This window comes from Paramormyrops kingsleyae, chromosome 12 (genome assembly GCF_048594095.1).
Source record: "Paramormyrops kingsleyae isolate MSU_618 chromosome 12, PKINGS_0.4, whole genome shotgun sequence".
NCBI classification, from domain to species: Eukaryota; Metazoa; Chordata; class Actinopteri; order Osteoglossiformes; family Mormyridae; genus Paramormyrops; species Paramormyrops kingsleyae.
In genome coordinates, this window is record NC_132808.1 from 26,603,635 (window position 1) to 26,845,910 (window position 242,276).

General features: G+C 50.1%; 6 protein-coding genes and 1 long non-coding RNA gene across 21 annotated transcripts; 5 read left to right on the forward strand and 2 right to left on the reverse strand.

Moving 5' to 3' along the window:
• Positions 1–28,388: 28,388 nt before the first annotated feature.
• LOC111852098 (zinc finger protein basonuclin-2) lies at positions 28,389–100,816 on the forward strand. 3 transcript variants are annotated; one of them, XM_072697813.1, is made up of 7 exons: positions 28,389–28,606; positions 31,654–31,716; positions 63,180–63,282; positions 65,972–66,207; positions 92,833–95,027; positions 98,847–98,915; positions 100,348–100,481. In XM_072697813.1, exons 1-6 carry the CDS (start codon positions 28,505–28,507, stop codon positions 98,875–98,877), a joined length of 2,730 nt encoding a protein of 909 aa, XP_072553914.1. In that variant the 5' UTR covers positions 28,389–28,504; the 3' UTR covers positions 98,878–98,915; positions 100,348–100,481. The 3 variants fall into 3 exon arrangements, with proteins under 3 accessions (XP_072553914.1, XP_072553912.1, XP_072553913.1); XM_072697811.1 differs by lacking the exon at positions 98,847–98,915 and having other exon boundaries at positions 100,348–100,816; XM_072697812.1 differs by lacking the exons at positions 31,654–31,716; positions 98,847–98,915 and having other exon boundaries at positions 100,348–100,816.
• A 4,864-nt stretch (positions 100,817–105,680) lies between these two features.
• Positions 105,681–119,654, reverse strand: LOC111852137 (uncharacterized). Of its 2 annotated transcripts, XR_011981835.1 has the most exons (4): positions 119,382–119,654; positions 114,016–114,158; positions 108,945–109,058; positions 105,682–106,496 (listed from the first exon to the last, which is right to left on the reverse strand). It is a non-coding gene; the product is annotated as an uncharacterized lncRNA (long non-coding RNA). The 2 variants fall into 2 exon arrangements; XR_011981836.1 differs by lacking the exon at positions 114,016–114,158 and having other exon boundaries at positions 105,681–106,496; positions 119,382–119,651.
• Positions 119,655–128,886: 9,232 nt separating this feature from the next.
• On the reverse strand, positions 128,887–183,517 carry LOC111852099 (coiled-coil domain-containing protein 171). 10 transcript variants are annotated; one of them, XM_072697818.1, is made up of 24 exons: positions 183,445–183,517; positions 182,691–182,845; positions 182,405–182,552; positions 181,692–181,866; positions 181,301–181,491; positions 180,077–180,223; positions 178,517–178,677; positions 178,166–178,418; positions 173,292–173,394; positions 170,542–170,645; positions 169,053–169,142; positions 166,966–167,166; positions 163,019–163,186; positions 161,921–162,094; positions 160,227–160,713; positions 160,029–160,145; positions 153,469–153,647; positions 152,876–153,004; positions 152,396–152,581; positions 146,270–146,415; positions 145,782–145,836; positions 139,434–139,529; positions 137,679–137,828; positions 128,887–132,682 (listed from the first exon to the last, which is right to left on the reverse strand). In XM_072697818.1, the coding sequence occupies exons 2-24, from the start codon at positions 182,825–182,827 to the stop codon at positions 132,443–132,445; spliced, it is 3,837 nt and encodes a 1,278-aa protein (XP_072553919.1). In that variant the 5' UTR covers positions 182,828–182,845; positions 183,445–183,517; the 3' UTR covers positions 128,887–132,442. The 10 variants fall into 10 exon arrangements, 8 of the variants coding, with proteins under 8 accessions (XP_072553919.1, XP_072553915.1, XP_072553918.1 ...); XM_072697814.1 differs by having other exon boundaries at positions 161,921–162,109; XM_072697817.1 differs by having other exon boundaries at positions 161,921–162,109; positions 182,691–182,835; positions 183,445–183,496.
• Positions 183,518–190,361: 6,844 nt separating this feature from the next.
• On the forward strand, positions 190,362–208,685 carry ttc39b (tetratricopeptide repeat domain 39B). Of its 2 annotated transcripts, XM_072697822.1 has the most exons (19): positions 190,362–190,787; positions 194,511–194,545; positions 198,971–199,075; positions 199,660–199,791; positions 199,924–199,997; positions 200,157–200,224; positions 200,325–200,389; positions 201,516–201,621; positions 201,752–201,817; positions 202,986–203,094; positions 203,212–203,279; positions 203,415–203,474; positions 203,626–203,787; positions 204,227–204,318; positions 204,548–204,668; positions 204,897–205,008; positions 205,577–205,694; positions 205,813–205,929; positions 206,225–208,685. In XM_072697822.1, exons 1-19 carry the CDS (start codon positions 190,746–190,748, stop codon positions 206,319–206,321), a joined length of 1,749 nt encoding a protein of 582 aa, XP_072553923.1. In that variant the 5' UTR covers positions 190,362–190,745; the 3' UTR covers positions 206,322–208,685. The 2 variants fall into 2 exon arrangements, with proteins under 2 accessions (XP_072553923.1, XP_072553924.1); XM_072697823.1 differs by lacking the exons at positions 190,362–190,787; positions 194,511–194,545; positions 198,971–199,075; ... (2 more) ...; positions 200,157–200,224; positions 200,325–200,389 and adding an exon at positions 201,167–201,185.
• Positions 208,686–209,248: 563 nt separating this feature from the next.
• Positions 209,249–214,946, forward strand: LOC111852124 (dnaJ homolog subfamily B member 14-like). Its single transcript, XM_023827680.2, has 8 exons — positions 209,249–209,478; positions 211,188–211,362; positions 212,411–212,556; positions 212,659–212,844; positions 213,133–213,221; positions 213,434–213,543; positions 213,632–213,804; positions 214,321–214,946. Exons 1-8 carry the CDS (start codon positions 209,346–209,348, stop codon positions 214,443–214,445), a joined length of 1,137 nt encoding a protein of 378 aa, XP_023683448.1. The 5' UTR covers positions 209,249–209,345; the 3' UTR covers positions 214,446–214,946.
• A 4,000-nt stretch (positions 214,947–218,946) lies between these two features.
• Positions 218,947–226,010, forward strand: cfi (complement factor I). The gene is made up of 13 exons (XM_023827671.2): positions 218,947–219,326; positions 221,157–221,556; positions 221,643–221,793; positions 221,952–222,139; positions 222,215–222,325; positions 222,684–222,788; positions 223,044–223,094; positions 223,171–223,206; positions 223,299–223,402; positions 224,449–224,552; positions 224,664–224,947; positions 225,410–225,511; positions 225,590–226,010. The coding sequence occupies exons 1-13, from the start codon at positions 219,270–219,272 to the stop codon at positions 225,805–225,807; spliced, it is 1,911 nt and encodes a 636-aa protein (XP_023683439.2). The 5' UTR covers positions 218,947–219,269; the 3' UTR covers positions 225,808–226,010.
• A 7,389-nt stretch (positions 226,011–233,399) lies between these two features.
• On the forward strand, positions 233,400–239,784 carry LOC111852138 (caspase-6). 2 transcript variants are annotated; one of them, XM_023827701.2, is made up of 8 exons: positions 233,402–233,642; positions 235,250–235,279; positions 236,071–236,113; positions 236,321–236,473; positions 236,568–236,644; positions 237,561–237,736; positions 237,856–237,997; positions 238,111–239,784. In XM_023827701.2, the coding sequence occupies exons 1-8, from the start codon at positions 233,612–233,614 to the stop codon at positions 238,347–238,349; spliced, it is 891 nt and encodes a 296-aa protein (XP_023683469.2). In that variant the 5' UTR covers positions 233,402–233,611; the 3' UTR covers positions 238,350–239,784. The 2 variants fall into 2 exon arrangements, with proteins under 2 accessions (XP_023683470.2, XP_023683469.2); XM_023827702.2 differs by lacking the exon at positions 236,071–236,113 and having other exon boundaries at positions 233,400–233,642.
• Positions 239,785–242,276: the final 2,492 nt, after the last annotated feature.

Genomic DNA, 242,276 nt, shown 5'->3' on the forward strand with positions numbered 1-242,276 from the left:
GGCTTGGAGGGAACTGCTGCCCAGCTCACACATGCTAAGTTTGGGGTGGGGGGGTGTTTTCTTTTGGGGGGGGGGGCAGAGCTCTCAATGAGACATTAATGCCTCCCACCCCCTCGAGTATGTAAGATCCCCCCCCCCCCTTCATCCTCACTGTGGTTCGTATTTCAGTTTGAGATCCATACCAGCAGGAAGGTGGGGGGTCCTGCAGGGGGCGCTCTAAGGCCCTCCAAGGCCCCTATAAGACCACACACAGGAGGGACACGCCGCCCCAGACCCCCTGCCCCATGTTCCAGGCAACAAGGACCTCTGGCTGACTGTTCTGTCTGCTGTAACCAAATAACCCCCCACCAGAAAAATATACATGCTGATACAAAACACACACACACACAAACAACCCCCCCATGCACACACACACAGACGACTCTCCCTTTACACAGACACACACACAAACTCAGGCTAGCACGTACAAAGCCCACCCCCCCACCGAAACTTGCAAACAGATACAGAAGAGCCCCTGTTTCCTCCTCAGCCCAGCCGTGAGCGCGGGCTGGTCACACACCGTATATCAGGCATGTTTACATTTGCGTGGCGTTGCACACACACATCTGGAGCACACACACGGCCCTCTGTTGTGCCGCTGGACACATTCCGCCGTTGTTATGGCGATCTCTCCCCACAAACCCCCCAGGTGATTTTCAGTTTGCATGACAGACAAAGGTGGTTCTGCCGGAAGTTTGTGGGGGGTGCAGAAGATCAGGGAGAGAATATGAGTGGGGTGTTGGGAGCAAGGCAGAAGGGGGGGCACTTTCGGTCCGGTTGCGCTCATCAGAGTATCTTAGCAATTAATTGTTTTTTAATTGACAGTTATAGTCTCAAATAATTACATTCACAGTCTGTTCATCAAGCATCTGTTTTATGTTGAACACTTCAATATTGATTCCGTAGATGTGAACAATTATAAATACTGCTGATTGTTTACCCTCATAATGAGCATAATTATATGATTTATTACGATTCGTCCTTTGATTAATGTTTCCCAGCCATCGAGTGTCTCTGGATCGATTGCCGGACTATCAGCAAGATCCGCTGGAAGACACCAGTGTGTGAGGGTTCCGTTCTGGGAGCTGTGGGTATTAAACGAGGCCTGCATCTTACAGGGGCGTGTCACATTCACACATTATACACGTCTGTAAGGCCAGAGATCTGCGGGACCCTGAGTGAACCTGTCCTTCCTGATGTGGGGCATGCGTGAGCTTGGAGAGGAGAGGCCTACATCACCATGTACCAGAATGTCATTTCATCCAGATAGATGTTTGCGGAAGGCATCTGATTGGGAGTCACAATCGATTACGATTCAACTGCAGTCAGGTAAGTGGAGTACCGTAATGGCTGAGTGTCGGCTATGATGCTGTGTCTGTGAGCCGGAAGGTTGTTGGTTTAAATCCCATGACTGGCAGAGTGATGTCACCGTTTGGCCCCTGAGCAAGTCCCTTAACCCCTGGTTTCAGCAGGCAATGACTGACCCTGCTCTATCAGCTCTATCCTCCTCCTCTGCTCTATCAGTTCTATCCTCCTCCTCTGCTCTATCAGTTCTATCCTCCTCCTCCTCTGCTCTGTCAGTTGTACTTTGCTTTGGACAAAAGCGATAAATAAAAATGTTACAGATGATTAGTGGGATTGGCCTGCATGAGTGCTGTGATCAGGGGTGAGGAAGTGGACGATGGCTTTCGGTGGGGGGGGGGGGACTTTCTGTCACCCTATACTGCGTGGGGCCGCCTGTCAGGCAGTGCTGACGTGAGCGCCGGTCTTTTCAGCCCAGAGCTTCTGGCAGCTTGTGTGTGTCTCCGGACGGCCTCTTGTCGTGTACGAAGGCCTTTTTATTTACGTGTTATGCCGCAGAAGCAGATGTTGTCAGTTCCTGGCCAAGCCGCACAGCCTGACATCGACGGCCTGCTCCGGTGACAGAGAGATGTTCCCTGTCCAGGGAACAGATGACAAGTGATGTCCTTCCACACAAGGCTGCACCCTGAGCAGTGTCCCCGAGCTCATCTCAGAGTCAGCCGGTGGTGTGCGAGGGGCTCGCGGGCCCCCAGAGGCCGTTTCACTCCCGCAGTTGTCACACTCATAAGTTTACTTTTGATGCGCAGCTTCTCATCAGCAAAACTGCTGTTTTACCATCATTTCAGGTTAGATACTTTAAGAGAATCCTGTATATTACTAACCTGATCATTTCTCCAAATAAAGTAACAGCAAAGCAAAAGTAAAACATTTTGCTTTCATAATTCTGCATTTTACAAACCATATATTAACTTTTCGAATTAGTTGCACCCTAAGAAGATGGGTGTACCCCTTATGAAATAGCCTTTTCATTGCGTGAAATGGCATTCCTTGCTGAAGACCTCTCATTTAATTGTCCGAGGGTTCCTCAGGATGCAGAACAAGCGCATTCTTCTCCTCTGTATTTCTCACCCTTTGGTCAGCTGCCACCTGAACAGTCCATCAAACCCGACGTCTCTCCAGCGACACCACCTTTGCAGACGTCTCTCATTATGGGGCAGAACCTCCCCAAGTGCCGCTTAAGTGCTCAGCAGATGTAGAGGGTCTCTCGTGGCCAAACACTGTGCAGGCGCCCTTCTGAGGTGTTCCAGAAGCTTCCTGACCTCCTTCTCAGGTGACCCTGGGCGATTGCCAGGCGTCTGCTTGCCACGATTCGGTTTCACTCAGATGTGTGTCCAGCTGGGGCTGCTCTCTTTAAGAAAAACCCTAAACGTCTAAGTTACACATAGAGGGCGTGTCTTTGTCCATCTCAACGCTTTCAGGAAGCCTCCTCGCGTGACGTCTGGTGCATCCACGGCGCCCTGTGTCCCCATTTAATCTTAAACGTCTCCAATCTGCGGAGATGCGTTGAGGACCTTCTGAAGTCTGGCCAGGCCTGCATGAAGTGAACGTCTCCCCACATTGATGGTTTGATGTGCTTTAGGCAGACGTGCTGAGCTTCATGATCTTTTACCAGGTGTTTCCTGGGTATATAAATTTATATAGATGTGTGTGAGTGACAGTTATAGTGCTGTTAAAATTACCTCTGGCTCCTTTGCTGTGCCATGGGCATGGGCCTGCTTGGTAATTATACTCAGGGACATTTGAATAATTTAATTTCACCCAGAATATCAAAGGAAGGCCTCTTTTTTATTTCCTTTTATCTCCACACTGTTGAAGCTGAGTTTCCCCCCCCCCCTCCACATGCATATTTGCATGTACAAATATTTCTGTTTGTAAAAACGCAGAAACATTACAGCCACTTAGCAGGAAATCATGAGGCAGGGTGTGTTTTACGCTGAATTTCGTTGTTCTCAGATTGCGTTTTTCATTCCGAGGGCGCAGATGGGTCGTGAGCTGCTGTTCAGCTGGTGGCTGCCACTCTGTCCTTAGCTACTTCCATCTTGTCCTCATTTTTTTCCCATTAAACCACCTGCATTCACACCTGATTCTCAGCGGCTAATTACGGAGTGCCTGATTACCTGGCTCGTTTATGCGGGAGCTGGGATGCAATGGCAACCTCTACAGTATTAGATATGGGGCAGACACTCCCCTCCTTCACACGCGCGCACACAGAGGCTGAATCAGATTGTGACAGAACGCCCCCTAGTGGTGGGGGGGGCTGCTGTTTGTGAATACTGAAGGCCACTCTCCCTGCTAACTGGCAGTCACCCTTAGATCTTACAGCAGGCTTTTTGGTGGACGTGTAAAAGTAAATCTAAAGTGTGTTGTGTTGACGTGGGAGGCTCTGGTTCAGTTTACTTCTGTTTTGGTTTGGTTATATAATAATGATGTGTCCTAAGCCAGGGCTGACTGAGGCTGACTGTGCTTGGATTTCAGCTCATCCTGCTATTGTTCCCGCCTTACGAATACGTTCCTTTTTTAAACTGTATATGTCCACTTTAGTGAGACTGCAGAACTGCAAATTTCCACTTCATATTTACGAAAGGTCATGGCTCTGTGGAAATGTGGGGCGAAATTTCGATGGTTCTGGTCGATGTAGCGGAAATTGCCTCTTTTCGCGAGGAGAAAGAAAGGATAAGCGTGTGTTTATTTCATGTTTTCCAGTTTCCAAATGTCAGCAAACCGTGCGGTATATTATGAATACGTGCATCTTGACTTCATTCCGTAATGCAGCCGAGCTTAGCTGCAGGCTTAATGTGTGGCTTTCCCACACAAATTCATGTTTCTTATTTTTCCAGCCGGCCGTTCCTCTCCTGCGCACAGTTGAGGGTGTTCCTGTGCTCGGTGCCCCGTCTGCCTTTCGTAAAGCCTTACAAAGGTGTCTCTGTCTTTAGGGCGAATAAAGCCAAAACTACCATTCCAGAAAATCATGATGATGACTTTTGCCAAGCGGAAATCCTCTGTGCACGGGAACGGGAGACCTCCACGCGCAGTGGCCGCTCCGCTGCCACCTTTACGGTTTCATTAAGTGCATTAAAAAGCTTTTTCTCCACAAAGAAACAATAAAGCTCAGCTCGGCTGGTTTATCCTTCGGTCTCCTGCTAATGGCAATTGTTCACGCTCGGGTCAAATGGTCTCGAGTGGGGAATTTACCAATGCAGCTACGTTACATTGTAGGGCTGGATTTGAAGGAGCACAGACCCAAACCTACCAGTAGCACGCTTGGAGGATGAGGATAATGTGATTATGCTGGAGAAACGTGCCATGTAGCACGTCTAATTAATGCCTAGCAGAGTCACGCTACTTTGACCAGGACCCGGTTTACGTACTATTAACGCTGCTTTACATGAAGGTTTGTCTGGAAAGATACGTGGCCCCTTAACGTCAGCCACGAGGTTTAGGCCGTTTCCCATTCAAGTGGTCTGACCTTCCAGAGGGACCCCCGTTCAGGATATCCAGCATTCTGGCCCAACCCCAGCAGTAACGGTGAAGCGAAGGCTGGCCAATTATCCGCAATCAGACAGTAACTGCGGGAGGAAGCTTCCCTAAGTGCCTGGCATTCAGCACAGGACACACCCTGTTATTAACTCGCTAAGCAGACACCGATACCACCCGCGACTTCAAATGAGAAGCACATGGTGCACTCTGCTATGCTAATACGCTATGCTATGCTAATGCAGTATGCTATGCTAATACGCTGCACTATGCCATGCCAATGTTGAGTAATTGGGTTCATTGGCCACCCATGACATCACTGGGGGCGAGCGGCTTGGGGAGGCCGTCACGGTCCTGCACATGCTCTGTCGCCTGGCTCCTCTGGGACTGATTGCTCCAATCAGACCCCGTTTTTCTAGCAGATACCCCATGATTACATCCCCTTCCCCTTCTTGTATTTAGCTTATATGTTTATTTCCTAAAAGTTTTGGAAGGAAGGCTGAAGTACCACAGTCAGAGGTGAGGGGAGCTCCCCAAGGTCTGATGATGATGATGATGAACAATGACAATCATGATGATGATGACGATGGTGATGACGATGACTGTGATGATGAAGTTGATGAGGATGACCATGACAATGATGATGGTAATGAAGATTATGACGTTGATGATGATGACAACATACAGTAGCTATTAATTGCACATTTCATTTGATGTTCTCTAAACACACTAAGTAAACTTTTACAGCGTCTTCAGTGCTAAGCCAGAAAAAAATGACATTTTTTTTCTGGCATCCCCTGCGGAGTCATTTAAAAAGTCCCCGCTGACCAGTGGGGGGAACCTGAAGGTTGATGAAGGTGTCCTGTTCACAGGAAGAGCAGATAAACAGGTTATGCGACCCACACATGGAGAAAATTAGACCAATAATCGTCAGTAATTTTATCTCCAGTCATTAAACGTCAATGAGCTGGCTCAATTACACACAGCAAGAAGAATGACAATATTTCTGTACTGGCTTCTAGAGCATTCTGAGGGTGAGGAAGTGGGAGGAAAAACTAACATTTAAGTCCGTTTGAAAAATCGAACATGGAAAGGTGACGATTCATAATGATGAATACTTCATGAGGAACTGTTGTGTTTCGTTGCTTAGCTGAAGTGTTTCTCCAAAACACTTTCTCTCCCACCCCTCATAGTACGTAAAATTCAGGATAAGCAGCCTTCTTGAGTGTACCACTCAGAAATCCCTAGGGAAAAAATGGTATATCCTTCACAGTAACATACAGTAAGACAGACGATGCTCCATGGAAGAGCCCCTAAATCCACGAGAAACCCAGTTTAGTTGTCTTTTTCACATTTGTATATCACACTGAGTCTTGGATAATGGGAGACTAAGTGAACAATCATGTCAAGTGATGTAGCACTCCCTGTCTGTCAACACTAACCTCTAATATGAAGTCTTAAGTTTAAACCTAAACCTAACCCCTAATATTAAGTCTTAAATCTAAACCTAAGCCTAATCCCTAAAGTTAGGCCTAACCCTAACCCTCTCATGAGGGCCATGCCTCAAAGGATCTCTGCTTTAATTCACTGCTGTTTACCAGACTGTTCTTAGCCAAAGAGCCAGGTAAATTGTGCTCTCATTCTCCAGCCGTGGTAGACCTCATGAACGTTTCATTTCTGATGGTGTTTCCAAAAGTACCTTGTCATTAACACACCACCTGAAAGCTGTTTCTTGCTGCTGAGGTTCTGGGGTCCACCTGGCATATCTCAGCGCTCAGCAGAACAGCAGGTCCCCTGCAGTGTGATCCCCGTGGCTGCATTCTAAGCTGTGGCTTCTGATGACGTCTCATGTATCTGATGATTGCTGGTGTTTTTTATGATGGTGGACTTGCAGCTCCTGATCTCAGCCAGGCTGTGTGCGGATTGCTGGGTCTTCAGAATGACTTCCTGGATGCTCCAAGCCCTGCTGATGGATAGATTGACAGTGCTGCTTCACCACACTTTCTAAATTTGGAATGAGGCCACAGTTGAGTTTGTTGGAGCCCCGCAGCCTTTGAAATCGCTTTGTGATCCATTTATTTCTTATTGAATGTATTAGTAATGTCATAGTGGCTGTACCTGCTATTATGTCAAACCATAATTTGTAAAAGAAAAGTGATTCATGAGCTCAGAGGCATCAAAGCTGACTTGCTGGAGGCCTCTCCGCTGGCTGTAGTTTTCATTAAACAAAAACTACAGGTCAACAGAAGCATCCTCAGGAAATATACGCATGGGCATGTGGAACGGTCAGCATGATCACAGCAAAGGAGGCACCGCCTGACCGCTCTCGGCGTAACCAGGAGTGGAGCTAGTCTCCGGCTCGCAAGGTCACAGGGGTGCGGCCGAGGGGAGATTACGAAGCTTGGAGGAGGGGGTGTGTTTCACTGGGGCATGGGGGCCATATGATCACATCAGGTTACATGCAAACAGAGGTTTGTTCATATCAGCTATGGTTTACAGATAAGATTTAAAAGACGGGGGGGAAAGTGGAACAATCTCGGGACGCATTCAGGGTGACGAATTTGCTAACTGTGGTACCTGAGGTGATGGAGGAAGGCTGCTAGGCTTGGTGGGTGTTCAACATCCCCCCTGCAATGCTGGTCTTTATTAACCCTGTAATATTTAGTAGACTTCCGGCTAGCAAGCCTGAAAAATAGGTCAGCATGAGGTGGGTTCTGCCTCTGCGTGGAGTTTGCAGACTCGGCAATACGTTACTTGAAGCAGTCTACATAAGGGTGACATGTAACCGTCATAAGAATGACATGACACATGTCATGCACATTAATGAACCATAATTGATGTTTATGACTGTTGTCATAATGTGTCATTCAGTTCCAAAAACCGAATGACACATTATGACAACAGTGATGTTTATGTGTCATGTCATTCTTATGACGGTTACTTGTCACCCTTATGTAGACTGCTTCAAGTAACGTGTTACCGTGGACTCATACTGGAATGGCTACTGAGGCAGCCAGCAGGCGTGGTGACACGGCTGCCATCGTGCCGCATGCGCTCGTGGGTCTCAGCCACGAGTCTCTGATCATTCACAGCTACATAATGTATCTTCGTGTAGCGCCTCTCTTTCCTGGGACACTCGGGAGATCACCCCAGTGTCACGTGTTCCTCGAAGAACATAGCCAGGCCTTCGTCAGTGCTGAGTCCCAGAAACGGACCTGCCTACTTCGGCTTCCTGCAGCTGCTTCTGGGCACCAAGTCCCAGATCCCAATCACATCTGGGGTTACAGCTACCTGTCAAAAGCATATAACATGTCAGGCCTGTTCAGGCTGCAAGACCAGTACCATCCATCCATCTATCCATCTTCTAGTTGCCTAACCTGGACCGGAGACGTGGGAGCCCATCGGCAGTGGTGCCCCTGGGATGGCATGAAGATCTTGCGGTCTGGTCACGTCCGCCACGTGTGGAGGATGCAGGTGATGCACATGCGCTAATAGCTAAAGACTGTTATTGTCCTCTTAGCGGCGAGGTTGTAAAATGAGTTTTCTGGAACTCCATTAAAATGTGCGGCAGCCTCCCCCGGCGGCCGGGAGATGTGCACAGGGTAGCGAGTCACTCAGCCAAACGAAGACGGCGCCTCCTTGGAGCGGAGCGGAGCTCGGCGCACAGATGACATTTGCGGAGAGCGGCCCTGCCCGCTCGGGTGCCAGAGCACTCTGGCGAAGAACCGCCGTTTTCCAGGTTCATCAGCAACGTGGGGAGTATTGCAAATGACACCAGCAAATCAACTGTAAATAGACGATAATTTGATTGACATCTGGAAAGCTGTCACAGGCCGAGGAGCCCATAACGGGAACATTTGGGGGTGCAGAGGCAGCTTTCAAGCAAATCACTTTCTGTCCGGTGGGGCCCAGCCAGATTATAATTGCTTGTCCTCCCTTCCACTGCAAATTCTCCATTACTGCAAGCGGCAGAGTCTCATTTAAAGGGACGTCGCCGTCTAAATATGCGCAGCATACCAAAGTTTAACCCTTAATTTGCCCTTGGAGCAGCACAGAAGGTGACCATTTGAAATATCAATAAAAAAATTCACTGGATGATTGTTAATTCCTTGCCCCATGTATGTGATGTGACCTCCACTGGTTTGCACCAGTTTGAACCGGTTTGCACCAGTCCCGGTGTTCTGGACCTCCTGTCCCCCGCAGGTCCTCACTATGGAATTATGGGTGCTTGAAGCATGTTGAAAAACTCCTTTTGCTCCAGAAGTGTCTTGTGACCCCAATCCGTTTATCAACCCATGGCCACTCAGGTCTGCTGCCCCGCCTCCTACAGCCTCCAAGCCCCCTTCCCCCGACAGACAGGGGTTCGGACAGAGCAGGAGGCCTGCAGTCGGATTATTTGCATAGAGCAGGGGAGGCCAATCTTACCCAGAAAGGGCCGGTGTGTGTGCGGGTCTCTGGGTGACCTTTAGGTCAGCAGTTCAAACCCAGGTGTGAGGACTCTTCAGCCAATCAGTCCTCTAATTAGCAATGTAATTAGGGAGTTTCAGCGAAAACCCGCACACACAGCGATCCTTTCTGGGTAAGATTGAGGGTGGGGGGCAGCGGTGCAGGGGGAAGTCGCCTCAGGTCAGACCTGTTACACAGCACAGGGGTAAACAGCCAGGCTCTGGGACAACATGTATATGTATGTACAGGCATAAATCAAAAGCCATGTACACGCACACGCATGTACAGGCATAAATCAGAAGCCATGTACACACACACATATGTCCAGTCACTAATCAGAAGCCATGTACACGTATGTGTGTGTACAACCATGTCACGGCCTCTGGTCCTCATAAGTACGAGGCCCATGACAGCCCTCCCTGGAGGCCGGCTTGGCCTGCTAATTGTCCCGGGCCGGGCTGGGCTGGACCGGACGGCGGCGCTGAAAGGGTCGACGGGGGCTAAATGGAGCAGGCAGGGAGGTGGCAGCGGCTGATAGTCCATTAGCCACTCGGGCGGTCGCACAGCCCCGCTCTCCTCTAATGGCTTCTCAGCGATAATTACCGGCTCTCTGTCCTCGTTCCATTCAGCGTGACGCGGGCCTGCAGGCTCTGCCGATCTGCACTCTAACAGCCTTAAACACGCTGCTGCCGCCCGCGCCTCGCCTCGCCTCGCGCCTCGTGCCTCACTTACGGCGGCCTTTCAGCGGCCCCTCTGCTTTACTCCTTTTCTCTGCACTGACACATTCAATTTAATCCAACTCTGTTGTGACAGAGATTTTTGTCCTTGTTTAAACCTCAGCTAGTAATGAGCGAGTTCCCTGGCTCCATTATCGTGCCCGGAGGCTGTGTTAGCACACATGCGTGTGCAGGTTTAATGGCAGCGCCAAAGAAGCTTTCAGGCGTCCCGCTAATTAAAGCTGGCCCAGGCCAGACAGTGCCAGGGCCCGTTTAGCCACAGCTGCAGACCCACCCTGCTGAGTCTTCACCCCCCCCCACAATGGCTCCCGTGAATATATTTAATATTAAGGAATTAATTTCCTTAAATAATCCACCCCTTTACAATATTTTACACTCAGAGGTTTAATGTCATTTTCATTCTTAGAAACAATGTAAACGTCAAATTGAAGACCACAGCCACTTCATGTGTGGGATAGATACACAGAAAACACCAAGTGATCTGTCTGATATTTTGTGATATGTGATAATTTTTTTCTCACTTACTTTACTTTTTAAAGAATTCCCGTGAGCAATACAAGTTGTAATAATTTTTGTAAAATACAGATTCTAAACAAAAGATGACCTCAACCAGATGCTGGATTCAGTAATACTGGAGGGAAAATGCAGAGTTTAACCTAGTAGCTGCTGGCCAAACTCATCAGCATCATAATCACACCATCATCACGTCATCATCATCACCATCATAATTAGAGGTTGACCAATATATCGGCCAGCCGATATATCGGGCCGATATTTGGCATTATTTAATGTATCGCATCGGCCGATATCCGAGTGTAGTACGCCGATTTACAGACAGGCACGTCTGCGGGCAGCCCAGTGTTATTGTTGCTGTGGAACACGTGACCCATGCTGCCTTGTGCAGGACCCCAGCCAGAAGTTTTGGAAGAGTCCTGGGAGAAAATGGTAAGGCTTAAATTCTGATCTTTCAAAGACTTATTTATTTAATTGGTTTGCTATGAAATGTTGCTTTAAAAGAAAACACGAGCGCTTTTCAAAGAGAACGTGAGTTACACTGTCGGGAACTGACGTAATGATAATGAGCCTTCAACCAACTGTTGCTTACAGGTAACGTTAAAGATCATTGATTCTGGCAGTTTGGAATACTGATGCTTTTTTTTAATAAGTTTAACTTATTATTTATAAGTTGTATTGTGTTTTTGTTATTTAAGTTTATATATAAATTTACACAAGTCAGTATTCAATAAATGCTAAGTTGAGATATTTTATGTATCATTTGTTATTATTAGTGTGATATTTTACGATGCAAATAAGAAGGGAAAACATCCAATTATCGGAAGCATATATCGGCCATCGGCTGACCTTGACTCCTAAATATCGGCGTCGGCATCGGCTTTTGAAAAACCCATAGCAGTCGACCTCTAATCATAATCACATCATTATCACATCATCATAATCACATTATTATTACATCATCATTATCACCATCACAATCACATCATCATCATCACTTAATCATCATAATTACCATCATCATCACCATCATCATAACATCATCATCACAATCATCATCACATCATCATAATTACCATCATCATCACCATCATAATCACATCATCATCACCATCATAATTACCATCAACATCATAAACACATCATCATCACATCATCACCATCATCATAATCACCACCATGATAATCACATCATCACCATCATAATCACATCATCATCACATCATCATAATTACCATCATCATCACCATCATAATCACATCATCACCATCATAATTACCATCAACATCATAAACACATCATCATCACATCATCACCATCATCATAATCACCACCATGATAATCACATCATCATCACCATCATAATCACATCATCATCACATCATCATCATCACCATCATCATCACATCATCATAATTACCATCATAATCACATCATCATCATGATCATAATTACCATCAACATCATAAACACATCATCATCACATCACATCATCACCATCATCATAACATCATCATCACCATCATCATCATCACATCATCATAATTACCATAATCATCACCATCATAATCACATCATCATCACCATCATAATTACCATCAACATCATAAACACATCATCATCACCATCATCATAATCACCACCATGATAATCACATCATCATCACCATCATAATTACCATCATCACCATCATAATCACATCATCATTACATCATCATCACATCATCATCATCATCACCATCATCATCACATCATCATAATTATCATCATAATCACATCATCATCACGATCATAATTACCATCAACATCATAAACACATCATCACATCACATCATCACCATCATCATAATCACCACCATGATAATCGCATCATCATCACCATCATAATTACCATCATCATCACCATCATAAACACATCATCATCACCATCATCTTAATCATCACCATCATAATCACATCACATCATCACCATCATCATAATCACCACCATCATCACCATCATTACCATCATAATCACATCACATCATCATCACATCAACATTGTCACCATCATCATCACATCACATTATCACATCATCACCATCATAATCACATCATCACCATCATCATCATCATAATCACCACCATTGTCACCATTATAATCATCATCAGATTCGCCATCAACATCACCACAGTGGGGTTGTTGTCCCCCAGTTTGCCCACTATGGGTCTTACCTAGATTTGGAGTGGTGTTCCACACCGCCCCACCCTTGCCATGTGTTACGGCTTGTTTGGTCTGGGGGGGCACCCCCCCTCAGCAGCTGTTCGCAGCATGCCTGCTCCCCTGTGCCAGGCTGCAGATGTTAGACACCCCTGGGAGAGTTCCCGTGCTGCCTCGCACCCCATAAAGCACGCTGCCCGGGTGGGCCCGCGGGGCGGGGGGGAGGCCACTGGCATGACGTCGGCTGCGTGGCCAGCTCCAGGCGAGTGATGTAACACGGAAGCTGTGGAAACACACCTGTGTACCCCCTCTCTGAATGGGGCAGGAGGTGTTTGGTTGAGAGTTTATATGGGGAAATGGATTTAATATACCAAACTCCCACCCTTTCCCCCCTCCCACACACACATACCAAGAGTGCAGAGCTGCTCTCAATAAACTGTTATTTTCATTTCCCTCTGAAGCATGTTGACATTGCAGAGATCAATACTCTCTTAAAGCATTAAAGAAATATTCATCCATCTTCCTTCCCATCATAGTCAGGATTATGGGGCTGGAGCCTATCCCGGGCATCACAAGGCACCTACACTGGACAGAATGTCAGTCCATCACAGGGCATGGGGCCGGGGTACACCCTGGATGGGATGCCAAGTCCATCACGGGGCATGGGGCCGGGGTACACCCTGGACGGGATGCCAGTCCATCACAGGGCACGGGGCCGGGATACACCCTGGATGGGATGCCAGTCCATCATGGGGCCGGGGTAGACGCCGGAAAGGATGCCAGTCCATCACAGGGCATGGGGCTGTGGTACACCCTGGACGGGATGCCGGTCCATCACAGGGCACGGGGCCGGGGTACACCCTGGACGGGATGCCAGTCCATCACAGGGCACGGGGCTGGGGTACACCCTGGACGGGATGCCAGTCCATCACAGGGCACGGGGCCGGGGTACACCCTGGAGGGGATGCCAGTCCATCACAGGGCACGGGGATGGGGTACACCCTGGATGGGATGCCAGTCCATCACAGGGCACGGGGCCGGGGTACACCCTGGACGGGATGCTCAGTATTGAAAGGCCGCTAAATCTCCAGGATAATTATTTTAGCATGTCGCAGTAAAGTTTATTCTGAACAGCTAACTGCCTCCAGGACAATTTGCTTTGTCCTTCTCGTCTGAGGCTTGGAAATGTTTACAAATGCTTCGCTGTTTGTTGCGGCGAGATAAACGCTTCGCGCATTGTAAGGCTGGTGTCAAGGTTCAGGATGGAAATGATGATACAGAACAGACAGGCAGGATTGCTAAGCTAAGTGTCACTAAGAGATTTCTTGCTCAGTCTGTGATGCAGGACAACATGGTGCCTTGTAGCTGGGGCTCATGTCGGCTAAGCTGGTGCCGGCCAGGGAGAGCTGCCCAAAGAAATACTAAAGTTATATTAAAGTTTTTTGGGGGCCCCGTGTGCTGGTGTTTCATAAATGACACTCTTAAGGATGATAAAAAGTTAATTAGTTAAAACACCGCTGAAGCAGCAACAATATGAGAAACTGAGAGGGGAATTTGGGCGGTCAGAACTGGCCCTGTGGTCTGAGAGGCTGTGGAATGCCCTGCGTTGACTGGGGGGGGGGGGTGATGGGGTAGCTGGAAAATGCCTGACAGGCGTGGTGCAGTGGCATGTGCCTTATCACCCCCAGGCTGCCTCTGGATCCCACCGTACTCTCAGATGGTTTAGTCTCACCCTTTCGCACGAGACGGCGAACACGTCGGATGTACGTCTCCCACCGCTAAAGGTCGGCTGCACATGATTCTTTTACAACCTCACCCTCACTTCCCCTGTTAACTCATCTATTCTCTGAGTTTAATGTCATGAAGATGGCATGAGGCGTTGATTTTGTTTTAATATTGTGTTTATGTGTACATACATACTGTATGTGAAAGGAATTTCCTGGTGACCCGAGTCTCCTGTCCTTGTGAGTGATGGTCTGTCCCAGTGAGGTGAGCAGGTCATGGTGAATCAGCTGCCGCTCCCCATCTCATGCTCCAGCACACCAACACCGCCACGCTTTAAAACGTGGAAATGATGTAGATGTTTGAAGTAATTATTTCCAGCTTCTTTACAGCTTTAACCAAGTTTGTCTTTGTCAAAATATTGAAGCAGTAAAACATCACTCAGCACTTTTCCATTGCAAAAGCTCCTCTTGTGTGTCACGTTCGGTGTGTTCTAATGTTTTCTTGGTTTACAAGTTACTTGCAGACAGGGGCGTTGCTAGAGATTTTGGGCCCCATGACAACATATCATATTGGGCCCCCCAGTCCAGACCAATCCTGCTATTTTCCAAATTTTTTAGGCCACTCAGGAGCCCTCGGAACTAACCCCCCATCTTATAGCACCCCTGCTTGCAGAGAAAGATGATAATTCTGTAGTTTAGGGAAGGATCCAGGTCTGATTGGGTAGCAGACTAAGCATCACAGATCATACATGTCTGCTGTATAAGGACACTGTTCAAGGTGCCTCAGAGTTTAACAGCACAGTCTGAGGTGTCTAACATTTTAAGGAGACCATCCAGGCTTTCTTAGACACTGTCTGAGGTTCCCCACACGGATCCTCCCACATGTCCAGGCGGGTTCTTCCAGTGAGGGGCAGCCCTGTGCCTTGCTAAGGTCTTACAGTCTGTTCCGAGTTTGGCTTAAGATCAGTGGAGTTTGGATGTGTGTGCCCGTGTGAGCAGAGGATGCAGTGGGTGCCCCCTACCCCCAGGCTGCACTGTGGTGGGCTGCTCTGCCTGTTCACACCACCATCACGACCACAGCAGGTCATGGTGGGCTGCCAGCTGCCCCTCCCCCAAACCGTGGTTAGGGTTTCTGTCGCATCTGTTTTACTTTATGCTCCTTGTGTTGTTCACTGCCCGTGCTCCTTGGTGTTTGGGCCCCCCATGTTTGGGCATTAGGCATTTGTACCCTCGGGGTTTGGGTTCTTTGGGATTTGAACCCTCCCACCCATGTATGGGCCCTCAGCATTTGGGCTTTCAGAGTTTGAGCCCTATGTATCCATATTTAGGCCTCCAGTGTTCGGTCCCCTGGTATTTGGGCCTGCAGCATTTGGGTCTTGGCGTTTGGGCCCTCAGCCTTTTAGGCCCTTGATGTTTGGGCCCCCAGCCTTTTAGGCCCTTGGTGTTAGGGCCCCCAGCATTTGGGTCTTGGCATTTGGGCCCCCAGCCTTTTAGGCCCTTGGCGTCTGGGCCCCCAGCCTTTTAGGCCCTTGGCGTTTGGGCCCCCAGCTTTTTAGGCCCTTGGTGTTTGGGCCCCCAACCTTTTAGACCCTTGGCATTTGGGCCCCCAGCCATTTAGGCCATTGGTGGTTGGACCCTTGGGGACACGCCCCCATCCTTTTTTTGGAGTCAGGGCTCCTTTCCTTGTTGTGATGGAGCCATGCTTTTAAGAATCTCTCAGTTCTATGTGATGCTCCTCCATGTTGGTTCCGTCCTGTGCTTCTCCGTGGCCCTCACCCCTGGCTTCTAAGTCCCAGGCTTTGGCCTGAGCTTCCAAGCGCTGACATCAGGACCCGGGACCCTTTGATGTCGGATCAGGAGGGGCCATGCGGGGGGGGGGGGGGGGCGATGGGGCCTGGAGGGGGGAGGGGTGGGGCCAGTTTAGCTGCCTCAGCACCTGGATGCTTGCAGCCACTGCGGCCTGAGGAGACACACAGACGGAGAGCAGGGAGGGGACGGGATTCCTCTCCCTGGGATCACCCTGGATCTATAAAGGAGCGGATGAGAGGCGTCCGCTGCCGCTTTGATGTGATGCTTTAAGGTTTGAGCAAAGGCACCTTTCCGGAGTAGTCCCACTGGCTCCGCACCATTAAACATGCAGGGCCTTCGGTCTGTGTGCAGCGGCAGCGTGCAGCTGCTCCTGGAGTATGGTGTCACGCTTATGAGCGTTGCTTCAGGTGCTCGGCCAATCAGAGAGGATGTCGCGTGCAGCCTGCGGGGGGTGCTCTGCGGAGTACTACAGCTCCATTCATTTCTAAGGCCAAAACTCTAATCCCAACATAACGACCTTAACACCTACCCAGCCCTAACCTTAACCGTAAGGAACCAAACAAAATACGAGACTTTCTTCATTTTTAGCTTTTTGACTGCAGTCACAGAATTTTATAAAATTGAGTTTTCCTTTGTGGGGACTGAAAAAATGGTCCCCACAATGTCAAAATAACAGGTATTTTATCACATTCTGGAGATATTTGGTCCACACACACACACACACACACACACACACGCAACTTCAAAGACACCCACACTGACACACAGATAGTGACACACACTCACAGACAAATAGACATGCACACCAATGTCAGGACACATTCCTGGAATGTATCTCTCCTCTGTCTGTGTTTATCCTGGGATGAATCCCACCGTTTGTAGGAGTGAGGGGCGGATCACGGTAGGAGTGACGAGGCGATCCGCCCCTCTCCCGGCCCTGCTCACACGATCCTCACTCCTACCGCGATCCGCCCCTCTCCCGGCCCTGCTCACACGATCCTCACTCCTACCGCGATCCGCCCCTCTCCCGGCCCTGCTCACACGATCCTCACTCCTACCGCGATCCGCCCCTCTCCCGGCCCTGCTCACACGATCCTCACTCCTACCGCGATCCGCCCCTCTCCCGGCCCTGCTCACACGATCCTCACTCCTACCGCGATCCGCCCCTCTCCCGGCCCTGCTCACACGATCCTCGCTCCTACCGCGATCCGCCCCTCTCCCGGCCCTGCTCACACGATCCTCGCTCCTACCGCGATCCGCCCCTCTCCCGGCCCTGCTCACACGATCCTCGCTCCTACCGCGATCCGCCCCTCTCCCGGCCCTGCTCACACGATCCTCGCTCCTACCGCGATCCGCCCCTCTCCCGGCCCTGCTCACACGATCCTCGCTCCTACCGCGATCCGCCCCTCTCCCGGCCCTGCTCACACGATCCTCCCTCCTACCGCGATCCGCCCCTCTCCCGGCCCTGCTCACACGATCCTCCCTCCTACCGCGATCCGCCCCTCTCCCGGCCCTGCTCACACGATCCTCACTCCTACCGCGATCCGCCCCTCTCCCGGCCCTGCTCACACGATCCTCACTCCTACCGCGATCCGCCCCTCTCCCGGCTCTGCTCACACGATCCTCACTCCTAACGCGATCCGCCCCTCTCCCGGCCCTGCTCACATGGGCGGGGCAGGACAGCCAGGTGGGGCGGGGCTGGGCGCGGTGTTGTGGCCAGGCAAGGCGGGGCTGGGCATTCAGGCAGTATTGCTGTGTAGCAAGACATCGCTAAACTACATCTCCTGGAGACTGCGGTCCTGTATGGGAACAATTACAGGCTCAACGAGGCTGCAGACATACAGGAGGCCGAAGGCCAAAAATGTACGCTTTTTTACAGTTAAATTACTTTCGTATGAGCAGAACCAGGGCAAGGTTAACTTTTTTTTATTCGGAACAAATCCTGAGCCATATTTAAATTCAGATCACACATCTCGCATTTAAGAAAACAAGCCACAAAAATACCACCACTAATGAGGCTAAAGCTACTCCCTTTGTGTGTTCTGGAGAGGTGGGGGGGGGGGTACAGCAGCCCCTTTAGCCAGAATGTGCTGTGCACGCGGGCGGCCCTGAGGAGCGTGGAGCGTGATTGATGCTTCGCTGGGCCCCCGGACATCTGCCCGTCTCCTCCCCTGCTCCCCGAGTTGACTGTGCCAGCTGATGGGGGCCTGTAAGGTGCTGAGTAAGACGCCATCTCTCATCACCAGCTGCAGCTGGCTTGGGGGGGGGGTGTTTTGGGCACTTCCCCCTCCGGCTGCCTCACCCTGTCCTTCCACACTCTTCAGTGTTACTGACTTAAATAATCACAGTGTAAATCCAGTGCCATAAGAGGTGCAGTCCATCTTTCTGTGCTGTGGGTTGCTGTTTGGGAGCCCCCGCCTCTCAGCCTGCGCAGGTCACTGTACTTACCCCCACACCCTAACCCTCTCCCCGACACACTGCCCCTGGACACTGCGCTTACCCCCTCCCCCATCTCCTCCCTGTGCTGTGATCACACACTGCCCCTGGACACTGCGCTTACCCCCGCCCCCATCTCCTCCCTGTGCTGTGATCACACACTGCCCCTGGACACTGCGCTTACCCCCGCCCTCATCTCCTCCCTGTGCTGTGATCACACACTGCCCCTGAACATTGTGCTTACCCCCTCCCCCATCTCCTCCCTGTGCTGTGATCACACACTGCCCCTGGACACTGCACTTACCCCCGCCCCCATCTCCTCCCTGTGCTGTGATCACACACTGCCCCTGGACACTGCGCTTACCCCCGCCCCCCATCTCCTCCCTGTGCTGTGATCACACACTGCCCCTGGACACTGCGCTTACCCCCGCCCCCATCTCCTCCCTGTGCTGTGATCACACACTGCCCCTGGACACTGCGCTTACCCCCGCCCTCATCTCCTCCCTGTGCTGTGATCACACACTGCCCCTGGACACTGCGCTTACCCCCGCCCTCATCTCCTCCCTGTGCTGTGATCACACACTGCCCCTGGACACTGCGCTTACCCCCTCCCCCATCTCCTCCCTGTGCTGTGATCACACACTGCCCCTGAACACTGTGCTTACCCCAGCACTTCTTTGATGCCTTTACAGTAGCAGGTGCTTCAAACAATATGCCTTGCAGCACTTGCCCCCAGCAGTCCTCCCTGGTTGTCCTGATCAGGGGACACGCCTAGACTGCCTATTCCCCCCTTCTGGCCTCGAGTCTTTTTTGAAGCTGTGGGCCCCACCCAGCTGGCTGACCCCCCTGTAAATATACTATGACCTTGGAAATGCACCTTAATGTAATGGGGAGGCACCTTCCCAGAATGCACTGTGGCAGCATCCAGACATACCAGTACCATCTCTGTGGACAGTAACACCAAAATGCCTTTAAAAAAATGGATTACATTTGAAAGGAAGCTTTCTTCAGACCTGGTGACAGTGTTAATGCCCCGCGTTGCGCATATCTGCGGGAATCTGGCGTGCCTGTTGGTTACGCTCTATCACACAAGCCAGTTTGCTGATGGTATTTTTCACTCACCACTTCAAGGAGCTCACTGACCCACACGATTCCACTCGCTAATTAGGCAGATAACATTAATTACCTCCCTATCGAGGCGGTCGTCGGCGGGCGGAGCCGCTGCCCCCTACTGGCCGCCTCCATGGGCGTACCAGGAAGGAGGCGCTCTCATACAGTCCCCAAGCACTGGCGATTTGCTCCATGCGTTTCTCTATTGAAGAGTAAATAAAAAAATATAACTTAGACTTTCAGGAGATCGAGTCAGCAGAGGAACAGGGAGACAGAGAGAGGCTGTTCATCTCCTGCGAGGGTCCTGAGGTGGATGCTTGGTCAGGATCACGGCCCTGTGGCACACAGGGTGTTGTGTTTTTGCCCATCTGCCCCAGCTGCTCCCAGGCTCTCCGCTTTCCCCCAATGGGGGGGGGGGGGGGGGGGTCACTCATGGTAATTATAAGCTTTTCTGGAGGTGTTCACAAGTTGCTTCATTTTTTGTCTTCTGGCCTTCACTGGGCCGAACACTGCGATCGATTTAAAACGTCCCACCTGTGTGTCTGCTGTGTCGCTATGGTGATGATGCCACCCTATGCCCCCTATGGTAAATCTGTAATAGTCATTTACACCGACCATGCATGTCTGTGGAGATTAGTGCAAGCTGGAAGGTGTTATGTCAAAGTCTGAGGTCTTTGCAGTGCTGACACTGTTTTCACCATTTGGTCTGTTAGTTATTATGAGCAAATGCTGACTATTGCTGTGTGCCACTGTGCAGTCATGAATCTACGTCAGCCTGCGCAGTCAGCCTGCACAGTTGGCCTAATGCAGTCTCCTGTGCAGTTAACGCAGCCACTTAGCTGCTCTTCTCCTGCCGAGTCATTTACAGACATGAAGAAGCAGGTGGGGCATGAATGTAAACACAGGAAGGTGCGGCCGAGGGAAGGGGGGTTTTCTCCTTGAACTGCCAGCCTGGAATAATAACCCAGGAAAAAGCCCCCCTCCACCAGAAAAACAGCAAACCCAAGGGGCCATAATGACCCTTTCAGCCAGCTTGGTGAATTGAAAGTAAATAAATAAACAGGTCTGCCCCCATTGTCAGGGAGTGGGGCTGGGGCTGGGGAGGGAGAGGCAGGAGCAGCCTGGGCCTTCATTCTCTGCCAGGGTGCCCCTCCCCCCCCCAGTTTATAGAAGCGCCAGGGTGGTCCGGACATGGCACGGGTGCCAGCTCGCACCCCTCTCTGCGTTTACGGGTCTGTTTGTTTGTTTATTTACGACAATGACACAGGCGCCAACAAGAAACGCCGCCTTGTAAAACTGGCCCGTAAACTTTTAAAAGCCGACCGGCAATCGGATTGTTCTGGGTAACAGCAGACTGGCCAGAACGCGAGCCCACAGCACCCGGGGCCACTCAATGGGCCTCTGCGTATGTGTTCCTTAATAATTCAGGCCCCCCGCCTGCCACCAGGCTGATCTGCCCTGAGCGGCAGCGTGCTGTCCTGGGGGTCCACCTCCGACCCCCACTCCCTCTGGTGGTGGCTTTACTGTACTAACTCCTGGGGGGTTACGTGGGGGGCTAATCCAGAATAAGGGAGAGGGACTCAGACACTCACAGAAACACACACACATACTCAGATACAGACAGGCAGCCACACAGACACATGCAGCATGTGAGATCAGCGCATTCATGCATAAATTAGGAAATGAAGTGCCAATTATACAGCGATTCTTAAGGCTCCTGAATGAGACCAGTGCAGAGGTCATGTGATCAGCACGCCGTGGGGGGGTGTCGGGGCTGGGGATGTGAACCGGTGACTGAGAGAGATTTCTGGTCCCTGTGCTCGTAAGTGCAGAGTAGGGGTGGGGGTACTTCTGGGCATCGGGTTGTGGGGAGCCATGTTAGCAGAGGCATGTTAAAATGCCCCCCAGGGAAGCCCGGTGTAAACACGTCTCTCCCCGTCCTGCTGGCAGAGAGAGACCCAAACACTGGGACCCCCACTGGGACCCAAACAGTGTGCATGCACACATCGCCCCACACGCACACATCGCCCGACACGCACACATCGCCCCACACGCACACATCGCCCGACACGCACACATCGCCCCACACGCACACATCGCCCCACACGCACACATCGCCCCACAAGCACACATCGCCCCACACGCACACATCGCCCCACACGCACACATCGCCCCACATGCACACATCGCCCGGTGTTTCACCGCAGGGAACATACTCAGTGCACAAGCATCATGCTAAGCAGGGCCCCGACACAGCTGGGTCACGTTAACACAACCCCCTGGACCCGCGAGGGCATGTGGGAGGCGCTCTGGGGACGCCCTCTTATCAGGAGAGCGTGTGGCTTTCCAGGAGCCTGGTGATGTCATGCAGCCCCCCCCAACATTGATGGGTCTGAGTGAGTGGGGGGGAATACTTAGCAAGCAGCAGCTCGCAGCCTGAGCATTAGGGTAATCGATGTCCCTCTGTGTCACATCAGGTGGCACCTGTGACTCTGGGTCAGCGCCATGGGAAGTTTGACTTCAGCATGGACCCCATGGAGCCCCTCGCAGGCACAGAACCAGGCCTCTCCTGAGATGCCTGACTCTGCCGGACCCCCCCTTTGCTTTGCCTGTTGCACGTCCAGCCCCTCCTGCCCTCCCCCCTGCACCTCTTCCCACACTACCCCTGTAACCTCCTCCCATGCTCCTTCCTGCGCTCCCCCTGCACCTCCTCCCATGTTCCCTCCCACACTCCCCCTGCACCTCCTCCCATGTTCCCTCCCACACTCCCCCTGCACCTCCTCCCGTGCTCCTTCCTGCGCTCCCCCTGCACCTCCTCCCATGTTCCCTCCCACACTCCCCCTGTGCACCCTCCTATTCCCATCGCTCTCGCTGAGAGCAAATTTATCAGATTATCTCTACAGTGTGTTTTTTGTTCCTTATGTCCCATTCAGGCGGGGAAGGAGACTAACAATAATATGACAACAGTAAACACCGCCATTATTGTTCCTTTTGAGCCTTGATGGTAATTTTCCGTTTTGTTTACTCTAACGGGTCTCCTTCACTCTCAGAAAAAGCCAAGCGCATTCAGAGTGAGATTAAAAGCTGCCAAAATGGACTCATAATTGACACCTTTTATTTTAAGAGCTGGTCAGCGTCAAAAAATTCTTTATTGCGGGACACAGATGTGTGTTTTGGAGCATTAAACACAGGCGAAGCAAACTGCCATGTACTTAGCGGTGCAGCGCTTGGCCTGGTCTTTGTGCTGCTCTTGCTGGGGAGGGGGGGCGTATTTTAGGGGCCAGTGTCCCGCTGCAGGACTCTCTAGGCTGTAGCGCCTTCCGTATCTCCGCAACCCAGCCTGTGCAAATAGGCCAGTTGCCCTTCAAGACTTGGAAAGATGTTTTCTTACTTTGACAATAGTAACTCAGGAGGGGAGATCAGGCCTCATGGCCCAGGACCAGCTATGCGGAGCAGAGCAGGCCTCTTGGCCGAAGACCAGCTATGCGGAGCAGAGCAGGCCTCCTGGCCCAGGACCAGCCATGCGGAGCAGAACAGGCCTCTTGGCCCAGGACCAGCCATGCGGAGCAGAACAAGCCTCTTGGCCCAGGACCAGCCATGCGGAGCAGAGCAGGTCTCTTGGCTGAAGACCAGCTATGCGGAGCAGAGCAGGCCTCCTGGCCCAGGACCAGCCATGCGGAGCAGAGCAGGCCTCTTGGCCGAAGACTAGCTATGCGGAGCAGAGCAGGCCTCCTGGCCCAGGACCAGCCATGCGGAGCAGAGCAGGCCGCCTGGCCCAGGACCAGCCATGCGGAGCAAAGCAGGCCTTTTGGCCGAAGACCAGCTATGCGGAGCAGAGCAGGCCTCCTGGCCCAGGACCAGCCATGCGGAGCAGAGCAGGCCTCTTGGCTGAAGACCAGCTATGCGGAGCAGAGCAGGCCTCCTGGCCCAGGACCAGCTATGCGGAGCAGAGCAGGCCTCCTGGCCCAGGGCCAGCTATGTGGAGGATGTCCTGCATGAGTAAGAGCGTAGCTGGATGTGTCTCCTGCCCGCAGGGTGTCTCCAGGGCTGGTGTACAACCCTGCACCCCCACAGCAGATAACTTTAGGTTTGGTAATTCTCTCTGAGTCTCCTGTCCCTGGAGGTCATTCCAGCTTCCCAGTTAGGTGATTGGGCCTCTTTTAAATGCCCATAGCATGTGTTTCCTGCAAAGGACTGGCATCCTGTGTTACCCTGTGCATTCTTGGATAGGCTCCAGGCCACACTGGATAAACAGTTCCATAAGATGGATGGATGGATGGATGGATGTCTTGTGGCAAGGGCCCTCCTCATGTTATGTATTGCTTTCCTAATATGGAAAATGCACTCATGACATCTTATGACATACAGTGCTGATAACATGACTATGGTGCTGAGAATAGCCAGGGAGACTTTCTCTCTCTAAGAGGCTGTTGTGTAAGATGATAGTGGCTCCTGAAAAGGACTGGTTCTCTTGTATGACAGAGTAACAAACTAACAAAGCAAAGTAAAGTAAATAAAGGTCCCTGAACACTGTTTAATCACTGGGACTCAAACAGTGTACATACACACCATGTGACACACTTCTGAGGTTAATCACTGGGACGCAAACAGTGTACATACACACCATGTGACACACTGCTGAGGTTAATCACTGGGACGCAAACAGTGTACATACACACCATGTGACACACTGCTGAGGTTAATCACTGGGACCCAAACAGTGTACTTACACACCATATGACACACTGCTGAGGTTAATCACTGGGACGCAAACAGTGTACATACACACCATGTGACACACTGCTGAGGTTAATCACTGGGACCCAAACAGTGTACTTACACACCATATGACACACTGCTGAGGTTAATCACTGGGACGCAAACAGTGTACATACACACCATGTGACACACTGCTGAGGTTAATCACTGGGACGCAAACAGTGTACATACACACCATGTGACACACTGCTGAGGTTAATCATTGGGACGCAAACAGTGTACATACACACCATGTGACACACTGCTGAGGTTAATCACTGGGACCCAAACAGTGTACATACACACCATGTGACACACTGCTGAGGTTAATCACTGGGACCCAAACAGTGTACATGCACACCATGTGACACACTGCTGAGGTTAATCACTGGGACCCAAACAGTGTACATACACACCATGTGACACACTGCTGAGGTTAATCACTGGGACCCAAACAGTGTACATGCAGCCAATGTGACACACTGCTGAGGTTAATCACTGGGACCCAAACAGTGTACATACACACCATGTGACACACTGCTGAGGTTAATCACTGGGACCCAAACAGGGTACATACACACCATGTGACACACTGCTGAGGTTAATCACTGGGACCCAAACAGTGTACATACACACCATGTGACACACTGCTGAGGTTAATCACTGGGACCCAAACAGTGTACATACACACCATGTGACACACTGCTGAGGTTAATCACTGGGACTCAAACAGTGTACATACACACCATATGACACACTGCTGAGGTTAATCACTGGGACCCAAACAGTGTACATGCACACCATGTGACACACTGCTGAGGTTAATCACTGGGACCCAAACAGTGTACATACACACCATATGACACACTGCTGTTTTCTCATATAGCTTGCAGTCCTATCTGGTGTTTGCTTAGCATTTTGTCAGGCTGATGATGTTTGTGTGTATGAGTTGTGGTCACAGTGGATTGATATTTTGAATCAGGATTGTGTAAAAGAGACAGTGTTATACTAGTACATAAACAGAGTCCTAAGAAAACAAATGTGCTTTGTGTCACCCAGCCCGGTATCCAGTGCCACCTGAAGCAGACTCCAGCTCCACTGCATCTCTGAACAGGAGAAAAAGTTTGAAGAAATCATGCAGGCTAGCGGGAAAGGCAGACAGCAGGCAGCGGCGTTACGCAGCTTCGTGCTGCACACGTCTCACACTGAGGCTGGAACTGCACGGCTGCAGTCAAACCAAAGCAGTGATCGCGTGTAATCTTCAGGGACCACTAGCGGGCGGTGTGCAGTGAGATTAACACTCGTGTTAGGGCAGCTAAGAGGCATCCCTGGTTCAGCTAATTCCAAGGCTCTAATTAATGATATATGGAATAAATAGATTCCCAGAATATTGGCTGAAAATGGAATTAAAGTAACAATGTTTTTGCTTGCTGTCAAAAATATAAAAGTGTATGTTAAATTTATGAAGCAATCATATGAAATATTTAGACATTGTCGCCATGCATAAAACATTAGCTAAAGAAATGGAATTAAATGATTAAAAGAATGAGTAATTAGTTACTAAACTGAATTAGTTATTAGTTAGTATGCATGGTAACCTCCAGGTTGCAGATCTGTAACCGGCGTGGGGAACCGACCAGCAGCTCAGGGCCTGATGTCCTCAAAGCTACGTGCCCATTCTCCCAGAAGGCTTCTGGGCCGCTGGCCTCGGTCCATACGTCCATCATGAGAAAAGCACACATGTGTGAGGATCAGTGTCCAGAGGAGTGGGGGGGGATGTTCGTGCAGGGCTGGAGTTCTGAGTTGGGGGCGGGGGGTGTCTGTGTAGGATCGGAGCGCAGCTGAAGACGCTCGCTGTCTGCCTGTGGATTCCTGCGGGGGGGCACATCCCTACCCCCCCACCCCTTCCCAGCGCTGACAGGAGCAGAGTGACAGGTGTGTTCGGTTCCCAGATCTCAGGGGGCGTTTCTGAAATAGCCAGGCGTTGCACTGTGACACTGCCCTGACGTCCAGGCGTGGGGGTGTGACGTTACCACGACGTCCAGGTGTGGTGGTGTGACGGTCCTGCCCTCACAGGGTCTGCTGGGGGGGGCAGGGCCTCAGTGATGTATCAGCTCACAGGGTCTGCTGGGGGGGGGGGGAGGACCACCATCCCCCATATAACAGCCCCGCCCCCTAACCCCCCCTCAGAGAAAGCCTGCCAGCTTTAGCGTCCTTGTTATGTCTTTTTGTCACTTTGTCACTCCAAGAGGAGAGTGGGACCTCCCCGATGGAGACAGTGGGAGAATGAAAGGGGGGGGGGGCATCCTCAAGCCTTCTAATAAGAGCCATTAGGAGGAAGGTCAGGAGCAGAGCCGCCACCTCGAGCTGAAACAGCAGAGCCTCTCGGAAAATCAAGAGAGAGCAGCTCTTCACAGCCCAACGAAGTGAGCGGGGGGGTGAGGGGGGCTGGCCGGAGTCACGGGTGAGCATATGGACTCTGCTTGCCTGGATTTACACAGTATTCTAATTAGCAGCAAATTGATTTAACATGTATTGATTTTGCATATTCATAATCTTATGTCTTCATGATGTTTTCCTTCATGACTCTTTAAAAAATATCACAAGGTTTTTCTTCTAAATGTTCCACTGATAATTTGTTGGCAGGTTGTGGGGTCCGTCTGTGGCGCGGCGATCGGGAACTGGGAACCCCGTGCAAAGCGCTCTGACACACGCAGGACGGGTCGTTCGCCGGCAAACGTTTTACGCTGCTGTTCACCCACACGGCACTGCAAAGAGAAGCATACGAAAGAAAAATGCCCCCACCTCAACTCTGCCCCCTTACAATGTGCCACCTCCCTGGGGGGAACCTCCGAGGCCGGAGGCCTGCTGTACCTCAGAGGCCTGTCAAGCGGGCGAGGCAGCGGCAGCGTACGTGATCACGCCGCGCTCTCACATCCCTGCGTCCGGTCGGCACGAGTGGCTGCCATGCCATCTGGCTGCAGTCAGAACAAAGGGCTCCCGCAGCCAATTAAAGTGCGGCGGCGATTGGGGTGGGCGTGGCCTGCAGGTGCAGGGTGGCGCGGCCGCCAGTGCGTTCACCACGTCGGTGTGCAGACCCACGCTGGGTCAGACAGCCCCTGTTTATTGTTTGTCGTGTGAGACGCTGGGATCGGTGCCGGGGGGGGGGCATGGGGCTTCCGGCAGAGCTGTCTGTGCTCTTAATAAGGCTGGGACAGCCTCTCTGCCCGTCTCGGCTCATCTCGCTCAGTGAGGTGGGGGGGATGTCATTCCAAGCAGGGGAGCAGAGAGCTACAGCCAGACACTCACAGCGGGGGGGGGGCACTAGCTCATGGGGGTCCCACGCAGGTACACCTGAACCTCTAGCACATGGGACGGGGCAGGGATGGGACAGGCTTTCTGCGTGCGCTGGGTGATTTCTGGCTCCTGAGTTTGTGTATCTCTAGTGTTACTCCTTGAGAGAAAAGACAGAGATGGCAGAGAGAGAAAGTGCTCACCCGTCCCTCCTCATTCCCTCCCTCATATCTGCCCTCCCCCCCCCCCCCCCCCCACACACACCAGCTTACCTTCAATGCTGCACTCATCCTGCCCTCTCACACCAAACACCCCCGAGGACACAGAGTGCCGAGCTCCTGCATTAATACAGCGGCTCCTCCACCACTCCCAGGCAGCGCTGCCTCCCTCCCTCCCTCCCTCCCTCGCTCGCTCTGCTCCTCGCTCCCTCTCTCCATTAAAAGAGGAAAAAAACATCCCACCAAAGCCCACCTTCACTTTCCAGTGTGAGGAGGCGGCGGCCGTGATTGTGAGGAGCAGCAGCTCACCACTGAGGAGCCAGAAAGCCAGCGAGCGAGCGAGTGCAGTGGGCGGCCGGGCGAGAGCCACGGCACCGGGGCTCCATGCAGCTGGGCGGCGGGCCGGCACCTGGCACCGACGCGGGACTCATGGGGACATGGCAGCACGGCGTTGACACCAACCTGCTCTTCAGAATGTCCCAACAGGTACGTGACCCCCCCGCCCCACCTGCACCGCCAGCTCCTCCTCATACCCGCGCACCTGGTGGCTTTTTCTCGACTTATGTGAGTTTGGGATGACGCACGTGCGCCGGAATGTTTACACCGGGATTTCGCGCGCCTTCCCGAGTTGTCGCGGGACCCGGGCGCGCGCCGTAGGGGTGAAGCGCTCGTGAGCTCGGCCGCTCCAACTTGATCTCTGACACGCTGCCGCTGTCACGGATCCGAACCACGTCTCAGCAGCGAACAGCCCAGCACCCCCGGCGGAGAAGCGTTTGCTGCCCCCCCGGCGCCTGTAATTGACTTCATGTGTAAAAACAGGAAGTGATGAATGGATACGGATAAAATAGAGAAACAGTGAACGAACCTAGAATGTGACAAGAAGGGGACTTCCACAATAATTTATTTTGTATAGATTTAAAACTATTGTAGATGTCTATACAATTTGTTAACATACATATTATACACCAAGTACAGTTGTGTATAATGTACACATATATTTATTTAACCAAAGAGCTCATGTCTGGGAAGGAGCGTTATTTCGGGGCGTCCGACGGCGCGCTGCTTTACGCGGCTAGCGGATGAAGTCGATGCTGGAGCACTTACCACGGGATAGTAATAGCTGATAATTAAATCCCGGAGCTTGTCCGTCCCGTATAGGCGCAGGCCGCTGGAGTTTCTCTTATTGCTGCTTTTGAGCTTGAAAATAATCTTTCTCCTTTGTCAACTTTAAAACATATACTCTACAAAAGCGTTGGAAACAGGAATTAGATGGTACTTCATGTTAAAGTGCGCATACGGGGATGTTACAAGGAGTAATATAAGTGTGCGATAAGGAGAAAACTCAGTGTGACTTTGTGTGTTTCTTCGAAATGCTAAGGCTTTGCTGTAACCTTTACTTCTCTCGAAATTATTTTTTGTTTTTATTTCTGTGGGAATTTAGGCATGTGATAATTGTAATTGTGAGAGTATAGTAGCACATTCTTCGATTTGCATATATTTTGTAACCATATTGAAACCACAATGTGCGTGCGAGCGATTGCGTGTGTGTGTGTTTCCCGTTCCGAATTGCCACTTGTCTTTATTACACATTCATTTTTACACTCTGCCTCTTTTGATTTCCGACACTTTAATCGTTGTGGAGATAAGGCTGCAAACGGCCGGCGCGTCCTGGGTGCGGGAGCCGGACCGGCGCGGCGCCCTGTTACGCTCCGTCCAGCGGAGCCCCATCCGGCCCTGGCAAACACACACACGCAGCCCGGAGTTTGAAGACGTCCCCAGACGGGGCCATCTGTTAAAGGCTAAGCGATGATGACTTGTTTGTGAAGCAGCTTCTACTCTGGGTATTGAAATAGATGAGCGGTGTGTTTTGTGTGTTGATTTATTGTGACACGGTCATTTTACACACTGAAAACATCGGGCTTATTGATTTTTTTCGATACAACTTGATGTTCTGATTTTATTGCAATACATCATTGTGGATTGGAGAACGGACGGAATTCGTGATGCTAAATATCGGTATAATGTGGTTTTTCTCCAAATTGAGGCATATATTTTGTTTTCGGTAGTTTCTGTTTTTTTTCCTCTGACTTTTACATCGTATTATTCGAGATAAAAAGCAATAAACAAAATGCACCGTAGAATTAATATTCTTAATTTTAGTTAATGTCGCAGAACAGTTACTTTAACATAAAGTTAATTTGCTCACGATTGCTGTAATGATAAATAGCCACTGAACCGCATGGTGTAAGATTACATTCTGTTACAAAACAACCCGCAACTATATTTAGACGTGAAACTGACATGTTAAGGCCTTGGAATTCGCCGTATTTAATGTATGTAGTTTGACTAACTGTCAGATCTTAAGCTTCCAGCGCTGCCGTTTTTCATAGCTCACTTAAGCATCAGTATGTCAAAAATGACGAGTGTTAATTATGCATATTATATGTCAATCTTTTGCATCGAAAAGGTAGGCCTGTTACGGAAACAGATGTCCTGAGTTTATTTTTACATTGTTTTATTATGACGTTTTACATTTTATGTAGTTACTAATTTAATTGTTGATTTAATTGCGAGTTACGACAAAGTATCAAATTGTTCTCCGACGACATATTGTTGTTTCGTAAATAGTTGATGAATAGAGATATATATTTAGTGATTTCTTGCCTAATGTGCAAAACTGTTATATCTACCATGTAAAAATATTTTTTTAAATTACAATTAATAACCTGTCTACACTTACAAAGTAAGATTGCGGAGGAATTGGGTAAATGGCAAATCTATGCTTATGACCGAATATAACTTGATTGTTTAAATATAACCAGAAAATTGAAAATTTTACAATTTACAATTGAGCAAAATATGCGTTAATATATATCAGTCATATCTTAGTGTCTTTAATAACTTGTAAAACCAAACTGTGAAAAGAAGGTGCACCTGTTATTTTGTAAATGTTTTAACATCAGACAAAAGGGAAAAAAGATATTATTCATAAATGTATTACCTAGATGCATTCTCGGTTACACTTTTATTTATTTTATGCTAATCCACATATTTTAAATATAATTGAGAGTACAGTTTCCTAGAGGCTGGAAACCGGAATAACCGCATAAATTGCCTAGATTTATTTTATTATCGCCGAACCTTTTCCATTGATGGCTATATTTAATAAATTGTGTTTTTATTTCAGCGTAGTAAAATTCGGTATTAAACTGTGGGAGTCATGTGACGGGTCCTCTGTTGAAGAGGCAGGGATATAAATGATCGATTCCCCCAAATGAAACTGCCAGCGGATGAGATAATACCGTCTTGATCTGGCACAAGTAAAAATCATTAATCTAAGATTTGCTAGGTGTACCGTTTCAGTAAACAACATCGAGCTGTTCTTTATTTCAGCCTGGCTTGAGAGTCGGGGCCGTAAACCGTTTGGGGTCGAGTATGACAGTAAAAGTCTCCAAACAGGCCGAGATTGCCATGGAGTGAAAGCTCCCCATCAGCCTCCGGTGTGGCTTTTAATTTTTCTTTTCTTTTGAAAGGGTCCTGTCGCTCTCCTTCCTTTGAAGTGTGACATGTCTACATTGACCCGAGACCTGGACGAGGTATTTATTATTATTATTATTATTATTATTATTTTATTATTATTATTTCGTTTTGGTTTTTAATTGCTTTTTAGTGAGATATAACCTAGTCTGTAATGCCCATCTTCAAAATGTAAGTAATTCATGATGTTACGCAGTGGGAAACGCCGGAATTTACCGATTTCCGCCGAGCTTGGGTAGGACTGATAAAGACGGCAAACTCTCCACAGTGTGCTCCTACTTACCACTGGATCCGAGTCATAATGTTCAAATCTGAAGAGCTAAGGCTGACAATTGGACCACCACCACAAGAACAACAACAACGATAATAATAATAATAATTAAGAAAGAAAGAAAGAAACAAACAAAAATGATAATAATAATAATGAGGTAAACGAAAGTTAATTGATATAACAATATGGGGTTATATATATAGAAATGCCCCTTCTCAGCCTAAATAATATTTGGAAAACAGCCATGGCAGATTTGATTATTGGTTATTTCGATTTTTTTGTTAAAGCTGGATACTTTTTAATGAATCGTTTTTATTTTCTGAACATTTCATGCATCTCACACACTATGAAATCGGACGCGATCGGAGTAATAAATGATTGTTACCTGCGCCGCTGTTTCCCTGCCGCGTGCAGAACCGGTAGGCTAAATGTCGCTTTACACACTGAATGTGTGATTACGCGGTGTGGCCTGTTACAGGTGCACCGTAAAACGCTGCTTTCTTCATACGCGCTCTTCATACAGTTTTATTTGTTTTAAAACTTTTTATTTGTAGAATCGGTAAAAAACATCAATTGATGACGGACAGCTTTTGCATAAAAGGTGATTTTTCTAGTAGCTAAATTAAAGGCGGAATTAACAGTTCAGTGATCATTATTCTTCATAAGCCGTTATTATTATTATTATTATTATTATTATTATTATTATTATTATTATTATTGGATTAGTCCAACACGCACACAGAGTGTCGGTATGCTGCCGATATCAACCTCTTATAGTCAGACAAGCGCCTGAGAATCATTCTGGTAACAGGCCTCTGTAGTGGCGAAAATGCTTGATGATTGTTCACTGTTTGCGTAAATGTCCTTATTTCCGATTTTAATTTACATTAATTAAAATGTAAAAGATAAAGTTGGATCAGCAGAATTTCTGACGCATTTGCCAGAATACCGATAGTCCGCGCATCTCGCGCTTTTTTTATTATATAACTCCTGGACAGATCAGCCTGCATTTCTGTAAAATATACTTTTTGTTGATGTGTCGGGATATAAATTCTGCACTTTTTATATTCTGCACTTGCTGCCACACCGGAAGAGGCTTTTTACGCGCGAATATGTGCAGTATATAAGCTGGGGGCCAGCAAGGAGTATTTTAGTGCGGCAGTTTTACATGCGATACAGCAGATTCGCTCTGATTCGGAGCTTGTGTAGAGATTTTCCCATTTCTTCACGAGAAATGGCCTCTGTGGAGCAGAGGGAGACACGGCCCAGTGTCGATGACGCCCTTGGTAGGGAGAGCTGCTCTATGACAGCAGGTCCCTCAGCACTGGGTGAGGGGTATGTCAGCAGCGAGGCCATGGGACCCCCCCCCCCCCCCCCCACCCCCGTGTCACCAGTAGGGGGATGAGGGACAGCATGTGCGTGCGTACGCCCCAGCACACCTTACATACAGGTGTACCCTCAAACAGCCACCTTTGTGTGGAGTTTCCGCTTCCGGGTAAATATTTGTACGTATCTCTTGTTTCCAGTGGTGAGCCCCTAGGCAGCCTCTAGGGGGCATGACCTAGTCAGTCACAGGTGCTAATCATCACCACCCTAAATGATCAGAGAGTAGCGCCCCCCACTGGCAACGCATTGCTTACGTAGCTGCTTCCTCCCCCGACTGTGGTGATTCTCCTTACTGTTAGCATACAGAGGGGGTTCTGTTGGTGGGCTCTGGGCCATCCTGCTATTTCCTGGTGGCAGTGCATGACCTGGACTGGTAGCCAGCTCGGCGGACCAGTGCGTGCAGCACTGCGGCAGGGACACCTTGCAAGGCCACCACACGGCGCAGAGGTGTGCGGCCTGGACAAGGCGCCATTCATCCGGCGCCACACGGGCCGCGCTGGAACAAGGCCGGGTCTGTGGGCCGGGCCGGACGGTCCACCCTGCTTTCAAAACAGCCCCGGCCCCGTTTAAAGGCTCCTTTAAGTAGGATACTGCGCCACCAAAAAGATTCGAACCCTGTTACCATGGCGGCATTTAAGCGCCATCTATTAGTGCAGTTTGTAGCCGTTTCCTAAGTTGAATTTAATTTGCATGATTTATTTCCCAAATTGTATTTTTCAGCTTGAGAGACTGTTTGAATAGCAAATGAACTGGTGATCTGGGAGTTTCATCCGACGCGTTCGGAGGCACGGGCTCACCCTGACTTAGAAGAGGAATTTAGTGTATTATTTAAAGGGAATTTTGTGTATTATTTAAAGGGAATTTAGTGTATTATTTAAAAGTACATTTGAGAACAAATTTTGCCATTATGTGCATTTTTAAAATGCCGGTTTCAGATTCGCCTGCTTGTTTGCAGGGACGCTTGTTTCTCTGCCGTATGCCGTCAGCTTTATGAAAACACTGTCGTTTCACTGCCTTTATACTTCCCTGTTTTTTTTTAAATATCTGCTGTGTTGACTCTGGCCTTGGGGGGGGGGGGGGGGGGAGGATCTCCATTTTAGGGTGGGGTGGCGTGGCCCCCACAGAGTCAGGGACCCTCCAGCAGCCTCTCAGCCTCCGCAGCTGCCCCTGCCCGGCCGCTGCCTCCATCAGAAGGGTGTGGGAATCTCCTCCCTACCTGCCCCTCCCACTAGAATTCATGCCTTGTCCACACATACACGGATATATTTTAAAACGGTGTTTTTCCTCCTCCGTTTAAAAAAGAAAATCCCCGTCCACACGAACATTGTCTTCTAAAAAATTTCCGTCCACATGAAACCACTAAAATGCGCTGTCAAGAGCATGCCAAAACAACAGGCGGCATTATAACTCTAACCGTACTGCCCTGTTAGCCAATCAGAAGCCTAATTGCCAGTCCTGTTAAGTTGAAAACCATGGCGCACATTCCGACGCCTGTGTTGATCAATATAATGCGAGAGTGACTCAACATTTATCTGTACACATGTAAGAAGTCCTGTCAGCAAAGATAGCACAAGCACTATTTCAGCTAAGTCCGCCATTGCTCAAACTCGCCTAATGTATACAGCAAACAGCGCGCACTCTGACGTTAAAGTGGACAACGGCGCACAATCTGACATTTCGAGGCAAAAACTCTGTTTTCCCTGTCTACACGTTGACGCTGAAAACGGAGTTTCTTAAAATCTTCACCCTGGATGGAGTTTTGCAAAAGCTCCGTTTTCAGTGACCTGAGACGCCGTTTACGTGTGGACAAAAGCCCAAGACGTATAGAAAAAGGTACGTTTTAAAATATACCCGTGTACGTGTGGACAAGGCATCAGATATAGTCACACGGCAGGTATTTAATTTACTTGGTAATAATTTTGTTAAATTATATATTCTGACCTTCACCCCCCGAGTTCCCGTCCAGTTTCTGTCCTCAACTGGGGTCTGGCTCTGTGAAGTGCAAAGGAAAGGGACCATAAGAAAGATGTCGTGGCTGCTTTAATGTCTTTAAATGATACATTTGTTTATCACAACATGCATTCAACTGACAGTTTTATGAATCAAATATTAAATTTGACTTAATATATAAAAACTTGAACACTGACTTTTTCCATTTGAATTGTATAAAATGCAGAATCAAAATCATTAGCCAAGTATGTTTCCATACAAGGAATTTGCCTTTGTGATGCAGGTATGTTATTGCCTAGATCATGTTTTTTTCTGAATCTAATCAAACAGGAGTGTTTTGAAGGTGTTTTGCGTCACCTTCCCCAGGGTTAGACCCGCACTTCATCGCCCGTCATATGGTCACCGTACTTGCGCAGCCACGCACCCGCATAGTGGCGAGCACGCCAGCGCTCGTGGCCGTGACTCTGGCTCCGCGCGGCAGTGCGGGGTACGGAGTATCAGGCGGCTTTGGGCCCCGGACTCGAGACTTTAAGCAGCCGTAACGCGCTAAACGCCGTGCGGCGTAAATACGGAAATGAGCTCAGCATTCATAGGTAACGTCGCTTTCGCGGGCTGTTGCGATTTGTTTATTAATGATATTGTGAAATTTGTTTAAATGTTTTATCTTGTATTAATTAAGCTACTGCAGAAACATGTTTGCAGAATATATTTTCTAATCGGAGAAAGTGTAACGAGCCGTTTTTTGTCTGTTTGCGGTTAAAATATCATAAATGCAGTAGTGATTAGCAAGGTGAAGGGATGGTGTGCTAATGCTGCATGACTCCGACCACCGCCGGCTGAGTGCTGTGCACTGTGCGCTGTGAACGCGCGCCTATATGACCGTCGCCATTTCCAGTGCTGGTTATAATAGGGTGACCAGATAATCCATGTCAGGGAGGACACTCTGAGCTAGGGCAGGAATTGTAAATTACCATTTCAATTAAACGGACCTGGATTTCACTTGAGCACCGAGTTCTTGCTGTTTGTTGATTGGTCAGTCTCCTATAAGCAAGCATGTGTCACTAATGCTAATGTAAAATAGCTGGATGAGTCTTTCAGTCAAGGAAACAAACCAGTCAAAGTACAAGAAGAGCTGAACTCTTTAGCCGAGCACAGGAGCCTTTTAATTTGGAAGTAGTTTGTAAAACCCGAAGTAGCTCAAAGTGTCCTCCCTGACATGGATTATCTGGTCACCCTACCCCTGACCCCAGCTCCTTGTCCCAAACCTCTGGTTATAGGTTATAAATGTCGTGAGGGCTGGCTCTCTGCTGCTTTCACTGTAGGGTGAGCTGTGTGGGGTTTGTGTGTGTCTTTGTGGGGTTTGTGTGTCTTTTTCAGGCCCCCTTGTATTTCAGCACAACTGGGACCTTGTAACCCTAACTCTGCACTCCAGTAACTATCCCCTGTCCCTCAGTAACTGTCCCCTGTTTCTCAGTGACTATCCCCTGTCCCTCAGTGACTATTCCCTACCCCTCCATCTCCTTTCTCTCAGTGACAGTCCCCTGTCTCTCAGTGACTATTCCTTACCCCTCTATGACTATCCCCTGTCTCTCAGTGACTGTCCCCTGTTTCTCAGTGACTATCCCCTGTCCCTCAGTGACTATTCCCTACCCCTCCATCTCCTTTCTCTCAGTGACAGTCCCCTGTCTCTCAGTGACTATTCCTTACCCCTCTATGACTATCCCCTGTCTCTCAGTGACTGTCCGCTGTCCCTCAGTAATTATCCCCTGTCTCTCAGTGACTGTCCCCTGTCTCACAGTGACTATCCCTTATCCCTCTATGACTATCCCCTGTCTCTCAGTGACTGTTCCCTGTCCCTCAGTAACTATCTCCTGTCTCTCAGTGACTGTCCCCTGTCCCTCAGTGACTATCCCCTGTCTCACAGTCACTATCCCTTATCCCTCTATGACTATCCCCTGTCTCTCAGTGACTGTCCCCTGTCTCACAGTGACTATCCCTTATCCCTCTATGACTATCCCCTGTCCCTTAGTGACTGTTCCCTGTCCCTCAGTAACTATCTCCTGTCTCTCAGTGACTGTCCCCTGTCTCTCAGTGACTGTCCCCTGTCCCTCAGTGACTATCCCTAGTCTCACAGTGACTATCCCTTACCCCTCTATGACTATCCCCTGTCTCTCAGTGACTGTCCCCTGTCTCTTAGTGACTGTTCCCTGTCCCTCAGTAACTATCCCCTTTCTCTCAGTGACTGTCCCCTGTCCTTCAGTGACTATCCCGTCTCACAGTGACTATCCCTTACCCCTCTATGACTATCCCCTGTCTCTCAGTGACTGTCCCCTGTCTCTTAGTGACTGTTCCCTGTCCCTCAGTAACTATCCCCTTTCTCTCAGTGACTGTCCCCTGTCCTTCAGTGACTATCCCGTCTCACAGTGACTATCCCTTATCCCTCTATGACTATCCCCTGTCCCTCAGTAACTGTCCCCTGTCCCTTAGTGACTATATGTATGCTATAAATGCCTATTATTGTAATAGCAGAGCTGTGCAACGATGCCTTTAGAGTACAGACTGTGGTAACCTTAGCAGCACGGTACTGATCCTATGTGTCCGCATTTCCCGCTCCTTCTCTGTCGTGTCAGTATGGGGAATTTTCGTCTATACCGTTCGTCTCATTATCATCGTGGAGGTCAAACAGAAAAGCCGTCACCACATCCTCTTTCAGACAGGAAGTGACACGTGTGCAGGCAAGCAGATTGAACAGAACAGAGCGGACCTGGTCCGGCCCTGGTCCGGCCCTGGTCCGGCCCAAACAGACGAGGGCAGGGGGGTGTGGGGGTCACTCTAGCCATGTCACGTCACATTAATTCCCGGGCCCTCATCAGAGCCAAACGGGCCCCGTTGCTCGCTCACATGACCCGTGAGGCGGGACTTTGGGGAATAGGAAATCGCTTTCTCAGGAAGCCGCAGCCAATTAAAGACTTGGACCGCGTTGAATGTCAAGTGTTAATTTAGGTTTTTCTTGCCGGTCTCTGGGGTGACACCGGCTCCTGTGATGAGCAAATACACGTTGACTGCAGGCTGATTGCCTCGAGACCCTGAGGTATTACATGTCACCGGCGAGGGGCGAATGTACCCCTCCATCCCCCCCCCCGCCAACCCTCCCGGTGCAGGAAGGGGTGGGGATTAACTGTGCCACCATGATAAGAATAGACTCCATCTGGGAAAACGACAGCGTAATCGGGGGGGGGGGGCTCCGTGGAGCTGGGGCTGGCAGGAGAGAGTCTCTGTGTGGGGCCTGGGCTCTCTGTCACATTATCGCTGGGTTTTATTTTTAATTAAGTGGGGGCTCTTAATTACCATGCGGTATTTACTGTGCCATGAGGAACAATTATGATCAGCAGAAAGTGGCAAGTCCTTCACTACGAGGGAATGTATTTCCTGAGAGTGTTCGGCCACTCTCCAAGGCCATGCTGTAAGCATCACGAAATGTCAGAACACTCTAATTTTACAGGTCTCTCACCGGTCAGTCCCACAAACAGTTAGCAAGCGTGAACTCAGCCTCTGCAGAGTAACACGGCTCGGGTCATGCAGACAGACAGCGAGTGTGAACACAGCCCTTGGAGAGTCACACGCCTCGGGTCACGCAGACAGACAGCGAGTGTGAACTCAGCCCCTGGAGAGTCACACGCCGCAGGTCACGCAGACAGACAGCGAGTGTGAACTCAGCCCCTGGAGAGTCACACAGCGCCATGCAGACAGTCAGCGGGCGTGAACACAGCCCCTGGAGAGTCATATAGGTCCCACAGACAGTGACCGAGTGTAAACACAGCCCCTGGACAGTCACACAGCGCCACGCAGACAGTCAGCGAGTGTGAACAGTCCCTGGAGAGTCACATAGCACCGTGCAGACAGCGAACGTGAACACAGCCCCTGGAGAGTCACAAAGCGCCGAGCAGACAGTCAGCGAGTGTGAACACAGCCCCTGGTGAGTCACACAACACGGGTCCCGCAGACAGTTATCGAGCGTGAACACAGCCCGTGGAGAGTCACACAGGTCTTGCAGACAGTCAGCGAGCATGAATACAGTCCCTGGAGATTCACATGGCACCACACAGATAGTCAGAGTGCTTGAACACAGCCCACACAGCACAGGTCCCGCAAACAGTCCGCAAACGTAAACACAGCCCCTGGAGAGCCAGGGAGGATGACACGTCCTGAGCGTAACCCATAGGGGTGTGATGGCCGGGGGGTGTCACTCCCCCATAAGCAAAGGCGTCATTCTGACACCCAGAGGAAGTCGCTTTTGTACGGTGAATCTCAGCCAGAGTGAGGGGGCTGTACGTCAGCTGGGGATGCTGGGACAGGGGTGTCACTGCCTCGCCTCCAAGTCCTCCCCCCCAACTGAGCTTCTGTGGCCCTGGCTGTCACATGGCGTGACAGGCATGGCCGCGCTGTCCTTCACCCGCCACCGGGGGTGCTGTCCTCGCCCGGGTCAGGGCCCTTGTGACAGACGAGTTTGGGCCCCTCTGCTCCGCTGTCACTTTCTGGGGGGGCACGCGTGACGGATGAGGCTTAACGCTGAAGCAGCCTGTATAAATGAACATGTTATACCACCATCACCCCCCCCCCCCACACCCCGCGTTGCGTCCATGAAGCCGCCCACAGTGCCGCCATCACCACTCTGCCCATGGCATTGATTCACTAAAATGCTGAATTAGCAGCGCTGGGCCAGCAGCTCGGCTGCCGTGGGCTGTTTCTCTCCGGAACAATCTGCTGCCCCTCCACTCCACCTCTCCCGCTCTGTGTCCATGCAGCTGGGCCACACACGCCGTTGCAGAAAATCCCCCACCGGCGCACTGAGCGCGCTCACATGCCGACGTCCTGCCATGTTTACAGTGCGTCTGTCTAGCTGTTGTAACTTTGCTCGCTCTCCCCCTCCCCCTCCCCCTCCTCCTCCTCCTCCTCCTCTGCAAATCAAAAAGGCTGGGGGGGGGCAGGGCCAGAGTGTCCGCCACGGTCCTAGACTAGCTGTTGTGTCCCAAGCATCGCACGTTTTTCCGGAGGGGCTATTGGGCTCAGAGCGGCCCACCTGGTACCCCATGGTACCAGGTGGGCCGTTGGGTCCAGAGCATTCCCCATAGTTCCCAATGGGCTGTTGGGTCCAGATCATCCCCCAAGGTCCCAGGTAACCCTAACCCTAACCCCATTGCTCTGAGGGGGGGCCTGGATGCAACGTCCCAGTCTGATAGAGCGCCCCCCAGGCTTGGAGTCGGGGCTACATTTGCATGGTGAGGGCTTCCAATGCATCGAGGGCGTCACTTGCCCAGAGGCATCTTCTGTGTGTGTGTGTGTGTGTGTGTGTGAGAGAGAGAGAGAGAGAGAGAAATCTACTGTATCTTGTGTCTGTGTCACACTTGGTGACCAGTGATTTATCAACGTGAGGTTGGATCACTTTGAAAGAATGTCCTGGAATATCATCAACTATGTATAAAAAAAACTGTAAATAAGGCCTGGAATTTGATCAACAGTATTTCAGCAAAAAATGTGGAATTAAGTACATTTCCACATTTGGTTTGTAGGAAACTGATCAATGGTAAAGATCAACAGCTGTGCAGTCAGAGGGAATTAAATGCGATTACAGATTCTGGTGATAACCACAACACGATCAGCACAGGTTCCAGAAAATTCTTTTTCTTTGACGGAATCTTCTCTGATGATTCTGTTCCGCTGTCTGCGTATGAGATGTGTTTCGGTATGAGAAGCAGAGACACATTAGCTTGGTATTTACTGTCTGTCTGCTGGCTTTGTACTCTGATTTGGTATAAATGATCATATTAGGGCTGCTTTAGCTCCTCCCACTAGCATATGATTGCATTCTGGGCCCGTTAATGATCCAGCATGATCTGCTGTGTTCTAGTCATGGTCGGGTCACCAGACCCCAACAGTGCACCCCTTTGTGTGTGTTCGGGGGGCAGTCAAGGATATATTACATTGTAGCGACATTTGGTCCCCACGATGTGACAAAATCTTCTTGTTCTGACATTGTGGGGACCATTTTTCCCCTGATAAGGGGAAACTCATTTTTATTAAAATTCTGTGGATGTAATTAATCAACTGAAAATGCCAAAAGTCTTGTATTTTGTTTAATTTACGGTTAAGGTTAGGGTAGGGTACGGGTTAATGTTATCGTTGTTGGGATTAGGCTTATACTCATAGAAATGAATGGAGAGTCCCCATAAAGATATGAATATGTGTGTGTGTGTGAGTACTTGTGCATCTGTGTGTCTCACTTTCTTTTTCGGTCTCTCTGTCTGTCTGTCTCTTTTTGCCTGTGTGTTTACCCTAACCCTCATCCAGTAGTCTCCTCAGTGTATCGGCACGATCAGTCACAGGAGCAGGTCAGGGTTCGTGACCCTCCCCCCGTGAGTCCTTATCTGGATGGTGAGGGGAGGTGACCCTGACAGGCTGAGTGTCTGTCTAGCCCGGCCTTTACGGCAGCATGACACAGTCTATAGTGACTCACATCCATTTCAGCTTAAAGCAGGGAAGCTGCATTGTGCTCCGTTTCCAAGTCGCATGAATGTTTTATGTGCAGGAGTGCGTTGGACTGTCCTGGCGGGGGTTGCTCAGTGGGGGCCGGTGGGGAGGTCTCTCACACGCTCGAGAGAGAGAGAGCCCAATCATGTGCGGGGGGACTGGGGGGGGGGGCTGTTATGCTGAGGGTGACAGTCACTTAGTCACTCTGAGAGATCTCAGTCTCTCACACACGGCTATACGGTGGTCAGCCAGACGCGATACGGCAGGGGGGAGGAGGACAGAGGCAGCAGAGAGAGAGAGGCAGCGCCGGGGGCCACGCAGAGTCACGGGGGCCCTGGCTGGCTCGCCTCATGGTTCTGTATGACACCGTGGCTCTGGATGTGTGTGTGGGGGCCTCAGCACGCCATGTGGTCGCAGAGATTTCACTTTCATTTCCTGTTTCTGTTATGTTTTTCCAGCATTTCCGTGCCGTTAAGCCAGAGCATGAACGCGAATGTTGTACACGGAGTGTCTGAGAGATTATGAACGTGTGTGCACAGGACTTTCTGGAACATTCATTACTGAAGCTCCCTGGCTTTTGTTTGGGCCCTGAGCCTGGCAGTGGGGGGACGGGCGGGGGGGGGGGCTCAGTCGGCTAGCAGATTCAGAGGATCCTGGTGCTTCATTAGAGTGGCTCTGAGGAGAGCACACCTCAGAGAGTCTAAGTGCAGCGGGGCATGGAGAGCAAGCCTGAGTACCAGGGAGTGACAGCACAGCTAGTGAGCAAGAATGTGAGTAAGAGGGGTGAGAGAAACTGGAGTGTACGAGAGTGTAAAACTGAGTGAAACAGTGAGTAGGTGAGAGGAAGTGAGAGAAGGGGTGAGTGAGAATGAGTGAGAGAGAATTAGTGTAAGTGAGTGAGTGAGACTAAGGCAGTGAAAGAGTGAGGAAGTGAGAGAAGGGGCAAGTGAGAGTGTGAGAATGAGTATGAGTGAGTGAGAGAATTATTAGTGTAAGAGAGTGAGAATGAGGGAGATTGGGTGAGTGAAATAGTGAGCTAGTGCTAGGAAGTGAGAGAAGGTGTGAGTGAGAGTGCAAGAATGAGTGAAAGTGTGAGTGAGTGAGTGAATATCAGGTAATTTCCAAACAAGCTGATTGTCTCTCCTGGTGAGACAGGTCATCATTTGAATTGAATGGTTTCTTTAATGATGGGTGGCGAAGGGAGAGTTTGGTGCTGTACTGGGCTGCTGTAGGGCCTCTGCCTCTCGGGGTGCATCACAGGGTGCCTAGACAGCAGCGTCTAACGCGCCTGCTTGAGAAGCCTTGGGAAAAACCAGTCCCCCAATTAAAGGGGGATTGAGGGGCTTGTGAAAGTGATCAGGGTTAGTGTTAGTTTAGGGATGGGTCTGCTGTTAGGCTATTCCCGCGTTTCCTCTCCGGGGCTGAAAGCTGCGTTTCAACAGGAACAAGTGCTCAGTGCCGGTGTGTTCAGACAGACAGGGAGACGAGCGTCCAGACAGACAGAGAGACTTGTATTCCCAAGCAGACTGGAGATCTCCGCTCTTCATCTGAAGGTCGTCCTGCAGCACCTTGGGTGTTGGCAGACGGGACGCAGGCCGCTCTCCTGTTGTATTTTGACCCCCCTCCCTCGCTGAGCCACACGCTTTGCCTCTGAAATACACCATTCCTCTCGTCATTGAATCACACTGGCAGCAGGTCGCTCGCTCTCGCTTATGTTTGTGCATGCTGGTAAGTGGCAGATTATCCCTGCACGCGACCCCCTCAATGCCGGCAGTGGGACATGGGGGGTAATTCTGGTAAGTCCTACATTGGACAGAGATGAAATCGCATTGCTAATTATACTGGCTTGGCTGATGGGCCCAGGCCCTCTAATCTGAGGATGTAAGAGTGAGGATGTATTAATATGCGTTAAATGACATGTGGTCTGAGTCAGTGTCAGTGAGGCATGGCCCTGATGTGGTCTGTATCAGTGTCAGTGAGGCATGGCCCTGATGTGGTCTGTATCAGTGTCAGTGAGGCATGGCCCTGATGTGGTCTGTATCAGTGTCAGTGAGGCATGGCCCTGATGTGGTCTGTATCAGTGTCAGTGAGGCATGGCCCTGATGTGGTCTGTATCAGTATCAGTGAGGCATGGCCCTGATGTGGTCTGTATCAGTGTCAGTGAGGCATGGCCCTGATGTGGTCTGTATCAGTGTCAGTGAGGCATGGCCCTGATGTGGTCTGTATCAGTGTCAGTGAGGCATGGCCCTGATGTGGTCTGTATCAGTGTCAGTGAGGCATGGCCCTGATCTGTGGGACGCGCTGTGCAGTGGAGGATGTCGGAGCTCAGCTGGATGCACTGTGCAGTGGAGGATGTCGGAGCTCAGCTGGATGCACTGTGCAGTGGGGGATGTTGGAGCTCAGCGGAGCTGGGTGGTGAGGGGACCAGCCCGTCCTCTGCGCTGTCTCTGACCCGACATCTCCTTGCGTAGTATCAGACGCACTGGACCCCTGGCTGTGAATTTCCATAAAACACAAGCAGGGTGCTTCCTGTAATTAACGCACCAATCGCATCTGTTCAGTGATTTAGGAACAGCATGCTTACCACCCTGCCTTTATCCCTCCCCCCCCCCCCCCGTTACTGTACCTCGTCTGCTTATCGATCTGTCCTCCCCACCATAATGCCGTCCATCTGCCCCCCTTGCTAACAGCACATGTCACTAATGGCTACATCGCTCGCCATAAGCAGCCCCGTAATGTGGCCCTGCTCGCGGTTACGGTGTTAAATGAGCCCGCTGATTTCCTGTCCTGCTGGGGTGGGGTGGGGGGCACTGATTACGCTAATGAAGTGGGCGGCACCCTGAGCAATTTCTTCGTGAAGGGTCCCTTACCCCAAGGAGCGGCTGAAGCAGAACCCCCGGGGAGAATTCTCAGAGGCTTCGCATGTTCGGGCTCCGGGGGGTGTGTTGGGGGTCTTATTGCCAGCCTCCAAGGTGCTTTCCTGTCTTTCATGTCAGGAGGAACATTTACTGTCATTAATAAACAAATACCAGGTGTCTTAGTAGCCAAATGATGTCAGGCTTCACTTGTTGTCATGCCCTCTTTATCACATTCATACATGGCTTCAGAAACTTGACCCTCGTGTGTAAGGTACACCACTTTGGGAATCCTGATTGACTGAAAGGTTTGTGTAGCAATAACATCACATGTCAATAACTCACTGTGTGATCATTTAAATCCCATAATTCATACATCTGCATGGTGAGGGTATACCTTGGACTGGATGCCAGTCCATCACGGGGCCGGGGTACACCCTGGACAGGATGCCAGTCCATCACAGGGCACGGGACTGGGGTACACCCTGGACGGGATGCCAGTCCATCACAGGGCACGGGGCCGGGGTACACCCTGGACAGGATGCCAGTCCATCACAGGGCACAGGGCTGGGGTACACCCTGGACAGGATGCCAGTCCATCACAGGGCACAGGGCTGGGGTACACCCTGGACAGGATGCCAGTCCATCACAGGGCACGGGGCCGGGGTACACCCTGGACGGGATGCCAGTCCATCACAGGGCACGGGGCTGGGGTACACCCTGGACGGGATGCCAGTCCATCACAGGGCACAGACACACTTAACCACACACCCCAGGCAGTTTAGAAATGCCGATTATCCAAATAGCAATTTGAATGGGTGTTTAATCTGAACTAATACGAATAATGTCTTTTTAGAGAAGCAGTTTTACATGAAGTAGTATATTAGCAGTGTAATGGTATAACCTTTTTAACTGCAAAGATTTTTTTTTTAAGAATTTTTAAAAGCAATCAGTGTCTTTCAGCCTTACAAATGAAGGCCTCTTACAAAATCCATACTTTTGTCTTTGTAAATGTGGCAGAAGAGAAAATGGCTGCGGTTCCTCTGGACTGCCCGTGTGTGTGGCTCTCAGGAAGGCACTCGCGTCCGTCGGCATCATTGCTGAAGATGGAGCCCCTTCATTTAAGCAGCTCATCCAAAGTTCTCAAAGCTCATTTAACATCATTGAATTTCAGATCATTGCGGTTTCATTTCTCTAACTGCAAATTATATAAATATATAGCTTTTTTTCAGGTAGTGCTGTGCAGATGTATAGTGTGATGTCAGACTATTTACTGCATACATATATGCTTGTGGAGTTTACTGTGTCTGATATACAGGGAGCAGGCCCCGTTCGTAACCTTGTTTGTGCTGTTTGGCTCGTTCGTTCAGCTAGTTTAGTTTGTGTGAATTGTTCAGCTTGTTTGGATCGTTCAGCTTGTTTGGATCCATAAACTTAGCTTGTTTGAGTTGTTCAGCTTGTTTAGATCGTTCAGCTTGTTTGGATCGTTCAGCTGGTTTGGATCATTCAGCTGGTTTGGATCATTCAGCTCATTCCGCTTATTTGGGTCGTTCAGCTCTTTCAGCTTGTTTGGACCATTCAGCTTGTAGCTTTTACATTTATTTCTGCTTGTATTCAGACCCAGCAGAGCTGGACAGTGGCCCTACACAACCTGGACGCAGGAAAGGAGGGAGGTGTAGGGAGGTATTAGCATGGGGGGGGGCAGCCAGTGGCCTGGGCATCTGTCAGCACATGAGATGGCCTCGCGGCCCCCCGAGACCTCGTCATCCGGACGGCGTCCTTCAGAGGACGACCCGTCACCCACTGTCAAGCAGCAGGAGAGGCCGTGGGGGGTGCAGAACATCTGGCTGCGTGTGGTGGGGGGCGGGGCCTGGGATTAGGTGTGATGACATCGTTTAAATCATCAGGAGCAAATGAGCCTGGGAATAGGGGCCAATATCCCGTGTCTGCCAGGTGCCTGTGTTTGCGTGTGTGCATGCCCTGGCGCGTGTGCATGCCCTGGCGTGTGCATGCCCTGGCGTGTGCGTGTCAGGCGGCAAAATACAGGAGCTCCTGACAGCAAGGAGACACTATGATATGCTGAGCATGCTGGGTGCAGGTTGGCTTTGGGGAGAAGATGACAACTAGAGGACATGGACAGCGGCACATGGATACTGAGGGAAATACAAATGTAGAAACAGAGAGTTGCAAACAGATAGAGAGACAGACAGATAGAATGACAGATACTGATTGATAGAGACACAGACAGATAGAATGACAGATACTGATTGATAGAGTGATAGATAGACAGACAGACAGACATAGAGAGACCAATACAGAGAGAGACATACAGACAGATAGAATGACAGATACTGATTGATAGAGAGACAGATAGATGGATACAGACAGACACAGATACATATTAAGACTGATACAGAGAAAAACGGAAAGATACAGAATGATAGACAAACAGAGGGACAGAGACAGACATACAGATGATTTGAATGACAGATACAGATGGATAGAGTGATAGATAGACAGACAGACATAGAGAGACCAATACAGAGAGAGACATACAGACAGATAGAATGACATAGAAAGACTAATAGAGAGACATACAGACAGACAGATACAGATAAACAGATGGACTGATAGAGATGGAGGGAGAGAGATGGATTGTCCGATCCTTACAGGACAGGACCTTGGGCCACTCTCCTTTATTCCCACTTGTTTTTTCATTAAAACTCCCCTTTCATTTCTCTGAGTTTCGTTTGCTACTGAATTAACTTGCTTGAATGCTTCTTAGCCTGTAAAGCCCCATACAAGCTGCCTGTACCTCACATCTGCTTCTTCTGTGCGTGGAGCTGTGGCCCTTTGACAGACACCACCCAGTAAGCATCGGCAGCTCCTCCGAGAGGAAGTGATCGGTTTTTGTGCTTTAGGAGATGCACCCCATCGTTAGAGGCGCAGTTTATATGAACGCAAACCGCTCGCTAAACCAGCCATGAAATACTAGAGCAAGCAGTGAAACGTGAATGTCTGCAAGAAACTGGAAACAGATGAGTGGTGGAGGCTCTGCTCTTCCTGCCGTGGCTGTGGCCCCGGGGGGGGGCGGTCCAGAGTCTGGTCCCTGAGGAACCCCTGGACGGCCGTCTGGCTGACAGGGTGCATGATGGGATATGTATGGGAGGTTGAAATGTGTGGGCTGAGAAACCACAATGGTTACCTTTTTTTTTTAGCAGGTATAACACACAGTAATCTGTACGGAAAAGAAATTATCTTTTCATAAAAGTTTCACACGTGTTTAATCACTTACACTGAAGTTTGTTGAGTCTCTGATTTCTGATGCTGTAAAGCCTTGTTGGTCTGTGATTCTGAATGCAGCTTTTCCAAAAGAAGCATCGTGATCGATGTATCTGTGCCTGTTAATCTGTCACCGCGCCCCCGTAGGGGACAGTACAGTCTGGTCACTTAGTTGAAAACATATCGACAGGACACTGCGTTCTCTACGTATCTGAGGATTAAGTTGCAAAGGTTAGCAGTGAGGAAATCAATGGCTTCCTCTTTTAATTCACATGAAAGCTGGATGCTTTAAAAGCAAAGCGGGGAGGGAGAAGCTGCCTTTTGGACAGCCACGGCCACGTCCGCTGTGAGGCCACATCCGCTGTGAGGCCACGTCCGCTGTGAGGCCACGTTCGCTGTGAGGCCACGTCCGCTGTGAGGCCGAGAACGCTGCTGTAGCGGCTCTCTTACTCCAACTCCTGTATTCCAGAATCCTCCCTGAAGTTTGATGTTCAGGTGGATATTGCTGCTGCTTGAGGACAGTGTGGTTCTCAGTGGAGATCTTTGGGCTCTTCCTGCTGTTGAGGATGGTGCGGTTCTAGGTATGGATTGTTGGGCTATTCGTGCTACTTGAGGAGGGCACGGTTCCGGATGGAGATTTTTGGGCTGTTTGTGCTACCTGAGGATAGTGCGGTTCTAGGTGGAGATCTTTGGACTGCTCTTGCTGCTTGAGGATGGTATGGTGTAAGGTGGAGATCTTTGGGCTTGAGCATGGTGCGGTTCTCATACTGTGGTTGCCACCTCCTTTTTAGTAGTACCTCGGTCACAAGCCAGCAAAAACATGAATTTGTCAATTTCCCTTCTGCCAGCTACCGTGCCAGTGTGTCTAATTCTGGAGACACGTCCTCATCCACACCTTTCCTGCTAAATGCAGTTGGAAGCACCTTTATGTTTCCGTACATAGCTGTTCTATCTTCTTGTGAGGAGCCCTTACCACCTAAAGGTGTGTTTGATGAACACCTGGTCTCTATCAGGTTGCATCTATGGGATCAGGCTGTGATGCAGCTTCCATGCCCGTTAAGATGCGGTGGAGGAACATCTGTGAAGTTCTTGCCTGAGAGCTTTGAGGCTGGCTCCGGAAATGAGTGGGAAGCTTTTCTTTGGCTGATCTCAAGACGTGTTGGTGGTGCCTGTTGATTTCAGGTCATCTTGTTCTTTGGTCAGCTGGATGTGTCCATGAGCACTCCCTGGTACAGGTCCTCTGAAGCTCAGGCCTTCACGTCCGTCTGACACCGGGAGTTCTGGTGGAGCTTTGCTCTGCTGAGGCTGTCGGTCTTGCTCACGCTATACACCCCAGGGGCCAGAGGGCCTCTTTTTATGAAGGGTTCAATATCTAATTCCTTAAAGTGGCTCTTTCATCTGACGCGTCCTCCTTACTCCGCTAGACCGGAGCCAGTTAAAGTCACCGTGCGAGGCTTTGCGTGTGTTTACAGAGGGATGCTCTCCTGGCGTGGGGGTGGCTGGGATGCGGGCGCCTGGTGGGGGAGGCGCCTTCACACCGTCCCGGAGGGGGGGGCGTCGCGTCTGCTGAAGTTAACAGGCCCCGGCGGCTGCCGAGTTAATGAGCGTGTTTCAGCGGCACTGACTCTCCCACCTGCCCCCGCCTGTGTGGGGCTTGCCGGCCCCTTACAGGGTGGGAATCCGTGTGTATAAAGACGGCCTGCGGCCTGCCCCCCCCCCCAGTCTCATGTGGCCCGAGCTGTCTCGCTCTGTTTCTGCTCTCCCATAATTAGCTTCTGATCCAGTCCTGGAGCCGAGATCATCCAAGGTGCTGTGGTCCCAGTATGCGGCTCCCCGTTACCCAGCGATCTCCATCAGGACGGGGCTGGACGGAGCGCGGTGCGCGGAGCAGCCAGGTGCTCACACGTACGGGCTTCACAAGCCTCGGCACAAATGTGTGGGGGGGCTGTTAGAGAATATGGGGCGGAGAACCCCTCCCCACCCTGGTGCGGAGCAGGTAGGATGCTGCCCGCAAGCCTGAGAGAACAGACGGCCGGGAAACATGTCAGGCATCGCCGAGCCCCCGCCGCCGCTTTGCACCAAGGGCACCGCTGCCTTTCGCGGGTATTGATTCCTCGCTTGTAGCAAGGCAGCAGCTGTCATGTGCGGCAGACTGACCTCGGAACAGCTCAGACAGCTATTCCCCAGCCCCCCGGCCAAAACCCAGAGGACAAAACAACAGCAACAACAGAAGCTCCAGCGAGCAAATGGCGGGCGTCCTCCTCGCGCCGGCAGAAAGGAGAGCTGCTCACAATGAGGACCGCGTGTCCGGGGAGGTGGGGAGGGGTGGGGGTCCAGCTCGCACAGAGAAACAGCTTGATTTATTCCTGCTACCACGGGAGGCCTGGAATGCGGGGAAGGCCGGGAGTAGAGGTGGTGCAGTTGGCGGTGGTTTGGTGCATCGCGGTGCTGGTTTGATAAATGGAAAAAGCTGCAGAAAATACCGGTCTGTCACGTTTCACACTATATACACAGTGAGGCAGCAAGCGTGGCGACCGAGACCAGTCTTCCCCCTGGAGAAGACACAAGTGTCTGGTGGGGGGGGGGGGGGGAGAGCCCACGGGGGCTGATTATTTAATCAGACAGAAATATAGCTGCCGCTTCGTTATATAAAACGCTCCTGGCACCCCCCCGAGCTGCCGGGTCCCCCCAGGGCCAGGCTTACGCTGTGTGAAAAGAGTGCAGTGTCGCGGCAGTGAGCTACACGGCACACGCCAGAGGGAACTGCAGTTTATAGTTAAGGAGCAGCCTTATGAAACAGGGGGGTGTAGGACTTGCCGGGGCGGCTGTGCAGACCCCGTCTTTCAGCCACTCTGCCGACAGATTCCGGTCGGGAAACGCCGGCAGCACTCTCTCCTTCCTCCGGTTCAGGATATAAGGTACAGACTGGATCCGCCTGTGTTCTCAGGGTTGGGGTCAGCTGTACTGATACAGGACGACTCGACATTAATAAATGATTCAGGTGGTAACGCATTTTAAGGCTAAAAGACGATCCACAAATGTCCACTAGCAGAAGAAGGTCTGTATGGCCATGATTTTCTCCGCGATTACCATGTTTTAACCACCTGCATTAGACTCTTCAGCAGACTCTTCTCGCTGTACTTTGAGGATTTCTCTGCGCTTCTGTCTGTCACGGCTTCTGGTACGATAGCTGGACATGGCACAGTTTTCGTCTGGGTTGTCACACATTGTCTCTCTCATGCAGTGTCCTTCAATCTGTTTGCAGTTTAATCGCTCTTTCAGTCACACAAACGCTCTAGTCCTGTGTGAGGTTCTCAGTACAGCTGCATCATTGGCCTGTGAGATGCCGTCAGAGGATCCTTTGTGGGTTACAGAGCCTATTCGAAATCGCCCGCGCTGCGTGATGGGTCACGTTCCTGTCTTTGATTGAAACAGAAGCTGATGAAGGTTCGTCAGCAGAGCAACCATGATGATATGCTGCATTGGCTCATAGAGGTTGGGCCCCTGCTGGCTCTCCTCCATGGCCGGGTCTGCTGGGAGCCCGGGCCCCTGCCGGCTCTCCTCCTTCGTTGGGTCCACCAGGAGCCCGGGCCCCTGCCGGCTCTCCTCCTTGGTTGGGTCCACCGGGAGCCCGGGCCCCTGCCGGCTCTCCTCCTTGGTTGGGTCCACCGGGAGCCCGGGCCCCTGCCGACTCTCCTCCTGGGCCGGGTCCTCTGGGTACCCTGGACTGAGCCACCATCACACAGGCCACGTATTGTGGCCCACACATCGCTGTGTGTTTTTCTGGGGTCACGGAGGGGTGTCGAGCGAGTACACAGGATGTCTAACCCTAACCCAGGCTAACAGCAACCCCACCCCCCCTTTATAAAATATGGATCTGAGGTACAGCTTCCTTGTGGCTAAGCTGCCCGCCTACCACCACACCCTGCCTGTCATTTTATGCCTTGTCGTTTATGAGGCTTCTTTACATCAGCCAATGGGATTGAGAGCAGTGTGCCATGATGGGAGGGGGGGTGGTGTGTCGGCAGCTCTTCCAGAAGGTCTCCTGGTCCCAGGGCTGGGGGGTGGGGGGTCGTTAGTACTTTCTCCATTGTCAAGCTTCATCCCACCGAGCCCCAGCAGCACTGCCCCCCCACCCCCCGCCCCACAGTACAGACACAGGCCCACATCTGCCCCAGGGAGCCCGCAGCCTGGTTCCCAGTGGTCTTGGAGAAGCTCTGCATCGATCATGTCCAGGCGTTTCAGGAGAGGAGCGGCTCTCTGAAAGTTCCTGCAGTTTTCGCACGGGAACAGGCCTGCCTTCAGGGCTGCCCCCCCCCACAGTGTAGGGGTTCATGGGGGCCTTCGTGGGAGTGTGTGGGGGGGTGTTCACTGGGAAAAGCATAAGCATATTTGTCTTGGCTGGGAGGACCCTTCTGATAAGATGTGTTGATTTGTGTATTGCGGGGGGAAGGTGTGACTGGATCGACAGTGACCTCGTGTGTGTGTGTGTGTGTCTGTGTGTGTGTGTGTGTGAGAGAGAGAGAGAGTATGTGTTACTGTGTATGGAAAATAATATCACAAATACATCATTTTCTTACACCAAAAGCAATACGAGAAGGGTATATCATATTTTTATTGTGAATTTATTGCTTTTTTAAACATTATGTCACATGTGTTTCACCGAAACAAATAACTTGAGGGTCCGAGTGAAAACCTGCAACGAAAACACGCCTCAGGACGGGATTTAATTAAGTGACCTGAGGTGAGCGGCTCATTGAGGTCTGACAGCGATTTGCTGCCATCAGCGGTGAAGCTGTACCCCTAAACACCATCCACTCCCCGGGCCGAGCGCCAGCCTCTCATGCTGCTGCTGATAACAGCCTGTAAAATCAAACACTACAATGATGGTGTGTTGAGAACGAATGGGAATCAATCGAGTAAAACCCAAAGAGGTCAGTTAAATGGAGTGGCGGGACCAGCCACTCATCGGCAGCACAGCTCACCGGGATTCGCCTGCCGGTGCAGAAGAATTTTAAAGGAGGAAGAGCAGACGTCATATTTTGACCATGTAATCGGGCAACTTCTTGGAAGGCCAGGAATCTCGGGGAACATTCTAGAGGAGGCTGTGGAGCATGAGCGCCTGGCTTTGTGGACTTTGGCACCCGGGGATGGGAGGGGCTGTGAGGGGGGGGGGGGTTCTCTGCCCTCTGTGGGGCCTGTATCACACGTGGCGTCAGAATGCTGCATTCATGCACACGTGTTAATGTGACGAGACGTACAGCTGAGAGGTGCCCTCCTCTGGTGGGGTCATGCTGGGGCAGAGAGGTCTCTGCCTGTGGGGGGGTGGGCAGCACTGTAGGACAGACACCATGGTGCATGTCCCAGTTACAGTCTGACATTAAGACAGATATAGGTCAAACTCATAACGTCAACTTTCAAAAAAGGCTTTAATTCATGAGCTATAAAATGGCGCAGATCAGGTCCGGAGAATCAATATTTATAAGATTAAAAAATACTTATATAATCGCACTGTATTTGTTAGAAATGGAATCGTTTTGATTTGCATGTTTGTGAATTTTGTATAATTAATAATGACTAAAGTCCTTCGAGCCCAATTACACCTGTGATGCCACTGAATCATGCATAAAAATAACCAAAAACAACAGTTGTCCATGTTTAGGGAATATCCTAATGATCTCTATCAGTATGCAAATGCATACAAGGAATTTGCGGATAAGAATAAAATTTAAAAATGCCTGATCTTCTCTTGTTGTCTTGCGTGCTAATGGCAGCAGAGGCAGGGCAGCCTGCCTGGTCATTTACTGTGGAAACATTTACAAATGGCCCTCGTAATCCCTCCCAGTCTGAGTACTCGCTGGGTCTGCATCAGTAACAGTTTAGCTGGGTGAAAGCGTCGCCTTGTTACCGTTCCTGTTTAGCTGTTATCGGGGCAGAGGCCTGGGTGGCATTATGTGGATAAGGAACAGTCATTTTTATTGTTATTATTATTGTTGCTTTTTTCAGTTTTTGTTGTTATTGCCACTGGATGGCTGGGTATGGATGGCATGACGGCCCCTTTGGCAGCTCCGTGCCCGTCTGTCGCTTTGCCTGCCTTCAGCATGTGATGCTCACACTCGTGGTAACGTAGCGAAGGGCTGCCCCGTGCCCAGCTGCACGGCAGCGGCCGTCTTAGCCCACAATGACGTGTTTCAGTGTGAGCGCGTCTTCGTGCATGCACGCGTGTGTGACGCCGTGCGTGAGAGGGAAGGCGCCTTGTGTTTTCCCTTAGCTCAGCACATCAGACTTTCTGGAACTGCAGTCCTGTCAAAATGAAGATGGCTGAGGGGCTGCAAAGGGACAGGCCTGCGAAAGGGGATCAAGAAAAATGAGGCTTGGTGGGGGGGGTGGGGGGGGCAGGGCCCTCCAGCTGGCTGCACTTAACGCCTCTCGCGGGTACGTGTGCGCGCCAGTCGTTAGCAAGGCTCTGGCCTGTTATTGTTAGGATGTGGGGGAATTATGGGGCGTGGGGGGGTAGCTGGCTGGCGGGGGCCCGGAGCATGTCTGCTGAGATAGGGACAGCTTGTAGCGCTAATGGCTTAATTGGACGAGAGCAGGATGGCGTTCACAGACAGTGCATCACTGGGCCGTACTGGGGGCTCGCGGGTGGCGTGTAGCTGGGCCGTACTGGGAGTTCATGGGCGGCATGTAGCTGGGGTGTCGCAGAAGCCTGGAGCTTGTGGATGCCACGTAGCTGGCCCATTCTGGGACAGACCAGTCCAGTTATTTCACAAAATACCTCTTGGAATCATCCTGACTGCTCCCCCCTTTACGGCTCACCTGTATATATGAAGACACAGTGTGTCTGGGGTGGCGAGTGGCCCAGCAGGCTAAGTCTCTGTGTCTGTGAACAGAAAATCAGCAGAACAGTCACATATCTGTGAGCCCTTGAGCAGGGCCCTTGTCTCCCAGGTCCAGGGGCCCTGCATGTTGTCTGACCCTGTACTGTGACCCCCAGGCTATGTAGGGCAAGATGGGGTAGGCAAAAAAAAACAAAAAAACTTTCAGTGTACCTGTACATCTGCAAATGGCAGCTAAAGGATTTATCATTATGATATTTTGTGTTTTGTAAGACTGGCACAGTGCAGAAGTGTGGGAATCCATGTGTACATGACATTCAGGGGTTTCCTGTGCAGGTATGTGTATGTGAGACGTGGGGATTTCCTGTGCAGGTATGTGTATGTGACACGTGGGGATTTCCTGTGCAGGTATGTGTATGTGACACGTGGGGATTTCCTGTGCAGGTATGTGTATGTGACACGTGGGGATTTCCTGTGCAGGTATGTGTATGTGACACATGGGGATTTCCTGTGCAGGTATGTGTATGTGACACGTGGGGATTTCCTGTGCAGGTATGTGTATGTGACACGTGGGGGTTTCCCGTGCAGGTACCACTATGTGACACATGGGGGTTTCCCGTGCAGGTACCAGTATGTGACACATGGGGGTTTCCCGTGCAGGTATCAGTATGTGACACATGGGGGTTTCCCATGCAGGTATGTGCATGTGAGTTGCAGGGTGTGGGGGGTTCCTATGTAACTGTATCGGAAGTGACCCACAGTCCAGCACAGGTGGTGATGCTGTGATCCATGAAGAGGGCAGCTGTGTGAGGTTGGGCCATGGTGTGCAGCAGCTGCTGGCTAAAATCATAAAAGAGGGCAGGAACGAGCGGCAGAGGCCAAAAACATCTGAAATTCATCTGGGCCGTCCTTCCCTAATCCGTTGGTTTCTTAGTGTTTGTTTTGCCATTTTTTGGTGAGATGAAGCTATGCACAGCACAGCAGATATCAGGGTCAGCCAGCGAAATCGATGAGGGCACACGGCGGCGTTAGGGCAGAGGTGTGGGGGGTGGGCGCGTGTTCCGCTCGTTCTTTGGGGAACCCCTCCAGCATGCTCTGAGTCCCCTCCACGCTCGCTCTCTCCATGAAATGTTGCGTTTCTGTAAAAACCTTTATGGGGCCGTCGGCGGGGGCTGAGAATGTCAATCTGACGGCCTCTTTCTGACGCAGCGGTTCAGTGACTCTCAAAGGCTCAGACTCGTGGCTGATGGTTCAGGCCTTAAAGCGTTAAACTGATGTCAGAGCAGAGAATGCTTTACGCTTAATGGGCATTATAAAGCACAAGTTACTCGGCATCCATGCCAGAGTTCTGCTGTTTATCCCTTTGGAATTTCAGAACAAAAGGTGCATTTATGAATCAGAATGCTAACGGACGGCCAAAGTAAGGCTCTGAAGCGGGCCGTGGGCTCTGGTGGTTGTCCAGCGAGGGCCCAAACGCTGCTGCTCCCCGTCCCTGTAGTCAGAGCTCTGTTAGACAAGGACAGGTTCAGACCCCAGACTCTTGCGGGACCCTCAGTGTGGCTGAAGTCTCCTGATGAAGCAGCGGATGCAGAGCTGAGAGGAGCCCTGCATCCAAGGCACGCCTTCTAGAAAGGTCCTTTCGGCCACATTCCTCCATGCGTCCCCTAAGTTGTGTCTTTCCCTGTTTCTGAAAGGATCTCGATGGCATTCAGTGGAGATACTCTGCCGTTCTGGACACCGTGATCTGAAGCCCCTGTTCTTACTTGTGGTCCCAGGGGGGATATCTGAAGCTGAATTTCTTTTATTCTATGCTTGGATTATGGGATGATAATATTATGGGATGTTCTAGGGTTCCGTGGCAACTGGGTGGCTTTTTAAGGTCCTTTTTAAAACACCATGTTGTTCAGACTCACACACGCTTCCTTTGCACACTCTGTCACTCCCATTAAGGCAGGTAAACTGTAACTTGACCTGTTATGGGTGACGTGTAATTGAGGGGTTATTGGGTGTGTGTGTGACACAGTGTGTATGCAGGGTGGTGGTGGGGGGTGCACTGGCTGTCTGTAGTGCCATCTCACAGTGAAGCAGCTTGTTTAATGTCCTCTAATTTGCTGTCTCATTAAAAGACTGATATGAGAAGCATAATTAGCGGCAGACACATTGAGTCAGTGATTAACAGCGGCAGCAGAGGCAGACAGCAATAGCCCCCCCAACTGTGTTATCAGCATCCACGACGGCACCCGCTAGCATGCAGGGACACTGCCGTCTAGCCCTCACCTGTACACGCGTGGTTCAGTGTCCCGTCACCGGCCAGTCATCGTCCTGTACACGCGTGGTTTACTGTCCCGTCACCGGCCAGTCATCGTCCTGTACACATGAGATTCAGCTGGCCATAGTGTCATGGGATGTCTACCTGTTTTGCAGTGAGGAGTTTTTGTGCAGTGGGACAGGCTTATCCTCACATTCCACATTCGCTTTTCAGCGTGAAATCCCAGCAGCGACCTCCCGCCCCGGGGCCTTTGCTGAGCACGCCCCATTTGCGGTCAGGACCAAAGCCGATCCGTCACTGCCTATGAAACTCCCGCTTGCAGGCTAGCCCTGTACCCAAATGAATTCCTGCGTCCTGCTTTCTGGGACAAAACTGGTTAGAAGGGCTGCGCACACCTACCCGCAAGGTGAAGGGCGTCAGGGACAAGGCGTGCCAAGGTGTAATCCCCGTGAACCAGGTATGTCGTCTGGCAGGAGCAAGAGAGACCTGGCAAAGTGGATGGTGTGGCTCTGTGTGATTCATGTTAATCCAGAATTTTTCACCATCAAGTTACATGCTAATGTCACTAAGCTAAGTGGCCTCCATTAGGGTGCAGCATGGTGGATATCAGGCAGGGAACCCTGGTGCTGTCATGGTCGACCCGATGCACCAGGCCTCCTCAAGCTCCCAACCCGGGGAGCAGATTCAGGCGGGTGGGGGTGGCTAGAAATTTTTCAGCTGAGGCATTTGCCGGTTTTCATCTCAGGTGATTGGAAAACGTGTGGCTGAAAGAAATGTCCTTCTAGGGGGCTGTCTTGGATCTTGGGATCCATTTGTTTTGGCTCTGCGGCTGGGACCAGATCCACCTAGCCGGGATCAGCCAGGAATGGGAATGCTTTTGCTGGGAGCTCTGGGGGGCTCGTCGTCAGCACCGGTGACATGTGCCTCCGCTTTTGTCTTGCAGGTCAGCACCACGGTCACTGCAGGTCATGTGATCACTGAATGGGCGGTGATTGAAAGGGGCAGGATTTTTGATTAAAGAGAACAGAATCGCTTCACTTGTATTCTGTTCGATTAGTATTATTTGTTATTTTTTCCCCACACAATCAATGTTAATGTATGTAGAGTTATGTGATTGGCACAAGACATCAGAGGAGTTTGTGTCAGGTGTTCAGTGGTGAAAATGCAACAACAAATGGATGGGGGGCATAGGGCCCAAGGTCCATCCTGGGGTGGGAAGTGTGGCGCAGAGCCACAAGCGCAGAATCACTCCCGTCCCTAGGGAGCTGCTGCAGGCAGCGGCGTAGCAAGAAATTCTTCACCCTCTGACAAAATTTAGTCGTCCCCCCCATCTTAAAAGATAGAAGTAGACAGAATTTGCTGAGTTGGGGGGGGGGGGCTTGCTGGATTTTGTTGAGTGGGTTGTCCCATGGATACCCTGGCAGATTCAGGGGCCCCACCACTTTATAAGGGCCCCAAATCCTACCATTGGAGGCCCCCAACTCAGCAAACCATAATTTGGTAATAGGGCTAAATGCATGCCTGTGTAAGTCTATAAGCAGGATATAAGACTGCAGCAGCTGCCTAATTTGATGCTTTAGATGTCAACCCCAGAGGGCGTCCACGGGGCTCTGACCCCAGAGGGCGTCCACGGGGCTCTGACCCCAGAGGGCGTCCACGGGGCTCTGACCCCAGAGGGCGTCCACGGGGCTCTGACCCCAGAGGGCGTCCACGGGGCTCTGACCCCAGAGGGCGTCCACGCGGCGCTGACCCCAGAGGGCGTCCACGGGGCTCTGACCCCAGAGGGCGTCCACGGGGCTCTGACCCCAGAGGGCGTCCACGGGGCTCTGACCCCAGAGGGCGTCCACGGGGCTCTGACCCCAGAGGGCGTCCACGCGGCGCTGACCCCAGAGGGCGTCCACGGGGCTCTGACCCCAGAGGGCGTCCACGGGGCTCTGACCCCAGAGGGCGTCCACGCGGCGCTGACCCCAGAGGGCGTCCACGGGGCTCTGACCCCAGAGGGCGTCCACGGGGCGCTGACCCCAGAGGGTGTCCAAGGGGGTGACCCCAGATGGCGTCCAAGGGGGTGACCCCAGATGGCGTCCACGGGGCGCTGACCCCAGAGGGCGTCCACGGGGCGCTGACCCCAGAGGGCGTCCACGGGGCGCTGACCCCAGAGGGCGTCCACGGGGCTCTGACCCCAGAGGTTGTCCACGGAGTGCTGGCTGCTGTTTGCCCAACCCGCTGCCTCATACTTCATGTTCCGCCTGTTTGTGTTCAGCTCACCTTTTTACTGCCGCTGTGACCTGCTGCTCTGCGGAAGCTTTCAGCTGCTGCCAGGGTACAGAGTGTCTGTACAGAGGCTGCAGTGGTGAGCTTTTAGTCAGAAATGCGCACAAACACACACACACACACAAACACACACATTCGTATGCATACACACGCACACACACACACACAAACACACACACACATTCGTATGCATACACACGCGCACACGCACACACACATTCGTATGCATACACACGCGCACGCACACACACACAAACACACACACATTCGTATGCATACACACGCGCACACACACACAAACACACACATTCGTATGCATACACACGCGCACACACACACACAAACACACACACATTCGTATGCATACACACGCACGCACACACACACATTCGTATGCATACACACACGCACACACACACATTCGTATGCATACACACACACACACAAACACACACACACATTCGTATGCATACACACGCGCGCACACACACATTCGTATGCATACACACGCGCGCGCACACACACACACACAAACACACACACATTCGTATGCATACACACGCGCACACACACACACATTCGTATGCATACACACGCGCACACACACACATTCGTATGCATACACACGCGCACACACACACATTCGTATGCATACACACGCGCACACACACACATTCGTATGCATACACACGCACAAACACACACACACATTCGTATGCATACACACGCACACACACACACACATTCGTATGCATACACACACACACACATTCGTATGCATACACACGCACAAACACACACACACATTCGTATGCATACACACGCACACACACACACAAACATACACACAGAGGCTTTGTTATTTCTCACAAATCTCACATGATCAGATGACATAGGAAGCAGAAATATCTTAATGGCTGAATAACCAGTTTTTTTATGATGAAGCCTTTTGCCAATAGTCAAAAAAGAAGAAACACATTTTTAAAAAGTTTATCATAAACCGTAAAAGATAGCTATTACGGCATCTCCAGATGTGTCTTAAGCCTTGATCCTGGGCAGTTTCTCCACATAAGACAGCTTGTTTCCATCGCACTGTTCTGTGGAGGGACTGCGTCCCCCTTATGATGACTTTTATCTGTTCATTGTGTGCTGAGAGCGGTGGACTGGGAGAGCTCAGGATAAGGGCCTCTACTCCGAGATCCAGCCAATGGGGAGTCTGCTCCAGCCGCTTCTCATGCCAACTAAGAGTCATTAGCCTAAATGGCAGCTAATGGAGGTGGGTGGCCACTACATCACTCCACTCAGCCTTCCCAGCTCACTGTCCTTGCTGCTTCACCTGGCAGGTCCTAGAAGGCTAATGGGACTATGTCACGTTGAGGCTAACCGGGATACACTATACTATGCTGTGGTTAACGGGACTATGCCACGTTGAGGCTAACCGGGATACACTATACTATGCTGTGGTTAACGGGACTATGCCACGTTGAGGCTAACCGGGCTCCACTATACTATGCTGTGGCTAACGGGACTATGCCACGCTGAGGCTAACCGGGATACACTATACTATGCTGTGGCTAACGGGACTATGCCACACTGAGGCTAACCGGGCTACACTACACTATGCTGTGGTTAACGGGACTATGCCACACTGAGGCTAACCGGGCTACACTACACTATGCTGTGGCTAACGGGACTATGCCACGCTGAGGCTAACCGGGATACACAATACTATGCTGTGGTTAACGGGACTATGCCACACTGAGGCTAACCGGGCTACACTACACTATGCTGTGGTTAACGGGACTATGCCACGTTGAGGCTAACCGGGATACACTATACTATGCTGTGGCTAACGGGACTATGCCACACTGAGGCTAACCGGGCTACACTATACTATGCTGTGGCTAACGGGACTATGCCACGCTGAGGCTAACCGGGCTACACTATACTATGCTGTGGCTAAGGGGACTATGCCACGCTGAGGCTAACCGGGCTACACTATACTGTGCTGTGGCTAACGGGACTATGCCACGTTGAGGCTAACCGGGCTACACTATACTGTGCTGTGGCTAACGGGACTATGCCACGTTGAGGCTAACCGGGCTACACTATACTGTGCTGTGGCTAACGGGACTATGCCACGCTGAGGCTAACCGGGCTACACTATACTATGGTTAACGGGACTATGCCACGCTGAGGCTAATGGGGCTACACTATACTATGGTTAACGGGACTATGCCACGCTGAGGCTAACCGGGCTACACTATACTATGGTTATCGGGACTATGCCATGCTGAGGCTAATGGGTACACTATACTTTGCTATGGCTAACGGGACTATGCCATGCTGAGGCTAATGGGGCTACTCTATACTATGCTACAGCTAACTGGACTAACATTTCTCCACATAAGACAGCTTGTTTCCATTGCGCTGTGCCGTGGAGGGACTGCATCTCCCTTACGATGGCTTTTATCCTTTCATTGTGTGCTGAGAGCGGCGGGCTAACATTTCCCTTTACTCTTTTAATATTCACCTTTTCAGACTATCGGCCCATTGTGCTGGTGTTTTAGGGGAGATGTTCTCCTGGAAAGATTCCCCCTGTCATCCTGCTGTAATATATTCCTTTTCTTGGTGGTCGGCCCCAGTCGCCATAGCCAAGCCTGAATTCCATTTTCATTCATTAATAATCAGCCTCACACTTATTTACTTGTCTCCTCGCTGGAGCTGGTTCAGTCCGGTTGTTATTCCTGGACTTGATCCTGGCCTCAGGGTGCAGTGTGGCTGGGTCCTCCTGGTCTGCCCGCTGCTGCTATACCCCTGGCGGTCTCAAACCCCTGAGATTACATTGATTGGTGATAGTACACTAGGCTCGACAGTGCTTGTGATCCTCCGTAATTGTTAGCAACCCCATCTGTGAGTGTGCGGTGGGCTGGGATTGTAACGTACAATTTTACATTAAAACGGTTTTTTTAAAGAGCTGTGCTGTTACTTAGTACTCAGAGCACTGAACACTGGGTACCTGGAGTCGTATGGTCAGCACTCGCACTTTTGTTTCACTGCTACAGTTTGACGCATTGAGGCAGAGGCAGCTGCTTACTGGTGGGTTCTCTTGTGCAGCGGCATGCAGTACTGAGAGGATTTTGGTGGGTGGTTTGTGATGTGTGTAGTTTTCCAAGGGACTTTAATCAGGATTTTATCTTGGCTTAACGCAACCCCCTCAGAGTATATGTGTGTGTACATGATAACACAGGGCTGATGGACTCCCTGAAATGACTAGAGCCCTATAATCAGTACAGAAATGTTGTAATAGTGCATTCCGTTTGCTGCCGGAACTCGGTTTCCGAGTACTGAAGCCGGAAGTGACGACATGCACACTCCCGTTTCTCAGACATCCGAGAAATATCCGAGTTCAGAATCCAAGATGGCTGCGCCCTTTATCAACAGAAGGGAAAGTTGTAGTTTTATACTGTTTAAGCACTACTTCTTATTTACGCTTCATTAAATCAGTTGCACACACTGTACCGTCCAACTTATCAGTGGATGTGTTGCTACAGAGTTTTATACGTAAAGCACCGCGCGTAATGTGTTATCAACTGATATTGCTAACAATGGCTAACAATTAAATCAAAATCCTGCTTATTGATATGGGTCCCTGGTATTGCTAAATGGCTTTCCGACTTGTACTGGAACGCGTTTGGTTCGTATGTGACGTCATTCCGAGTTCCAACCTCTGAGGTAAATGGAACGCAGCATAATTCTTATGTAGGCTGCAGCTCTTCTGTTGCATTTCCTTCTGTCTGTGCTACAGGGGGTGCTATTTTCCGCCTGAAGCATGGCACTCACCGCCCTTCCTTTGATCCTTGTTCTACAGGCCATCCGCTGCACGCTGGTGAACTGTACATGCGAGTGTTTCCAGCCCGGCAAGATTAACCTCCGCATGTGCGACCAGTGCAAGCACGGCTGGGTGGCCCATGGTGAGCATGTGACACACCCTACACCCTTACCTCTACCGTCACTGTATGTGCCCTGTACCCTTACCTCTATCCTCACTGCATGCACCTTATACCCTAATATCTATCCTTACTGTATGTACCCTGTACCTTTACTTCTATCCTCACTGCATGTACCCAACATGTTTACCTCTATCCTTACTACATATACACTACACCTTTATTTCTATCCTCACTGTATGTGCCATACAGGTTTACCTCTATCCTCACTGTATGTATCCTATATCCATACCTCTATCCTCACTGTATGTATCCTATACCCTTACCTCTATCCTTACTGCATGTACCCTTGACCCATAAAATCCTGATCACCGATGCCCACCATCATTACTGTTTGTTCGAGTAAGTTCTGTTAGTACATTACACATGTGTATACAATGTAATATATATATAGACAGTAGCGGTTGTAGCTAGAGAAGCCCCACCTCCCTCAAGCTGTCGGTAAAACTTGTCATCTTGCCCTTGTGTGCATGTGTGTGCGCACATTGGTTGTGTGTGTGTGTGTGTGTGTCTGACAGTTTGCATGTCTGTGACGTGCCACTGCATAGCTTCTCCAGTTTTGGTTTTACTTTTGTTTTTTTACATACATAAATAGAAGAAAATCCTTATTTATAGAGATCATTTACAGCGATGCAGTGAATAAGCAAATGCACATCCTGTGACAGTGACCTGAGTGTGTGAAGTATGGCCTCCTGCGTGCGTTTGGGTAAAATGAGCAGCGCCTGAAGAACAGTCACTAAAGTAAATGGTCTAGTGGAAATCAGAGTGGGTTGCCAGATCAAACGCAGGTTTTGATTCAGCCCTCAGCTGTAGTGACACATCTCACAAGGTCAGTATTTCTGCCCAATCTGTGAATCACCGATCATCATCACATCAGAGGGCCTAATAAAATACTTCTTTAGTCTCATATTCAGCAATATCCATCTGTCTGCTGTTTCTGCGCTCTGCTTCTAAGGTTTTGATTCTGGGGATTAAATAAATGTAATTTTGTATTTTTAGTGCCATATATTTTCAAACCTAACCCAAAGTCTTTAGTGGTAATCTTACAGGACCTCTGGTACCTGATGAAAGTGTGGATGGCTATCACCGCCTTTCCATGTAGAAACATCATCCTCTCCTCTCCCTGACTCAAACGCCAATTACCCTGGATCCTTTTCCTCTGTCTAGGGTAAAGGTTTTAGAATCTTTTCCTTAAAGAGACACAGTTGACTTTCTTGTGCAGACGTATTCACATAATAATATCCTGCATCTTTTCTTCCTGCTTATTCTCTCTTTCACTTCCCCGGTCTCATTTTTGCGAGTCCTCCTCCGTGTTTCAGTCCCACTCCGTGCTGGTGCTCAGTCCCTGGGTGCTGCTCCTCACAGCACCATTCCGGGGCCCCCAGCGTGACCCCTGGCACTGCCAGCAGGGCCTGCCCTGCTCCTCACATCCTCGTCATATCCTGTCATCTTGGGCACCGTCCAGAGTGGAGCTTTCAGAGACACCCCCGGGGTGCTGGGTGATGGGACGGCTGTGCTAAAGCAGCCCTGGTCAAACCTCTGCTGAGATCCCAGCCTTGTTGCCACGGAAACATTCATCAAAGTGCCACTCGACCACCACAAAGGTGGATTACAGAAAAAGAACACAAATTCCCCAGAATGAAAGAAGCTTCTTAAGTCATTTTGACATATTTTTATTGCCTGAAATTTTTATCTGTTCCTCTCCTGGTTGGAGAAATATGAAATCCATAAGTGTTTAAGCAGAAAATCAGTCGAGCCATTTTATTTATTTCATTGCCCAAGGACACTCTCACAAAGCCTGGTTAGCAGGGAACGCAAAGGCAGCTACGCCTCTGCTTGTGGCTGAAGAGTTAAAGAGCTTCGTCCTTACACATCCCTCCTGCCCCGCCCCCAAGTGAACTGCTGGGACACGAAAGGACAGAGGGAGGGGGCGATAAAAGAAAACACCTGTTTGGCCGTACGGGAGGGGGGGGGGCAACTAGCGACCGCTGCGGATCCCCGCTGACTGTCGGCCTGGTCCAGCACGCCCTCTTTGTGATTCCGACACGCTGACACACACTTCTTCATTTTTATTACACCCTGTGTGTCTGAAAGGATCCGCTGTCAGGCCAAAAGCTCGTCATCGGAAAAGCCGGCATGGGATCAGAGCCGGCAAACACAGGTGTCACCCAGACGCTGCGGAGGGAGGGAACCGGCAGACCAGCATGTTAATCTGACGCTTTTATCTGCAGGCGTGTCACCAGTGTGTGCGTTATCGGTGTGTGTGTTATTAGTATGTGTTAGTGGTGTGTGTGTGTTAGTAGTATGTGTTAGTGGTGTGTGTGTGTTATCGGCGTGTTGCTCTTGGAATTAGATCGCAGAAGTTTGATGGGAGTTGATTCAGCCTGTGTGAAAGCGCGGGGCCTGCTCTTTGACCTCTGTGTCACACTCGGCCACATTCTTCGTATTCCTTTCCCAGAAAATTCCAGCAATTTCGTTCTGTTTATACTGAGGTTTGAATGTAATTTTTGTAACATTCTGCAAAATAACATAAATGAAGCCTGAGAAGTTGAGAAAGTGACATGGAAACAACAGGTCACTGTAGGGGAGCCACCAGCTTTGGGAGGGGGTCTTTAAAAGTGTGCCTGTGTCTCCCCCCCCCCCCCCCCCCCAGCGCTGGACAAGCTGAGCACGCAGCACCTGTACCATCCGACGCAGGTGGAGATCGTGCAGTCCAACGTGGTCTTCGACATCAGCAGCCTGATGCTGTACGGCACACAGGCGGTGCCGGTCCGCCTGAAGATTCTGCTGGACCGGCTCTTCAGCGTACTGAAGCAGGAGGAGGTGCTGCACATCCTGCACGGCCTGGGCTGGACGCTGCGCGACTACGTGCGAGGCTACATCCTGCAGGTGAGCCCAATGGCAGGGAGGGGGCGCTGCCGTGTGATTCGGGGGGGGGGCAAGGGTCATCCCAAAAAGCTGTGTAGCATTAACAAACCCCAGGACGTGGTCTCTGAGCGGCCCTGCCAAAGTGCCACATCCTCTTTATGCTTCCAAAATGTCTGTGATTGTGCCAGCCACGTGTCCTACTAATGGATGGATGGATGGATGGATGGTAAATCCGCAGTAATGAGGGGCCCTGCGCAGTCGGCCGTCGGGAATCAGAGCCGCTGCCTAATCAGGGCCCTGCCGGTTTCTCCTTTCTGTCTCTGGCAGAAGCAGCATGGCGTGGCTGTGCTGCGCTTGTGGGTAGCGCTGTGTTGTGAGCGTGTTGCTCGTGACGTGCTTTTTTTTGGCGACGTGTTGGCAGAGCCGGGCGCTGAGGGGGGAGCAGCATTTACAGTACAGGCCCCCACCACGTTGGGGTCCCCTCCAAGCATGATCGCACGTCCTCTCCAATCTACATAGATTTTTTACACCAGTACACCCAGTAGTTCCCAGTAATCGCATTCCACTGAATTTATCTTTCCCTCGTTACATTAAAATCAATTGGCGGCAGCAGGATGTTGCAGCCTCAGAGAGGGTTTTTGGGAGGCCAGGCCTAAGACACTTAATCCATATCCTGTGTATGCGCATGGGTGCGGTGGATCACATGACCGAGTCACATGTTCATGTCTTTGTTGGGCATAGCACAATAAAATCCCTTATCACTTCATTAAAGCCTCTGATTTCACATGTCTATAAGCAAGGAGTCAGGTTTCCTTTTATTACTAATGTGTCTCAGTTTTACTTTCTGCCCTTGTCATGGAGGTTTTCCCTCTAAAGTGAAACCTGCCACCTCTCTCGCTGAGACACGCTAACTAGCCGCCCCTCTCGCTGAGACACGCTAACTAGCCGCCCCTCTCGCTGAGACACGCTAACTAGCCGCCCCTCTCGCTGAGACACGCTAACTAGCCGCCCCTCTCGCTGAGACACGCTAACTAGCCGCCCCTCTCGCTGAGACACGCTAACTAGCCGCCCCTCTCGCTGAGACACGCTAACTAGCCGCCCCTCTCGCTGAGACACGCTAACTAGCTGCCTCTCTCGCTGAGACACGCTAACTAGCCGCCTCTCTCGCTGAGATACGCTAACTAGCTGCCTCTCTCGCTGAGACACGCTAACTAGCCGCCTCTCTCGCTGAGACACGCTAACTAGCTGCCTCTCTCGCTGAGACACGCTAACTAGCCGCCTCTCGCGGTGAAACACGCTAATTAGCCACCTCTCTCGGTGAAACACGCCAACTTGCCCCCATCTCTCACTGAAACACACTAACTAGCCGCCACACTGAAACATGCCAACTAGCTGCCTCTCTCGGTGAAACACGCTAACTAGCTGCCTCACTGAAACCTGCTAACTAGCCCCTGCTTATGCTAAAACCTGCTAATGTTCAAACCTGCTAACTAGTCACCACTCAACTAGCCCCCACTAACTAGCCGTTACTCATGTCGGTATGGGATCGTTCACCCGATTGATGCTCCTCAGAGCAGCTGTCTCATCTTCATACTTCACTACATGTCAGAGATGACATATTCAAGGGCTGTGTGGGAAAAATATGCCACAGCGTGGCAAAGGTATTCGATCGATGTACATTGGATAACGAGCCGGTGGTAATGCCGCTAATTAATCCCCGTGCCTTGCCGGAGTCCTGCTCCCTTCTCCACTTTGTTTACTTGTCAGTCACCTTCTTCCTGTTTGCCGGCTCATCTTCCTATCCGACCATTAGCATTGGCGGCACGGCATGGCGCACTGACAGGTCACAGATCGCCCATGGTGATGGAGGAGGGGCCCTGTGCTCCTGAGCTGCCAAGTCATGAATATTCCCAAAAAGGCTCTGGGAGACAGTCGGGTTTAACAGGATCACAGCTCCGACAAACAGCCTCCCATCATCAGGGGGGACAGACCCTGGGAGGAAGGAGAGAATGGCTCCCAAGGCCTATGTCTGTGAAGTCATGTTCATCTGAAGGTCTTGGTGTCCATCTGGCCAGCTTGGTCTCTTTGGCGTCCAACCTGGCTGGCTGTGTCTCTTTGGTGTCCAACCTAGCCAGCTTGGTCTCTTTGGTGTCCAACCTGGCCGATTTTGTCCAATTGGTGTCCAGCCCAGCCAGCTTTGGATGTGTAAAAACAGAATCCGCAAGTTTCATCTTGCTTGATTGATCGGTCCATTGATTTCCTACATTTTGTTTCATTAGCTGATTGACGGCCCTACTTCTCCCTCCACCTCTCCCTCCTCGTCACCGTCCCACTAAGCGTTCCCCCCCGCCTGCCTGTCCTCCCGATGACAGGCCTCGTTTGTGCTTGAGTAACCCCAAATTTGAATCCTACCATTTGTGGCAGCCATGCCATGCTCAGCCGTGGGTTACAGCTGTTAACGACTGGCTTATAGCTAATCCTCCTGCGCTCCAGCTGTCTCTCAGGTAGCGTGTACCTGTCACAGCGGATAAGTCTGCAGGGCTTCCCCCGGTGACGGCGCCCATCACGCATCTCAGGCGCTCGCTGGGAGGCCCTAACGCAGCCATTACCGCTCCTGAGCCGTGCCTCGCCGCCGTAAATGGGGTGGGCTGTTCCCCGGCGGACCTGTGGGGGGCCTTCAGCGGTGCCTGTGAGTCGCCATTCTGTTTCCGAGTAACGAGCGACTGAAGCTGTCTCCTTCCGTGATCGCGCCCTTTATGTGAAGCTCAGGAAACTCTTCCAGCCACAATCGCGGTACATTCACGCTGTGTTCCGGTACATGAGTGTGGCCGTGACAGCGAGCCTCACGTGGCAGATCAGCACAGTTTCATGGCCAAACCACGCGCGGAAGCTGAGGAAACTCGTTCTGGAAGCAGAACAAGTGCGTCCATCAATCTCAAATTTTAATAGGCTGCTGGAGTCTATGTAAAAAATCAATAGAATAAGTGAGCAGTAGCTGTCGAGCTGCTTGGAACACATATTTCTGCGATAACCCTGGCCAGCACTCCTCCTTCATGCTGATTCCGTACACGCCGCTACTGCACACCCCCAGTGCGTCTGAAACCACACACCACCGTAAGCGCTGTTATCTCGTAACACTCTGCCTTAGCTTACCATTTGGAAGTATTTGTGTCTCATTGTTTAGCTTAGTCCTACAGAAGCAGCCAGAAGGCAGAATCATTAATGACTAGTTCTTAAATTGTTTGTACTTTCTGGGTTTGGAGGAGGAGCAGAGAATCCCATTGTGTGCATGATGCCCATACTTATTAAAAGTAGTCGAGTTAATGGGGTATGGAGTCTCCTTTCAAACTGGGGGGCTTAGTGGGTGGGGCCTGGGAGTGAGCCTCCTTACAGACTGTGGGGTATGGGTTTAGTGGGCGGGGCTTAGGAGTGAGCCTCCTTACAGACTGTGGGATATGGGCTTAGTGGACGGGGCTTGGGAGTGAGCCTCCTTACAGACTGTGGGGTATGGGTTTAGTGGGCGGGGCTTAGGAGTGAGCCTCCTTACAGACTGTGGGGTATGGGTTTAGTGGGCGGGGCTTAGGAGTGAGCCTCCTTACAGACTGTGGGGTATGGGCTTAGTGGGCGGGGCATAGGAGTGAGCCTCCTTACAGACTGTGGGGTATGGGCTTAGTGGGTGGGGCTTAGGAGTGAGCCTCCTTACAGACTGTGGGGTATGGGCTTAGTGGGCGGGGCTTAGGAGTGAGCCTCCTTACAGACTGTGGGGTATGGGCTTAGTAGACGGGGCTTAGGAGTGAGCCTCCTTACAGACTGTGGGGTATGGGCTTAGTGGGCGGGGCTTAGGAGTGAGCCTCCTTACAGACTGTGGGGTATGGGCTTAGTGGATGGGGCTTAGGAGTGAGCCTCCTTACAGACTGTGGGGTATGGGCTTAGTGGGCGGGGCTTAGGAGTGAGCCTCCTTACAGACTGTGGGGTATGGGTTTAGTGGGCGGGGCTTAGGAGTGAGCCTCCTTACAGACTGTGGGGTATGGGCTTAGTGGGCGGGGCTTAGGAGTGAGCCTCCTTACAGACTGTGGGGTATGGGCTTAGTGGGCGGGGCTTAGGAGTGAGCCTCCTTACAGACTGTGGGGTATGGGCTTAGTGGGCGGGGCTTAGGAGTGAGCCTCCTTACAGACTGTGGGGTATGGGCTTAGTGGGCGGGGCTTAGGAGTGAGCCTCCTTACAGACTGTGGGGTATGGGCTTAGTGGGCGGGGCTTAGGAGTGAGCCTCCTTACAGACTGTGGGGTATGGGCTTAGTGGGCGGGGCTTAGGAGTGAGCCTCCTTACAGACTGTGGGGTATGGGCTTAGTGGGTGGGGCTTAGGAGTGAGCCTCCTTACAGACTGTGGGATATGGGCTTAGTGGACGGGGCTTGGGAGTGAGCCTCCTTACAGACTGTGGGGTATGGGTTTAGTGGGCAGGGCTTAGGGGTGAGCCTCCTTACAGACTGCGGGGTTAGTGGGCAGGGCTTTGGACTGAGCCTCCTTGCAGACTGTGGGGTATGGGGTTACTGGGCAGGGCTTGGCCGCAGAGCTCCACAGAGAAAATGATGTTGCTCCTCCATGCATAAACAGGGCTGGAGTGAACAGCTGGAGCACATCTGGGTCGACCTCCTGAGCCTGGCAGACGTAAGCAGAGGCCTCTCTCTATAGCCAAAGACCAGGGCTTCCTCCATTCTTTTGGTAACTCATCAAAGAAAATCAGCCCAACTAGCCATCATTCTGCAGGCCTTGGTCATCACGAACACACCAGAGGCTAACATGCTAACGGCTCCCGTCTGCCCCGTGCGCAGTATTCCAGACCAAACTAATCACCCTTGCCAACCTCAGGTGAATCATCTCGTCTTTCCGCACTCCCATCACTCGACTGGTGTGAGTAAAGGCCGTGTGTGAAGCTCGGAGTGCAAAGCCTGATCCGTGGGAGTCGTGTGCATCTTCATTTGAAGCAGATCAGAGTGATACCCTAACCACCCCCCTCTGCATGCGGCCCTGTTTCGATGATGATTATTTAAGCAGTGAGTGTGAAGCACCAGCCACGGGCAGGCCCAGCTGTCGCCTAAACTCTTTCTCATGTAAGATCCCAATTAAACTGTGCGGAGATGGAGAGGACCCACGTTCCCCCGCACAGAACCCCCCCCCCACCCTTCCCCAGTGTGTTTCCAGTTTGGTCAGTAAACTGGAGCGAGGATCCTAGAGCAATGGAGACCAGATGCGGCTCTTCCTTCCCCGTCCACCGGCCGTCCGGCCAGATGGGATTCGCATTGGCGGCCCGGCGTGCCAGGAGGGGGGCCCAGTGGCGAGAGCCGGCGTGTGCAGCCGGCCGCAGCCACATTCCCACTCATGTTTTGTCCTTGTAGAACATCGCGCTTCCCTTCTGTTTTCCTGAGATGCGGTTTTCCTGACTCAGTCTTGGCTCTGGAATGCCGGCCAGAGCAGCGGGCCCCTCTCCACATCCCCTGGGACGACCAGGAGTTAGCAGGAGCTGCGTGCATGCACAATGGAGCCTTTTCATCCCAGCGAGCTGCTGTCTGCCAGCAGGAGAGCGGCCCGGGTTGTCCGGAGGAGTCCTGGACCGCGGGTTTGAGACATGGTGATCTGAGGCGCAATGACGCGGAGGGAATGCTGGCAGATTGAAGAAGTGTAGGAAGAGGGGTGGCGCTGTAGCAAACCAGGGACTCAACAGCGCCCCCTGTCTGAAGGATAGTGTTTTACAGTACTCAACAGCGCCCCCTGTCTGAAGGACAGTGTTTTACAGCATGTTTACCGTGAATGATCCAGAGGATGATGGCTTCACTGTGGCTCCCCTATGTCCAGAAGGCATCTCAGCGCCTCTGAATCATGGGATTATGGCGATGAGGGAAAGCCCAGGATGCCCTGGCAGCTGATTCACGCTGCGTAGCACTTTATAATGTTCACAGATTCTCTCAGTTCTCACAAGAACTACGTGAACGTTTACACTCTGAGAGTCCCTGATGGGTCTGAATAGCGACGCCTGCTTGCTTTGCAGAAGCCCGTCCTCTTCGCTTTGGGGAACAACATTCCTACAGTGCTGTGCAAAAGTCTTAGGCAGTCAAAGAAAATTATGTTTAAAAGATCTTCATGTTGGTATAAGGCCATGATCTTATTTTGATAAAACTGTTCAACCCTTTGAAAACCCCTCCTAAAGTCGCCCTAGTGTATCAATCAATATTGCATTGAGTTATTTAGGTAATTAAGAAAATTTATTTAGTTGTTTGTGAACTGTAACAAATGCACAGAATGGCTGAGGTGCATCTGAGGAGAAGCTTTGAGAACAGAAGCTTTTCTAGCCGTCAAACAAGATATCAGTGGCTTTCCAGAGAATTCAGATAATTCTTGATTAATTTCTACTGTCTTACTTTTAATTTGCATACAGTATGTTCTAATGTTAGATTGAGTTTTTTATTCTGGGCAAATATACACTTACTACTCAGGTCAGTAGCTTTAAACAATTCCTTTAACTGCCTAAGACTTTTGCAAGTATCTTGATAGTTAATAGAGCCCCAGCTGTTTCCCATAATGCCTGGGTGTTGTGTCTGTCCTGCTGCTGGTGTGCACATCAGAAAAGCACGAGAAGGCTCGTTTTATCGCTGAGCGTGTGATGTTCCCCGTGTCCCTGGAACTCCCATTGCAGATCCCAGAATCCACCCCGCGTCCAGTCTGGCCGTATTTCTGCACCTCTGCCTGCTTTATTTTAGGAATCGTACTGCCTTCTTCTGAAAAACTTCCATTTTAGGTATCGTTGAACATTTTGGAGGTGAACATCACACACACACACACACACACAAGCACACCACACAGAAACACAAGCGCACGCGCGCACACACACAAACACAGGCACAAACACACACAAGCACACCACACACAAACACAGGCACAAACACACAGAAACGCGCACACACACACACACATTTGCACATGCACGCACAAACCTGTATTATCATAAAACCTGTTTTACGTTATTACAGGATAATGCCTCATCCATGAAACCCACAGAACGAAATGTTTTTTTTTATGTGGAATTCGTCTTCATATGGTTATGATTTCAGGATGTCAGGGTGGATTTTTTTGTTTTAAGGCTTACGCTTTGCTCTGGGCTGTAGCTGCTGCTCCAGGCACATCAAAGGGCCACTGAATCAAGGTGAACCCCCCCGACCCCCCCGCTGCCATTCTCACCAGCTGCTCCAGGGTCTGAGTCTCAGAAGGGCTGCCCCCCCCCCCCCCCCCCCCCCCGCCCGACAAAATGACAGCCAACACGGGGGTGGATGCGAGTTAAGCAGGCCCAGTTGGAAGTGAGGAAGGCAGATATTAGCAGATGTTAGCAGGTTCTCCACCCATGACGGAGGTGAAGTGTAACTCTGGATGCAGACGCAGGTGAGCGAGGCCGGGGGCGGCTTATTTTAGATGTTTTATTGCACCTGTGACACCAGCAGAGCCGCAAAGTGGCACGAATCTCCTCTCTGCCAAGGTTTGGTCGCTCTGGAATACAGAGACAGCAGTGTGTGCTGCCCGGCGCCCACACCGGGCTCATGCCCGTGCCGCTGTCCAGGGGGCATCAGCGGGCAGACCACGGTGAGCATGCACATGTGCTAAAAACATCAAGGGCTGGGGAAAAGACTCCTCTTGCTGGAATAGTGGCGAGTTTCCCAGGCAGCGCCAAGCTGAGGGTTTGGCGTAAGAGCACTCAGCGCGCGTTAAATGACAGTAAGAGGCAGTTTGCACCTGGGCACTGCCCGGAAGCTTCCTCGAGGAGGGTGACGGGTCGCCTGTAGCATGTTCAGGGGCGTCAGCCACAGAGCTCAGCTACGAGCAGCAGTGTGAAGCCGCTATGTACAATGTGTTAAAGAGCAGGCGCGTAAGGCCTATGTTATCATCTGGACGGGAAGCGGCTGTGCGCTCTTTGTTAGAGAGTGACGGTGACAGTGTGTGTCTGTGTGTAAGGCCTGCATTACCATCCATATGGGAAGAGGCTGTGTGCTCTCTGTTAGAGAGCGATGGCAGCAGTGTGTGTCTGTGTAAGGCCTGCATTACCATCCATACAGCACAGATATTAATAAAGGAATACAAAGGACTGGGTAAACATGGAGGAGTCACACTCCTTCCTCAGCTCCTGGCGTCTTTGTACCTCATTGTGCTTAAAACATAAAGAGCCCCAGGGTGAGAGAAAAAACCCCTCATGTCCCTACGAGATGCATGTTGAAGCCACACTAGCAGTGTGAAAATCAGTGACCGTATTCCATACTAGCTGGGAGGGAGGGACCGGCCTGACCTGGCAGACACCCCCACCTCGCTCCTCCTCTCCCCCCCAGCCCCCCCCCCCCCCCAAAGATGAATTGACTTCAAAGCCCAGAAAGCAGGCCTCCGGCTTTATTGGGGAGGCAGCTTTAATTCACTTCCTCTCCCTGGTGGCCCCCTCCCTCTCTGAAGCAGACCCTCTGTTAATGACTGTTGCTCCAAACTGTCTTGCTTCAGCACATTAATCAGAGGCGTTTTGTATTTTGCTCTGTGTCTTTGTGTCTCTGTCTCTGCCTAAAGTTCGAACACGTACCCCCTGTCCTGTGGCTGAAACCAGTTTCTCATTAGTGAAGTGAAAGTGGGATTTGTCCTTTTTGGATTTCCATTTATCGCTCGGATCTAATGTCTCTAAGACTGTGGGACCCGTTTTAATTAGGCTTCTCTGAAGAGATGCGGGTTCTCTGTTCTCTGCCTTTATTGAAATTGTTATATCCTGTGCTGCTCTGGGAGTAAAGTGCTTGTGATCTAGAAATTGTTGTCATTGGATCGTTGTGATCTGTAAAGGAAATGGAGTTTCCTTCAAGGTCAATGCACCCGGCAATATCTAGGAGCCACCGATCTCCTATGGAGGGCGTCAGTGTGTGATCTTCCCTTCATCGATTTATCCATGGACTCCAGCACTGTCACAGCCAATCACTGCCAGGTCACTTATAAGTGAGGCCCAGGTCCTCCATTGGGATGAACCCAGTCTGTCCTTTTCTGCTGTACATGTGGCCTGTGGCTGAATGCCAGGGCCAAGTCACTCAGCATGTTAGGGAGTGTGCTTGCTGTTTCATAGCAGGGCTTTTTCAGCAGGACCGAAGTGCTCCCATGTAGGACTGGGGTTTTGGGTTTTCGGCACGGATCCTCTGGGCAGATCTTTGTGGATTCTGGATTGAGAGGCAGTCCAGCACAAACCTTCTGGGCTTGCAAGTGAGAGGGCAGGTCCGTGTGGGTTTTAGCCTGAGAGAGTCTGGCACGGACCCTTGGGGCTGGCGAGATCCATATGGGTTCTGGCCTGAAAGAGAGTCCAGCATGGACTCTCGAGGCTAGCAAGTAATAGTTCAGACCTGTGCGGGTTCTGGTCTGAGAGACAGTCCAGCAGGGACCCTCGGGGCTACCAAGTAAGAAGGCAGATCCGTGTGGGTTCTGACCTGAGACAGTCTGGCAGGGACCCTCGGGGCAGGCGAGTGAGAGGGCAGATCCGTGTGGGTTCTGACCTGAGAGACAGTCCGGCACGGACCCTCGGGGCTGGCGAGTGAGAGGGCAGATCTGTGTGGGTTCTGACCTGAGACAGTCTGGCACGGACCCTCGGGGCTGGCGAGTGAGCGGGCAAATCCGTCCAGGTTCTGGTCCTTCTCCCACCAGAGTGGGGAGACTCCTGTGGGAAGCTTTTGATTCGCTGCCAGTAGCATGGGGCAGCAGAAGCCAGCATTCTCACATTATCTAGCGTGAGTGTGGACTGCTTGCACTCCTCCAGAGCAGGCAGAGTTTATGAAATTCACCTGAAAGCCTAGTGTGCAGCTCGACCCAATTATAGGGCTCTCTCCCTTTCTCAGGTGCAGCTTCTGAAAGCTCTGCCTGTCTCCCCGGGCTCTTTCTGCGTCTTCCTCTTGATGAGGCTTCTCCTCCGCCGTTGTGCATGGCTGCCTTTATTAAACGGGCCAGTCTGTCACGCAGGTGAAGCGGGCCCTGCCCTCTCCTCAGAATGAGGCAGCTTCTTGAGCCAATTGGTCTGGCTTCAGCTCAGCTGCAGTTACGGAAAGCAGGACACGGCCGGGTATCTGCAGAGCTATGTGCGAACATGGAGCAGTGCTCAGTAACGAGCACGCAGATGGGGAGGTGTGGGGGGGGGGGGTATGAGATCTGAGCTCCCAGCAGTACTGAGAGCTGGGGGGCACACCTCAGACTGAAGGAAGAACAGTGGTGACAAGGGCGGGCATCTTGGTCAACTTTGGTCTCCTTACCAGGGCGATCAGTCATGGTAACTAGCTGATCACTTCCGTGTGGTAACTTATAACTGGCTTTTCTTATCCGTGTGATTACTGACGATAACTAGCAGTTCTTATCTGTATGATCACTGATGATGACTACCTGTTCTTTTCCGTTGGTTACTGATGATAACTAGCTTTTCTTATCCATGTGATCACTTATGTAAACTAGCTGTTCTTATCTGTGTGATTACTTATGATAAATAGCTGTTCTTATCCGTGTGACTACTAAGGATAATGAGCCATTCTTATCCATTGGTTACTGATGATAACTAGCTGTTCTTATCCATGTGACCATTGATGATAACTAGCTGTTCTTATCCATGTGGTCACTTATGACAACTAGCTCTTCTTATCCATGTGATTACTATTTATAACTAGCTGTTCTTCTCCATGTGATTACTAATGCTGTTGTTATATGCGTGATCACTTATGATAAGTAGCTGATCCTGTCCATGTGGTCACTCATAACTAGCTGTTGTTATCCATGTGCTCACTGATAACTAGCTGTTCTTATCCATGTGATTACAGATGATAACTGTTCTTATCCATGTGATCACCGATGATAACTAGCTGTTCATATTCATGTGATAACTAGTCTAGACCTGTCGCAATTATCAATTAATTGCCTGATCGCGATAGTTTGAGCTGACCGCCATCATTTTTTTGGATAATTGTCATAATCGTTATATACCTATAAATTGAAATGTTTTTACTCAATATTTAATAGTCTTTGCAGTACAGTTTTGGATTTGTGCTTGTATCTTCTTTTTCTCATTCGGTTACTCCCGTTTGATTGGTTTGATTAATGACGTGTTTTCCGTACGCTGCTATTGTTTAGCTGCGCACCGTCCCGCTCTAGCAGAGTAAACGGCTCCATAGACCAAACGCGGCGCGCACTGCGCTGCGCTCTGAAATCCATTATTTCGTAATGCTTGCGCGGCGCAAGGACGGCTTCGTGCTGCGCCGAGCAAAGCGCAAGTGCAGCGCCAGAACGGTACCGCGCGCCGCTCACGGAGCTTGTGCGAGCACCGCGGTCAAAGTTGAATTTTGTTGAACTTTGATCACTGCGAGCTGTGACGCATTGTCGCGCGATCAATAGAAACAAGGCAAAACTTTGACAAGCAATATGAATTACCAGGCAAAACTTACGTGTCCAAAACTGCAATCCCCAATTTATACAACCAACTAAAGGATGAGGTTCTCTAGGATTTAAAAGAAATCGGAATCTGCCTAGCCAGTAATGAGCATGATCGGTTATGTGTGAAAAGGATATTGACTGTTGTATTGTCATGATAGGTTTGGTAATTATTACTGGTTACTGACTGTTTCTGCCTTTTTATATGTTATATATAAGGTTCAAAGTGAATAAACAGGGTTTCTTCACAAGGTGTATGCGTATTATTAAACTATGAATATGTTCACTTTATACAAAGAACAGGAAAAAGACAATTAAATCGTTAATCGCAATTATTTTTATGACAATTAATCGTCAGTTAAAATTTCATGACCGTGACAGCCCTAGGGATAACTGATAACTAGCTGTTTTTATCCCTGTGATCACCGATGACTAGCTGTTCATATCCATGTGATTACTGATGATAACTAGCTGTTCTGCATGTGATCACTTCTTTGTATGAGATCTTCTGATGGGGTACAGCTCTTGTCTGTCCTGCATATTTCCATTGTCACATCTGCTGGCCATTGTGGCATCAGTAAGACCTGAGAGGGTCTGACTGTGGATCAAACAGAGACCACTGGCGAGACGTCGCTGAAGCTGTGACCCTCAGCTCTCAATCCCAGGTTCTTGGGCTGTTTTTGTTTAGCTGGTCAATGCGCATTGTGTTTCATAATTCATTTGGCCATTTACTACTTTTTTATTTCCCATTTTAAGATGAAACATTGGTGTAAAAACACTCAGTGCTGCTTTTTGTCCATCAGGAAACAGGGCAGGTGGTCACACGGTGTCAGTTGTGTCAGTCACACAGTCACGCGGTGCCGAGCCTGGCGGCATGATGGAAGGTGGGAGGGGCTGTATCTCACAGTCACGCGGTGCCGAGCCTGGCGGCATGATGGAAGGTGGGAGGGGCTGTATCTCACAGTCACGCGGTGCCGAGCCTGGCCGCATGATGGAAGGTGGGAGGGGCTGTAACTCACAGTCACGCGGTGCCGAGCCTGGCGGCATGATGGAAGGTGGGTGGGGCTGTATCTCACAGTCACGCGGTGCCGAGCCTGGCGGCATGATGGAAGGTGGGAGGGGCTGTATCTCACAGTCACGCGGTGCCGAGCCTGGCGGCATGATGGAAGGTGGGAGGGGCTGTATCTCACAGTCACGCGGTGCCGAGCCTGGCCGCATGATGGAAGGTGGGAGGGGCTGTATCTCACAGTCACGCGGTGCCGAGCCTGGCCGCATGATGGAAGGTGGGAGGGGCTGTATCTCACAGTCACGCGGTGCCGAGCCTGGCGGCATGATGGAAGGTGGGAGGGGCTGTATCTCACAGTCACGCGGTGCCGAGCCTGGCGGCATGATGGAAGGTGGGAGGGGCTGTATCTCACAGTCACGCGGTGCCGAGCCTGGCGGCATGATGGAAGGTGGGAGGGGCTGTATCTCACAGTCACGCGGTGCCGAGCCTGGCGGCATGATGGAAGGTGGGAGGGGCTGTATCTCACAGTCACGCGGTGCCGAGCCTGGCCGCATGATGGAAGGTGGGAGGGGCTGTATCTCACAGTCACGCGGTGCCGAGCCTGGCGGCATGATGGAAGGTGGGAGGGGCTGTATCTCACAGTCACGCGGTGCCGAGCCTGGCCGCATGATGGAAGGTGGGAGGGGCTGTATCTCACAGTCACGCGGTGCCGAGCCTGGCCGCATGATGGAAGGTGGGAGGGGCTGTATCTCACAGTCACGCGGTGCCGAGCCTGGCCGCATGATGGAAGGTGGGAGGGGCTGTATCTCACAGTCACGCGGTGCCGAGCCTGGCCGCATGATGGAAGGTGGGAGGGGCTGTATCTCACAGTCACGCGGTGCCGAGCCTGGCCGCATGATGGAAGGTGGGAGGGGCTGTATCTCACAGTCACGCGGTGCCGAGCCTGGCCGCATGATGGAAGGTGGGAGGGGCTGTATCTCACAGTCACGCGGTGCCGAGCCTGGCCGCATGATGGAAGGTGGGAGGGGCTGTATCTCACAGTCACGCGGTGCCGAGCCTGGCCGCATGATGGAAGGTGGGAGGGGCTGTATCTCACAGTCACGCGGTGCCGAGCCTGGCCGCATGATGGAAGGTGGGTGGGGCTGTATCTCACAGTCACGCGGTGCCGAGCCTGGCCGCATGATGGAAGGTGGGAGGGGCTGTATCTGTCTCCTCAGAGGCAGGCACACATTTGCAGCACTTCTTGGGCGTGACACTGGAAGTGAGCTGGAATGCTCACTTTAGGAGTAAAACAAGACCATTTTTAATGAAAAGAGCTAATTACTGCACGTCTTACCCATTTAGTGCCACCATTCAGTGTTTATGTAGATTCACTCTCAGCTTTGTTGCCTGAGCTTCACTGTCCTTCTTGCCGTTTCCTGTTATAAAATGAGTTCAGTCATGTTCCATCTGATGCTCATGCTCCTGACAACCCCACCAAACCCTCTCACCCGGCCCGCTCCATTCACCCCACCCATCCATCTTGCCCTCCCCTCTCTGTAAACCACGCCCACCCACTGACCACGCCCACTCCGTTAGCCACTCCCGCCTTGTCCATCCCACTTGCCCCACCCATCCATCTTGCCCTGTCCTCTCTGTAAACCACGCCCACCCACTGACCACGCCCACTCCGTTAGCCACTCCCGCCTTGTCCATCCCACTTGCCCCACCCATCCATCTTGCCCTGTCCTCTCTGTAAACCACGCCCACCCACTGACCACGCCCGCTCCATTAGCCACTCCCACCCTGTCCATCCCACTTGCCCCACCCATTCATTAAACCCCAACCACCCTGTCCATCCCACATCCCATTCCTTTCGCCTCGCTCTTGATCATGCAGGAGTCAGACGTGACAGGGTGTTGACCAGCAACACAGCTCTGGGCTTCTCACAGCTCCTCCCTGCTGGCACAGACAGATAAATAAAGCAGTCCGCAAGGTTCCACTCCAGAGGGACCCTGGTAATCACTTAAGGCAACACAAATCGATCCTGGCCACAGCTGACTGACCCAGTGTTCAGAAACGCTTTCTTCCCCAGCATGTTTTAAATGCACAGCATGTCCTGCACACCTGCATGCTGGCCTCTTGTCACCAGGTAACGGCTCAGTATTGCCTCCTGCTGGCACCTGCATGTGTGTGTCTGTCTGCAAACCATAGTACTGAACATGCTGGGACCGACCCTCAAAATCCAGCTCACTTCACGAGGAGTCTGATCTGTCATTGCTGCTGCAGAACACGGCTAAACATGGCTGAGTGCGGCGCCCAGGAGGGTTAGTGAAGACGGAGAGGGAGCTCGAGATGTGTGCGTGTCCGTGAGGCACGGTCTGAGGCCGCGTCGCTGTCAGACACCGTCATGGCTGCCAGATCCAGCATGAATAACGATTACTGAGCAGCAGCCTAGCAGGGCAAGGGCACTGCCCGACAAGCTCCCCCCAGAGAGGGCGGCCCGGCGGCCTCACAGCCCAAATCCAAACCCGCTCACGGTGTTCACGGCGGGGGCACTGCCCGACAAGCTCCCCCCAGAGAGGGCGGCCCGGCGGCCTCACAGCCCAAATCCAAACCCGCTCACGGTGTTCACGGCGGGGGCACTGCCCGACAAGCTCCCCCCAGAGAGGGCGGCCCGGCGGCCTCACAGCCCAAATCCAAACCCGCTCACGGTGTTCACGGCGGGGGCACTGCCCGACAAGCTCCCCCCAGAGAGGGCGGCCCGGAGGTCACACAGCCCAAATCCAAACCCGCTCACGGTGTTTACAGCGGGGGCACTACCCAACAAGCTCCCCCCAGAGAGGACGGCCCGGCGGCATCACAGCCCAAATCCAAACCCGCTCACGTTGTTCACGGCGGGGGCACTACCCGACAAGCTCCCCCCAGAGAGGGCGGCCCGGAGGTCACACAGCCCAAATCCAAACCCGCTCACGGTGTTCACGGCGGGGGCACTACCCGACAAGCTCCCCCCAGAGAGGGCGGCCCGGAGGTCACACAGCCCAAATCCAAGCACGGTGGATTTGACAGTGGTAGATGGTCCCCATAAGTTCACCCCACAGAGGGCGTTCCGGTGGCCTCACTGCCCGAATCCAAACCTAGTGACATAAACGAGCCTCATCACCAGCTAGGTCACTTTCCACCTCGCAGATTAAACTCTGTATGACCCGACTTCCCTATGATCCCTCCGTCGATCTGCAGACGGGCTGGATCCCGTGTGAGGCTGAACAGTGATGGATTCTGGGCCGCTGTGAGGGGGGGGGGGGGTTCATGTGAAGATGCCCCCGCACATCTGGGACTGCATTTCTGTGAAAGTGATGTGCCTGGAGCCCTTTTCTGCTCTGCACCGTCCCACCTGCGTGTGAGAAAGTGCAGCCCAGCCATAAAAGTGATATAAAGTGAAGAGCGAGCCAACACCCCCCCCCCCCCCTCCCCATCCCCATGACTGAATATATGAAGATTAAAAGGAGGGCAGGTCTCAGCCCTGAGAGCTCACCATCACTCAGGGTCCCCTGTGCCAGCTGTGTGCCGGCCAAGAGTCTTCTCTGTGTGTCTCTGCATGTGCGTGTGTGTATGACCCTCACATACTCACTCTCTACCGTAGCTCCATGCCTGCATCACGCTGGGAGCTGATTTACTATCGGGTCACGTGGCTGAGATCAGGCTCCAGGGAGAGAACATGTTCCCTGAGATGCCTTCAGAGGTTTCTTCTTGTTCAGAACAAATATTTAAGCAGTTAGTGTTTGGCCTGCTGTCAGTGTTCAGTGTGAAATCACTGTCAAAACAGTACTGCAGCTTACAGGAGACAGAGTGCAGGGCTTTGTGAGTCCGCTAATACACTCTCACCCTGGATGGAGAGCGTGGTTGAGGGTGTCCCACTTTGTCAGTGCAAGCTGCCCTGTTTACCCCTAACAGCACCTCACTGCGTTAAACGCCAGTTCTGACCGCAGCCCTCATGCCCGTGCGCTGTCCTCCGCACAGATCTAGTGCTTATCCCAGGCCCCGTGGTCAGATCCAACTGCAGGCCTCATACCCGTGTGATCCTCCTTGGGGATCCTGTGCTCATCCCGGGCCCTGTGGCCGGATCCGTCCGTAGGCCTCATACCCCTGTGTGATCCTCCTTGGGGATCCTGTGCTTATCCCGGGCCCCGTGGCCGGATCCGCCCGCAGGCCTCATACCCCTGTGTGATCCTCCTTGGGGATCTTGTGCTTATCCCGGGCCCCGTGGCCGGTTCCGTCCGCAGGCCTCATACCCCAGTGTGATCCTCCTTGGGGATCATGTGCTCATCCCGGGCCCCGTGGCCAGATCCGCCCGCAGGCCTTGTACCTGTATGTGATCCTCCTTGGGGATCCTGTGCTCATCCCAGGCACAGGATGTCTCCATCAGACACGGCTGTCACACACTTGTTTTCCAGCAGCTCTAATGGCAGAACCTTAATAGCCAGTGTTTCATCAATAATGTAATGCCCTCCCACGACAGGCCCGGCTAGAGTGCTCAGATAGTGCCATTGGTCAAAGAACCTCATCAATTTCCTGCTGCCCGCCGGGCACAAATGAGCACAGGGTGGGTCGTATGCCCCCTGGTGGTGGGTCTGGCCTTGGATCCCAAGCCTGCCCTCTCACATGTGGGCTGTGACCCTCAGCATCACGTCGAGCCCCCAGCATCTGGAGATATGGCATCACACACAAGGAGTCCCAGCCACAGCATGTGGGAGAGGGCAGACGAGCCCAGGGTGCCACTGGGTCACCCGGGAAAAGCACCGTTTACTGGGAAATTCCCAAGTGGTGATTAAATGTGCGAAGAGACAGAACGGCGGGTAATTTCAGTTAGAAAGGCACGACTGGCTTGCAAGTGCGGCACGGCAAGCAACTTCTCTGGTGGCTTCTGGCTAAGGTCCCAAGGGCTTTTCCGTGGTCTGCCTGTCTCGGTGCTCTGGGATATAGGCCGCTGTGCCCAGCGCGGCCGGGTGGCGATGGCAGTGTGCTCACAACAGCCGAATTGCTAAGCAAAGGCGCCAGTCGCCCGTGCCAGGCTCCGTAATTATCTCAAGTGCAGCCGTGTGTCCTGCATTTCCTGCACTGCCTAATTAACACCCCATCGAGCGCCTGAAGGATCGTTTGTCGCTAATTACTTTCCGGAGTGCATGTCTGCATTGTCTCAGGCTTTGCTCTGTCTCTCTTTGTGTGTGTTTGCCCGTCCCTGAGCTGGACAGCCCTGTCTGACTCAAGCAATAGAAAGAGACTTTAATTAGCGAGTGGAAGCCTGATGGACGACATCATGAAGTCCATTCCAGCTTTGTAGTGAGGCACAGTGCAAGCTGGACCAGCAGCATCACTGTTCTGCTCGGGCAAGGCTGCTTGGTGCCTCCCCCCCCCCCCCGTCACGCATGGTGGTCATACCACTGCCCCTGGGGGTGTGTAACAGGGCAGTATCTGCCATGGTGGGGGGAGCCCATCTGTAACAGCATTGTAGCTTGGATCCGGAGTATAGCGGGTTCCCATGTAGGGTTAGGAGGACCTTCCCGCCTTCTCCAAGCCCTAAGTGTGTGTGCTGTCTGTGTGACACAATCCCCACACGCTCTTTCTGCACTGCGTCACTGTGTAACACTGTGGCTCCACTGGAATGTTCTTTGTCATCTTCTGGAATCACACGAGGCTAGAAGGAAGCTTCCGCAGCTGGAAGGTCACCGTGTCTCCGGACGTCGGCTTTTCAGAGGACAGACTGTAAAATGTAACAGGAAAACAGTGCTACTTACGGCACTGACTGGCAAAGGAAGTGCGATGCACAGATGATGGGTGTTTAAGAAGAACCTGTACAGCTGAAGTGTATCACTAAGACATCAGTTATTTGTGTCGTAGTGATTACAAGTGAAAAAGCCAAGTCACGAGAAGGCGGGTTCAGTCCTCTGCACTGGCTGGTCACTTTGGCTGTCTGCTATGTGTGGAATCATGAGATGAGATGATAAATACTGACTAAAGTCAGAAATGTATCATAGAGGAATCACAAATAAAGAAATCAGACAAATTACAGACAAATCATACAGAAGTCAGAAAGATCAGACCAATTGTAGATTAATCCTAGAGAAATCAGACAAAACAGAGACAAACCACAGACAAATCACAAACAAATCGCACACTCAACAGTTACATCTAAAAACAACTCCACAAGCTGATGAGACCAGCAGATCCCCACAGCTGTGCATCCGATCAATGTGGAGAGCCACCCTGTGCCCTTACGCACCACGACTCACAGCCAGGCATTCAATAAATGTGGTGAGCCGCTCTGTGCTCTTGCTCACTGTGACTCTCAGCTGTATGTCTGATGAGGGCGGCGAGTCTCCCTGTGCTCTTGCTCACTGTGACTCTCAGCTGTATGTCTGATGAGGGCGGCGAGTCTCCCTGTGCTCTTTCGCACCATGACTCACAGCCGTATGTCTGATGACGGCGGAGAGTCTCCCTGTGCTCTTTCACACCGTGACTCACAGCTGTATGTCTGATAAAGGGCGGAGAGTCTCCCTGTGCTCTTATGCAACACAACTCTCGGCCTCACATCCGATAAGTATTGCGAGCCACCCTGTGCTCTTGCGCACCATGACTCACAGCCGTATGTCTGATAAAGGCAGCTAGTCTCCCTGTGATCTTTCGCACCGTGACTCAGCCATATGTCTGATAAGGGTGGCGAGTCTCCCTGTGCTCTGATGCACCGTGACTCAGAGCCTCACATCTGCCATCTTCCCCAGGACAGGTGTCAATGTTCCTTTGTCCCTCAGATCCGCTGGTGCGTTGTTGTCAGTACCAGGCCCAGCCGCTTGTATACAAGCAGAACGAGCTGCATTTACTCCGCGACTCTGATCGTGATGTAAAGCGCAGTGTCACTTGGGGCAGATCGATGGGGTGCAGAGCCTGTGGTCCTGTGTGCCTGTAAATGTGCGAAAGGCTCCCGATGCACACAGATATCTGGAGGTGTGACTCATCGCCAAGGAGTAGTGCCTGCTGCCTTTGGACTCTTTCAGCCTTTCTCAGACCGTTCACTTCATGCAGAGCGTGGTGGCACTTCTGACTCATGGTGACAGACCTTCAGTGTCTGCCTGGGGTCTCTGCCATGGGCTGGGCGTGCGGACCAACTTTACAGATCCGGATTGGTTGCCTTTATGATCTCCCATCCTGTGTAACTTCCTCTGAAATCCCTTGCTGGGTTTACGTCCTGCACTGCTGCCCTTCATCTTCCTCACAAGGCAATTAGCATCCGGGACCCAGATAAACTTCGCCGCCCTGCTGGTCAAATGATGGCACAGCAGTGGTTATGTGTTAATGCTCCCTGGTCGGCCACAGAGGAGTCCCCACTTCACGCTGAGCTTCTGAGGGTCTCCAAGGCCGAAAGTGGCACAGTCACAGGAAGCCTGTTAGTGCTGAAAGTGTGAACATGAATCCATATTTATTACATTCATCGGCTCTCTCAGCTTGTAATTTGTGCGGAGACGCATCAAGCCTGAGGCTCACTGGACAGCCAGCAGGGTCCTGCCACTAGATCATTTGTCCCAAATCAAATCAGCGCTCCTGAGAGGGAATGCGAAGAATCCTGACACCCAGGATGCATTGCCGCCTTGTCTGTTGACTTTCTGGTATGGCTGTTTGCGTTGTAGCGGACTCTTGTCCGAGTGCCGTGAGCACGCTGCCCCCCCGGACATTCTGAGATGGGGCCCCGGCCGCCGGGACTCGGATCGATAAGGCAGCATCAGCGGCACCATAGAGCATGCGGTCAGAATCCCTGCGGCCTGATCCTGTTTCAGGTTCTGCCATGAACTCATGGGCCAGGGTGTCGATACCGCATGAGAAGATACCTCCGCATTACCATGAACTTCAACTTAGGAGACACTAATCACAAATGAAACTCTGAGATGCCAAATAGAAATAAAACTGCAGAGGAATGGGATGTATTGGGATGGGATGGGATGGGATGGGATGGGATGTGACACGATGGGATGGTATGGAATGCGATGGATGTCTTTTTCATAATTTTTTTCTGTGCTTTTTTCGATTAAATTCAACGCCCTGTGGATATGTGCAGGCAGACCCTGGCCTTCCAGGTTCTGCTTCCAGCGTGGGTTCTCCCCACAACAAAAGGACTGGAGAACAGTGCCCGGAACTGCACTCCCGGCACTGGTGAAATCTGACACGCTGGCTGGATGGGCCCAGCGGCTCCGTTTAAACGCACAGTCCGCACATTTCATTAACTCCAGACCTGAACATCCACCTCCTTGGATCTCCTTTCTATCTGATTCTGGTTTCCCTTTCAAATGACTTTTATTTCACGTCATATTGTGGTTTTAAATGAAAGTGCTTCCTGGTGTTTTGATGGTCTAGAGGTTTCCTTGATACGCCGGCTCCTTCCCACAATGCAGCTGTGCATGCTGATGATGTTTATTTCTCCAGTAAGTAATCAGCGTTTGGCATGTGTGGCCCTGGAAGCCGGCCCCGCACTGAGCCACACGCACACGCACACACACGCGCTCAGGGGCGACTGTCTCGTATACATCACCCCAGTTCCTGTTCAGCATCGCAAACCAGGCAGTGGCTGAGCCTGGAAAATGTGACCGTCTGCCTCTCTGAGACATAGTATCTGCAGTGGGCGCTGAGGCAGCTCTGTTGGTTATGAGGAACCGTGACGTCTCGGGGGGTGACACAGGGACAGCAGTCTCCTCTTCACCGCAAGTCATCCCACCCCAGCCCCCTGCTCTGACCGGGTGCCTGGGGGGTGGGGCGCAGTTATATGTTAAAGGCTGGGAAGGTGGGGCAGGCTAATGGGCTCCTGTCTTCCTGGCAGCATGTCCGTAATGGCCGTAATCAGATTGAGCAAAGAGCCTGCCTGCCTCTCCTCCTCCTCCTCGCCCGTGCTGGCCGGCTCCTCGGCCGATGGCGAGGAAGGGTCAACCCCGCGCTGCGGGATGCCGTAACCCAGCGTAAATATAACACAGTCATTACTGGCAGTCATTAAAAATGTAGGAGCTGGACATAAACAGATCTCTATCAGTGCCGCATATGTTTATAACGGGCACGTCTCATCGATCCATTCGGGTCACGGCCTTCCATACTGACGCGATGTCAAGGATATTTCGGAGTTCTCATGACCCTATCCAGGATAAGCAGTTAGAAGGATGGATGGATGGATGGATGAATCCTGACCAGAGTATGTGGTTAGAGTATATAAGTGTGACCGGTGACTTTCCAGAAGTCTCTGAAGGTTAACACCTGCTGTCATGTGTGGCCCTTTTACAGGGTTACAATCCAGGTTAATGAACTGTGGTGTGGAATGTGATCTCAACCGAAGGATTTTTTTGTGTTGCTGTGTTAATGTGCCACATTCCACCCAAGTCAGCAGCATTTCATTGGCTAATGTGCCACATTGCACCCAAGCCAGCAGCATTTCATTGGCTAATGTGCCACATTGCACCCAAGTCAGCAACGTTTCATTGGCCAATGTGCCACAACGCAGCAGAATCAGCAGTTTCACTGGCTCTTCCAGCCAGGAAGGGTAGGGTTACCAGCCATGTCCTCCTTCCTGAGGTACGCCTCACTAATTTGCTCCTGCAAACTCTTACCAGGCAGAGTTCAGTTATCCAGACAGATGAGAAGAATAACTATGTGGGTGTTGTAGGGGTCTCTGACTCTGATGTCCTGAGCTGGGGTGGGGGTGAGGGCTCTGGGTCCTCACAAGATGAGGATGAGACCACTGAAAGCTCGATGGACCCAGAACAAGCCCTGTGGGCCTGACTGTACGCTCCCAGGGAGGAAGAGGGTCCTGTCACTGGCTCCACAGCTGTGATACTGTAGGTCCCACCAGCCTGAACGTCTTAAAGCTTCTGCAACCTGAGAAATGATTCCACAGGTGGCTAGGGCTTGAATGTGGACCAATATGGGGCCTAAGCGTGGACCTCTGCTGGGCCTAAGCGTTCTGGGGGGACAGTTCTGGGGGGACAGTTCTGGGGGGACAGTTCCCAGGGAGGGGTGAAAGAGAACTTTGTCATTGGAAATGAGAACGGCCAGGGAATGACTCAAGTCATGTGCAGGTCCTCCAGATGCATCAGCGCATGACATGAGCTTTCAGCCCGCACCAGAGCTCCTCACTCACCTCCCAGACACCACACACAAAGCCTTGAGGGAGAACAGAATAAATGTCTGGGCCTGGCTGAGGTCGTGCGGGGGGGCTTCTCACTTTGGAGAGAAGCTCATTGTTGAACTTGCAGAAGTTTGTCCGGCACCAGAACACCATGCTGTATAATTTAATAGAAGCAGAAGAGCAGAATGGAGAAACTCTGCTCCCAGTTAGGAGGGACTGGTGAGTTTTGGGCCCGCAGAACCCCAGTCTGATGCTGTGGTCCACGCAGGGTCTGCCTGCGTGCATCGGTGACCTCACTGGGGGAGCATTTTCTAATCATGTTTCAGTCATCGGATCTGTTTTTACAGCATAGCCATCAAATAAGCATTTTCCTCACTGCTGGCAGCCTGTACCTGTGTCTCATTGTTCTGATTATAGAGGATAATGAGGCAGTTTGAATGCTGGTGCCAGTACCTGTTTGGTTCAGATGCTCAGCCCTGAATGGCCACTTCCTCCCCAGCTGTTGCGGTGAGTCTGGGGGCAGGCGGAAGGCAAATTGTGAATTGTGTCTGGTGAACGATTTCGCAGCAGGGTGAAGTTTCTCAGTCAACCCGGAGGTGAGATTCAGCTGGGTAGCATAATGCAGGTAGGTAACTATCACAGAAGTGTAACAGGACCCTCACAGGACCGCTGCGAAACCATAACACACCGGTTAGAGGGACGTGAGATGAGACCAGGTGACTGATGGCACTGAAGCAGACTCTTTAACTTGATTAACACTCCAGCTCCCGAATCATTAATTAGTGCTGGGAATTGGGCAGACGGCAGTGTTTGGGACATGGCACTGAGTTCCTGTGGCTGTTCAGCTTTCACCGTCAGCCCCAAACACCTTTACAACCTTTGCAAAATGCGGCTCTACTGTATCCATCTTAAAGACAGCTATAGAGCCATCAGGTCGGATTGGAGTCTCCTTAAAACCGCGAACGATTAGCCACTAACGATTCCAGCGCTGGGTGATTACAGAGGACATTAAGGGGCGGGGGCATCGGCAGTCGGGCCTCACTGTCCTGCCCAGGCCACGGTGACGGTTACGGCCTCATTAACTGGCGGCTCCGCCAGCGGTGATTTACGGAGGTAGACAGGCGGCTGGCAAGTCCCACGGTCCTGGCAGATTAAATATGGTGGCATGCGGCGCAACTGAGATGCTGAGCAGGGCCCCTCCTGGCCAGGAGGCCGACCCACTGACTTATGCGGTAATTTCGCCGTAATTGTCATTAACCTCACAAACAGTAGTTTACCCATTTAGTTGAAGGGACTCTGGGATGTGTAATGACAAGGTAATCTGTCATGACATGGGGGGAGATATTAATGAGGCTGGGGCGGAGGGCCAGGTCGGGAGGTGCAGAGAGAGAGGGAGGGAGGGAGGGATGAAGCTGAGTGGAGCATGGGGCTCTTGTGAAGGCAAGGCCTCTATGATATGGAGCCGTGGGTAGCATACATCAAGAGGGATGGGGGTCAGATGACCCCCTCCGTATTATACTGGTCACAGAAGCCAACACACTGGCTACACAAAGACCAGCTTAATGCCAGCGTCTCCAGAGAGCCAAACGTGGGACCTGGGAACATCAGGAAGAGCAGAATGTCCCTTCGGGATCAGTCTGTCACAAAACAGCATCCAGCTTTTAAAAGGGAAGGATGCTGGGGCCTCGAGGTCTTGCTCAGATACTATGGCAAGAGCAAAGTCACTCGTCCAAGGTGATGCAAGGGAAGTTGTGAAGGAGTGTTAAGGATGTATTAAGGAGTTATGAAGGAACGTCAAGGAGTGCTAGGGAGTGTTATGGAGGAGGTCTGGGGAGTGTTATGGAGGAGTTTTATTGGAGGGTGTTATGGAGAAGTGTCATGGAAAAGTGTTAAGGAGTGTCATGGAGGATTGTTATGGAGTGTTACAATGTCAGGAAGGAGTGTTACGGAGTGTTACAGAGTGTCATTGACGAGTGTTATGGAGGGAGATGGATTAGTTTTGGAGTGAACACCACTTGCCAATGCACCCATTGAAGAGCAAGGCCTGCCTGCATGGATCCTGCACTTCAGTGTGTCTGGGTGGCCCCTTTCTGGGGCATGGCTGAGCGTGGCTGGTGACCCGTAGCACGACAGCTACCCCCCTCCCCGGTAACCGGCCCCATTTGGTAAACATTATGTGCTGCGTTGCCTCATTTGCTGTTTGTTTGATTTGGGAAGGGGGCAGGAGGGAGGGCATTTACGAGCTGTTCCTGGCACAGCGGCGCTCTCCTGAGAAGACATTACTTACACACTACAGTGAGGAAAGTGTGAGCACGAGGTTGGGTCACCGTTTGTGGCTCACTCAGGATGAGGTGGGGGACTGGTGCTTACTCGGGGGGGGGGGATCACTCCGCTTAAAGCACCCAGCTCACCGGAGAAAAGCCCCACAGACCACACAGACTCTGTACACAAACTGTCCACTATAGTGCCCCTAGAGGCCAGACCACAGCAGCCCTTTCCCAGGGATTCACTGAACACAGCAGCCCTCTCCCAGGGATTCACTGAACACAGCAGCCCTTTACCAGGGATTCACTGAACACAGCAGCCCTTTCCCAGGGATTCACTGAACACAGCAGCCCTTTCCCAGGGATTCACTGAACATAGCAGCCCTTTCCCAGGGATTCACTGAACACAGCAGCCCTTTCCCAGGGATTCACTGAACACAGCAGCCCTTTCCCAGGGTTTGTCTGGGACGCTGGAGTGTCCGCAGGTCACCTGCTGTTAGTGCTCTCATTAGAGCAGCTAGTGGAGCTCGAACAAGCCCTGTCACACCCTCCAGCCTCATAAAGGTGCCTCCAAAACTTCCTCTAAATGTCTACCAGCTGAAAGTGACATTAAAAGCACGAGCCCGAGATCAAAGGCGCACTTGTGGTTGGCAGAGGAGAAGAGTGACATCAGAGGGTTTGAGATGGCCGACAGGCACACCTGAGTCAGCGGCACTGTGAAACCAGGGTGTTACTTTATTTGGGGTCACTCTAGGTCTAGTGCACAGCTGCGCAATTTAACAGCTGGTTGGTAAACATTTAAAAGTAGATTTTTAAATATTTATACAGATAGACCATAAGACTACAGCTTGTTTTTTTGCCTTTTTAAAAAATGCCAGTTCACAGGGTGGACTGTCAAGCTACACAAAGATTTTATCACCTATTCTTTTAACACTGTGTCATTTTAGTATATAAGGTAATCATATTTTTAAAGCTTCATTAAGCTTTTCTAATGCTATTGTTTATATGAATATATTCTGTGGATGGCAGGAATTTGACATCACAGCAGTGACCCCTTCCAAAGGTCAGTCTTCCTCCTCTGGTGTGGGAGTCTGACCACAGGGACTGACTGTTCACTGCCACAGCACTTATCACCAAAATGGCTCGATTTTACACACATATATGTGTGGCAACAGCAATGATATGGATCCAAGGCTCCTTCAACTGTAGCATTAGCATATAAAGGAACCTGGATTAAAAACTGTATTAGCAATATCTAAAATACATTTACTCAGTTAGATGATCCATTCTATGTTGTTCAATGTTAAATTATCAGTTTCTATAAATCACCAGGAAACACCAGCTCGGTGGTGACAGGAAAATCATAAGACAATACTGAAATCATTGCATTTGGATTTCTGTGAGGCATTTCTATGGATCAGCTGAGAAACAATAGACTTTGAGGTGTTTCTGTGGGTCATCTTCTCTATAATGACGTGCATCGCAGGGACTAACTAATAGCAGTGCCCCAAAGCCCTAGGTTGTTTTTACGGTTGACATGATTGAAAACGTTCCTGTTCTCTATCCATGAATGTAATGACTTCCTGCTTGGTGACACAGGAGAAGAAGACTGAAAGGGAAGCTAGGAGAAGGAGGGTGTGTGGGGTGTCGCTCTGTTAAGATCTACGAGGTCTTTGCTCCAGGAGGCCTGGACATTGCAGGCAGGCAGCTATTTACCTTTAATCAGCTGTGCCAATTATGCAGAATCAATGACTTCTTGTGGTGTCCTTTGTTCCCCTTCAGGATGCTGCAGGCAAGGTTCTGGACCGCTGGACTATCATGTCCCGGGAGGAGGAGATCATTACCCTGCAGCAGTTCCTGCGTTTTGGGGAGACCAAATCCATCGTGGAGCTCATGGCCATCCAGGAGAAGGAAGGCCAGGCCATCACGGTGCCCTCATCCAAGACTGACTCTGACATCAGGACTTTCATCGAGAGCAACAACCGCTCTCGTAGCCCCAGCCTGCTGACGCACCTCGAGAACAGCAGTCCCTCCACTATACACCACTTTGAGAACATCCCCAACAGCCTGGCCTTCCTGCTTCCTTTCCAGTACATCAACCCAGTGTCTGCCCCCATGCTGGGCCTGCCCCCAAATGGGCTCATGCTGGAGCAGCCAGGTCACAGGCCACGGGAGTCCAGTCTGCCAAACCCGAGCGACCCCAATGAGAGCAGTGAGTCGGAGGTGTCTCTCTCGCCGTTCCGCAATGGGCAAAGCCCAAGCCTGGGGGCCACCGGTGTCACCGTGGCGATCGAGCCTAAGCCTGAGCCTGCTAGCGTAACAACCATCTCCCCGACCCCCACCTCCCAGCAGCCTCAACAGCAGCAAGCACCAATGCAGCAGCAGCCGGCTGGACTGAGTGAGCAACATGCATTTGTCAAGAGTGAGCAAGCCAAGAGCATCGTTACCTCGTCCTTCTCCTCCAAGATGCACCGCATGCGGCGCATGGGTTCTACCTCCCGCAAGGGCCGAGTATGCTGCAACGCATGCGGCAAGACCTTCTATGACAAGGGCACCCTGAAGATCCACTACAATGCTGTGCATCTGAAGATCAAGCACCGCTGCACTATCGAGGGCTGCAACATGGTGTTCAGCTCCCTGCGTAGCCGCAACCGGCACAGCGCCAACCCTAACCCCCGACTACACATGCCCATGCTGAGGAACAACCGTGACAAGGACCTCATCCGCTCCAGTGTTGGCTCTGGCACATCTGTCATCTCCAGCACCAAAAGCAGTTTGACTCTGACCAGCCCGGGACGGCCACCTCTTGGCTTCACTACCCCACCGCTCGAGCCCATGCTGCAGTCTCCCCTGCAAAGTTCTCTGATCTTCCCATCCTTGAAATCAGTCCAGCCAGTACAACCGGTACCCCCATTCTATCGTGCGCTGTTGTCCCCTGGGGATCTTGTCAGTTCACCGGTCTCCCTGCCCACCAGCCCCATACTCCCTCCGGCCTCTAACAACACGTCTCTCATCGAGCAGCAGGCCTCGGCCCCTGGCTCCCACAATCCTCTAGTGGCAGAGGCAGGGTTTGTCAGCCACAAGCTGCCTGGTACTGGCATCCAGGAACATTCTGTTGACCCCACACCCAAGAAGAAGCCCCGCAAATCCAGCATGCCAGTGAAAATTGAGAAGGAGGTCATCAGCGTGGCTGATGTGTTCGACGACAAAGAGGAGGAGGAGGAGGAGGAAGGGGGCAGGGTCCTGAATGGAATGACTAGCACCCAGGGATGCCACCATCCACATTCCCACCTTTACAACAACAGCAACCACAGTGGGGGCAGCAGCCAAGCATCTCCCAGCCTGGATGAGGTGAGCCCTGGGCTGGCACTGAGGAACATTCTCCAGCTGGAGCAGGATGAAGCTCGGACTACCAGCGAGATTCGCTGCATGGACAGCTTCAGTTCTGAAGATCAGGACCATGAGAGGGACTTTGAGAATGAGTCAGAGGCCTCTGAATCCAAAATGTTCTGTGGAGATGAGCTCATGGACACTGAGGACCAGCGGAACCTGGACAAGATACAGGAACTGGAGGACAGTCACCTACGGAAGGAGATGGCGAACCACTCCTCACCTTCTCGTCACCAGCCTGTCATCAAAATCAAGGAGGAGCTGAGTGACCCTACATACGATGTGTTCTGCATGAGCCAGTACGGACTCCACAACGGGGGTGGTGGCTTGGCCAGCATGGCTGCACTGCATGAGACCTTCATGTCCTCCATGAGCTATGGGGCCAGCCTACCAAAACTCCACCCACGCTCCTCCGAGGGGAACCTGTGCTCCAGCCCTGACCCCAAGATCTGTTATGTCTGCAAGAAGAGCTTCAAGAGCTCATACAGCGTAAAGCTGCACTACAGGAACGTGCACCTGAAGGAGATGCACATGTGCACTACAGCCGGCTGCACCGCTACCTTCTCGTCACGGCGGAGCCGGGACAGGTGGGTGACGGGGGCGCAGGGGGGCAGTGTGAGACCTTAATATAAATGACTGAATGAATGAATGAATACTAATCACGTTAAATAAAACATAAAGCATGAAGTCAGTTAACATCATTAACGTCTTAAAAAAAATTCACAAACAGTTATGTATTGACCATGTTTTATAGCAATGAGCCAAAACATTACAACCACCCCCATGTAACGCAAATAACATTCTCACAAATACTGTGGATGTCAAGGTCTGAATACAGAAGAAATGGGGAGGGGAAAAGACCTTAATGATTTTTATATGGGCCAGTTTGTTTTCGCCAGACGACTGAGTCGGAGCATCTCTGAAATGGCAAGTCTTCTGTGGTTCTCACGGTCAGCCATGGCGAGTACCTGCTGAAAGTAGTCCAAGGTGGAAAAAGCCATGAACCTCTGACGGGTGTTAGGCTGCCAGGGCTTGTCAGTGTGGGATGTAAACAAAGGCTGTCCCATGTGGTATGAACCAGTGGAAGGCACAAATGGCAGGTGTTTTGATGAGTCACAGCCTGCCAAAACCCCACTGACGGTTCGTAGTTTTTCCCTCCTCGAACCACGCTCAGTAGACACTCACCACAACACACTGTGAGCTCCCCACAAGTCTGCCCATTTCGGAGATGCTCTGATCCAGTTTTCTGACCATGATGATTTAGCCCTTGTCAAAGTCACTGGTCTTTCCCCCAGCTCATATCTTCTGCAGTGAACATGTTGATTACAACCAAATATTACCGTGTAATACATCCCACACCCTGATATGCATGGTTTTTATGAGACAGTCAGCATTATTTGCCTTATGCCGGGGCAGTCATAATGTTTTGGCTCATTGGTGTATAACTGTATATATGTTGAGTGTTGTATGTAAGGATTATTTGACCTAGTGGTCATGTATGTGATATAAAGTTTGCAGTTAGTTAAGGTTTGTGTACATTTACTCTGTATTACTGTACACAGTCTCCCTCTGAGTCTCCATGCTGCCCTAATGGTTTCATGTTGGATCAGTGTAATTAGCCTAAAAGACCCATGTTTATTATTCAGATTTAGTAGCACTGTAAAATAATCAAGCTTTTCTGGTCCCATGATGTCAGTATTTCCTGTAGCAACGGGAGTTAAATGAAAAGTTAGATTTACAGTCGGTCCCCGTTCATGTGTGTGTGTGTGTTGTGGGGACACCGTGAAACGCCATTTATGACAGTCAGATTGCTGTCGGAGACCTGACTGGACTTGAGACAGCTAACATTGTTTCTTTTATCGTACATTTTGTTTGGGCAAAGGGAGATGATGGTGATGGTTTCCTTAAGGATGAACAGGAACCGCACTCCTGAAAGGCTGCTGTGTGGAGGGTGGATGGTGTTGCACCAACAGTATTACAGAATCCCCGGCATATGTGCTCCCTGCTGAATTTCTGATAAACTCATGCGTTAGCAATGGCTTGCATTCACATTAGTGCTCCTTGACTGTCATTTACTTACACATCCTGGTAAATGGGGTTAAAACAAATTTCACCAGGGTTATCCTTCCCATGAAAGGCACATTTCCAGGATGAGGGTCCCCAAATTCAGATAAGACTGTGAGCTTCACAGCACCCATCAGTGGCTGCCCCCCCCCCCCACGCCTAACCTCCTTTTCCCCCAGAAACTCCATGAGATCCTCCAGGATCTCAGCCTGTTTGAATCCGTCATGCTGAGTCTCTTTTCGACCTGCAGCTTTTCATCATGGCGCCCCGGTCGGTGACCGGGACCGAGGCATGCTGAGGCATCCTTTATCACTTCCAGATTGGTGTGGTGGCATCTGGGAGAGATTACGGCTGAGCTCCCCTATGGGAGAGTGAGGAGAGGCCCGGTGGCTTGAAGACCAACCCAATAAAGATGGATAAGATGCAGAGAGTGTTGAGCGTAATGAATGGCGAAGTCGGGGGGCTGTGAACTGAGCATTAACGCTTCATCAAGATTAATGTCTGCTATTCTAATGTCTGCGCTGCGTATAACACGTGAAACTTGACAGAAGCAAACGCTTTTGTCTTGTAACATTCGGGACGTGAATCTTTTCTAAAACACTCCCATTTTTTAATTTAAAAAAATATTTTTTTTTTTATTGGTATTAATACCTGTAGGACTTGCTGTCTTGTGGTGGGTGGGAGTACAATTCCACCTTGTTCTGACATGGCTGCAGCATAGAAAGTGGTGCTTCACTGTGGTGTAAGAGGGAAACGCAGTTTGGTGTGGCATGTAAAGCAGGTGCATTTCATAGCGTCCCACTGGGAAAATCAAGGCTTTTCAAGGCAGCTTTTGATGGTAGCCGGTCACGTTACGGTAAAAGGAGCCGTGTCACATGTGCATTCTTGGCTAAACTCTATCATGCTTGCTGTGGTGACACCCTGGTGACTGAGGATGGCATTATTAGTCTGTTAATCATCCTGGGCCTCTGACAGGGACCTTCCTCTAGACACGATCCAATCATCTGCTCAGTCTTAGGACCCCCCCCCCCCTCCCCCGAATGCATGTGGGACACCCATGACCACCAGGTCTCGTCGCACATGTAGAGGCATGGGGGCCCAGTGCGCCCATCTCAGACACCGCTGACAACGGGAGTGCCGTGTGCTCACTGGCGTGTGCTCACTGGCGTGTGCTCTGGATGAGAAGGCAGGCTGGCGATGATGCTTTATGGCGCTTTAGAAGCTTCATGTTTCACATCACAAAGAAAAAAGGGCACCTGCACTTCAGCCGAAGTGTGGGGGGGGGGGGAGGGGGGCACTGTACCATCTCTGACATTCATAATCGACTGAAGGAGAGAGCAAAGAAACCACCAGCTGTTTAATTTTATCTTCCCTGACCACCCACCCCCTCCCCCCCCCCCTTTCGTTAAAACCCCCAAACAATTTAGAAAACACATTTACGGGCAGGCTGGGGGGAGGGGGCAGCCCGAAGATGATTAACGTACCCAAGACAGGTACATTAGCGGCACTGCATCTGCGCAACCCCCCCCATCCACCCCGCCCCCGGAGACCTCCCCCGTCTTCTGACAAGATGAGACTGTCAATTTGCTTCTCCTGCCACATTACTGCCCATTAGGGAGGGGGGAGGAGGGGGGGCGATTCTCAGAGACGGTCACTCATCGTACCTGTTATTACAGGAGCCGCTCGCTGCCCGGCTTAAATTGGTTAATGCCCTTTAGGATGGGAAATGGCAGGGAAGCGTGCGGAAACGGAGGCAGCTTGTGGATGCAGTGACCCCGTCCTGCTGCTGGAGCCCCTCCCTCCCGAAATGTGATAAAGCCACTCGCTGTTTTATCGTCTTGCACAAACAGCACCGTCGTCACGGACAGGATCAGGAAGTAGAATCAGTGGGAGTCTTAGCCACCTCAGTTTGGCGTTTTTGGTGACTGTGTGGCCCTGGGGGGCCGCTGTGCTGGGACACAGCCCCCGGTCTTGTTTTACGCCGTGGGGGCGCTGTGGTGTCAGGCCAAAGACAGCAGCATTAGGTCTTGGACTCGTGTCTATGGTGTGTCGCCGTGACGATTGTCATCAGTCGCATCATGCCCCAAGGGCCAGATCTGGACCCGGTGCGAAGTACAGCTCATCTCACTACCCCCCATTTCAGTACACCCCGAATCCACAGTGCGCACCCCGGAAGCTTCCATGAAGCCCCCCAATTGTGACATTTCCATGTACATGTCTAACGGCGCCATTCCATGCGATGTGCAGCTGTGACTGGTGAGAGCGCTCTGCGGCCTCATGACGGTGACACAAGCTGTCCGTCTCTGCTCTCCCTCCAATGAATGTATTTTTACTTCTTGCAGGAGAATGTCGGATAGGGAACTAAATAATTAAAGGGACACTTTTTGACTTCACCCGCCGTGGCACTGCTGGTAAGGCCCTCACCTCACTCTGCATGGACTCTCTCGGACAGACTTATTTGCGCTCCACGTGCAGGACCAGATTAGTGACGAATTCCTCACTTGTGTTCACTGTCCACATGCACTGCCCTTACGTCCTAGAACGCAGTAACCCTTCGCTGTTTTGCTAACAGAGATCTTATCTGAATCCGCTGTAAAAAACCCAGCATGTGACTCAGTTTTTTTAAACAGCAGGCAGCTTCATTATTTTCACATTGCATGATTTTGCTTAAATGTTCTGGATGCTTCTTCCCTGTGAGTCCGTGTGATGTGTGTGATCCGGTTACAGATATCGCTTAGGTTACAGCACCTCCGCAGAAAAAACACGTTTCCTCACAGCTGTAAAAGACACATCCATACACCTCGGATGAGGCAGCTTTCCTCAGCACGCAAATGTGATAATGATGTCAGATGCAGCATCCAGTTCCCCCCGGTCATCGTATTACCTGGCCCAAATCAATTGATAAACTTCCATTCAATGTGGAAGACAATTTAATAGAGTCGGGGTCAATCGGATTTCAGCTGGGGAGGCTATTTGCTGCCAGGAGCAAACAGAGTTGGGGGTGGGGGGGGGGGGGCGCTGTCCGCCGATGTGTCTATGTGGGGGTATCGTCAAGGCCCGGCGGCTCCAGTGTAGGGTCACGCTCTCCCAAAGACCCCTGGCTTGGGATGGGGGTTGCACACACCGCAGGCGGGTTCAGGATGCGGCAGTCGCATTTACACACAGGACCGTCACATGCTGCACGGAGCAGCAGCAGCATTCCAGTTATCCAGTATATTAGTATACTGGATAACTGGAAAGCAGAATACAGGGCTGGGGGGGGGCCTATCCACCAAATACGAGGAAGCTGCAGCCTGTTCTCCTGCGACGGGACGACTACGAGGCCTGTGGATACCCGAGGCCGGAGCATCACGACGCCGGCAGGCCTCATCCATGTTTAGCAGGATGCAGCAGTTAATATCCCTTAATCACCTGGCAGTGAGCTAATATTTTTAATGTGGAAAGCTCACACCGCACTTCCTGAAATGCACACAAACTCTTTGAAACAGCAACATATTCGTTAACTGTGAAATACCAAAATATCATACTGTATTGGCTATTCATTCATTAACCTTTTACTCATAATTGATTCTTCGTTTTAAAAGCTTTCCAGCAAGCCTGCTAAAATGCTGTATGATCAGCTTATTCCACTGCGCCGTCCGGGTATCTCAGTGATTGTGTTGCGTTTTGCATGCGTTTTCATGCTACAAGGCAGTTAGCAGCTCCCATTGTGACGGGCTGTGCGCTAAAATCCCCCCCCAGTGCGCGCCACCTCACACTGCATGACCCAGGTCAGTCAGATCTGCAGGCGTGACCTCAGAGCCCCCCTGGGCCATAACACAGCTGCCCTTCCCCAAATTGCAGGCACAGCGCCAACATCAACCTGCACCGAAAACTGCTGACCAAAGAGCTGGGCGAGCTGAGGGGCCCTGTCTGGCCCCTGCTGTCCCGGGGGCTGCCAGAAGAGCTCCTGACCAAGATCTGCGGCAGCGCCCCCTTGGGGTTGGAGGCCACGCGCAGGGGGACAACAGCAGCTGAGCAACTGGCAGGCACAGACCACTTTAGGGCCAGCAAATGCTTCCGGATCCTGTCCGAGGACTGCGGGGCGCTGGACCTAGCGTGTCCTCCAGTGAGCGTTCCTCACAGGAGTCTGATGAGGGCAGCCACGAGCTGGAGGGGGCCAGCGAAGGGGAGGGTGGCCCAAACAGGGCAGACCAGGTGAGGGGTGGTGCCAGGGAGGGGTTCCCAGAGCTGCCGGGCCAGGGGGTCGACCCGAGTGCTGTCCTGTGCATGCTGTGCCACAAACCATACAGCTGCAAGGGCACTCGCTTCAAGACGGTACATCTGCGCCAGATGCAGCGCTGCAAGGTTCCAGGCTGCAGCCTCACATTCTCCTCGACGCGGAGCTGCAACCAGCACAGCCAGAACCGCAGCCTGCGCCGGCACGTGGCCCAATGACTGCCCCCCACCCCCAGGCCTCTTACTTTCACACTGTACTTGTGGAAGTCTCTAGAAATGCCTGGATGGGTAGCTCTGCTGCTGCTGCGTCCCTGTGGCCCCAACACGTCCTGCCGCTTCCATGGAAACCCTCGTCCATCTCCAAAGAAACTGTTCAGACTCTTTTGTGACTGTTGCTCGCAGAAATGGTAGTAATAAGAAGAGAGCCTTCTCAGTGTATTAGTGTAATAATAGCTTTTAAATGACCCATTAACAGAGCATGACAGCCTCATCTGTAAATAACATCCCAGAGGGTTTTTCATGTAAAAAATGTACTGAGGGTGTCAGTGCCCATGCTGGTTTCATTTCATGGCACCTCCAGCTCTCAGACTGAAGGAAAATGTAGCCTCTAGCTCATTTGATTTCTTTATTTTGACTTTGATGCACACTTCAGACTAAAAAAAAAAAGCTCAAATTCTTTTATAAATGTACCAATGCAGAGAAGGCCTGCATGCTTTTGGCTCCTGAACATATGATTTGTTCCTTGTGTTGCCACATTTGTATGTTGACCCAGTCTTGCACTTTTCAAGTCTACAAGGGGATGTGTAATATTTTGTGTGTCTCGAAGTCACCTGCGTCCAAGGCGTTTTAAGAAAATGCTGCAATGCTTGTGGGTCCCAGATACAGAGAATGTGTGGCTCCTGAGCTGATGACCCGATATTCTGCTTTCCATTTGAAACAACTATTGAGTCTTAGCGCAATAGCAGATAAGCAGAGTAATATTACTCTCTGCTTTTAGCGCTCGTAAGAGCAGCCCAAGTGCTGTCCAAGGTATTGTTCAGAGAGAGATCTCTGAGGTGTTCCCAGGGGGTGATCTCTGAGGTATCATCCAGAGTGTGATCTCCAAGCTTAGCTGTTACTTCATTAATGTTCCCTCCAGAAGTTGACAAGATTTCTGTATCTCTATATTATTTACATTTTAATGCTTCATTTAAGGTGATCCAGGTGCTTTCTGAAGACTGCATAAATCAAGCATGTATTTGAACTTAACTGTGACCAAAAACAACTGAAGTGTTTTCATATTTCAGGCTGGGGACACGAGCGTAAGGCATGAGTTTTAGGTCTTGGCTGCTCTCCAGAAAATCTGACCACATCACACTTTGGGTCCTCACTTAGTGTTCTGATGTGCAGTACCGTCACTAGTGGTGCATAGGTATGGGTAGCCACTGGAGACAAACTTCACCAGATCATTCAGCATTTGGATATACGTTGTATCTGTATGAATTTTGGTGTCGGACTGCAGCAGTAACTTGATGCCAGTCATTATCACGGCCACCTGCTTGCTGCATATGAAGGTGTAGGTGCCGCATATGAAGGTGTAGGTGCCGCATATGAAGGTGCTCCAGTGACGTCCCCACTATTGTTCCGTTATGAGTGCAGCTGTGCAAAGTGGAAATGAAGCCCAGCCCCGCCCCACCCTGCCACCCACCCCATGCTTAATACTACTGTCTTATAAAATAAAACGATTCTTACAAAAACCAAGGGCAGTGATCATGGCAATCATAGGAGGCAGTCACATGATCATGTCAGTCACAGGAGGCAGTAATGTGATCATACCAAAGGAGGCAGTTACACAATCGTGCCAGTCACAGGAGCCAGTCACATGATCACACCACTCTCTGGAGGCAGTCACATGATCATTCCAAACATTGGAAGCAGTCATATGATCGCACCAAACACAGGAGGCAGTTGTGCAATCATGCCATTCATAGGAGGCAGTCACATGATCATGCCAATCACAACAGGGAGTCACATGATCGTACCAAACACAGGAGGTAGTTCTGCAATCATGCCATTCACAGGCAGCAGTCATATGATCACAGGAGGCAGTCACATGATCATGCCAATCACAATTGGCAGCCACATGAGCATACCAATCACAGTAGGCATTCACAAATCAGGCCAGTTCCAGGAGGCAGTGACATGAACATGCTAATCACAGAGCTGACACTGAAAAGACTCCGTGTCAAATATTTATTTAAAGGATTGAGGACACCAACAGTGATTCTACTTTAATTCGCTTACTTTAATTAAACTTTAATGGTTCCTGTTCTTTTCTGCGTGGATGGGCAGTTCCCGTTCCTTAACAGAGACCGGAACCACGATTTGGGAACCATCATCCTGTTCCATCACCTCAATGTCATCATAATGAGGCAGGAGGGACAGTGTGAGGACACACGTAGCACAGAGCAAACAGGGACAATAGGCTCAGTCTCTTATGACTATTATTCACCTATTTCTGGTATTATTACAGACTCATATTTGGCACTTCGCAGTCTGCTATCTTACAGAGTGTTTCATGGACTTGGGTCAGAATAGAAGCCTCCAGAACACTGTGGGGGAAAGCATGAGCCTCCTGTGCTTATCACTGCCTCTTACGTCGGCTGTTTTCCTTAGAAGCTCATTATCATTTTATTATTATAACGGTGCTAATAATGACAGATTGGTCCAGAAAGTGAATGTGAAACGCCAGACAGTAATTGAGGCAGGGAAGCACGCTTAACTCAGTCCCGTGCTAGCCATCGTGGGGGAATGGACCCGCAGAACGCAGCGCCCTCTCAGTATCCTCACAGTACAGTACACGCACAACGCACTCACAGCACTCTAACACTCTCTACCGCTCAAACCCCTGCCCCATACCGCAATGTGATTGGTTGACTGTAAAGTAGTCACAATACGTTTGGCGCAGGGAATATGGTACATAATTTTATTAAGGTTATTAAAATTATATACATATCTGCATTATTCCTATGCAGGAATCATGCAAATATTTATTTGTGAATGAAACATTAGACGAGTTTCTAACTTTGAATCATTCTTTGAACCTGGGCTCCTTCTACATCTCTCACCTGTTAGTCTAACCCATGGCTAGTCGAGGCCGATTGATACACTAACGTTCCATAAGCCCCCACCCCCCATGCGGCAGTGGCCGATGCCTTTGAAACACCGTAGTATTTGATCACATGTCGAGGGCCATATGGAAGGGGGAGTTCAATGGTGCAGCAGTCAAACCCAGCAGAGCCACATTAGACAGCCACAAACACGGAGAAGGTACACGCTTCTGCACCTGACTGGAAGTTTACAGTCTCTTCAAAGGAAGGGGGCCAGTGTGCATGTTTTACACCAGGTTCTCCAGACAGTGCTTTGTAGTGTCTAATACACCCAACAACTCCCAGCCTGCCTCTCCTGAGAGTCCCGTGTGTCCAGCAGAGTGGGAACACAATACAAGGCATTCAGACGCATTCCAGACTCACAAAGCATCTCTCCCAATGGATAAAAACAACCTTGAATGATTTTGTAAATAAAATGATAAATGATTCTCCATGTTGTTGTTTTGGTGTAATTACCTTGCTAGTGTCCTGCAGGATGCCCTCATTACCATCCTGTCACTCCTAAACACGGTAAACAGGGAGTCCACGTCTGTGTCATGTCAGCTCTGTGGAAACCCATGTTTTTCCCATAGTCATACAGGGGTAAAAGGTTCTTTTCTCTTTGCTCGCATTTTCCTTCCTGTATTATACCGGTCCATGGTTTTTGCATAAAATGCATTAGGGTTTTCGGATGTAAATGGAATTTTATTCAGACTTTGTCCAAATACCTCTTGTAATTTGTATGAAAAATCTTGTACAATTTTTATATTAAAGGTTTATCAGTCACTGGCATGCTGCCGTTTTGTTTTTTTTTTCCTATCTTCATCTTGAAGCTGCAAACGTTTCATCAGTGTGGCTCAGCATTACCGTTTATCGTCATGCAGACAGATCACAAGACGACAGCGCTGGTCTCTCGCCAGCAGGATGGGTCATTAATCCACTCAAATTGACATCAGGTAACGATTTCATGGGTTTATCTTCTTCCTAAAAAACTTGGGTTAGGCAATGACTAGAAAAACTGTTCAGGGAGTCACATAGGGCCCTAGCACCAGGCTGAAGGGAATAAGGAATAAGGAAGTCCCTTCAACCAGGAACTGAAGTTACCTTAACCCTCTCATGATGATCTAACACTAACCCTCTCATGATGATCTAACACTAACCCTCTCATGATGATCTAACACTAACCCTCTCATGATGATCTAACCCTCTCATGATGATCTAACACTAACCCTCTCATGATGATCTAACACTAACCCTCTCATGATGATCTAACACTAACCCTCTCATGATGATCTAACACTAACCCTCTCATGATGATCTAACACTAACCCTCTCATGATGATCTAACACTCTCATGATGATCTAACACTAACCCTCTCATGATGATCTAACACTAACCCTCACATGATGACCTAACCCTCTCATGATGACCTAACACTAACCCTCTCATGATGATCTAACCCTAACCCCCTCATGATGACCTAACCCTCTCATGATGACCTAACCCTCTCATGATGACCTAACACTAACCCTCTCATGATGACCTAACCCTCTCATGATGATCTAACACTAACCCTCTCATGATGATCTAACCCTAACCCCCTCATGATGACCTAACCCTCTCATGATGATCTAACCCTCTCATGATGATCTAACACTAACCCTCTCATGATGATCTAACCCTCATATGATGATCTAACACTAACCCTCTCATGATGATCTAACACTAACCCCCTCATGATGACCTAACCCTCTCATGATGATCTAACACTAACCCTCACATGATGACCTAACCCCCTCATGATGACCTAACCCTCTCATGATGACCTAACACTAACCCTCTCATGATGACCTAACCCTCTCATGATGATCTAACACTAACCCTCTCATGATGATCTAACCCTCTCATGATGGTCTAACCCTAACCCTCTCATGATGACCACACCTCTATAAGCACCGGAGTATCAGAGATGTCAGGGTATGGGAATGTGCACGTAAATGCAGAAGATCCTGTCCCAGGTCCTAGCTTGGCTTCCTCCGTGATGCGCCACAATTCTAGTAGGTTCCATCATCATCAATAAGTCTCTGGCAGAATCACAGACATGGGGGTCAATTAGGTGGAAGACATGAGAATACTTCACCATACAGCAGGTCAGCAGTGATAGAAGGTAAAACTTCAAAGTAAGCTCCAGACACTCAAATTGACTTGTCTAACAGACACAAGGTTCTCTGTTGCATATGGATGACATGGAAGAGGAACTACTTTTGATGAGGGGCCAGTGAGGGCTTTTTGTGACATCATTTTGCGAAGGGCCAGTTAGGGCTTTTGTGACATCACCATGAAGGGCCACTAAACTGCTGGCATTAGATGAAACAAAGTAAACTTTGTAGATGTTTTATATTTTTTCCAGATTTATTTAATTTGCAGTCCTTGACACTGACACTCATTGTGGGTCAGTACTAAGGGTTAGAGTCTAAGGCCAAGAAGTTGAATTCTTTCCTCTTGGCCTGTTTATTATTTTCTTAACTTGTTCTGCCTGTTTTGCCTTCTCTGTCAGACCTGCACCGACATTTCTGAGATGTTTCTGAAATGTTCCTGCTGACAGCCGTCCACTGGGACATACAGCTGATTGCACCACAAAACATCTGTGATCGAGAAAAACAACAACCAATGTAAGACAAATAATTCCAGGTCCAGGAAAAACCTTAGACTGCAGATACACGTCACCTAGTGGATGTGTAGAATCTGCATGCAGTCACGTGACCACACCTCTGCCTTTTCATCCACATTGCCTTCTCTTCCAGGGGAACATAAAGAGCCATGCGATGTACACCGATGTATACATGCAGTGATACATGATGAATAGAGGGGGAAAAAAAAGAAAAACTTCTTGGTTCTGGTTCTTAGATTTGCTTAAGCTCACTGCACTGACATCAGTTTCTCCTGAGGTGTAAAAGTCACCCCCACCAACATAAAAAGAAAAGAAATTAGAAAGGAGGAAATTCAGGAGCAATAAATCTTAGTCAAGTGTTGGGTCATGTGGCCCAAAATGAGCAGGCAGCTCCTGACTCCTCACCGAAGCCCATTTCTGGTAACATGAGCCTTGCTGAGGTTGGCCTTGTCAACCGATTAGACTTTTTACTCCAGTGTATCGATCCTGTTCTACACCAGCGAGGCCTGTATTGCTGGCTAATGCTATTGACGAGCCATCAGTCTCCTGCAGAAGTGTGGAGGCTTGCAGGCCTTCTCCCAACCACAGAAAAAAAAACCATCAGTGGACAGTGATGGAGGACAGCGAGGAGAAGGAAGATGCAAGCACAGCAGAGGCACTCGGAGCAAGTCCACAGTTTGGGAAGAGTAAATTAAAAAAAAGACAAAAGGAGTGAAGGAGAGTGATTGTACTCAGCCATATTGATCCAGCCAAGCATCTCAGATCACACTACCTCCAAGGTGCAACCACAATGAACAGAGATTTTATTACTGTGACGTATGTAGGAAACATCTAAAATACATGGAGGATAATCCATGGAGTTCATTCTTCTTGTGAACAGACACAGGCAGTGCGGCTGGGAAATGGTTAAATGTAAAAATGGAAAACAGAGAGAGAGAATGGCGGAACGTGTGCGTGCCCTCATCCCAAACCCCTCGTCAGAGCACGGCAGACGGGCAATGACCCCAGCAAGGTGCGGAGTCCTGCTTAATTAAAAAGCCGCAAGATCAGTTAGCCGCAAACACCGTAGGAAATAAGATGTTAAACGCTGCCTACAGTTATCACGCACATTTCCTGCGGAAAAAGCTGATAAACAGCAAAGAGGCAGGTTAATCAACCTCAGAACCTTTAAAGCTGCAGATAAGGAGTCACTGCAGATCAGGATGTGCCTTCACAGTGCACAGTGTCTGCAGAGCGGCGGGCTCACACCACGCAGGGGAGCTGAACTTCATTTCATCCTCTTTCTGTCTGATTTGTTTTGTAATCCCTCCAATGAAGTGACCCTTTTATCCTGCCCTCGAAATTTTATTACACACACAAGAGTGAGTCAGGAGGACCATCCCATGTAAACAGGGCTGGTGGCACTTCTAACCAGGCCGCTTAGGAAATCCTCTTCATTTACGTTACATTCATCAAATGGGTCCGGAATGGAAACAACTGCTAATGAAAGAGTAACTGAGTCTGGAGGAGGGAAACGGTGTTAGATGTCACAATGTGAAAAGCAAGAGAAAGTAAAAAATAAAGAAGCATACACTCACCGTATAAAGAAGCAAACAGTCCATCTAAAGAAGCATAAAGAAATACACTTCCCTATATAAACTCCTCCATTTAATGAAGATTTCACTCCCCTGGTATAAGGCAGAGTAGCACATGGATGTGTGCTGGGCCCAAAACACAGAGGCCAATGGCTCAAAACCATCTTTTATACTTGCCTGACAAAGTGTTTCTCTGAAAATGTCCACACTACGCTTGCTAGGGGGCAGCCCCTGAAATGCCCTTGGGCGAGGCGCTTGGCCCCCTGAAATGCCCTTGGGCGAGGCGCTTGGCCCCCTGAAATGCCCTTGGGCGAGGCGCTTGGCCCCCTGAAATGCCCTTGGGCGAGGCGCTTGGCCCCCTGAAACGACCTTGGGCGAGGCGCTTGGCCCCCTGAAACGACCTTGGGCGAGGCGCTTGGCCCCCTGAAACGACCTTGGGGGAGGCGCTTGGCCCCCTGAAACGACCTTGGGGGAGGCGCTTGGCCCCCTGAAACGACCTTGGGGGAGGCGCTTGGCCCCCTGAAACGACCTTGGGGGAGGCGCTTGGCCCCCTGAAACGACCTTGGGGGAGGCGCTTGGCCCCCTGAAACGACCTTGGGGGAGGCGCTTGGCCCCCTGAAACGCCCTTGGGCGAGGCGCTTGGCCCCCTGAAACGCCCTTGGGGCGAGGCGCTTGGCCCCCTGAAACGCCCTTGGGTGAGGCGCTTGGCCCCTGGGATATGTGGGGGGAAAAAAGAAATATATCTGTACTTTGTGCAGAAATGAAGCATAATTACATTCATTAATGAAGTCTACATTGCCCATCTAAAGTATGCCAGTCTATATTCAGTCTGTATTAACAATTTGTACCTGTAGAGCATTATAGATGCATGGAGTTCCCTAAACGTAGTTTGTGTTGCTCTCAAGCTGGGAATCGACCTGGATTTCTTCGTCCTGCATCAGCTGGAAACGTCTTGACTCTCTCTAAAAAGACAAATTACAAAAGAGTTATGTTGGTCTGAACAATAACCATAAAATCACCTTTGAAAAAGTTAGTGGTCAATATGTAGCAGGGAAAGTTGGAGCTGAGGTTCTCTTTTGTCAAACTGACAATCCTGCTAACAAAATGACTCTTAAATTGCATGTGAAATCTTATTGATTTCGGAATTCATTCCATTTTTGGCACTGGTCTGTTGGCAGCTTGCTGTCAGTCTGGCTGTGTGTATAAAACTTAGAGAACCTACCTAAAGCCAGACTGACCCTGTACAATTACACTCTTCTAAACCTCCAGCACAAATGATGATGCAATTCCCCAGATCAGGCAAAAACAACATCAGTACACAAAGGGCCCCTTTGCAGAGTTATAACCATAACAGTTGTTCTTCTCATATGTTTCACTGTCAGTGAGGTTCAGTAAAGATTCCCTTCCCATAAAACATAGTCTGGCTAGAGAATGACGCACGCCGAAGGCTGACCAGTGAATGCAGCGTATCGATGCTGACACCACTCGGGGTTTATTGATTATGGAATCCGATCCAGGTGAAGATCTCGGACTCTGCCAGGTCCACACCTCGCTCGTGTAGGGGAGTCATGTAAATCAGAGGTGCAGATTAGCAGGGCACATTGCTCAGGCGCACTAAAAGTGCCTGGTCACGGACTGGAGCACATCCCACCAGCTCTCTCTCAACATCACCTCAGCACTTATCCTTCTCGGTGTGTGCGAGAGCCATGGACTCGCATCAAGCAGGCTGGGAGCAGGTCAGACGGCAGGCAGGTACGACACGGACATGTGCAGACCTCTGCAGGGCATCCTAGTTCCCCCAGCATGGAGAAATAGCCTCTTCTCTACACCAAGTTAAACAGTGAGCGGAGTGATAGTGTCACAGCAATGACATATTCACAGAGTAACTGAAAGAGGCAGATTGTCACAGTGGTCTGTGGGGCATATATCTCTGTGTATTGGGTGAAAATCCCACTCCCCGAACCAGATCCGGTTTCAAGAACACACTCACAGAAAGTCACTGTCCTCCTGTATGTTTACTGAGAAACACTGTCACACCAAATCAGTGTTTTATCGATTCTCCCTATCATTTACAGAAGCTGAGAAGAACTCGATATGCCTTTAATAAGGTCGCAGGATACAAACGACATGGAGACATTACATTAAATGAGCCTGACTGGAAGGCGAAGTGATACCAAATGACAGGAATTCACAGCAGAGTATTTCCCGCCGGTCATAGATGGGAGAGGACGTCACTTCCAGGAAAACTCCCACAAGCGTCTCTGCATTCGCTGCGCGTCTCAGCGGCTTGCCTGGAAGTGAGGGTTAACGCACCAGGGGTGCTTTGGAGCCTCTTTGTTCTGGAGGTCAAAAGGTTGTGTTAACATTGAAAACATTAAAATCCACTGAGGAAAAACATGGCCACTGCCAGGCCACTGCAAGTCTGACTGCTGCAGCTACCAGCTGCAGTTTTGCTGCAGATTGCTCGCATTTTGAGGTCTCTCCTTTCAGGCGTCGCATGTCACATTTTATTTTGCATTATTACAGAGTCCATTATACATTACTTATCAAGGCACTACCTGACTTAATGATATGTATATATTTTAAATCACAGTACTTCATACTGTTAAAATACCGTGTACTGTGTTTCATTAACTATTAAAATGAAACTGTGCCCAAAGAACCATCAAGGTCAAGGGGACGTCATCGGGGACAGGCGGCACAGCTGCCTAACATGTAGAGGTAGTGCCTCGTGCATCGGGGCGCAGGTTGACCTGGGGGGCGCAGGTTGACCTGGGGCACACAGCCCCTCCCCCCCCCCAAGTTCTGGTGGGGGGGAGGGGGGTGCTATCCTGGACTCCGGCTTCTGCTCGGCGATCTGTGTCGCCGCCACCAGCTTCCAAGCATTTTCCGTTACACTCCAGGGAATCGTGCACTTTGAAGCTATTTTACCTTAAGGAGTAAATTATGCTTCTCCCCCCTAATCTCCCCCTCCCCCCTCTCATGCGGACTCCCCCCCCCATACACACCTACGCCCGCAGCCATAGGGTGGTGGATCGCTAATATCAGACTGGTCCAGAGCAAGGCCTCGGTTGCCAGGGTACTCACCTGCAAGTCCCAGCCCCCCCCCCACACACACCCACCCCCCTCCTGGGTGGTCATCTGCCAGTCCTAGACAAGTCCCCCCGCCCTTGCTGAATGCTCACACTTCTGGAAACATAATTACTGCTTCTAGGGTCCCGTGCGAGGTGTCCTGACAGTAAAACAAAAGCGCAGGAAAACATACGTTCGCATTCCTGCACGGTCTGCAGTGTAGACTGAGCAGAAAGCCAAGACCACCTGGGGTGAGACAGCACCTCCTGCTGGAGGACTCACGCAACACCCTCTGAGTAGCAAAGTGCAGAGCATAGAGTCGGGGCTTCCAAATGTTTCTTAGTCAGTTACATGTGAGTCACACCTCTTCTTGATTAAATAAGTCAGACTTATGAAAACCTCTTATTTGACTCCTCACTGAGCCCCCTGGTGGTGGCAGGATTACCAATCGGATACTTGCCCATTTGACTGTCAGTTTTTATTGTAAACAGTTTGTGTAAAATGTGTTCATACTTGTAAATTATCTTGAAATTATCTTGCATGTTATATGTTATACTGAAGTACACCCACCAAGTCCAATTCCTTGTATGTTTAATACACTTAGCTAGGGCTGGATACCGAACTTTGGTACTTTTGTGGTACCGAAATGCTCCAATCCTATCGAGGATCGAAAAAGGTATTTTCTTTTGGTGCCAAATTCCGATACCCAAACAGTGAGCTAATAAGCATACTTGTGTAAAGATCTAAAGTCACTGGTGATTGGCTTTCTAATGTCAAGTTTCACGAACACGTCATATAATAATATCAAATAATGGGCAGTGGTGGCTTAATGGTTAGGGTAGCGCACTTGTAACTGAAAGATTGCAGGTTCGAATCCCCGACCAGCAAGGCACCACTGAGGCACCCTGAGCAAGGTACCGCCCCCAAGCACTGCTCCCCGGGCGCTGAATTAGCTGCCCCCTGCTATATCACGAAAGTCACATATAGGTTAAATGCAGAGGACACATTTCGTTGTTGTGCACTGTGTGCTGTGGTGTGTTGACAATGACCACTGATCACCTAATTCTAATTCTAAATATAGGCTGGAGGAGACAAAGTTGTCAACAAGTTTGAGTGTGTGTGTTGCTTTTATTTGTTGCGTAGTGTAAAATATGTCTTGCAAATATGCCCCCCCCCCCCCATATAGTGACGGACCACATCGTCATATATCACATGAAACACCCAGAGAGAGCGAGAATCGGGGTGTGTGTGTATGCATGCGTGTGTGAGCGAGACCATCAGAACTTGGTCCGATTCAGTTCCTCAGAGGTACTACTGACGAGGGGCTTACAGTGATAAACTTGATGATTGCTCGACCACAAGCACCACCGATAACATGCAAGTTACCCAGAGGTGCAGGAAAAAAAGACAGTAGATGGAATTATTTTTGTATCTCTATAAGACTGAATGGCTTTTGCCTGCATCTCCAGCCAGGGCCGGCGGTGAAACGTGGGGGTGCTTATCAGCGGGGGTAACGTAGCATTGCTTTTTATTCTGTGGAAAATGAAAGATTGATCTGCTGGCCGGATTTATTTATGAATTATAAACACGTCACCGGTCATAAGTAAAATCAGGGCTCTCAAGTCTCACGCACTGATCGTGACACACACGCATTTCAACTGGTTCACACGCTCACCAGAGTAAGACATAATGCCCAGCAAGGTGTCCTGTCATACAGAATTAATGGGTGAGGCGCAGATATACGGAGTGAAGTTTTCCGTTTAGCTCACAGCTGTCCCGACTTAATGGCCACCTACCAGGCAATCAGAAAACAGAATTTGTTGCATGTGATCCCACTGCAAGCACGTTATTACAGGGATGCACGCACATACGGAGTGCAGAACAAGGTGTAAGTGGCAGAGCAGGAACCAATGAGTGTGGTGAGCAGGAACCAATGAGTGCGGTGAGCAGGAACCAATGAGTGCAGTGAGCAGGAACCAATGAGTGCGGTGAGCAGGAACCAATGGAACCAATGGGTGCGGTGAGCAGGAACCAATGAGTGCGGTGTGCAGGAACCAATGAGTGCGGTGAGCAGGAACCAATGAGTGCGGTGAGCAGGAACCAATGAGTGCGGTGAGCAGGAACCAATGAGTGCGGTGAGCAGGAACCAATGAGTGCGGTGAGCAGGAACCAATGGAACCAATGGGTGCGGTGAGCAGGAACCAATGAGTGCGGTGAGCAGGGCTGTAAAGTGTCATGCACTGACCGCGAGACACACTGCGCCCCTAACAGATGTAATCTCACTCCACAATTTTGATGAAACATGAGAGCTCTGGTGAAATATAAATACAAGGCTGCATCCCGTTATGAATGCGATCAATCCCCCCAGTAACCAACCAATAATTTAAAACAACGTGTTCAATTAATAGATCAGTGCTGAAATGTTTAATGTATTCTTGTTGTCGTCGAAACTGATTTAAAAACACATTGAAATTGAAAAAAAGTAATGTTCAGGAAGCGGTATTGAAATCAAGGTATCGTTCCGGTACTGGTATTGAAAAATTTTGAATGATGCCTAGCTCTACACTTGGCCAATAAAGACCTATGTGATTCTGATTCTCTTATGAGAAGGAGGGTTCCTGTCCACAGTTATTTTTGTTGAAACTGGAGGTCCCCAAAAAAATGCTCCTACTACCACCCCCCCCCCCCCCCCCACAATCACATGGTGGCCCACCCTCCTTGGAGCTCTGCGGATTTGCTCGGCAACTCAGGAAAGCCCCGCCCCCTCAGCCTGCACAAGAAGCCAGAGATTTGGGCTGAACCTGCAGCATTCATCACACGCAGGATAGCTGGCCATCTCCCACCTACCTCGGGGCTTTCATCAGGACAACCGACCCACGCCGTCCCCTGCTGGACCTCATTAATGCTGGGCAGTAACCTTTCACATGCCAAAAGGCTGCACGACTCCCATGATGCGGCAGGGCATGGCGCCATCCAGCATGCATCACACACTGAGGGATCACAGGGAAAAAGAAACAGAAGCTTCCAGAGGCCACAGGGCAAGAACCCGTTTGGTAATCCTCCAGCCACTAGGGGGCTCAGCGAGCACATGACTGCAGTAACGTTGAACCTCATAGGTACAAAAAATGAGCCCAGTGGATGCTGGGCTGGGTGATGGTGGGCACTGGGGTATGAGTTAGTGAGTAGAAGAACCCAGGGGACTGTAGAACAAGCTCCAAGGTGACGGTGAGATAAATGTACTGTGATGATGTAGGCAGGATGCAGGTGTATGATCACAGGAATTTACAACGAAATTTAAAACCAAGTTTGTCAAATTATCATATAAATATTTAATGTATTATACAAAATATATATTTGTGAGAAACGTGTTCTGTGTTTAGCCATTACTTGGTCTGGTCTCAGGGCTCTATTCCTTCAGGGAAACAGCTTGTGATTGAGTGGAAGAGACATGGTGTTTTAAAATGCAAAATTACACATCAAATTCAATAAAGGCTATTTATACTAAAATCCAACATTCCTCTGCCAGGGACCCTGATGTTTTCCCCATGTAGACTCAAGTGCTGTTTATTGAAGGGATACATGCACTGTTCATCTGACCCCATGCAGGACAAAAATAACCAGCAAAGGAGAAATACAAACCAAGTAGAAAGGAGACCTTGGAGGATTTGGGAGACACAGGGAGTATTTACAGGACGCTTCACGCAGACAGCAAATGGCCTTTTACCTGCATGATAGCATGTTATACAGAAACCGAACTGCAGAAATGTTGCTGGATCATTTCATAATGCATGATGCCCGTCCGCCTGCATAAATTAGGTGAAGGTAGAATCTGCAGATAAATATCTTTTAAATTATCTCTAACGCAAAAGCGATGACGAGCAGAAGATGAGCAGTAAACAAAGACAAACACAATGTGGAGACGGTGAGAGTCAGGGACATGAACAGGGGGACAGTGAGAGTCAGGGACATGAACAGGGGGACAGTGAGAGTCAGGGACATGAACAGGGGGACAGTGAGTCAGGGGCATGAACAGGGGGACGGTGAGAGTCAGGGGCATGAACAGGGGGACGGTGAGAGTCAGGGGCATGAACAGGGGGACGGTGAGAGTCAGGGGCATGAACAGGGGGACGGTGAGAGTCAGGGACATGAACAGGGGGACGGTGAGAGTCAGGGACATGAACAGGGGGACGGTGAGAGTCAGGGACATGAACAGGGGGACGGTGAGAGTCAGGGACATGAACAGGGGTACGGTGAGAGTCAGGGACATGAACAGGGGGACGGTGAGAGTCAGGGACATGAGCAGGGGGACGGTGAGAGTCAGGGACATGAGCAGGGGGACGGTGAGAGTCAGGGACATGAGCAGGGGGACGGTGAGAGTCAGGGACATGAGCAGGGGGACGGTGAGAGTCAGGGACATGAGCAGGGGGACGGTGAGAGTCAGGGACATGAGCAGGGGGACAGTGAGAGTCAGGGGCATCAAGAGGGGGACGGTGAGAGTCAGGGACATGAACAGGGGGACAGTGAGAGTCAAGGACATGAACAGGGGGACAGTGAGAGTCAGGGACATGAACAGGGGGACAGTGAGAGTCAGGGACATGAACAGGGGGACAGTGAGAGTCAGGGACATGAACAGGGGGACAGTGAGAGTCAAGGACATGAACAGGGGGACAGTGAGAGTCAGGGGCATGAACAGGGGGACAGTGAGAGTCAGGGACATGAACAGGGGGACAGTGAGAGTCAGGGGCATGAACAGGGGGACAGTGAGAGTCAGGGACATGAACAGGGGGACAGTGAGAGTCAGGGACATGAACAGGGGGACAGTGAGAGTCAGGGACATGAACAGGGGGACAGTGAGAGTCAAGGACATGAACAGGGGGACAGTGAGAGTCAAGGACATGAACAGGGGGACAGTGAGAGTCAGGGACATGAACAGGGGGACAGTGAGAGTCAGGGACATGAACAGGGGGACAGTGAGTCAGGGATATGAACAGGGGGACAGTGAAAGTGGCAGTGAGAGTCCAGCTGTCCATGTGGGACATGGATACAATCCCATAATAATAATAATATAATGTCAAATGTCAATCTAAATGTTACTATTCACATTTGATTAAGTGTTTAACAGTCTTCAGTGCATCATGTTCAATGAAGCAATAATTAACTCCAGGACACCCCCGTCCCCGTGCCTGACTCTCACCGTCCCCCCCGTCCCCGTGCCTGACTCTCATCGTCCCCCCATCCCTGTGCCTGACTCATTGTCCCCCCCGTCCCAATGCCTGACTCCCACCATCCACTGGTCCATGCGCCTGACTCTCACTGTCCCCCATCACGATGAAGTACTCACTCTACATGCCGCTGATGACACGCATTAGTGCAGGAAGCAAAGCCACTTGAGTCAAAATGCCTTCCACAGTGTCAGCATTTCTGCCAAATTAAAATGACTCTCCAGGGATGTGGAGAGAGTGAGGAGTTACAGTAAATCCGCTCCCGGCAGGCCGGCTGTACGCCCCCCTCCCTGCTCTGGGGCACCTCAGCACAGGGGAGGACAGCCCGACAGTCCACACCCCCACCCCTCATCATGCACTCCATGAGACAGCCATGCAAGGCAGGGAGATGCAGAGAGGAGGCAAATAAAATTACCTTTAGTTGTGGAAATCCTATAGTTGCCACTCTTCCCTGTTAAGTGTATTACCTTGGTATCTGCTGCAGTTGATTTGATCTGTTGCTAAGCGTAAACCTTGTATTGATTAAGTTTAACTTTTTTTTCTTAGCTATGTAACACTTCTTTTTTTTCTTAAAGTGCCCAGTCCAGCGTTTCCCCTCCCAAACTTCTGCCTGTGAAGTTGCTCCTGAAACTGATTTTGCTGATAAAATGACATTTATCTCCACAAACCGCAGGACTGTAACCTTTAAGAACTTAAACAGCTAAACGGAAACAGCAGAGTTGTTTATGTAGATGGTATTCTCAGAGATCTGTACTATTACTTTGCAAGATTTATTGGTTTAGTTGCATAAGTATATGCATATTCATTTTACCATTCACTCATGCTACACCTGCCACTTCAGTCTCAGTCATCTATAAGCTCCCTGCAGCCCTGCATAGGACAAGCGGGTACAGCAAGTGGACCAGCGGATGGGCTCTGCTAAGAGAGACGGTAAGGCCCCGAAAATGCAGGGTATTCTATTCTGTTAGAAGAGCAGCTAAGCGGGACGAAGGTGACAATGTCACATGATCCCCCAGCTGGGGCCATGACTGGAGCAGCCCACAGCTTCTGGCATGAATAATGAGCGTCCACTCTGCCATTCTCAGTGTGCAGAACCACTTGCAACGATTCATGGGGGGGAAGCTGCAGAAAGGGCTTTGGGTTTTTTTTCCTGAAACGGGTCTGACACTACAGACATATAGAGAGTGTTTTGTGACAATATTCAATAAATAAATTATAACTTAAATTGTAATTTAAACGATTACTTAAATAATCAATTAAATTATTAAATCTTAAATATAGTCTTCTCGCTTTAGGATAGGCACACAGCCCCCGATCATGACATAACGATAAAAATCATGTTTATTGTGGCCACATCTTACTACAGCAGAACCAACCACCCCTACGATCGACTGTGGATAGTTGAAACAATCTGCAGGCCTCACATAAAGTGTGATGTTCATGTACATGCATGCAGTAAAGTTTAATCGATATATTACGCATAGTAAGACATTAGCTACATACAATATGGTAATAGTCTCTCGAATGAAAAGGATTCTGATGTTTTAGCCTAATTCTCAAAAGATGATGAAGCAATGAAAAGATTTCTTGCATCAAGGGTTAAAAAGCAGTTTAAATTATTCTTTAAATAATCATTTAAATAACATACATGTAGTCATGTAAATGATATTTAAATAATCTTTTAAATGACATTTATAAACAATCATTTAAATGACAATTTAAATTATTGATATTGCCACAAAACACCCTCCATAGATGTACACACAGAGACTTAATGAAATATTGAATAATGAAATCAACAGCATTCCCAAGACTGCTAAAAAACTAAATGGTTAGTATTGTGTAAGAGTGAGATGCTTATATTGACTGCCGTAGTCACTGTGCTCTGTGTGGTAAAACAGAGTACTCAAGGCTACACCTCACATTAACATGTACTCACTAACACATTTTAGATTACAGAATAAGTACTGACACTTTACAGTAAAGGAAAAAGTACTCTTTGATACGTTACAGTACAGAAAAAAAAGTATTCACTGACACACTAGAGTGCAAGAAAAGGACTCACTGACACTCTTAACAGTAAATAAAAAGTACTTAAGAGTAGGCTACATGTAAAGTACTCATGAAAAGTAGGCCTACTCATTGACATAGTTTTCCATGAGTTCCCGCCATGTTGTACCATATAATAAAAGTACAGCAATGCTACACATCTTAATAACCACAGACAGGCTGTAAATCCCGAGTGCTTCATTGTGTCCTCAGCATAATCCAAAAAGATAATTAATCACTTAAGCCTCTGCAAGCTTCGGAAGGTGTTTCAGTTTATTTTCCCCAACGGGCCGAAGCTGCCACAGCTATGTAACGGTGTCAGCAGAGGTCATTTTCCGGCTCTTTGTGAGACTTTTCCTTCCATCCGAACATTACTGTTCGTGTCTGTGTAGTGATGAGACAAAGGGTGAAGTTATAAACGCAAACGGAGCGCTGACAGCCGCACCCATAGAGAGCCCGGCCCGGCTGGGAAGCACCTCGACGCTCGGGTCCCATACGAAGCACCTTGCGTCCTGATAAACGCAGCACATCCGCCCAACTTGACGTAAATTAAATCATAACTCGAGTGAAAAAGGGGGAGCGAAGTGGCAGGTGTAGCAGGCCTGTCGGCGGAGTGAGAGCCGCGCGTTAATCTGTCCTTGGGGGCCGTTTTAATGAGGATGTAGAGAAGCAGCCCTCTTCGGCGTGTTTAGCGCTACAGCTCCGAGATTCGGGAGGATGCGAGCAGCAGCCTGAGCGTTTACCGTGAAATCAGACACATGAAGGGGGCTGCCCACTCAGCAGCTCCGGCGCGCCGCGGCGGCCGCGGGCGGGACGGACGGACGGGCGCGCGGGCGGGCGTGCGGGCGCGCGTGCCCCCCACGGCATGCAGAAGCGCGGCCCCCAGCTCGCGGCGCGACAAACAGCCCCCCTGTGATGAATTTTTAATGCCGCGGCTGTTACCTTTGAGAGGCGTCCAGGCTTCGCAGCGGCGGTAGCTGCTGGTGCTGATTAGCGCTGACTCCTCACAAAACAAAGTGTTGAGTTTCGTGTAGTTGAAGCACTCCGGCCCAGCCCGCTTTACGAGCGGCACGAGAATGTCACGGAACCCAGCGCGCGCCTCCCATCTCCACCCCAATCCGGGTCTTTCAGGTGTTCTGGGTAGCCTGTAGAGCCCGGATTCGGGCCAGAATGGAGGCACTGGGACTGAACCTGATGCGTGCTGGTGTTACGCCCTCTGCCAGGTGGCGGTGCATTCACAGCTGTGTCCGGGCAAACCAATACTGAAGGCAATAAACAGACTTTATGTATATATATTAGCATAGGCATAGGCAAATGACATTAAAACGTAATGTATTATACATACTTCGACCTGCATATTTCTGTATCACACATGTATGTGCACGTGTAAACATATTTGGCCAATAAAGCTGATTCTGATATGTACATGCAGTGTAAAACCACAGTACAGTATTAGTTATTCAAATGTGATGTGTTTATATTCAAATTTATTAACAAAAACACCAGCAGATGATGTGGCCTGTAAATTTTAAGGGCAACACTGCTAATATTTACAATAAATCATAAAATATAATGGCATGCAGATGGAAAGGGGTGACTGTGTGTTTATTCTGTGCTCTGCTCATGGCATCCATGTACATAATGAGCAGAACTAGTCGGGAAAATGCGCTTTATGAGATAAATGGAAATGGAAGAAAAATATGCCAAGCAATAGCAACAACACAGATGAAATGAAAAGGAGCAAAGTCTGTGTCGAGTTTTGTAGAGCCCATCCTCGGCGTGGTGCCCGGGTTCTCAGGCTGCCTGATTCCCCAGCAGGGTGGTCTCCATCTCTATCCATTATTTCCTATTTTAAAAGCTGATATTGATCTAAAACTCCCCTATGTGCTACGTTCATATTTATTTGTGCGTTTATTTTGAATGTTTTAATTTCCCATTTTTTTACTATTCTGTCGTAAAGCTTTCTGCCAAAAGCAAAAGCACGGCTTGAGAAGGAGAGTTCGGAGGAATCGAATCGCTGCGATTTGCCATCCCTTCGCTTGTGCGCTGGATGCAGATGTGGGTTCCCTCGCACCCACAGCAGGTGCCCGTGAGTTTGCCAGAAGCCCCTTAAAGCCCCCGTGGGTCCCAGCCCCCCTCTCCTCTGCTGTCACCCCCTCTCGCTGCTTTTGAGTAGGGTGGCAGTGTCAGATGTGTCCCAGCAAGTCAAACAGATTACCGACAGCTTTTTATTTTATATTTAATCTTATTTAGTAGATGCTTTTATCCAAAGCAACATGCTTGGGAAAGTAGGGCCCTACTTAGTGCCCCAGCGATGACATCACTCTGTGAACTCCAGTCAGGCACAGACCCTAGCCCGTGTGCTGAGGGGTTCCGGAGGAGACGAGGCCACTGCAGAAAGCAGATGCCTGATGTTACAGCCGCATCGTGCAGGAGGCTGCAGGAGAAACACAAGGTTTGCAACGGCACTGTCTGTCTCAGACCCCCGCTGTCACCCTGACAGTGACTCCAGTGTTCCCCAGCCAAGGAGCTGCCCTCACAGACACCCCCCACCCTGCTTCCTGCACCGGCCAGGCTTGGCTCCTTCCTGCATGGTCATTATCGACTGGCTAATCGTACTCTGGGTTCCTGTGAGAGGCTCGCGGCTTTGCGGATGACAGCTCTATCCGTTAGACGAGGGCCAGTGGCGAGGGGGAAGGCAACAGGGCGGGAGCAGGACTGGGACCCATCAACATCTTAATCAATACGCGAGAGTCAATTACTGAGGAAGAACATGCTTAAGCCGGATCTGATTATTGGGTTCATGTTCAGTCCGCCGAATGGATGACATCAATCAGCAGGTCACCATATGCGTCATTTACCCCGAGCCCCAGCCTCCAGGGGCGCTGTGGGGGCAGATCAGGGCCGCAAACGGTAGGTGACGTGTCCCAGCACTGGGAATCCCAGAACTTCCTCAAAACTGTTAATTAAAGTTGATCTTCAAGCCCACAGTCAGTTTAATCAGGCATGGAGGAGCTCAGGCGGCCAGAGAGGGCATTCAGACACCAGATCATTCATCAGCAAACTGCACTGACAACAGCACCTTTAAACAGAGAGCTGTGTGCTTCATGAAGCAGAGAGGGGAGAAACATACAGGAGTCTGACCAACGAGACATGCTTCCATCACGTTACCACAAGTCACAGGTCTGATCAACAAGACATCCTTCTGTCACGTTACCAGAAACCATAGGTCTGATAAACAAGACATGTTTCCATCACGTTACCGCAAGACACAGGTCTGATCAACAAGACATCCTTCTGTCACGTTACCAGAAACCATAGGTCTGATCAACAAGACATCCTTCTGTCACGTTACCAGAAACCATAGGTCTGATCAACAAGACATCCTTCTGTCACGTTACCAGAAACCATAGGTCTGATCAACAAGACATCCTTCTGTCACGTTACCAGAAACCATAGGTCTGATAAACAAGACATGCTTCCATCACGTTACCGCAAGTCACAGGTCTGACCAGTGAGACATGTCTTTGTCACGTTACTGCAAATTATAGGTCTGACCAATGAGATATGCTGCTGCCATGTTATCGCAAGTCACAGGTCTGACTAACGAGACATGTTTCTCAATGTGATAAGAAAATCCATGGGATGTTTTTTTTTTCTTTTTAAACAAAGTTTCTTCACCGGCAAAGCTGCCAAACACCCCAGCAAACTTGTGAAGATGCACCTCTGGCCTAGGGGGTGAGTCAGGCTGATATCGACCTAATTATGTAAAGTGGATCCCATGGTTTGACAGAGAGATACCTGGGGGACCCTGGTTTTGGAGGGAAGTGTGTCCGTACTGTCCCATTCCACAGCGTTGTTAGAATCCTCCTATGTGGAAAGACCCAGCCCCATATCCAGCCCTGTGCCTGCTGTGACTAGGAGGAGCGCGAGTCCACAGCCCTCATACCAGGGCAAGGTCCGCGACTTTGTCTCTGTGCTACGTCTGAGCACTGTCTTCTGGACTTTTCTCTAACTGGGTTCCCTGCCTTTATGATCATGCCACAGGAGGACAGACAACTGAGGAGCACTCATAAACACAGACCCAGTGTGGGATTAGGGCACAGTCTGGGAGCAGATCCCGTGCCTTTGATCAGAAGGTCGTTGGCTCAAATCTCAGGGTCAGCTCAGTGATTTCAGTGTTGGGCCCATAATCAATTTCTTAACCCCCAGGGACTAAAATGAAACATTTACATGCTGGTAAGTGTTTCATTTAGAAAGAGAACCAGAATATTACACATAACATTTTATTTGTTTACATTTGATGTTTACATTTACAAATATCCTGGATAAATTATTTTTTTGGTATTAAACTCCATTAGGTATGTTTTGTATATGTCTGTAACTAAAGTGAAGTGCATCTAAAATTATTTTTAAAGGATGATTTTAAAACATCATTATAAAATTTCTTGCATTAATATAATTTCAAACAAACAAATGTTTCTTAAAATTATACAATAAAATATGAGGTAATTTAGCAGCTCAATAAGTCGTTTTTAATATACTCATAAAACTATAAGCCTAGTGCCTTACAAAACATCATTTGTTTTTTAATGAAATGAACAGCATATCTGAGGATTGGCATTTTATTCCAGAACTACTTCAATTCATCCCTCCATAAACCTGCAATCGTTACCAATTTAAATGTGATTAGGTGCGAAGCAGCAGAGGGCTTTAAATTTAATTCATATTGACTTCTTATGAAGCAAACAATTGCAGTAACACTTAATCATATTACTGACCAAATCACCATCGATCTGTCACAGGGAAGGCGGCTAACAGACAGGTGACAGTCAGCCAAGGCCCGAAGTAGTCAGGAGAAGGACATACTGAATAATAATTCTTATTATTGCTTTGTTTATGTAGATGTGCAAAGTATCCAGTTTACTGAGCCCTGGCTTAGGCCGGGTAATTTGTTGCAGTGGCTGGGTCAGCTACAGTGTTATTTTACAGTTTCAAATGAGGGTTAGAGGGCAGCTCCTGGAAGCTGTGCAGAAACCCCCTCGGGTCCTTCAGGAGAAGCTGCTCCCCAGTGATGCATGTTTACTAGAGCTCCCGTCACATGAATGCAGATGCAATGATTTGACCACCATATTGGAGAAGCCGAATCGATCCTACACACCGTGCAGCTTTTGGCTGCAGACACAGGGGTGGGTCCTGCTCCGTTGGTATAACCTTCCACCGCAGAGTGTAAGTCTGTTCACTGATCAGTGCGTATTTTTGTATTGGTAGTCGTCTGATATTCCATCTCCATCAGTTTCTGATCCCAGTTACAGTCAGTGGACATCACCATCTCAAGCTGAATTTGCCACAAATATTGTTGCTTTGTGGTGCGTCAGGTAATTTCCCATCTGGATTGTAACATCTGTCATGCCAGTCTCTCAGGTTTAGTGGTTCCTTCTCAAGGGACTGTTACCATTCATACGTGTGCAGAAAAAGCCATTAGCCACTGCTTACCAAGTGTTATCTCTGCGAAAAACAGCACATGTTGTTAAAATTGAATAGGGGTCCTCATTCATTCTAGGGAGTGAAATTCTAGAGGCTGGACAGTGTAGACAATCATTTCTGCCGTTTGATGGAACAACTTGCAAGTTCTTACTACAATATATTACAAACATCCCCTTTGAAAGAAGGTCCTGCAAGACGGAAATTAACAAAACATATTCTGTGTAAAGGTGAATGATTTGCAAATCAGTAGATTTTCTGTTTCACTAGATAGTTGTTCCACTGTCTATATGTTTTATGTGCCTGGTATGTACATGCAACAATGCACCCTAATTCCAAAATATGTGTATCTTTACATTTTTGAAGCTTTTGTACATTTCATAAGATGTGCTTTAACCCACTGCCACTTAGATTACTTGTATTAGAGATTTGCCTATCATGTCTAGTAACGATACGTCATTGGCTACTCTGTGCAGGAGACTCCGCCCCTTTGTCTCTGCTGTAACACTGTGAAGACGCTTACGTAGGACTTATAGAAAGAGGCACTCACAGAATAATATTTTCATAATATATTTTATACTGTAGATATTTTATGCTGGAATGATATATGCCTATAAATTTTTCCCAAATTAGTTTGTTTCACTGAATTGGCATAGACTACTTTGGGTAGATTATTTTTTAAATAAATCAATAATAGCATTTTTTGGGGATCTTACTATGGGATGTAACAGCCTGAAGGATGCAGCACATTCACATTCACTATCGATCCCTAAACCACAAGCCCCCCCCCCCACACACACACACACCTCCGCACACAGTATCACTTTCACTCCCTGGTGACAGAAACACTCTCATCAGTTTGATGGACCTGCCTATTTCCTGAGTGATCAAACGCATGAAGACGCAGGGAGCGGAACGCCGCTGGTTCGAGGGCCCCGGGTCATTTTCGTTTCATTTTTCCTCCAGATGAGCTGATAGTTTCTTTGCTTCATTCTTAATTATTCATTTCTTCCAAAACTACCAAATATCAGCCAGCCAGACAGGTACCTGAAGAGTTCCGATATAAAAAAATATAGAATATAACTCATTGTGCATGATATATAGCATAAAAGATTAGCATAAGAAAACAAATGGGGTCCCACTACCTCCACTGTCTGTCTGAATGTGAGAAAGCGGAACAATGAAGAACACCGATGTATGGTGGTGCTATTGTGTGGTGTTTGTACGGAGAGGAGGGGGGACGGGGTGCTGAGGAATCTGCTGTGAGTGTCGGTAAGCAGAGGGAACTTGGGGCCCTGGACCCCTCACCCATCTGAAGGGGTCAGCGGACGAACACCGAACGCATCTCGCATTTATTCTGCTCAACACGCAAGCAAATAAAACTCAGACTCATAAAGATGGTGAATTCTAAAACACAGCATTACTATATAAAGAAATAAAAACATTTTGTAATAAAATGAGAATAATGACCTTGAGATTCCAAGGCAATAATTTAGGTGCTTTTAGAAGCACGCCTTCTGCCCTCGCTGCTCCATGTAATGGGGCAAAAACAATTTTAAAGCCCAAATTCCTCACAGCTGCTGAGAAGGGACTTTGTCCTGGGGGGTTCGAGCCCAGATCACGGGTGCCGGTGCCAGCAGCCTGCCTTGGGATCATTAGCCTGCTTAACAACACAAATGTTACCCTAAATGGGGGGGGGCACGCTTGGCATCGACGGTCGACACCTTGTTTTGATTATAAGGAAACGGTGTAGGTGCCATATGTGTGGTTTGTGTGAGGAGTCTGTCTGTCCGGAGTCAGAGTGGCCGAGCTCATCCAAGTGTTTGTACAATAAAACAAAGATGAGAGAGAGAGAGGCGGAGTGTGGGAGGGAGAAGAGTAAAATACAGAGGGATGAAGAGAGGTGGATGGGGGATGGATGGAGAGAGAGGTGACAGGAAAGGGGGGAGAGAGGGACAGAGAGAGAGATGGAGGGAGAGGTGGAAGAGGGAGAGGATGCTGTCGCTTTCGGCTCCCGTGCGGAGCGAGTTTTCCCAGCCTGCCTCTGAAACGCAGCTCAGTGATGAGCAGCAGCTGGAATGTTTCCCAAAAGCCGCACCTGGGCCTTCTGTCCGCCCACTGCTCTGCCAGCCCCCGCTGCCTTCACTTCACACCTCTGTCCTCCAGGGCCAAAGACGGTCATGTGATCCCAGCAGAGTGGCCCTGGGGACGAGAGCGGGGCTAGATGTGACAGGATCAAGCTGCATCCTACTATAAACTATAGAGCCTGCGGCACTGGCAGCACGGCCAAGGGGCCCGGTGCGGGGCCCTCTCTGAGTAGCGCCTGCTCGGTGCGGGGCCCTCTCTGAGTAGCGCCTGTTCGGTGCGGGGCCCTCTCTGAGTAGCGCCTGCTGGGTGCGGGGCCCTCTCTGAGTAGCGCCTGCTGGGTGCGGGGCCCTCTCTGAGTAGCGCCTGCTGGGTGCGGGGCCCTCTCTGAGTAGCGCCTGCTCGGTGAGGGGCCCTCTCTGAGTAGCGCCTGCTGGGTGCGGGGCCCTCTCTGAGTAGCGCCTGCTGGGTGCGGGGCCCTCTCTGAGTAGCGCCTGCTCGGTGTGGGGCCCTCTCTGAGTAGCGCCTGCTGGGTGCGGGGCCCTCTCTGAGTAGCGCCTACTTGTGGCAGGACGCTATAAACTGGCACAGATGCTGGAGGTTTTAATGACTATGAAATTTTATTATTATTTATTATTTGCATACATGCAAAATTAACAAAAACATTTTCGCTATCTAAATAAAGTAACCCAGAACTTTCTGTACTGTTGCTACAGAAAGTGTAATTTCACTGAACATTTCATCCTGGTGCGGCAGCTGCACTCCTCAGCATCAGAGGTTAGGCCACCTTGCAGAGTGCAGGCCTCCCCGCTCGGCTCTCGCCTCCCTGCAGGACATCTGCACCAGAACCTGGGTGATCAGCATCCTCAGGGATTCCACTCACCCAGTACCAGCCAAAAGCTTCTGCAGCCTGATGGCTGAGACAGAGAAACTGAAGAGAAGCTTCTGTCCTTGTGGCATCAGTCTTCTTAATGGAGAATTCATCTAAATGAACCCAGACCAGCTTCAGGAAAAGTCACCGTTTTGCTCTGGATATGTTCATGCTGCCTGTAATAATCCTTTTATCTGTGGTTATATTTGCACATTATCCATCACCATTTTTTTGCATTATATATTGGAGTTTATGCCTTAAATATCACTTCTGTTTATTTAGTATATATAACATTAACTTTTATTATACATCTTGCCATCCCTTAAATATAATTTCTGTCCCTCCGCTGTTTCCCGGCTACGGACGGCCCTGACGTGACGGGGCAGACCAGGCCACTTCCCGTGGAGGGAAACGTCATTATGAATCTAACGATCCACAAAAAGTCCTATACCACAAATCCGGCAATATCATGCAAATCCCCTTTATCCAAGTGTCTTTGGGAAGTGCAGCGATGAAGCAGGAGGACACTAACCCATAATTACAGAGACGCAGGCTGGCTGTAGCGGGCCTCCAGATCAGGGGCAGAGGAGACCAGCCCAGACAGTAGATATCAGAGCATGGAGGATGACAAGGTCGAGGCTTTCATAGTTTCTGAAGGTCAAAGGTCACTTCAGTGACATCATAAAGGTCAAGTACATCATGGAAGACATTTGTGAGCAACAATCAATGACGCAGCAGAGGACTACTGGGCTCTCTGTTCAATGCTGGCAAAGACATCGCCAATTACTAAACCATTCGCTGTACACAACAACCAAAGGCATTACATTTTAGACTGTCTGGATCAAAATGAAAGGCTGCCATTTTTCAGTGCTGCACCAATTAGAATTTCCATCTCTTTCTTTGAAATCATAAGAATAGGATGGTGTAGATCTTGTAAAGACTGGAGGATTGGGATTGGGCGTGGATGGCCATGCAGATGGAAGAAGGATATCTGACTCTGAGATCCCAGGGTAATACGTCCGTGAGATGTCATCTGGCCCAATCTCAGCGCCTTGCCAGTTCTGATTAACAGCATCCCCCCCCCCCCCCCCCAGCTGACTGGTCACTGCAGACCATTGGGGGACTGAAGGCTGAAGGGAGATAAATTAATGTGGCGGCAGCAGCATGAGCGCGTGCGGGGAAGAGCAGCCACGCTACGCCAGTCACCGTCTCTAAGGAAGTGCCGGAGAGCTTACCCAGACTGCATCAGTGACATCACGCTCTATGAGGGGGGGGTTGGGGTTTGACACCCACTGTGGCTTTTTCAGGTCTGGCCTCCTAATATTCCCCTATATCTTACTGGTGAATTCTCTCCTGCCCCTTCGCCACCTTAGCTACTGTGTGGTGAGTGTACTGGTGCAGAATGGCTGCTGTCACATCATCCAGGACTCCCCACCTACTAAACCCGGTTATTTGCTGACTAAGGTGTGTTGGAGCAGGTAAATTTGCAAACCGTGTTGGATTCTGGTCCTCCAGAACAGGAACTGGGAAACCCTGCTCCAAAGGATGGAGATGCTGGGTTGGTTTGCATTTTCACTGATTATTACTGTCCCTCATCACAATCTGGACAGCAGTCCCTCGTAGGAAGTGACATCACGCACGTGGCATATCAAGTGGTCCCATTTCCTGCCCTCTCCCTTTACCCCCACGTTTTCAGACATCGCTAACATTAGTCCACACTGTTCAGCAGACAAACCTCTCTTTGGACTCGATCCGATCACAACAACAATCCGTGCAAAAGGCAAGTTGTTGTTAAAGTTAGCTAGTGCTGAAAAGCACCCAGAACAGCCGTTTTAGAAACCGATCAATATTAAATATGAATGTGAGGCGTCCATGCAGGGGCCTGACACGCCTGACACCGTCCGGAAAGCGTAGCGCCGTGACGGCTGCGGGGTGTGAGTGCACCCTGACATTTGTGAAGGTTAGGAATTTGGAGTGTCTGTCCGTGTCAATCACTGCGCTCAAAGGTCACAAAACGGCGCTTTATTAATTAGCGGCTCAGCCAATAGAAGGTGTACTGCCCCCTCATGGATCGGCACTGAAATACACTTTTATACATTTAACATAGAGGAGACAGCAGACTGAACCCACAGGCTGAATTCATGGAGGACACAGATAAGCAGCATCCGTCCTGAAAGTAGCAGGTCTTACGGGGAAGCACTGTGTGACAGCCGGGTCACTGAGCACGTGGCTGCCAGTCGGCAGATTCATCTAAGCTGCTGCATGGCTTTGCTGCACCGGCAAGGCAGAAGTGACAGGACGTGACAGACGTGACAGACGTGCACACTCATGGCTAAAGCCACCCTTACACACTTCCATCACAGTGGGCGGCTCTGTGATCTGTTCGCCTCTCTCTGGCACCAGTTACCCTGCTGCGCCATCCAGTGACTTTCTCAGAGGAAACGAGGGTCTAGCAGGCCGATGGAGGCTAACGCAAAATAACACATACTAATGCAGGCTGATGGAGGCCAACACAGGCTGACGGAGGCTGATGAAGGTTAAGGCAGGCTGACGAAGGTTAACACAGTCTAACATAGGCTGATGAAGGCTAACGCAGGCTGATGAAGGCTAACGCAGGCTGATGAAGGCTAACGCAGGCTGATGAAGGCTAACGCAGGCTGATGAAGGCTAACGCAGGCTGATGAAGGCTAAAGCAGGCTGATGAAGGCTAAAGCAGGCTGATGAAGGCTAACGCAGGCTGATGAAGGCAAACACAAGCAGATGGAGGCTAAAGCAGGCTGATGAAGGCTAAAGCAGGCTGATGAAGGCTAAAGCAGGCTGATGAAGGCTAACGCAGGCTGATGAAGGCTAACGCAGGTTGATGAAGGCTAACGCAGGCTGATGAAGGCTAACGCAGGCTGATGAAGGCTAATGCAGGCTGATGAAGGCTAAAGCAGGCTGATGAAGGCAAACACAAGCAGACGAAGGTCAATGGAAAGTAGGGTCACAGAAGCAAATGCAAGTTGATGGAGGCTAACACAGGCTGACGGTGGCAAACACAGGCTGCCACAGGCAAACACACTGCTACACATCACCATACTGGAAGACTTACGCCTCCCACCAGCAGTTTTCCATACCTTCCTTATCTTAACCTCATCTTGCACAGGGCTGTGTAGGTCTGGAGCCTATCTCAGAGGCAATTGACGCCGGGCAGCGAGTCCTCCATTGTGCCGCTAACGGCTTGTACATCCATCCTCCATAGAGGGCAGGCAGTTTAATTGGAGTTACCAGATTTCCCATAGATGTGAGTGACTGGCGTGTCAGTGTTCCTTATGATGGGTTGGCACCCCAAACTGGGTTGTTCTGTGCCTTGCGCCTGTAGCCTCCAGGATAGGTTCTGGACCCCCCTGAGTCATTGAATAGCATGAGCAGTTACAGAAAATGAATGGATGGATGGATGGGAGTCAGAAGGCGGATCACAGCCAGTGTCATTTTATTTACATGCATTTCCAAGGATGAAACAGGGAACCATAAAAGTGCTCAGGTGACACTTAGAGCTGAATAGCGGGGGTGACAGCGAACAGTATCGGGGTTTGGGGGGGATCGCAGGCAGTGCAAGGTCATTGTGAAGGTCACCGCCAGCCAGGGGACACGGTGGGTGTGGCAGGTTGGACTCTGCAAGGCTTTAGACATCCATCACTGGGACCTGCAGGAATTTGGGTTTCACTATCAAAAGTCATCAAAAAACAGCCGGCCCATTACCGCCAATGGGGAGCACAGATCTTCCCAGAAAGAGGTTTCAGATGCTGTAAAAAAGCTCAGGGATTATTCGGCTGATTGCTGAGCATCAGTGATAAATTCTTCAGCTTTTCCTAAACAGCTCAGCTAGATAAAGGCCTGGACAGCAGGCGCATGAGGTTGGACCTCGGGACATCGAGGGCAGGAGGAGGAGCTAGATAAAGGCCTGGACAGCAGGCGCCTGAGGCTGGACCTTAGGACATCGAGGGCAGGAGGAGGAGCTAGATAAAGGCCTGGACAGCAGGCGCCTGAGGCTGGACCTTAGGACATCGAGGGCAGGAGGAGGAGCTAGATAAAGGCCTGGACAGCAGGCGCCTGAGGCTGGACCTCGGGACACCGGGGGCAGGAGGAGGAGCTAGATAAAGGTCCTGACAGCAGGCGCCTGAGGCTGGACCTCGGGACACCGGGGGCAGGAGGAGGAGCTAGATAAAGGTCCTGACAGCAGGCGCCTGAGGCTGGACCTCGGGACACCGGGGGCAGGAGGAGGAGCTAGATAAAGGTCCGGACAGCAGGTGCCTGAGGCTGGACCTCGGGACACCGGGGGCAGGAGGAGGAGCTAGATAAAGGTCCGGACAGCAGGCGCCTGAGGCTGGACCTCGGGACACCGGGGGCAGGAGGAGGAGCTAGATAAAGGTCCGGACAGCAGGCGCCTGAGCCTGGACCTCGGGACACCGTATTTTAGCTTCTGGGTGAGCCCCACCACAGACAATAAGACAGGATGAGAGCTCTGAATCCATGCTGAATGGGTTAAAGAGAGTAATCAGTGTCAGAGGTGGGCTGGGGAAGGCGGGGCCCAACAGAACATCACCATGTTGGGCTGTCAGCGGGGCGGCTTTTCGGGGGGGGCAGGGGTTGAAGGCGGGGCCCAACAGAGCATCAACATATTGCTCTGTCAGGGGGGTGGCTTGTTGGGGGGGGTGCCTGTCCCAGATACCCCCCCCCCCCCACTTGACCTATGATTTGATATTTGACCGCTTGGGTTGCAAGACACTTGCTCTTTGGAACTGAAATGTCACAGGGGTGTCTCGTCAGCATGGAGACACCCTGGGCTGACAGACGCAGGCATTCCTGTGTGCTGCAGGGCAGAAAATGTGGGACGGGGTGAGTGAGGGGTGAGGCGGGCAGGCGATGGGGGCGAGTGAGGGGTGAGTGGTGCAAGAGAGGGCAGAGAATACATGACAATGGCGTTGATGTGGGGAGTGACATACGCTGGGGACACTGACCAGGAGTGGGAGCAGGGACCTGGCTGAGGGAGCGGGAGAGAGAACGGCCACCTGATATGATTATTTAAATAAACACCTGCTGTCACCGTGGTAACCCCTATGCCGCCTCCGCACATCCCTGCCCCCCCATGATCACTCTGACTGGGACAGCCGCCACGCCGGGTGGGGAGGGGCACGTCATTCCTGTTTTACACAGACCTGCTGAAAGTTCGCAGGCGAGCGGCAGTCCTGAGGCAGGCTGTGGGGTTTGGGGGGGGCTGGGGGCGGAGGCAGGGGGCGGGGGGGTGCTCGCTGAGCCATAGCTGGCCTGCCACGGCATGACAGGAATCAGCGGCACGAGCTCCCAGCCGCCAGCTCCCATCCCATTAAAGTGCCACATTTCTGCCGCAAAACAGACAAGTATGAAACAGCTTTGATAGATACACACTCAAATGGCTTATTGATTCCCCCCCGCCCTCCTATGGCCAGGGAAAATCACCTAAAACGTGTCACTCTCAAGAAGGCAGGGAGGATGTAGAATAAGCCTGTCTGGAGGATCCAAGCGGGAGGATACGCCGGGATGATTAGGGAACAGTGAGGGGGGGCGTCAGGGGCCGTAAATACCCCCCCCCCACCCCCCCCATCGAGGCGGCATGTCCAGAGTTTGTAGCTGTGAAAAGCGCTAACTGGACATCACAGGAGAGGCACCCGGCAGAGAGCCGTCTTGAGAGATGGGCCACGGGCCTCGAGCCACGGGACTCTGGATCAGCGTCAGCGGCATCAGCCTGGTGACTGGAGATCCCAGGCGGGGGGGGCGCAGGTGCCTACCACAAAGAGACAGAGAGACCTTCAGCGGGCGGCCAGACAAACAGCACACTGAACACCTACAACAGCAATGGTTCAGTCCTCCTTAACAAACATCATCAGCTTAACATCCACCTGATCTTTGACTTAGAATTTGCGGTCTTTTCGGAGAGCGGGATCACCCACTTCGTTCCAGAGGCTCGTCCCGGGTCTGTCAGCACGACCCGAGCGCCCTCCTGCAAGTGTGGTCTGGTGGTTCCAAGGTCAGAGCTCAGAGAATGGCAGAGGAACGATCCGAGCAGCTTTTCAGACACACTGAGACGGGACCCTCTACACACGCAGAGGGATGTTTCAGTGTTAAATGAATAGATCTGAGCGCATAGCGGGGCTGCTTTTGAGACAAGATCCTCTACACAGACACGCGGCGCCATTAGGACATAGAGAGAATGAGAGAAGGCGAGCGGGTGTGGGCGTGGGGGGGGGGGGGCGGTGACAGGGCTCTGTCTCTCCGCCACACTCGAGCGGAACACGCTGACACGGCTGTCAGGAGGCCCCGGCTTCCTCCGCAGCCTAACATGCTCTACAGCTTCACCCAATTAACTCGCCTTCACTTGACATGGCAGCAAAGAGCTTCATAATAGGCGGTCAGGGTGCAGGAGCGGAGCGGGCCGCGGGCCGGCCGCCTTAACGACCCGGGATGGGGGTGTGCATGCTGGTGACACTGTGGCTCTGGCCCCCACGGGGATGGATGTCGCTTCAGTATGGATCAGAACCCAGGGCTCATCCCCCTGCTCTCCTTCCCTCGCCTTCCTCTTGTTTAATAGCTAAAGGTTTTTTATTTTAAAACATTCAGCTAAACTTTCCTAAGGGGATCTCTCTCTCTCTCTCTCTCTCTCTCTCTCTCCCGGCTCTGATCCGACACGCCGTCCCCTCCGGGCTCCCAGCTACCAACCCATTACAGCAGCGCTGCTATTCCAGCCGACGGCAGACATGAGAAGGTGAGTGACGGCACACGGCCCGCCGCCTGTCTCCGCAGAGCCTTAACGAAGTGCACGAAGCCTGTCTGTTTCTGTTCACCTACAGCACAGAAACTTCTAGAAGCTCTCAGGTACCACCATGATCAGGGCATTGCTGGGGTTCACAGGTAGCTTGCACAGCATGAAGGGGAAATGCCAGGACGCCGGCACGTAAGGACTTTCCGGGACATTCCTGACACCTGGGAGGAAATCAGGGAGAAACCTGAAGCACAAGGTGTACGGACACCTGCAAATCTGTGGTGTTCATGTCTTGTGCCAGGACCTGCTGTCCAGCCAAGCAACTGATCACACAGCAGGGACAGGCGACGCCCACAGGACGAGCCCCACCCCTGGACAGGAAACACCGGCAGGACGAGCCCCACCCCTGGAAGGGTCCCACTCCTGGACAGACCACACCCCTGGACCCGCGGCAAAGTACAATTCCTTTGCGCTTCACCAAAAGTGTATCACTCCGGGATGAGCAAGTCCCTCAGTCTGCCAAAGCCACTAGGTACCATGGGGGGGGGGGGGGGTCGGACCTCTTACTGACTAACCATTGGGAAAAGAGCTTTCAGTCATTAAAATAATGCTGACTCACGGAAAGCGTAGAAGGCTTCACACACCCCTGCCCCAGTACCAGAATATTCCAAAGGAAACATACATAAATCTGTTACAATATGTGGCGGGCCCTGGCTGCAGAACCCCCCCCCAGCCTGCAGGCCTGGGGAAACCTTTCTGCTGACTGAGAGCTCCTGACACCCACCCACCGCAGAAAGCCGTCGGTTCCGTCCATCTGTGTCGCCGGTTGGCCACAGAGATTAAGTTCCGGTTCCCCACCTTACAATGGCAGCAGACTGGCCAGCCAGGGAATTAGACAGTGGCTGGGACCAATAATTAGCAGACGCTTTGAGGTATTTCAGGTCCAACGGTGGCACCGACATGCACAGCCTGCCAGGCATCACTGCCTGCAAACACCACACATCTACCCGCTCTATTCAGGTCTAATTGGGAATAAAGCGCATGGAAAATCAGGTACCACACCCCAAAGAAACTGAATAAACTCGGGGTCATACCAAAAGAACCCAGCGTAAGCCAGTCTAAACCCAAACGGGTAGGTTAGGATTAGGGCTACGTGAGTCATTAATTGTCAGTTAGAACAACAATGTCCACAATAAATTGACATATAAGGGAGTCTCAGACTCGCTAATGTGTGAAATTTGGAGCATCTCCATAAGATGAAGAAGAGAACATCACACTCAGGAGCAGCAATGCCATGGGTGGAACGTAGAGAAGATCCTTGAAAATCCATCTCTAACACAAAAGTCATGCCCAAACAGAAGGAAAAATAAACGACAGAAGCAGTAACAAACACATGTGATGGAAGCATTTCCTGACAGCTTTCAAAACAGTCTAAGTAACAACCACTCTGCTGCTTTGAACAGTTCTCTCTTATTTGGATGCCAAACACACTGTATTTTACACACAGAGTGGTAGGCTGTCTGTCATAATGCACATTGTCACCGCACCCGCTTCAGGGGGACCCCATACTACCGGGATGGGAAACTAAGCTCATCTCACCACTGCTAAGGTGATGAATGCTGCTGAAGGGGGTTTGAGAATCAGCTAAACACTGTCACCAACACCCAGACAGCAACCACAACTGCAGCCAGAAAAAGGAGCGAGAACTCCACCGCCGCAGCCACAGCCGCATCCACCTCCGCAGCCACAGCCGCATCCACAGCCGCATCCACCGCCGCAGCCACATCCACCGCCGCAGCCACAGCCGCATCCACCTCCGCAGCCACAGCCGCATCCACCGCCGCATCCACCGCCGCAGCCACATCCACCGCCGCAGCCACATCCACCGCCGCAGCCACAGCCGCATCCACCGCCGCAGCCACAGCCGCAGCCACAGCCGCATCCACCTCCGCAGCCACAGCCGCCTCCACCTCCGCAGCCACAGCCGCATCCACCTCCGCAGCCGCATCCACCTCCACAGCCGCCTCCACCTACGCAGGCACAGCCGCATCCACCGTCGCAGCCACATCCACCGCCGCAGCCACAGCCGCAGCCACAGCCGCATCCACCGCCGCAGCCACAGCCGCATCCACCTCCGCAGCCACAGCCGCATCCACCGCCGCAGCCGCATCCACCTCCGCAGCCACAGCCGCCTCCACCTCCGCAGCCACAGCCGCATCCACCTCCCCAGCCACAGTCGCCTCCACCTCCACCTCCGCAGCCACAGCCGCATCCACCTCCGCAGCCACAGTCACATCCAACTCCGCAGCCACAGCTGCCTCCACCTCTGCAGCCACATCCACCGCCGCAGCCACAGCCGCAGCCACAGCCGCATCCACCTCCGCAGCCGCATCCACCTCCGCAGCCACAGCCGCCTCCACCTACGCAGCCACAGCCGCATCCACCGTCGCAGCCACATCCACCGCCGCAGCCACAGCCGCAGCCACAGCCGCATCCACCGCCGCAGCCACAGCCGCAGCCGCATCCACCTCCGCAGCCACAGTCGCCTCCACCTCCACCTCCGCAGCCACAGCCGCATCCACCTCCGCAGCCACAGCTGCCTCCACCTCCGCAGCCACAGCCGCCTCCACCTCCGCAGCCACAGTCACATCCAACTCCGCAGCCACAGCTGCCTCCACCTCTGCAGCCACAGCCGCCTCCACCTTAGCCTCAGAACTGCCTCCACAGCCACCTCCACCCTCCACGGCTACGACCACCTCCTGCACAGGGCAGGAAGCACCCGGGACAACACGCAGCCCATCATGGGGCAGTCAATCATGGGGGATCCATGGGGGGAGCTACGTATGCGACCAGGTCCCTGAATGTCACGTGATGTTAGATAAGAGTCACAGCATCTTTGGTTTGTAAGCAGGACATTTACATGCTTCTTCTCGGCGCCCCGACGGACTCAGGGCCGGGATGCCAGCCCCGGGCAGGACCCTCTGAGCTCCAGCCTGCTTCTTCTTTGTTCTCTCATGTTTTTTTTCCTTCATCATTCCCTAGTTTTGCTTGACTCATCTTAAAAGTTACAACCTCTGATCACGCCGGAGCTCATTTACGGCATGAAATCTAATCAAGCGGGATCGAGGATGAGGTGACTGGGGGCTCTGAGGGGGCTGGGACATCCATCAAGCTCACTTACCGCCCCGCCGCCAACACGGTGGCGACTGTGCCAAACCACCGACCAATAAGACGCCTCCGTGGCCCTCCAGCGGCGTCCCACATAGAAGGAAACCCAATTAACGCTCAGCGGGGCGGGCCAGGGGGCGGGCCCGGGGAGGGTGGGCCACGACCCAAATTGATTGCTGAGGTTTCACTTACGCCCCCCGTCTTGCCAGAAAGCACATGGGTCAAATAGACACTGCTGTCGCTTAATATTTAATCAGCTATTCGGAGGAATAACGGGCTCTAGCCAAGACCACCCAACGGCCCTTAGGAACATGGATAAAAGCTTTCATGGGCCAGTGGCCCTGCTGGCCCCGAGGGAGGGGCTGACCCCCCTCACAGGCTCTCATGAGCAGAATGGGGACACCAGCCGACTCTCACTCCTGGCCATTTGTGCCATATGAGTTTGAGGCCTGGCTACCCAATCAGAGGGCTCAGGGCTGCCCAACATCAAAATCGGAGGGCTCAGTATCACCCCGCCTCCCAATCAGAGGGCTCGGTATCACCCCGCCTTCCAATCAGAGGGCTCGGTACCACCCCGCCTCCCAATCAGAGGGCTCGGTATCACCCCGTGTCCCAATCGGTGGCCTCAGTACCACCCCGCCTCCCAATCAGAGGGCTCGGTACCAGAGCCATGTAGACAGAGAGTCGCGTCAATTTACTCCAGAGCAATGGTGGATCGTGGAGCGTCTCAATAGTTCCCAGAAGTTAACAGCAAACACTAGCTGCACAGTAGAGTTGCAGTAGAGGACAGGCATGGGGTATACAGGGGACAGGCAGAGGACAGACAGGGGACAGTCCTGCGAGCTGCTCTTACCTGGACACCCTGGCCGTTACGCAGGCAGGCGTCCTGTAACTCAGCCTTCAGCGCGGCAGCATGTGCTCGCAGGGAGGAGCCCTCAGCTTCCAGCAGCGCCATGCGAGTGCAGGCCATCTGGAAGAGCTCCGCGAAGCTGGAGACCAGGCTCTGCGGGACAGACGTCCATCAGTGAAGCCGCCGCATTCAAACCAGGCAACTTCCGCTTACTCACTCATGTCCGTTTGGGGACACTTACATACCGGCTCGTTTCAAGAGAACTCGCCGGAACGTGTGAACCGACAAAAAGTAACACGAGTTAATAGCTCCACCCTCACCCCGCTTACTCCCGCTGCTCTAGTGTCGCCTCTTCACGTGGCGAGGCCGGGGGTACGGCCCGACCAGGAGACACACTGTGACCTCACTGCCTGACCCCCCCCCAGACCCATCAGCATACTGACAGGCATACAGGCTGCATCACTGTGCACTGAGCGCTCACAGCACAGCCCAGCACAGCACAGCACAGCACAGCACAGCCCAGCTTTCAGGCTGGCGGGCCGCAGTAATGATAGCTGGGGGGTAATTAGATGGTTGAAGGGAGCTAGAGCAGGAAGCCACCGCCAGGAGTGAAGAAGCTTTATCCAGCTACAGACAGAGTACAGATATTTTAGACAGTATAGAGCAGCGTGCATACATCTTACTGTGATGTGGGGAGTGGTCCCACACTGAGAATATGCAGCCGCCAGAAGGCACACATGGGCCAACTGCACCCAGTGCTCCTGAACCTGACCGCACACATGGGCCCGACCACATCCAGAGCTTCTGAACCTGACCTGTCAGCAGACATGGACCTGACCACACCCAGAGTGCCCGGCCTGTCAACACACAGATTTGCTGAATTGGGGTCAATTCCAGCGCCCAGCCTCTCCGTGTGGATCTCGCCCCCACAGGCACGATTAGGGCCCACGCGCAGCCTAATGGCACAGCCCCAGCCCACCGGCGCCCCCAGAGCTCTGCTGCCAGCCAACTCGACACATTAACCTTGACCTGGCAGCCATCATTAACAGGCCAGCCTGCATACTGGCAGCGGGACACGATTAGCAGCTAAGGCTACAGGAGGCCCAGCATACTACTGCGCTGCTCTGATCAGGCAGCCTGGCATCTTTACCGCTGCTGTGGACAGGGAGAGACGGGAGAGAAAGAGAACAGAAACACACAGACGGAGTGAGAGCAGAAACACACAGACGGAGTGAGAGAAGAAACACACACATGGAGTGAGAGAAGAAACACACACATGGAGTGAGAGCAGAAACACACAGAAGGAGTGAGAGCAGAAACACACACATGGAGTGAGAGCAGAAACACATACATGGAGTGAGAGCAGAAACACATACATGGAGTGAGAGCAGAAATACACAGACGAAGTGAGAGCAGAAATACACATGGTGAGAAACACACACACATATGGGGTGAGAACATAAACAGACACACAGAGTGAGAGCAGAAACAGATGCACAGAGTGAGAGCAGAAACACGTAGACACACACAAAGAGTGAGAGTAAAAATGGACACACACAGAAACACACAGAGCAGAAATGCATAAAAGCAGATGGTTTGGATCAGAGACATCCAGGCAGTGATGCGGTAAGGTCATGTGACTGAACGCGAGTGTGCTCAGACAAATATCATCGTCAAGTGATCCCAGCATTCCCATCAAACCGCACATGCATCCACGGCCAGCGCGAGGCAGTGGCAATATCCCACGGTGAGGCCCACCTGACAGGCGTCGACGGCGGGCTCGGGGGGGTCCAGCTGCACTGTGGGTAGCCAGAGAGGGGAGGCGGTCAGTGACAGGGAGCCTTGCGCTTTGACCTGGAGGAATGGGACAGGGCGTGAGTGGCGACTCCCGGGCCGACAGGCCGCTGCGCGGCTGCGGAGCGCACCCACATTGATCGCAGCGCCTGCAGCCCATGAATAAATTTAGCACTAATTGATTTTTTTTCCTGCAAATAAACCTCTAATTTTGAGCAGCGGCTGTGAAGGCGCAGAGAGATTTCAGAGAAAGGCAGCGATTTACCAGGAAATAATGACCAGCTGAATTCAAGAGATTTAATCCCGGAAAACTTCCCTGCAGTGGAGTGACTTTTTCACTTTTCTGCGGGTGAACTTTTTCGGCCCCGTTGACGTAGTAAGCACCAGGAAAGCACCCCCCCCCCCCCCACCATGCAACAAAGCCGTGTTTCACAGCTTAGCCTGGGACTTAACCACTTCGATTCAGAGGTCTAACATCCGGCATTAAAAGGCCACGGAACCAGCCATCCCTGTGTTCACCATTAACCGAGCAAGACATCTGACATCCTCTCCTGTTAACCGGAAACCAGAGAGCCAGATGATAGAAAATGTGCAAAATATGCTTGATATTGTAATAAATATTCTAACCGAGTAATAACACAGAAGACGCTGGCTTTTACCAAGTCACTTCTCACTATAAAGGGACACCAGGTGAAACTAACCCTAATAGAAAGCTGTTCACTGAGCAGCTAATATGCAGAACAACAATTACTATGGTTTTACCGAAACAATTTATAGCGACCAGATCAAATCATCTCTCACACAAATAAAATAAGCAATGAGCCCTCAGTGCATGACGGACTGTCTGGAGTGATACCACAGCAATCATCAAGAGCAGTAAGGATCACAGCGCCATCTATTGGCATGAGGGGAGGAGAGTGCATCCCCCCCCCCCCCCCCCGGAAAGCCTGTCGCGTTGTCATTGTGCAGCAGACGCCGGTCGCTATCACGCTAAAAGCCGCCTGCGTTTATTAACACCGCTAGTAAGTGTTCACCGAAAAGGTGTTAATCCAGCAGTTAAACCCATTTCCAGATAAAATCTGCAGGGTAACTAATGGAGTTTAGAGCAGTTAACAAATTACTCAAGCATCTATGCGTGTCAAATCATGTCTGGGATAATCCTCTCCTCTCCTCTTCACTATTTTTATTGTTCCTTTTTGAGGTGATGGTACCAGTCATCTTAAAGATCAAAGCCAGTTAGACCAGTTAAAGATCAAAGCCAGTCACACTGCGTAAACGCATTGCACTGCGTACACACATTTACATACGCAAATCTTTCCGGAATTCACCTTATTAAAGACTAAGCTATGTGTTGCCGTCAATTTAAATATAACAAGCAAATGATGCTGAATAAAAACCATAATAACCTGAATAAAAAATGAACTGACTGGTTACCGTGATAAAACAGCATAATTTTTATTCTACAGTTGTTTTGTCTTTGTATCATAATCACACAATTTCCATTCTGATACAAAACAGGAGGAGGCTGGGGAAATGAGAAATAAGTGACAGTGAACATTATCATATAAACATTTACAAAAGAGACATTAGGTCTCGTGGTATCTGCTAACCTAAGTCTGACTAAGAGTTACTGTACTATCAGAGCAGGCAGGGTTTAGTGGAAATGCCAGTATTATGAAGAAAGTGGAGAACTTCACAGCGACGAGGAAAGAGGCACAGAGAGCGAGAGATGTCAGCTGCAGAGCGGAGCATGAATCACGCGGCAGATGCTTGGCGTCATGGCCACTGCGGTGAGCCAAGCCAAACGTGCCGGCGAGCTGGACTTGCTAATTCATCAGCCCTGCCCCCCAAAGCATGGTACCAAGTCAGAACACGGAAATCCAGGCAGACAGAGGGCCATCACTGCGATAACCAAGGGCCATCACCGCGCAGACAGAGGGCCGTCACCACACAGACAGAGGGCCATCACTGCGATAACCGAGGGCCGTCACCGCGCAGACAGAGGGCCATCACTGCGATAACCGAGGGCCGTCACCGCACAGACAGAGGGCCGTCACCGCACAGAGGGCCGTCACCACACAGACAGAGGGCCATCACTGCGATAACCGAGGGCCGTCACCGCACAGACAGAGGGCCGTCACCGCACAGAGGGCCGTCACCACACAGACAGAGGGCCATCACTGCGATAACCGAGGGCCGTCACCGCACAGACAGAGGGCCGTCACCGCACAGACAGAGGGCCGTCACCACACAGAGGGCCGTCACTGCGCAGACAGAGGGCCGTCACCGCGCAGACAGAGGGCCGTCACCGCGCAGACAGAGGGCCGTCACCGCGCAGACAGAGGGCCGTCACCGCGCAGACAGAGGGCCGTCACCGCGCAGACAGAGGGCCGTCACCGCGCAGACAGAGGGCCGTCACCGCGCAGACAGAGGGCCGTCACCGCGCAGACAGAGGGCCGTCACCCCACAGACAGAGGGCCGTCACCCCGCAGACAGAGGGCCGTCACCCCGCAGACAGAGGGCCGTCACCCCGCAGACAGAGGGCCGTCACCCCGCAGACAGAGGGCCGTCACCCCGCAGACAGAGGGCCGTCACTGCACACCGAGCCGCGTGCGGGATGGCCCTCTCCACCGCATGGAATTTCTGAGTGGCGTTCTTAACCATTATCGCCAAAGCCGAGCACTAAAACACCTTCTGCTGTGCTTTGAAAAGCGGCTGGATGGCAGATCTTCCAAGGAGCATGGCCTCAACGGCAGTTGCCTTCAGAAACTAACATTTCAGGCAGGAGGCTACGGCACAATTAGGGAGAAAACACAGCTCCCCAAAGATGGCGGAGGTGCGCTTATGGAGAGAGTGCGTGTCTGAGAATGTTCTGCGGAGCCCAGAGATGCGGACAGATAAAAGGAAAGACTCGTGTGGATTAGAGTGCTCAGAATGTATCAACATCAATTCACCAGAGTTTTGCCTTCTACATTTTTGAACCTCAGTCAATAGATGTAAATATTTTACTGCACCCTGGTTGATTTATTGTTTGATGTTTAAAAACTTGCACAGAATCAAAGAAAATTCATTAAATTCCAGCCCCCATCTAGGCGCCATCAGCTTTGAAAGTCTTGTTTAACCAGGATATTGATCATTCTCTTTCTTCTGTGACAAAATCCACCAGGGAGGCCAGTGGTGCTGGAATACAAAAGCGTGCTGGCAGTAATGCCAGAACAATGTACTCGCCGAGCAAGAAACGCGCCATGAGACCCAGGGAGTAGGCCGTGGGGAGCAGGGGGCAGACTGTGGGGAGCAGGGAGCAGAGAGCAGAGAGCAGGCCGTGGGGAGCAGGGAGCAGGCTGTGGGGAGCAGGGGGCAGACTGTGGGGAGCAGGGAGCAGAGAGCAGAGAGCAGGCCGTGGGGAGCAGGGAGCAGGCTGTGGGGAGCAGGGAGCAGACTGTGGGAAGCAGGGAGCAGAGAGCAGGCTGTGGGGAGCAGGGAGCAGAGAGCAGGCCGTGGGGAGCAGGGAGCAGAGAGCAGGCCGTGGGGAGCAGGGAGCAGAGAGCAGGCCGTGGGGAGCAGGGAGCAGGCTGTGGGGAGCAGGGAGCAGAGAGCAGGCTGTGGGGAGCAGGGAGCAGAGAGCAGGCCGTGGGGAGCAGGGAGCAGACTGTGGGGAGCAGGGAGCAGAGAGCAGAGAGCAGGCCGTGGGGAGCAGGGAGCAGGCTGTGGGGAGCAGGGAGCAGAGAGCAGGCTGTGGGGAGCAGGGAGCAGAGAGCAGGCTGTGGGGAGCAGGGAGCAGAGAGCAGGCCGTGGGGAGCAGGGAGCAGACTGTGGGGAGCAGGGAGCAGAGAGCAGAGAGCAGGCCGTGGGGAGCAGGGAGCAGGCTGTGGGGAGCAGGGAGCAGAGAGCAGGCTGTGGGGAGCAGGGAGCAGAGAGCAGGCCGTGGGGAGCAGGGAGCAGACCGTGGGGAGCAGGGAGCAGAGAGCAGGCCGTGGGGAGCAGGGAGCAGAGAGCAGGCCGTGGGGAGCAGGGAGCAGAGAGCAGGCCGTGGGGAGCAGGGAGCAGGCCGTGGGGAGCAGAGAGCAGAGAGCAGAGAGCAGGCCGTGGGGAGCAGAGAGCAGAGAGCAGGCCGTGGGGAGCAGGGAGCAGAGAGCAGGCCGTGGGGAGCAGGGAGCAGGCCGTGGGGAGCAGGGAGCAGAGAGCAGGCCGTGGGGAGCAGGGAGCAGAGAGCAGGCCGTGGGGAGCAGGGAGCAGGTCGTGGGGAGCAGGGAGCAGGGAGCAGGCCGTGGGGAGCAGGGAGCATGCTGTGGGGAGCAGGGAGCAGAGAGTAGGGAGCAGGCTGCGGGGTGCGGGGAACAACTTAAATGTATAAAAACTGTAAATGGCTCTTTGACAGAAACCAGATAATACCACAGTAGCACAGATATATTTCTGGTCCACCTTTAAACATGAACACAATATCTAAATACTTATTTTTATGTTCGTGCGAAGGTCACTGAGACGAGCCGCTGCTCGGGGGCCACCAGAGTGGAAGGCAGAGATGAGAGCTTTTCTCAATGTCGAGAGACCCACTGAGCCCACGGCCCAAATCACATCTGGGGCCGCGGGGGTGCTGGGCTGCAGGAGCGTACACACACCCCCTGCCCCCCCATAGGCGCAACTGTGAAAATTCAAGGCGACCTCCAGCTGTCAGCTTAAGACAGGAACCGCCACTGTGGGCAATGCTCTGCCATGGTTTGGCAGGACGCAGTCCAGGTAACGCTCTGCCGTGGTTTGGCAGGACGCAGTCCAGGTAACGCTCTGCCGTGGTTTGGCAGGACGCAGTCCAGGTAACGCTCTGCCATGGTTTGGCAGGACGCAGTCCAGGTAATGCTCTGCCGTGATTTGGGGGGACGTGGTCCGGGCAACGCTCTGCCGTAATTTGGCAGGATGCACTCTGGGTGATGCTGCATCGTGATTTTTGCAGGACACAGTCTGGGTGACATTTTGCCATAGATTGGCAGGATGCGGTCTGCATGACACTCAACCCTGGTTTGGCAGGACATGGTCCAGGTGACACTCTGTCGTGGTTCGCCGGGATACAGTCTGCATGACACTCAACCATGGTTTGGCAGGACACGGTCCTGGAGACACACCGCCGTAATTTGGCGGGACATGGTCCAGGTGACACTCTGTCGTGGTTCGCCGGGATACAGTCTGCATGACACTCCGCCCTGGTTTGGCAGGACACAGTCCGAGCGACGCTCTGCTGAAAGTTAGCAGGATGTGGTCTGGCCGACGCTCTGCCAGTTTGGCGGTACACGGTCCGGACGACATTGCTGTGGTTTGGCAGGATGCAGTCCAGGCAAAACTCTGCCGTAGTTTGGTGGGACGTGTTCCAGGCAACACTCCGCCGTGGTCTGGCGGGATGCAGCCCGGGGAGACACCCAGCCGTGGTCTGGAAGGACACGGTCTAGATGACACTCTGCCGTGATTTGCCGGGACATGGTAACTAATGAGTAGCTAATTTAAGAGAAGACTGCCAATGTGAGGAGGAGTGGTGGCTCAGACTAGCCATCTCGGAAAATCTAGACGCCCTCCTCCTCCCGCACTATCAAGGACTTTCTATCCCAGAGGAGCTGATGGGGGCGCGGCGCTGCTGATGCATGATGGTGTGACAGGACAGCTGCCACGCGGAATAGGAGGCTTTCCTGGACCAGGTGCTCAGGGCAGAGGCTTCCCGCAATGCCTGGGATCACTGCGCTTTCCCTCTTTTCTCCTCTAATTGAAAATCATGTAAAAGGTCAGGAGCGTGCTCCCCTCCCCCCCTGGTTGATCTGCATTCACAGGCACTGTCAGAGGCACACCAGTGAGGCGGCCAGTGGGATCCGCACAGAGAGAGTAAGGCTAAAGTGAACTGAAAGGGCTCCCATGGACGGGCGCCGAGCCACCAACAGGGGGCGCTAGTTCCTGCCGACTCCTACACCCACACACAATGTCTCAAAAAATGTGTCTAATCTGATCACAAATAATGACAAATAAAAACTTCTATATAGATTTTCTATCTTTGCGTATGGAACCAAAAAATAATACTTGAAAACTATGATGCTGGACCCAAACTTGGGCTGTTAATCTACTGTATAGTCTGACAGTTTATAAATGCTTGCATCCAGAAAATACATCTACTTCTAACCTGTGAAAAACCTGAGACTGTAAGATGTGAATAAACGACTGACTTGGAAGAGTGAAATCTCAATTTTACCATTAAGTTATTAAAAAACAATCATACCCATGAAAGCATTTTGGTTCTTTTCCCGCACATTTTAAACGTGTTAAAACATGAACACTTACGTCTTTCACACAGCCAGTAACAGACCTCATGTAGCTGGTCAGGGTCTCCTTGGTGCTGAGAGGGAAGTGACACAGTTATACCAGGAGGTTTGTGTGCACACACACAGACACACACATGCATACACACACCGTCAAATCCACAGAACAGACACCAACACTGACCATCAAATTACAGACACCTATACCATCCTGGAGCCAGTGAAGTGGCACTTTAGTGAATAAAAACAGTAAGAGCTAATGGAGAGTGAGTCTGAAACATGTAGTGCAGATTATGATTTATTAAATTTGTCTCTGTGCTACATCGCACTCATCAGTAGCTATTCCCAGGAGCGCGCAGTGTCATCATTCTGCCAGTTTTTACTGCCTGAACCCATGTTGCTGTCCACTGGACACCTGACCTGAAAACGACAGGCCGCTGCATAACAAGCGTTGGTCACATGCCACGTGTCCTCGCCCTGCGTTCCCCCGACCCCGGCATGCCAGCTCACCGGGCTGCCGCCCGCAAGCCCCTCTCCGCATGCTGCACGCCTCGCTCCAGCTCCAGCTTGTCTTGCTGCAATTGGGAGACGCTCTTGCTGAGCTGACGTAGGGCCTGATCTTTCCTCTGCAGCTCTGCCTTGGCCTCCGATAGGCTCTGGGGGGGGGGGGGAGAGGAGGGTCATCAGCTTTCAGTTAAACTGCAACCGAACATATCTACTGATCACTGTAAGACTGGCACTGCTCAGCATCTGCCATAAGGAATTTACAGAGGACATTCCCAAAACACTCATCAGGCAAGTGATCAGACTGGTATCAACAGACGTGTTAAGCTCTGCCAGAATTAACAGAAAAACACAAACAAAAACAGCTTAACACCAGAACGTGCTACGCTGGGAGATGGCCGTACGTGAGATTCCCCCCCCCCACACGCGCACACACACACACACATTCGTATTCATAACTTCTTGGGGACCGTCCATTCATTCCTATGGAAAAAACCCTAATCCCAACAATGACAACCTTAACCCCTACCCAGCCCTAAGCCTAACCATAAGCAACCAAACAAAATACAAGACTTTTGGCATTTTTAGTTTTTTAACAACAAATGGCACCACAGAAGTAGTGAGAGAACAGTTTCTCAAATAGGATGTTTACGTTTAAATACAATGTTACCGTGACAACTGTGATGTCAGAATTCTAAAGGCATGAAATGCGTTAACAGCATTCCACTTCAGAACAAATCAGACACTGAATGAGACATTGAAAAATGGAGTGGTCTTTCTGAGCAGGCAGGGGAAGCGTCAGAAAGGCAGGAGAACGAAGGAGAAAGGAAAACAAAGAAATTCAGGCCAAAGAAGGTTTCCTTTTTCAAAAACACGAAAGGAAAATAACATGGAAAACCAAAAAGTCAAGTGAAGAAAACAGATGAGGACTATGGTGTGGTGGTGGATGAAAAGGATGGACACATGACACTGGTGGAGGAGGAGACAGAACTGAGTAAAGCACCAATGGAGGTGGATATGAATGAGGATCAAAAGGCAAAGGTGAAGGAGTTGGGGACTAAGACTGAGGCAGTGCTGAATGACACAGATGAGACAAAAAAAGGCAATAAAACGGATGGAGGTTAATTTTGGAGAACATTTTAGGTGGAAAAGGCAGTGCAAGAGATGATGCGTGACATGAAGGCAGTGGAAAAAGGAGTGGGGGCATTGGAGGAGGTGACAGAGGATGAGATGAAGACAGCGGTGGTGGAGGCTGAATGTAATGACTTACGTGATACTTTTGCTTATGAAAAAAGCTTTATGAAAATGGAGAGAATGGTGTTATTGTTTGAATGTATTCATCACTTGATGTCAGGAATTTGTCAAATGTCTAAAAAAGGAGGTTACATGGACATTCCGGCAAATCCAGATTGTGAGGTAACTGAAACATGAGGTTCAACGTGAAACAGAAGATCATATTTGAAACAGGGAATTGACCTTCAGGTCAAGTCAAGGTAAAACACAGGGGGAAAAAAAGATAAGAAGATTTTTTCCATCTAAAAACATAGACCAACAGACAGCTGTCTTCCAAATGCTAATCCTGGTCAGGATCACCTGCAGCCCAGTCCAGACAGCTCATGCCACAAGTAAGGAATACTCCCTGGATGGGACACCAAGCCATTGCAGGGAACATGCAGATAGACAGATAGATAAATACAGGAGGGCAGGAGCTCTGACCTTCGGGGCATGGCCTCTCTGAGCAGGAAGGCGGGAACTCTGACCTTCAGGGCATGGCCTCTCCGAGCAGGAGGGCGGGAACTCTGACCTTCAGGGCATGGCCTCTCCGAGCTGGAGGGCGGGAACTCTGACCTTCGGGGCATGGCCTCTCCGAGCAGGAGGGCGGGAACTCTGACCTTCGGGGCATGACCTCTCCGAGCAGGAAGGCGGGAACTCTGACCTTCAGGGCATGGCCTCTCCGAGCAGGAGGGCGGGAACTCTGACCTTCAGGGCATGGCCTCTCCGAGCAGGAGGGCGGGAACTCTGACCTTCGGGGCATGACCTCTCCGAGCAGGAAGGCGGGAACTCTGACCTTCGGGGCATGACCTCTCCGAGCAGGAAGGCGGGAACTCTGACCTTCGGGGCATGACCTCTCCGAGCAGGAAGGCGGGAACTCTGACCTTCGGGGCATGACCTCTCCGAGCAGGAAGGCGGGAACTCTGACCTTCAGGGCATGGCCTCTCTGAGCAGGAAGGCGGGAACTCTGACCTTCAGGGCATGGCCTCTCCGAGCAGGAGGGCGGGAACTCTGACCTTCGGGGCATGACCTCTCCGAGCAGGAAGGCGGGAACTCTGACCTTCGGGGCATGGCCTCTCCGAGCTGGAGGGCGGGAACTCTGACCTTCGGGGCATGGCCTCTCCGAGCAGGAGGGCGGGAACTCTGACCTTCGGGGCATGACCTCTCCGAGCAGGAAGGCGGGAACTCTGACCTTCGGGGCATGACCTCTCCGAGCAGGAAGGTGGGAGTTCTGACCTTCGGGGCATGGCCTCACCGAGCAGGAGCTCTGACCTTCAGGGCATGGCCTCTCCACCCTTCCTGAGTCACATAAATCTACATAGCAAGTCCACCAGGGTTTTCCCCCGAGGAGGATACCGAAAAGCCCCGGCAGAATCCTTGCCTGAGAGACACCCGTGATGGCTGGTACCACCGTTGGGGCTTTCATGAGGATCCTTCATAGATGCCCGGGGCCTCTGTGTAGTAGCTAACTCTGAGGCTGCGCCTACACTGATAAGACTGTGGCAGAGTCACTGACAGCCCCATGATGCTTACAGAGCAGATGCTCTGCTGATCACGACTAAATTCCTATAAAACATACAAATCTGTGTCCCGAGCAGGCAGAGTACCGTCTGCATGTCCAGAGCAGGCGGAGCACCGTCTGCCACCGTCTGCGTGTCCAGAGCAGGCGGAGCACCGTCTGCCGGCGTCTGCGTGTCCAGAGCAGGTGGAGCACCGTCTGTCGCCGTTTGCGTGTCCAGAGCAGGCGGAGCACCGTCTGCCGGCGTCTGCGTGTCCAGAGCAGGTGGAGCACCGTCTGCCGCTGTCTGCGTGTCCCAAGCAAGCGGAGCACTGTCTGCCGCTGTCTGCGTGCCCCGAGCAGGTGGGGCACCGTCTGCGGCTGTCTGCGTGTCGCAAGCAGGCGGAGCTCCGTCTGCCGCCGTCTGCGTGTCCAGAGCAGGCGGAGCTCCGTCTGCCGCCGTCTGCGTGTCCAGAGCAGGCGGAGCACCGTCTGCCGCCGTCTGCGTGTCCAGAGCAGGCGGAGCACCGTCTGCCGCCGTCTGCGTGTCCCAAGCAGGCAGAGCACTGGCGCTGTCAGTAAAGGGCTCTAATTGAGCCCTGGGTAATTGCTGTAGCACACAGCACTGGGCTCAGAGCTCCGAGGACAGGCTTCAGGCCCGGCACTAATTTCCGAAGCCTGATGCTGGTAAGGGTGTGACGGCCTCACATGGAGGAGCCCTTCAGAGAATAGTACAAATCAACTTTAATAACTCGCCTCCTAATTGTCCTCCCCCCCCCCGACGCTGAAGTCTAATTACGAGCAGAGCTCTGCAGACCGTCACCTGATATTAAGCTGTTGGCGTGGGGTGATGATCGATAAACATTTAGTGTGGAAGAGGGTGAATATCCCACAATGCACTTGGAGGCGGGAGCCGCAGAGGCTGGCTTCTCGCGGGGAGGCCTGCGGTGCCGCGGTGATTGCAGGAGTCCTGTGGGGGGAGCCGGTGCGCGCGATAGGGGAAGGTGAACACGGTCACTCTAATTACAGGCTGCTTCACACATTTCGGCCGTAAGTAAAGATGGACCAATTAGGAGCTAAGATGATAAGAGCAGTTTTATTTGTATACTAATTAAGCCCCCGATGAAATTAAAGGAAAAGCAGAGAGGCCGGAGATTGCAAGGCTGAGAACGGTCCTTTCAGGAGCGCTTATCTGGAAAATGGGGCCTTCGGAGACGGCCCTTAATCCGGCACAGGGGCCCGGGTTTCTCACAGCACCCTCTCAGACTGACGGCGGGCTTATCAGTGCCGCACGGGACGGTGACCGCTCCTCGGGGAATCGACGCAGCGGAATAATTAGCGCTCCCGTCCCCCGCGGACGCTGTCTCTAGCCAGCAATAAACATGCTTCTTCTTGTGCTGTGATATTCTTACTCTCTGTCCCGTGTTTCTGTTAACTGGTCCCTTTCATATGCAGACAGCGACCTGCAGATGTTTCTGGGTGAACTAAAAAAAAAAAAAGGGACTGTCAACATACTGCCATTCCAATCTATCCTATTGTGGAATCAGTTACGTTAAAATCCAGTGCAATGGGGTAAATGTTATGGGTTTTTGTATTTGTGTATGCCTTGGGATTGTCACGCTTTAGTTTTTACATGTATGGTTATGTCTTTGTCGTAAATGAGCCACCCAGGGATGCAATAAGAATTTCAGGCTACGACTTCACAATAAAGCTGTATCGTATTGTATCTTATTGTATCGTGACAGCTCAATCGCGCCATTAGAAAAATCACAACGATGGCCAGAATCACAAGCTGCCATACACAGATATCACTTTATACTTCTGGTAGACAGGTTGCTCCCTTCTGAGGAGATTCAGGTCACGGAAAGGCAGTGTCAGTCTCATAGGCCACAGGACCCAGGCTGGACCAACTTATTCGCAAATTAAGCGAACGAAGTGGGCAGAACCTGAACCGGCATCATTATGCAGCAGCCGTGAAACAGGATACTGTTCAGGCCCTAAATCTACTCAGATCCCCGCCTGGAAACGGGATTCGCGCAGAGCTCAGAGCGATTTACCATGTGAATATGCTTTCAGGCACGCAGATAACGTCCTCAAAAAGCCTCCGCAGCACCGAAAAGGGCCCTAATCCCATGGATTTGACTTTTATGAAAACTTTGTTCTTAAGAGGCCGGTATCAGCGAGTCCCTTTCATCGGCTCATTAGGGGGATCCTCGCAGAAAGCTGCCCCCACCCCCACATCACGCTGAGGGAATCAAAGCAGGGGTCCCCCAGAGCCCTGCCTGGAGGGGGGGGGGGGGGCGCCCTAATCCAGGCGTGACGGGGCTGGCCTCATCAGGCATTTCGGGGCTGAATCAAACACGTTCACGGGCTGCTCATAAGCCGGACAATGCCGGGACGGACATTAATCCTGCTACGGACACACCCGATGACAGAAGCAGTTACACGAGCAAACTTTCCACTGGACATTTCAAAGAGAATGCGTGATGTGTTTTTACACACATTTAACACAGACTTCACTGAATTACATCCTGCAGAAAAGCTCTGCTCAACTCAGCTTTGGCCTGAATCGCTGCTGCAGCGGATAACCACCAGGCCTGGAAACACACATGTTTGTGCCGCACCCGTTTCACACATGAAGACGTAAATTAACACTGAAAAGACACATCTTCTGATGAGCGGCGGAGTGTGCAGTCTGTGTTGTCTCACAAATGCTGACAGGTGATGCAAGAACCAGCAAGCAGCTTGATAGCATGGGTGAGAGGGGGTGGACATCTGCAGGAATCCTGCTAAACACGGATGGTCCGCCCACTCCACCCACCTCCACTCACCAAGACTGTCCACCACCTTCCGCTCCTCCAGTCCAGACTGACCATCACCTCCCGCTCCTCCAGTCCAGACTGTCCACCACCTTCCGCTCCTCCAGTCCAGACTGACCATCACCTCCCGCTCCTCCAGTCCAGACTGACCATCACCTCCAACTCCTTCCGTCCAGACTGACCATCACCTCCCACCCAGACTGCCCACCACCTCCCGCTCCTCCCGTCCAGACTGCCCACCACCTCCCACTCCTCCCGTCCAGACTGACCATCACCTCCCGCTCCTCCAGTCCAGACTGACCATCACCTCCCACCCAGACTGCCCACCACCTCCCGCTCCTCCCGTCCAGACTGCCCACCACCACCCACCTAGACTGCGCTCCACCTGCCTCCTCCACCAACCAACCCACTTTGACAGCCTCTTGTCTGCCCTCCTCTGCTAATTAACCTGGGCTGGCTCTGCCTGCCCACCCGGACCAGCTGTACCTGTCCAGCTCCACCTGCCAACCCACCCACTCACACATCTGGCCCGCCTCCGCCCACCTGGACCGCCTCCGCCAGTGTGTGCTTCTTCTCAGCGTCCTCCCCACAACACAGCTCCAGCTGGAGGCCCAGCTTGCGGAGTTGCTCCGCCTGCTCCAGGAGGAGTTCCTGGGCCTGCTGCTCCCTCAGCAGCGCCTCCTGCAGCTCATGGCAGACTCTCTCGAACCGCCGTCGGGGGACATCCACCTAGGCGGGTGGGCAGATAGAGTGTCAGACACACAGCCAAAGCCCACAAAAAGCCCCCCACTGAGAGGAAGGACACTAAGTCCAAACTGCCCCCACAAAGAATCCACAGGGAGTGTGACTGTCCATGTCACACCTCCATCACCATTCAGAGTCACAACACAACACTGAAATACACCCACAACATGCCCCCAGGTAAAAGGTGCAGCCATTCTACCATCCAGCCCCAGCCAAACCAAGCTGCGTGCCTGAATGCGGGGTCAGCCATGACGCCAAGGAGAGACGCCCTTCACTCACATCACGCTTGACCCCTGCATCACGCTTGGCCTGAGCCAGCTCCAGGCGCAGGCTGCGGCGCTCCACCTCAACGCGGTGCAGCCGATGCGTCAGCTGCAGGACGTGCTGCTGCAGGAGCTGTACCATGCGCTGGCAGAGGATAGAGAAGTCTGAGAAAGAAAGGCTGAGGGAGAACGACTGAGAGAAATACTGAGAGAATCTGACAAAGAAAGACTGACAAAGTCTAAGCTGAACATAAGGAGCTACAGTCTCATCACCGCTTGCAAATATGAATGATCATTTATCACAGACAGAATAAACATACAGCAAACTAAACCATCAGGCGGCTGTGACACCCACTGGTCAGGTCAACAAGCAAAACACCATGCAGAAATCAATAGCAGCACTGTACAGCCCCGTCAGGCCACCCCCCAAGCATTGCTCAATTAAACTGGTGTCTAGCATTTCAGTGATATTTAAGGCTGGTCAGGCAAGGTGACAGGATTACAGCTGAAATGTCTTATTCTCAGTGTATAAGAATCACTAACCAGTAACCAGTACCACGTTATAACTACCCATCTGCACGGAGTGAGGCACATGTGCCCAGCAGGTACCTTCCTGGTGAGGGCGGCAGGGCCGGCATCTGGGAGCTGGCGGAGGCCGCGGCCCAGCCTCTGCACCAGCTCCCCCCAGCCCCCGATCCAGGCCCCGGGGGCCGACTGGGCCTCACCGAGCAGCTTCTCCAGCAGCACGGAGAGACGGCCCCAGGCAGCTCCTTGCTGCAAATGGGACCCTGTTGGGCAGAGAGGAAGCCAGATCCGTCTGTCAGAGCGGCTCTTCAATCAACATGCGAACTAAATCTTCCATTATCAGGACAGATGTTTACCCGACACTCCCATACGTATCGCGCTGCATCCATTCCAGCTGTGATTTGTGCAGCTACGTGTGGAATGAATCCGTACATTAAGTGCAGTACCACCAAAAACCATAGGAGCAGTATGGCCACCCTTTGTCACAGAGCTGTGTGTTTATATACGGTACAGTTAGCATAAAAACAGCCTGTGTAGTGTTTAATGAGTGCCTGGAAGAGATACAAAGCAAAATATTTTCAGAGGCAGGAGAATAAATATTCCAAATATTGGTTGCCTCCGTCTTCAAAATGTAAAGTTTAAGTTTCTTCTGTTTCCAAATTCAATGTCAGCTAAGAAAGCAGCGTCATATGTACAGAGTGCAGTGACATTCTAACCTGAATGCCATCCCCCCAGACTACTGATACGAGGGCTGGGTGATATTCATATCAACATCGCATGTCATGCACGTCGCATAACATCATACTGTATGGACATTATGACGTGCCATAAGATATTATCATAAACATTATTTCTAAAAACAGCTGCGGTATTTAAAAATCTTGGCGATGAAATTCACCAAGCATGCCCGGGTTTGAGTTTCTCTAAAACGTTTATACTCTGTCAAAAAACTTTTAGTGATTGTTCCTTTTCAATATTAATATATGTTAAAAAACAGTTTAAAGGTACAGCTGCTTTGCATGAGCGCTGCATGCAAGCCAATCATCATCACTTTCATCCTTACTGTTTAAATCACTCATAGATGGGTCTGTGAGAAATTTATTTTGAGCTATTTTTTTGCTTCATAAATATTGCAATATTTATCACAAAAAAACACATCACAATATTTGAAATTTTTCCAATAACATGCAGCTGATATTAAGTACGAAATACTAACAAGATATCTAACAACATATAATGCAACATTCAACATGAAGTAGTAAAAAGATATGTGACACAGCAAAGCAGCAATATGAAGTGACAATAACAATGAAGAGAAAACAGAGAATGCACCAGGAGTATTACAGACTTACAAGCTAGAGCAGAGCTCCACCCACCGCAAGTCCCCAAACCCCTACAGCAGAGCTCCACCCACCGCAAGGCCCCGAACCCCTAGAGCAGAGCTCCACCCACCGCAAGGCCCCGAACCCCTAGAGCAGAGCTCCACCCACCGCAAGGCCCCAAAGCCCTAGAGCAGAGCTCCACCCACCGCAAGGCCGCGAACCCCTAGAGCAGAGCTCCACCCACCGCAAGGCCCCGAACCCCTAGAGCAGAGCTCCACCCACCGCAAGGCCCCAAACCCCTAGAGCAGAGCTCCACCCACCGCAAGGCCCCGAACCCCTAGAGCAGAGCTCCACCCACCGCAAGGCCCCGAACTGCTACAGCAGAAGTCCACTCACTGCACAGCCCCGAACCACTAGAGCAGACTTCCACCCACCCCACAGCTCACAGATCTCCACCCACAGCTCACAGAGCTCCGCCCACCATTTTTGGTGGCAGTATCCAGCGGCAGGTAGGCCTCACAAGGAGCCCTCCAACAGAACCTGCTTGGCTCCCAGAATGAAATGTAATTAGCACAGAGAGTGCTTCCCTGCACTCAACCAGCGGGGGGAGACGCAGAGGTCCGTGCCACGCCTCACTTAGCCCCCAGAAGCAGGCTTCGAGTCTCAGGGCAGCTAGTGAGCCCCTGCCTGCTCGTTTGGGCCGCTCTGTCGCCACTGCAAGCACTGCGCTACCATTAGCCCACATTTCAGGGCAATTAGGGCTGCAGTGGCACAATCACTCAGCATCCCAGCAGGCCGCTAATCGCCCCGCGTGTGTCATGGCTTTGCGGCCCTGACACGCCAAACACGTCCAGCTTATTGCCAGCTTCTCTCATGGCTGTAATTACTAATTGTGTCTAAAGTTGATGAATAAAATTGTCAGTGCTCTTAACACTAATTAGTACGAGATAAATTTAATAGGTTGTATTTATGATTTCATAAGCGCCTGGCCTGCCTCTCAGTCACAGGGCGTCTCACATGTAATCCGGCAGGATGGCGAGCGGCTGGAAGCCCTTTAAGCACTTAGCGGACACTTTGGGTGGGTGGGGGGGCAGGGGGTTAGCATCACAGCAGATTTACGGGCTGATGTTCTCAAGCTGAAAAACTGTCTCTGCTGGTAAAGGTGGAGCTGCCACCAGGCTGGCGTGCTGAGAGCCCCACGCACACACAGAGCGAGAGGCCAGGGAGTGTCCCACTGCATCGCAGCTCTGGGGGCGCACAGCCACGCACACACAGAGAGAGAGGCTGAGAGTGTCCCACTGCACTGCAGCTCTGGGGGCGCACAGCCACAAACACACACAGAGCGAGAGGCTGGGAGTGTCCCACTGCATCGCAGCTCTGGGGGCGCACAGCCACGCACACACAGAGAGAGAGGCTGAGAGTGTCCCACTGCATCGCAGCTCTGGGGGCGCACAGCCACAAACACACACAGAGAGAGAGGCTGGGAGTGTCCCACTGCATCGCAGCTCTGGGGGCGCACAGCCACAAACACACAGAGAGAGAGGCTGGGAGTGTCCCACTGGATCGCAGCTCTGGGGGCGCACAGCCACGCACACAGAGAGAGAGAGGCTTGGAGTGTCCCACTGGATCGCAGCTCTGGGGGCGCACAGCCACGCACACACACAGAGAGAGGCTGGGGAGTGTCCCACTGGATCGCAGCTCTGGGGGCGCACAGCCACACACACACACACAGAGGCTGGGAGTGTCCCACTGCATCGCAGCTCTGGGGGCGCACAGCCACGCACACACAGGTACTGGTGCAATCGGAAATATTCAACTCCCTCAGCTCAAAAGACATTATAGCAATTGTATATTTTCAATAAGCCTGATACACAACAAAAAGCCACATATTGAATTTTGAGAAGATAAACTGATGTAATTTGTTTCACAGATGTGCATACACATGGTTATTAAGTCCCCAGTTTTGTTTCTTTGTGGAGCATCCTTTAGCCTTTGTAACTGCTAATACATATTTTCTGTAAGTGCTGCCAAGCTTCCTATAACTCCCTGTTGGAATATTTTGCCCAATCTTCACCTGCTAAGCCTCTGGTTCATTGATGTTTGATGCCTTCTTTACTTGCAGACTGGGAAGGCCATTCCAGGACATTCCAGGATCTAGGTTGGCTTGGAGGTGTGCTTGGGATCACCGTCGTGCTTGAGATCACCGTCGTGCTTGAGAGTCCAATCATCAGCAAAGTTCAATTTCCCAACAGAAGGGAGCATGTTCCTCTTTAAAAAGGCCTGACCACTACAGCCAGCTAGTTTCATCAGTCCATAGAGTGATCTCCCAAACTTCTGCCGGACTATCCAAATTCCTCCTCCCATATTCTAGTCGACCTTTGATGAACTCTGTGGTCAGGAGTGGAGTGTGTCTCAGAGTGTGGCCATGAGGTCATGTGGCTTTTTCTTAGTTGCCCTGATTAAGTTGCTAAGGGCTCTTGAATACATTTTGGGATTCCTCCCACAAGCAAGCGGGTTTGTTGCTATGCCATAAGTTTTAAACTTCCTTAGGACAACTCCCAATGGATTCTTACACCCAATGCCCTTCAGATGCAATGAAATAATTTCTTCTCTAGCTTTTGTGAATGCTCCTTAGTCTTGACCGTGATTGTACTTCACCTTTACCACATTCACGGGTAGGGTTTTCAGTGGGTTGGGATTCAGAAGGTTGCTGGTTCAAATCCTATGGCCGGCAGACTGATCCCACCATTGGGCCCTTGACCAAGACCCTTAAGCTCAACTGATCCAGGGACTGGCTGACCTTACTGTCTCATCTATGCCAGATTCATGAGGGGACCTCCTGGGATGCTTTCCCAGCTGTCCTGAAGGAGTTTCCACATATATAGCCAAAGAAAAAATTAAGAGATCACTCTATATTATTAAACAAATCTGCATTTTTAAATCCTGACTTAACCCTGGTTCTGCTGACAGAAGGCTACACTTAGCAGCAGGTTGCTTCCAGGTTCAAAATTTCTAAGACAGCAGTACAGAAGAATAAGGTGAAGCTGGAGACAGTGACTTCCAAAGGAATGGCAAACATTAAGTGCTGGTGTGAAGTGCACTGCTAGGACAGTTTGCATCAGGCTCCTATAAGCAGGACTGAAGTCCCATAAAGCAAGGAAGAAGCCCTTCATTAATGAGAAACAGAGAGGGACCAGGCTGCAGTTTGCAAAAAAGTATATATTATTCACAGCCGCACACCTATAAATTGAGAAATGAGTGAAACAAAAAATTGTGCTGTGGTCTCTTAATTTTTCCATTTCTGCTGGGTTTAGGTCAGGTAATGCAACACGACACTATCACTCTGCTTTGTAGGTGACTTGATGCATCCAGACTTTTGACTGGTACCGTATAGGGGCTGAATAATTATGACATGTCTATATTAACAAAATATCCTGTTACTCAGGAATATTACATGAAACATGTTATTTGTCGATTTTCTGTATCACTCAAATGATAAAGTCACCCAAAGCAAAACCTAGCTGTTTTAAAAAACGTTCAAAGGTAAACCCTTAAAATCTTTGGGGGCTTGAATATTTCCAGTTGCATTTGCACCTGTCAGAGAAATGCACCACAACCGTCTTAAAGATCTTTCTTCTGAATGAACATTAATATAATGACCTTTACACACAGTGAGCACCATTTATTTGTTTGTTTGAATTAATCAGACACTTTAATCAGACACCGACCATAAAAAGTAGCAGCTTTCTAGACCACAACCACAACTTCTGGCTTTCACATCTCTGTCAATTTTTAATGAAGACCCTTTTGATGTTGTTTTCTTCCATTCGATAAAACACAGAGGAGTGCTCCTCCACCAAGGCCCCGAGGAGGTTTGGCCGGAGTGGACAGAGCCGCACGCTCAAGGCGTGACGGAGATCCGGCAGGCAGTGGGAGAGGCAGCCCTGCTGGGCCCGGACTGAATTATTCATCTGTCCGTGAGTAGCCCGAACCCACTGACACTCATAACCGGCAGCAGCCCACAATGCACTGCAAACGGCTCTCACCCACCCTCTGTTTTGCTGTAAGGACACCCAAAAATGCTCCTCATTACCCAGGACTCCACTCTACAACCCAGCGACCTCCTGGAAGACCAGCACTATTTGGGTATTTTTCCACTGCACCAGGTACCGTACTTTTGGTACTTTGAAAAAGTACCAAAGGTACGGTACTTCAAGGTGTTGGTTTTTTCCGGCATCCACCGCGAGCCATCCCACCACCCCAACCAAGCTCCAGTATCCCTTACATTTTAAGATAGGTGTGCAAGAAATCTAAAATAACCAATTATTTTTTTTTTTGAGTGTGCACTCAAACTGAAAATCTCACTCCAGCCAGCTGACCAAAGTTGGCAACCCTGCGTTTTATTTGAAATCATAAGTAAAATGCACTGTTTTCGGCTGAAGCGGCTTGTCATTCCCTTTGCATTGTTACTGACAAATACAGAACATCGCCTATGTCATGTTTTGCATCTTTCGAAATAAAACGGTCCATACCCAACTGTAATAGCAACAGAAGTGTACTTAATAAATTACAAAATTTTTCTTTAAATTTATATAACGGGACATAGTACTCCTCCCAAAAATTGGGGAAAAAAACTTGATATAATACTAACACCGCCCACAAAATGAAAAATACCGTGATAATAATTTTGGGTCATATTGCCCGCCCCTATCTGAGACAATCGTAATCATTTTCATCATTGCTGTTTAAATCACTCCTAGATGACTTTGTGAGAAATTTATTTTGAGCTATTTTTTTTGCTTTAAAATAAACTAATTTTTTTTTTTTTTTTTTACAACAAAATCAGAATGTTTCCAGTATTGCACAGCCCTAGTATATTACAGCAAATACTTCTTTACTTTTGGCCGCCCTGATCTTCTTGTATCTGTTCATCCGGCCAGTTCGCCATTGAAGCTTGGGTCTCTTCATCTGCCCTAACATCAGATATTGTTACTTTTTTTCTTTACTTTGTTTTTCATTGTTTTCTGAGTTTGCAACTTTTTTCAGGATATTTTTTGTTTCAGAGACAGGCTATTTGCATAACCAAATTGTCAAAGAAAGCATTTCAAGTCCCACCCCAAAGTACTCAAGTACCAAAAAAAGTACCCTTGTTGGTTGTATACTTGGTACTGGAACCTTTGATACTGCTACTCGACCAGATGTCACCCCGGCCAGCATTACTCAGCACATTAGACGCGAGTCTGACGGCAGAGTAACACTGAAGTCGCTGCATCGCGTGAGCGGCTTGGCCGTCACCACACTCAGCATTACTCAGCAGCTCACCTGTGTCAGGGGCCTTCAGCTGCAGCCCTTCCATTGCCCTGAGGACCGTGGGCAGCAGGGCCCCGCTGTGGAGGCCCCCAAAGACCACGCTGGAATTCTGCTCCTCCCAGGCCAAGTCTGAGGGAAACATACAACACAGCTTCATCAGGACAGGCTCTGGGTCCTGGGCCCTCGCTGGTCCCTCAGAGTGATACTCACTGGCACAGTCTGCTGGGGTTCGGGCCCCCAGGGCACAGACAGGGAGGGCCGGGAGCACAGTGGGGCCACAGTCCGAGATGAACAGCAGCCGGGAGCGCTCCCCAAGCCTCCGCAGGCGGTTTGCCGCCAGTGCAACGACGGCACCTTTCCGGAAGGCTCTCAGGCCGCGGCCCGCCTGCTCTGCGGGAGGCGCTATGTCTTTGGGCTCCAGCGCCCACACCAGCGAGGCCACCTCCTTCTCCAAGGCCTCGTGTCCCGCCAGCAGTTCCAGGAGTCGAGCCTTCTGGGTGCAAAGGGCTGCGAGCCGCCAGCGGAGTGGCCCCAACGCCCCCACCAGCAGAGCACAGGCTGCCAGCAGGGCGGCGCTCTCTTGCTGGGCCTGCAGGAGGAGGCGCTGAGAGCGAGCCAGCTCCAGGGCCATCTGATTGCGGATGCTTTCTAGGCTGGCCACCTTCTCCTGGGCTGTCTCTGCCACCTCCTGCCACTTCTAGGTGAAGAAAATCCCACACAGATGCCAGTTTATCTTCCAAGATCCACTGCAAATCATCAGTTACAGCAGTTCTGACATTGACAGTGCGCTCAGCTTTTAAGAAAAACAGCATCAGCGCGGGGCAGGAATGAACACAGTCCCCCTCCCTCCATATGGCAGGACTATTGCCCTAAGCGTAAGGTACAAGAACTTAACGTAAATGTGACTCGACACACACTTAATGTGGAGGAGGGCTGAGGTGAATGACAGCAGAGACTGAGCTGCCGGGATCCAGCCAGGCTGAACGGCTGCCTCACCAGCCCCAAATAATCTGCCTTCAGAAGCTGTACAGTTCAATGGTTCGACTGCCTGACTAATTTGGTTCTTTCTGATCAGCTACGCATTACGTATGCAAACTACGGCACACCCAAGGGTTTAAGATCTAAGAATTAAAATGCATTTCCACAAATACTTCCGTTCTCCTCTACTACCACCGCCTGAAGCGTACAGTATTACACAGAGAGCCTCATCTACGGTTCAGCTAAAAATGTAATCTCCTTTTAGCAAGACTGCATTCACTCTGCTGCCACCTGCAGGACACCCTGCATACTGCAGACTCAGGTTACTGCGAGTCACGGGTATAAGGCCCAGGCTGTGCTCTCAGCGTTTTACCATGAAAAAAAATCGCTTAACCAGAGTCAGGTACTGCATTTTCATTCAAAGCACCTTTAACGGGGCCGTTACCGAGCTGGGATCAGTTGTGATAATGTGGTGATGTACTGTCTCGTGTCAGCGTGTGAAGGTTCAGGATAATGGATCTCACAGCAAATCAGAAACACTGGCCCTAGGCTGTACACCCAGGAGTGACACTCATCATCAAGTGCAAGGTAAATGTATTTAAGGCCAATCTGCACTGGGCTGGCGGAACGTTAATGGAGCAGAGCGCCGCGGTGAGGGGAGGCAGAGCAGCGCGCCGCGGTGAGGGGAGGCAGGGCAGCGCGCCGCGGTGAGGGGAGGCAGGGCAGCGCGCCGCGGTGAGGGGAGGCAGGGCAGCGCGCCGCGGTGAGGGGAGGCAGGGCAGCGCGCCGCGGTGAGGGGAGGCAGAGCAGCGCGCCACACCCGCAGAGAGCGGCGACCCGGAACGCCCGGACCGCAGATAAAGCCTGGGATGCCAGGAATGACAGCGCCCTTCCTGCAGCTCCCCGGGGGGAGGGGGGGTCCTCACCTGCACCCTGGCGGCAGCCTCGGCGCTTTGCCGGCCGTGTCTCCTTTCCAGGCGGCGCCTCTCTTCCTGCCACGCCTCCTCACGCTCCTGGAGCTGCCCGGTCAGCCTGCAGAAGGTGGCCTCCTGGCTCTGCTGCAGGCACCTCATGGCCCCGCCCTGCCTCTCACACACCCCCTGCAGGTGGGAAATCTAGGGAAACGTGTGGAAAAGGAAAGGCACCCTCAGGCCTGCCGGAATGTTCTCCGGCGTTCCCACACTCTGAACAGCTCTGGCTTTTCCGAGCAATTGGCAGCTTTCTCCCAAAGCCCTCAATGCAGCCATGTGATGCACTCGTTTGGAAAGGCTCTGAACGGGATCAGGACACTGGCTGGGGAGAGGGACTACAGGGAGCAGGCAGTTATGTGGAAAAACTTTTTAGACTGGCATCGCATGATATGCGTCAAACACGGGCGTGTCAGGCACGCTGGGACTATCAAAGATCAAAAGACAGCAATCCAATCGGGGTGGCCGTTACACATGGCCTTTCCTGGGATGAGTAGAGCAGCATGCTCGGCGAGCACCCGTGCAGCCCAGAATGCACACCCTCATAGCCCAGAACGCTCACCCTCATAGCCCAGAACGCTCACCCTCATAGCCCAGAACGCTCACCCTCATAGCCCAGAACGCTCACCCTCATAGCCCAGAACGCACACCCTCATAGCCCAGAACGCACAGCCTCATAGCCCAGAACGCACACCCTCATAGCCCAGAACGCACAGCCTCATAGCCCAGAACGCACACCCTCATAGCCCAGAACGCTCACCCTACCAAATCTACCGGTGAGGAACAGGCCGGCCCCACCACTATAAACACAGACCTGCCCCCCTCACCGTGACTGCTTCATCAGCAAAGCTTTCGTTTATGTCGTGTTAATTAGGTCCCTGTGGCTGAAGCAGGCTCATCCCAAGGAGGTTTTTCCCATACAGACATCAGTTACACTAACATGCCTACAGCAGCGGCATCAAGTTGAGCCGCAGACGAGCCATAATTAATGCCAGTGAATTATTAACGTGCTCCCCCACCCCCCCACGTCACGGGGCTCCCCCGCGGCCGGCCCACCTTCTCATTAGCGCGGCTGAGGTCGGAGGTCAGTGCGGCCGCCTGCTCCTGCAAGGCGGTGTTCAGTTCGGCCCAGGAGAAGCTGGGCAGCTGGGGGTCTGGCTGGGGCAGGAGCACACGGCCCACGAGCAGCCGCTGGTACAGGCCGTGCAGGGAGGTCAGCTTGTCCTGGGGGGCACAGACACACAGACACACAGACACGCAGACACACAGACACACAGACACACAGACAGAGACAGAGCGAGGCTGTGAGGGGGAGGCCGGGCTATGAATAGTGCACACACACACACACACACACATGCAACAAGACACACACGCGCACACACATGTACATGCAGACACACATAGACACAAACACACACACACACACACACACACACATGCAACAAGACACACATGCGCACACACATGTACATGCAGACACACATAGACATAAACACACACACACACACACACATGCAACAAGACACACACGCGCACACACATGTACATGCAGACACACAGACATAAACACACACACACACACACATGCAACAAGACACACACGCGCACACACATGTACATGCAGACACACAGACACAAACACACACACACACACACATGCAACAAGACACACATGCGCACACACATGTACATGCAGACACACATAGACACAAACACACACACACACACACAGGAAGACACCTCTGTAGACACACACATACAAACACACAGACACAAATAGACGAACAAACATACAGATAGACACAGACAAAGACAGACACACACACACACACACACACACACACATTGGTACACAGACACACACATGGCCGCAGTCACACTGATACGGTAAGCCGCCCCTCCCCACTCTCCCCACCCCACGGGACACTGGACGTCCCGGAAGCTCCTGTAAATGGTTATAAACAAACGTTTATAATCACCACACATACCAAAGTGCTGCAATATTATTAATTCAGTTAATCACGTTTATTCTACTTGCGTAAATAACCATTTATCCAGCCGCTAACAGCTTCACAGTGGGAAGGAGGGACAGCGAAACGTCGCTGAGAGATGCTCAAAGATCCAGGCACTTGTCTCTCCAAACTCCGCATCAGACTTTCAGATAGTTTTCTGAATTCAATAACTAGTACATTACTGATGAATGCGTTACTGCGGCTCCTTCGTGAAAATAACAGAATTACTCACTTTTCACTGTATTAGTTTACTTGGGAATAAATAAATTGAATAAATATCAGCATGCAAACCACTGAAGTGAATCAACTAACTGTTTTTTTGGATTTAAGCTATAAGCCACCCTGGAGATTTTTAATTAGCTGATCTTTGCATATTTAAGATCCTGTACATACACAATTGAATAAAACATTTATCTAAAGGGCATAATTCCTAAAATAGAGCTGAAGACTCGCTTTGTGACCTTCCTGCCCTGGAGGGCACCTGAAGAGCACCCTGTTCCACAGGAGATGGTCAAAATTTCCCAGCAAGCTCAGGGGCGACAGGAGAGCAACAGACAGAGGAACACAGTGCTGAGCCAGCCCAAATCCAGCAGGAACACTGCGTGGAACTGACCTGAATGCAGCAGGAAAACTGCGTGGAACTGACCCGAATCCAGCAGGAAAACTGCGTGGAACTGACCTGAATGCAGCAGGAAAACTGCGTGGAACTGACCCGAATCCAGCAGGAACACTGTGTGGAACTGACCCGAATTCAGCAGGAAAACTGCGTGGAACTGACCCGAATGCAGCAGGAAAACTGCGTGGAACTGACCCGAATCCAGCAGGAAAACTGCGTGGAACTGACCAGAATGCAGCAGGAAAACTGCGTGGAACTGACCCGAATCCAGCAGGAACACTGCGTGGAACTGACCCGAATCCAGCAGGAACACTGCGTGGAACTGACCCGAATCCAGCAGCAACACTGCGTGGAACTGGCCCGAATGCAGTAGGAACACTGCGTGGAACTGGCCCGAATGCAGTAGGAACACTGCGTGGAACTGACCCGAATCCAGCAGGAACACTGCGTGGAACTGGCCCGAATGCAGTAGGAACACCATGCAGAAACTAAAGCTGTGGGCTTGTGAAACCCAGGCTGCATTTCAGAAAGTGCTGTGTCCCATGTTGAACCAATACGACATGCGATTGAGACGCCCAAAAATAATTACCCAAAAATGTAAAAAAATTAGTCCAAATTTTATCGTCGGAGACTGGACAGGGGGTTGGGTCCAGAGGAGGCTCCAACAGACCAGAGGAGAAGCCGCACTGCGGGGGTCCCACCTTGGGGGTCAGGCCTCCAACACTCTATTATTGTTTAGCGTCAAGTCAGAAGTACCGCCTGCAAAGGAATCCTTGGTGAGAGAAGAATCAGAAACCGGGACAGTAATCTGGACTGACGCCTAACTGGAGAGAAGCCCTTAAAAAAAAAGATCCACAAAAAAACAAAGCCATATGCTCCTGTTACAGCCAGGCGAAGGCCCATTCGGACCCATTCCCCACATCCCAGAAAGCTGTGCAGATCGGCAGCAGGACCCAGCAAAAGGGCTGAGAAATGAGCCTGCGTCTGAATCACAACGGGCCCGCGTCCTGGGGACGAGAATTTCCGGAAAGCCCCACAAGCACAGTCAGCTGAACATTGCCTTCCCAACACCAGTCAGGATCACTTTCTAAATTTACAGCCAATAGCTCAAAAACAGAATCATTTGAGGCCAAGAACAACAACAGGACACAGAGGAGATTACTGTCCTCTTCAGTCTCACAGGCATTAAGAAATTCTGCAGCTTAAATAACCTTGACAGAAGTTATAGTGCTCAGAAACTGCTGTGAGCAGCTGTCACAGGTAGCTGTTTATGCTGCAGCTCCCCACTTTAACACTGACCACTATCTGTAAAGCCCAGACAGGTCCCCTTCAGTTTATGCTGAATGAAGCCTGCCTTAACACCAAAATGCTACATGTATAAAGCCTAGACAGGTCCCCTTCAGTTTATGCTGAATGAAGCCTGCCTTAACACCAAAATGCTACATGTGTAAAGCCTAGACAGGTCCCCTTCAGTTTATGCTGAATGAAGCCTGCCTTAACACCAAAATGCTACATGTGTAAAGCCTAGACAGGTCCCCTTCAGTTTATGCTGAATGAAGCCTGCCTTAACACCAAAATGCTACATGTGTAAACCACAGAGAGATCCCCTTCCGTTTATCCTGAATAAAGCCTGCCTTAACACCAAAATGCTGTATGTGTAAAGCCCAGACATGTCCCCTTCGGTTTATGCTGAACGCTCCCCACCTTAACATCAAAATGCTACATATAAAAAAACCCGAGCAAGTTCCCTTCAGTTTATGCTGAACGCTCCCCACCTTAACACCAAAACACTATCCATAAAAACCCCAGACAGGTCCAGTTCGGTTTATGCTGAACACTCCCCGCCTTAACAGCAAAATGCCATCTGTAATAAACCCAGAGAGGTCCCCTTTGGTTTATGCTGAACGTTGTCTACCTTACATCAGTCCCCTTTTACAGGCGATGTCTGGCAAGCCTCCATCATGTCTCAGCTGTTTCCTGTGTTTTACCCGGCAGGAAGCCACATTAATTCATCGCATTCACATCAAACCTCATTTTCTCAGTGTCACCTGGGGCCAAAAGCCGTCTTTTAAAAAGATCGGCAGAATGTCACCTGTCTGCAAGGTGAAGGTGGGGTGACTGGGGGGGGGGAGGATATTTTGGTTGCCTCCCGTTTTCACAGCTGCACCGCAGGCGAGACAGAGCTGCTCCCCGCAGCTGGGAGTGAGTGCTTCAGAGTAAGGAGGGGGCAATATTTCCGCCTATGCTGCACTCAAAGACACGCTGACTTCATTACAGACCTCCTACCAACCAGCTACATCACAATCACCGTGGCAACACCATCTGCAATGCCTCTGATGTCAGCCACACCCAGAACCCTCAGTCCTGTGAGATACCTGCAGATCCTGCTGGTGAAGGAGAGTCAGCTCATGGAGCTCCTTCACAGCAGCAGCCGAGCGCTCCTGCTCCAGCTCGCAGCGGCGACGAGAACTTAGCAGCTCTTCCTGGGCCCTGTCCACCAGGGCGGCGCTGTCCACGCAGCGGGTACGCAGCAGAGACAGCTCCTCGAGGGCCTGTGCCAGGCTGGTGTGGGAATCCTGCAGGTAAACACAGGAATGAGAAACAAGCCGCCCCCCCTGTGAGCCCTGGGCCAGAGTCTGGGCGTGAGACTGGGAAAGGATTTAAACAGAATTTAAAATATATCAAATTGTGCTATACATCTCCTATAGCTACGCTACGCTGAACCAGACCCAAAGACCACCAGAACCACCAGCAGAAAGTCAGCAATGCGACAGAGGAGCAGGAAGAGTTATGGGAAACAATTCTAACTGATACCATGCACTCCAGAGTAAACTGGGGGTTATTGTGCTGGGTCTGACCTACTGGCATCGTCTGCACTGACGCTTCCAGGGTTCCTTACTCCGGCAGTAATGTTCGATAAAGCGTGATGACCACACACCTCCATACTCACATCGAACACGGACATGCTTCAGAGGAATCGTTACTCCAGCAGTAATGTCCGATAAAGCGTGATGACCACACACCTCCGCATTCACATCGAACACGGACATGCTTCAGAGGAATCGTTACTCCAGCAGTAATGTCCGATAAAGCGTGATGACCACACACCTCCGCACTCACATCGAACACGGACATGCTTCAGAGGAATCGTTACTCCAGCAGTAATGTCCGATAAAGCGTGATGACCACACACCTCCGCATTCACATCGAACACGGACATGCTTCAGGGGAATCGTTACTCCGGCAGTAATGTTAGGTAAGGCTTGATGACCACATACCTCCGCACACGGACATGCTTCAGGGGAATCGTTACTCTAGCAGTAACGTTCGGTAAAGCGTGATGACCACATACCTCCGCACACGGACATGCTTCAGGGGAATCGTTACTCCGGCAGTAATGTTAGGTAAGTCTTGATGACCACATAACTCCGCACACGGACATGCTTCAGGGGAATCGTTACTCCGGCAGTAATGTTAGGTAAGGCTTGATGACCACATACCTCCGCACACGGACATGCTTCAGGGGAATCGTTACTCTGGCAGTAACGTTCGGTAAAGCGTGATGACCACATACCTCCGCACACGGACATGCTTCAGGGGAATCGTTACTCTAGCAGTAACGTTCGGTAAAGCGTGATGACCACACACCTCCGCACACGGACATGCTTCAGGGGAATCGTTACTCTAGCAGTAACGTTCGGTAAAGCGTGATGACCACACACCTCCGCACACGGACATGCTTCAGGGGAATCGTTACTCTAGCAGTAACGTTCGGTAAAGCGTGATGACCACATACCTCCGCACACGGACATGCTTCAGGGGAATCGTTACTCTAGCAGTAACGTTCGGTAAAGCGTGATGACCACATACCTCCGCACACGGACATGCTTCAGGGGAATCGTTACTCTAGCAGTAACGTTCGGTAAAGCGTGATGACCACACACCTCCGCACACGGACATGCTTCAGGGGAATCGTTACTCTAGCAGTAACGTTCGGTAAAGCGTGATGACCACATACCTCCGCACACGGACATGCTTCAGGGGAATCGTTACTCTAGCAGTAACGTTCGGTAAAGCGTGATGACCACACACCTCCGCACACGGACATGCTTCAGGGGAATCGTTACTCTAGCAGTAACGTTCGGTAAAGCGTGATGACCACATACCTCCGCACACGGACATGCTTCAGGGGAATCGTTACTCTAGCAGTAACGTTCGGTAAAGCGTGATGACCACATACCTCCGCACACGGACATGCTTCAGGGGAATCGTTACTCTAGCAGTAACGTTCGGTAAAGCGTGATGACCACATACCTCCGCACACGGACATGCTTCAGGGGAATCGTTACTCTAGCAGTAATGTTCGGTAAAGCGTGATGACCACATACCTCCGCACACGGACATGCTTCAGGGGAATCGTTACTCTAGCAGTAACGTTCGGTAAAGCGTGATGACCACACACCTCCATGCTTTTCCTGTAGGCAGAGGCTCTGTCTTCGAGGCCCTTGATCTCCTCAGTTGCTTTTTCATTTAAACGACGCAGATCCAGCACCTGCTCAGAGATGAGAAGCGGATCATGCTCCAGAGCACTCCAGATTTCTGTACATCAGTTACAAGACATGCTTCACAGAGATTAGACTGCTATCAAATCAAACTGCAAACACCACACATTAATGTAAAACTGCCATACGACAGACTTCATCATCAGATCATTTCATCTCTCTTTCCAAACATTTTACTAAAATATAAATAATAATAAAATGAAATATTTCAGCAAAACTATAATAAGTGCTACTCCTTAAACCAAACACTTTGCACAAATATCTTTTAAACAAATTTCTTTATACGATAAATATTTACACATACCCAAGGAGGGACAAATATTTGGGATATTTCACCCCAGTAAGGTACTGGTAAATGCAGGCGAGAGCCAGATTAAGGTCACATGACAGGTCCGGAGCAGCCCACCCCCCACATAGGTCGCCCAGTCATGGTGCAGCCTTGGGGAGGGGGGGGGGTCACGGTCGAAGCTTCGGCCGCTCATTATTTATCCCGCCTGACAGTCCATTCCTCTTCCTGTCAGGGGTCCGTGCCCACGTCCCCCGCTTCACACTGCTAATGCCCCCCCCCCCCACCACCCACCTTGGGCCTTCAGAGGCATAATTATGTCCCTCAGTTAGCTGAAGCCGGCTGAATTGCCCCCAACTGCCCCTAGAGGGCAGGATGGGGCCCTTTCATTAAAAAGCAGCCAGCAGAGGCAGGCTGACGCAGAGCAGAGGTGCTGCTGAGACAATGACCATCAGGGGGCAGGAGGAGCGGTTCGGAGCAGGGAGGGAGGAGGCTGAGGAGCAGCCGAGAGGAGCTCCATCAGCCGAATGACTAATGACGCCGACAGCGGAGGCCGCGGGTGTGAGAACGAAGTCGTAATGCGGGAGTAAACAACACGAGGCTGTTAGCAGGATTTGCCAGCCGCACCCAAGACCGGATTACGCACAATAAGAAAGGAGAGCAGATAGTGACTATAAACCGACACAAAAGTGGTGAGGAAGTAATAAGCGTTTCTCTCCTTTCACACGGCCTTTGATGGATAATTCAGCATCGCTGGTCTTGCAGTGGGGTGAATCTCCTCTGAATTCGATGTGCAGTACAAAGCCAGAAGCATCACTCACTGTTTACCCACTGCTGAGGTGCTGTACGAAGGCAGAGCGCCGGCTCTGGGAGGCGTGACGGCAGTGCTCCTCTCTGCCCGAGCCTCCTTTAAGCCATAGAAACAACCTTCAGCTCACGACCCTGAACATGAGCATGGGGCCGGCGCTCGGAATCCAGACCCCCCCCCTCCCAAGATTAGGGCACAGAGGGGCCCCCGCTACAGGACTTCCTTACTGTATTTAATGAGCCCCCTTACGTAGACACTCTGCGCCCTCCAGGCACAAGCTCAACATCTCCCCTACCTCACTGGTCATCTTCTCCACCGAGTCCTCGTAATGGTGCACCATTTCCTTCAGACTCTCCACCAGCTCAGAGGGACTCTGGGTCGTGTCAGCAGCCACAGCACCTGCGAGGGAGTGGGGTTGGGCCACATCTGAATTCAAACCCTTCTTAGTTAATTCAGTGTGGGATTCGAACACACAAGCAGAGCGACTGGCAGTTGGTCCTGAGGGAAACACATGGGAGAGACAGTGGCGGGTCTCACGGGTATAGCGGGCGGTACGCCGGGGGGGTCTCAGGGGTATGGCGGGCGGCATGGCGGCGGGTCTCACGGGTATAGCGGGCGGTACGCCGGGGGGGTCTCACAGATATGACGGTATGCTAGCGGGTCTTACGGGTATGGCGGGTGGTATGCCAAAGGGTCTCACGGGTATGGCGGGCGGTATGCCAACTGGTCTCACGGGTATGGTGGGCGGTATGCCAACTGGTCTCACAGGTATGGCGGGCGGTATGCCAACGGGTCTCACGGGTATGGCGGGCGGTATGCCAACGGGTCTCACGGGTATGGCGGGCGGTACGCCGGCAGGTCATGTGAGTATGACAGACAGTATGCCAGTATACTGGTAGCTGCCCACACATGCGCACACACACACACACACACACACACACACACACACACACACACACACACACACACACACAGAAACGGCATAGATACACAGACACAACACATAGTTTAAAAAAAAACAGACACACAAGGATACAGAGGTTTTTTCGACAGTCAGCAATTCACCTCAGCCGTGTTTGTCTGGACTATGGGAAGAAACCAGAGAACAGACACGGTCAGAGCATGTGTGCAGCAGAAGGGAAGAGACCAGCTCAGATCCAGACCTGCAGCTACAGACATCACTAAATGAGAACAGAGAGCTGCAGCAGAAGGGGAGAGACAGGCTCGGATTCAGGCCTGCAGCTCCAGACATCAGCAAACGAGAACAGACAGGTGTGGGCGTAAGAGCACACAAAGGAGCAGCGGTGAGACAGAGAAAGTTCTGGAAATCCACCACCGATATCAGAATCTCAGCAGATGAGGAAGAGGAGGAGATGCTCTGCTTGTGTCACTTGTCATCACAAATGCCACCTAAGTGGCCTGAACGGCGGCGTCTTACAGTGCCCCCCCGGTGAGTAATCACCTCCTCACCTCCTTAAAAAGTTAAGGAGCTGATTTCATCCTTCCGTTCAGCAGGATCTCCGCCGATCCCCCCGCTCCCTCTAATACCCCAATCGCACACGGGACTCCCTTTGATCACACTCCCCATTAAGGTCTAACATCAGTTCCTCCCGATAACGGCCCCTGTGCTTTGCTTAAGACACCCTTCAGTAATGAAATAAATAAGTCAAATGAGCCCTCTTAAACGAGGGCCCCGTTCCAGCTCTCTGGCCCCGCCATCTTTCAAGTCTCCGCGCCGCACGGCGAGGCCGTAAGCCCCAGATTTTGTTCTCCCATCTCGCCTCAATCCGGTGTGCTGGAAACCAAAAAGGCCACTAATCTAGGTGTTCAGGCCTGCCATCGCCTAATCCCCGCTCTTCCTGCTAAAGTCCATGCAGAGGTTGCAAAAAGGTAAAAATGGCTCGTTAAGGCTGGGTCGCAGAGTTACTGGTTCCCGGATAGCGAGGGTGAGCGCGCCTCCCACCCCCCAGCCCCACGGCCCCCCGGCCCCAAGCTCCGGCGGCCCGAGCCGAGGGGAGCAATGGCAGCTTTGGTGGGATTACAGATGCTGCCCCCTCACTCCCCCCCTCCGTTATCATAAGACCCTTTGAAGTCTTTGTCTAAGAGGCCCAGCAGAACCATATAATCCAGCGATTATCTGAAAGAGAGAATTAGCTTCCGGAGGGAAACGCTAAACCCACGCAGAACATCACGCACACATGGCCCGTACTGTGGCAGACCGTCAGAACATCACGCACACATGGGGCCCATACAGTGGCAGACCGTCAGAACATCACGCACACATGGGGCCCGTACCGGGGCAGACCAACAGAACATCACACACACATGGGGCCCGTACCGGGGAAGACCGTCAGAACATCACGCACACATGGGGCCCGTACCGGGGCAGACCAACAGAACATCACGCACACATGGGGCCCGTACCGGAGCAGACCGTCAGAACATCACGCACACATGGGGCCCGTACCGGGGCAGACCGTCAGAACATCACACACACATGGGGCCCGTACCGGGGCAGACCAACAGAACATCACACACACATGGGGCCCGTACCGGGGCAGACCAACAGAACATCACGCACAGCACAATCCTACAAACAGGTGCCCTGCAGGCTTCACACGTCCGGACCCTTTCCTATGGCAGCGAAGCTGGGAGAAACGCTCTGCATGACCCTGATGGAACAGCTAACCTCCAAGACGCTGAAGGTCGCCCCAGAATTTGGCTGCCCTCCCTAAAACATCTGCTCCCTCCTCCGCACGGCAGTGTGGCCAGCAGGCTCAGCACGGGAGCCCTTTCCCTGTCCTGGCGCACTGACCCTGCCATTTATAAATCAACCCAGCACTTGGGCAACAGCGCCTCCCAGCTGTGCTGGCCTGGTGACCCACCGCAGTGAGGACCGCCTCCATCCCGTCATCAGATCACAGCCTGTTGGGGAGGGGGGAGGCAGTATTCCCACAAAGCAGCAGCTCTTGCATCGCTGACAGAAGCATCTGTCATCCCTCCCACCCAACCCGGCCCGGCCTCACCCCACCCCCGGAGGCTCACCTGCCGCCTGTGGCCTCGCCGCTGCCTCTCGGTGCAGGATCTGCCGCAGATCTCGCAAGAAACTCTCGCTGAGTTCCTGTGCCGCGGCCTGCTGCCTCTTGGCCTTCAGGGGGAGAGAGCAAGCACAAATCAGTAGGACGGCTGGTGGGTGGAGCCCCTGCTGTTATGCGCACCAGCCAGCAGGGGGCAGCACTGCATGGCACTGTCTCCATAACACAGGCAACACAAACAACTTCACATAAAAAAAAACACAACTGTAATTCAAACACACATAACACTCATAAAGGTTTCCCTTATAATGCAAATTTCTCTCGCAGTATTACAATGCAGGTTTCCCTCGCAGTATTACAATGCAAGTTTCCCTCGCATTATTATAAGGCAGGTTTCCCTCGCAGTATTATAAGGCAGGTTTCTCTCGCAGTATTACAATGCAGGTTTCCCTCGCAGTATTACAATGCAGGTTTCCCTCGCATTATTATAAGGCAGGTTTCCCTCGCAGTATTATAAGGCAGGTTTCCCTCGCCGTATTATAATGCAGGTTTCCCTCGCAGTATTACAATGCAGGTTTCCCTCGCAGTATTACAATGCAGGTTTCCCTCGCATTATTATAAGGCAGGTTTCCCTCGCAGTATTATAAGGCAGGTTTCCCTCGCAGTATTACAATGCAGGTTTCCCTCGCAGTATTACAATGCAGGTTTCCCTCGCAGTATTACAATGCAGGTTTCCCTCGCAGTAATACAATGCAGGTTTCCCTCGCAGTAATACAATGCAGGTTTCCCTCACAGTATTACAATGCAGGTTTCCCTCAAGGTATTACAAACTGCTCTTCCTGCTAAAGTCCATGCAGAGGCTGGAAAAAGGTAAAAATGGAACAAAACACACACAACACACAATGGAGGAGACAGATTCTAGCAGCCTGTTTCAGAAATCCTTTACACACGCTATGGGGAACCCAGAAGATCTACATGCAAGTTCTCTGCATCCTTGGAGTCTCCATCCAGGGAGAAGACATAGGCTGAGATCTGGCTCTTACAGCTGCCCTCCTCTCTCTGTATGCTCCCCCCTTCGCCCCGCATTTGAGACCAGCCACAAAGGTGGTGATAGAGCATTTCTGTTTGGGCTACACCAGCACAACCTGAAAAGGAGTGGGACAAGGGGCGAGGCTTCAAGGGGCCAGAAGGCATACCTACAGAATCCTGAGGAGAATAGGAAAGGGGGCAGGGATAGACAGCATGGAACACAAGATCCATATAACCCCAAAAAGAAGCGGGAAAGGGGGTGGGGCTTTGAGGGGCTAGAGGCGAGAAATACCACCCCCAAATAACCCCAACAAGGAGCGGGAGCGGGGGCAGGGCTTCTAGGAGCCAAATGACATGAAACACCACCCCCAAATAACCCCGACAAGGAGCGGGAGAGGGGGCGGGGCCTCAAGGGGCCAGAGGGCATGAAACACCACCCCCAAATAACCCCGTCAAGGAGCGAGAAAGGGGGCGGGGCCTCGAGGGGCCAGAGGGCATGAAACACCACCCCCAAATAACCCCAACAAGGAGCGGGAGAGGGGGCAGGGCTTCAAGGAGCCAAATGACATGAAACACCACCCCCAAATAACCCCGACAAGGAGCGGGAGAGGGGGCGGGGCCTCAAGGGGCCAGAGGGCATGAAACACCACCCCCAAATAGCCCCGGCAAGGAGCGAGAAAGGGGGCGGGGCCTCGAGGGGCCAAATGGCATGAAACACCACCCCCAAATAACTACGACAAGGAGCGAGAAAGGGGGCGGGGCCTCGAGGGGCCAGAGGGCATGAAACACCACCCCCAAATAACCCCGACAAGGAGCAGGAGAAGGGGCGGGGCTTTGCGGGGCCAGAAGGTGTGAGAGATAGCGCCCTTCCAAGAATGTGTCAGCCATCCCGCTGAAGCCTGAATATCAGGCCAGGGAGCCGGAGGTCAAACGTGCAGTTTGTTTGCGGGGGCTTCAGTCACTGGTGATTGATACTGCTGCCCGCCTGGCAAACTGTCAACAGGACCCCCCCCCCCTTCACACGTAACACTGTGACCCTCACACTCACAGATCATATAAACCGAACCCACCGCAGATCGTCCACAGAATATTTAGACAGTCGGTACACTTTTAAAAGTACATGTAAACATGTTAGTCTGACTGAAATCATACTAGATCGAACTTCTCGAAACCGGACTAAGACACCCAGATAATGTGACTGGGAGTCGATTTACTCCTGCATGTAAATGTTCAATCAGACTCAGTCTGGCCTAGGCACTCTGCACATGCTCCAGTCTCTCCCCCACCCCCCCCAGAAGACGGTACACAGAAGCAGCACAGAGTATAGCAGAGGTAGCGTTGTTGCCGCACTCCAGCACCATACGGCGATGTCGTCTGCCTTCGGATAACATCATAGTTACAAGGAATAGTGCGCATCTCATTTGTAATTTTTTTTTTTTTTAAAGTTTACAACATACGAAATGTACAGCACTGTAAAGTACGGTGCTTCAAGGTGTTGGTTTTCCACTGGCGTAAAAACTGCAACCTGCCCGAATGACATCACAACGTGTGGAGGGGTATTTTGCACTGAATTCGAACAATGGCTGCAGTATATTACAGGACTGGACGATGTGCAATATTAATACCAACATTGCATGTAATGCACATCCAATTCTTACTAGATTAAGATCAGGCTTTTTCTTACTTTCAATTTGGTAAGGATATTACAGCGCAGGGTGTTTAAGTGTCGCATTTGCATGAAAGCTGCATGTGTTTTCCGAGAGAATCATAATCATTTTCATCCTTGGCATTTAAATCACTCCTAGACTGGTTTGTGAGAAATTTATGTTAAACTCCTTTTTGTTGTTTCATAAATACCACAATATTTATTATAACAAAATCACATTAAAATATTTGGAAAAAAATCCAATACCATGCTGTCATAGTATATTATACAAAATACCTTAATTCTTGTTATGCTATGCTATCCTGATCTTGTAGTATCTGTTTTTCAGACTAGATCACAATTAAAGCTTGTGTCACTTCAATTGTCCATGCATCCATTATTATTATTTGTATTAATTTTTTTACGTCTGTGACGGAATGGGTCAACTGAAAAAATCCCAGTACTAACAAACTGAAATAAGCCATATCACCGCATATGGTAGCAGAGTCAGACATACTTCGGTCAATAAACCGATTCCCCTCCTGTGCATGTATACTGGGCCGAGGACAGCAGTCCAATTAAATGGCGTAGTCGTGCTATAACTGTACCTTGACTTAGCTGTGCATGTAAACGTATTGTGGGAACATGAATCAGCCCAGGCAGATTCCTGTGATAGAGAGAGGCATACATGGAGAGTGAGACAAACAAAGAGGCAGAGAGTGAGACAGAAAGAGACACAGAGAGAGAAAGAGAGAGAGACAGACCTAGAGAGACAGATGTAGAGAGACATAGAAAAGTCTGTTTTCTGTCTGTTCTCTTTTCTGGTACATTCCAGCGCGACTTCTGCTTGAACGTGTTCCTCTATTTCTGTGTCCCGTCAGCCAGCCAGCTCAACACCACGCACCGCCATCCCGCCCACCACGATTCTCGTCAGCAATACGCGTCCATATCTCGATGATCTCCCACAGAGACAGCCCCGCATGCCAGCAGAGAGACGAGCCCAGTCTCCCGGGCCGGCGCCGTGCCAAGGTCTGGTCCGCTCCGGTGAAGGGCGGCCTCGCCACGCTGGGACGTCCTTTTGGAGGCTCTAGGATTTTTTCCTGGCACTATTCCAAGGACAAGGTCATGCCTCGCAAGTCAGACATGAGTCTTCCTGCTCGTGAGGAATTCATTGACACATGCTCGAGCTCCAGGACCCTGACCCGGGGCCCGGCGTACTGACATGGGAATACCAAGCTCGCCCTTCATCGGAGCCTACGAGGACAACATACACGCTCATCGCAGGAAATAACGACAGCAGCACAGCACAGAGATACTCACAGCTCCTCTCACTTCCTCTCATATCTGATTACAAAAATGAAAAACATGATCAGTCAGATCAATCAGCAAAATACGGCACGGTCCCATTAAATGCCAACACCGCTGAACACGGCATCAAAAATGCTAACATACCTGCGTTGAACAAGGTGACATTAAAAACTAGCACATTAAAATATCATTGCCAAACACAGTGCCATTAAATGCTAACATGCTGGTGAATCGTCACTGAACACTATGCCATAAAATGCTAACATGCTGGTGAATCGTCACTGAACACTATGCCATAAAATGCTACCATGCTAATGCATTGCTGCTGAACATGGTGCCATTAAACGCTAACATACGAATGTATCGTTGCTTAACACAGTGCCATAAAATGTTAATATGATACTGTATCTTTGCTGGGCATGGTGCCATAAAGGTTAACATGTTAACGTATTGCCGCTGAACACAGTACCATAAAATATTTACATGCTAATGTATCATCATCTAACACAGTGCCAGAAAATGCTAACATGCTAAAGTATTGTCGCTGAACACGGTGTCATAAAATGCTAAGATAAAGGATTGTCGCTGAACACAATGCCATTAAATGCTAACACGGTAACGTATCACTGTAGAACACAGTGCCATTAAATGCTAACATGCTAATGAATCACTGCAGAACACAGTGCCATAAAATGTTAATATGCTAACGTATCACCGATGAACAAAGTACCAACAAATGCTAACATATCACTGCAGAACACAGTACCATGAAATGTTAACATGCTAACGCATCACCGCTGAACACAGTGCCATAAAATGGTAACATATCACCGCAGAACACAGTACCATAAAATGTTAACATGCTAATGCATCACCACTGAAGGCCCAGATTCTGCACGCACCTCCTGAAGCTTCTGCTCCGCTCCATCTCGCAGCCTTTCGCAGTCTTCCAGCCGTCTATCCATCTCCTCCAAGGCCCTTGACATCTCCTCCATGGTCCGGCCCTTCTCCTCCATGGCCCTTGACATCTCCTCCATGGTCCGGCCCTTCTCCTCCAAGGCCCTTGACATCTCCTCCATGGTCCGGCCCTTCTCCTCCATGGCCTTATGCTTCTCCTCAAGCTCAGACTTGATGGAGAGATAGTCCTTCTCCAACCTTTGTAAAGTAAAGGTGACGTTTGCGCATATTCACTTACTTCCACTTGGGGGCGTTGTGCTCATTAAAGTGGAGGCTCTAAAAAAACGCCGCCTTACTGTGTGAGCATGTACTGCGCATCCCTGGCTTTGTTCTGTTCCTGCTCATTGGCCACCTCCACGTCAGAGAGCTGCTGCTTCATCAGCTCCAGGCTGGAGAGCGCCCCCTCCTGGCCTTTCCTTGTCGCCTCCAGCGTGGCCTCCAATTCCCGGAAACGCTCCTACAGGAAACATGCTGAGGCTGACACGCTCTGGTAGGTCAGTAAATCTCTTGGCGTAAACAGCTGATTACTCACGATGTAAGGCTGGGCTACTCACAAGGGCTCACTAGGTGTAGGCCGGTCACAATTATTACATAATCGCTTGGTTGCGATTATTTGAGCTGATCGTGATTATTCTGCATAAGCGCTATAATCGTCTTTATACATCTGTATAAAAACAGCTAGATGAGACAGAACTGTCATATTTCTATCACTATTTCCGCGTCATTTTCTACCATGCAGTATTTGACTGGCGGTCGCTTAATGACATCATCTCGTTGCGCTTCTGAAGCAATCCGTACCGCCTGATTTGTACCTCATACGTCTGCGCATGCTCATTCGCAGCATCACACTTCATGGCAGATTTTATGACGGTGCCCAATTTGTGCCAGTTCATTTCACAGACTGCTTGTGAGTGATCTCCACCAGCCCAGAATGGGATATTCAGCCCAATATTCTAATTTTGGATTCTTTGTTTTTCCTTTCTGTTAAATAAAAGTTCTGTGTAGTGCCTGCAGTTGGGTTTGAGTGCATATTTATGGGTCACTTTAGGTACCCAAGTCATGGGAGAGGGGGAGACAAATTGATGCTCCTATACCCCTAACAGCTGCCACTATTAGTCAGTAGATTATGCCAATAGGACAAAGAACTAGGGAAATGTACTTATTTTGTCCATTTTTGTCTGATCCCACAGGTTTGAATTGATATAAATATGGCTGAAACAAACATAAAATACGCTAAACTTCATATTTCAGTTTAGAGTGTACCAAAATACACCACGTATACCAAAGTACACCACATATACCAAAGTACAATGTCGCTGGACAGCGGCAATTTAAACCGATGGGAATATAAACTAACATTGCAGATATGGGATATTTAGGCAATAGTGTTGATTCAAAACTGGAAACAGACGACCGGAGTAAACTATTAAAATGACAAGCAAAGAAAATCGATCGTTTGTTAAGTCAACAGAATCATTAACACTAGGTATCTGCATCATGTTTCACAAAGCCGGATTTCTTGCTTAGCCGGATTACTAAAGTCAAACCAGCGTTGCCCAGGATGAACGGATTGGGCGGTGCAGACGTGTCAGACAGAATCAGGGAGGTGGTACAGATCAGATAGAGTGACAACACCAACTGTTAGGTGAACTTCCTATTTGTTATTCATGTTATATACGCCCTGTATCATTTTTGTTTACAAAGCTTAAAAGACAAACAAAAATGTGATTTTTATGTATATATTCGTTTTCACCAGTAATTCATATTATTAAATGTTATATCACTAACATCAAACTTGCTCTACCAAAAGCAGCAAAGACAAAACACAGGGATGTGAACGATAAGGTGGCGTGTACCTCCAGCTGCCTGCGGAGGGCGCCCTCGCGTCCCGCGGCACTCTGCAGCTTTTTGGCCTGTCTCCTGCGCTGCTGCCTCTCTTCGTCTCGCTCTCTCTGGATCTCCTCCACCTTCCTGCGCAGCTCCAGCAGGGCTCCTTCCCGATCCTGCCACGTCAGACAGCCGCACGGTGAAAACCACTGACGCTGATCACTCATCGGTCTTTTTCGGGGCATTTGATAATAGTGCATTACGAATGAAAATGCATAGATGCCCACTAGGTGGCACCATAACTGAAACAGCAAGAGTCATACAGAAAATGTAGCTATATCCTCCTGAGACCCAAGGAAAAAAAGTGTCCTTCAATTTTAGGTTTTTTGTCTTTGGAGGAAATAAGACATCTTACAATTTAGATTTTTTCAAATTTATTTTTATTTCTAATTTCACAGCATGTCCGCTTTAATGTACAACAGGAATAAATATGTTTCCTTACATCAATGAAAAGATAGATGCAAAAACAAAATGTCCACTACAATGGACATAAATGAATGGGTGGGGTCTCAGGAGGTTAAATGAACACACACAATACACTATATGGACCAAAATATTGGGACACAGCTCTTAATCAATGAATTCAGGTGTTTCATTCAGACCCAGTGTCCCAGGTGTATAAAATCAATCACCAAGCCATGCAGCCAGGTTTACAAACAATTCTTCCCTGCTACATATTTCATGGTCAACTGTAAGTGCTACTAATGCAGTGGGAATGTCGAGGGACAACAGGAACTCAGCCACAAAGTGACAGACCAAAACTAAAGTAACAGAGCAGGGAGTTCGGTGTGGAAGAACTTGGCCCACACAGAACCATGACCTCAACCCCATCGAACACCTTTGGGGATAAACTAGAACAGAGATTGCGAGCCAGACCTCCACGTCCACCATCAGTGCCTGAGCTCACAGACACCTGTTTAATCTGCAGCAGCAGTGCAGATTAAACAGGGATACAAGCAAGGGCTCCTCCCCCTAAGCACAGGGGACTCGTCATACCTCGGTTGGTCACCTGTCCCCCCGAGCTGGATGCCTGAGCCAGCCAATCAGAATGGTAGCATGAAGGCTTTCACAGGAAAATTCATTTGTCCACAGTAAAATCACCTACACCCCTTACTGAGACAGCTGCACTGGGCTCTGCTGGACAGCAGGTGGCGCTCTCCTGACACCAGGTGTGTAGATACTCCCCACGGTACCTGCAGCAGAGCCTTCAGGCGCCTAGTCTCCGCGCCCAGCAGCTCGTTCCCCGCACCAGCGCTCAGCAGCAGCCGTTCTCTCTGGTCCAGCTCCGTCTGCAGGCTCCGTCGGTCCTCCTCGCGGGCCTGCTGTGCGATGGCCAGGGCCCGCTGCAGGTCCGAAGCCCGCTGCTGCAGCTCGGCGCTCCGCACTGCGGGGATGCAGCCACACGCTGTCACCACCAGGAGGACTCGCCTTTACCGTTAAGCAGCTAATGCGCCAACATCAAATATGGATCCACTGGACTGGTAAATTACAGCGGCATGTTTTACAACAGCTTTAGCATGACCCAGGCTCACATCAGGTGTAACGGCGCCCCCTGCTGCCCAGCCCTGTATGCTGAGGACTCGCCTTGGAGCTGGCTGTGTTTCCGGCCGAGGCTGGCCGCCCTCTCCTCGGCCGTGTTCCTCTCCGCCGCGGCCTCCTTGCAAAGCACGGCCTTTTCGTACTCCAGGTTCTGCCGCTGGGCCTCTCCTCTCTCCACGACGGCCCTCAGTTTGGCCAGCTGCTCTTCATACCTGGAAACCTGGGAAAGCAGCTCAAAGCTCTCAGAACATCTCACCCAGCAGCGGGACTGGAGACGACTTTATTACATGCTTCTCTTCTATTCACGTTTTCTAAATCGCAGTTAGATTCCAAAATACAGGACAAATGCTTACTTACTGCATAACAAGCTAACATTTTAATTAGGGTCAGCTATCCCTGAGGCTCTGCGGAACAGGAGGGGAAGCCGGGGCTCAGGGAAAAGGAGGAGGATGAAGTACAGGGTCCTCCTAAATGCACGACGGAGGCCCCCACACACACCAAGAGGCTGCGTCTACAGGCCCCTGTGACGTCTACAATGCGCAACCCCAGATACGCATGAAATCGTGAACCACTTAAAACACAGGTGTCAGACTCCAGTCCCGAAGGGCCGGAGCCCTGCACATTTTTGGGTTTCCCCTCATTTAACACACCTGATTCAACTCCTTGTGCTAATTACCACACAGCTGTTGAGCTGAATCATTTGTGGTGGAACAGGGAAAGAACTAAGCTACACAGGGCCCCCCCCCAGGTCACAGCACCTCCTCGTTGAACTTGATGCAGAATTCCAGCTTTTCCTTCTCTAGCTGGTTAAGCTTCCGTTGCAGGTCGGCAGACGCACTAAATTGGTCGCTCTCCAAGCTCCGGGGGTTCTGAAGTTGACTTTGAAGGTAAATGACCTCTTTCAACCTGCCGACATCCGAAATAACAGATCAAAAACAACAAAAGTCTGAAAGCTAAAAACAGCCCAGCAGACTCTCTGGGTTAAGGTGCAGACAGGCCGGCTGTGCCGAACATGCCGTGCTCGTGCCATGCTCAGCTCTGCACCTGCTGATCTCATCCTCCGCCGGCCTGGGGAAGCGCGCCTTCTCCCTCCCATGGTCCTTACGGGGCTTTTCCCTGGGCTTAGGGACAGTTCTGTCACTGTGGCCGGGCCCCACCCGCCTCGTCTGCTCATCAGGCATGGTCAGGCCTAGAAACGCCTGAAAAGTCAGCGTTCATCCTCAGTCAGGTCATTTTGCACCCCCAAAGCTTCACCTTGTTCGTGCAATATAGTTTTTTTGTTACATTGCATAATCTTTTATTGCTATTTTATCGCTCCTCTTGAACTGTCCTTTTCCTGCTATGACAACTGTGGCATTAATAAAGGTTATCTTATCTTAAGCCTCTGTAGTGGTGTAAGGTCTTCGTACTTTGTCCATTTGCCATTCATTTATCTTTCCTTTTCGCCTACGCCCTGCGGACCTTTAATACTTCGCAATTGTATATGCAACAAATCTGTCAAACTACCTCAACCGCTATACAGATTAGAGAATGATTTAGATCAACGACTCTGGATTAAATTGCGATGAAATAATCTGTATGTTTCATTCAATTCACATTTGTTTACAAAACACTGAAAACATTTGAGTAAATTGGCCAAGTAATGAAATCTCTGCTTAAGAGGGGAAAAGCCCCGTTGTTTACAGGTTACAGAGCTGCTCACATAGATCGATTCTTTCTCATTATCCGCATTTGCACAGTCACAGTCACAGTCACACAATTAACTTCGATAAAATAAAGTTTCCGACCCCAAACTTACGCTGCCCCGATTCGCATTTTAAATCTCTTGTTTTGGGTTTGGTAACATGGTAACTTCCGTTGGCGTTTCCGTGGGTCTGATTGGTCGACGTAATCGTGACGCTTTGAAAGACCCAATCAAAGCCAGCGATGCCTAAGGAATCGGAGCTTATGTGTCTTTCTCACGTGCGATGTACATTAAGTTGCATTGCTTTGAATGCAATTCATGCAACACTTATTAGAAAGCTTTTATTAGAAAGCTGCTCATTCTGCCTTTATGGAACTGAACGCGACAGCGTCTGCCGCTTGACTGGCTGGTTCTCAGTGTTCACGTGAAAGCGCAGTGAAATATGACCTGAAATGGCGTGTAGTCACCACCAGAGGGAGCCAGGCGTCCATTCTAATACTGGCTCTCTCCCTGACCGGGCACCTTAAAATTCAACCTTCATCTGAAACGCTTACTGTAGTCTAAAGTAGGAATGTGAAGGAGCAGCTCAGTCTTCATCCCTTACTGCTGCTCTTTAGCTGGGCAGCTGACCAGGCATGGATAATTATGTAAATGAAGTGTTATGATGATAAACACTAACAGAAGGTGAACTGAAAGTGTGACAAACTGTGAAAGCTTGAGAAAATTCTCAGTTAAAACACATACATAAATGTTTCAGCAAACCTAATAAACCTTATGTGTTCTCACAAAGCTAATTCCTTTGATGAAGTTAAGACTTCATCTCCTACTTACTTCAAGGCCCAGCAGCCTACTAGCTAACAGAACAGATCTGTGCTGACAGCCTGCGTTGGAGCCCCATTGTGGTTGTGCCCATAGCCATGGACCCCTGAGACCCTGAATAGTACAAGTGAATACAGAAAATGGGTGGATGGGCCTGATATTTGCCAACATGAAAGGGCACCACACACTGCCCTGCTAAGGCATTTTGATAGCATTCGACATGGTGGTAGTTACTGGTGGCATGTGGTCATTTCTAACGCAAATGCTGATCCATCCCAGCTCCAGCCTGACAGTGATCCTGGTGATGTCATCACATCACCACCCTTAATTTTCCATTTCCATCTTTGATGCTGATGAGCCGTCAGTTTTAAGTCGGTGATATCTGGTGAAGCTTTTAGGCGACGTGAATCCAGTTTGTCGAAAGTGGGAGTTGGGAGGAGATTGTGGTTTTATTTTAAGGGGATGAGGTGACCATAAAGATGCAGAGGCTTTATCGAAGTTTCCCGGACAGATCCTGTGTACTTCGTGTTAAGGCCGCATTATGGGCTGTTTTGGTGATATGAGTATTTTGTTCCGGGGCATTCTTAGGAGCAAGACTTATTTCCCTACCTTGAAAACAAAGATGAATATGGAAGAGCAAACAACCGGAAGAGCTTCACAAAGCCCTGAGGCACACTGGAAAAAAAACCTGCAGCTGGGATGAACAGATGGACAGTGAGGTGATATTGAATCTGTCAGTCGCGCCATTTGTTCTGTGGAAGTGGCTTTGTTTGCAGCCACTCAAGTGATGCTGTCAGTCACCTAATAAGCAATGTGCTCGTTTTTAAGACCATGATTTATTAACGCATGTTTCTGTCATGCTTTGAGTTTGAGGCTGCGAAGGCCGCAGAAAGTGGCCTTGCCCATCGTAACGAGAATGGCGGTGATGCTGGTTAGACTGAAGGCAGGATAGGAGCAGCAGGACTGGCCAGTGTTGGTTTTCCCTCTGAATAGCTGAATAATGAACACAAGAGAGAGCCATTATTTCACAGGGTTCTTATACCATGGGGGGGGGGGGGACACACAGGTTATCTTACTTTGGTGTCAAAGGATATGAGTGAGTAAAGTCAGGGGGGTGTTTGGATATGAGTGAGTAAAGTCAGGGGGGTGTTTGGATATGAGTGAGTAAAGTCACGGGGGTGTTTGGATATGAGTGAGTAAAGTCACGGGGGTGTTTGGATATGAGTGAGTAAAGTCACGGGGGTGTTTGGATATGAGTGAGTAAAGTCACGGGGGTGTTTGGATATGAGTGAGTAAAGTCACGGGGGTGTTTGGATATGAGTGAGTAAAGTCAGGGGGATGTTTGGATATGAGTGAGTAAAGTCACGGGGGTGTTTGGATATGAGTGAGTAAAGTCACGGGGGTGTTTGGATATGAGTGAGTAAAGTCACGGGGGTGTTTGGATATGAGTGAGTAAAGTCACGGGGGTGATTGGATATGAGTGAGTAAAGTCACGGGGGTGTTTGGATATGAGTGAGTAAAGTCACGGGGGTGTTTGGATATGAGTGAGTAAAGTCACGGGGGTGTTTGGATATGAGTGAGTAAAGTCACGGGGGTGTTTGGATATGAGTGAGTAAAGTCACGGGGGTGTTTGGATATGAGTGAGTAAAGTCACGGGGGTGTTTGGATATGAGTGAGTAAAGTCAGGGGGATGTTTGGATATGAGTGAGTAAAGTCACGGGGGTGTTTGGATATGAGTGAGTAAAGTCAGGGGGGTGTTTGGATATGAGTGAGTAAAGTCACGGGGGTGTTTGGCTCAGAGGGCTGAGCCTCTCCACCTGCGACTGGCAGCTTACCCGGTTGAGCCCGGCCTCGGCAGAATAGCTGCATGTCCATAGTGAGTGAGGCTGTTAACCCCCAGCTCCCTGGGCATCGCTGTGGGGGGGGCTGCCCTTCACTGCCAAGCTCGCTCTCCTACATGTGCGTCATGGAGAGCAAGATGGGGAAGGTGATAGTTTCCCCTCTGGGATCAATAAAGTGTGATTATTATTATTATTGTTATTATTATTATTATTATTAAAAGTAGTGAGTCAGAGTTTCAGGGCCCTGAATATCATCACTCTGAAGCAGAAACACAGAGATTTATCTGTCGGTTATTTTGTCTCTCTTGGTAATGGCTGTGAGTAGCTGATACTGAGAAGGCCTTCATTTCTAGTTCTGTGTTTTGCACCCAATTATCTCCATGTCTGTACACTGGAGGAGCTGCATGGGTGAATGGATGTGTTGGGTCCTAGACAAAAAACCGGCGTGGAAGTGTGAAACACGCCAGTACAGCTCTATACAGAGTTTGACTGTGTCCTTTGGGAGAGATCCCCCCCCCCCGACCCCGCCTGGCCCGTCAGAACCAGATCTGTGCTTCTTCCCGATGGCCTCTGTCCCTCACGGAGCTGCAGGAGATGGTCTGATCCCCATGCTTCTGGTTCGGTCACGTAGGAGCAGCTCTCAGAGGCAGAGGTGGGAGGTCCATGGGCAGGGTGGGGGGGGGGAGGGCACCTCAGCTCTGCATCAGGGCCGTGTATGTACACATGTCGCAGAGCTCGCAGTGCCACAGAGCACTGGGGTGACATGCACCGTGTTATGGCGACAGATCCAATACCTACGTCATTCCAATAAACGGTACGAGCAAAAAAATGGACGCGTGCAAAGCCGTAAAATTCAACAAAACCTTTTATCTATAGATGTAAATAAAATCCAATTGACAATATTTCCTAAACAAAAAAAGACCAAAGGATTCACCGGCTTTATTAGCACGGTCAAGAAATTGTTTTGCTCCGCAATGGCTAATTCTTTTCCTTCCTTCCACTTACGTCTCTTCTTAAAAAACAAATCAATACTGCACGCGATACCGTACAAAAAGGGCCATACCAAATGATCAATATAGGGGTCAACATTTAAACTTAAATGTTAACTGAGTTACTATAACAAAATCTAAGAATGACATATTCACCCCTAAGAATACAAAATAAAATAAATATCAAATTTTAAGTCATTGCATGCAATTAGCAGCTATGGCTCTAACACACGGTAATGCTGGTTAACACTGAGCCGGCCTGTGTTTCGCGGCCCAGGCTAACGGTCATCAGGATACAAGGTTTGTTATATTTCACTGCTTCACTCATCTCCTCTCTGGCGCCACAGAGTTAGCGTAGAGAGAACCGCAGGATTGCGACCTTCGGCACAGAATTCCTTTAGGTTGTACTGCTGTTTGCCAAAAGCATGATTTTTAACCTGCGGGAGTTTTTCTGGAATGTCACAGTGTGCAAGTAGTGGGAACAGACAGTGCTGAGGCCGACGATCACCTGCAGAGGACAACATGCACCCGCCTGCCAGTTCACTGAGGTCTCTGGGAAGAGGCTGACAGGGAGAGGAAGTGCGTGTCTGGGTGAGTGGAAGGTGGAGGTGAAGAGAGGAAGGCAGAGACGTCAGAGGGAAGATGGAGGTGAAGAGAGGAAGAAGGCAGAGATGTCAGGGGAAAGGTGGAGGTGAAGAGAGGAAGGCAGAGACGTCATAGGGAAGGTGGAAGAGGGGTGAGTGTTGGGGGGTCTGGAGGGTCGCAGTGTCGCCGCTCTGAGGCAGAGACAGGGCAAATCGCTCTGTCATTTAGTCTGTTTCTCCAAGCGATGATTTCTGATTGCTTAATATGAGTTTGGCATTTTTACATTATTTGAAATTTCATTCTATGAAGTCAGAAGATATGATCATTTTATTTTTTGCTGGCTTAAATTGAAGTGTACAGTACCAGTCAAGAGTCTGGACACCGACTGAAAAACATCTGAACAAGATAAGGACCCTGAGCACAGCTTAAGGTTACGTAAGTGTTGTACTATCTTGTGACTCAGCACATCTGCCCCCGCAATCGACCAAACTAAGTGCTACAGAGCTGGTCTGGGATCAGTTGGATTGAAAGGTTAGGGCAGGGCAACCAGCGTGAGGCCTGAACTCTTCTCTTAGTCATTGCAATACTTAATATGTATTACTTCATTGTCTTGAGGCCTTTTACTATAAGGTGAGTAACATGGAAATGGAGACTTCAAGCAGCAGGTGTGTCCAGACTGATACTGTATTAGTCAGAGTTTGCTGGAAGTATAATGTGGATGAAGCATGTTTATGGTGTCTGTAGTCCGGAAGCTTCTTTGTACAGCTTATCATCCCCCCCCCCCCCCATTAGGAGGTGCTGTTCAGCTGCAATCTGCTCATCAGAGGAATGAAGGGCAGCTGCAGGGACACATGAGCGGCCCGTGAGCTTTGGCCGTGTGTCTTTGGCTCTGGGACACGTTAACGTTGACCCGACGTGGTGAAGCTGGAGGCGTCCCGAGGCCAACGCGGTGATGGGCCCCCGGAGGGCCTTCTGGGCGGGCCCTCCCGTGCGTGACCGTCCGCGGTGCCCTGGGGACGCAGAAGGCCGCCGTTCTGCTGTGTCGCGTCAGAAACACGCCCCGGCTGCTGAGCCCTGCCACCAGGCGCGCAGACAGCCAGTCACGCTGCCCTTTGCTGCTATTGCTGCGGGCCGTGATGCACCTTGTGGCCCTGGGCCAGTTAGTGTTCCACACGTTATAGGCTAATGCCTCACAGTTGCCTAGTAACAGAAATACCGTACTCTTTGTAATATAAACCCCTGCAGAAAAGACCCGGAGTGTTCAGACCCGTCTAGTGGTGACACTGGACCTCTGTTTACTGTGACTGGAAACAACACACTGCTTGATTAGACTTTTAGATGAGAGGAACTAGGTTTTCTGCATGTGTATCGTGGATGGTGTCCACGTGTAGAGAAGGCAGGGCTCTTTCTACTGGGGCGGGGGGGGGGGGGGGGGGCTTCCTGTTCAAGCAGGGAGGTGTCTCACGAATGTGTACATTTTTTTTTTTTTAAATGTCACAGCACTGTGCTATAGCCTTGTGTATTTTAGTCCCGATCTTCTTGCAAAAACTAAAACCTCGAGCCCCAGGTAAACTGGACTCAGGCCCTGACCTTTCTGATAGCTATAAACGCCCTGTGTAGTATTCAGATTTTAGACAGTGTCTCCAGTTTTAAGAAGTTCACTATATGTTTTTTTAAATCAGTTTTTGCCTGAATGAAGTAGCAATTTCTGTATAAATGTGGTACTTCTATTGTCTTGGGTTATGTTGCAATATTATCATCCATCAGATCCTGATTAAAATGTGACTGGTGGTCATCTGCCTTCAAAGATGTCAGTTGTGGTTCCGTGATGAATGTGGGGAGAGACCACACCGTGTAACAGGGCTGGGTTATCTATCATTTTTAAATCATTCTGGGAGATATAATTTATTGTCATGCTGTGTTTGACGGAGGCGGGACTTGCTACCGAACCCATGGCACGCAACCCTCTTAGCGGACTGGACCCTGTAGCGTTTGTACGAACCGAGTCAACCACAGAGTACAGAAACCTGCGTCACGTGTTCACCTAAAGCATGCATCCGACGGAGCCCTGAGTGCCGAGAAGCACTATGTGGGTGTTCATTGTGTGGAAGGAAAGAAAAAAACAGACTGTCGGGAAGGGAAAAACAAATATTACATGGTGTACAGCCTGCTGATAAGCAATCGGGCAGATAATTTGTTTATCGCAACTTTATACCGTATTCTGAAAACGTAGTGGGCACTTCGCATGATTGTTGGAGTTGAAAGCTAATTAAAGATTATATTTCTTGGGTTTGAGCTTTTTCTCAGAGACGGGGTCCTTTTGCACAGCAGATAACCGCCAGTACATCATAGGGTCAGCTGTCCCTCTCAGTGGCGCGCGTTCGGCTCGTCATCGGTGTGCTCAAATTTCTGAATATTGTTTAAAAATACCTGCGCGGGCAAATACGGAAAACTGCATATTTAGCAATAACTATTTAGCGCGCAATTGTCGGAATGCGTTTACATTCCATTTTGTTGTGCTTTGTTGCATTTGGCAAGTTATACCGCTGACATATTGAATTTAAATTTCGAATGACGGAAATAGCTTGATCGTGGGCTGAGATGTGTTAATATTTACCCTGTATGAAGTGCATGGCGGGTCTATGCCCTTGGATACTTTGTAACGTGAGACCTGGCCGTGGTCGCGCAAAAGAGTGAAGGTGACTTTGCAGTGAATCACTACGTGCGGCCGCGCTTACGCCAGGGGGCTCGGTTCGGCAACTTTCGGCTTCCCTCGGGGGGTCTCGGCTCGGCTGGTTCCCCTTCGGGACAGCCTGTAAGGAAAAAAGCGCTGTTTACTAAAACAGCTGCCAACCCCGACACCGAGGTTGGCCTGGAGGTATGACAGTGACACAAAAAGCTGCCAGCGCACTCATATTATTACAACTGTAATACATACAGGCACGGGTACGCGTGTGCACGTGAGCTGTCACGGCAGGGGTGTGTTTCTGCATACGTGTGCCGGCCGCTGATGTAGACCAGTGACTGAATCCGGCGGAAAGCAGCCGCAGGAGTCGGGGAGACGCCGAGTAACCCGGGTCTCCGCACACACCCACGGAGTGGCGCTCAGGGGCCGTTGTCTGTATGCTCCCAGCCCCGTGTGCTTGTCTCACTTCCGTACGAGCTGCTCTCAGGGATCAACATGGCTCACGTCGGGAACGGATCCGGCAGTCTGGACGATGAGGTAGGCTTACTGTTGGAAGCGAAACCGACGCTTTAATTAAGAGTGACGGCTTTGCGGAGCCCGACTAGCCGTGAAGAGCGATCCTGCTGATGTGCGTCTGATTGCGGCAGCCGGGCGGCACGTCGCCGAGTTCGCTGCTGCCGGTTCCGCCGGCTCCTTATTCTTCGCTGTTTCTTCTCGTTGGTATTTGCAGCAGGCGTGTGTTTGCTAGTGTGTATGGCGTTGTATATACGTGTCCGAGGCTCAGTGCGCGCCTCCGCTGCGCGTCCTCCCTTTTCCAGCGAGAGTAACGTGAAGGCGGTGTTGCCCACCGGCCGGCTGTTTGCTGGCAGATCCCCTGCTCCTGTTTCGTGTTTTCTTGGGGAGACCGCAGGCGCACGGGCTCGGTGTTACCCTGAACGCCGTCCATCAGCTGGCCAGGAGGAGGACACACTGTCTGTCTGTGGTGAATGGGGACCCCTACTGTCATCATGTACCGCCCATGGGCTGTGGGGTAGGGGCCCCCCAGTGTACCACCCGTAGGACCCCCGCTGTCACTCTGTATGACCCTGGGCTGGTGTGGTATTCCCCTTCACTACGACCAAAACCGCAGTTTGTCACACCCCCCGTATGATATGGTAAATCACACAATAAGGTCACAGCCTTATAAATCGCCAGGTGCTGTAGATTATCGCAGTTACTGACGTGGGTGTTTCTATGATCCCTCGATGCTATTCACTGTCACCCTGATCTGCAGTGCCATCGTGGGCAGTGTCAGCGCCTCGTGTTTCATGCTCTCAGGTGTCTCTGTCACAGCGCTTGGTTTTGCTGTCCTCTTCGTGAGCCTATTAAGGAAGTGGTTTTCAGTTAATGTCTTTAAAGCAGCTCTCTCCTGGTGGCTCTGTTTCACTAAACACATTCGCAGAGCCGTTCAGCCGCTCCGAGACCTGAATCGGACTAAAAGCATGATGTCCCACTTACGCTTTGGTGTCTGTCCTTACGGCCGCTTTCCGAAGGCCCTGACTTACAGCTCATTTCCTGTTTATTCATGCACTGCTGCTGCATTTTGCTCTGAATCATCACGCTGCAGGTCATGCTGAAGCAAAGGTCCGCAGGCAGCGGCTTGCTAATCCACTTAGCATAATGCCTAACCCTAAACCTAACCCTAATCCACTTAAGCCACACGCATTTAAACTGTTCCCAATCAGAGGCATGTGGGCGATGGGAGGAACTCTCCCAGAAAGGGCCCCATTTGGTAGATCCTCCAACGCAATTGTATTGGTGCCGTTATTGGGAAATCCAATAGTGACCCAGTTGTGGCCAGGAGAGACCAGGACAGGGGTCTCGGCAAACATCTCCAGGATCCAGCCAGCAAGGAGCCAGTTCTGAGGAACCAAAAAGCAGTTTGGTTAACTTAGGTCCTACATGTATGGGAGCCTTGCATCCTGCTGGCCGTTTGGAGGTTTGGGGACCTGCAGGGGAGAGAGGGGAGGGGGGCAGTCCAGTTTCTGGGGACCCGTGAATGGAGGACCGGAGGGGTTTGGGCAGCTTTGCTGCACTGTGTACTGCAGATGAGATTCCCTGCTGACGACATCTCCTCGTGCCGCTTGCACTAATTGTATGTATTCAGCTCATTTCCTGCTCAAACTCGAACGGAAAGACGGGGTTTTATTAAGGAAACCCAGGATGGTGGTTGGCCTCTAGTTATGCCCACATTACTTTGGTTCCTTTGGCTTACAGTTAAACGTGCCCCCCCACCCACGAAGATGACTGTCTGTCTCTGCAGAGAAAGCTGGTGTCTGCCTGCAGGGGCTGCAGGACTCTGTTGCTTTCCCTTGGTCATGAAGGCATGGGTGGGTCTGCTGAGAACAGGAGTGCCTCCGTGCAGGCGGGGGTGGCTGCAAAGCTGCCTTTTTGGAGGCTGTCATGTTGGGTTTGCAGAATGAGGCTGCTGAATGTGGATATGAATGCACATTTATGTCACCAAACCGGGGTATGAGTGTGTGTGTGTGTGTGTGCATGTATGTGTGTGTGAGTGCGCATGTGTGTGTGTGCACGTGTGTGTACGTGCGTGTGTGCGCCCGCTTCTCGGGACTTGCTGATGTCGAGGGTATGGGCGCCGTGACAGGGGGTCTGTGGGCCCTGGTAAAACAGCCGTTGGCGTGAGGTCGCGCTCAGGGATCTGGCACCTCCTCCCCCTGGCACCTCCTCCCCCTGGCTCCGCCTCCCCCCTCGCTTGCTTCTCACCCCCAGCTGAGCTCCTGCAGGTGGCTCCTTAGCTGTCAGTTCCTGTGATTCCTCACGTTTCTCTCCAAGTAACACTGGCAGAAATTCCTGGGATGAACCACCCTATGGGGGGAGGGGCAGAGTGGTGTCTGCCTCTCGCTGTCTGTGTAATGTCTATCGGCATGGCAACGCACACACTCAGTCCAGGTGTGAGCTTAACAGAAGAAGAAAATAATAGCTAGCAGTTTTTTATGTTTGTTTGGTTGTCATGTGAATTACAGGCTTACACACCTTCTTCTGTCTTCATTACAGACCTCCATTTTTCCCTCGTAAATACGATGGGCAGGAGTGTGGTCAGGGGCGCTTAAAGGTGCCCCCAGGCATGGCTGCCGGCCTGGGGGTGGCATTGGTCTTGTGTGGCTGGGGCTCCAGTACTGGTGGGGGCAATGGCCTTTTAGACGGGTTCCCAACGTTCTGCTGACCATGGCCCAGCCTACATTATGGAAAAAGTTCATGACCGGTAAAACCTGCTTGGGGGGCGTGGTTTGAAGCCATTCCACAAATGCAGTGAAACCCCTGGCCTACCACGCACATTTGAATCTCTCCCTACCATTAGGTCACTTGGTCTGAGTGATCCAGTTTAAGGGAATGGTGCAGGGGTGGGGCCAGGGGCAGGGTCACATGCCAGGGGCGGGGTCATGTGTCATTTAGAAATACCAGATTTAAGGTACCCCAGTGTAAATGGCCTTCATCTTTATTCAGTCACATTTAGCCTGGACTACCTTAAATCCAACAAGTTGTCCAGCTACGTAAGAAATCCTGCTTTCTGAAACTGATGCCCCAGTTCTGGCCCGGTTCATTGTTAGCCATTGTGTGCAATACCGGTTGATAACACATTACGTAGTATTTTGTGCATACAAACGCTGTAGCAACATGTCCACAGATAGCAGCTGGACAGTACTGTGTGTACAAATGATTTATTGAACCACCAATAAGACATAAGTGCTAATAAACAGTGTGCAACTACAGTTTTCATTTCTTGTGATGAAGGGTGCAGCCATCTTGAATTCTAAGATCGGGGTTGCAGATGTTTCCCCGACTTTCTGAGTTGGAATTATGACTTCAGGTGGCATGCCAGTTGAAATTTCCAAGTAGGAACTCAGAAATTCTGACTTGCGCGTGCGTTTCAGTGGAATGCAGCATTCATGCTGTCACCCATGAGTTCTATAGAAATGGGGTAAAATGGAAGCAGGGCTGTTTATTTCGGGCCCCCGTGACTCTGACGCCTCCGAGTGCTACACCTGACTCCTGTTTCCCTGCCCCCCCCCCCCCCCTTGGCTGCTGGAGCGTGGCTCTCCATCCATCCGCGGGCTGGGAGTCGGCTCGGGTGCGCATTTCCGCTCCTGTGCCAGCTCTGCGCCGTTGTCAGTGTGGCACCAGGTGCCGCTGCCCCGCAGCTTTCGCCGCACATCTCCCTGTTTCTCCCACGGTCTCATGGCTGTTTTTTCTGTTTTTCAGGATCAATTTGAAGATGCCTTCGACAGGATCCCTGTGTAAGTACACGTCACCCCTGCAGCCTCTGCTGCCTGCCCTCTCGCATGAACGATTCATCCAGGATAAAATTAGCACGGTCCCAGGATAATGACATGGGGCTCCTCTCCAGGGAGTTTCTACTCCATGTGGCACCGCGCATCTGCAACTGCCGCCGGCGGAACATCTGGCGCCCCCTACTGTTTCGCTGTGGGTGTGTAATGGCCAAACTTTATTCGGCGAGGGTGAGGAAGTCAGGAAATACGAAATAAAGTCCCAGACGACTGCACACCAAAATAAAATGCATGCTTAATTTTTATTGAACTTATTATGTAGCATTTTCATCTGACCAATAGGGTGTGCAGTTGCTCCCCCTGGGTGTGCATTTGCCAATGGTGAAGTTTCCCTGAGACAGTGAAGATGAAAGGACACTCTTATGCAGGCTGCCCTGGGGTGCCATGCAGGCTGGATCCTCTCCCTGTACCATGGATGAATCCTTATGAAATGCCAGCTATTACATGCGATAATATTCCCCGCTAAGTTAGCTTAGCATTACAGGTAAATAAGGAAACACAAAATCAAATGAATAATACATTAGTTTGATGCGGTCTAAATAAGGACTGTATTAGGGGTGTCACTAATGACTATTTTTCTATAGATTCATCTACCGACTATTTTATCAATTGTTCGATTAATTGAAACGATTAATTTTCCTCTGGAAAATCAACTTGACTATTTAAATTTATTTTGACAACAACAAACTGCTAGATAATGTACGCCGGATTTTCGGTGCTATACGGACATTATTGTCGGCCACAGTTCGATAAGCAGATTAGTAGTAAGCCTAAAATATTAATGAGATACATATTCCCCAAAGTAATTCCCCAAAGTTAGTAATCGGTATAAATTCGGCGTATCCTCATGCTTAATAAATTTGTTTAGCAGAGCACGCCATATGCAACACAAGCGATGAACGCTGAAGTGGCGCTGAAGAAAGGGACAGATCAGCAGCCGCAACATATTTTAAAAGAGGAGATATTGTGGTTAAACAAGGTGGTGTGGCAGTAATTTTTTACAGATAAAAGTCCAACACTTTATTTGTAAATATGGTTTTCATTTTTATTTCAGTGTATGAATTGTTTTCTTTAATTTAGCGTCAGTTTTAGTTTACGATAGCGACACTGGTCCGAACGCGCATGAACACACACTGGCACTGTCAGTCAACGTAGAATAAGCCCATAAGATTCTAATGTGTCAGACAAACAACTTTATGGCTTCAACAATGAGTGTATTTAACAGCTATACATGTGGACAAAAGACACTTTTTGCTTTTTTGACTTCTGTGATTTATTGCAACATCACACTACTCCTGTAGATCGACATATGAGACCTTCTTTGAAAACCTAAAGGTGTTTCCTTCCTAATTAAAAAGAAAAAAATGTGGATATCACTCCCTAGATATCATGCCACCCCTTTTAGTGTTCCTTGTTCCAAAATTATTTTTTGTTTGCATTTTGTAATCCAGGACAATTGACTTCAAAATCTGGGATGGAGGAGCTGCTAAAGATTTTAGCCCCTGTGAAAGAACATGATATTGGGCCCCAATATATTATGTCTTATTCAGCAATTTTAATTGTATGTGTCCGTGTCCAGGTATACCTTACATTGTGGGGACCAAATGTCCCCACAATGTGGTTAAACGCCTGTTATTTTGACAACCTTTTTTTCTGTCCCCACAAGGAGAAATTTCATTTTATAAAAATCTGTGACTGCAGTCAAAAAACTAAACATGCTGAAAGTCTTGTATTTTGTTTGGTTACTTATTGTTAGGGTTAGGGCTGGGTAGGGGTTAAGGGTGTCGTGATTGAGATTACTGTTTTCCCATAGATGATAGGTACGCCAAAGTGTATTTGTATATATTTCTAGGGGGTGTACTTCGCTTCTCATTACTTTAAAAAAAATAATAAAAAATCAGCCCGATGTTCTGATGCCTATGACATTGACTGCTGTGTTTAGAGATTTCGCACAAACTACTGGGTGTATTTGAAATAATTTCATGAATAAAAATGCTTTGGAATACAATTGGTGTAAAATACAAATATAGGCCTAATCCAGGACAGTAATTCATGACAGTTAACCACACAACTGCAAATTGTTGACATTAGTGGACATTACAGTGAAACAAGAACTGAACTAAGGCCTCATTAATGATTATTATTATGTTAATCCAAATGCATTGAATAAAAATGGGAATTAGAACAAATTATGCCGGTTTCAGAAAAATAGTCTGAAGCACTAATATATAAAAGTATGAAAATCATACTAGTCAGAGAATAATCCGTCACGTTAAAGAACTGTCATCATCAATAAAACCATGAATATCACCATCAATAATATGAATAATACCATCAATAACACCATTAATACCACCAATAACACCATCGATATTACCAATAACACCATCAATAATACCACCAATAACACCATCGATATTACCAATAACACCATCAATAATACCACCAATAACACCATCGATATTACCAATAACACCATCAATAACACCACCATTAATACCACCAATAACACCATCGATATTACCAATAACACCATCAATAATACCACCAATAACACCATCGATATTACCAATAACACCATCAATAATACCACCAATAACACCATCGATATTACCAATAACACCATCAATAACACCACCATTAATACCACCAATAACACCATCATTAATACCATCAATAATACCACCATTAATACCATCAATAACACCTTCATTAATACCAAAAATACCATTATGCTCAACTGAAGTATCAAACTTTATAAAATGCTTTTGATAAAATGGGACAATTGAAAAATCATCAAAATAAAAGTATGCGAGAATTTTTCACACTCTTAATTCATATTTCAGTGCATCAGTATGTCATAACATTACCTGGGGCTGTATTACTGAGGGGGCAGTATTTCTGTTAGTACATATTATTGGCTGGGGGGGGCGTATTTTTGTTAGTAACTATTACTGGGGAGGCCGCCTCCATGATCTGTAGGTTTTAAGAGGTTTAAGTCACAGGAGGAGGGAGACGGGGTTAGACACATAAGTGGATGTACAGGTCGTACAGGTCATGGTGATGGGATGGGGTGGGGGGGGGGGTTTCCTTTCGGTCCACGGAGCCCCCCCCTCAAAAAAAAATGTGATGGACACGCGAGTTGCAGGTATGCAGCAGAGGGGATGATGTCACTACCTGAGTGCGCCGCATCCCACAGCCCTTGCTGCCTGCATGTGCATATGCATGGGGGTGGGGAGAGCAGGGATGTAGTGACAGCCCCCCCCCCAGGCTGGTCTCTATGGCGATCGTTGAAGCTTCCCGAAGCCACATCCTTTTAACGAGAGCGTGCGCTGTGACGTCCCAGTCCTTGAGTCCTCCCCTCCTCCTCACTCCCTCCTGCCCTCCTCTCCTGTTCTCTCTCTCTCCCTCCCTCCATCTCACTCTCAGCTCCCTTTTTCCAGTCCCTCCTCTTGTCTTCTCTCTCTTCTATCACTCTGATATCTCTAAAGGCTGCCACTCACTCATGCTGATGCGTGTAGCGGTGCCCTCTCTCCGTAAGTAGGCTCTCTCTCTCTTTAGCCTTCCAGGGGGTGCAGGCTTGTGCAGAGGGGGAATTAGCGCATGTGGGTTAGCATTGCGGTGTTTGTCTGCTTTGGATATGATGCTGAATTTCCTGCTGTACTATAATTGTGTCCTGCTCCTGGTATAACGGGGTGATGGGAAAGCTATCATTTGGGGGGTATGGAGGTGGGGGCTGGTGAGTCCTGGGGGTTGCTGTGGGCGGTGGAGGCCTCGGGGGTCTGGTCTCCATGCCAGTCCCCAGCAGCGCTCTGCCCTGACCACCGTGGGCTGTTCCCAGTTCCCAGCAGGGCGGCGCTGGCATTCTGGGGTGGGTCCATCACGGTCGCCCCGTGGGTGGGGGGGCTCAGGAACAGGGTGTCCTGATGGGTGACGTCCTGGGGACTGAGTGGGCGATGTTTCTGATACGCGGCGTTAGAAAGGAATCGCGGGCCTGGTGGATTGCAGTGAGCATGCTCTGTGTGTCACAGCAAAACAGAGGGATCAAGTCACCACCCCCCCAGCCCCCGGATGTTTCCCTGTGGATTAGTGCTGGGGGAGGGACGCAGGGACCCAGCTATGACAGGAAGAGCTGTTTCTATCATCCCTAGCCAAGCAGAGGGGTATTTTTCCGTGGTGTATCGCTGTAAAGGCCGCTGGTCTGGCCTGTGCTCCTGGGGATTAAAGATCTTACTGCATGTGAGGAGCCACTGAGGTCACAAGGACGACAGCCTGCCGGTCGTTCCCTAAACATTTATAATGCATCACCTGATTTAGTTAGATCGAAGCTCTGCCTGTCTAGCGTTTAATGGAACAATTCCTTCTCCATTTCAGGGCATCTAAGATGGACCTAAAGACCTCTCTGGAAGAATGTGCCATTGCACTGAACCTCGTCCTGAACAACAAGTTTTCTGAGGCTCTGGACCTTCTCAAGCCTTGGTGAGTTCCATGCAGGGTCTTGCAGCCGGCTTCAACAAACAGTTCAGACCCGAGGTCTGCAGCACTTCCTGTCCGGCAGGTGGGGTAGCCGAGGAACATCACCCCACACTACCCACTACCCTCATGTCACTCCACATCAACTTTGACCTTGTTAGACACTCTGCTTAGCACAATCAGAGCTTCATAGCACATGCTTATTTTTGGCATGACCTTCTGTTATTAATAGTTCTTTAGTGAAATGCTGCTGTTAAGCAGAGGGCGGGAGGCAGTTGGCAGTCTGCACGTACAGGCCAGCACGGGCGGCGGCTCGGGGTGGATGGCAGTCTGTGCGTACAGGCCTGTGGGGGCGGTGGCTCGGGACGGATGGCAGTCTGCGTGTACAGGCCAGCGCAGGCGGTGGCTCGGGACGGATGGCAGTCTGCGTGTACAGGCCAGCGCGGGCGGTGGCTCGGGACGGATGGCAGTCTGCGCGTACAGGCCTGTGGGGGCGGTGGCTCGGGACGGATGGCAGTCTGCGAGTACAGGCCAGCGCGGGCAGCAGATAGGGTTCTAAGCTGCTCCGTATCCCATGTGATCCTCCGCAGGGCCAGAGAGAGCATGTACCACGCGCTGGGATACAGCAGCATTCTGGTCATGCAGGCGGCCATGACATTCGAGCACAAGGACATCCAGACGGCCATGGGCACCATTAAGGACGCGCTGCAGACCTGCCAGAGGTGTGACTGCTACTCCTGCTGATCCGTGATCTGCTGCTGCCTATTAAGTTTCCCCTTGCTGATTTAATGGTCCTGCTCTGGGTCAAATGGTCCCCCCACGACCCCCCTTCTCCTCCCTTTCTTTCTGTGCAGGTTTCGCAAACGGAACACTGTTGTGGAGTCGATATCCAGCCTGGTCTCCAAGCAGTCGGACTCCCTGAGGGAAGGTAGGGTCCCTCATCCCCCCCGGTCCCCCCTACCAGACCCCCCCCCCTCCCGTCCCTTTCATCCCCTCCTTTGGGCGAAATCAGCTTGAGGTTGTGGCCCTCAGGCTCCCCACAGGGCCATGTGTCTCAGCCCTCCCCCCCGTTTCTGCCCCTCCCCAGAGGAGATGCACGCTGAGATCTGCTACGCCGAGTGCCTGCTGCAGAAAGCCACGCTGACCTTCGTGCAGGTACTGGCCCGCAAGCCCATTACCGATTGCCCCCATGCACCCCAACCCCCCCGGACCACTCCAGCCACCCCCTCTAACAGCACCTCTCCTCCATGAGCAGGATGAAAACATGATCAGCTTCATCAAGGGTGGGATCAAGGTCCGGACCAGTTACCAGATCTACAAGTGAGAGAGAGCAGAACCTCCCTCCTGTCACCCCCCCCCGTATTCCTCTGACCAGCCTCAGGATCTGCACTGTCCTAGTGGCTATTTCAATAGGCAGCCCTGTGCAGAGCCGGCTTCCATCTCAGACCCGCCTCATGGTTGTGCCTTTCGACATGACGCCCTGCCTGTCTGCGCACAGGACTTTTCTTGCACTCTTGTCCTTCGCGAGGAGGAGGGGAGGACTGAGCTGTCATTAATAAGGGCGATTGTTTTTTCTGTGTTATACCCGGACACTGTAGTGTGTGAAAATCCCAGAAGGGGGAGCTGTGTCTGAGATGCCGAAACCACTCTGTCTGGCAGCAGCAATCACACCACGTTCAAAGACGTTTAGATCGGGCCTTAGCTGTTGTGGTGCTCAGCCTAGCAGTGAACCTCCTGAGCCGGTCTGTCTGATTCTGCATGTACATGATTGGCCGTTTGCATTAGCGAGTTTGTGTGCCTAATGAACTGGTCACTGAGTTCGTATAAATACACGCGTCTTCATGAGACAGGGACATGCACCTTCAGTCTGTATGTACAGTATGCTCTATACACCTGTGTGCAGTAATATGATATATATATAATGTATATGTTAAGCCTGTGTAATGTGTTATGCGTGACGTGCACTGTGTGTGCGTGTTGGTGCGCCGTGGTGCAGTCTGCCGTTCCTTCCTGTCAGTCACTCCGCTGTCTCTCTGTTTGCAGTTCTCGCTCTGAAATGAGCTCTCTCTCAAGTGCGCCGCTATATACCTGGACCACAGCAGCACAGATACTCTCGGTCTCTCGTTCCAATCCCATGATACCCCTTTCAAAATTTGCACGCACCCCCTCCCCCCACTGACCGCTTGCTGGTGTGCCTCTGGTTTTCTCGAACCCTCCAGGCAGACATACTGTGATTAGCACGTGGAGCCTGAATGTCACCCCATGAGCAATCTGACCGCTGAGTTTTGCTCTAACCTTACGCCATGTGACACTGCACCCCCGTTCCCATCACTAAAACTACTTATGTCTCATTTTTGTGCCGAATCCAGGCTCCCACCATAGATTTCAGTTTGTTTTCCATCTCCTAGCTTCTCCTCTGTTAATCCTCTCGTACTTCCTCTCCCAGGGAGTGCCAGCATGTGGTGAACATGACGCAATATGTCGCCAGCAACAGCGACGCCTTCCACCAGTTTGAGGGAGGCGTGAAGCTGGGGATTGGTTCATTTAATTTGGTGAGGCGGAGCTTATGCTGAGCATGACCAATCAGAGACATGCGAGATGCCAGGGGGTGTGGCTCCCATCTGTTATGGCCCTGTCCTGCAGCTTGTGTGTGATGGCTGTGATTTCTCCATCCCACCCCAGATGCTGTCACTCCTTCCTGCCCGGATCCTTCGTCTCCTGGAATTCATTGGCTTTTCAGGAAATCGGGTGAGAATCGCGCCTTCATCATCATGTAGCGGGTGGACTTCTGTGGTTCAGCGACAGCCGGGTGGTGATAGCGGGGTGGGTGTCTGCGGGTCGGGGGTCGCCGGGAGGTGATGGAGGGGTGGGTGTCTGTGGTTGGGGGGTCGCCGGGAGGTCATGGAGGGGTGGGTGTCTGCGGCTCGGGGGTCGCCGGGAGGTCACGGCGAGGTGGGTGTCTTTGGTTCGGGGGTCGCCAGGACGTGATGGCGGGGTGGGTGTCTGTGGTACGGGGGTCGCTGGGAGGTGATGGTGGGGTGGGTGTCTGTGGTACGGGGGTCGCTGGGAGGTGATGGTGGGGTGGGTGTCTGTGGTTCGGGGGTCGCCGGGAGGTCATGGAGGGGTCGGTGTCTGCGGCTCGGGGGTCGCCGGGAGGTCACGGCGAGGTGGGTGTCTGTGGTACGGGGGTCGCTGGGAGGTGATGGTGGGGTGGGTGTCTGTGGTTCGGGGGTCGCCGGGAGGTCACGGCGAGGTGGGTGTCTGTGGTTCGGGGGTCGCCGGGACGTGATGGCGGGATGGGTGTCTGTGGTTCGGGGGTCGCCGGGAGGTGATGGTGGGATGAATGTCTGTGGTACGGGGGTCGCCGGGAGGTGATTGCGGGATGGGTGTCTGTGGTTCGGGGGTCGCCGGGAGGTGATGGCGGGGTAGGTGTCTGTGGTTCGGGGGTCGCCGGGAGGTGATGGTGGGATGAATGTCTGTGGTTCGGGGGTCGCTGGGAGGTGATGGCGGGGTAGGTGTCTGTGGTTCGGGGGTCGCCAGGAGGTCATGGTGGGGTGGGTGTCTGTGGTTCGGGGGTCGCCGGGACATGATGGCGGGATGGGTGTCTGTGGTTCGGGGGTCGCCGGGAGGTGATGGCGGGATGAATGTCTGTGGTTCGGGGGTCGCTGGGAGGTGATGGCGGGGTAGGTGTCTGTGGTTCGGGGGTCGCCAGGAGGTCATGGTGGGGTAGGTGTCTGTGGTTCGGGGGTCGCTGGGAGGTCATGGCGGGGTGGGTGTCTGTGGTTCGGGGGTAGTCGGGAGGTCATGGCGGGGTGGGTGTCTGTGGTTCGGGGGTAGTCGGGAGCTGATGTCTCTGGCCTGCCTCTGTCATGTGACTGGGGTGCTATACTGTTCCTCACCCCCCCCTCACCCCCAGGACTTCGGCCTTTCCCAGCTGCGAGAAGGAGCTGCCAGTCACAGCCTGCGCTCCATCCTTTGCGTCCTGACGTTGCTGCTGTACCACACCTATGTCACCCTAATCCTGGGTAAAGCCGCTGTACCCTCTGCTAGCGGAAAGGGATCCGTAACCTTGAATGACTTTAGTGATTCAGCATAAAGTGCCCTTGTGGTGTGTAAGTGAGCCTCATGGTGTCATCCTGCAGGGGCCGGAGAAGGAGACCTGGTGGAAGCAGAGGCCCTTCTGGAACCCTACCAGGAGAAATTCCCCAATGTCAGTGAAGGCGCCTGGCCCCACCCTCAGTCACCTCGATCTGCATGTGCCTGTTCTTCCATAGCTAACCATAACTGGATGAGGCAGGCTAGCAGTTAGCGGTAGCTGCTAAGCTCTCCTTTCTCCTTTTTTAAGGGATCCATTATCTTGTTTTACACGGCAAGGATCGCGCTGCTGAAGGGGAAGTTTGAGAAGGTGAGGGATTCTTGGTGAGGTGGGGGTGTGGCCAGTGGGGATGTGACTGATGGGTGGGGGCTAATGGGGGTGGAGCCTGGTAGGGGCAGGGCCAGCAGGGGTAGAGCCGGTATGACAACCCCCCCCCCCCCCCCCATGTGTCCGCACACAGGCCCAGCTGAAGTTCCAGCAGTGCATTGCCTCCCAGCACGAGTGGAAGCAGATTCACCACGTGTGTTACTGGGAGCTGATGTGGGCCCACTGCTTCCAGCAGGAGTGGCTGCAGGCCTACCGCTACGCTGAGCTGCTCTGGAGGGAGAGCCGCTGGTCCAAGGTGGGCCGCCCCCTCAGCTCCTGCCTCTCACACTCGCCTACCCAGAATGTGACTGAGAGCCGGCATGTGGACATGTCACCTGCGCTGTGCATGTCGCGCTGTGGTCAGGAACGTCTCTGTTGTCCCCCCCCCACCCCAGAATGCTTCTAACGCTAAATAAATAGCTAGTGACTAGAGTCTGAATATAGTGACTAGCAAGCCAGTTAGCAGAACATGCTGCTTCAGCATTTCCTAAATAAAAAGCTCCTGCAGCTCATTGCTCTAACAGTGCAAAGATTGTGGCTTCAGATCCCTTCCCTCTACTGTACATGGCTTTGGTTAAGAGTGTCAGGTAAATAAGTTACTGTAATAAGGGACCCCTTTATTTAATATTTAGTGTAGTGACTGTTTGTGGCCAACAGGGGGCGGTGGCTGTGATTATGTGCTCTTTCCTGGACAGGCCATCTACATGTACCAGAAGGCTGCCATCCTCAGCATGATGCCCGAGGAGGACGTGAAGACGACCGGCGAGAACGTGGTGGAGCTCTTCAGGTAGGCCGCGCCTGCCTCGAACCCGCTGCTCAGTTCTGTTAATATAGCACCCGTTCCAGCAGAGCTGCCTGTCCCAGGATGCTTAGTGACAGGAAGGCTGGCAGAGGCAGACACAGCCGTAAATAGGGTGGGGCGGGACCCCCCTGGTAGGGCACGTCACCCTCCCCGGCACGCGGGCCTTTCGGCGTGACAGACAGCCATACAGCCGAACACTTTGGTGTCACTGCAGGCAGGTGGAGGGACTTAAGCAGCGCCTGGCCGGCAAGTCCATCCCAACGGAGAAGTTTGCCGTGAGGAAGTCACGCCGCTACTCCTGCTCCACACCCGTGAAGTTGGTGGTGCCGGCGCTGGTGAGCCTCGTTTCGGGGGTCAGAGGGCTGTCGTGGATTCCCACCTCCACGCTCCCTAAAGCCAGCGGCCGGGGGCATTTAGAAACGGAGCGCTGCTGGGGGCTAGGGAACGTGGAGTGTGACCCCAGAAAGATCATCCAAAGCCCAAACCACGGAGCAGGGCGAGTAGACGGGGTTGCGAGGGGGACCTGTTTAGTCCTGACCATAGGGGCCATCTCGCCCTGACAGGAAATGATGTATGTGTGGAACGGCTTCACTATCGTCGGCAAGAGAGCTGATGTCACAGAGGGCCTGCTGATCACGATCGAGAAGGCAGAGGAGCAGCTCAGTAACGACCCCAGTGAGTGTGCCGGGTCCGGGGGGGGGGCGCTCCTGGCAGGCAGGTACAGCACCCCCAGAATTTATGCTGCGTTCCATTTGAACTCGGAAGTCAGAATGTCTGAGTTCCCAAGTCGGAGGGCCCCATACTGTTTATAAGCACTTACAGCATATTTGTGGCTCATTAAATCAGTCATACACACAGTACTGTCCAGCTGCTACCTGTGGATATGCTACTATGGTGTTTGTCTGCTCAAAATGCCATATAATGTGTTAACAACTGGTATTGCTAACAATGGCTAACAGTGGACCTGGCTGGAGCTGGGGCCCGTTTCATTAAGCAGGATTTCTTGCTTCCTGTCATGTCACATTTTAGGTAATCTGGGCTAAATGTAAAATGACGATAGAGGCCATTTAAACTGGGGTACCTTAAATCTGGAATTTCTGAATGGAACACGGTTAACTTGGATATGATGTCATCCCCGGCTCTGACCTCTAAAGTCAATGTAACGCAGTGTTAATCAGACACCCACAAACTGCCTTCTCCTCCTGAACACGCCGGCGGCTCATGGGCTCCCTCTCGCACACAGGGCCCTCTGAGTACCACCCCGATGACCAGTGCCTTGTCCAGATGTTGAAGGGCCTCTGTCTAAAACATCTGGGCCGTCTTCTGCAAGCGGAGCTGTGCTTCACCCAAGTCCTCTCCATGTAGGTGATACCCCCCTGCTGAACAATTAGGTCAATTGCCTCATGGGAATCCATTTGGCGTTCCTGTAGTTCCGTGAAAAATAATCCTTCTGAAATATTGCATTCCATCTTTCCACAGTGAGAAAAGGATAAGATATGACCATTACTTGGTGCCATACACGCTGTATGAGCTGGGACTGCTGTATAAACAGCAAGGAGACGTTGCCAAGGCAATACGTTACATAGAGAACGCAAAGTAAGTGCCCTCTGCTGGCCAGGCTGTGTCATAGCATTATAGACAGACATTTCTGTTAAAGCAGGGCTCTTCAAGCGAATGACTCGTGCATTTACGACTGCTTCTGGCCTGTAAGCTAGTTTTCCTGTAATAACTGAATGGTTTAATTTTTGGATATGCTAATATATTCAAACAGCCAGCATATATATATATATCTGGCAGCCTCTTGTTCTAACGGCTGCTCAGAATGCTTCATGCTTTCCTAACGAACCTGCTTTTCTCACGCTTTCCTAACGAACCTGTGCCCTCGTTACAGGCTGAACTACAAGGACTACTCCATGGAGTCACGCTTACACTTCCGGATACATGCTGCTCTCAGTAATCTGAAGGGGTCGCCGGTCAACACCCCTTAACCAGAATTAACCGGGGGACCTCTGTGTTTTGGGACTTAACACCCCATGTATTCCAGTTAGTTTCTCAAAACGTGGAAACAGTAATGATTTATTTTTTTTGTTGTAATTTTTCTGAGAATAAAGGTAAGTTATACATAATGCAAATGATGTTTAGAATAGATGAGTATTCAACATGCATGTACTGTTTTTGCCACAGAACATGCATCATACATTAGCCTTGCTTATTTACCCTATGACGATAAGAAACCTTTATGTGGAGTACGGAAAGAAAGATGGAGAATCAAAGTGGCAGCTAGAAGCTGTGCTGAGTGAGCTAGCACACATATACTATAATACAGTGTGCAGGCTCACAATGGGGCATTTGGCACTACTGGTCTTTATTCGCTGACCAGTTTCAAAGACTGCGTTTGTTTATTGGTCCAAAGAGAAGGTGCCCAATTCTGGTTGGTCTTTACTCCTCACGCAGCGTGCCGATTGGTACTTGATGAGGGAATTCCTCTGTGGGGTTCAGCCCACAGGTGGAGGCTTCAGAGCAGAACCTGGAGGTAGTGTGTGATTCTGGTGGCGTCTGTGAGCGTGTGCGTAGAGAACCTGCAGAAACCTGCCAATGAGGCCGGTACTTAACTCTCCTCCAGAAAACCAAAGAACAGCTGCATCAAACACAAAGCTTATCTAGTCTGTTTAGTGTGAGTCACATTGAACTTTTGGAATATAGAAATATAGTATAATATAATATATAATGGTTATTATTCTACCTGCTTCTTTGTTTCACAGTCCAAACACATGCATTGCTGTAGACTTTGTGTACACAAAACATGAACATGAGTTCATTTAAAATCGCAAAACCTCGGGCTTCATGCCTTCATTTACTTGAGCTAGTTATGTCCTGTCCCATCTCTCTAACTTGTATATTCTATTTTATGAGAACAGCAGACTTAGCTAGATGCTAAACCTGAGTGTGACGTTCATAGCAGGCTACATGAATGTAATTTGTACTGTATAAATGTGTTTCTCACTGTGTGTGGAACATATGTTTTTAATTATCGGTGTATATTTTGAGAATATTTCGGAAGAACATTAGAATACAGAGTTTCCAGATCTGACGGATGTTTATGTATTCTCCGAATTGTCCTAGAGTGGGTCTCGCCATCTTGTAAATTCCACTTCTGGGGGTAGTAGCACATATTTATAAATGTTCAGTGAGTTCAGTTGTTTCTCATCATTTAGGAATTTGTTTCCTGAAATGTTGGTCACATGGTGTTTGTCATCTGGGCAGATGTAAATGTAAAAAATTCTATTAAAAATACATATACTGTCTGGACAAAACATGAAATTTCTTGAAAAAAATATCTAAACCTAAAAGGGAGAAATGAACTATTGACAATTGTAATAGTATTTGAAATTGTGTATACCATAATTGTAAGCCATAAATCGCTGCCTGTTTGCATCATTAGAAATTTTGTAAATGTTCATTATATAAATGGTTGATTGTACTCTATATTCCCTTTAAAGTAAGTGCAGATGGTGTAACGCTCACTTCAGATCTTCTGTGGGTGTAGTAGGACGTCAAGGCCCTGATACAAGCCTCCACAGAGCAGTCTGTCTTCAGATGAAGTTTGCCACGTGTTCATATAGCCGTAGACGGGCTGAGGAAGGCTTTTGTCAGGAGAGGTCAGGGCAGCTGGATGTCGGTGCCTTTTTGGGGCAGCTGTTCACTCATTGTCTATTTTCATTAGTTTTGGTAAAAAATGAGCACAATTCTGAGTGTCTATTGCGGTTCTGCTTATGCTCAGTGGGAGATCTGTGTGTGCATCCCAAAATGACATGACCTTTACTGCACTAACAGTGTAACTTTCTGAAATGTCATCATGATGCACATATGAATTTATATCGCTTACATCAGTTTATAGTGTTTCATTTTTAATTAAACAGTATGGTACACAGAAATGGTGTCAGATAGATACTGTACTTTTAAGCTGAAATGGGGATGGTTCATTCCTGTAAATGTGGGACTGCACTTTGTAGGATTGTTAACCAAAGACTGGCTTTCAGGCATAGCAATGGAAAGATGCTGATTCTGAGAACTGATTTTGACAATCACTTCATTACACCTGCCACACCAAGATTCCTCTCACTTTGATTATTGTGTCTTTGGTTCACCTGTCTACCTTTGTCATGCCAGCAGATATTAACCTCTCGTTAAGGTCTTGAGAGACTGATCCAGTCCCAAAAATCAGTGCCTGGTGTCTGAATCGCACATTGATGTGTAAAAGTCCTCAGTTGTCTGTCTGTCTCACCTGCTGTGCAGTGTAACACCTTCAGGGTACCAAACGGTTAATAAAGCCATGGGTTTGAGTAACTATACTCAAGGTCTCCATTTCTGTTTGTCTCTGCTGTTTGACTCCAAAGTGTAGTTGGTGGCCCAGCCCTGGAAGATTGTCAGCGTTCCTAAAGAAACAGAAGGTAAAGCTGGAAATGAAGCCAGGTGTGGCTGGCTGGCTTTCAGTCAGGCTCTGTTCAGCAGTTTATGTTTTATGTGTGTTGGTATTTCTCCCAACCAGCCACATAACTGGTATACAGAAGACATCACATCTGGGGGGCTTTACAACAAGCCTGACAGACTTTAGCTTTTTATGCTGATGCACTTTGTATAATCCAGTGTGTCAGAGTATCTTAAAACAAAAAAGCCTTTATGGATTTCATAAAATAGAAATATGTCAGTCGAGATGAATCCGAAATGTAGGCGTTGTGAAAACATTTAAAGTAATCTGTGAATTAAGTTACACATACATTTTGGTACTTAAGTATTTTTACATGGCTTTTCGCCGATTCGCATATGTTTATGAATTGCTTAAATACACTGCATGTTAAAGACACACCATCGGCATTAAATTTAAAGTTAATGCAAAATATTCGACGCGACGACGCTGAGCTCCGGCGCAGGACGGAAAGCGGCGCTTACGAAACTGCAGGGAGCGGTCAGCTGAGCCGGGCGACCGGGGGGCGAGGAGCCGCGGAGTCGCGATGGAAGGCAACCGCGACGAAGCAGACAGGTGCATCGGCATCGCCCTCAGGGCTATAGAAACAGGGGACAAGGAGACGGCGGTCAGGTTCCTCACCAAGGCGGAGAAGCTATATCCTACGGATAAGGCGAAAGGTTAGTTGGGGCGAAGGCGTAAACTGGAAGTGGGTTAGCCGTGCAGCTAGTAGGTAACCTGGGGTTAGCTGTGCAACCTATGGGCTAGTGCGTTAGCCGGAGTTAGCCGAGCAGCTAGTGGGTTAGCCGTGCAACTAGTGGGTAATCTGGGGTTAGCCGAGCAGCTAGCAGGCTAAGGGGTTAGCCGTGCAACTAGTGGGTTAGTAGCGGATAGTCGAGCAGCTAGCGGGTTAGCAGAGGATAGCTCGGCAGCTGGCAGGCTAACGGGTTAGCCGTGTAGCTAACGGTCTAGTGAGTTAGCCGGGGTTAGCCTTCCAGCTAATGGGCTAGATGGAAAACCTCAGGTTTCCCACATTTTTATCATTATTCATAGAGGTGATGGTGTACGGATTACACTGTGTGGAGATCGGCACTGCGAGTGATTAAACGGCAGAAGCGGCAGCTCAGCGCGCCGGGGACCGGAGTGCCGGCTTGTTAGCGGCCTTTGCTAACGGGACCCCCTGGGTCGGTAGCTGTACCCCTCAGTGTTTCTGACAGATGTCACGGGCTATGGATAGCTAGTTAACTAAGGGGTCATCGCGGCAAGCCGAGCCGCTCGAATTAAAGACCAGCGGCCAGCGTTTATGGTAAAAATGCAGAGAAATATTTTTCCAAAGGATACCAGACCTTCAGGTCTTTTAGACGACGAGTTACCTGTTTAACGATACCCTGCCAGTTAAGGGGCTAGAAACACCCGGGCCTCTGACTCAGTGGAACGACTGTCATTGCTGTGTGGATCCAGCTGTAAAACGTACACCTTTCACTCTTATACCACTGAAAAACAACTTCAACATCACACAGCTACCTCTCTGTGCTGTACCGTCCATATCATGTAATACATGTCTGTGTTTCTCCTCTGCCACTCCCTGCATTGTCCCCCTGCCTGTCCTGTCCCCATCTGTCCCACCCTCACCACTCTCCCTGTTGCCCCCCCCCCCGCCCCGTCTGTCCCCTCCTCACCTCTCTCCCTGTTGCCCCCCCCCCGCCCCGTCTGTCCCCTCCTCACCTCTCTCCCTGTTGCCCCCCCCCCCGTCTGTCCCCTCCCCACCTCTCTCCCTGTTGCCCCCCCATCTGTCCCCTCCCCACCTCTCACCCTGTTGCCCCCCCATCTGTCCCGTCCCCACCTCTTTCCCTGTTGCCCCCCCCCATCTGTCCCGTCCCCACCTCTCTCCCTGTTGCCCCCCATATGTCCCCTCCCCACCTCTCTCCCTGTTGCCCCCCGTCTGTCCCCTCCCCCGTCTGTCCCGTCCCCACCTCTCTCCCTGTTGCCCCCCCTCGTCTGTCCCGTCCCCACCTCTCTCCCTGTTGCCCCCCCCCCCGTCTGTCCCCTCCCCATCTCTCTCCCTGTTGCCCCCCCCCCCCCCATCTGTCCCGTCCCCACCTCTCTCCCTGTCTGTCCCTCCTGTCCCCCCCTTCTGCCATGGAGAGCTGAGACCCTTATACCAGAGACAGTATCTCTTGTGTCTTCCAGTGGAGTTTTTGGAAACTCTTGAAAAGTCATTATGTAGAAGTTGCTGTTATTTCCCAGGTCCCTTTCTGTAAGACACTAGTCTTGCTGTTACATTGGTTTTAGTGTTTGTAAGCCGAATGATTTGATCATACACACATTCCCTGCTGTTTCGCTGGTAGCAAGACTTGCCTTCACCATTTCGAGGTGTTTGTCTCTCCAGTGCTGCTCGAGTCTCTCGTGAAGAATGGCAGCACAGCTGGGAACGGCCTTCACCGTCGGCGGAGAGCCGACGGCTTGGAGAACAGCGGGCCCACGGCCTGTGGGGAGGCGGCAGCGGCAGCGGGGGGGGAGGCGGCCCGGAGCTTCAGCCAGGAGCAGGTGGAGGGGGTACAGAGGCAAGTGCATCTGTGAGGAGGAGGCGTTTTCTTGCGGGGGGAGGACGGAAACTCCAAAACATGTAAAAGCTGTAAGATGTAATAGCCATGCTCCCTTCATAGAGGCGCTGGGGTATGATCTGCATCATGGTGTTCTGTACAGTCATTTGAAATGTTTCTTTGATATAAAAGCCCTGTTTTTGCAAGGTTAGGTACGGAAGTGTGCTAGTTAAATGTGATCTGGTTCCTAACCAGCCAGTTATTTTCCCAAAGGATCACAGTGTATGAGAAATCTAAAACTAACTGTGTCACATGACTGCAAAGCCCTAGAGGTCAAATTAGACCAGCTAAGGGGTTAAGATGCAACATTCCAGCCAAGTTGCACAGTTTGTGCCAGGGGGAGGGGTTGGTTTTGCATCAAACTGAAGAAGTGTGTCAGACCCCTGTCAAGCTGCTCAGAACGGATCCTAGCAGGACCGTGGGCCTGGTCTGCACTCCCCAGTCGCCTGTGCGCTCTGACTGCTGTTACAGGCCTGGCTGTAATTTACAGAGCCCTGCAATCTAGCAACTGCCTTTTTTAAATTACTTGTGCACAATGTGCTAAATCATGCACACAACTTAGTTTAACATGCCCGCGAAATACTAAATCGAGGGCACGATTTACTTTTTTTGTGCTCTCAATTTGCTATTTTGAGATCTCAGAATAAGTTGTGCTCACATTTATTTGTGTTTCTGCTGAACGAAAACATGCTGTCAAAATGCAGCTTAATCAGTGAGTCTTTATCCATAGCAATGTTGCCGTTTTACACTAAAGTTCCGTGAGGCTTAGCCAGTTAGCGTAACTCCTGGAGAACCCGCACGCACCCCCCAACACTGCAAGCTTCTCACTTTGCAGGCATGTTTTCTTCAGTTTTTAGTGGGCACATTAAGCTAAATAGTGCAGACCATTTTGTGCACCGCTTGCACTACATTAAAAACAAACACTGTGTCTGGCTCCTCCAGCGCTCCATACCAACCCGTGATCCTGGTGTGTGTTGAAGTGGTTCCTTTGCGTTCTGTTCCCCACCAGGATCAAGAAGTGTAAGGACTACTACGAAGTCCTGGGTGTGAGCAAGGAGTCCAGCGAGGACGAGCTGAAGCGGGCCTACAGGAAGCTGGCTCTGAAGTTCCACCCAGACAAGAACCATGCTCCCGGGGCAACCGAAGCCTTCAAAAGTAAGGAGGGAATCTTTTGGGGTGGGGGGGCTGTGTCAGACGGAGTCGCGCAAGGCCCCTTCCCATGTGGGTGAGCCCTGCCTGGTGCCCCTTCCCCTGCAGAGATCGGCAATGCATATGCCGTGCTGAGTAACCCGGACAAGCGGCGGCAGTACGACCTAACGGGGGCCGAGGAACCTACCGGCGCCACCCAGGCACCCGGAGGCTTCCACTTTCACAGAGGCTTCGAGGCTGACATCACCCCTGAGGACCTCTTCAACATGTTCTTTGGAGGCGGATTCCCCTCATGTATGCATGGGCACGGGGCCTCGGGAGCCAACCAAAGGGGGCTGCGGCATGAAAGGGCCCCTTCTTACAATTAACACACATTTGCTTACAGTTTTAGCCCCAAATGTCTATCTCTAAACACCACAAAATAAGTATATGCACAGTCAATAGTATAAATATAGATAAAAATACGCGTTACATTATATAGGAGTGTAAAGCACTGAGTGACAGAGGATGAGTAGCAGTAGATCATGTTACCCCCAAGAGGCCCCCCCACGTGCTCAGTGAATGTTGTGACCTTCCCTCCAGCGGCAGCCCACACCTTTTCCAATGGCAGAGCGCAGCACAGTCACCGTGGAAACCACACATACCAAGAGAGGCATGAGAACCGAGGAGACGTAAGTGCTGCCATGGGCCATCGCGGGCCCCCCTGGGCTGCCATGGGCCATCGCGGGCCCCCCTGGGCTGCCATGGGCCATCGCAGGCCCCCCCTGGGCTATAATCGTGCTCCCCTGTGCCATAATCATGGGCCATCCTGGTCCTTGCTGGGCCATCATTGCGTGCCTCACTGGGCCATCACACCCTTATATTTTCTGCCTTCATGTTCCAGAGCGGCTTCTCGATGTTTGTCCAGCTGCTGCCCATCGTGGGGCTCATCCTGGTGTCTGTGCTGAGTCACCTGATGGTGGCCACCCCCCCGTACAGCCTGCACCCCCGAGCGTAAGACCCCGTCGTCAGGGGAATCCAGTGGGTAATTCACCAGCTCTGGGGCGTTTAAGGAAACATGCGGGGCTTCTCTGCGTTTCAGGTCCACAGGACAGACAGTGAGGCGACAGACTGAGAACCTGCGCATAGATTATTACGTCTCCAAGGACTTCAGCTCTGAGTTCAAGGGGGGAGCGGTGCAGGAGGTGGAGAGGGATGTGGAGGAGGTGTATGTGGCCAACGTCAGGAACAACTGCTGGAAGGAGCGGCAGACCAGTACGTGCCTTTACCCTAACCCAAGGTTTCTCAACCCAGTCCTCGGGGACCACCAGACGGTCCACGTTTTTGCTCTCTCCCAATTGGCAGGGAATTGGCAGAGAGCAAAAACATGGACCGTCTGGTGGTCCCCGAGGACTGGGTTGAGAAACCCTGCCCTAACCTATACCCTAATTGCTGGAAGGAGCGGCAGACCAGTACAGACGCGCATTGTTTGCGCTAGACATAAAAATCTGGCCTACATGTGCACCACAGTAGTCCCATCAAAATGCTCCATCCCATATTTACTGATGAAAGAGTCTGGTTGCAAAACCGTGCACATGATCTGCGAATCATTGAGAGAATGCAGTTTTACACATGGCTGTCTGACACTAGAGGGCTCTGCACAAAGCAGTTGTCCCCATGCTTAACCTAGTCTTCCTGTAAACACCCAGCTCGGAGCTGGAGGATGAGAGACTGGGTGTGGGCTTGGGGCGTCCCCCTCATATGTGGTGCTGCGTCTTCCCCTCTGTGCAGGACGAGATTTGCTGTACGCGGCCAGGATCTACGGGGACGACCGACTACGTCACAAAGCCGACCTCATGTCCATGGACAGCTGCAAAGAGCTGGACAGACTGAACGAGCTCTTCCGCGGAGGGTAGCCTCGCACCCTGACCTCCTGCCACATGGACCTTTAGAGCAAATACTGTACAGCATGGATGCTTCTCTGATAAATAAAAACAGTCCCAGGTCCAAGCGGAGCAGTTCAGGGCGATTCTGCTGGTCCCTCCCTGAGAAGATGGGCCAGACTGTGAGGCGGCAGTCTACACCGACTCCACAATCTGTCTGGGGAAGAAGCCCTTTGTTGCAAAGGCTGCTTCCTCTTGCCTGTAGGAGTGTCGCTTGGTGTGATGTGATAGCTCCGCCTCCACCCCCCCGCCCCGCCCCGCCCCCACATCCATGCTAGTTTCATGACACCACTGGTAGGGTAGCTTTACTGGGAGACTTTCATCCAAGACCAACAGTTAATCATTTAATGAGGAACTTCAATGTAAATATTTCACTTTTGAATGTTTCACTTAGGTGATAAGTATATTAATATATATTTAAAGAGCAGTTGTCTATGAAATGATTAATAAATTCAATAAAACGTGATTCTCAGAGCATCTGTCGGATACTTGTTTTTGCCACACCTGTCCACTTCTAGCGAAGCCTGTTATATCACAGAAGGTTCCAGAAGGTGATCATGAATAAGGTGTCAAATTAGCTGTCGGATGGGTTTATCTGAAATGGGTTGGGAGTGAAGGATTTCCCTAGGCAATTTGTAGTTAGTTAATTATGTTCATTTAGTTCATTCATTTATAGCTTTCATATTTCTTATTTTTATATTTCTGTCCTTGCTATTGCTCATCATGGTCTTTGCCTCTCATACAACTTACTCTCACCAAAGCCGTCTGACCCCCCCCCCCGGCTCCAGGAGTCTGTACGAAGACCATAGATAAAGGGGCTGCTTCCCCCAGGGGGGGCAGAGACAGACACAGACAGACGCTGAACCGGCCGTGTGAAACATCTTTCTGTAACATCTCCATTCTGTCTTAATAAACTGCTTAAGCTTAAGGAACCTGCCTCATCATTCAACCAAAAGAGCCTGAGGCTTCACTGACAATGTATCAGGTGTGACCAGCTGCTCTGTGAACGTAACGACATAGAGGCCAAGTAGAAGCTAACCTGTACGCTTCCGCCTTTAAAAAATGAGCTTCCTGCACCCCCCAGGACTCCCTTCTTCTATTGTTAACTAAATAAAATCAACATGACATTAACAACTCAAGTCTCAGAGGCAGTGAAAAAATGTTAGCCGTCTTTAGCTGTTTGCATTTGCTAGCCATGTTAAGTAGTAGCAGACACACTACCAGGCAAAAGTTTTTGGACAGTTTTTCTATTCTTTGCTAACAAATATATTTCCAGTATGTTCACAATTTGAGTACCATTATTAGCAAGAAAATGTCATATCTTTCATTCATCAAAGGAACCTCCTCCTCTAGTTATAACAGTAGAGAAAATTCCAGACATTCTTTCTAAAAGGACATTGAATACTGCTTTGTTTCAGGGGATGAAACGGTTAACTAGTGCATTTAAAGCACAGCCTAGAATCTAGTGATGGGATTTATGGCTCTTTGAGGGGATCCGGATCTTGGCGATCCGTTCCTTTGAAAGAGCCGTTCAAAAGAACGGCTCTTTTGGCTCTTTTTAAATATTTAGTCAGTTTTAAGAAGCCAGCTTGGGGGCATCTCAGTTTATCCTGGAAATAATCACTGGGAGGAATGATGAGGTGAGATTTGTAGTCAAATAATTAAAACTCAGATATCACACACCAATATCTGAGTTTGAATTATTCTGAAATATTGATTATTACCTCATTTGTCATGTGTGGACTATATTCCATATGGTTGCACAACATCCCTCTACTTAGACAGTGACATCACTATTTTGGATTTACCTTTAGTACAAAGTGTGTGTATGTGTAAAGCTACGTTGACTTATGTTATTCATACAATACCTACTCACAAATAAACATCAAAAACAAAGCCGGCTGCAATGAATTTCTGTGCAAAACAGCTTTTACTACAAACACTTCCACACAATGTGGAAGTGAAGGATGCGTGCACAACTATCATCATGCTGTTAGGCAGTAGCACCCCTGCGCTGGGTGCGCCCCTCCCCCTATAACTGTTCTGTCTCGCGGAGGAGCTAATTTGTGTGCATCTGTGTGAAACACGCATAGGAAAAAAAGAACGACAGAAAGAATGGCTCCCCTCCAGCCGCGACTCGGCTCCCATCGTTCATGTTTATGAGCCGTTCAAAAGAATCGGTTCGTTCGCGAACGTCACAACTCTACTAGAATCACCACACGACCAGTTAATAGGATGTCAGACATGCACTGTTACATACTCTTTCCATATTATAAAGGAGACTTGTTTTATTTGACATATTTTCATTTAGATTTGTTCGCTCAACTTCCGAACGCTTAAGAATAAAAAACATCTACAGTTTATGAAATAAATGGAGGTAAAAACCTGCCGTGTGCGAAAACATCTGACTGGTTGTGTTAACTGTCAGAATATATCACGCACATATCAGCTTGGGCAGCTGTGTATTCGATGCGCTAACTCAGACATGCTGTGACTGCATTATGAACTTACGCTAATGTTAGGTAACGGTAGCCAGCATGGTAGATAGCAACTCAGTTTGTAGCTTTGCCTGTACATATTACACTGACCTTCAATGTCTGCTAGCCACAAAAACAAACACGGCACAGCCTGCTTCGTCTCCATGTCATGTATTTGGAACCAAACTAGCAAACTATTTTCTGCCTGATGTTAACTAGCTAGTTATCTAGCTCGATGTAACACTGTCTCTGCTTACTTCATTTATCTATTACATAGAATAGTTACATAAAATTTCAAGAACATTTATATCTGCATTTGTATATTTTTATTTCTTTATTGTGTATGGTTTTGCAATGGTGCCTATCCACAAATTTTGCACAGCGCCCCAGACAAAATGTTTTAATGCATTATTATTATTATTACTATTATTATTATTACTACATCTGACCAGCAGATTATGGAATACTATACAACTAGAATATAATCATTATGGTATTATTAAAAAGCATGCCAAATACCCATGATGTAATCATTACAATGTAATCATTATAATGTAATCAACACAATGTAATCAACTGAGTATATATTTGCACCTCGTGTTAGCCTAAGAGTTTCTGTTAGCTACTTTATGTTAGGCCTGAATGTATGAATATCCACCTTTATTAGTGTTATACCTTATCACTATGTTGAAGGACAAATATAATATCAACCCTCTAATTAGACAATGTGCAACAGGCTGAAGCTGCCAAGGTTTGCTACTGAAGGAAGGGAATCATCTGAGTTCACCAGAAGTTCACGGCAGAGCATTTTTTAAAAACCAAGTGGAGATGGTCGCGCCACCATTATGTTCGGCTGAGGGACCAAACAGTAAAAGAAATGATGGACAAACTTATCACCTAGGGGTGTAGATTAAGGGAAAAAACAATGATTGTGAATGGTTGAAGGAATGATGATGCTCAAGTGACGAGATATTGTTAAATGATAAGAACTTGTATAAAAAATTGGTGTATAACAGTATTGGATACACTTGTAAGTGTCCGGCCTTGGTTGTAACTTCAATGTTGCAATAAAGACTGAATTTGGATCTACACCAGCAGATTCTGATTTCTGATTGGCGGGCAAAGAAAAAGCACAAGATCTTTTGTTTTCCAAGGAATAAAAAGGTTCTGACATCATTCCCCTTATCCCGCCACACCCAGCTTGCCAGGTGGCAAGAGCTTATAGCTTCGTATCAGAATTTCAGATACTGGATAAAATTATATTGGTCAAAATTTCCATACCAGTGCATCACTAAACTCTCTCTCTGTGCTGTAAGCTGCACCATCAGAGTGGTCTATCTCTGTGCTTTAAGGATGGTCTCTACACCATAAAGGTGGTCTCTGTACCATCAGAGTGGTCTCTCTCTGTGCTATAAGGGTGGTCTTTCTCTGTGCTGTCCTTCTCCAGTGTGATCTGTAGTATCCAATCTACCTCATTGTGCAGAATCAGCAGGATTTTACCCAAAACATCAATGTTCTGCTGGTATCTTCATCCAGGGAATTTGCACAATATTAGTGTATGCACATTCTTTTAGTGGTGTTGTACGGAGTCTCAGTCATACACGTGTTCATAACAAAAATGTCAATGACTCTGTTTGCACGGGTTCCAGTTTAGTTTTAAGTTGAGCCTGGGAGAATGTTTGCAAGTCAACTTAATGCCCTAAATTAATGACATCATTAACGTGTTTTCACATCCTAGTCACATTCCGTGTTGATTTAATTTTGGGCCAGAAACAGTTTGTTTTTCAGTTCAATTTTATCTGGTTTTGTTTTTAGTAGGCTTATGTGTGTCAGGCGACAGTGTTGAAATTTTGTTAATGATTAATACTCTGGGTGTGATGCAATGCGTTGCTCCTGACGTAGAGATAATTCGTTATATTAATGTCGTTTTTCTTGTTTTTTTTTAACCATTGAACTATTGCTAACTATTGCTAAGAGATATCTTTTGAAGACATGGTACACGCTATGTGTTTTTTATTCATGCATTACACTGTATGCAACGGCGTATAGGAGAGTTTGATATTGGGGACGCAACTTAATTTAAATACAAAGGTCTGTTTGGCGGAGGCAGGGTGAACTGAATCCAAGTTAAATATTGGGGGGTGGGCGTGGGGGTGGCGAGGAACTCACGTCCCCCTGTTGCTCCTGGTTCCTAGACCCCTGACTATAGGCACTGTTTGAAGCATTTGTCTCCAGAAAGGATTATCTGGTAATTATTAATTTGGATTAAACGACTCGGCTCATCTGGGGAATCAGGCAGTTATCCGGGTCTGCGGCTGAAATGAAGCTCACTCTGTTTTGCCTCCTAATCGTATGGCTTTCAGAAAGCAAGCTTGCAGTAAGTCTCACTATTTCTAACGGGTTCGTTTTGAATTTTTAGTTTTGTGCGTAGTTAATTCATATTTATTTGCAGGGATTAATTCGGGATCAGAGAGTGGGGAGACCTGTCAGATACAGAGCGGGGGCCCTAAATAAGCCGCTTTGTACATTAGTTTATTGTCTGTACCCATGACCACAATCTTAAATATGCAGTACGTTATTTTGTTAGTATGTTGTTACCACTTTAAAGCAATGCAAAATAAACGAAAAGTGTGACCAAAGTGTTATTTTATTTGGTATTTGTGTTGTATATATCACGTGGTTGAATTTTTAAACATAACACGTAAATGACACTTCCAATGTATTAAAACGGCTTATCACTAAAGTAACATTCTTGCTTATTCAGTCGTGATGTCCCCGTGAAAAAGTTATCCACATATTGTTTCTTACACTACTTACGTAGCCTATAGCAGAGTTTAGTTATAAAGTGAAGGTTTGGCAGCAGTATGATAAGCAAAGTAAGTTAAAAAAAAATAAAAACAAAACAAAGGACAGAAATCAAGGCTTAATGTAGAAGTATCTCATACACTCGAGCAATGAATGTCTAGTCAGAACTACTAATGAAAACTAAATTAGCCAATGAAAAAACATGATTTTTACCTGCAGACCGACCTTTCACTCTTGCTAAATTTTGGCATATTAAGAAAAAATAGGTTTACGCTAAAGGAACCAGTGCTGTGCTCCGGCAAAGTGCGGTTTGGACATAAGGAGTCGGAGCTGGGCTCTAATGCAAGGGCACAGATTTGGGTACGGACGGTGTTCTGTCGAGTTGAGCTACTTTGTCGAGTTAGGCTACCGTAGTGCTAATCGATAGCCCTAACCCTAACTCTTATCCTAACCCTAACCACCCAAAAACCCCTAAAAAAAACCCTTAACACTAACCCTAAAACCTAACCCTAATTCCAAGACGGTGGAACTGCACATGCGCCGAAAGGCTCGATAGCAGGTTTCGATAGGTAGCTCAACTCGTCAGAACACAGGCAGGGTCATGTACTTACCAGTGAGGCATGTAAGGGCGTCCTGAAAACCAGCATATGATTGGCTGGAAACTAAACCTGGGACCGAAGGAATGCGCCCACAGTGAACGAACAAGCAAGAAGTGTGATGGAGAGATTGACCCTTTGGATTACTTTAGTGAATGAGTGGGTGAAGAAGAGACACAGGCTACCTCTTAGTCATGACTGAACGAGAGATTATACTAGGGTTTAACTGTAGCGAAACCATGATAAAACCATAGTCATGGTTTCCATAGTTACCAAAAAAAAAACATGAAAAACGGCAAACCATTGTAAACCATGGTTATTTAATTATAGTAAAACCATGGTTAATTTTCGTAAGGGTAGTAAATATCTTACATATGCACTGACTTCCCGTATGTTGCGTTTGGATTTTAGAGATGCAACACTTTAACGATTTAAAACAATTTTGGTTAGCATCTGGACTCTTTAACTGACTATGTGATGAACCGTTAGATTTTTAACAAACATGAGTAGCATAAGTACCATGTTGCCGAGGCTTAGACTATAATACAATAACAAATATTATTTTTACAGGAGTTACTGGTAGTATACAGTATAAGCACTATTTAGCCTAAATAATGGGCTATTTTTGAGTAATCAGGACACAGGTGTTTCCGATCTGTTTTATGCAAACAGGAAACGCCACTGAATGAGTTGGGTAAACCCTGCTTACTTGATTCTTTGTGTTTATATCATCAAACGTCAAAGAGCTTGCTTAAAAATCAACAGTTAAAAACAACATCATATCTCTTTATTCCTAAATGTCATAGGAGCCCCAGAAAAATGAAGACGGTAGTGCAGACGGCCCTGAGTCACGGGACACAATCCCCCCTTCTCCAAATTCCATGAGCCCCCCCGTGTCTCCCCTGGGTAACAGCACTGAAGCCCCTGCCCCTACGGTGCCGCTGGACGAGCACATGAGCTCGCGGGAGTGCCTCAATAAGAAGTTCACGCTGCGCTCCTGCCAGAAGGTCTTCTGCCCCCCCTGGATGCGATGCCTCAATGGGAGGTGCGAGTGCAAATTGCCGTACCAGTGCCCCCGGGAGGGGGCCGCGCAAGTCTGCAGCACACAGGGCAGGACGTACATCTCCTACTGCCAGCTCAAGGCTGTTGACTGCCTGCGCGACACGGCCTTGTTCGATGGCTTTCTCACCGACAAGCCATGCAAAGGTAAAGATTAAAAAGGCGGGTAGCTCAGCGGGATGTCGATTTTCCGGTATTATATGTATATATATATATAATATTTTATTCTCCAGGAGATTTTTTCAAGGCTGAACTGAAAGGTGACCAAAATATAATCGAAGTGAAGATGGATTCCAAAACCTTCGTCATCTGTGGGAATGACTGGAACATAGAGGCTGCAAATGTCGCATGCAGACGCATGCAAAACAGCGATTGCAGGTGGAAGTAAGCATTGTCACTGCAGAATAGAACCTGCGCAGCCCTGATTTATGAAGATTACCCTATCCCCCAGCAATGGGTGCTGCTCTCTCGTGACGTGCTTTATCTTTGCAGTGTTTGTGGTCACAGCAGCAGTGGTTTCGCTGTCTCTCTCTGCATAACAGAGGTGCAGAACGAGCCACGACGATCCCGTACGGACAGATCACAGACCATGACCTGTTGCCAAACAGCTGTGTCAGCGTAGACTGCAAAGGATTCGAAGGCTCCTTAGCAGAGTGTACGTTTAGTGACCCAAAAGATCTCAACGAACTTGACCCGATTGCAACGGCTACCTGCTACCGCGTCCAAAGAGGTACCATTACCCCATTCATAGATGGCTTCAGTAGTGTGCAGGTATGCTGTGTCTGATGACTGCTCACATCATCAGACTGCACTGCAGCGGAGTTCCGTTGCGTCAACAGGAAATGCATCCCCCTCAGTCACACCTGTGATGCAGCTGACGACTGTGGGGACGGCAGCGATGAGATGTGCTGTAAAAGTGAGTGAAAAAACTGTTTGCTGTAGGCCCTCCAGGCCAGAGGGGATGCTGTTTTTTTGATCAGTGAATTAATAGATCTATTCAGGACCTGATATGGTTCTGTCATACTTTTTTTAAATTCTAATTATGTAAAAATTTACTTTTACTGAGTTCTAAGCATTGGAATTAACTTGTATTGATTGTTTAGGATCAATTAATAATTGCCATTAAATACTGAAAAAAATCCAATGTGTTTGTTGAAATAGAGTGTGAAAATGAATATTCCAGCCTTTACATGGGAGTACTATCAGTCTAACAGATTGTAGTAGTATTCTTCTGGGCTGTTCAAAATCTGCTTAGCTGTGTTTTTATTCTGCAGAGTGTCGTCAGGGATTTCACTGCAAATCCAATGTGTGCATCCCCCATTCCTCTACGAGGGACGAGGTCATTGACTGTTTAGGAGGGGAAGATGAAGCTCCAGATGGTACCCAGCTCTCTGGGGAATTATGTCCCCTTTCCTCTCTGAATAACTAAGCAGAACGTGTGCAGTACCTTGTTTGTTTATTGAGAGCTCTGGGGAAATAGTGTGGGTGGACAGGCTCACCCCTAGAGGCCAAGTGCAGAAGTGCAGTTCCCTGGGACTGGTAGGCAATAAAATCCACCTTCAGTAACTGCCGATCCCTGTAAGTGTGGTGTGGGTCATTTTATTAATTCATTTATATGTTTATGTGGTCCTCAGAATCCTTTCCAGTTCAGGAACAGCATATACAGCATAACTTCAAAAAAGAAGGTCAGGACACACCCATTTCGCATAATAAAGTTTCAGTGTCCTGTGTCTGTGTTAAAACATAAGTTTATCTTTACAGGCCCAAACCCTCAAGCCGGAAAGTCAGCAAAGAATGGTAACGATTTTCCTTCCTTACTGCTGTTGATTGTCTCCCAAAAGCCCACGAGTAATGGGACCCTGCGGTGGGTTTCGTCTTCTGCGTTTCAGAGATCAGAGTCGCACGGGATGCCATACAGAAACTGGTGTGTGGGGTAACGAGTAAGAGCCAGAAACGGAGGAAGCGTGTGATTGGAGGCCAGGAAGCCGGCCAGGTAGATGGAGATGGGCGCGCAGCCATCGTGAAACGTCTTCATACGAGTCTGTCTCCCCTGTTTCCTTAATGGAGTTACTTTTGATATGTTCTCATTATTATACATACACGATTCACAATTTACATGCAAAGTGCAAAAACAGAAAAACAGTGTGGCTTCAGAGATATTTGCTGCTGGGAAATGATACAAAAATAAAAACATCACATTAAACTGGACACTTGTAACCGGAGGATTAGTAAAAATCCATCCTTCTAGCGATATATCTTCCACAGCTCCTCATTAAGAACAATTCAGATGCTGCGTTAGAATATCAGCGTAAGTGAAACATGATTCGCTGTAAAATGCATCAGCTGACAGGTTTGGCATTAGTGACAGCTCTCATGCTCTGCAGTCAGGGTGGAGGAGCCGGTCCTGCTTCTAATAATAGTAATTTAACCTTTATTGTCCCTCATGGGGAAATTCTTTTACGCCTCCATCAACTTGCTCTTTGTAGAGCAAGCTGTCTGTGAAGGGCAGCCACCTGTTGGGGCGCCCAGGGAGCTGGGGGTTAAGGGCCTTGCTCAAGGACCCGCAGACATGCTGAGGTTGGGTTTGAACTGGCGACCTTGTGATTACAGGCACACAGGCTTAGCCCACTGAGCCACACGCTGCCCTAATGTAAGGGTGACCGCAGGAATGACCTGATATAAATGAGTGAAACATGTGCAGTACCAGTATATACTCCTTACAGAAACACACATATGCACAGGATGCACAGTGGCCTCCTCCATCCTGGTATGGGGGTTTAATTCCCTCGGCCATCTTTGTGTGTGCAGTTGGCATGTTTTCCCATGTTTGTGAGGTCGTATGAGACTGGCAGCCCTGGGTGACTGTATGCACGCACACGTTTGTATACACTCTGTGACAAACTATTATCGCACGCTGGGTGTGTCCTATCTGCTTACCTTGTGTTTCCTGGGACAGTGGATCTCTGATCCACTACAGGATAAGTATGGATGGATGGATGGATGTGCTGCATTTGAGTGCCCTTTTCTTGACCTTTCCAGACTCAGTTCCCCTGGCAGGTGGCCATCCAGGAGTCTGATAGCATCGACTGTGGAGCCACCTACATTGGGGGATGCTGGGTACTCACTGCAGCCCATTGTGTCAGGTGGAGTCCGGACTTTTCCCTGATGAATGCCTTCTGCCTTTCTCTCCCAGTGTTCAGATACAGCATTGGCTATTCACTGATTGTATTATAACATTGTTTGCATGGTTTAAGGCCCAAACCAGATGCCTACCAAGTGAAGCTGTCTCTCTGGAGCAAACTCAAGAAGCTGGAAAGCACTGACATCGTGCCTGTCCAGAACATCTATATTCACCACGAGTACGATCCCAACACCTACCAGAATGACATTGCCCTGATCGAACTGAAAAAGCTGCCCCAGTCAAACACACTATGCTTCCATGAGAATGCTGCTGTGGCTCCAGCTTGCATACCCTGGTCTGAGTACCAGTTCATGCCCGGCCACACCTGCAGTATCTCTGGATGGGGGCGTGTATCAGGTCAGCTCCTGTTGTGGTTTTGGTGCTTTTCTCAGTCAGATGCTTTATCAACTAGATCTTAGGCTTAGTAAATCGGCACATGATGCTGCCTCCACGTGTTCAGGATTCCTGCCTCTAGACCTTATGCTGAGTAAATTGGCATGTGAGGCTGCCTCCAAGTGTTTGGGATTCCTGCCTCTAGACCTTAGGCTTAGTAAATCGGCACATGATGCTGCCTCCAAGTGTTCAGGATTCCTGCCTCTAGACCTGATGTTTAGCAAGTTGGCACATGAGGCTGCCTCTACATGTTCAGGATTCCCGCCTCTAGACCTTAGGCTTAGTACATTGGCACGTAAGGCTGCCACTAAATGTTCAGGATTCCTGCCTCTAGATCTTAGGCTTAATAAATCGGCGCTTGAGGCTGCCTCCACATGTTCAGGATTCCTGCCTCAGACTCTCTTACATCCTCTCTACCGCTTTCAGAAAGCAAAACGGCACCAGTTCTGAGATGGGCGAACATTGATATAATAGGCAACTGCTCAGGGATTTATGGACACAGATTCTATGAGGGGATGGAGTGCGCAGGTACGCAGAATCCAAACCGTGTGATCTCGACCACGTGCTGGTTTACAAGGACATAAGTGACAACCGCTTGCCTCCTAGGTTCACTGGACGGGAGTGTGGACAGCTGCCAAGGGGACTCTGGAGGTCCGCTTGTGTGTACAGACACCTTGGGTGTGTCCTACGTGTGGGGCATCGTAAGCTGGGGGGAGAAGTGCGGCGTGGCTGGCTTTCCGGGGGTCTACACCAAAGTGGCCCATTACTTTAACTGGATCGTCTCGCATATCGGCAGGGAGGCCATCAGCAAATACAATGTGTGATTTGTGCACAGCCACCTTGAATGTCCAGGCCTTCAGGTGCATGGTGTCTCCTGCACAGGCACTATGGTCTAAATGACACAATGCCTGAAAACTGGATCTATGCAATGATCCTCGAAAAACATTTCAAATTGTCATTCCCTAACTGATTTGACCTAAAATATTATCTGCTGTTTGTCATAATAAAAAATATTACTAACGCACAAGTATTTCTACGAAGTCTTCATTGAAAAAAAATTGATCCACCAAGTCACTGTCTGTTGGTAATAGTGTCTGGATGTTTCCAGCCATTTAACTGGTAGCACTATTTACAAGTAAGGACGTTACAATTCCTAATGTAAAGTCCTGTACATCGCCTTGCAAGGGTTTTGTTCACTTTACAGAGTCGCTTCTTATTCTTGATATTTTGGGTTGTTCTTCACTTTGGGTTGGGACTTGGACCTAGTCATTCCAAACATTCTTCCTCTTCCCATCAATCAGTTGTTGATTGATGGGAATACATTGAGGATTATTGCTCTCCAAGAAGTCTGAGAAGTCACTGCTGTCCTGGTGTCGGTAATCTTTCTCAATGTCTGTAGTCTGTCCCTGTGTCTGTAAACTGTCCCAGAGTGTAATCTGTCCTGGTGTCGGTAATCTTTCTCAATGTCTGTAGTCTGTCTCTGTGTCTCTAAACTGTCCCAGAGTGTAATCTATCCTGGTGTCGGTAATCTTTCTCAATGTCTGTAGTCTGTCCTGGTGTCTGTAAACTGTCCCAGAGTGTAATCTATCCTGGTGTCGGTAATCTTTCTCAATGTCTGTAGTCTGTCCTGGTGTCTGTAAACTGTCCCGCTGTGTGTAATCTGTCCTGATGTCGGTAATCTTTCTCAGTGTCTGTAGTCTGTCCCGATGTCTGTAAACTGTCCTGCTGTGTGTAATCTGTCCTGGTGTCGGTAATCTTTCTCAATGTCTGTAGTCTGTCTCGGTGTCTCTAAACTGTCCCAGAGTGTAATCTGTCCTGGTGTCGGTAATCTTTCTCAATGTCTGTAGTCTGTCCCGGTGTCTGTAAACTGTCCCAGAGTGTAATCTGTCCTGGTGTCGGTAATCTTTCTCAATGTCTGTAGTCTGTCCCGATGTCTGTAAACTGTCCCGCTGTGTGTAATCTGTCCTGATGTCGGTAATCTTTCTCAGTGTCTGTAGTCTGTCCCGATGTCTGTAAACTGTCCTGCTGTGTGTAATCTGTCCTGGTGTCGGTAATCTTTCTCAATGTCTGTAGTCTGTCTCGGTGTCTCTAAACTGTCCCAGAGTGTAATCTGTCCTGGTGTCGGTAATCTTTCTCAATGTCTGTAGTCTGTCCCGGTGTCTGTAAACTGTCCCAGAGTGTAATCTGTCCTGGTGTCGGTAATCTTTCTCAATGTCTGTAGTCTGTCCCGATGTCTGTAAACTGTCCCAGAGTGTAATCTGTCCTGGTGTCGGTAATCTTTCTCAATGTCTGTAGTCTGTCCCGATGTCTGTAAACTGTCCCAGAGTGTAATCTGTCCTGGTGTCGGTAATCTTTCTCAATGTCTGTAGTCTGTCCCGGTGTCTGTAAACTGTCCCAGAGTGTAATCTGTCCTGGTGTCGGTAATCTTTCTCAATGTCTGTAGTCTGTCCCGATGTCTGTAAACTGTCCCGCTGTGTGTAATCTGTCCTGATGTCGGTAATCTTTCTCAGTGTCTGTAGTCTGTCCCGATGTCTGTAAACTGTCCTGCTGTGTGTAATCTGTCCTGGTGTCGGTAATCTTTCTCAATGTCTGTAGTCTGTCTCGGTGTCTCTAAACTGTCCCAGAGTGTAATCTGTCCTGGTGTCGGTAATCTTTCTCAATGTCTGTAGTCTGTCCCGGTGTCTGTAAACTGTCCCAGAGTGTAATCTGTCCTGGTGTCGGTAATCTTTCTCAATGTCTGTAGTCTGTCCCGATGTCTGTAAACTGTCCCAGAGTGTAATCTGTCCTGGTGTCGGTAATCTTTCTCAATGTCTGTAGTCTGTCTCGGTGTCTGTAAACTGTCCCAGAGTGTAATCTGTCCTGGTGTCGGTAATCTTTCTCAATGTCTGTAGTCTGTCTCGGTGTCTCTAAACTGTCCCAGAGTGTAATCTGTCCTGGTGTCGGTAATCTTTCTCAATGTCTGTAGTCTGTCCCGGTGTCTGTAAACTGTCCCAGAGTGTAATCTGTCCTGGTGTCGGTAATCTTTCTCAATGTCTGTAGTCTGTCCCGATGTCTGTAAACTGTCCCAGAGTGTAATCTGTCCTGGTGTCGGTAATCTTTCTCAATGTCTGTAGTCTGTCTCGGTGTCTGTAAACTGTCCCAGAGTGTAATCTGTCTTGGTGTCGGTAATCTTTCTCAATGTCTGTAGTCTGTCCCGATGTCTGTAAACTGTCCCAGAGTGTAATCTGTCTTGGTGTCGGTAATCTTTCTCAATGTCTGTAGTCTGTCTCTGTGTCTCTAAACCAGGGGTCTCCAACCTTTTTACCTCTGAGAGCTACTTTTACAAAATGAAAATGGCCAAGAGCTACTCAGTTTTGTAACATTTATTCTCATAGCTTATTTCAACCCAAACAAACTGAATAAGCTTATTTACCTGAACATTATCTAAATGTTGGCGTCCACAACTCACATTTTGTATTTAAACACAAAAAATATTTAGTTAACCTGCATCTGCATTTTGTATTTCTGTATGCATTTCTTTCTAGTGTCTCACATTAACTGAAATTTGAATGCTGTCGAAACAATGCAATTACAAATACACAGATATTGTTAGTTATCCACTTGTCACTTTATCTGTCCACATGTCACTGTATCACTTCACAAAAGTATTCACATGTCCAGTTGTATTTAGTCTTTTTCAGTTAGTGAGATGACTGGCACCAACAAGAGAGGTGTATGGTGGAGTGTAGCCACTTAGGTTCACTCTTATGGAGTCATTTAAATGTTCATCTGTCAGTCTTGTTCTGAGCTTTGATTTTATGACATTCATGTCAGAAAAGGCTGGCTCACAGAGGTATGTAGACCCAAACAAAGCAGACATTTTCAGACTTATCTTCACATTATCTTCTCCTTTCGTAGATTACTACCTTCAGGAAAGTCCCGTGAAAAGTTGCTGTGGACCTGGGTGAAATGGCACTCCACGTTACATCTTTTACCAACTGACACGCTTGCACCACAGATCAGACATACACACTTGTCATTTACATTTGTGAAACAAAACTCTGTTTCCCACTCTTCATGAAAATAATAAGTTTTCTGCCTCTTTTTGGTATGGCTACCTGCCGTGGTCATGGTTGCTGCCCATCTCACATCACCACCCCTGACTCATCAAGCTTGACAGCAGCGCAACTGTTTGATTGACAACTAATGGGCAAATAATGATTATTACGTGCCGTAAGTCTGGGGAACGTGCCTTAAGTGTTACGTGCCGTAAGTTCAGGAGGATATGCCTACAGGACGTCCTGCCCACTCGCCCATTGGTTAACCGCTCCCTCGACTCCGCCTTCTGGACCTGGCCCCGCCTCCCTTGCCTTCGGAGAAGTTTCCGGTTCGTCGACAGAAGAGGCTGCAGCTCCGTCACTTCGGCTGTCCGCTGTTCGCTTCTCGCCTGCTAGCTCGCTCTTCGTTCGCTTTGCTTTTGGTTTGATTGCTCGTGTATGACTGTTTTGTTCTTGATTTCCGATTTTCGCCTCGTCCCTTATTGTACCTTCGCCCTGGTTTTGACTGCCTGCTTGGTTTTGAACTTTCGCTTGTACTCCGACTTCGCCTCTTTCATCTCCCCTCTGGATACCTTTGCTTAGGTATGTCACAATCACCAGTTCTGCGCCATAGGGGCTTTGGCAGGCAGCCTCGTTTTCAATTTGGTCGCCATTCCACAGAGCACCAGGGTATCCCAATAGTTTTTGCCTTTTTGTTGTGTTATTTTTGTGTCTATTAGGGTAACCCGTTCTGATAACGTAAAACACACCTTCATCTGGGGATTTCCATTCAAAACACGGTAATCTGACTTTCTGATAACTTCGAAATTTCCTCCCGATCTTACCGAAAATTTCACTCGTTAAAACCTTCGTTGGGACAATAAACGTAAGCAGAATTATTCTTCAAATTATGATAATTATATTTCTTAGTTAGTTTATTGTATTTAGGCGTATTTTGAGCAAAATGTATCGATCAGCAGTTCACTTTTTTGGATCCGCCGTGAGAGCCGGTCATGTTTTGTGGTGAACAGTGCAGCAAGAGCCGAAAATAGCATGATTTTCAGCATGGAATTTACAGCTTTAAAATGATGTGAAGGCTTTTAAATTAGGTTATATGTGTTTATGAATATATATTCTTGTAATAAAATTGAGTAGATACCCATCGCTTGCTTTTGTAACACAGATGATTCATAATTTTGAATGGGTTGGAAAGGCTAGAAATAGTTGCATATTGTCTTTGCAGTTACCTTTAACATGAAGAGAAAACGTAATCCTCCACAACCAGCACGGGCTGGCATAGCAAGGCAGCATCTCAAAGACTTCTTTTCTTCAACTCCCGGAGATCAGACAGTTCTTTACGGGCACATACTGCATATTTACCTGTACCTTTTGATACTTTACTATGGACAATGCTTTTCAAATCTATTATTATTGAATGGATTATAATGATAACACAAAGTACTTTTTAATTTGATGCTGTGGACTCTTTGAAAAGACATTCTTTGTATTATTCACTACATACATTCTCCGGTGAGTATTAATTGACAGACAAATAAATTAAATAATGATTTGTTTTATTTTCAGTGTATCTGAGACTGTTAGGCAAGGAATAAGCTTTCTAATGATACCTAGTTTATTAAAATCTGATAAACAATAAGAGTTATGCTCATTTTTCTGAACACCATAAACAGGTCACAAAGTCAAATATGGTTCTCCATTGTTTTATCTGTTACTAAGTGGACGTTAAAAAGCCTTAATTGGCGTTACAAAATATCCTATAACTTTCTTGCCATTCATCACAGAAAGAAGTTCTTGGTATCATTGGAAAGGTCTTATCACGCCCTTTCTTCTGGTACTAATTTTGTAAAAATCCAACAACTTTGAAATTTTTTGTGACATACCTACTTTGCTTCGGTGTGTTTGTGTGTTCTACTAGGTGTGTGCAAGGAGTGTCTGCCCTTTTTGTTCTTCGTAAACGTGGGATTACTATTTGTTTGGTTAGGGAGTTAGCATTGTCGTTTCGTTTCACCCATTTTGTGTTCACTTAGGATTAGCTTAGCTTGGGGTTATATTCGGTAGATGTGTTTTGTTTGTTTCTTTGGCCTTTGTCACTCCTGACGTTCGTTACACCTAGTGTTTGTGAAGTGTCTGTGAAAAACTATATATAAAAAAACTATAGACTCCCTTTGTGTCCCGTGTTCCCTTCTAGCTATGGTTGTCAAATGAATGTAGATTCGTTAACCCTTCGGCGAGCTACTTGGAGAGGGGTTGCGAGCTACTGGTAGCTCGCGAGCGACGTGTTTGAGACCCCTGCTCTAAACTGTCCCGCTGTGTGTAATCTGTCTTGGTGTCGGTAATCTTTCTCAGTGTCTGTAGTCTGTCCCGGTGCCCTGTAATCTGTCCCTGTGTCTGTATGCTCTACTGGTGTCTAATCTGTCCTTGTCACTTTTGTTTGAAAGCACTACTTTCAAACCAGTATGAATGCATAAACGCAGTATTAATGGAAACAAATGAAATTGATACAATGCTTTATTTGCCATCTGCAAATACATTTGACATTGGAATGTTTCTTTTCACATACCTGTGCTCTCCTTTGAGGACACACACACACAGACACACACACACACACACACACAAGCAAGCTTGGGGGTCAGAGCATAGGGTCAGCCCACTTATCCCACGTCTGGAGCCTTTCAGGGGGTTAAGGGCCTTGCCCAAGGGCCCAACAGAGATGTGACTATCCTGCAGAAACCAGGGCTCAAAGCGGCAACCTTCTGATCACAGGCACAGAGGCCAAATTAACCCTCTGAGCCAAACACTGCCGGCCCACCCTGAAAAGGTAGAGTCGCCCTTGCATATTAGTGGTCACCCCCCAACTCAAACCAATCGAATTATGCTCCAGATTTTTTAGGGCCCCTGGAACTGTCCTAACCACCCCAAGCACCATCGTTGGAACAATTTAACAACTGTAAACGAGTTTCCGATACTGCTGCTTAAAGCGATTGTGTTCTTATTCACGCTGAGTTGTACGTAGTTAAGTGCAAAGAAAACTTAATATTAGACAGTGATGGATCAAGCGTAATAAACAGAAACCCGGTATCATCCAGCATATTTTACTCCGGTGGATTCATTTCGTGTCTCCAAATAAATAAATTTTAAAAATCCTCCTTAGTGTTTTGTTAAGACTAACACTGTATTCATAAAGGCTGCACGGACACAAGCCTTAAACATAAACCCACTCGTTTTAACACCACACCTGAGCACTGAACAAACTTCAGAGGAAAAAAGAATATATGATAATACAGAATCTATCCCAAATGGTAAAATCGAATGTTAGCAAACACTGTATCAATTAAAATACACAATCGTCACTTTACCATCAGTTCCACTCAGGGCTGGACTGGGACAAAAAAAGGGCCCTGGCATTTTTGCTCAGACCGGCCCACCACAATCGGTCGGACACAACCAACAAGTACACCATCCTTGCGGTCCCTGTAGATATGCATATCTACTGTTCCATTCCCAAAAACCCCTACAAAGCTCTCCTGCTCACTCTGTCCCTCCTTGACTTCACTGTCCGACACCTGCTCCTCTGCCTGGGTGCCGCCATGGCTAGTCACCTCTCCTCCATGTGCTATGTTCACCTGTCTTTGCAAAGTGTCGTCAGGTACTGTTGGCTTGGAAACTGAAGCTACAGCACTAAACATGTCGGTTATTTTTGCACATGTTGAGGCATCAACCTCTAGATTTTTTATTTTTTTGGCCCGCAACTTCTCCGCACCCACCTTACCCTTGCGCTTTTGCTTCTCCATCCTAAATCCACTGATTTCTGGCTCTGAGCCACTGACTGCATCTGACACAAGAAACAGAGGGGGAGGGGTGGAGCCTGTTAAGAGATGATTAGGCCAGCCCAGTGTCAGTATGGAAAATGAACCAATGGGCCGCTGTCCCTGCTTTATGGGCCGGTCGTTTTGCCAATTAAAAAACAAAAATCATATTATATCGACCAGCCCCCAAGTGCGTCGGCCCACCAGGCATTTGCCCGGTATGCCAGATTACCAGTCCAGCCCTGGTTCCACTTCACATAATGTCATACCAATTAAAAGCATTTTTAACAAAAGGGCTACCAACTTTAGTCAGCTGGCTGTAGTGAGATTTTCAATTCGAGACAGTCTGCACACGCATTTACATGTATGTAACAGTTTTATTACCTTGTAAATAGTCTGTGGGGTTTTCAAACTTCATGTACATAATTTTACATTTATAATGGAATAATATAAATTCGCCGTAAGATTTCTTGCGTGAGCGTGACGACCTGAAAGCGTGAGTGTCACGCAAGATGCGTGCGAGTTTGCAGCCCTGTAACGCCGAAGCAATACAGCTTCTCCTTCCCTTCCGCGTGCGTCATTTACGTCATTTTCTTCCCCTGGAAAACATCACTGACAGGTGAGGTCTGCGGGTCCCAGGTGAGATCTGCAGCCCCGCGCAGCGCTCGGATCGCGGAAGCGCCGCCCAGCGCGGTCCGGCCCCCAGGCGGAGCTGCCTAAACGGGCTGAGCCGATATCGAAAGTGGAAACGCCACCGAGCCGAACCGAAGCAGCGCCGGACACTCATGGCTGACTCAGGGAAGGACGATGTCCGAGGTAAATGGGCTCTTTATCTGATATGCTGGCCACCTAAAAGTAACCCGGGTAAAAAAAGCGTAACCTTACAGCCGACGCGCCGTGTGTTGCCTGTGCTCTGCATTATTAACTATGAACTATCATATGAAACATTTAACAGACTGCAAGTCATCGGCGATTAACGCCAGACTGAGTGTTTAATGTGAGACTGCGGGTAAGCCTTGTAGCAATCAAGACAGCCGCGAATGGCATTTACAGACAATGAAATCTTCCATTAGTCGTAAAATACCGGTTTAAAAGTAATAAACGTGGCACTTGAGTAGCGTTATATATGAGTTCGGACTTTTATACCGTTTTACAGTTCTGTACTACTGTACTGTACTGTATTGTATTAGTAACGTGGTCAAAGGTGGATTGCATTTCCTGCTCAGTGCATGTGAGTTAAACTCAAAGGGAAGCACCTGATTTTGCATTTCCTTTGAATTAACATTTACATCAGGTCATTTATGTGACCTGGTTCACTATAAAATTATTAAGAATCAAACTGACGTTGCAGCATACGGCGTGGAAGCCTGGTGGAGGCGAACGTGAGGTCAGGGGCGTCCCTAGGAAACCAAGGCGATCGGGCTTAGAGACCAGCGGTCGTGTTACTTGAATCGGACTTTTTATCTTTGGTAAATGCACAGAAATTCACCTCTAGCAAAGTCAGCTACCGAAAACTCACCTCTAGCAAAGTCAGCTACCGAGTCAACATTCTTGGGCTGTAAGCAGAGGTGTCACTTAAGTGTTTTTGCCTCTAGCCAACTGGGCTACTAGCCAAGATCATTTTTACTAGTCCACAATGTAATTTTCAAGCGTAAAGAGCATTCCTGGTAGTATCACACCTAACAATAATAAATTTCCATGTAAAAAGATTATTTTCAGTATATCATTTATTCTTTCCATACTCAATACATTCATTCAGTGCAGCTCACTGCAGCGTGGTTGGTACACAGCTGATCTCAGTTTGTCGTTCTCACGTCCTCCTTTTTCTGTCTGTATTTGGACGCTACCATGACACATTAAATCTAGTTAGTTTTTCAGTTTCAGTTTTTTTTAAAAAAAAAGCAAGTCAGTTACATACTTTGGAGATTAATCACATGTACAGTCATGTTGCAATATATATAAAAACCTTTATAGTCTGTATATGCTGTATATGATTGGTTTATTCCAAGAGGTGCTCTCGATATATAGACCAGATGCTGCCAACAGAATGTTTCGATTTTCCCTGCAAATTCTGCCCAGACTCCCAAAGTCACGGCTGAAGCTGTTGCGTTGTTTGCTACCAGGAGGAAATACTGTACTTCTCTATTAAAAATCTTTGTTCATAGTATCCTCCCATTTTGGCATCAAAATACTGCATGCATTAGCGCAAAGTAGTAAAACTGATAGCACTACTGTGGCGATGGGCAATGCTGCCCTGATCTGGGAGCGATGTCCTTTGGGGGGGGTGGTAACGATATGGTCAGGGTGGGCATGAAAGCGTCTGTCCTTTTATTTGTTTAATGACTGCATAGAGGAGCCTGAGGAAGGGTCTTTAAAAGTCAGACACTTCAGAGTCATAATTATTGTCCCATCTCTCTTTTCAGGATCCGTTGAAAAAGACAGCAAACCAGAAGGTAAGACGTGCCCTCCTCCTATTGTCACTGACCTAAGATCCCAGTGACAGTGAGGTAGTTCCTGGTCCTGAAGCTGGGATGGGTCCCTCTGCTCAGGCTTTCAGGGTGACTCACGGTGACTCACAGTGACTCACAGTGACTCTTGGGGTGCTTTTCCGCTGCACCAGGTCCGTGCTTTTAGTATTTTGCCTTTTCCATTCACTTCCGGTCGAGTTCCAGTACCTAAAGAACCAAACCAGCTGGGGTACTTCTTTGGTACTTTGGGGTGGGACTTGCAGATGTTTTCCTTGTGAATTGGTTATGCAAACAGCCTGCCTCTGAAACACAATAAAACCATCTTTAAAAAGTTGCAAACTAAGAAAACAATGATAAACAAAGTAAAAATAAAAGTAATAATAATGAATGTAAGGACAAATGAAGAGACCCAGGCTTTAATTGCAACCTGATTATAAGAACACCTTGCCTCTTAACAGAAAACACTGGTTTTAATTAATGCAGTGATGTCATATGATGAAGACTGTGATTGGTTGAATAAGTGAAACACTAGCCTCTCCCTTTTTACCCAGGGAATCTATCTCTGCAAAATCATAACGTGTGGGAAAACCAACACAAAGAAGTACCACGGTTTTGGTACTGTTTTGATCGCCCTTGGCGATTCCTTATGCCGTCCTGAGTTAGGCAGTGTGTGTCTGCTTTGCAGGAACCGGCCCTGCTGGTTTTGCTTCACACCTTCGCCTTGTTTTAGCACATTTGAAAGTATGAAGGAAAAAAACATTAATTTCTTTTTCTAGCTGAAAGCAAGAACATCTGTGAAACTGATGCCTTTCCTGGCCAGTAAGACCCTCCTTAAATCTAATTCATATGCATATATAGCTGAGTATGTGTACATGCTACTTAGTCATACGTTTGCAGTGACTTGTAAGGGGTACAGCCTCTTGGGTTTCCTTGTGTATATCTTTGCGAATCTGGAGCTGCAATTCACGACATTCCAAGCTGCTGTGGCTGTGCTCGGAATGGTTAAGCCCCCCCCCCTCTCTGCAGACACAGCGTCAGCATGGACCCTGCTGAGGAGTACCAGATGAATCACCGCAAGAGGGGGCGAGCCCTCATCTTCAACCAGGAGTGGTTTTTCTGGCAGTTGCGTCTGCCTGACCGTGCTGGTACCAACGCTGACAAGGTCAACCTGGTCAAAAGGTATGCCCCCCCCCCAGAGCAGGACAATAAGCTTTTAATAAAAACTACCCAAAGTCAAACTTTTACTTTTTGACTTTAATTTTTGCAATTTCAGGTTTACAGAACTGGGATTTGATGCAAAGGCTTACGATAACCTCAAAGTGGCAGATGTTATGAATATTCTTCAGGAAGGTGCAGTGGAATTTATTACCCTGTTAAAATAATATAAATATGTTAAGATGTCAGACGGCTGCCATTTCTCTTCATGTGAAACAACTAGGGCAGTAATGGTACACATCCCACTCGGGATGTCATTTTCGGTTCGGTTTGCACAAAGAAACAAATAGGGCAGTGACGGTACACATCCCACTCGGGATGTCATTTTCGGTTCGGTACGCACAATGAAACAAATACATTTCTTGATATAGGCAGAAACTAAATTCACAAACAGATGCTCCACACGGAAAACATTATGTTAGTTGTGGCTGAGAGTTGGTTATGGCTAATGCTGGTCAGACAGTCATAATTGGCAGTTTGGGAATATGGTAGTTTCTCAATAAATTATACCAACACCAGAGAGAGAGTCATCGTTAAGACCAAATCTGTCTGTCAGCTGTGTCGTACCCAACTTGAATATGTTGCTGGAAATACATCCAACTTGTTAACTCCGTTGAGACGACATCGTCCTAGTCTGTGTGATCGGAGTCAGGCAGAAACAGCCTCTCAATTCAGTTTCCCTGTAGTATTTGAGCCGCTTTTGCCAGGAAGTTCTGACTGGGCTAAAACAACAGCTATAGGCTCCAGGAGTGTTTATCGCGACGGATATGCGACCATACTCAGTAGTAGAGATCATTTGAATTAGTTTATTAATTTCTAAACAACTTGTTTTGCCTGCTGTACTGAAATTGCAGCTAACTGTGAATCCAAAACCGAGGTTTGGACTGAACTGTGATTTTCATGTACAGTTGCACCCTTAGAAACAAGTGTTCTTTATTTTATTGTAAAGATTTCAGACGCCCATGACATTTGGCTGGGATGTCAGCCATATTGGTTACTGTGCAGCCCTTTTCAGCGAATACATTTGTAACGGCCAAATCTTAATTCTCAGCTGCACGAGCCAACCATGTTGACTCGGACGGCTTCGTCTGTGTGTTCCTGAGCCATGGCGAGAATGACCACATCTTTGCGTACGACGGCCAGATCTCCATTCGGGACATCACCGCCCTCTTCAAGGGGGACCAGTGCAAGAGTCTGGTGGGGAAGCCTAAAATCTTCATCATCCAGGTGAGAAGAGGTTCAGCCCAGCGACAATCTGCTTTTGCACATAGTCTCTTAATGGCATATTGGCAGGAAGGCTGGTGATGTAACCTATTTTTGATTTTTAATGATGCTCACGTGGGCAGGCATGTCGTGGTGACAAGCATGACGACCCAGTAACCGCTATGGACGAGGTGGACCAGCCCAACCAGGTGGTGGTGGACGCTGGCGTCTTCTACACCCTCCCAGCTGGAGCCGACTTCCTGATGTGCTACTCGGTGGCTGAAGGTGAGTGATGAAGAGCATCTGTGTGTCCTGCAGGACATAACAGCCTTCTGTAAACATCTCTTTGGGGACACTTTTAAGAGATGCCCCATTTTCACTCCCTGCTTCCTTCAAAGGGTACTACTCACACCGGGAGACCGTCAATGGCTCCTGGTACATCCAGGACCTCTGTGACCTGCTTCGGGAACACGGCAAGTCGGTGGAGTTCACCGACCTCCTGACGCTGGTGAACAGGAAGGTGTCGATGCGCAGCGTGGGACGGTGTGCCGACCACAATGCCATCGGCAAGAAGCAGGTGCCCTGCTTCTGCTCCATGCTGACGAAGAAGCTCTACTTCAGGCACAAGAAAGTCTAAGCTCAGCCGGGGGGGCGCTTTGAGCTGTGCGGGGGCCCTTGGTCAGTCAGTGAGGCCTTTGATCAATGAGCCATGCTTCCAGTGCTTGATGATATCATGATTTTGTAGTGTATGATTTTGTATGAGAGCAACCGGTTTGTGACTTTATTAATAAGTTTGAATAATTTTAGTGATGCATTTTGCTGTTTATTTGTGAGCATACGTTTTCCAAATACGCATATCCAGTTCAGAATCGGATCCTGTGGGTTTGGGCGTGAGTCGTTAAGCCAGGTGCATAGCAGTGGTGATAACCAACAGTGAGGGACATATTCACCATTCCAGTTAGTCCAAAAACGTCCCTTTCTCTTTGTTAGTGTAGAAATTCAAATATGCGTACTGGAATCCTAGCAGGAAAAACCTGCCTGTCAGGTGATTGTCTGAGTGCATGAAGCATCTATTTAGAAAGAGGAGGACAGCATTAACAAAGATCGATTATGTTTTATGTCTACGCCCTTGATTAAGAGGAAAATATTCACTCTGAGATGGGATAAGTGTTTTTTGTGCATCTGAAAGATGGTTATTCTGACTATATTCACTGGGAGAACGTCACAGGCTGCTGCAGTGACATGTAACCAATGTCATTTCTGAGTCCGCTGCCTGGAGCTCTTCTCTTAGAGGATCCTGTGTAGTGGGTGAAAGTTAGCCGGGAAAAGCTAGCGTGTGAACGTTAGCCGGGGAAAGATAGCGCGTGAACGTTAGCCTGGGAAAAGTTAGCGCGTGAACGTTAGCCTGGGAAAAGTTAGCGCGTGAACGTTAGCCTGGGAAAAGTTAGCGCGTGAACGTTAGCCTGGGAAAAGTTAGCGCGTGAACGTTAGCCTGGGAAAAGCTAGCGCGTGAACGTTAGCCTGGGAAAAGCTAGCGCGTGAACGTTAGCCTGGGAAAAGCTAGCGCGTGAACGTTAGCTGGTGAAAACTAGCTCCTCTCTGGCAGTTTGCTCACTTTAGCATCAAACTGATGCTGCATCAGGACATCTGGCTTAGACACCCATTTTCACCCTGGTGTTATTGAGCTTAGCCTCAAGCAGCCATCGTGCTCTCACTGTAAACACGCAAGTCTGTATGCATCGTATATCTTAAAAACTTTCCACTTAGCTTATCTTTAGATGTTCGGTCGACATTCTCTTTGGGATTCTCTGGACCTACAGCTGGATTCCTGTATCTTGGTGCTTTTCGAGCTTCATGAAGAGGCCTCCTGACTAGAGGGTGCAGTCCGCATTGAATGTGGCTATTGGACTGTTTATTTTCAAAACTTTGTACTTGATTTGTAATAACTACCGTTTATTCTGGAAATTTTATATGGGTGTATAAAGGGATTGATTAGAACTAAGGGATTGGTTTTTTACACTAATGCTTTTGTATGATCCAGTTTCAAAATAAAAAGTGTGAATTTTCAATAAGATGGTGTAAAGTTTTGTTCCAAATATGGGAATAGTGGGTTTGTTAGACACCTCGTGGGCCAGCAGGTCCGATTTCTCAGGACCGGGATACGGAGCACCCTGATACGTGGTGTGTATGGCCTCTGGGCCCTGCACCTCCTGTAAAGAGCCGTTTCTGCACATCATGGAACCAGCCCAAAGTCTTTCCACATCACCCGGCTCGTGTCCGGTTTGGAGCTTGGTTTCACATGCCGTAAGATTCGGGAGGTTGCCCTGCAGGTTCTCCGGACATCCCGCCCTCGCCATTCGTCAGCCGCTCCTTCGACTCCGCCTTCCGGACCTGGCCATGCGTCTCTCGTCTTCGGAGCTGTTGGTGTCTGTGTGTTTGTGGCTGTGTGTGTATGTATGCTTGTGTATCTGTGTGTTTGTGTCTCTATCTGTGTGTGTCTGTGTATCTATCTGCATGTTTGTGTCAGTGCGTCTGTCTGTGTCTGTAAATGCGTCTGTGTCTGTATGTTTGTGTCTGTGTGTGTGTGTGTGTGTGTGTCTGTGTGTGTCCTCTATCCTAGAGCCATAAACCCTTCAGGGTATCAGTGATCAGTTGACTGTTGCTGTCTTTGCTGTAGTCTGGTTACAGAAAGCGCTCTGTTTAGCACCCTAATGACATTATTTATCCTAATGCAACATTAATGCAACAATGAGAAGGATCTATTCATGTCCAGAGCGTGAGCAGCTGCAGCAGGCTGGATGTGGGGTTAGGACACACAGCGCCTCACTGTGGTGGTTTCTGGACAGTGCTGAGAATAAGAGTTCACTTTCCCAGTGCAGGATCTGAAAGGATTCCTGAGCATGTGAATGTGCTGCTTGCTCTCTGCTATATTTACATGCCTCTGTAAATGCATTCTCTCATTTTGAAACGGGCTCTAACCAAATCGCTGGCTTTCATCAAGTCACTAGATCACCTAAAAATAATCAGTCATGTCACATATCTAAACAGATCCTTGGGTAGATTTGAGAAACTGTGAGGTAAATTTTTTTTAATGAGCAGTTATTTCCCCAGCTCCTTGGTCACAGTTATGAATATTGACATTGATATTATGAAATTAATTTTACTTACACACAATGTAATATTTTTCTGTCATATTTATTCCCGTAAAATGATCAGAATTAATTTTATTGACCGAGTAAGGTCATACTTCCAAGGAATATGACTTGACATTTGCCTCAAGAACAATGCAGACAAAACAATAAACATTAAAGGTGAACGCATGAAGTATGAAGTAATAATATTGTGAATGTTATCCTAGGAATATATATATCCTAGATATCTACACAAACTAGCTCCAACCAAAGTGAGATTAATTAGCGAGATCCCTGAATGGTTGTGCAGCCTACAGTACGCATCACGATCAGCAATGTACACCGCACCAAGTGCGTAACATAATGGCTATGAATGAGAGTTTCACGGTGTGACTGAAGTAAAGCGTTCTTAGCCAGCAGGGCTATGCAGAAGGGTATTACTGCTGCTCATTCTGCAAGTGGCAGCATGTATGTCCCTGCGGGGCAGATCCGTACCCTGTGTCACCGACTCCTATACCTGAACGCTTACCGCTGAACTGTTTAGTGGGAAAATGACAGAAACAGATTATTTATTGCCATTTTGTGTTTCCACAAATAAATCCAGGAAACATTTAAGCTTTTTTTGTTGTTGTTGTATTTACTTACTTACTTATTTACTTAATTGCTTGCTTACTTCTTGGTGCTCTAATTACCGTTGCTTTTTTCTCCTCGCAGAGCATCTATGCTGCCCTCTAGTGGGCGGATCAACCCCACACAGATTTACAGTATATAAATTAGATAGACGTCATTGATCTCAGTGGGTAACTGTGCTGCATACAGCTGTGAGAAGCACAGATGAACATACATATAATGCCAAACAGACAAGACACAAAGACAATAGGCCTACATATAGTGCAAACAAAGTACAACATAGCATGGTATGCAACTAGAAATTAATAAATATTTAAAGAGAAGAATAATAATTATTTGCAAATGAATATTGTGAGCAGACAGAAGGCTTCCTGATGTATTATGGTTGTGGATGGGGAGAGGCTCGCCAGGAGGAGGCGCTCTAGCGTTTTCTAGCCCGCGATTGCGCAGTCAGAGCGGAGGTTGAGTTCGTGTCTCCCTCTGTCATCAGCTGAGCTCTGCGAGCTTGGCGATTTTGACTATGACAAATGACTGGAATGATACAGAAATTACACTTATGATAGTTCACTGGAAGAAAAATGTATACCATGGTTACGCCCTTGACCATATGCACATTGTTTTTGCATGTTTCTCCAGGACAGTGTCCATTGAGCACTATTTGCCCACTAGCTGTCAGTGTGAAGAAGGGTCTCGTACATTTCGAAAGGTCGAAACTTTTTCCGAATCCATTGTTTCGAACTCTCAGGAGCGCACATTTATGCGGTCAGGTATTGGATTGGGTCGGGGTTGGAGCACAGGGCACT

Bases quoted from the DNA above. Each gene is read 5' to 3' on its own strand.
- LOC111852098 (XM_072697811.1), top strand. From the start codon at position 28,505: ATGCAGCTGGGCGGCGGGCCGGCACCTGGCACCGACGCGGGACTCATG. The intron at 28,607-31,653 runs GTACGTGACCCC...TTCTTTTGAAAG, and splicing joins TCTTCAGAATGTCCCAACAG to GGTCCTGTCGCTCTCCTTCC. The intron at 95,028-100,347 runs GTGGGTGACGGG...CCCAAATTGCAG, and splicing joins TCACGGCGGAGCCGGGACAG to GCACAGCGCCAACATCAACC.
- LOC111852124 (XM_023827680.2), top strand. From the start codon at position 209,346: ATGGAAGGCAACCGCGACGAAGCAGACAGGTGCATCGGCATCGCCCTC. The intron at 212,557-212,658 runs GTAAGGAGGGAA...CTTCCCCTGCAG, and splicing joins GGCAACCGAAGCCTTCAAAA to AGATCGGCAATGCATATGCC. The intron at 213,544-213,631 runs GTAAGACCCCGT...TCTGCGTTTCAG, and splicing joins TACAGCCTGCACCCCCGAGC to GTCCACAGGACAGACAGTGA.
- LOC111852099 (XM_072697814.1), bottom strand. From the start codon at position 182,827: ATGCCTGATGAGCAGACGAGGCGGGTGGGGCCCGGCCACAGTGACAGA. The intron at 170,646-173,291 runs GTGAGCCTCCGG...ACTCCCTCGCAG, and splicing joins GGCGAGGCCACAGGCGGCAG to GTGCTGTGGCTGCTGACACG. The intron at 146,416-152,395 runs GTGGGCGGAGGC...CCCCCCCCCCAG, and splicing joins CACTGGCGGAGGCGGTCCAG to AGCCTATCGGAGGCCAAGGC.
- cfi (XM_023827671.2), top strand. From the start codon at position 219,270: ATGAAGCTCACTCTGTTTTGCCTCCTAATCGTATGGCTTTCAGAAAGC. The intron at 223,095-223,170 runs GTCAGGACACAC...TTATCTTTACAG, and splicing joins GCATAACTTCAAAAAAGAAG to GCCCAAACCCTCAAGCCGGA. The intron at 224,948-225,409 runs GTCAGCTCCTGT...TACCGCTTTCAG, and splicing joins TGGATGGGGGCGTGTATCAG to AAAGCAAAACGGCACCAGTT.
- LOC111852138 (XM_023827701.2), top strand. From the start codon at position 233,612: ATGGCTGACTCAGGGAAGGACGATGTCCGAG. The intron at 236,645-237,560 runs GTGCAGTGGAAT...CTTAATTCTCAG, and splicing joins TATGAATATTCTTCAGGAAG to CTGCACGAGCCAACCATGTT. The intron at 237,998-238,110 runs GTGAGTGATGAA...CTTCCTTCAAAG, and splicing joins GTGCTACTCGGTGGCTGAAG to GGTACTACTCACACCGGGAG.
- ttc39b (XM_072697822.1), top strand. From the start codon at position 190,746: ATGGCTCACGTCGGGAACGGATCCGGCAGTCTGGACGATGAG. The intron at 199,998-200,156 runs GTAGGGTCCCTC...GCCCCTCCCCAG, and splicing joins GTCGGACTCCCTGAGGGAAG to AGGAGATGCACGCTGAGATC. The intron at 200,225-200,324 runs GTACTGGCCCGC...CTCCATGAGCAG, and splicing joins CCACGCTGACCTTCGTGCAG to GATGAAAACATGATCAGCTT.